The 288,358-nt window shown below is 40.9% G+C and overlaps 2 protein-coding genes and 1 non-coding gene across 9 annotated transcripts; 2 read left to right on the top strand and 1 right to left on the bottom strand.

The window, feature by feature from the left end:
• Positions 1 to 66,546: 66,546 nt before the first annotated feature.
• LOC114226120 (U6 spliceosomal RNA) lies at positions 66,547 to 66,658 on the top strand. Its single transcript, XR_003612682.1, has one exon. It is a non-coding gene; the product is annotated as a U6 spliceosomal RNA (small nuclear RNA).
• Positions 66,659 to 82,144: 15,486 nt separating this feature from the next.
• Positions 82,145 to 242,449, top strand: SPATS2L (spermatogenesis associated serine rich 2 like). Of its 5 annotated transcripts, none has more exons than XM_028124586.2 (13): positions 82,145 to 82,257; positions 103,853 to 103,902; positions 161,900 to 161,960; positions 184,622 to 184,730; positions 187,905 to 187,954; positions 190,455 to 190,704; positions 205,751 to 205,957; positions 207,292 to 207,427; positions 226,860 to 226,918; positions 233,075 to 233,184; positions 235,710 to 235,812; positions 238,615 to 238,835; positions 241,546 to 242,449. In XM_028124586.2, exons 3-13 carry the CDS (start codon positions 161,922 to 161,924, stop codon positions 241,939 to 241,941), a joined length of 1,680 nt encoding a protein of 559 aa, XP_027980387.1. In that variant the 5' UTR covers positions 82,145 to 82,257; positions 103,853 to 103,902; positions 161,900 to 161,921; the 3' UTR covers positions 241,942 to 242,449. The 5 variants fall into 5 exon arrangements, with proteins under 5 accessions (XP_027980387.1, XP_027980417.1, XP_027980426.1 ...); XM_028124616.2 differs by lacking the exon at positions 82,145 to 82,257 and adding an exon at positions 82,336 to 82,466; XM_028124625.2 differs by lacking the exon at positions 82,145 to 82,257 and adding an exon at positions 82,576 to 82,792.
• Positions 242,450 to 251,936: 9,487 nt separating this feature from the next.
• KCTD18 (potassium channel tetramerization domain containing 18) lies at positions 251,937 to 274,255 on the bottom strand. Of its 3 annotated transcripts, none has more exons than XM_028125180.2 (7): positions 272,760 to 273,889; positions 271,486 to 271,721; positions 269,865 to 270,076; positions 267,661 to 267,854; positions 266,502 to 266,596; positions 260,191 to 260,293; positions 251,941 to 254,013 (listed from the first exon to the last, which is right to left on the bottom strand). In XM_028125180.2, exons 2-7 carry the CDS (start codon positions 271,643 to 271,645, stop codon positions 253,524 to 253,526), a joined length of 1,254 nt encoding a protein of 417 aa, XP_027980981.1. In that variant the 5' UTR covers positions 271,646 to 271,721; positions 272,760 to 273,889; the 3' UTR covers positions 251,941 to 253,523. The 3 variants fall into 3 exon arrangements, with proteins under 3 accessions (XP_087877727.1, XP_027980981.1, XP_027980976.1); XM_028125175.2 differs by lacking the exon at positions 272,760 to 273,889 and adding an exon at positions 274,169 to 274,255 and having other exon boundaries at positions 251,942 to 254,013; XM_088021601.1 differs by lacking the exons at positions 271,486 to 271,721; positions 272,760 to 273,889 and adding an exon at positions 274,169 to 274,248 and having other exon boundaries at positions 251,937 to 254,013.
• Positions 274,256 to 288,358: the final 14,103 nt, after the last annotated feature.

Raw genomic sequence — 288,358 nt, 5'->3', positions numbered from 1 at the left:
TAAAGGGGCAAGGTGGCTTAGTGAGACCCAGTGGGCTATATAGAGAGGGCCTCCTGAGAGGACCTTAGATCTCCCATCACTTTTCAGGGACCTCACAGGGAGGGAACAGCCCAATAAGTACCTGCTTACCAAAGTCTCCTTCCTGTACTTCTTGTTGACCTAACCCAACTGGAGGCCAAAGGGCCAAGGAACCTGTTAACGTGTTTAGTACAGGTCAGACTCCGGAGGCACAGGGCAAGGCAGAAAGAGGTAGAGAGTGAGTCTGGAAGGGTAAACAGAAGACATCCAACATAGCACTAAGTCCCTGGTTCCCACATTTTATTTCTAGCTTCATGACATAATTAAGAAGTCTCTGAGCCCAGTTTTTCCCTCCCACAATTAGATTTCAAGGCATCTTTATTCTTCTGTCTGCTGACTATATGGCCTATTTTATTTTGATTTCGTAGACTTTGATTGCCTAATTTCCAAACTCCATGATTATTTCAAAAGTCACAAACCAAAGTGACCATTTAGAAAACCTGTCTGGTATTTAATATCAGACAGACAATGATGGGTATTCAAATACTCACTGGTAAGCATGTTAAATATCCAGGGTTTATTTCAACACACACACACACACACACATACACACACACACAGTTTTCCTGGAGCCTACACTAAGAGAGCAAAACCTAAAATCCCTCAGTCCGAAGCCAGAGTAAAATGCTGGTTCTTGTAAAGTTAACCACATAGTCATCTTTGTGCTAAAATTCATCCAGAGCAGCTGATATGGCTTATGCAAGAGGGGCTTGAATCTGGAATGATACATGGAATTCAAGCTTGGAAACCAGCAAGAACATTTTACCTACAAAGTTTTTACATTGGGCACTCTCTTCCCTGCTCCAACCCCATAGTATGGGCAGAGATTCTGTTCCCCTCCATCACATCCCACACTCACATGACCATAATAAAATTCCCCCTGGTTTGATTTCCTAGGAGAGCCATCATTTGATGATATCTAGCCAGAAAATCGTTTTGGTTTTAAACACAAAATTACTTCAAGTCATACATGGGTCGTTTTTCCAGCATGCATCAGTTTATATGAGTGGATTTTCAATCAAAACTCCATGTCCTTCAGGCTAGCTATTTTGGATACCATATTTTCCAAGTGGAAAAACAATCATGGTAGATCAAAGCATGTGGCCGGGCACACATCTCCAGCACCCCACCTCCGGAGCAACCACGACTGAAGGCAGATGCCAGCCAACGCCTCGAGACAAGCAAGCGTGACTACATGGAGACGCTTGAGCAGCAGACATTTGATATTATCTCTTAATTTGTCCCACCTCTCTATACGCAAACCAGAGTTTCTGGCAAGTAATTTAAGAACTACCTAGCCCACAATATTACCAGGAAAGAGGAGTCACTAGCTCTTGAATGCAGATATCTGTATCTGTATATCCATATCTACAAGTAAGGACTACCTACTGCAGGCTCCAGTTACATTGTAGTGCAAGTTAAAACTCCATGTTTGGTCAAGAATATCTTTATGGTCAGGATTCTAAATGTCTCTCATGATTATCCTTGGTTGGTGCTGAATTGTGTATGTTGTGTTGAATATCCATTGACATCTATTCTTGCTCTAGAAGTCATGCAGCAATTTTAGTCAAAAGCAATACAATTCTGACCTCCCAGTACACTGGATGGATTCTCAAGGCATTTTTTTCTTTGTCTATTTGCTTGATCCCTTTATTAGGTAATCAGATAATAAGCATTTTGAGGTCCTACTGTGTGCAGTATGATGTGATAAAAAGAAATACACCTTAGGGTGGGTGCCTGGCAGGAACCCGCTGGTCCAGAGAAGCAGTCAGCCTTGGAGACCCCCACATGGAAGGAGCTAGTGAAATAAATACCTGACCTCACTACCTTCCCTCTACTTGGCTTGAATCCCATTTTCTCTACTTATCAGTTATTGGTCTTAGACAAATGTATTAGCCTCCCTTAACCTTAAATTTTTTTTTTTTGCAAATTTGGGGTGGCGATAAAAACCTATTCCATTGGGTTGCTGTGAATGTTGCTGATTAAATGCAAATGTAAATCCCTTAGGATATCATCTATAATACCAATGAAATGAACAATAGCTTCATCCCTCTTCCCTCCCTTCCCCATTCCACTGGGCCAGGCAAAAGCAGCACTTGCAAACAAGCTAGGAATCACAGAATTGTATCCTTCCAAAAGGATCATAGTGATCATATCCTCTCCCTTCCATGTATCATTCCCATTCAAGCCCCTGTTGCATAAGCCGTGGGCTTTGGGCCTCATTCAGACACTAGAGAGCTTTGTGACTTTGAACAAAGAAATCAACTTCTCTAGACCTCAACAGCTCTAGGAAATGAAGACGTTACCATCTCCCCAGACTCCTTCGGGTGGAGAGGAGGGGGTGGCTTGTGGACACCACCTGACAGTTCTGTCAGGCTCCTCCTTGCTGGCCATGTTTCAACATTTCTCCACGTGACGGCACCCTCGTTTCTTTTAACAGTTTTTCATTTGAAAAATATAAAGGACAGGGAATATTTTATAATGGAAACTGGTGACGAAAAATGCCTAACAAAAAGTAACAGCGAGCAAGGGTCTTCCAGACAATAGGCAGCGAGAAAAAAGTTCTGACTTTGAGAATAAGCACTCAGGACAATGGGGAAATGGTCCCAATATTATTAAGGAAATAGCATGCCCTCCTGAGAGTGTGGCTGATTTGGGGAAGGATTTGGGATCCAGCTAAAAAGTTGAAATGAGATATAATAGAAAAGAGGGATTTCTGAAAGTTTTGAAGCCAGAGAAGGAACATCATAAAAGGAGGAGAACATCCTTAAAGGAGGAGAACCTGGCCCAAGATTGCAGGAAGGATGGGGAATATAAAAGCTTAGAGCTAGAGATGCCAAATGTATATGGGGCGGTAATGTGCACACGAGCTGATGGGAGCCTGCACCAGTGGGGTCGTCATGACATGAGTAGATAAATACACACACACGAGACAGTCTGAGGAAACATCTGATGGGCTGTGAGAACTTCCTAGATGGAGGAGAAAGCAAGAGGAGGTGAGAGTCAATTCTGAAATTTCACATCCACACACCCGGGAAAACGTGGGAACTTGGGCCAGAGGCAGAGAAGTGAGAGACGGATTTTTGTGGAGTCCAGAGCAGAGAAGCCAGTTTACAAGTCATGTGTGCGGTGGTAATAGACCCAGGGGAGGTAAAAGCATGGTGGTCCTCTGCAAGGGACCTCACACACGTGGGAGCAGATGGCCCAGTCTGGCTCCCATGCTGCACTGACTTGGTTTATTTGGGTTTATTTATCATCTTTGAGTGGCAATACTATTTCTGTATCTTCAGCATTTTACTCATACAGTTTATGAGTCCCTGTGTTATAGTTATTTATGTATATCTTGTCCTTAGCAGACTGTAAGCTCCCTGAGAGTAGGGATCCTGTCTAACTTTTCCTGATATCCTCCAGGATGTCTAGAAAAGTGTTTACACACACAGGTGCTAGTCAATATTTTGAATAGATGATGAGCCGGATTGGCTACCTGCGCAATGAGATCTTTTGCTAAAAATGCAAAGCAGGCAAGACAGCATTGTAAGTTTGATCTGAAACCTGCCACCTCTACTCCAGGCACAGAACAATGAGACATAACATATGAAAAGAATATTTAAAAGACAGCTCAAAACAGGAGCGCCTGGCTGGCTCTGTCTATGGATAGTGTGACCCCTGATCTCAGCATTGTGAATCTGAGACCTGCATTGGGTATAGAGAGATTACTTAAGAATGAAATCATAAAAAAAAAAAAAAACCCAGCTCAAAACCAAAAACAAAAGTTTTCTTAGAAAAGAGATGAAACGGTAAGGCAAAGCAGTACACCAGGAGGCAAGGTCTGGGTGCAGAAGCAGCCAAAGGCAGCCAGAGGTCAACCCCTGCCCTGAATGGAGCTAAAAGGGTTCCAGGCCAGGCTGAGATGACCCAGTGTTCCTTTGATATATTATAGCATAACAAGCCACCCCCAAACTCAGTGGTATGAAACAGCAACCATTTTATTTTATTTTATTTTATTTTATTTTATTTTATTTTATTTTATTTTATTTTATTTTATTTTATTTTAAGATTTTACTTATTTGTCAGAGAGAGAGAGAGAAGACAAGCAGGGAGAATGGCAGGCAGAGGGAGAAGCAGGAAACCCAATGCAGGGCTTGATCCCAGGACCCCGGGATCATGACCTGAGCCGAAGGCAGACGCTTAACCGACTGAGCCACCCAGGCGTCCCCACAACCATTTTATTACGCACATGTATTGTATGGGTCGGAAATTCAGAAAGGGCAAAGGAGAGAGCCTTCTCTGCTCCACAGTGTCTGAGGCTTCAGCTGGGACCGCTCACACGACAGGGAGTGATCTGAATGGCTGGTGGTGGGAACAGCTGGGGCTGGAGAACCCATTTTCAAGACGGCTTCTTGACTCTTGGGTCTGGACCCCAAGCTGGGCTGACTGAACAACAGACTCAGCTGGGACTGTAAACCTCACTAGAAAGTAAGGAAATGTGGGGAAAAATGAGAAAAGACAGACAAAATAACAAGTGTTAGCAAGAATGTAGGAAAATGAGATCTACGACTAGTGGAAGGAAAACTCATCAAATCCCGTGGAATTTAGAAATATCTAGTGCAAATAATTGAAAATTCATGTTCCCTGTAACCCAGCAGTTCCATTTCTAGGTAAAAATCTTAGAACTTTCCTTTCATTTACCAGGGTATCTGCCATATTAATTAGATGTTGTTGCACAACAAAGACCACAGCATCTCTATGGCATTCAAGAAGAAACACGTATTGCGCTCACACCTCTATAGGTCGGCTGGAGATCAGCTGAGGTAGGTGGCTTGGTGCCCGTCAGCTGGCGTGGTTCACACCCATGTGGGGGCAGCTGATCTAAGCAGGACTCAGCCGGGAGGCCTGCCTCTGACCCACTTGGATCATCCTTCTCCTAGGCCTAGAGAGTGGTCTTGGCGTGTTGTCATGGCAATGGCAGAGACTCAAGAGCGCTAAGCCGACCGCACAGGTTTTTTTCCAGGTGTTTGGTCACATTATGCCTACTAACATTCCACTGGACAAAGCAAGTCACGTGACCAAACAGAAAAATTAGTAGGAGTAACCGCAAAGCCACCTGGCAAAGGACATGGTTATAAGAACCGAGTCTGTGGATGCAATCTACCACATTCACCACAAAATTGTTTCTAATAGGGTGAAAAGAACCTAAATCGTCATCAGAAAAAGAAAATGGGTAAGTAGATTGTGGTGTTTTCGTCCATCTGAGCACTATAGAGCAACAAAAATAAACTAGGGCTACCTGTATCAACATGTATAAACATCACAAACAAAATGTTGATTGAAAAAAACAAGTTGTAGAATGAAATGTGGAGCCTAAAACCCTTTATGACAGGTTTTTAAAAGCTCCAGACTCGGGTACCTATTTCTTATGGATATATATAGATAGATATATAGATATATAGATATACATACACAGTAAAACTATAAAGCAGGGATAAGAAAGATTGACCTAAGCCTCATGATAGTGATTACCCCTGGAGAAAAACAGAGATAAATGGAATCCTGGAGAGAGACAAAGTGGGCTTCAGCCGTATCTGTGACATTGTATTTCCTAATATAAAAGACACGAAGCAAGTACAAGAAAATGTCAACATCGGCTAACTAAATCCGCATGCTGAATGACAGATGTTTCTTATCTGGTTTGGTGAGGAAAGGGTTACAAACAGCCAAACAAGTAGTGTTTTAGGCCCTGGCAGAGTCCTCTGCAAAACACCCTGAGATTCTGCCCACTCTTTCTGCTGCTTCCAAGCCCTGTCAACATTTTGAAACTGTTCCAGATAATGGATGCAAAGCAAATGAGGCCAAAAGAGATGACCAAGAATGAGCAAACTCCATTCATCTCATTCTGATCACTTGTGGGCTTTGGTTTTAAATCCCAGACTCACAGACTGCCTCTTGTTTTGTGACATTTGGCTGTCTCCTGAGTCAGCAAATCAAGTGACTAGGACACCAAGTCAAGGTGCCTTTGCAGAGGGGACTGAGCGTAGAGGGGGTTATTTCACTCTTTTTAAATTAATCGTTTCTCAGAACACCTCGGAGTCTCTTTCCATCCCTAGGGGAAAGAAAAGGACTATTATGGAAAGAAAATGACACCGAGATTTTGTTAGCAAATATTAGGAAAATTTTAAATCATGGCAAGGAGAAACTGCCAACTGGCCTGGAAGCATATAATAGTGTCGACGTGGGGGTTGGAACTTAAGATGACTGCAAAGCCCTTTGCTTTGAACGTACGACTAAAGCAAAAGTCAGAAAAAGAACATTGATTTTTAAGTAATATAAGGTTCAATACATTTTTTCCCCAGTAGAGTTAAATTTACTGCCATTTTCTTTTCACTGTGATATTTCACCCTGAAGATGGTGGTTTGGAATTGAAACGTACATGCATATGAAGAAGCACATAAAGATTGCACCAGTATAAGGCAGCCTTTCTAGATGGTCTCTGCTGTGGATCCGTGGATGGCTGTGTTAGTGCGTATTAATGGCAAACAGCTGACGTATCTTCGAAACAGGTGCTTAATTGAAGAAAATAGGATTGTTGGATGCAAGGCCATGAAGGTGCGAGCCTGCATATCTTCCAGAAGCACTCAGCCCAAAATGAATATCCTTGCCTGTTTGCAATGTGATATTCAACATTAATCGGAATGGTTTTTCAATGGAATAACTTTAGGGTTATTAGCTGTGATTTTTGAAGTGGCTTACGGTGGTTATTAATAAAGAGAAATCTCTCATCCCTCCCCTTACACCCCTCTAGAATTATTTCTTATATAGTTCTCCTTCCAAAGACCCGCTTGAATTTTTCCACTTCTCCCAACTCTCATCCGAGCCATCGTCCGCTCTCGCGTGACCTTCTGGTTTCCCTGTAGTCACTCTGGTCTCCTCTTCCTATCCATTCTCCATACAACAGCAAGAAGAAGCTTTCTAAAATATGAACCTCGTTGTGCAATTTGCCCTTTGAAAAAATCTTTCTGGCGCTTGCTTCCTATTGCCTTTAAAATTCCTAATACGGCCTGGAAGATCCCACCTCCCGCTTATGACTTCAGACTCCACTCATGCTGCTCCCTGCTTCCTCCGGAGACTCCTACCACTGGGTGGTTTTTATTTTCAATCCAAGTTATAGTACACTTACAGAAGAAAGTACAAACAATTCTGTGAAGTTCGTAATGCCCCCATCTGAAAAAATGTCACACCCCCTTCTCCCCACAGCTTCCATCTCCCCAAGGGCAACCACTTAAGACTATTTCAGCTGAGTCTTTGGAAATTTGTGCTCACATCTCTAAATACCATGGTTTTAAGGCTACTTTTATTTTTGTTTTTATTTATTTAGTTAGTTTTAGGAAACCTCAAAGCCCAACATGGGGCTTGAACTCACGACCCCAAGAGCCACATGCCCTGCTGACTGAGCCAGCCAGGCGCCCCTTTTTTGGTCTTTATTTTTTTCATCATTTATTTTTAATTTTTAAAAATAAATTTTTAAGTAATCTCTTCACCTGCCATGGGACTCAAACTCATGACCCTGAAATCAAGAGTTGCATGCTCCACTGACCAGGCCAGCCAGGCACACCCTATTTTTGTTTTAAGCCTACTCTATTGAGTTCTTACTGTGCAAGATAAGAACTCATTCTTTAATCCTGTTCTCCAGTTCTGCCCCCAACACCATCCTTCCCATTCCCAACATAGTTACCTGATATTATGGTTAGACAATACCCTGTATTTACATTATTTGGGCTATGTAAACATTTTTACAGCTGTGCCATGTGTGTCAAAGATTACTCTTCCTTTCCTGAATAACTTTTACTTTCCCCAGAGTTAACATTGTCATTTTTTTTTCCATTGGTTTTTCTTATCACTAAGTCAACCCTACACTCCCACTTAGGTGAGTAAACATTTTCTCCATACTCTCAGTTAAGTGCATGTCAGTGTTTATTAAGACATTTTCCTTGCTCAGACTTCTACATCTGATGAGCAACTGTCATCCTGGGGTTCTCCTTTTATTCTCATTTTAGTGTCATTTCAGGAAAAAGCAAAGTAATGTCATGTGTCCCACTTGTCACCTTGACCTACACTTCTGACTTTCTTTCAGATCCTTATTCAGAGGCCCCAGGGCCTCCGCACATGTTGTTCTCTCTTCCTCAAATCTCTTCCCTCTCTTTGCCTAATCTCTTCTCGTCCCTTCGATCTGAGCTTAAAAATCACTTCTTCAGCAGCATTCCCTGATTTCCCCCAGCCGGTCATCCTCATTATACTTTTCCTTAATATCTGTACTTCTCCTTCATAGCACTTATCATAAGTGTTAGTGCAGTGCAATAGTAACTTGAAATATTAATTTTTTTCCCTCCACAACTTATACATGACCTTTTCCCTAATCAGACACATCCATTTATTCAAGGAAAGTAGGATTTGTATAGAGGGAGTGACAAGGGCAGGAAGCGTTCCATGCTCAGTTTTTCCACTTCCAGCAGAAGCTTGTCAGACTTAAAAGGGCAAATCATGAGGATGCGGATGGAGAGCAGAGCTAATGCTGTAACCTGGAGCCCAGGTAAAGAGGAAGAGTGGCGTTGACATCAGGACACTGGCCAAGCATCCTCCTTGGCCGGCACCAGGGAGCCTTGGGAGGGAGCAGCAACATCCACTCAGGGGGGTACTTCAATTATTTGGCAATCTGATGCTAATATTCACTAGTATATAAACCAATATATAGGCCAAAAATTTAAAAGATTCCCTTTTATTGTCAAAATTATCTAGGGTATGAAACCGCTTGCAGTGAATAGAAATTATAGTACAAGTCAGTCACTAACTCATTCTACCAATTGCCAAAGCATTTGTTGGGTTGTGACAATTGGTGTGCTCGTGTGTTTGATGCAGCTGTCACTATCTGAGGAAGATTCCCTGGGCACCCCATGCCACCTCCCCTGGGCCTTCCTCTGATTTCAGTTGCAGCTGAGGTCGTTGGCTTCCATGCACACCACCAGCATCCCAACACAAGTGTCTGCTAATCTCTTTGCTTTTCTGCCTGGAAGTACCCAACAGCAAACGCCCCAGGGGCCAACCTCAGACAGCAGCAGCCAGACATCAATGGGAAACAGTTCTCCCAGACTCCCACCCTTTGAGAAGACAATTTTGAGGCACGTTCTACATGGTTTCTCGAAGGGTCCCTAGCAGGATCTGGCCCAAGTGTCCACAGTGAAAACCAGCACAGTAATATCTCAGCTGTTGACCTCCCTTCCTTCCCCATCTCATTCCCACTCCCATCTTCTTGCCTTCTGGGGTCGACTTCCAAATGTACTCCCTGTACCCAAGGTAGTATCCTTGTCTCAGGCTCTGTTTTGGAGAGAAACCCACGCTCTCATGCTCTCTGAGCATCTCTTATTTCCTGGAATGAGTCATGGTTTGATATTGGGTATTGCAGCAAACCTTTCAGTGATTTCGCTCTTGCAGTGATAATCATTAGGTGACTGGAGACCCTGTGAGGACCTGAGTGGTGGTTCATGCAGCGGCCCTCTCTCAGCTCCGCTGTGTAGTGCGACCCTCCCCAGGAAGACTTTAAAAACTGGAGCGATGGATGTGTTCCTAAACTGATGGGAGAAAGTCTTTCACAATGTATATGTACATGTTTATCAAATCGATGATGTACACTTCACATACCTTATCATTTTGTATGTTAATTATACCTCGATAAAGCTGAATTAAAAAAAAAAAACTTAAAAACTGGAGGCAACTTTCCAACACCTGAAATAAATAATCTAAAATCCAAAGCAAGTTCCAATAATCTGCACTCAAAGTGCCAAAGCCAGAAAAACAGCCTCAGCACTCCAGTGCATAGGGTTTCTGCGATAAACCTCATGTTCTGGGATGTATATTATTTATTCAATTTTACTGCATACTGTCATTACTCTTATATTATTTCCCAACTGGCATGAAAATATTTCCATATTTTAGTAGCCAGTGCAGTCATGCTAGTGGACCTGCAGACTTTTATCTCCATTCCAGGACAGGCCTGCACAGGCCTATGGAAAAACCAGCAGAAGCGAAATAAGTCAATCAGAGAAAGACAAGTATCATATGATTTCACTCATAGGTGGAATTTAAGAAACAAAACAGAGGATCATAGGGGAAGAGAAGAAAAAATGAAACAAGACGAAATCAGAGAGGGAGACAAACCATAAGAGACTCTTAATCTTAGGAAACAAACGGGGGCTTGCTGGAGGGGAGGGGTGTGAGGGGCTGGGGTAACTGGGTGATGGTCATTAAGGAGGGCATTTGATGTAATGAGCACTGGGTGTTGTATGCAAATGATGAATCACGAAACCCTACCTCTGAAACTAATAATACACTATAGGTTAATAATTGAATTTAATTAAAAAAAAAAAAAAGATAAACCAGAAGATCACCTCTCCATTCCTAAGATTGTTAAACCCCGTCCAAATATGGACATGTGGAATTCACCCACCCCACTCCTTTCAATGCCCCTTCAGAAATAGAAGTCCAGGTCTTGTGTCAGTTTTCTGCTGCTATGTAAAAAACATCCCCAAACCTATGACCTAAAACAAACATTTATTATGATCTCTAATGGTTCTGAGGATTGACTGGTCTCAGCTGGGTAGTCCTCAATTGTGATCCCTCATGGGGTTGCAGTAGAATGTCAGCTGGAGCTGGTCATCCAAAACCTTGACTGGGTGGGACATCCAAGATGGCTTCTTCACCACATGTCTATTCCCTAGCCTGGAATGCTTGGAAGAACTGGAGGTTGTCCGGGCATTTTTTCTTCCCACGTGGCCTCCCCACATACTAGCTCAAGCTTGCAGCATGGTGGACTCAGGTAAATGACTGGTTTGTCTTACAGTGAGCCTTCCATGAGACCAGGTGAAAGGCTTCTTCTGGCCTAGTCTAGAAGCCACACCCTGTAACTTCTGCCATATTCTCTTGCTCACTAGCAGGTTATATGTTGGCCAGATTTAAGGTGAGAGGATGACCAAAATAATCTGAATCCTGGGAAACCCAGTTCATTGGGGGCCACCTTTTAGAGACTTCCTACCACAGGTCTGGATATTAAAGGGGAGTGAGAAAGGTACTTGGGTAAGACCAGACAATAGTCAAACCCACCCCCTTTGCTTAAATATCTATTTATTTGTGTGATCATGTGTTTGATGAATTCTATCAAGACCAAGGGTTGGCAAACTTTTTCTGCAAAGGGCAATAGAGTAAATACATTAGGTTTTGGGAGCCATGCATCTCTGTCACACTTACTCAGCTCTGCCCTTCTGTGTGAAAGCAACCGGAAACAATAAATAAATGAGCGAGTGGGGCTATGCAAAATAAAACTTTATTTATGAACACTAAAATTTGAATTTCGTATCATTTTCATGTACTGTAAATTACTGCACTTCTTTTGATTATTGTTTTCAATTATTTACAAATGTAAAAACCATTCTTAGCTGGCAGGCAGAACAGAAACAGGCGGCGGGCCAGATTTGGCCCATGGGCTATAATTTGCCAACCTCTGGTCTAGACTGAGGCAGGGTCTGTGTCTGCCTTATCCACCCTTATAAGCCCTGTATTTAGTACATCATAGCAGCACTCAGTAAATATTTATTGAATGAATAGTTGATTTATACACAAATTATAAAACCCTGAAATAAGAATTTTGCTGAAAAGTCTTTAGTGTTCACCTCAACATCAATCTCCTCCACTTAAAACCTAGGTCAAAAATTACATTTGCAGCTTTATTGACATTTTCCTGGAAATATAGCAGTATCAGTACACCCAAGTCTCACTTACCCATGCTAAATGTGCCCAGAGTACCTTGAATAATCTGAGATTTCAATACTGAAGAGTGATGGAGGTTTATTGCCTTCTCAGCTTCTCAGAGAGATGCAAGCGCCAGCCGTGAATCAGTGGTCTCATAACTCCTGAGCCACACATCGCTATTTAAGTGCTAGCAATATGACACCGTAGCATCCTAGAATTGCCAAAAGTTGCCCTGGAGACTCTTGCTCACATCCCCTCATTTTCCAGCCATCCTGCTGGACATCCCAGCCATTGATGCCCTAACCACAGGACCTGCTGCCAAACCGATGGTCTTCCCTTTCTCCATTCCAACCTGCTCCTCCTCCCTCCGTGTCTCTGCCTGACTTCCTTGTTTCTATTAAGGGCACAATCAGTACCCCGTCCCTGAGGCTCAAAACTTGGGAATTTCCTTTTTCCTCTCCCTCTCCCCCATTATCCCATCTTCTCATAGCTACAGACCCAATTTAGATCCTATTAATTCTTGTCTAGACTCTAGACAAATATAATCTCTGAATCCCCCCTCCCCGCCCTCCCCACTCCCCTCACACACACCTTTTGCCTCTTCTCCTCCAATGCAATATATCGATGAAAAACTAGGAGTAACCCTCAAATGACACTTAATAGTTACTGCCTTACTTCTTAATCATTTGAGTAGCAATCTTCTTAAAGTATAAATCTGAGCATGTCACTTGTTTGCTCCAAAACCTTTAGTGGTTGTTCATTGCCAACCAAATTAAACAACCTCCCTGGCTTAACATTCAAGCACTTCTAACCAAACTTTCTAACCTCATCCATCATAGAGAGTCTACCTTTTTGGCAAAGTGAAGTGGAAGAGACTGCCTGTCTCCCAATAGTTATTCTTTCCTTTTTCCTTAGAAATAACACTCTTGGTTTTTATTCAGGCACAGAGCCACTGCATTTTCCAGCCTGCCTTGCAGTTAGACATGTCCATTAGACAAAGTTCTGTCAAACAAGATGTGAGCAGAAATGTCATGCGCATCTTGTGAGAAGTATCCTTAAATGGTAGAGGGTGTGCCCTTTTCCCGTTTCTTCCATCCAGTTAGGAAGAATGTGGGTGTGATGGCTGGACCTGGGCCGCCATCTTAGGCTGCAAGCTAGAAGCCACAGATGAAGGATGGCCACATAACATGATGGAAAGAGGCTGGGTCTTTCATGCTCGAGGTCATCCTACCAACCCTGAGCTCTCAACTCCTTTGTATGAAAGGAAAAAGAAGCTTCTAACTTGCTTAAGACATGGTTATTTTGTTGTCTGTTCTTTTGTTTTATCACTTGCAAGCAAACCAATCACAGGGATGTCAGGGGTTACTCGTCATTTTCTCAGAATTTGTTTTTCTTGCCTCCAGGACTCTCTGTTGTCAGTGTTCCCTCTGCCCATTGTACCCACCCCTTTTTATCCCCATTCCCTTCTGCTATGCATATTTCTACCTTTACAGTCAACCCATTGTCAAGGCCCACCTCCAGTGTCTTCTCCATGAGGCCTCTCTTAATTCTTCAGTCATTAGATTCTCCCACTCCTTAGATTCCTCCAGAACTTTTAACTCCCTTATGCAATGCTTTCCCTGATAGGGGTCATCTATAAACTAATCTTACCCCATGACCCTCCTTTTCGATGTGAGGGCAGATAGCCACCTATGATAAGTAGTATTTGTTGAGACACACTTTGGGAGTTGCTCCAGCTCACAGAGACTTTCCTTTCTTTGGGAACTGCCACTGCCCCACACCCACTCGCATGACCACCACCATCATGTTTTACTCTATGACTGCCCAGGGCCCTGGCTGACTGGACACGTGATGGACTGCTTTCTCTTAGCTGACCCAGTCAGAGTCTCTCTTCTGAGAAATGGAAGTAGAATTCTGGGCCAGCACATAAACTTGAGAGCTGTGGGCAGCCATGTTCTACCACAGGAGCTGGGGAAGTGGTAAATATCAGTCTGCAGTATGAGGAGAGGTGGACAAGAGATGGAGAAAGGTTCTGATGACTTTCCACCTTCTTGAAATTTTATTTAACTGAAATTGCTGGAGGGTCACAGATTATTTAGTGGCCAAGTAAGGGAGCCCTTCAGCTCTACCAATTTGGTGGAACAACCACATGGGTTGAGATTTTCACAAACTTTTTTTCTTTCTCCCTTGGCCCAAATTGTGCCCTTTTTGGCATTCTGTGACATTTGTTATCGGTGCCACTCGCATGGCATTTATCAATTATTTACTGCCTTATCTGGTTAGTCTCCATGTACAAATCTAGCTCATAAAGTACAGTGGGGCATGGCTCTCTTACTTAGCCCCCTGTTCCTAAAAGCTCAATGAATCCATTGGTGTGTTAGCTTTTCTCTATTTGCATTGGGAATAAACCCAACGATCACAGGCCAGTGTTTGTTATCCAAATTAGATTAATACGAAGATTGAATTTATTCGTAATTTAATTTGGTCCACAGATGGAAAGAAAGAGAGAAAACGCTTTATTTTCTGCACTACCTAAAAATCCTGACCCGAAAGAGAAGGAAAAACCAGAAGTGAGAAAGTTGAAGAAAAATAAGTTTCAGTAAGTGAATAACTTTAGACTCTAACGTGAAATTCACTCCCAAGCGTGCTGTGCAATGGAACACGTATTCTTCTGTTTTCTATGTTCAGCAGACAGCTGGAAACCCACACAGGATGCCAAAACTATGTGACCTACATTTGCAGCTAGACGGCATTTGTTAAAATGAAATCTAAGATTTAGAATCTTTTAGTTTAAATTTCCTTGGGAGTATTATGTGTACTGGATAATGGGGTAACAGATGCTTTACTCTGTTTTCTTCCAACTATTTAAAACCACGTTAATCTATCTCTCCACTCGTAAAAAACAAAAACAAAAACAAAAACAAAAACAAAACACCTCACTTTTTGAAGGGCTTTTGTCAGGTATGAAATATTAATCTATTGAAAGCTTAACCACATTTCTGCATCTTTGGAATGAAGGTAACATCTAAAATAAATGGAACTTCTTGCATTCTGGCTTACATTGGCTTTTTGTTAGCATGGGTGAAATAAATAAGGCTAAATAATTAACATTGCAGTCAGATTCATTTTCTCTCCAGGCAAATGGTCTGTGAGTACATTTTCAGAAGCCAAAAGCAAATGTTTTAAGGAGAACTCCACCTTTCCACAGGATTCCCTGAATAGGCTGACTCACATTTAGCAGCTAACTCCTTAAAGAGGGCACAGAGTTCGTTTTCATGATTGTGGTAACCATGGAGGTGGGCGGGAGAGTATCTTTTTCTGAGGCCTGGTCAGGGAGGGACTTCCCTTAAAAATCAAGATCTGTTCCGAACTGAAGTGCCCACACCCTCTGACTCTCAATCCCCAAACTGAGCAAAGGCAGCCTCAACCCGAAGTGACCACATATCCTCGAAGCCTGTAGAGCCAACTCACTGAGAGCCTTTTATTTTCCTGTATGTCCAGGAGAACTTAACAAGCTCTTCCCACATTTCCATGGCTTTCATTTCTGTCTGGAATGTTTTTCCTACTCCTCTTTATGATTTCTTCCCCACTCCCCCCATTTATCCAACTAATGTGCTGAGATCTGTCTCAAAGGTCATTTCTTCAGGAAGTCTTCACCAACCCACCAAAATGAATCATTTTCCTCAGTGCCACCCACAGTTCTGTTCCCATATCTACTGCTCTTACAAATCACCTTAGTAAATGCTCTGTCCCCTTTCCCAGGGGGCTGCCCCTCTCCACCCCTCCCCCAGTATAAGAAGTCCCTTTGTGATGTGGCCCTGTTTTATTCATGTTTGCATTTCAGCGCCCAAACTAGTCAGAGTTTAATAGAGTTGCAGAATAAAAGTTAGTTGCTTTAGTACAATCAATTATGCACTTTCCCTCCTATATCTTCCCTGGCTCTTTTTCCTATGCCTATAAATGTGCTCAAGTGGTTTTGGGTTTTTTTGTTTTGTTTTGTTTTTTGTTTTTGTTTTTTAAACTACTCATAGTAAGAGTGAGATCTTGTGATTTGCAACAACGTGAATGGACCTTGAGGGTATAACGCTAAGTGAAGTAAGTCAATCAGAGAAAGACAAATACCATATGATTTCACTCATACGTAATTTAAGAAACAACAACAACAAAGATGGATAAACAAAGAAAAAAGAGAGACAAAAAAAAAAAAAGAAAAGAAAAAATCCCAGACAAATAAATGCAAAGAACAAACGAGCAGTTGCCAGAGGGGAGGTGGATGGGGGGAGGAGTGAAATAGATAAAGCAGATTAAGAGTACACTCATCCTGATGAGCACTGAGTAATGTATACAAATGTTCACTTATTGTAATGTACACATGAAGCTAATATAATACTATATATTTATTGTACCTCAATTAAAAAAAAACTATCCATACTAAATGATTTTAACTCTTTGAATGAATAAGGATCCATGGGCCACAGTGACATGAATGAATCATTAAATGAGTGGAGAAGGGAAAGCTCTTCCTTATACTGTGAAGCCAATTAATAAATGTAGAAGGAATAATGAATTTAGAAAATTACCATTTGCAACCAATGTAATAATAATTGATTCAGCAAAATCATCAACAGATGCTATAGCCAGGGGTGAAAATTTGAAGAGAAATGGGCCATTTACATAGTCCCAAACTGTCTCCCATAAGATTCTTATTAATTATAAAGAGAAAAACAGAAAGTTTACAGTGAAGAAATCTAGCAAATATCATCACCTTGACCAAACAATTAAAGTGACCAGTATGGAACGAATTGGCACTATGTGCCTCTTGATATGATGCACTGAGAAAGACACAACATCACTTCCATAGTCTTCCTCCAACATCCTTCCATAGTCTTCCTCCAACATCCTTCCATAGTATACCATAATCTTCTTGCCTGCCATAAATGCATTAGCAGAATGTAATCAGGAGGAACATCAGACTAACCCAACTCAACAACATCCTACAAAATAACTGGTCTATTCTCTTCAAAAATGCTAGACCACTACAAAGTGTAAAGAATGACTGATGAACTATTCCAGGTTAAAAGAGACTAAGAGTGATGACAAATGAATGCAACATGTGATCTGGGATTTTCTTTTGCAATAGAGGACATTATTGAAACAATTGATGAAATCTAAATAAGATGTGTAAATTAAATAATGGTACTATAGCAACATTAATTTCCTGATGTTGATTATTAGGTTATTATTATGTTACAGAATATCCTTCTCTTTTAGGAAATACACTGAAATATGAAGTATAAAGCAGCATCATATCTGTGACTTATTCCCAACCAGTTCAAAAAAAAATATAATGAAGTGTGTGTTGAGGGCTGGAGTAGTGCCTGAAGAGAGAGAGAGAAATAAAGCAAATGAGGAAAATGTGATAAAATATTAGCATCTAGGAAACACGAGGGCTATATAGGAATTATTTGCACTATTGGAAATGATCTGAAGTCTAAAATTCTGTCAAAAAGAAAAAAAAAAGCACAAGTCAATCAAACTTCCTTTAATTCCTCATCCTCCAGTCAAGTTTCCAGAAGAAGATGTCTGGCAGTCTCTGCACTTCTCACTGACTCTCACCCACTGTAATCCACTATCCTTATCCATTACCCAACTGAAATGATCGTGATTTAATCTCCAATGATCTAAGTGCCGCCAAATCCAATAACATTTCTCTGTCCTCTTCTACGTTCCATCCCTGCAGCATCTGACACTCTCTCTACTTTATGCTTAGAAGTTCAGGTCCTTAAGTATAAACCAGCTTATGACTTTCTCCTCACCTACCTTTGTATCTTCCCTCCTGACCATTCCCTACAAGGATCCTTCTTTACCATTATCAGAAGTCTGGTACTATTTATGTATGGCTCTTCTCATGCATTTACTTTTCTTACACTGTTAGCAAAGCCAAACTCACCCACCAATTGTCAGCCCACATATCACCTCCATTGAGAAGTCTTCCCTGAATGACACATCAAATTTTGGTGGTCCTTGTACCCTGTGACTCCTCTCCCATAGCACTTAACGCCATATAATACAGTTGTGAGTTTACTTATCTATCTCCCCCCCCATAAAATCCAGAAGGACAGAGACCATAGCTTATTCGTCTTAAGATTTTCAACATCCAGAACAGTTAGTTCCTGGCCCCAATAGGGCACTCAGTGTGTCTTGGGTGAATAACTGATTGACAGAATTGCCATGTTGAATCAGAGAAAAGAATCTGGCTTCTAGACCTCAAAGAACAAAATTGTGTTCTCAAGTAGAATGTTGTGGTTGGGAGAAGGCATCCTTTTTTTTTAAGTAAGCATATTTCACAGTTATGGCTATTTAGTACACTAGAAATGTAATACCATTTGTGAAACTACCGTCTGGCTTCTTAATAGCAGACCAAAATGGGAGCGCAAAAACCTTCCATGTAGACTCTACTTGATTTGCAGGTCTTCTCAAGATTAATGCCAGTGATATTTCTCTTCAGACTCTAGTTTCCTAGTGTTTTCCATTTTATAGAGAAAATGAGGTCTGGCGTAGGACACAAAATGTGTTCATTAATCTTACAGCAGCTTCAAAGTGATGTTTAAATAATGGCTTTATTCTTCTGAAAAAATATTGGTCAAATTGTTGAAACAAAATGCAACCCTGGAAGAGTTTCACGAGAGAAACCCGTTATTTTTGTTCCCCATAAGGATTCTGCCAGAGACCAGCATTCGTAATATCTTCTCAACTAGAAATACACTGAACTATAGCTTGTGTTTCTAAAACCATGGCGATGTGGTAGAGATGACAAGTTAAGCCCTTGACAGAGTTTACATCTTATGGAATAACAAATTTGGTGTTGCTATTCTTTCTTAACAGTAACAAAAATCATTACTTTTTTTTTTTTTTTTTTTTTTGACGTCTATAAGGAAAGGCACATTCAGAGCTAAAATTGGCCTGGAGCCTTGTTTCATTGGCCTGAGGTTAGTAACCTTCTGTACTTGTGCTTCCTCTGTTATCTTAAGGAAAACATGGCCTCAGCTCGGTGTGGTTTTGTGGGGTTTGGGTTTGGATAGGCATTCTAGATGGACAATAAACTATTAAAGCACATAAAAGTCTCAGCAAACTGGGAGGGAGGAGAATTGCTCAGAATTCAAGGATTTTTCTCAAAGACTCCTTTTTCACACACGCAAAATGTAAATCCAAATGCCGCTCTTATGCAATGCTCTGCACACAGAAATTCAATATTTAGTGATGGTGATGATTTAGGATACACACAGTTTCTGAGATACAAAACTGGAAGTATAACACAGCAATCTTTCTTGTTCCACAAGAGTACACGAAGGAGAAAAGGTGACAACAAGATCAGTGAGGAAAATTAAGTATTTGAAAACTAATTTTCAAAGGAGAGTACAAAAAACATAGGAAAACATCTTTGTGCCTTGGAGTAGGCAACATTTCTTTAGCAAGACACAAAAGTAGTACTAAGCATAAAAGAAAGGTGGATAAATTAGACCATCTTAAAATACATAACTTCTGTTTATAAAGAGATACCATTAATGAAAAGAGAACATACACCTCCCAAAAAAGTGGGGAAAATATTATTAACATAAAGAATTTGATTTTAGGACATTTAAAAAGAAAAAAACTCCTGGGGCGCCTGGGTGGCTCAGTTGGTTAAGCAACTGCCTTCGGCTCAGGTCATGATCCTGGAGTCTCGGGATCGAGTCCCACATCGGGCTCCCTGCTTGGCGGGGAGTCTGCTTCTCCCTCTGACCCTCTTCCCTCTCGTGCTTTCTATCTCTCATTCTCTCTCTCTCTGAAATAAATAAACGAAATTAAAAAGAAAAAAGAAAAAAACTCCTATAAATCAGTAGGAAAGAAAACAGAAAACGCAGTAGAAAAAGTAGTTATTGATTTGACAGTACTTCATGAACAAAGATATCCAACTATTGGCCAATAAACGTATGAAACTGGCCAAGTCAACCTCGTTTGTTGTCAGGGAATTAAAATTATTAGTGTATCTTCAAAGATAAGTGACTGTTTCCATATTTGCTCATGTGTATAACCAAGTATTCAAAGATGTAGTAGGACATCTTTCTACTATTTCTGTTTACTTCATTCTGCATTGCCTAAAGAAAAATAAAATGGGTTCCAAGATGCTCTGGCTCTGTCCTGAGTAACAATAATTGAGTCTTGAGAAAGATCTCAGACAGTCATTAACAGACCTGGCTCCCGCTGAGGAAGTAGGCCTTCATGGCTAGCCTCTCTTTCACATGTATTAGTTTCAAAATGACCACGTCTCAATCACATCAAACACCTAGATGAACGTAATCATCTCAAACCACTCTCTTTAAAGTGAAAAGCAAGAAGGAAACAGATAAAATTAGCAAATCTTTAAAGTCTAAAATGGCAAATAATCTACCCAAATTCTAAAACAAACACGAAACTTTAGATTTTAATTATCCAGTAGTTATGTAGTCTTTGATCCTTCCTTCAAATAAACAGTCTTTTCTTAAGCATCTACTACCTGTCAGGCACTGTTCCAGAGTTCCAGGGATAAGAGATATACACACTTGTGGCAGGTGTGATATTTCAAGTCACTAACTCGGAAGAGCCTACATGCAATTTATTTTTTGCTAACTGGAATCAGCTTCTGTCTGTCTGTTGGCATAGCCCTTAATTTAGTCATTTCCAGATAAAACCAACTGTTTCAAGGTCTACTCTCAGATATTTTCCTTTCTCTCTTTGCCCTCTCCAGGTCATGGGATTCTGAGTTCCCATGGTCCAGCATAGCGGTAGTCGTGGGAAGAGGAGGAGGGATCTGATCGGCAGTCCTATGCTGGCAGGTGCCAAGGTGACTAATCAGTGCTTTGGGTTCTCAGGCATAACCACACCTCTATCTGGGCTTGGCAGGACAAGTCATATCTTCAGGCCACAGTTTCTGTGTCTTCCTCATCCAGGTATTACAAACCTACTGTCAACCATTTATATAACCCTCTTGGAGCAGAACTGTCAGACGCTCTCTTACGCTGTTGGGGGCAGTGTCAAGTGTCTCAGCGAGCACATACCATGATGAACATTTCTACTTTATTGATACTACACTGTGGAAGATGGGATTACTTTTCCCAGTTGCTCTTTACCACCTTTTGGGTGTGGTCAGCCCATGTTTGGTAGCTTAACTACAGGAGGATCCGAGTTCAAGAGAAGAAATTCAGTGGAGTCCAGGGTGGGGAGGAAACACTTTTATTAGTAAATCAAAATAATATCCCAGTGAGTGCTCTCAAAGAATTTACAGCCTCCTAGGGGAGATAGACCTTTCACCAGTAAATATGAAGAGAGCTTTCAGATCTGTGTTAGATACATGTATGTAAAGAATTTACTGGGAGTCCAAAGGAGAAGAATAGTAAGTTTTATCTGGAAAGAAGCATGAGTGAGAAGTTTCCTGGAGAAGATAATTCTAAAATAAAATTTAAAAGGTGAACACAATTCCCACTGATGACAAGTTAGGATAAAGCCATTTGGGGCAGATGAAGGAATATGAGCAAAGTCTGAAGGCTTTGTCCTAGATATATCCAAGTTTTTTAAATTTTATTTTATTATGATATAGATATATCCAATTTTGAAAGAGATGTATTGAAATCTCCTGTTACAATTTTTATTCAGTTCTCCTTGACTTCCCAATGGACTTTGCTTTATTTTCTAGGTTGTTTGGTACGTACAGATTTATAAGTGTTATGGCTTCTTCATAGATTATACATGTTACCATTGTATAATTTCCTTCACTGTCCTATTTAACACTTTTAAACTTAATTCCAGCATGTCCAATATTAATATTATTCTTCTGCTTTCTTACTTCCTTTTTATCTTTTCTGGTTTTCTTTTGTTTTGTTTTGGTATCTCTTCCCCTATTCCTTTATTTTTATCCTTCGTTTTAAATGATTCTCCTTTAATCAGTGTATCACTGAGTTTTGTTTTGATCCGAATTTAATAGTCTCTGTCTTTTGTGGGAGAACTGTATTTGTTCCCATGCACTACCATAGCTGAGGTAATTGATTTTATTCCATTAATTTCCTATTTATTTCATATTTTCATTTCTCCCTTTTTTCTCCTGTTTTTCCTGATTTGATCAAATTGCTCTTCATTCCTTTTCTCCCTTAGTGAATGCACAATATTTTTCTAATCCATTAAGTTGCAACCTCTTTTACCCTCTTCTCATCATTACTCATCAACTTCTCTTATATTATTTGAAAACAAAATAGTATTATATGTTAACTAACTCAAATTTAAATTTTTTAAAAAAGAAGAATACAAAATACCATTTTCACCAACATGATGCACTGTTTCCCCATTGATGGACTCTCCTTCCCTTCTGTTTCTCTCCTGCCACCGTAGGTGACATTTAGAATACTTTTACTTCCCTCTTATGCCTTCCCATCCCTAGTTTCTAGGTTTTGTCAGACAACTCAACACTTTAGACCTCAGACTCCTTTTGAATTTCACCTGAAGTACACCACTGAAGAGTTTTAAACATGGAATTGTAATGGTCAAATTTGTATTTTTAAGAGAACACTCTGCTTCAGTGGAGAAGCTTGGATAGGAGACAGATATACTTTATAGCTCACATTTTCAGATCATCCATATGCAGAGTAAACACTCAATAATAAATGACGCAAGCATGCATGAGTTATGTGCAAAAACATGTATATTGTTTCCAGTGGCAGACATGTTTTTATATTTTGTGCTTTACAAATATCGCCTCATAAACCTCATAAAGAAGTGGTATATAAGCTAGAGGCAACTGATAGAAATTCAGATGATGATGGGATCATGAACTGAGGAACTTCATTTTCTGATCACTACTTTAAGTCTAGAATGCCAGCAACTTAGCTTTATGGTAAAGAGAAATTAGAGTAGTTAGGGGGAAAAGCATTCACTTAGCGTTTGACTTAGAAGTCTAAGAATGCCAAAGAGACTGAAATGAAATGTCTAGTTCTACTTCTATTTCCTGTGGTTTTTGCTTTGTTTTAATGAGATAGATGCTGTCTAAACTCTTCTATATATATGTTTTTAAAATTTTATTTATTTATTTGAGAGTGAACACAAGTAGGGGGATGGGCAGAGGGGGAGAAAGAGAGAGAGAATCTCAAGCCGACTCCACGCTGAGGGCAGAGCCCGAGGAGGGGCTCAATTCCATGCCCCTGAGATCATGAGCTGAGCCTAAACCTAGAGTCAGGCGCTTAACCGACTAAGCCACCCAGGCGCCCCATCTTATTCTATATTTAAGGGAAACTTGGATATATTTTCTTCATCAAGGTGTGGCATTCCTTTAACATTGTGACTCCTTATAGTATAACTTTAACAATATAACTCCTAAGTCTGATGTCACAACATGTCAGGATAACTCTAATTATCTCAAAGCATAGCAGTAATAGCAATAATATCTAATGGGTATTGAGTGATTACCATGTGCCCAACGTTGTTCTAAGTGCTTTATACGGATGTTGAACAATTGTATCAGAATTCTCACAAAACGAGCATTTCAGTTTGAGCTAATTAAAAATACACCGTGCCTAATATTCTGTGTTAGAGTCAAGCCTAATGATTCAGAATATGGAAAATACCCTTTACATGATTATGAACATTGCTCAGAATAGGAAACAAGGGGGAAATAAGTAAAACAGGGCATATCCGCCTGCTGAAATATTAGTTATATATGTTAAATGATCATTCAGTGCATACTTTCTGCAATTATCTCTTTAATACGTAACTGCCCTTTGAGAACGCCGTCTATATTTGTTTTCTTCCCTACTATACTCTTGGCAGCTGCGTCGTGTGCCTGTAGTGGGGATTGTTAAATTATTGGATGAGCCACAGAGAAATAGGGGAAGTGCTCATAACCAAACAGCAGATCAAAAAAAAGAAAAAAGGTCATAATATATTGAATTTATAACTACATAAAATACGTCTACGGAAAAGGCCAGCATGGAACACTGAAGCCGATCGCTTCCCTGTAGGGGCGAGATTAAGGAATTTACTCTCTACTGTTTTCACAGGACCAAGATTGTAACAGGAGTCTAAAAGGGACTTTTCCAGTCTATGAATTGAGACAGAACAATACCTGTTAAGTGCTCACATATTCTTGTAACGTTGCCGAACCACGCATGCATGACTTCTAGGCTCTTCCGTTTTCAGTGTCTCTATATAAGAAAAGGTCAGCATGAGGAGAAGTTTAGCAGAGAAGTTATTTCAGGAAGAGGTTTGTTGGAGTGCTCTGCTTTCCTCAGCCACTTTCAAAGAAGGGGTGGCACAAGAACACCTCTCAGTGGGCTTGCTGTGGGCCCATGACGTTTGGAGGCCATAGACCTCTACCTGCCTCTCACTTCGAGAAGGCCAAAGTGAGGGCGGTGAGCAGAGAGGGTTCCAGTGGAGGTAGTCCACACTCCAGCATTTGTCAAGGCAAATATTCCTGGGGCTTCACATGGAAAAGTGGACATCCCAACAGGTAGCCAAATATGCTCTGTCCTGGGAAGACCTGACCCCAGATGCTGTGAGAAGGGTACTGCCAGAAGCAGTCGCTGCTAAACCCCGGCACTACACAACTCCGTGTAAGACGTGGTGGTGCTGAAAGGTAAGCCTTATGTCTCTAGAAAGGGTACAGAAAAGAATCTAAGAGAGGAAGGTCACCAGAGAACCCCCAAAAGTGCCCCATTAGAGACAAGCATTGCTTACACTTCTGCTACTCTGAGCCAAGTAGTGAGGAACAAGAAGAGAAAAGGGGGCCCCCTATCTCCTTTCCTCTCTGCAGGTGTTCAAGCACGGGTCAGGTGAAAGCATTGAGCAGAAGCAAAGCTTTAGATTGCATGAGAGATGGGAGATTACGGCCTAAATTAAGCCGGACATTTTAATAACCTGCGGCTAGCTTTGTTAGTATACAGAAGTGACTGGAAAAAATGATGGGACCGCCTTCGATATCTTTGAGTGATGGAGATAGGAGAGCAGATAGAGCCGTTTTGAAACACGGTGGTATGAGAAAATAAAGCTGCTTCACATTACCACTCCACAGACCCTGGCTCATTCATTAAACCGGTTCCACTGAGCAGAAGAGAAAGATCTGCTTTATGCTTTCTTAGTTGGGTGTGTATGTACCTATGCACATATACCCACTGTGAGGGATTGTGTTTCTTGCAGAAAAACACAGAAGTAAGTAATAGGCATCTTGATTATGAAAGAAGGAGGAAAGAAGGCAATGGTAAATCTTGGTATGAAAATGAAGAGAGTAAAGCCAAACATTCAGCCACCAAGGATCTTTATTTCCCTCTTGGTTTGCCTCTCCAGCTCTAATGTCTACCGTCTCTTTCCCGCTGACGTCCCCGGGCTGCTTCACCTAGCCCCTGGCCTCTGGTCGTGTGTAGAGGCATTACTAGCAGGTCAATGGGCTTTAGGGAGAGATCAATAGGCTGCAGTATTTATTTCCTGTCACCACCCCTCCCCACCCCGACCCTCCGCCAATCCTAGGGTTTGGGCAGTAGCTGCATTCCTTTGGATTCCTCTAGGCTTTTCTGTGTCCTCAACTTTTCTCAGAAGTTTCCTCTTTTAAGGACTCAGTTGTACCAGATTCCAGTACTGTCCCTCCCCTTCCTCCTCAGGCTTCAGGGTGGTCGTGGCCTCCTGCTGATTGCCGGGTGCCTCACCAGCCCCTGCTGGTTCTCCTTATCCTACCCACACCTCCGCAAAAAGAACGTTCTTAAATTCTATCCATGAAACCTCTTGATTGAACCATCTGATTCTTTCTGAGAGTCTAAATAAAACAGCACCTCTCCTCAATATCTCTTACTGTTACGCAAGGAGAAGAGACAGGATAACTCCCTTCAAAGAATTTACTTGCAGTCGATGATGAACAAGACTACCCATGCGCCTGGCGTGATGTTAGGCACTGTGGAGGGGCCAATGAGGGTGCAAGATCACTGTTAGTCGAACAGTGAGCTTGGAATCAGAAAAGCTGGGTCTGGCTCTCAGCTCCAATAATTTACACTTTCTTGTAATTACCAAGGAAGAATAACTCTTACCCGAATTGTTTCCCAGGATTGTTGTTGGAAAAGAAAAAAATGTTATACATGAGAGTGCTTTGCATGTCAGGCTTCCGCATGTTTTCAGAGCTTTACAAGGATATGGCCACAGGGCCTTGGCTTCTATGGTCCCTAGCAGAGAGGGACGGAGAGCATTCAGAAGAAGGGTGAAACCGTGGCCACAGGGAAATGCTCCATCATAAACTTCTGTTTGCAGAGGATCAAGAAGGGTCAAAAGGGCAGGGAGGAGAAATGTGACCTAGATCTGCTGAGGTTCCAGCCTTTCATCAGGCACCCTACAGCCTCACTCTGTGTGAATCGTGCCCCTCGTTTTTATTTTTTTTTAAAGATTTTATTTATTTATTAGAGAGAGAGAATGAGAGATAGAGAGCACAAGAGGGAAGAGGGTCAGAGGGAGAAGCAGACTCCCCGCCGAGCAGGGAGCCCGATGTGGGACTCAATCCCGGGACTCCAGGATCATGACCTGAGCCGAAGGCAGTCGCTTAACCAACTGAGCCACCCAGGCGCCCGTGCCCCTCGTTTTTAAAACCAACAAGACTACAATAGGTTCGCCTTTACCATCTTTCTTCTAGTCCAGCGATTTCTCACTTTTCCCGATTGCCCACTATTTCTAGACCTCAGAGAAGCCACATAATATAAAATTATCTGATGGAAACACCACACCTGTGTGCATTTTGTGCCTTGTGGGGAGCCACCTGGGCAGACTAGCGCAGAGAGAGGGCTTCACAAGGCCTGCTGCTTACAGACGCCGTGCTGTTGCCACTCAAATGTTCTACGCTGTTCTGAAGTTCCAAAGACATCATCACATCGCTTCCTTCAGCAATCAGGAATGGCAGAGACAAGATTAGGTGACAGTCTCTGAACATCTGTTTGCTGGCATTACATATTTACTAATGAGACTTTTGAAACACGTACAGACTTTTAAAACACTCAGAAAATTGTAAATACTTGTGCTTTAGGGACTAGTTGGGCATATTAATTTTCCATTGTGATAAACTCAACTGGTTCTATTATATACCTCAATATTTGTGGATCTTGAAGATCAACACATGCCAGCAAAGAGTTTGCTAACTTTTAATTTGCCCTTTAATTTTTAATCCGTGTGGTTCTTAAGAAAGAAATTTAATATATTGATTTGAAATTTTGTTCAGTGAAAAATTAGCTCTCTCTGGGCTGCAGCTTTAAACTAATCATCAGTGAATTTATTGAGTCACTCCCAAGGACCTAAATCTCTGTTACATGGGTGGTAACATGTCATTAAGTGGCCTCCTTCTGCAAAGTGGGAAAAAGATGCTCACGCATGGGGTATGAGTGAAATGCTTCTAGAATTGGAATGAACTTTGCTGAAGGTTTGCATTGAGTGCGCATACTTAAGTAATGAGGAAAATAAATAATAAGACTATTTTGAAGAAGAAGAATGACTTGGAGACAGACAGGTAAAACTGTTGGCCCTAACCTCATTACCCTTTTCTTTGTACTTGGTACTTCTTTCCCTTCTAAAATCTCTCCAAGATCCCCAATTGTTAAGCCATAAGCGAGAACCAATTAAACTTTAGTTTAATTGGTCATTGAGATAACTTGCCCAAATTATATGCCATGTCATTAAGAGCAATCCATTCATTTATTCAACAAACATGGATTTATCACCTTCAATGTAATATTCGATGAGGTAACCCATACAAAGCACACGTAGTAACTTAATTGCGCAATACCATCAGTTACACAATGCAGATAGTCATCATCATCATGATGATTTACCAAGCATTGTGCTAACTGCAAGACATAGTTTTGTGAACAAGAAAAATGTGGTCCCTGACCTTGAGTGCCTTCCTTTCTGGTTGGGCAAGGCAGAAAATACACAAAAATAAGCAAGATAGTAACAGTGTGATGAGTGCTTTTTAGGAAACAAATGGGCTGTTTTGATAGAAAAACTGGGAAAGTCATTTTTTATCATTTTTTATAGGATTGAGTCTTGTGTAAAGGGTTGAACCAATGGGTCTGGGGTCACTTCCCTTTGTTAAAATACCCTGCTTTGCAAGAAGTTATCATCTGAAACTAAATCTCTTAAGACATTTGTTTATAACTGTTAAGAATATCAGATAACATCCCTCTCTTCTTTCGCTTGGGCTGCAGAGGGTTGGATCCATGTTTACTAACTTTATTATCAGGAGCAGAATGTAATTTATAGAACTCTCTTCTGAGAGGGAGATACATGAAAGGAATCACCCTCCCACCATGAGGAAACAGATATCAGAAATAACCAATTCTAAATCAAATCTGTTGTTCCAGTTCCTGCCTAAAATTAGTCGTTGGATTCATTTTTTTCCCTTTTTTTCCTTGAGTGTAATCCAATTACTAAATGGTTTAGAAAAAATCCAAACGAAGCAAGAGTCCTGGTTAAAGGGGAAAGAAAATGAGACTTTGAAGTACAACCCCAAGGACTGACTTTTTCCCTCTGTTTCTCTGTGAGCATGATGCTTTCGTGTAATTTAATTGGCTCATTGCTCATTTTTTGTCATCTCTTTCTTGTTTCCTAGCCCAAGGGCAGACCGCTGTACTTTATACCATTGTTTTAACCTCTATCAAAGGCCTTATTATGCATACCCCATCATAAGTAATATCAAAATCTATAATCCTTACCTTCAACTGCGTTAAATATAATTGGACTTAAAACAACCAATTATGTCCTCAATTCAGCTGGTATATAAGGTGAAGAATGCAATTTCCCTGGAGGAAATGGGAACACCCCGATTCTATAAAATACTTCTAAAGGAATTTTGTAATTGGTCCTGTTCCCTGCCAGGTCTATCTCCCCTGGACCTCCTGGAGCACAGACTCCATTCAGGTATGTTACCTACCTTCTCCCCAAACACCCCACCTTCTTCCCAGCAGTGCTTTTGTTCTTTCTTCCTCGGTAGAGAAGGCCTTTCTCTCTTCGCTGCCATTCTCCAGCCAAAATCCTACTCATCCTTCCAAGCCCAGATCAACTCGGGTGTTACCTCCTTCTCAAACTTCCTTCATTCCCAGAATTACTATCCCCCACCCTTGTTTGCTCCTGTAACATCTCTTCTCACTTTATGCCCGATTTTATAGACATTTGTGGTCTTTTCTGTTTCCCTTTCTAATTTGTAAATATATTTTTTTAAAGATTTATTTATTTATTTATTTATTTGAGAGAGAGAGTGAGCTGCTGAGCAGGGAGCCCGATGTGGGGCTCGATCCCAGGACCCTGAGATCATGACCTGAGCCAAAACCAAGAGTCGTATGCTTAACCGACTGAGCCCCCCAAGCACCCCTCTAGTTTGTAAATCTTCAAGAGCAGGAATTTATAAATGTATGTTTGGATCCCTTTTTCCTCTTGCATATTGCCGTTGGCCTACAAGGCAGCCCATATTTGTGTTTAGTGAATGAATAATCAACCAGTCCACATACTAGTCGCATCATGGTTCTCTTATGTTCCAAATCCTTGTGGAGTAGAATATGTTTTTTCTCCCAAAAAAGAATTACATACTAATAAGCCTTTTTTTCCCCCCTGCTCATGTTTATAGGAAAATATAAAGCCTGGTACAGGGGAAAACGCTAATGTTGGCTTTTTTTTCCCCCCTGCTGCAATTGCATGTCTAGGAAACCATTTTTCTCTAATCATTGCAATGAACATGTAATGTACTCTGGTAAACACTGCTGTCTGATGTGAACCTTTCCTGATGTAGGCAGCTCCCCTGCCAGGGTTTTCATTAAACAGTGCACCACACTGGGAGCTGGGAGGCGTATTATGCATATACTATGACAAGACATCTGAATCTTTTATTGGCATGTATATAATGGTCTCAGAATAGTAGTATTTTCCACCTCCTAATTATTGAATGCAAAGGTAATTTACATACATTTATTGGATTGGTAATTTCTTTTAAAAATTCCAGATTTGAGAAGGAGTCTCCTAGAGGATGCCCAACCCACGTGGACCCAGAGGCTTCAAAACGGGAGTGGTTGGACATTCAAGTCATTAAAATCAAAGAATGCTCCTTTCCCTCCCTAATGTTTGGAAGGAACTTTTAGCACACATGTATGTCCACACACACACACACACACACACACACACACACACTAATTGTTTTTTAGAATACTTCATCAGTTTAACTAATCTAAAAACAGAGCAGAACATTCAGTTTTACACGTGTTGGGCTGATCACCAAACTTGATTACCTCTGCAACAAAAGGTTTTATGAATGAGTTGAAGAGAGATGTCCCAGTTATAAAAAACATTTGCACAAGGCTCCAGGCTTTCAGCCACCCATTTCAGACCCGTCGGACTTGCCTTGTGGCTGCGGACTGCATTACCTACAACTCTAGCAATTAAATTTTCAGACAAGCTCCAGACCGTGCTCTCAAGAATGGATACAGTGACTATTTTGGTTCATCCCCCACAAGATGTGCCTCCAGACGAAGCCAGGCTGTGCCGCCGGCACACTCCCCAAAAGACTGGCTCCTAGTCGGGCCATGCTTGCGCTGTGACACAGCAGAGCCCTGCAGACGTTCTCCTGCAAGCTTGAGACTTCACTGTGTCCAAAAATAACTAGACAGGCCACGTTTGGATCTAGGAAACTTTTGAGTTCATAGACATATTTAATAATGGAAACCCTGGTCCATAATTTCCTACGGAGACCTCTGCTTTGGAAATGATTTTATTTATACAAAGCTACAAAAATACCATTTCTGAAATAGTTATGTGGGGCCCAGTATTTAATCTTTTCGTGACTTCTGGAAAAGTTCTTTCGACTGGTAAAATCCAAAGCTCATCTGTTTTTCCTCAACAGCCACCTCTAGAAGGGTAACCAAAACTACAAAAAGCAAGTAAAACAGGGTCCATCCGCCTACTTATAATTTGACACTTCCTCGATAAGGACTTCCGTTTCCCAGAAAATCTAGGTGCATTTTGTTCTGTTTCATACTATCCTATATTTAAACTTGCAAAAATGGTGGTGGATATTTTTTATTTCATCGAATGCTTAACAATGCTATGCATATTATCATTATGCGGCTTAAAATAAATATTATAATTCCAAGGGAGTTTGAATTCCCTGGAAAACCTTGCAAAATGTTTAAATCTCATTAAGTCCAAAAAATCACCAGAGTATGTGAGTTTTGCTGGATATAAAAGAAAAGACATCTTCCTGCAGCAAAGACAACAGACCTTTACAATGCTCCGGGCTGGTGCTGGAAATATGGCAACAAACAAGACCCAGCCCTTTGTCATCTCAGAAAAGAAAAGGACTTGGGTTTTAAAGTTTTGGCATTGAAGTGCTGGCTTTGCTACTCCTGGTACAAACCTAACTTCATTTTACAAAGCCTTTATTTTCTCATCTGTAAAATGGGGCAATTCATTCCCACCAGGACTTTCGGCAGAATCCAGTGATGTATCTTATATGTGCAATACTTTGTGAGCATGAAGGGTCAGAGAAACACATGTATTACTTTAAAAAGAGAAAGAGAAATGAAATAAGTTACTTTAAAAGCTATGGCTTTCTTTAGATGATGGAATATGTTGTCTTTTACTTTTCTGATTGCTATTAAGAGGTTCTCACAGCAGAAGAGAGATTTTCTGTCTGTCCTCCAGCTTTTTGACAGATAGGCAGGGGAAACTGATCTGGGTCCAGAAAGTTTTGGTCAAAAGGGTTATCAAAAGGCAAAACTACCCAACACGAGTTCTATTCTTAGACATGCAGGATAAGCACACAGAAACTGAAACTGTAACAGCAACTCTTTACCTCCAGCTGCTGGATGTCTCTGGATTAGTGAGGTAACACCGACTCTCATGACAAACAGACCCTCAACATATTACAATGGCCCCAATACAGTAAAAGTTGATCCCTTGCTCAGATGAATACCAATGTAGATGTCCCTGAAAGGTAAGGACTGTTCTCCAAGCAGCATTTGAAGCACAGTTTCCTTGTATTATTTTGAATCATATATTTACCTCTAAATCTATATATATATTTTAAATTTGAAGATGACCACCTGTAGAAATATTGCTGTTAGTTTATAAATATTTAAGAATTTTGGGCACCTGGGTGGCTCAGTTGGTTAAGCGACTGCCTTCAGCTCAGGTCATGATCCCGGGGTCCTGGGATCAAGTTCCGCATCGGGCTCCCGGCTCAGCGGGAAGCCTGCTTCTCCCTCTGACCCTCTCCCCTCTCATGCTGTTTCTCTCTTGCTCGTTCTCAAATAAATAAATAAATAAATAAATAAATAAATAAATAAAATCAATAAATATTTAGGAATTTTGAATGTTGAGTACCTCAAAAAATAAGGATTCAAGGGGATGTCTGAGTGGCTCAGTCAGTTAAGCGTCTGCCTTCGGCTCAGGGTCCTGATCCCAGGGTCCTGGGATCGAGTCCCACATCGGGCTCCCTGCTCCGTGGGGAGTCTGCTTCTCACTCTGCCTGCCGCTCCCCCTGCTTGTGCTCTCTGACAAATAAATAAAAATAAAAATCTTTTTAAAAAATAAGGTTTTGATTTTGTTTTCCCTTTTATGCATCTGTCTTAAACCTGAGCTCAATTTTCTCTTAGAAAATATTTAAATTCTAAAAACATCTTGCCTCAGAAATGCTAAGTTTACTTTTAAATCTCCACTCTTAAAAAAATTTCTAAACACACAGGTATGCAAAACTCTAAAATGATATGTGTGCTTCTTTCTTTTCTCCCAATGTTATTTTCAAATTATAGAGTCTCTTAGTGAGTAGAACTAAAGAGTAACATTTGGAGGTGGAAGCGCACCATCCTGGTCAGAAACACTGCCATCTTGGTCTTGAAGGAAGAACAATCATTAAGAAGCAAAAAACATCTCTAAAGTGAATACACCCTCTTTAAATTCAGCTGCGTTTTTATTTTTCTTACATTCTGTGCAAGACTTATGATGTTCTTATGATCTCTTGCCAACTCTTTTGATTAACAAGATTGGGGAAAAAATACTTTTCTGAGCACACATCATACATTTTCCTAGAAGAATTGTACTGCACAGGGTAATTAATGTTATAAATAGTGAGTGTTTATTTGTGTGAGGAAGCTCCTAGGTGCAGGTTCCAGCTGGCTAGGTGAGTGTTTCCTCAACCGAGAAATACACATTGTAAGCACAATGGCATCATTACCCAATATGGGTGCGATGGGAGAGGAGCTTAGGGATACTATTCTAGGAGGAGAGATGCCCACATCTCCTCCATGTTAGCAGGAATTGGCTTCTGATCCTAGAACTGGACTTCATTTTTCTGGTTGCATCAGTATGAAGCTGAGAGCATGAGCTCTGGGATCAAACAGACCTGGGTCCAAGTTCTGACTCTTCTCCCTACTATCTGGGTGACTTGGGGCAATCTGCTTAACCTCTCCAAATCCTCAATGAATTCTGTTAAACAGGACTACCTCTGTTACAGGATTTTATGAGGATTGAGTGAGATAATGCATGTGAAGTACTTGGAAGACGTCTGGTATGTGGAAAACGCACAATATGTGCTGTTATTGAATTAAATTTTAGGACCCAAGAAGGAAGTTCACAAGTAACTATGAGGCTTAATTTTTTTTTTAATTAGTCATGAGCAGGTCCCTTTGAGTAAGAGAAGCATTATTATCATTCTAAAACTCCAAATTTATTTTTAAAGTCCTCTATGGACTGAATTAGGTCTTCTCTAAAATTTAATAAAAAGGCCCTTTACCGGCATCATGTGGCAAAATAACACGGCAGATTAATTTCTATTTAACAATAAAAGGATGTATCATCAGTCTGATGTGGTGAGATATCTATCACATTCCAGAATGTCATCCCCTGCTGTACTCCCCTGATCGTTTGCCTGCCCGGAATCCAGACGAGAAACGCTCTTCGGGGCTTTCCTGGATTTCAACACCACACCCCTCCACAGGTTCATAATCCTGGTTTGGTGATGTGATGAGGTAAAAGGCCAATCTCTTTACACTGCTCGAGAATCCAGAGAAATAAACAATACTAAATTATCATGTTATCTAGCATCTCACCCAGGTCATCTTTAAAGGTGGAGAACTGTGACAACTCTCTGGTTAATTGACAAGTCACACTCTGTCTCAGGGAACAAGTCGAGGTTTTTCCCAATGTGCTTTCCTTGTCGTTGTCTGGAGGATGAAATCCAGCTTCTTCTCCTGGCTCTTAAGCCATTTAAATCTTAAAGACTTAGGAATTTATGAACTTCAAAAATTATTTTCTATTTAAATGCATTACTTATTTTGAGAGAAGATTTCATCTATTATACACCAGTATTAAAGCATGATATTTTCTGCCTTTTGAGGAACTTTCTTTTTCACTCTAAGGACAGAATAATAGCAATTCTATATTTGTTGGTAACTTTCAATTTCTGCATCATCTCACATTAGATTGACCACATAAAATACTTGATTTCAAAGGCAATTTCACAGGAAATGCTAGCTTAACTCTTTGGCAATGACTACACTACACCTTGAACGGTCTTGCTCACTGCTGCATCCCAGCACCTAGACCTGTGCCTGGCACAGACTTGGCACACAGTAAATATTAACTAAATATGATGATAATCGATTAAATCCACCTTAGACATAAAATTATATTATAAGCCATAGTTTTAAAATAAAGATGCCTGCAAGATCACTATGGAATCAAAATAGAAATGATGATTATTACTCGTTAAAATGAGACTATTAAAATATCTTTATTATCACGCATTTTTCAAGAGTCAATAGTATGTAGCTGAACAGAATCATCGGCCATATTCCTTTACACAAATAAATCTTTGATTCTTAAAGTTCAAAGTCAAAACCATCAGGCACTATAAACTCTTTTGATCAACTGAAACTATTCCTTTGCTCCAGGAACTGCTCCAATGAACAGAATTTTCTTGTTTGCAATTTTCAGCTGGCAGATGAGAAACGCATGAAGCTTTATCCAAATGGAAAACTCAGTCATTCTCGGTAAAGTAGAAGGAAAAAAAACCCCGTCAGCTCTAAGAATTTGTCACTGGGAAGAATATTAAGGTGATGCACCTTATTTGTACCTTATTTGAACTGGAACAGGCAGAGACTGAAAACTCCTAATTTTCACATTTAACTGGACTCTCCTCACAATTATCTCTTCTCTTCATTCCCCAGTTCTCCTGCAACAGATAGCCACACACACACACACACACACACACACACAATACACACACACACACACTCACACTCACAAACACACTCACTCACATATGGGTGATTGGATGGTTTCTAGGAATTTCTTGGTGGGATTGGAAGGGTCACAGCAGGGAGAGATTCTCTCCCACCTACAGTTACTTTCAGTCCCACTCAGCCTAGGACTCACGCAGGGGAGGTGAGGCAAGGGTGGCTCTTGTGATACTCCTTCTGGGTCAACTCTCTCCCCTCATCCCTGCCTGCAAGTTGCATGGGAAAGTGCATATTGCTGATGACTGCAGAGGCCCTCTTGGGAGGAAAAGCAGTGTTTACACAATTATTACTGAGCTGGATTCCAGACTCTGTATTGTTTTAGCTGTCTGTTTTAAATCAGAGAGAATGGTTAGGAAGTATTTTGGAAACTGACCGAAAAAGAGAAGTGATGTGGACTAACGTAGGGGTTCCCAGACTTTTGGATTTCAAGCACCAGTAACATGTCAAATAAGTTTGAGAACCAAGACACAGTTGCTTCCTTTTAACTTACCAGGTAAGACATTAAACCAATATCAAGTCATATTATCCACACTCACCAGATCTTCGTAAAAACAGCAACACTCTAATACCAGAATAGCAGGAAGAACATAATCTCGGAATAAAGGACCATTCTTGCCAAGACAGGATGGTGGGTGACCTTAAACAGCGAGGGAGAGTGGGGGTGTGGGAGGTACTATTAGGGGATCCCATGGTCATCTTAGATCTCCTCAGATCCCCCTTACTGGTTCTTCGTGCCCACCCCCCAGCTTCTGTGCTGTGCTTCTGGTTGCTTCCACCAGCCACCTTCTTCAGAGGACTGCCCTCAGGCTTCTAGAGTTGCTTTGGGTTCATGTCCGGAAAACCAGAAGTGGCTGGATGTGCCTGAGTGTGAAAACCCAGCTCCTTTCCTTAGAGGTGGACCACCTCTGAGGGGGGATTTACTCACAATCAGGCTGAGATTGGGAGTGCCCTTGAAGTCATGCCCCTACTGGGCTTCCCTCCCAACCTGTCCCACTTCCCCACCCCTTTACTGCTTTCTCCTGGGAGGCTTAATATTTCCTCAATATTTCCCATGCACAGAAATCCTCATCTCTGGGTAGCTTCCGGGGAACCTGACTGAAGACACTTGGGTAAATGCTTCTTCCGGGATCGGTGTCTGTGTGTTTATGGCCTTTGAGGGAACCTGCAGGAGACTTGGATGAGAGGGTTGGGGTTCCAGTGCAAGCTTCACCATCAACCTGCTGTTTGCTCTTGGCCAAGTCCCCAACCTTTGGCTTTTCCTGTTTCACAGGGTGCGACATGGTGGCTATGGGGGAGATATGAGTGAGGGTGAAGTTGGGAGGCAATTCCACAAACACAGGTAAGGGGGAAATGTAGCTTCTCCACTGCCTAGAGCTGATCTCGTTTTGCTCATAAGCCTCTGCCCCGCTGTAGAAGGAGGACAACATGCCATTCCAACCTGATCGATGTCATTCATCCAACAATTTCAATAGACTCTTTATTAATCAGTCTTCATCGGCCAAATGCTGTTCTTTCAGATGTCCCGCTCCTCTCTGAGGTGGCATCCGGGAAAACAGAAGGAGGGTGTGTGGCCTCGGAATGGCGGGAGAAAGGGGAACCTCAGAGCTGTGGGTCGAGGACTCAGACCTAACTTCCTGCTGCCTGGTCTCTTTGGCCTTGTCCACCCAGCTCCCAGGCACCCTGTGGGTATTGGGTGCTGAAGCCAGGGCTGGCCAACAGGCAGCAGCTTCCGTGTCTCAATCAGAGCATACCCCACTCTCTGCGGTGTAGACCTCCCCAAGAATCCCCCTGACATGAGGAGCCCCTGAGGTCTGACTGTGACTTCCATTTGATGGCCACCTGGATAGCAATCTGCATGCCTTGTCACAGTTCACTCTGTCCCTGCTGTGCTGACCCCTCCGGCAGGTTCCCCAGCCACACTCTCAGTCCCCATATATGTCCCTACAGATCATGAAGGACATGCAGGTCTCTGCAATCTCACAGCAAAGCAGAGCGAGGCTAGCCCCCGCTTCCTCTCTGCCCGGTCACACTGAGTCATCCCTTTACAGTGAGTTCAGGGCCCGTGCTGCAAAGGCTAGAGCCTCAAACAGGAATAGGAGCAAATGTATTCTTCTTCGAGCTTTCCCCTGAACTTACCCAAACGCTTCCCACCCTCTGGGATTTCTCTCTGACAAAGAAAGATCGGGGCTCATAGTTGATCCTTCTCTTACCTCTGTCTTTCCCCTCCCCACAACGCACGGAGGCCCTGCAGGACGAGCTCTTTTTAGCCAGCTTCAACTCTATGATCCACCAGGGCCACCATGTATGCTGGGGCCGACTACCTGAGCAAGAATGCCCAAATGGGACAATGAGCAGGACTTGAAATCCCGCCTGCTCTCTGCTCAGCATGGCGCTTTGTCTCCTTAGAGCAAGAAGGTCCTTTCTCTAGTTGTCCTGAAAGTACTGTAAGGGCTGGCAACAGTGCTGGTCAGATCCAGTCTCTTCTGAGAGCATTACCCACCCCTTCCCTGGAGCGCCAGTGGCTGTCAGAGCACACAGTCTACAAGGGAGAAGAGTGACGTACACATGGCTTCATATTTTCTAAATGCAATCCACATTCCAGAGGCTGAAGGCCTTTGAGACCAGAGGGGTTTGGGTGGTCTGTCAATCAACAAGTAGCTGTTGTGGTTTTGCCATAAATCAGTGCTGTGCAAGGACTGGTGTTGGTGTGATGTGGGATGGGGCCGGGGGGGTGGTTACGACGTGACCCCTAAAGAAGCAAAACTGAAGTGAGCTTTGGGGAACAAAGCTAGAAACCGTGTAATCGGGCAGCAGCTGTGCAGCGTGGGCTTCCATCCCATGGAGCTTCAGGGAGGATGCGGGCCGGTGAGGTCAGGAGCATCCAGGGAAGGCTGATAGCCATGCCAGGAATACAGGTGGGGGTGGCCCTGCTGACCTCCCAAACATGGCACAATCTGACTTCTCTTTGCAGCAAGCTCTATCAGTTGGGGTTTTTTCTCTATTCTATCTATCTCTATTCAATCCCTTAAAAAACAAAAAAACAGAAGGCCAGCTAAGCTTTCGCCAGTGGCTTATGTTTGTACGTGTACCTAGAACAGGGAGGTTGCCGGACCACCCTCATGAGGAAAACAGACATTTCTCCCGATTTCAATTTGATTTGTTTCTCCGGGTCAGGAAAAAAACCCTGAAACATGATTATTAAAGTAAAACTTGAAGTGGATAAAACAACTTTGAGCAGCTGTGGATTCAATTCCACCTCCTCAGCATGACACACACCTGCCATGTATGTTGTGCCCCACCTCCATCTCCTCAGACATGGGCATGTCTGCCAAAACAGTATTTGGCCAGTGTTCACAACGTGACACGTGGACATCTGAGCTGTTGTGACCAGGTCTCTTTACTTCATATATATTCCTTAGGCTGTCAAGGGTCATGCATTTGAGTGCTTCCCTCATACACTTGTCTGTTGCCCAATGGTAATTTGTGTGGATCAGAGCAATCGGCTTACTGAGAGGTGATCAGCACAATGGTCCTCCTACACCTCGCAGACCAAGTAAGGGTCAGCATGTATCTGAAGAGGCTACAAATTTAGGAGATCCATAGAAATCAGAGAATGACTCACTTTTAGTGAACTAGGGTCTATATCTTCTTTATTTCTAGAAATAAATAGATTTATAAATCTATGTAATATCTATAAATATTACAGACTGTTTCTAAGGAACAGAGAGAGAAGGAAAAAGAGAGTAAGAGGAAGAAGAGAGAAGAGCGAGAATAAAGAATGCTTTGCTAATAAGGGTGATAAAAAGGTATATTTCTGGCCCTTCTCAGAAGATGTTTTCGGGTGCTTTTTCTTTTCTTATACTTATCAGAATAGAGGCACTATGGAAAAATAATGCACTACCTAAATTCTACTTATATTAGCATAAAAATGAAAAGTAATCACAGGAAATGATTACAGTATAACTATGCTTATAAATTCAATATTTTTCTTTGCAAAAGATGCAGTGCATGATTTTTAGTAGGGGAAAAAAACCATGTTTCACATCTAAAAATGGACTTTTTTTTAGTCTGAGGAAGGAAAAAATACCCAGGATGCTTTATGTGAGTTAATAGAATTCCAATCAGTCTGAACAACTCTTCCTACTGTCTGAAGCACTCACCAATATTTAACAGAAATGCCAAGTCTGATGGGCTATCGAATGAGAATAGGAATATTCATGGTTGTCCCTGCCCATCCCACAGGGTTGTTCTGGAAGATAAAATGAGCCAGTAGTATGTACAATAGAGGTCCAACCCTGCATCAGCATGGGGCTTTTCTCTCCATTCTGTCACAGCCCTCTGATTGTCCAGGTCCAACACCATCTGTATACAAGAAGCAGGGTACAAGTGTCTTGAGTCATTGAAAAGAATGGGCATAAACCTAAGGGAGTTTGGGTGGAGCTTAGCAAAGTCTCAGAGATGTGCCACTTTCTCCCAATGGGCAATCCAGGGCCACTGTGCAGGCGACTGTGGATGACAGAAACATGCAGCAACAGCAAACATGGCTCCTACCCCTAGCTGACATGCAGGGCTACCTCTAAGTATGACAATGAAAGAAAATAAAATAACAGCATTGTAAGATTTTATCTTGAAACAGACTTACATTTTTGTCCTCTCAACTTCCCTCTCTCCCCCACCTTAGAAATAGCCTTCTTTCTTTGCCAGCCCGGTTTCCGGGCAGAATCCGAGAAATGGACAGGAGAAAAACAGGACTCTGGTCTGAGCCTGGGGAAGACAGTTGGCCGGAAGGTAAGGGCTAAGCGTTACAAGACTGAGGAGCTTCTGTTCACGGGGTGTCTGAGAAAATGAAAGAGGAAAAGAAACCCCCAGAAAGGTTTCTAAAGATTGTGAAGTGGACCGTAAAGTAAAACCATATAATAACTGGAATATAAAAGTGAGTAAGGTTTGAACGGCTCCTTAATTACCTTTGGGTGCGAGGCTGTGTTTCTTTGGATGATATATCTAAGTAACACTGGGCTGCATGAAGCCCTGGTGTTTCTTTAGGCATTTATCCAGGCACCCTAGCCACAGTATCTTTTAATGGCATATATATTGTCTGAATGACAACATATCACTGACAAAGCTCAAATGATAAATCTAGTGAGATTTTAGTAATGAGAGCTATCTCATGTGCTTCAGAAATTCTTGAAACAACTAGACATTCTTTCAGATCTCCACAATGAGTGGAAAGCAAAAGATTCTGTTTTCCACATGAAAGTGAGTGTTTCTAAGGATGCAATATGCTCTAGTAGGAATTAATATGTAAGTCGTGAGTCTTACCATCTATTTCCAGTTACAACCACAGAATTTTTTTCACTTTGGCTAAGTCATCCTTTCTGACTCCTTACAACTCTCCCAAGGATGTAGTAAGAGAATAAATCAGATCATTTGTCTCTGTAACATTTCAACAAAACGAGCCATATTCGCACAACGCTGGTACATTAGTCAGCATTCTGGGCACCCTGTGGCCCAGTCAAGTTGACACGTAAAGTTAACCATGACAGCTGGGTTTATAAAATTATAAATAAAACTATACTTCCATTTGATAGAATGTTGTGTGCGATGTGTTTCTGCCTGTTCACCTCAGAACTAGCCAAGAATTCATCTTTTTGGGCAAGGGCATGCCGATGTTGGGGGATTCTGCTGATAGATGTTTTCCTACTAGGCATTGTTCCTGAAGAGCCTATGAGTTGAAGTAAAGGGAGGTCAAATGCAGGGTCAGCAGCTGACCGAGAGTAGGAAGGGCAAGGGGCTCGTGGGACGCCCAGAGGCTTAGAGCTGGATACCTCACTAGAACACATCTTTGGAATCTACTTCATCCCATATGAAACTTCCAAGACCTTGGGCCATACCAGTGACTTAGGAGCTGGACAACCTTTGAGAAATACAGCTAAGGGCAAGATGAAGTTGCTCAGAGAGGAACTTTTTTTATGTGAGTTAAACAAAGGAAGCTCTTGGCTAACTGCTGAGCTCACATGTCAGCCCCAGAGAGCCAATTTCTCTTCTTTGCTTTGTCTCTCAGAGTTCATTTTGTTTTGCAACCAGAAATAAATTTCATTTTAAAACTGTATCTAAGTCACACCCCCACTCTTCTATATTAGGGGGCACCAACTCTTCCCAAGGTGTGCCTTGCATCCAGATGAGAAATCCTTAGTGAATATCATTCTGGAGTAATAGCTTCTTTATAATAATGACTTACAAGTAACTCATTACCTTCTCACCAGCCAAAAATATGCACTTCTCCAGGGCATATCTACATGACAGTAAGTAAATATAGAAGGAAAGAATTAACTACTTTACATGGAAATATGCATTAATTTCTTTTCATGAAAATTGACTTGACAGACTGATAGTTCTGCCCCGATTCTTGAATAGGTAACTGTTCTTAGTCGAATAATTCCCATAATAAACAAGACTCCGGGATACTAACTTGTTGCCCAGTCCTCAGGTTAATCTCTCTCTGTCTCTCTCGCTCTCATTTATCTGTACATCTCATCTGGATTATCAGTCTTCTGGTATAATTATTTAGGTGTATCTCTTATCTTTCTGCTACATTGTAAGCTCCTTTACCTTTGTGTGAATCATCTTTACACCTTGCATAGCACTTAGCATAGTGCTTTGCTTTTAGTAAGTTCTCTATAAATATAAGCAACATAATGAGAATGTGTATTTGCCATGGAAAAACTAATTAACACTTACTGAACAGCCACTAAGTAACCAACACTGTGCTATCCCAATGGAAGGACATGATCTCCAACAAAGAGAGATTTAAAATCATGTTAGTGAAAGGAGAATTACTTACATACAAACAATCAGATATTTTGTACAGAGGCTATTAGTGAGATAGCTTTTGCTTCAGTTAGTATCTTCAGCTTAGTGTAAAGACAAATACAAGAGATTGTTCAAAATAAGTGATATCATATCATATAGTACCCCGTTTCTGTAAATATTACTGCAGTGTATTGAGAAATACCGACTTAGGTACAGGCAAGTAAGATAGTAAATATAACTTAACTAGCAAGATATTTCTGTCTCATGGTTGAGTAATATTCTATTGTATACACATACCACATCTTCTTTATCCATTCATCATAAAAAGATGAAATCTTGCCATTTACAATGACACAGATGGAGCTAGAAAGTGTTATGCTAAGTATTAAGTCAGTCAGAGGAAGACAAATACCATATGATTTCACTCATATGTGGAATTTAAGACACAAAACAAATGAAAAAGGGGAGGGGAAAGAGAGAGAGAGAGAGGCAAACCAAAAAACAGACTCTTAACCATAGGAACAAACTGATGGTTATCAGAAGGGAGGTGGGTGGGGGATGGGTTAAATAGGGGATGGGGATTAAGGATGCACTTGTGATGAGCAAGGGTGTTGTATGTAAGTGTTGAATCACTATAATTGTACACCTGAAACTAACATTACACTGTATGTTAACTAACTGGAGTTTAAATAAAAACTTTAAATTTTTAAAAATTGTTTAAAAAGAGAAAAAAAGAGATCTGTTTTAGTAAAAAGCATATATGTTAAAAATGAAGGTATCAAGTTAATTGTAAAGTTGGTTTGCAAGAAAAACAAGCCAGAATGGCAGAGAAAACCTTTTTTAAAAGTTTGTTTGTACAAAGAAACCCCACATACAACCAAGCAATAACAGCAGGGGAAAACCTTTAAAAAAAGATCAGTTGTAGGGAAGTATATTGAAATATATTATCAAGCCTCTATAACTAAAATTGTGTGGCATTGGCACATAAAGAGAGGGAAAGACCAATGGAAAGGAACAGAAAATGCAGAAATAGATTCAGCTGCACATGAGAATATAATGTCTGATGAATTTGAAAGCTCAGATCAGTGGAAGAAAAGCGTAAGTTTTACTAAATGGCAAATGATAATTGAAGAATTACAAGGAATAATATAAAGTTGTATCCATTCCTCACACCATACACCAGGATAAATTTCAAATGGATAGGAGACGTAAATGTAAAGAAGTAAAACTATATAATAACTAGAAGAAAATGACATGATTTTATAATCTGGGAATGGGAAAGACTTTCCTAACCAGAACTCAAATATCCAGAAGCAATACAGGGAAAGATGGATGGATTTAGCTATATATAATTTAAAAAAAAAACCTTTGAATGGTAAAAATATACTATAAGCAAATTATAAAGATAAATGACAATTTGGAAAAAATATTTGATAAAGGGTTAATGTCCCTAGTATATTTGATGATATAAAGGAATCATTGCCAACTTTTTTTAAATTTTATTTATTTATTTGAGAGAGAGAGAGTGAGAGCCAGAGAGATCACAGAGGAAGAGGGAGAGGGAGAAGCAGACTCCCCGCTGAGCAGAGAGCCCCATGCGGGATTCAATCCCAGGACCCCGAGATCATGACCTGAGCTGAAGGCAGCCGCTTAACCAACTGGGCTACCCAGGCACCCCCATTGCCAACTTCTTAGGTGTGATCCTGCTCTTGTGATTATGTTTTGGAAAAATAGTCTTTATTGTTTAGAGATGCTTATTCAAATACTTACGGATAAAATTACATGCCGTTTTGGACTTGCTTCAAAATAATCAAGGGGAGGGAGGAGAGGATGGATGAAATGAGAGTGGCCATGAATTGAAATTGTTGAAGTTGGGTGATCAGTACATAGAACTCATTCTACTATGCTCTCTCCTTTTGTGTATATTTAAAATTCTCTATACATAAAGATCAAGTCTTTTTGGGAAAAAATCTATATAAAGCACACAATTAGCTTCAAAAAACTGTCATTAGAGTTATGTTCAATACATATGTGTGGACACAAATGAAATGCAAATGGTCTCACACATTTGGCCTAATAAATCCTTTTCCATTGTATTTTTAAAATAAAGGTCACTGCCTTCATCATTATGGCCGACCAGATGCTCTGAGGGACTTTCCTTCTGCAAAACAATGAAATCCTATTGAAGACAAAATCTGAGACCTGACTGATTTCACATGAGATACGGGGTGCGTTCAGAAGTCCTCCCCTCCCATCCCCCCCAAAATCATTGGAGATCTGAAGTACCAGGACTTGGGGCAGCTGGAAGGGACAGGGTTACCAGAGGCCGGCTGGACAACGGTGGATTGGTTGGCCCACTGTGGCAAGAGTAAAAGGAACCTCAGACTCTCTGTGCTAGCTGAGACCCTCAGGGAGGGTGAGGTGATCCCAGATATAGAGCTCCCCGGCCACCGGCAGAAGCAAATCATTTCTGGGGGAAACACAGCCATGGTCATGTGTTTATGTATTGCCCATAGCTGCTTTTTGCTCCAGGAGCACAGTTGAATAGTTGCAACAGAGTCTGCAAAGCCCACAAAGCCTAAAAGATTTATCATCTGGACTTTTACAGATAAAGTTTGCCAACCCTATCCACTCTTTAAGGATGATGCCAATTCCACTGTCACCTCCCCACTCCAAAATGTATGCTGTTCTTGATTTACTATCTTGGCTGGGCGGAGGAAGAGTTTCAGCGGCCTCTATTTCACTACTCTCCTACCCTCACAGGTGAAAGATCCAATACGGGGATTATTTCAATTGCCACGCATAGAAATTCTAACTGTACCTTTATCAGTACCCTTACATCCCCAAGCTGGTTAATGCCATGACATAGCCCTATAGGCTGAGTGGTCCAGAGAAGGGTTAGGGGCAAATCATAAGGGGGCGCGTGTTGTCATGTGGGGGAGAAACTGCTCAATTGTCTCAAGGAAGGGGAATGTGCTAGTTCTTAAGAGGGATAGGTGGGCCACTTCTGAAGGCTTACAGGGTGCAGGAGTCCATGCACTCAAATTGTGAGGGGTGATTAACCCAGATGTCTGCAACCCAAAAGTGGGCCCCCCCCTTTTCCCCAAACTGGGCCTGACCTGGGCAGAGCAGACCCATCTTGGTCGGATCGTTATCCTTCTCTGGGGCTTGGTCATTTGATTAAGTCCTGGGCCTCAGCCTTATATTCAACTTTCTCTGCCTTCTGCTGCAAGAGATGAGAGCCCCTTTTGTAAGTTATCAGAGAAGTCCTCTGCTTTTCGTGCCTAGCTTTTCAATTGCTTGTTCAGCATTCACAGCTTTTCATCATCTGTTTCTAGGGCACCAATAGTGCTTAGCAATAGCCATCCAATCTCATTGCCTTTAGAGCTGCTATTCACATATATTTCTCAACTGTCTGATATGTCATACCAGCTAGTGTATTACACTCCAGTACACCATCCCAATTCATCTCTGGTGAGAGCATTAACCGGCGGATTGCTACCTTGGGTCAGGTGCTATAGTTACTCATCCTACCACGGTGACGGGGGCGCCATTGCCAATAGGGAGGTGTGTGGTCCAGCTCCAAAACCTTATCTTATCACCCAGTTTCCTGACTATTCCTAGTACCACAGCTGTCTCAGATTGGGTTACTTCTGCAGGAGAAATGGGGGCTATATAAGGGAGGAGCAAATAGATTTATGGAAATCATAGCTAATATTCCTGTTCTTGGGTTGAGAGGTTGAGATTAGCTGTTGTTTATTGTGTTATCTGGTAATTTACATATATTTACATATAATCTTTTGGGTATATCTAACAATATTTTTTAAAGATAAGTAGGCAAAAAATAAATTGCTTATTAATTGTTTATAGTGCATAGCATCTTATGCTACCATAATTAGAAAATTATTAAAAAGCATTACACAGTAAAAACATTCTCTTGTAGGCTCCTGGATACTTAAAACCAGTATATTTTTGTTGTAGTTGAAAGTATATATGGTCTGTTGGAATTAACCAAAAATAGTGGTAGTTCTTTGTCTTTGTCACTTTTTATTGTAATCTTGGTAATCGATTTTGAATAGAAAAATGGCTCAATTAATTTTTAATAATATAGTCTACTTTAGCTTTTTTGGCAGGGGGAGGGACAGAGGGAGAGGAAGAGAATCTTAAGCAGGCTCCATGCTCAGTGCAGAGCCCAATATGGGACTTGATCCCAGGACCCTGGGATCATGACCTGAGTCAAAGTTGAGAGTCAGATGATTAACCTACTGAACCACCTAGGCGCCCCAACTCTGCTTTAGCTTTTAACCAATTAATGTTTTAAGTCTCCATTTTGAGGTGCAGATATCTCTATAAGAAGTCATGATCTGAATGGGGCTCTGAGGTAGCATTCTCAATGTAATAAATGATAATTTCCTGGGTCAGGTTCTAATAAATCATTTGTGCTGATCTTGCTTCATTGAGTTTCATCTTTCCATAAACTTTGTTGCAACACTAATGTACTGATTCTCAGTTCTTTGCATGATGGAATCCTTAAATATTGGTAAGATTTTACATGGACCAAAGTCATCAACAAAAATCTTGGATGACTATTTTTAGTTTTTTAAGCAAGGGAGTAAATGATTATATCTATGTTTTGTAGAAACAAAACAAAACAAACACAAAAAAACACACAAAAAACAAACAAACAAAAAACCCAACATATATATCCTGCTGTTCTGTGGATAATGAACGGAAGAGAAGGAAGAGTGTAGGGAAGGAAGGAGAGAAGCCACTGAGGACTCTTACCAAAGTCCAAGCGAAAACCAGTGTCTGAATCAGATGGTGACAGTGATGATGGAGAGGAAGAACTGAACCAAGAGATCTTCTGGATATATCCTGGGGAAGAGCGTGGTGACGAATTCAATATAGAGATAAAGGGTAAGGACTACTCAAAAGTGACTCAAGTTTCTAGTCAGGTGGATTGGGTGGAAATTGTGTCATCTGCACAGCTGAGTAATCAACAACGAATCGATACGTTAAGCGAGGAAAAGTTTAACTCAAGTTTTAGCCATACTGATTGCGAGCACAGTGGTAGAGCCATCGGGGATTATCAAGCAAGAACATTTGCCAAAGAAATACTCTGTAAAATTTTTAAATTTTTAAAAAACTTCTTCTCTGCTATTACCTCAGTTATGCCTTTCCTATTTTTCGAGAGGAATCACAAAAGATCTCACAGCCCTGTGGGAAGACAAGATAACCATGAAGGCAGCCTAAACTGAGAACAGCCCTGGGCCAACTCTGGTACCATGTGCAGGCCCATGGAGGTCTAAATGGAACTAAATTTTTCTCCATATTATTTTCTATTTTATCCTTTTTAAAATTATAATACAAAATATTGTCCCAACTATGACAAGTTCAAGTCTTTTTAAGTTCGTAACATAGAGCTTATATAAAAGTGAATGGTCATACACCGACAACCACACAATCCATAATTCCCATTTGGGCCAACACAGAAATAATCAATACATAACAACAGGCCTACCAAATACCAATATACAGCAATAAGCCAACCAGTCCTTTTATAGATGGGATGTATAAAGCATTAGCAGCAGGTCCACTTTGGGCTTCTATTTTTAGTTGAGCTTAGCTGATCTTTAAATAGATTTACATTGGGAGAAATGTAAAACTTCCTCAAATATAGTACTACTTAATTCAACACAAGCCATGCGAGGGAAGGGGAATGTCTCTGGAGAGACTTTTTATATTCCAGTAACTATAAAAGAAAGGTTTAAGACTAAGGTATTGCCCTGAAATGTCCACATTCGAGTGAAGTTTATAAATGTGTCTTTGGGCTTAATAAAAATGCCATGGAATTGTGTGCCCCCTCAAAGCTGTTCTCACCTCTGGGATTAGTTTTTGGCATCTACTTTCAGGGTGATTATTTGATTTTGATAGCTGTCCCTGCAATTTTGTTATGATGCCACCAGATGGTGATAAAGAAAAAAAATACTACGATCAAACTGTAGAGGCTGCACTCCTGGGAGGCAACATGGGCAGGCAGTTAATTGATTAGGGGACACATATTTTCCACTAATGATTTTAGCTTGTGTAGTCACAACAGCACAAATACATTGTTGTGGGCAAGTCTTAAATAAATGAATTGTCTTCTGGGCCCTCAACTTTTCCATCTAATCCCTTATGACCGTCGGTACTTCTTCCTTTCTCTTGCCCACCCATCAGTCCCTGCCTCTGCTCCTTCAACAGCAAACACAATATCTGTCTGTTTATTTGGTGACAGTTTTCTCAAACATTGTTTCAGTTATTCCTCCAATCTATCTGTGAGATAGACGTTATTATCCTTTCACTGAGGATATTAATACCAGGGGAAGCTGAGAAGCCAAGAGATTAAATAATTTGCCCAAGTTAACCCAACTTATTGGGAATTTTATTAAACATTGGAGATTTTTTAATTGAGGTATATATGACATATAACATATTAGTTTCATGTGTACAAAGTAATGATTTGGTATTTGTCTATATTGCAAAATGATCACCACAATAAATCTAGTTAACATCCATCACTACGCAGTTACAAAAATTTTTTTCTTGTGATGAGACCTTTTTAAGATCGGCTCTCTTAGCAACTTTCAAATAGTAATAACAGTATTCTTAACTATAGTCACCAAACTGTACATTATATCTCCATGACTTATTTATTTTACAACTGGAAATTTGTACCTTTTGACCCCTTCACCCTTCTCTTCTGCCCCCACTCCCCGCCTCTGGCAACCATCAATCTGTTCTCTGTGAGCTTGGTTTTTTGTTGTCACCGTTGTTTTATTTTAGATTTTACATATAAGTGAGATCATACAGGATTTGTCTTTCTTTGTCTGACTTATTTCAGTTAGCATAATGCCCTCAGGGTCTATCCATTTTGTCATAAATGGCAAGATTTCATTCTTTTTTTTTTAAGATTTTATTTATTTATTTGACAGCGAGAGACACAGCGAGAGAGGGAACACAAGCAGGGGGAGTGGGAGAGGGAGAAGCAGGCTTCCGCGGAGCAAGGAGCCCGATGTGGGGCTCAATCCCAGGATCCCCGGGATCATGACCTGAACCGAAGGCAGACACTTAACGACTGAGCCACCCAGGCGCCCCAAGATTTCATTCTTTTTTATGGATGAATAATATCCTATTGTGTGTACATACACATTTTCATTATCTGTTCATTCATCAGTGGACATTTAGGTCATTTCCATGTCTTGGCTATTGTAAATAATCCTGCAGTGAACATGGAGGTGTGTATATCTTTTCAAATTATTTTTCATTTTTTCCAGATAAATACCCACAAGTGGAATTGCTGGATCATATGGTAGTTTTATTTTTAATTTTTTGAGGAACCCCCATGCTGTTTTCCAAAACATTGGACATTTTTAAACCAGGCCTAACTCTAAAACCTCATCCATCACACTATCCTGACCTCATATGCTGTCAACATAGGCTCTTCCAACATCTTTAACTAAAGAGAATCCTTTTGGGGAAAAGAAAAAATGGAATTTCCAGCATGACATAGTTGGGGGGGACTAGAAGCTCTCAGAGGGTATAGGTTCTTTAGCTTTGGACCTACTAAGCCCCAGATGACATGTTGGTTGGGCCCACTTGATTCAATTTAACAAACAATGATTTGAAGCTCCAGGTACTGAACACTGTGCTCAGTAGTATAGCAGAAATAGAGATAAATGAAACCAAGTTCTACATTGTAAGAAGCTCATATCTCTCACCATCTTTTTCTACCAAATATCACTGAATGGCATGCTTTCCTAATAGAAAAATTTGCCTTAAAGGCAGCAACAACCTAAGGTTTATTAAGTGTAGATTAGTACATGGTACAGGACTTACTTGGACCTATACCAAGTCCAAACATTTTGTACAGTATCGAGGACCACATGGAATGACAGAGGAAGAGCATGAGTGGAAAGGAGGAGCAGCTGGTAACCTTTATTTAGTTTTAAGACCGTCAGAGTTTTATGGACCACTCACACGTTGTAGTGGGCATTCTTTTTATTTATCATCAACCCATCCTTGGAGAATCTATTCCTTTCATTACATGATGAGATCCCAATGGAGCTGTTAATCACACAGCCCTGCCACATTGGACATTGGAGTGGGCTCGTGCCTCCTCAGATGATATAATTGTGTCCCTCAAAGCATGGTGATTGGTCCAGGGCTGTACATGTGCTCCAGAAAGAGCCAATCAGAATCCACTTTTGAAATTGATCAATGGACACCAGTAGAAGAAGCTATTTTTCCACTGTGATTTCTAACCATGTACTGTGTGAAATTCACCCACCACATGGAGTGTGCAGGTGGAATAAAGCCAACCAAAGGCAAAGCAGTGCCAAGACATGGAGTCACAGGACCCGAGGACATCATTTGGACTCTTGGGTATATTACTTAGACTTTTACTTATATGAAATAAACACACGCATGCACACACTCATAAGCAAAACATTTTGTATGCATCCATTTTTTTTTCAGAGTTTATTTGTTTGATCGACCCGAAGAAGCAGTATGAGAAGTTAGGTTGAAAGTAAGAGAAGTTAGATTGAGTATCTGTATCTTGCAACCAAGAGTCCTGATTTAACAAAGAAAAAAAAAATCTATGATATCTTAAACTTAGCAGTCAATGGAGCCACATCCTTGAATCTCCGAGGATAATGAGGCGCCAAGTAGAGGGCCTGGTACAGATGCCCCGTTCCTCATTTGCTGTGCCCATAGAAACAGCTGTCTTGGCTATGAGTTTATTGTGTTTCCAAGGTCTCTTCTGGAAGGATTTGGAGCAATTTCTGCTGCTCCCCGTCAGTATCAAGGATGTCGCTGAAAACAGCATCTTGGAATCCTAAGTATCCAAGCCAGCCTTCACTTCCCTATTAGCAATTTGAACAGTTTGCCATCAGGTATTGGGACTTGACCCTTTCTCTTTGTTCTGGCTCTCTGCAGATGCTGAACAATGAATTGAGATCACTGATCTAAGGTTTCTATCTCCACAAAGAGAAATATTTTAGCTCATTCCTCTTAGTCCTGAATAAATAGATTCCCAACCATGACCAATCTGAAAATAAGCATTGTGTGGGCCCTCACTGACCATTGTTAAATTGCTAGGTCATTAATCAATTGCAATTACCTGGCACGATGGGAGGGTGAGGTCTGGAAACTAACCCCACAGTGGAGAGGGGGGCTATGGTGCCCTGGTCTGGAATTCGGCTACTAAAAACATGCAAAAAGTCGCTGAGGTTTCAGCCTCACAAACTCTGATCATTTACCGCTAAAAATAAACATGTGCTCAAGAGACAACTACTAGGTAAACACTCTCAGAAAGATTTTTCAGCATCTGCATACAGAAACTGCCATCCAATGCCCAGGGAAGCTGAGGGCACAGCACACAAAGAATGCTTTATCTTTAGGGGAGCCAAAGATACAGCTGAGCATGAAGGAAAGGCAGGACAAAGTCGCTTCTCTTGTTCAGGCGGGGAAATGAAACGTGATTCATTGTTTGGTCTTAAGCAGTCACACATTTACTGTTCCATAATCATGCAAAATACTGGAGTTTGCCTTTCATTAGAATAAAACGCCTCTCCCTAGCATTGGTATTGGGCTACCAGATACTTCCTGGGAAGTAGAGACATCAAGGCACCTTGTTCTCACAGAGTCCTCTGTGCCACGTCCAGCGTGTTACCTGACACTGAGTGGGCACTTAATTGATTGTATTTCTTGCCCATCTCTCCATTAATACTGTCTACTGTAGGCAAATACAATTTGTAAAAAGCAAAACCATAAGGCAGCTAAATTAGGACACAAATATGCAAAATCGAAGGACTCTTTCCTTTGCCTCAGGTTAATTTTAAACTGAGAGTTTCCTCACTTGAGGTGCATTTAAAATGCACAGTTTATATACAACTCTTCAGCAACACTTTTAGTATGTAAGAAACAGGGCACACGTTTGTGCGTGCCGTTTTGCCTCCATCAGGATTTGCACAAGAAAGCTAGAGAGGAAGAATTGACCGAAAGAACAGCTGTTTCAAGAGGCAAGAGGTTGAAAACTTAAAAGCTTTTAACTTAAAACTAGGTTCGGAGATTATCTGAGGTCTTCAAATATTCATACAAATTATATTCTCCTTTATCATGGGTCAGAGGAGAGACGGTGCAATGCATGAGAATGTACTGTCCAGCATTGTGATGGAAAAACCTCCAGAATCATCAGTTCGTGGATTTATGGGTTTTGAATATGAATTTTTGCCATGGATCACACACTCATTGAGTTGCACTGGCTGAGCTGTGTGGGACCCAGATGCCCCTGCCAAGACGAGGAAGAGTGGGAAAGAACTGCATGCTACTTGATTTCCTGCTTTCTCGGCTGTTTTCGAAGTCTGAAAGCCTAAGTCTGCCCCTCAACAGGGATCAAAGTTCCCTGAATAGAATAGCCTCCCAGTGGAGCCTCGTTCCTCACCAGTCCAGCCTTGCCCTGTGCTGTGGTTACAATCACATCTGTCCGAGACAGTGTACTGAAATTCTCTGCCCCGATCTAAGCCTGAGCGTCCCTACAGGTGTCTTTCCAAATTTAGGCAGATGGTTTAGTTTCTTTTCTCTTATTTTGGGTTTGTTACACATAACATTTAGGAAGGATTGCGGTTCTTCCTAACTAGCTAGGGGTCTGATTCTCACTTTCAGCATTTACTTAGTAACTAACATTTCTGACCACCAGCTAGCTCCTTTCCATTCTTGCTCCCCACATCAGAATTTTTTGAAAAGCCATCATCTAATTCTAGTGTTCAGTACGTCTCTCATGAGGCCTAAATTATGTCAGAGACCAGAATTTTAGAAACAATCTTGTGACTAATTCCATAGGCTTGAGCAATTCCCAGACTTCGAGGCCCTTGTGATGGTTACTCTTATGTGTCAACTTGGCTGGGACACAATGCCAAGCTATGTGGTTCAGTGTTATTCTGGATGTTTCTGTGAGGGTGTTTTTGAATCACTGCACTTAGTATAAAGCAGATTGCCTCCATAGTGTAGGTGGGCCTCATCTAATCAGCTGAAGGCTAAAATAGAACAAAATTACTGAGCTCCTCTGAGCAAGAGGGAATTCTGGATCAGACAGCTGGCTTTCAGACTTGAACTGCAACATTGGCTCATCCTTGGATCTCCAGTCTGCTAGGATTTGCTAGTCTCCCAATCTCCCCAATTATGTGAGCCAATTCCTTAAAGTAAATCTCTCTGTCTCTGCCTCTGCACATGCATGTGTGGATGTGTATCTTATTTGTTCTGTTTTTCCTGGAGAACACTGACTAATGTAACACTTTTTCTTCCATTTTAAATTATGGAATAAACTGAATCCATTCTGCAGACATCATGACTGTCATGATGAGCTAAAGAAATAATATGTGCAAAAGAGATTTGAAATAAATAAAGAACTGAACAAATATAAGGATTTACTTCACTAAACCCTGAACTTAAGAATTATGGTGAAAATCAGCAATTTACTTAAAGATGAGCACCAGAAATTTCTTCTTCTGAAAAAGGCTCCTGCATGAATTTCTCTTCTTTGGTCAGGTTCCCAGCAGTGAGCTCAGACAAGTTAGACCTAAGTATGGCCCCGAGGGCCTCAGAAGAAGTGGCACTGTTTACACATGAAAATCAAGGTTGCTTTCCTTGTGTTGCTCACCCCGTTCTTGAGAAAATGGGTCCTAACTAGTCTCTAATAGGTACCCACTCTCTTCAACAGGGTACACAAGGGTTTTCTAGGTGACTCCTCATGTTCACATACTTTTTGTCCACCAAGACAAGATGGCTGACGCAGAGACCTCTTTGTTCATTCATGATTTGTTTTACCTATTCCTTCAACAAGTGTTTATACAAAAATCCACGGGTGTGCCACACCCAAGGTCCAACGATGATGAAGACACCATCCCTGTCTAGAAATATACACTAAAGATTCTTAAAATTTCCAAGGGAGATGACCTGAAACATTCCCAAATCCCTAAAATCGAGAATATGGAAATGGTTTCATAGCATCTTGGCTTTTCTCCTGAATCATATTTTTTGCCCGAGTCACATACAATTTATGAATATTTTCACATCACACATGAACCACCTTTTCAACTTTACTCAAGCTTAATCTCTTTACAAGGCAGTGATTTTTTCCTTATGCATAGAAAATTTTTTTGTTATGTGTTTGCTCCTGTTACCAGAAATAGAATCAGTGATGAGCAGAGGGTCAGTGGAATCGATGGGTCAGGAGGTTTATCTGTTTACCTGATAACCAGCCTTGGACCAGAGAACTACCTGTTTGGACCTGATATCCAATCTCATAATTCAAACAATTGAACTGATGTCCAAGTCTACTTATTGACATTTTTCTTTCCTGTAGTTGACAAGGTGCATGTTAAGTACTTAAATGCCAAGAGTAGACTGCAGAATACATCTTTGTTCTCATGCCTAACTTGGCTCTCTGGGTGCTGATGCTGTTCTGTCCTCTGGGACTTTACACCTTGCCTGGTCATTCTTTATGGTAATGTTTGCTCCCCACACACTGACCTCCATTCATAGGTCGCTCTTCCCACCCTACCTGCTCCCCAATTGAGAGGCTTTATCAGTTTGCCAGATTCTACCAACCTGTTGCACGTGGACTGCTCTAGTCCACACTGTTCCATTTCAGGCCAACCCCAGGCCCTGACAAGAGGCTAGGGCAATTGTTTCATTTTTATTATATTGGAAGTAATTATTTGACTTTCCATCAAATACTTTGATATTTTCTACTATATTAAACTCTTCAATATTATTTTTCTTTTGAGCTTGGCAAATAATCTTTTTGTTTGATCTTTTGATGTTAATATTACATAATACAGAAAAATGTACAATCATTAAGTGTATAGCTCAAGGAATTTTCAGAAAGGGAACATATCTGGTGTGTAAGCAGCACCCAGATTAAAAGATAGAACATTATCAGCACCCTAGACATTCTCCTTATATCCCTTTCCAGTTACTGCCACTATTTTGACTTGCTGTTGTTTAATTTTATGTAAATAGGAGCAAATAGTATTGTAGCAAACACGGGTGTGTGCCATTCAGATGTCCCTTTAGGAGAGAACTTGCAGTGAGGAGTCCAGTGAGCCAACAGCCTCTACTTATTGCACCATCACGATCCGTTGCAGAATTTACACCAAGACCTTGCTCTCTCTAGGCTGCGCCCAGCCAATGACTGAGCATAGTGGGGTACTAAAGCCAAGCTATTTCTGCTTAGTGCTACAGCCTCTAACAGGCAATCTTAGGTCTAGGGATCGTCATCAACCTGGCTGCCCTATAGTCTGGGAGTCTTCTTCCCCATCCCTTTCACAGGTATCAGAACTGCACTGTAGTATGACAGCTCTCCCTGCCTATTTCCACCTTCTCCCCTTTATTTTACATATTACATATCTTGGAACTTCAATTCCATTTGGCATCTGCTTCCTAGAGGACCTGAACTGACACACTTTCTTTGTGTCTGGCTTTTGCTTAACATTATATATGTGAGATTCATCCATGAGCAACCCTTTCATTAAAAGTCATTAAAAAGTCAAATTATGTACCAATAAGGCTATTTTAAAAAAATCTATGCATATATATGTTAAATTCTATAACTCACTGTAGTGTCTTTCTCATCTTTGTGATTGGATCTATTCTCCCAACTGCCAGCCTCCTTGAGCTTCAGATTCTCCCTGAAAGTCTGACACAGTTTGAAGTACATCTCTGATAAGAGATGATAAGAACATGTCTCAGAAATAACTCACAAACTTTCAACTGCTCATTCATTCATATAACAAATAGACATTAATACCTACACTGCCAGATGCCAGGAGGGGCACCCATTGGCAGGTGAAATCAATTCCAAATTCAGTATCCTAGCAGTTGAGAGCCCCACAATGTGGCTCCAGTCTGCTTTTTCAGATGCATCATCATGTACCCCCATATTTACCCTTGAAGATATATGTTCCTCCATTCCAAGGATTCCTTAGAACTTGTGATAGTCTGACCCTCAAGGCAGATCTGGGCAGGAACTGCAATCCCTCCCTATTTGCACCCCCCAAAGGCAGAACCAAGTTTTGACTTCAGTCCTCAGGCAGCGTCTGTGATGCTGGTAATAAGAAAGGTACGCCTTAGAAATAAGGGGGGAAGCACTGGGCTGAGAACTGAGAGAACAGAGTTCAAGACCCTGTTCTTCCACTTACAGCTTTTGTGATTTGACCTAGTCACTTAATCTTTCTGAGGCTCATTTGTTCAAAGAAAAGATCAAACTAGATTGATCTTAAGTCCCCTATGGCCCTATTGAAGACTCCAACCTAGATGATCAGAGAAGAGATAGTCCTGGTATATTTGGCTGCATAATGAGCCACAGCATGTACTAAATGGTTTGGTCACTTTCATTTTGTCATTTACTTGGATAGAATCTTCTGCACTGACTTGCCCAAACACTGGGTAACCCTCGTCTCCATCTGGTACCTATTCTATGGGCATTTCAGGGACTTTCATTTCCTGTATTCAAGTCTGGAATCTTTGAGAGCCCTAATTTCAATTTGGAAGGGGATAAAATTGGCCCTGCATGTCCAAACTTAGAAAAGCTCAACAGTCTATGATCCATCTGTGTCATAAACATGTTCACACACAAACACACCCCAAAATCCAATGTCTTTAATATGTAACAGCTGTTGTGCATATTAATAACTTTGACTTTTAACTTGATTTTATACAAGTGAATCTTTATTTCCTTTTGTATGGGTCTAGAAATTTTAATTGTAAGAAGCAAAGTGTTCATAATTCTAGGAATGCAAAATTCGTCATTTCAATAATATTCTTTCGGTTTAGAATTCCTGCCAATGATCTAAAAATAGTTAAAGAAGTTCTTTTGCTTTTATTTTAAATATGAATTCCTTTTGACTTGATCATCTGTCATATGAGGTTCCTAACTTCCCTCTGAATTGAATTCTATGTGTGAATTTGTAATGCCTGAAAATAGTTGTTAAAAATGTAAGCATCAACAACATACACATAACTACACTCAATTTAAAATGCTTACTATTAATGAGTATGATTATGTAATATTTTAAGCACTTATTAACACTTGAAAATCCTCATATAGCTCTAATTTTCCCAGTAGTTTTAATTCCATTTTCTAAGCATATTTACTTGCTGTTTTAAAAATGGCTAGAGAAAACCTAGATAAATATCTGACTGGAAATTTAGTATATCTCTTTACATTTATTATATGACAGGGAAAGAAAGGAAGCTAACATTGATTATGAGTATACGTGCTAACTCATATGCTAAGTACTTTCACATATATACTCTCATTTAATTATAGACAAAAAGCTTATAGTAAATCAAAAAAAAGGTATAAATGAACTTTAAGGATTTAGCAGATGTCTGATGACTTTACTGAATTTATGAAGATTTTTTCAATGCCTACTTTAAGTTCAAGTTGAAGAGTGAGTATTTATTTGAGCTCCCTAAAAACATCACCTTTGATGTATAATTAAAACAAAATCTTCCAGGATAACCTTGATAATTAAAAATAGGTTCAGCATTTTCACCCTTCTATTTCTCCTATTCTGTCATGTTCATGTAATATTAAAATTACATTTTATTTAGTACCCCTTTTTTCAGGTTATTTTCTAGGAAAACTCAGAACACATTTTCATTAGGTATGATATGTTCTTCATTGAGTGTTGCAAAAATGGGCTTCATTTGTATCTAATAGACTTCATTGACATAAAGTAAGACATTTTTAGGTTATTTTTAATTCAAATTTTGAATTGTTAATGAGTCTGCTGCAAAAAATAGCAATTAAAAAAATAATAGCACTTAAATAGACCCATTTGTACCTCTAAAGTATACTGAAATTGTCCAAGCATGTTATCATAAAATAGAAATTATTGGAGGGGTAAAATCTCTTTTATCCTGATTGGCAATGAATAGTCACCAATATAAAAGACTGCAAAAATTCCATCCTTGTAGAGAAAGAACAAAACAAAATCCTGCCCTTTCTAGGAGCAATTTGTAGAAAGTATAATATAAGAACACATTCTTTAATTGTGCATAAATAGAAAAACATGGATAAAAGACGAGTAAATATTTTCAAATATTAAGATCTACAAAAGCAATGGCAGTGGCAATTTTACTGATTGATAGAAAGTTAGCATTTGGGGGGAGTTGCCACATACTATTGTAGTTCCCTAAAGTGGAAATTTAATAAATAGGACTCAAGTGACTTAAAAGAGTCATGTTATTAGAAACAGTTACTGACATTTGGGAGCAAAGAACCATCACATTAGTTTCTGGTTTGGTTTGTACAAGAGCCCAGGAAGTTCTCCAACTTTATCACCATTCCCTCATTATAGGTGATAGCGATGTTAGAAACAGGCCAAGATAAGAATGGCCCCTAACTGATTTTGAACTCCCTGTTGGCCCCACTTTCCAAGAGGTTTAATTGGGGGCATCAGATGTACATAATTATTTACCTTTGTTCTCTCTCACCTATATCCAACTCCTGTTAGCCTAGCCAATCAAGAGATTGTGTAAATTATAGGTCAGTGCTTCTCAAACTTTAATCTGTATAAGAATTACCTAGAGAACTTGTGAAAACACAGAATCTCAGACCTAAACCCTAAAGATTCGGATTCAGTAGATCTGGGTGGGACCTGAGAATCTACCTTTTAACAAGTTCTCAGGTGATGCTCCCAATGTCAGTCCTATTGATTATGTTTCTCTGAAGGATCTTGACTAATACCAATATGCCATGGGAGCCCCACCCACACCATCTTGACATCTTGGCATTGCCTATTGCCATGCATGCCACTCAATGGCTTCCAACTGACACATTTGCAACTCAGTCTGATGGACTTCTCAGGCCAATAGAATCTACTTGACTGGTACACAGAGCAGCTGGAAGTGTCAGACAGATAGTGGATTCTGAGAGCACCCTCAACCAATGACCGAAAGGCGTTGTTTGCCCCTTGCCTCTCAGGAATAATCCAAGGCATGTTCTACACTATCTCTCAGAGTTCACTGTAGGATTACAGGACACTGCAGTTGTCCATGGTAGCAATATACTTGAAACTACACTCTTTATTAGGCTCTCTGCATTTCCCTGTTTCATTTCCCCATAGTCCTACTTGCACTTCTAAGGATTACCTCCCAAGTAAACTGTTTTATTCAAGTCCTTGATTCAGAGTCTACTCTGGGTGTGCCCAAGCTACAGTAATAGTACATACAGGGTGAAAGAATCAATAAATAACAGTCTGTAACAGTCCAAGCATATTATTTAGAAACACTGAGAACAATGCCAGAAGAAACACGTAAAATAGCTGAAAGTAATTGCCCTTGGGGAGGAGATCTGGCATAGACCTGGGAAACAGGTAGGCAAAGAACAGCCGGTGTTTGTTAAAACTTTGTGATATTATATGATTATTTGATATATGCACATGCATTTCTTTGTTAAAATAAAAGATAATGTTAAAATATGCTTTTGAGTTACTTATAGAATTAGGAGCAGCAGGGGAGAAGAAAAAAAATACTGGTTGATTAAGTTAGAAGAAGAGAGAGATTTTCTTGGAAGAAATGTGATCTTAGTAATCAGATCAGAAAGATATGAAGGGAAGAAATCTACACAGACTTAATCTATACAGTATAGAAAGGAAGATGTACCTGAGTCTAACCGCTTATAAATATGGGAGGATAAAACAAGGTGGTGTTTTAGTCATTGCTAAAGTGAATGGGCTCAAAAGAAATGGAAAAGAGAAAGACTCGAGATTTCAGGGAGCAAAGTGGAATGGTATCCCTCGAGAGGGAATTCAGATGCAAGAAGTATTGAATAGCATTCTCTTAAAGCCATAAATAGAATGTCCATAAAAATACAAACTGGGAAGTACCCCTTGGAGAATGAAATGTCTCCACTAAGTGATAACAGAAATCTTGAACAGCTTTTGAGAGAAAACAACTGAGAAGATCAAGATAGAATATGCAAAGCATTATTACAGAGGTGAATTTCATGGTGACCTAGTTATTGTAGCATGAATCCAGAAACTGCCAGTCCTATGAGAGAATTCACTCTAAACATTCATAGAATTAAGTGGTTCAGCTTCTAGAAATAGCTGAATAAACTCCTATTAGGCCAAGGATGATAACTACAAACTCCAGGAAAAATATAATAACAGAATAATCTGGAGTCTTAGAGAATGAAAACAAGAAGGCAGATTTTGGAAAGGAGTAGATATTTGGAAGAATGGGATGAATTAAGGTGAATTTCCCATTTTTGTGGCTTTTAGCTCAGAGCTAAGCTGCAGTTGGCACCATGCAGAGCATCTAGAATTCTGAAAGGAAACCGGTTATTCTGCTTTGAGGAACCATAAGACATAGTGTGAGGAAATACAGCTGCAAGAAACAGAGAATTATCCCAGAAAGTATTTAGATAGATGAAGCTCCAAATAGCTCTTACAAATCTCTGCTGGACCCCTCAAGTCTAGATAATGATAAAAGGACTGAACTGAGATTTGAACTCCCACCTAAGAAAGAGAGTTTGAAGTTTAGTCTAACCAAGTCAATTGCCTGATAAACCAAACCGAAATTAGATAAAACAAAAAAGTCAACACTCTTCAGAGGAATTTAATACAATCCAGTCTCCACATAATAATAACCACATTGTCTGGGATACAGCCCCAAATACCCAACAAATCAAAAAAGGAAATTGTGACCCAGACTCAAAAGAAACGACAATCAATGAAGACCAAACCCAAAATTATTCAGATATTAAAATTAGGAGGCAAGAGTATTAAAGCAGCTCTTAAACAACGGTCAGTGACGTAGAAGAAAATATGCTCAAAATGCATGCAAGATAGAAAATCTCAGCAGAAAAATAGAAACTATAAAAAAATCAAATGGAAATTCTAAAACTGCAAGTAGAATACTTGAAGTAAAGCATTTGTTGGATGGAGCAGAGTAGAGATAACAGAGGAAAGAGTCAGTGAACTTGAAGATAGATCAATAGAATTACTATAAAAAAAATAGGGGGGGCACCTGGGTGGCTCCATCGTTTGAGTGTCTGACTCTTGATTTTGGCTCAGGTCATGATCTCATGGGTCATGGGATTGAGCCCTGGGTCAGGCTCTGCGCTCAGCAGGGTGTCTGCTTGAGATTCTTTCCCTCTGCCCTCGCTCAGGCTCACTCTCTCTCTCAAATAAATAAATCTTTAAAAAAAATAGGAAAGAACAGGGAGAGAAAGAAGGAGGAAGGTAGAAAAGAAAAGGGAAAGGAAAATTAAAGGACAGAAATTCAGAGACATGAAAGACAGTATCAAAACATATCAAAACATCTAACAAATTTATAATTAAAGTCCCAGGAAAACAATGAAGAGAGAGAATGAAGCAGAAAAGAATATTTAAAGAGATCATGGTCAAAATTTTTCCAAATTTGGGGGTGCCTGGGTGGCTCAGTCGATTAAGCATCTGTCTTCGGCTCAGGTCATAATCCCAGGCCCTGGGATCAAGCCCCGCATTAGGCACCTTGCTTAGCGGGAGTCTGCTTCTCTCTCTCCCTCTGCCCCTCCCCCTTCTTGTGTTCTCTTTCTCTTTCTCAAACAAATAAATAAAATCTTAAAAAAAAAAAAAGGCGATGAGGGACTCCAACCCAGTACACTGGGATCATGACCTGAGCCAAAGGCAGATGTTTAACTGACTGAGCCACCCAGGCATCCCAAAAGTCACTGTTAAGGAAAAAGAATAGACAAGCCACAAACGAGGAGAAAACTGAGATTTACTTATAAGGGTACTATTTATAAGGATGTGATCAGATTATAGGAAAACCAAAAGAGATAGTGCCAGACCAGAGCTGGTAACAGCAGAGGGCAAGCAGAGGTTACTGGAACCCAGAAGGATAGAGTCATGTACAAAAAGTCACCTTTAGAGAAGCTGTGATCTCCAGAATGCAGATCAGTGATCTTTAGTCAAGGAACACAGCCAGCTTGGGGCAATCCCATAGGATAAGACCCAGGGGAATAAACAGCCTTACATTATTCTCCTCCCTCTCTCCCATCTTTCACTAGGGCTCCCTCTTGACTGAATCCAACCAGCAGCCAAGCGCAGGGAAGCTAGTTGATACAGTCGTAGGAGACATGATGGGGGCCCAACCCCATCACCTTGGCATTTATATTCCCGTATGATTTTTGTCAAAATCACATTTTAACATTTTTATTACATGATTACACGGGACTTGCCAACAGGACCATTCCAGACGTCCCCATAGACACATGGTCCGATCTCTGCCAACTCTCAGCTTCCCAGCTCCTTCAGCTCTCACACTCCCCATCATAAGTTTAGGGATCCCAGAAATCACAGTCTTGGACAGCACATTCATGGTGCCTGACAGACTCCTGTCTGAGAAAGCTCAGCAAAACTTTCATACCCATAGCCTACTGTGGAAGATTTCCTTACTATCATCACCATGGTTTTTAACTCTCCATCTTCTCTGCCAGGGTGGAGTGGACCAGCCGGATATGTGTACACTTGCCAGTGATATTGGACAGAGATTTTGAAATTGTAACTGACTGAACCAAAATTTGAATGTGAGATAAAGTAGAAGAGTCAGGTAACTGGTAGTGTTTGGAGCAGACGGCAGCTAAATCACCAGCATAATAGAGCACTAGAATAGGGTTAGATTCTAATTTATGGGGAGATTTAAAAAAAGTCAGATTTGCTAAATCTCAACTGTTTCTTGAACCAGTTTTCAATTTTTCAAGAGGCCTGCTAAGGCTTTGTGCTATATCCCAATAAACCCAAAGAAACCTTAACAGATCTCAGTTCCTTGCAAACTTAATATACCCAATTGTATCTTTCCTTCAGTTAAGTGACAGGTGTAAAAGAAAAAGGACACTTACTGCCTCACACAATTGAGCAGCCTTGAAGTATTCAAGTGAAGTTTGATCTAGCCACTCAATTATATTACCAAGGACTTTTCTCATTGTCTATTCCTTCTGCCATCTACAGTTTTGGCTTCAGTTCTAGGTTTCAGACAGAGCCTATTCTTTCATGGTGGCAGCAATTTCAGCCCTTACCATTTTATTATTGAGTGCTTGGAGGAGTAGGAAAGAAACTTCTGATAATTTCTGTACAAATCTTGAGATTCACTCTTATTGAATCAACCCATGTCACATTCCCATCCATGAACCAATCTCAAGGGCCAAGGGCATTATTAGAGCTAATATATCAATGTTCTACACCTGAAGTTAGAGGTAGGTTCAGCTTTTGTAAAAGTATCTGACCTCTGAAAGATATGGGGTTTATGAAGAATGGGATAGTGTAGAATGGATGCTTGGAAGCAACACATATGTCCACATCTGTCCACTACCTAGTCTAAATGGCTACCCAAAGATATACCTCTTCCACCGGTTTATTGAGCCCTGGCATTTGGCTTTAGGACTTCATAGACCATTCCAAATATTTCAGACATATTTTATTAAGCTCCGGTGGGCCACTCCAAAGGGAGAAGAAATCCCAGGACTTCTCTCTCCACTACATTGAAATAAGATCTGTAATCAGCCATCTTCTTCCTGCCTCCTACTAAAATACACAGACATACACATACTATTAAAGGTATTTCATTTTTGCATGGGTCAAAATCCACACAGAAAAGATGCTTCATGGGGCGCCACAGTGGTTCAGTCAGTTAAGTGTCCAACTCTTGATTTCAGCTCAGATCATGATCCGAGGGTCGTGAGATTGAGACCCATGTCAGGCTCCACGCTCAGCGGGAAGTCTGCTTGATATTCTCTCTTTCCCTATCCCTCTGCCCCTCCCTCTTCTCTCTCTCTCTCAAATACATAAATAAATCTTAAAAAAAAAAGGTGTTTCATGCAATAACCCTGGAGTTTCCCTAATACGGCAGATAAGGGTTTTGAGTATTTTAATGAGGTACCATTTAGATATATTCATCTCTATTTCATACCTACCTTCTTTCCCATTATTCCTCTCCCACCTTCAAGGCCCATGAGCTATGTAGAAAAAAAAACCTTACAGAACTCAAACTTGACAAGCTGATAAGCCAATGGAACATGGGATACAAACAATGTAGATTTATTCCTTTACTATACAAATAAAAAAGTTAATAAGACACCTTGAAAATAAAATAAAGAAAGAAAATGTTTTTAAAAATTAGGCAAGCAGCTGGTTTGGGCTGTTGGCATAGTATCCTTGATTACAGACTTTTAAACTAAAGGCTTCTACTGATTCACAAGAAAAGACTCTTATAATTTGTTTAAATTTATATGTGTTTCAACAAATTAAATATCCTTTTGCAAAACAATGAACTTCAACCCATACCTTCCACCATATATGAAAATTAACTCAAAATGGACCATAGACCTAAATGTAAAATCTAAAATTATAAAATTTTTAGAGGAAAACATGGGAGAGGGGCACTTGGGTAGCTCAGTCTCTTAAGCATCTGCCTTCAGCTCAGGTCATGATCCTGGGACCCTGGGGTCAAGCCTCAGGCATCCGGCATCCATCAGGCTCCCTGCTCAGCAGGGAGTCTGCTTCTCCTTTGGCCCTCCCCCCTCCCCACTCCTGTTCTCTCTCTCTCTTGCTCTCTCTCTCTCACTCAAATAAATAAAATCTTTCTTTTAAATATTTTATTTATTTATTTATTTGAGAGAGAGAGAGAATGAGAGATAGAGAGCACGAGAGGGAAGAGGGTCAGAGGGAGAAGCAGACTCCCTGCCGAGCAGGGAGCCCGATGCGGGGCTCGATCCCGGGACTCCAGGATCATGACCTGAGCCGAAGGCAGTCTCTTAACCAACTGAGCCACCCAGGGGCCCTCAAATAAATAAAATCTTAAAAAAAAAAAAAAGAAAACATGGGAGCTGGGAGAAAATATTTGTGACCTTTGGTTAGGCAAAGATTTTTTTGGATATGATATCAAAAGCACAATCCATAAAAGAATAAATTGAACTTCACCAAAATTAAAAACTTCTGCTCTTCAAAAGACAGTTAAAAGTGTAGAACAGACAAGCTACAGACTGGGAAAAAATACTTGCAAATCATATATATCTGGTAAAGAACTTGTATTCAGAATATACAATTGATCTTTGGACAACATGAGTTTGAATTGCTGCTGGTCCACTTTAGACATGGATTTTTTATTAAGATTTTATTTATTTATTTGACAGAGAGAGACACAGTGAGAGAGGGAACACAAGCAGGGGGAGTGGGAGAGGGAGAAGCAAGCTTCCCGCAGAACAGGGAGCCTGATGCGGGGTTCGATTCCAGGACCCTAGGATCGTGACCTGAGCCGAAGGCCGACACTTAACAACTGAGCCACCCAGGCGCCCCTAGACATGGATTTTTTTTTTTTATAAATACAGTATAGTACTACAGTGTATTTCTCTTCCTCAGGATTTACTTAGTAATATTTTCTTTTCTCTAGCTTATGTTAATGTAAGAATACGGTATATAATACTTACAGAAAATATGTGTTAAATCAACTGTTTATGTTATCAGTAAGGCTTCCAGTCAATAGTAGGCTATTATTTAAGTTTTGGGGGAGTCAAAAATTATATGTGGATTTTAGACTATGTGGGGGAGTCATTGCCCCTAACCTCCATGTTACTCAAGGGTCAACTGTACAAATAACTCTCAGAATAGCACAGTTTAAAAATGGGCAGAGAAAAGGAAGAGACACTTCACTAAAGAAGATATAGGATGGTAGTTAAGCACCTGAAAATATGCTCAACAGTATTAGTCAATAGGAAAATGCAAATTAAAACCACAGTGAGACACCACAGCCATTAGAATGGCTAAAATTAAAACTATTGACCACACCAAGTGTTGTTGAGGATGTGGAGGAATTAGAACAGACCCATGGTGGGAATGTAAAATAGTACAAAACTTTGGGGAAAGTTTGGCAGTTTCTTATAAAGTTAAATATATACCTACAGATAATCGAGTCATTCTGTTCGTATTTATTCAAGAGGAAGGAAAGCATACGTCCACAGAAAGACTTTTTCACAAATGTTCGTAGCAGCTTTATTTGTAATCACTAAAACTGGAAACAACACAAAGGTCCATTAATAGGTGAATGAATAAACAAATTGTGGTATACCAGTACAATAAAATACTATTCAGTGATAAAAACAAATGGACTATTGATACATGAAGCAATATGAGTAATTAAAATAATTATGATGAATAAAAGAAGCCAGGCCCCAAAAGAGAGTACATGATACTTTTCATTTATATAAAATTATAGAAAATGGGAACTAGTATTGCCTAGTTGGCTATACAATAATTGGATCAGTGGTTGACTGGCAGTGGGGGGTTGGAGGGTAGGGAGACACGAGGGATGAACCACAAAGGGGCACAAGAAGGAACTTTTGGGGATATGGCTATATTCCCCATCTTGACTGTAGTGAACATTCAATAGGTGAACACATGTCAAAACATCAACTTGTACAATTCTTATGTGTTTAATTCTTTGTATGTCAATTATATTTCAGTAAAATGCTAAATAAATAAATATTTAGCCCATACACTAAAATTGGAATGATACAGAGAAGACCAGCATGACCCCTGCACAATGATGACACACAAATTCATGAAGATTTCCATATTAATAAATACATACATAAGGGATATTTAAATGTGTTTGTTGAAAATATCCAGCCATGTTGTCATTTGACAATACTTGCTGAAAGCTTCCATGCACTCCATAAGGAAAAGTATGAGATGTAACCCCTATACTCCAAAGGCTTTCAAAGTTGTTGGCAAGTTCTCACTTTGACTTGTGGGGTCGGAGCTGTTTGTGGGAAATATGGTATAGATATAGGATCTAGAAATCTAGGGCCAAGGACAAGGTATGAACTGAAGGCATAGATACTGGAGTTGGGATACAAAGAGCAAATGAAATACCTTAGGTGGGAGAGGAGTCTAGAAATAGATTATAAATGGAGGAGTGTAAAGACTGAGGACAGAACACTGGGGGCACCAAACATCAGATGTGCCAGTGTGCGACGGAAAGGGGTGATGGAGCCGGGATGAGAACTCAGAGTGACGGCACAGAGGAGCTGAGCCTTCTCAAATGGAACGCGGGGTCCGAGGTCTCAAGGAGGCTGTGGATAATTCAGCATGTCAGCTGAATTTGGCAAGTAGGAGGTCTCTTGGTGACAACATTGTGGGTGTTATCATGGAGAGGAAGCCAGACACCAGTGCACTAATATTCTTGCATTGTGCATTGTAAAGGAGGCAGAAAAGAAGCAGTTTGGGACTTTGGGATCATCCTTTCTCAGAAAGGACACTTCCATACTCTAGAGCACTGAAAAGATGACATCTGAGTCTAGTTTTTACTGCTTTGCTCTTTCATTTCCCCTGGTAAACACAATCATATTCTCCTAATTTTGATCAGAATTCATGGCAGGCACTTCATTATTCTTTTTCTCCTTCACTCAAGCCCTTCATTCGAATGCCTTATTTCTTTCTAGTTCCATCTTTCTCTTTCAAGCTGCATCTCCACTCTCCCCTCTCCTCACCATCTTCAGGCATCTTGAAATCTGGTCCTGAGCTGCGAGTGGGTGGGGATTGTGGTGTCATATCAAATTGTAGTGTCAGATTGTAGCCTAGAGAGTTTCATCAGCCGACTGTGGGAAGCCAAATGTAGGTTGATCATCCAGATGAGAACTACAGTCTCATGAAATCTTCATAGGCCTTGAAATCTTCTGTCTCTGAAATCTTCACTACCAATGCAGTTCACTCATTAGAATAATGACCTACCTGGACCTCTACCCCAAGACGGCCCTGCTCTGTTCACAGCCACCAAGCTCTTGACTGCTATCTCTAGACCATCTGCTATCCTGCTTGTGGCTTATTGGCAAAAGGCAATGTTGGGTGGGAGACTTTAGAATTTGGATTGAAGTAGCTTTTTCAGAGAAGTAGGCTTTGAGTAGTGTTGCTACTTTGGCTCTTTTTAAATTATTATTATTAACATATAATGTATTATTTGTCTCAGGGGTACAGGTCTGTGGTTCATGAGTCTTACACAATTCACAGCGCTCACCATGGCACATCCCCTCCCCAGTGTCCATCACCTGCTACTTTGGCTCTTCTCTTATGTCCTAGTCCTAGTAACTATGCGTCTTCCTTCTTCTCCAGCTTGTACCAGAATTCTTAAAACAAAATCCCCAACTCTGCTTCCTTCCTATTCCTTAGCACTTTTCTTGTTGGCTGGCTGTATCAGACAAGAATTTCAGTTGGTACCAAACTAGTGAATAACAGTGGCTTAAACAAGATAAAAGTTTATTTTTCTCTCATGTAAAAAACATCCAGAGGTAGGCAGGCCAGGAATGCTATGATGGTTTTCAGTGGTCAGGAACCAAGATTCTGTCTTTCTTTCTAGAACAACATCCTTAGCACTGTTTCTATTTATAAGGTTTCCTTGGGGCCAAATTGTCTGTTGAAGTGCCAACCATCATCGTTGTCTTTCAGGGAAATAACAGGAGAAAGGGTTAAGCGCAGGGCGGGGGGGGGGGGATGGAAGGCACATAGCAGCTCTCTGTACAGAATTTTCCAGAAAGTTCTACCTAGCAACTGCTGCTTATATTTCATTGGCTAGACATTAGTTACACGGCTAAACCTTGCTATGCAAACCAAATAAAACAAATGTTCTAAGAGGGAAAGAATGGATTTTAGATACACAATCAGAAGTCTCTGACATAATTGCTCAGCTTAGGAACTTTTGCCATTCATATTATATCCCCCTCTTTCCCTGGTCCAGTGTCCTATCCTATCTCCCTGATCCTAATATCTGCTGATGGACTTCTATAAATCTGACTGCCTGATGATTACCCACCTGGGTCTCCAAATTTTGTCTGTTTCTAGCGTTTCTGTTGCTATATATATAATTGTTTAAATTACTTGATTAGTCTTATTTGGCCTTCCATGCTGTTGACACCAGGCTTGGACTTCTTGTCTATGAATTCCTGGCGAGCAGTATTTTCCAGTATTGCCAAGGATGCTTGAAGTTCCCTCAGGGAAAGGAAGATGAACATATTGCACAAGAGCAAATGTGGAAAGGGTTATGACAATCATCTTGTTGGACAGGAACACACATCTGGTCTGAGGCAAGCAGATCCTTACCCTCCGTGAACTACAGATCTCCCTCTTCTCCTCCTTGTCTAATCAGTCCTCATGTCTGGGATATGCCCTGCACCCAAGGCCTTCATTCTCAGTTTGGTAATTAGATTGCGATTTTCCAAAATTTCTCCTCATTGTGGCCTCCTTGACTCAGAATTATTTCTGGCTGTAATTTCTTCAGTCTTAGACTTCATCTTAGAAGTTACATTTTCTTGACTTTCCCCTTCACCTGAGCTGTCAGACACCCATTCTCCATAATAGCATCTCCAGGCCCTACCCTGAGAATGGTGATAAACAAATTTGTTGGAACAGGTTCATACTGGCTTGAGAGAGCCAATTGTTAAATTTGAAATATATTAAAAATAAAGTAAATATAAATATATGACACTGTTGAACTGTTGAGAGCTTGAAACTGGCTGTGGTAGGAGTATTTACAACATGGAAATTGGCAAAAGCTACCCGCTAGGGCCCTTCTCTTCCCTAAAACGTGATTTACTAGTGCTCGTTTCTCCCCATAATTGCCCCCTATGCATGAACACACACACACACACACACACACACACACACACACACACACACAGTGGACAGTTCTAACTCCACATCCTCATCTCTTCAGTCTACCTTAGCTTCCAGTGGCAGATAACTTTTTAATACATCCCTACATCCAGACATTCAACATTTTGACTCCTACCTTAAAACAAATACTTTTGACATTCAATAATCAAATATATATTTTGGACCCTAAATAGACTTATCCAAAACTCCCAACAACACTATTTGAGAACTGCTAATGTAGCACATCTATCTGCAGAACACATACAGCCATCTGCAGGAATCATTTGTGGGGGAAAACCTACACACTTAAGATGGCATTTCAGGACACTATATCTTACTTAAAGGGTCTATCCAACAAGAAGATCTAACAATTGTAAATATCTATGCCCCGAACATGGGAGCAGCCAATTATATAAGGCAATTAATAACAAAAGCGAAGAAACACATTGACAACAATACAATAATAGTGGGGGACTTTAACACCCCCCCGACTGAAATGGACAGATCATCTAAGCAAAAGATCAACAAGGAAATAAAGACTTTAAATGACACACTGGACCAAATGGACTTCACAGACATATTCAGAACATTCCATCCCAAAGCAACGGAATACACATTCTTCTCTAGTACCCATGGAACATTCTCCAGAATTGATCACATCCTAGGTCACAAATCAGGTCTCAACCAGTACCAAAAGATTGGGATTATTCCCTGCATATTTTCAGACCACAATGCTTTGAAACTAGAACTCAATCACAAGAGGAAAGTCAGAAAGAACTCAAATACATGGAGGCTAAAGAGCATCCTACTAAAGAATGAATGGGTCAACAAGGAAATTAAAGAAGAATTAAAAAAATTCATGGAAACCAATGAAAATGAAAACACAACTGTTAAAAATCTTTGGGATACAGCAAAGGCAGTCCTGAGAGGAAAGTATATAGCAATACAAGCCTTTCTCAAGAAATAAGAAAGGTCTCAAATACACAACCTAACCCTACACCTAAAGGAGCTGGAGAAAGAACAGCAAATAAAGCCTAAACCCAGCAGGAGAAGAGAAATAATAAAGATCAGAGCAGAAATCAATGAACTAGAAACCAAAAGAACAGTAGAACAGATCAACAAAACTAGGAGCTGGTTCTTTGCAAGAATTAACAAGATTGATAAACCCCTGGCCAGACTTATCAAAAAGAAAAGAGAAACGACCCAAATCAACAAAATCATGAATGAAAGAGGAGAGATCACAACCAACACCAAAGAAATACAAACAATTATAAGAACATATTATGAGCAACTCTATGCCAGCAAATTAGATAACCTGGAAGAAATGGGTGCATTCCTAGAGATATATCAACTATCAAAATTGAACCAGGAAGAAATAGAAAACCTGAACAGACCTATAGCCACTAAGGAAATTGAAGCAGTCATCAAAAATCTCCCAACAAACAAAAGCCCAGGGCCAGATGGCTTCCCAGGGGAATTCTACCACACATTTCAAGAAGAATTAATACCTATTCTCCTGAAACTGTTCCAAAAAATAGAAATGGAAGGAAAACTTCCAAACTCATTTTATGAGGCCAGCATTACCTTGATCCCAAAACCAGACAAAGACCCCATCAAAAAGGAGAATTACAGACCAATATCCTTGATGAACATGGATGCAAAAATTCTCACCAAAATACTAGCCAATAGGATCCAACAGTACATTAAAAGGATTATTCACCACGACCAAGTGGGATTTATCCCTGGGCTGCAAGGTTGGTTCAACATCCGCAAATCAATCAACGTGATACAATACATTAACAAAAGAAAGAACAAGAATCATATGATCCTCTCAATAGATGCAGAAAAAGCATTTGACAAAGTACAGCATCCTTTCTTGATCAAAACTCTTCAGAGTATAGGGATAGAGGGTACATACCTCAATATCATAAAAGCCATCTATGAAAAACCTACAGCGAATATCATTCTCAATGGGGAAAGGCTGAGAGCTTTTCCCCTAAGGTCAGGAACGCGGCAGGGATGTCCACTCTGACCACTGCTATTCAACATAGTATTAAAAGTCCTAGCCACAGCAATCAGACAACAAAAAGAAATCAAAGGCATCCAAATCGGCAAAGAGGAAGTCAAACTCTCACTCTTTGCAGATGATATGATACTGTATGTGGAAAACCCAAAAGACTCCACCCCAAAACTGCTAGAACTCATACAGGAATTCAGTAAAGTAGCAGGATATAAAATCAATGCACAGAAATCAGTGGCATTCCTATACACCAACAACAAGACAGAAGAGAGAGAAATTAAGGCGTCGATCCCATTTACAATTGCACCCAAAACCATAAGATACCGAGGAATAAATTTAACGAAAGAGGCAAAGGATCTGTACTCAGAAAACTATAAAATACTCATGAAAGAAATTGAAGAAGACACAAAGAAATGGAAAAACGTTCCATGCTCATGGATTAGAAGAACAAACATTGTGAAGATGTCAATGCTACCTAGAGCAATCTACACATTCAATGCAATCCCCATCAAAATACCATCCACTTTTTTCAAAGAAATGGAACAAATAATCCTAAAATTTGTATGGAACCAGAAGAGACCCCGAATAGCCAGAGGAATCTTGAAAAAGAAAAGCAAAGCTGGCGGCATCACAATTCCGGACTTCCAGCTCTGTTACAAAGCTGTCATCATCAAGACAGTATGGTACTGGCACAAAAACAGACACATAGATCAATGGAACAGAATCGAGATCCCAGAAATGGACCCTCAACTCTATGGTCAACTTATCTTTGACAAAGCAGGAAAGAATGTCCAATGGCAAAAAGACAGTCTCTTCAACAAATGGTGTTGGGCAAATTGGACAGCCCCATGCAGAAGAAAGAAACTGTACCATTTCCTTACACCACACACAAAAATAGACTCCAAATGGTTGAAAGACCTAAACGTGAGACAGGAGTCCATCAAAATCCTAAAGGAGAACACAGGCAGCAACCTCTTCGACCTCAGCCGCAGCAACTTCTTCCTAGAAACATCACCAAAGGCATGGGAAGCAAGGGCAAAAATGAACTCTTGGGATTTCATCAAGATAAAAGGCTTTTGCACAGCAAAAGAAACAGTCCACAAAACCAAAAGACAACCGACAGAATGGGAGAAAATATTTGCAAATGACATATCAGATAAAGGGCTAGTATCCAAAATCTATAAAGAACTTATCAAACTCAACACCCAAAGAACAAATAATCCCATCAAGAAATGGGCAGAAGACATGAACAGACATTTTTCCAAAGAAGACATCCAAATGGCCAACAGACACATGAAAAAGTGTTCAACATCACTCGGCATCAGGGAAATCCAAATCAAAACCTCAATGAGATACCACCTCACACCAGTCAGAATGGCTAAAATTAACAAGTCAGGAAATGACAGGTGTTGGCGGGGATGTGGAGAAAGGGGAACCCTCCTACGCTGTTGGTGGGAATGCAAGCTGGTGCAACCCCTCTGGAAAACAGTACGGAGGTTCCTCAAACAGTTGAAAATAGAGTTACCATACGATCCAGCAATTGCACTCCTGGGTATTTACCACAAAGATACAAATGTAGGGATCTGAAGGGGTACGTGCACCCCAATGTTTACAGCAGCAATGTCCACAATAGCCAAACTGTGGAAAGAGCCAAGATGTCCATCGACAGATGAATGGATAAAGAAGATGTGGTATATATACACAATGGAATATTATGCAGCCATCAAAAGGAATGAGATCTTGCCATTTGCAACGACATGGATGGAACTGGAGGGTGTTATGCTGAGTGAAATAAGTCAATCAGAGAAAGACATGTATTATATGACCTCACTGATATGAGGAATTCTTAATCTCAGGAAACAAACTGAGTGTTGCTGGAGTGGTGGGGGGTGGGAGGGATGGGGTGGCTTGGTGATAGACATTGGGGAGGGTATGTGCTATGGTGAGTGCTGTGAATTGTGCAAGACTGTTGAATCACAGATCTGTTCTTCTGAAACAAATAATGCAACATATGTTAAGAAAAAAGAAAAAGAAGAAGATAGCAGGAGGAGAAGAATGAAGGGGAGTAAGTTAGAGGGGGAGACGAACCATGAGAGACGATGGACTCTGAAAAACAAACTGAGGGTTCTAGAGGGGAGGAGGGTAGGGGGATGGGTTAGCCTGGTGATGGGTATTAAAGAGGGCACATTCTGCATGGAGCACTGGGTGTTATGCACAAACAATGAATCATGGAACACTACATCAAAAACTAATGATGTAATATATGGTGATGAACATAACAATAAAAAAGATGGCGTTTCAGTAGAGGGATTCGTGTATCAGCCTCAGAGATGTGTCACCACAGAATATTAACTTCTGTAAACTTAATATTTGGAGGAAGAGAGCCAATTAATTATTATAGGTATTTCAGAAAGCCTTGTACAAACTGTGCAATGAAAAAGCTTCATGAGCCAACCAAAATTATTGAGTTGCTTTGCCTTTGACAAGAATTCTATCAGTTCGGATAATGCTGTTACCTCATCATGATCAGGAACTCTGTGACATGTATCTTTGATTAATAACAATAAAAAATGAATTATTGCTTATCATTACAGTATTTTAGTAAATAAAACCATTTAAAACATGGAAGGAAAAATAATAGAAGGATGATGGAAGGTAGGGACCATTCGACTACGAATTTTTTTAAAGATTTTTATTTTTTTAAAGAATTTATTTATTTATTTGAGAGAGAGAGAATGAGAGATAGAGAACACGAGAGGGAAGAGGGTCAGAGGGAGAAGCAGACTCCCTGCTGAGCAGGGAGCCCGATGTGGGACTCGATCCCGGGACTCCAGGTTCATACCTGAGCCGAAGGCAGTCGCTTAACCAACTGAGCCACCCAGGCGCCCTCGACTATGAATTTTTTAAGAGTATGCCAATTTTTTACTTTAAAAGAGCTAATGTTTATAAACATGTAGAGGTTGCTAATGTGGTGCCTAGAAGCACAGGCTCTGGAGACAGACCGCCTGGGTTTGTGTTAGAGCTTTGTCACTTACTAGCTCTACGATTTGGGGCAAGTTTCTTAATCTCTCTGTGCCTCAGTTTTCTCATCTGTGAAACAGAAATAAAAGCACCTACCTTACATGATTACTGTAAAATCAAAATGAAATATCACATAAAGTGCTTAGAATGGTGTCTGAGGTGTAGCAAATAACTAATAAATATTTACTTTCATTTTTATTATTAATGCTATTTTTGGAGTGCTTATGATGTGTCAGGAACTATGCTACATGCTTTAGATTCAATCTTTTGTAACAGTATGAGGAAAAAATTAAACCCATTTTGTGAGTAAGGAAACAGACCTTCAGTGAAATGATGTAACTTTTCCAAGTTCTTCTGGCTAGTAAGTGAAAGGAGGTTGGCTGAATGTAGTTTTCGAGTTCCCATTTAAATGATAGAAAGGTGTAAAACCAATCCAAGCCGTCCTGATATTTAGTATTCTATTGGGAATTTCTTCCTTCATAGTCAGCCGAACCCTTGCATGCTGTAGCATAAACTCTCCTTGTTCTGTCTTCAGCAGAGACAGAAAAACTCATCAACATCCCTGTGTTTCCACTCAAAGGCATTAAACTTCCCTTCTGACTGATTTTCTCCACATTTTAAAAACCACAGCTTCCATAGGCCTTCTTTATGAACTCTATTTATTAACCATAGAATAATTTCCACAGAAGTATTTCTACTTTCTCTAACTGTAATTTTAAAATTAGACTTTAAATCTAAAGTTCATTATTAATATAAGTAGGGTGCAGTATCCTTTGGCTGAACTTGTTTTGTTTATGAAGCAGTTGGATATAAGGATCCTTTTCCCCTGTTTTAGACTTTTTTTATCCCACCTTCTTATCTAGTGGTTGCTGTCCACAAGGTGTCATGACATGCTTAATAAAAATTTACAAAATTTTCAAGTTTGCATGTCATTTTGTTTCATGGGGGTGAGTCTAGGTTCTTACATTTAGTTGTGCAATCAGGAAGTCAGGTTGTTGTTTTTCTTTTTGTGGGGGAGAGACATTTAAATAGCTGTGTGGACTGGTGTTCTTTAAGAGATGAATATTACGTCATTGTCAATCATTCATTCATTCTCCTTGTCTGGGTCAGGCACTGTGCTAGACACCAGGAACTAAATACATCAGTCCCTGCTCACAGGGAGTGTGTAAGTCTCCTCAGGGAGATAAATGTGCAATTACCTAATTACAACAATAGAGCAAAGCACAGAAATCAACAGGAACTTGGGGGAAAGGAGCAGGGAAGTCACCCTCAAATGTGGAGATAGTGGGGTCTGATAAAAATTGTGGGTGATCAAAGACCCAGGCTCTACACCCATGCTTACAATTTACTTCATTATTATGGCATCCATTATGGTTGAATTGTATCCCCTCCCATAAAAACATATGTTGGAGTTCTACCCTCACCCCCATACCTCAGGATGTGACCTTACTTGGAGATAAGGTCACTAAAGTGAGGTCGTTAGGGTGGACTCTAATCCAAAAGAGAGGAATTTGGATGCAAAGACAGACACACATGACAGGAAGACAATGTGAAGAGACATAGGAAGAAGTCAGCCATCTACAAGCCAAGGAACACATACTTCCCTCATGGCCCTCAGAAGTCATCAACTCTGCAGACACCCTGATCTTGGACTTCTTGCTTCCAGAACTGTGAGACAATAAATTCTGTTATCTAAGCCCCCCACCAGTCTGTGGTACTTGGTTTTGGCGGCCCCAGCAGAGTAAAGAGCGCTGTGCTGTCATGAGCATACCCCACATCTCAGGCTCCACTCTAGGCAAGGCACTAAGAACACAACCAACCAGAAAGTTGCCTCAGTCTGCCTTTGGCTTGTTTGTATGCTGTGACTCAGAGGAATCTTGAGTTTTCTTTAAATAGCAACTTTGAGCCTACAAGATTCCTTTATCCCTCTAGTGTGGATACCACCCATAGGCTTTTGTTTATAAGATAAGTAATATACAATAATATGGGGAATTTTAGAGTACAAGCAATACCCAATAGGTAAAACTTTCCAGTAAGTAACAGATTGATGTGGCACTACTTAAGATAAATGGTTAATAAACATACAAAAAGATGCGCTATCTCACATGTAATCAGATTTGTGACAAAAGTACTCTTGGTAAATGGAAAATGTTAATACACATTAGAGAACCAACAAATGCATGCATCCAGAGTGAATGACAGCCTATTCACCTGTAACACACACTGGTGCCATTTGTCTTCCTCTTGGCACAACTAAGGTCGAATGAACCCGGAATTATCTTCCTAGAATACACAGTGACGTGTAACCTTCAAAACAAAAAACCAAAATCCAAAAAACCCACCTTCCATTAGGTATATATTCATTTCAGGCAACAGCTTCTGAGGAGAGCTTTTTAACCTAAAAAAGTCTGAAGCAATGAAAAGGTAACCTAATATTTAGCTCCTGGATAGACTAAGCAAGTTCAGCCAAAGGACATTATTTGTTTGGGTTTTTTTGTTCTGTTTTGTTTCCAACATGTTTTGCCCTCAGGCCGGCAGGGTTACCCTTTCTTTTCTCACCCCAAGTTTTCCTTTTTCCCGGAAAATTTCCAAGCAGAACCCTGGTTCCAGGTCATAGCAGCTCCATCTGCTGCCACTGGAGCTCAGAGGGAGTGACTCATTCCTGTGCGTTTGCCTCAGCAAGCCTTCAGCAAGCTTTGTTTCCTCTGCCCATCCATCCCTCAACCCCTTGGCCTTGGCCCAGGTCCACAATGGGCTTTTCTTTCAGTCTTTCTTGGTGTCTGTCCTTTTACTTTAAAAAAATATATAATTATGAAAATGATATACATAGGGAAAAAAAGAAGTGTATAAAGTTAAAAATGGAAGCCCCTCATTCCAAGGGTTATCAGCGTCAACTGTGTGCATATCCTTCAAGATACATAGATTTCTGCCTCCTTCTCCCCTTTTTAGAGTGCATTCTGTATATATTGTTCTGACTTCCTCTTAGTGCTCAAAAATATGTCAGCAGATATATATCTTCCTCATTTTTAACAGTTATGATTCCTCAGTGTATATGTATTACATTTATTTAACCATTCCTCTACTCATGAATGTTGAAGTGTGGTCCAGTTTTTTTGGCTGTTACAAATGGTAGAATAATAGACATACAACATAAATGTATTTTTGCATGCTTGGTGTTTCTGTAGGACAAATTACTGGTAATGGAAATGCATGGTCAAAGTATATATGCATTTTTAATATTTATAAATGCTGCAAATTGCTTTCCAGAATTTTTATCAATTCATACTCGTCAGTTGAGTATGCAAGTTGTTACTTCTTACACATACTCATGAACACTTGATATTAAAACATTTTTTTGCCAAACTGATAAGTAGAAAATGCTATCTTGTTTTTATTTACACTCTGATTATTCGTGAGATTGAGTATGTTTTCATGTGCTTATTAGCACATATTCCTTCTGAGAATAACTTCTCCATATCCTGTGTCCATTTTCTTATTTTGCTTATTTTTCTTATTTTGCTGCTTCTTTTTCCTATTGATTTCGAGAAGCTATTTGTTGTTTTGCATATTAACCTCTTCCTGTTGTTTATTTATGTTGCATATATTTTCTCCCATTAGGTAACATTGTTTATGGTACCCTTCCACTGCACAGAAATGTTGTTTTTTTTGGTACTCAAATCTGTTTATCTTTTCTGTTAGTTTCTAGAGTTTTTATCATGATTTTTCTAATATTATAAAGATAACCGATATTGTGAGTCGGCTTATATCCTTTTAGTCATTTATATTTTTCTTTGTTTAGATTATTAATCCATCTGGAATTTTTTCTGGAATATGGAATAAGATAGTGTATTAGTCACACTTAGCTCAACAGGTCTTTTTACTCAGATAACAATTCCCTGTGGGTGGTCAGCAAGTAGCTACCTTAGAGCGACTCTGAGACTCCGGCTCCTTTCATCTGCACTCTCCTCTAGGTAAGTAGTCAGTAAATGACCACCCAGGGCACACCGACCCACTGCCTGTTTTTGTAAATAGAGTTTTATTAGAACACAACCATGTCCATTTGAATACACAGAGTCTGTGACGGCTTTCCTATAAATCAGCAGAGTTGAGTAGTTGGTGATAGAGACTTTATGGCCCACAAAGCCTAAAATGTTTACTATATGGCCCTTTATAGAAAATGTTTGCTGACTCCTGCTCTAGAGACCCAGACTCCTGAGTTTCCAGTTGGCAAATTAAAAAGAGAGCTCACGTAGTAGGTTTTCCTTGGGTGGGGCCGGGCAGTGGGGTATAAAACTTACCCTTACATTCCATCGGTCAGAATTCAGTCACGTGGCCTCACCTAACTACACAGAAGGCCGGGAAATGTGAATTCATTGTGCCCGCAGGATGAAAGAGAAACAGATTTGTGGAATTATTAGCCAGTCTCTGCCACAGTGTACCCTGCAATGATTTGTTTCTTTCTTCCTCTCTATTTTTAATCAGAATAGGCTAGTTTATACTGCGGAAACATTACAACTCCTAAATCTCAGTAGCTTAGAACAAGGTTGATTTTCTTGCTGGTACTACATATCTGGTGAGGATGAGCAGGGGTGGCATTGCTCATTGTTGTTGCACACTCCAATCCAATGGAGAAGCCACCACCAGGCACTTAGCTGGTTATAGTACCGTTGGGGAAAGAGAGTGTGGTAATGCATGAAGCTCTTAACTTCTGATACTGATACTCATCATTTCTGAGCAAGTTGCAAGGCTACACTGTACTTCAGCAGGGTAGAGAAGTGCAACCCTACCATGTCCTTCAAAAGAAGCAGGGCTAGAATATTTGTGGACAGTCCTAACACATGCCACACTCACACACAAAGAACACATTCATCTCCTCCCTGAGGGAAAATCACCCAGATTCTACCCAGTCACTCCCCTAGTCAAAGTCAAGGATCTCTAAATGATGACTCTCCGGCAGGTCTGAATACTAGTTTGGAGCCTAGTAGTCTAGTGGTCTTATATTAAAGCCTAGCAACTAAAATCATTCTCTGTCCCCACTACTTATTTGGATGCCAAAATTGTAATAGAGACAACAACTAATCATGGCTTCTAACAGCCTTCTGGGATCTGAGCCGCTTGCACGAGTGTGAACCCTGCTCTGAATGCCCAGAGAATCAGGAGCTCAGCACAATCTAGGGGGTAGAATATGGCATTTTGCTGAAATCAATACTGTAGGGAAAGAGTCAGCCTCATTGAAGAATAGGCAGTGTTGCCCCACACTTATAATTAAGTACATTGGATGAAGGGTTTGGGTGACAATATGGAGGAAAGTGTATTAAAAATACCTTTGTAGAAATATTAGAATATATAAACTAACATACTTTGTTCATTCCTCAAAGAACATTTATTCTTATGGTTCTTGGCTTGTTTTCTTAAGAAAAGACCTTCACTGTTCTAGAATCATTTTGAACCATAGCTTCATACCAGTATTAGAGAGATAACCTCCAGATCAAAATTTCAAATAATATAATTTTTCAAATAAAGTTTCAATATCTGGCGCAAACACTGATACGTATTTTTTCCATATTCTATTTCTTTCAACTTTTATATCTCCATGCAGTTATAGAAATGTAATTCAAGTGTTTTTAAAATCATTTATGCTTAACTCATCAAAATGAGTTATTTGATGCGCAAAAAGTTTTTACATACTTTTCAATAAGCATTTAAAACCTTCTCTCCCAGAAACAGAAGTTTTCATTTTTTCCAAAGTAAATAATTATTTTCTTTAGTGTCTTTATAATTGTCTTTCCATGGGCTAGGCCATTCCCAGGAGAAGATTAATTTTAGTCTAGTTTGTGGTACAGTGGCCACAACCTCACTCCTATTCTCCATTTGTTTTTTTCATCAATTCAATGCTTTAACAGTTTGCTCTCAATACACATGCCAGTTATTCTTATAGCTATTACCTACTTGCTGGGAAATCGCCCTAAAACGCAAAAGGCCATACATGGGCTTCTGAAAACTCTTCCCGCTGGTCATATTCAGTTCTTGAGAGCATTTTTCTTTCCAATGTTACTAAGCAAGTTAGATTTGGGAAAAGTATGAAGTGGTAGAGGAAAGGAATGAAGACTGAGTTCAATGTTATTTCCAAAGCCTTCCCAGGAAAACAGTAATTTATTATTCATTTTGGAATTGTAATTATGGAGATAACCCCCCAATTAAATGATTTATTTTGCCACAGAACCTAAAATGTACATCCATTTAAGCCTAATTGCTACAAGTTATCTTTTACACCTAAATTTAGTAAGCAATGGGATGTTTATTCTTCATATTTCTATGTAATATGGCTTCTAGAAGCAAGTTCTCCTATCTGCAGCATTGGTGGGGCCAGACTGTACAAGTCCAAATCCTCACTCTACCATTTGCCAGCTAAATAACTAAGGCAAGTTATTTAACTTCTCCGTGCCTCAGTTTCTTTATCTGCAAAAAAAAAAAAAAAAAGGAGAAAAGTAGTACCTACCTGATAGGATTGTTTGAAAAATGAGTTAACACTTATAAAGCACTTACAAATGTTTAAATTATGTGATCAATACATAAATCCAGTGTAACAAGAACGGCCACCACAAGTCACATGAGAAAATGAGTTCCTTTACTTTTAGCTCCTCTATTTATTATGGCTGTGCTTTGTCAACAGAGGCACGTAATGTTAGCAGATTTGAGATTTACCAGAAAGGTGTCGGATTTTATTTCGAAATTATGAATTCCTAAACATGGAATGATACACCATCCTGCTGTACACTCAGAGACCCCTTAGAGTTTGGAGCGTGAGAGACCCAACTAACCCTGGTCCTCTATTTGTAAGGGGCTTTGACATCCAAGGAGCCGCTGAGAAACAGTGACTAGTATTCAGAAAAAGGGAGGCTAAGAAGTCACCCTTTTCAAAAACTAAACTGAACTGGAGTGCTGCCTGCGTTTCGTTCTACTGCCTCTGGAAGAGGTGTGTTATCTAAAGTGCTTCCATCGTGAATAATGATTGAGAAACTGCCTTTACTCGCCGGACTACTGTACTCCCAGGTAGAAAGCCATGGGCTGATGCCCAGGTGTCTATGGAACTTGGTTCTTATACACGTTAGAGGAACCCATCCTCCAGGAGCCCATTGTGAACAGGCAGCGAAGGGAGGGGCGGGAACGCTCCGGGTGAGCCAGGTTTCTAAGCACAGATCAGAGCCCCAGTACTTTTCAAGCGCCTAGTTCTTCATGTCATTTCGAAATCGGCTATCTTTGTTTACATTTTCGAACCTGGCTCGGCACCAGAAAGCATTACTACCTTCTAAAAGGAGAAGTATCCTGCATTCGTAGACAGTGCTGGGGTGGGGGATGGGGGGAGGAGGGGCAAAGTTCATCCTCCCCCGTGTGGGAGGACGACTCTCCTGCCACACGTGCGGGTTGTGACAAAATCTTTGAATAGCAGGGGCAGTTTAAGTGAGGTGGTGGTTTGGGGAAAGGCGAGGAGGTAGGTGTGGGGCAACAAGCAAAGTGCGGAAGCCGTACGGGGATTCTTCTAGAAAGTGGGGTGGGAAAAGGAGCTAGGGAGGGCGTGTGGAGGGAAGGCATCCGTGTCAGAACGTGCGTGTGAGCGGATACAAAACCCGAGAGAGGCGTGAGCAGCTCTGTGTGTGCGAGCGGGAGCGACGGGCGCCGGCTCGGGGTGTGTGCGCCTGGGTGAGTGACACTGAGGGGCGGGCTGGCCGGCCGGCCGGCGGGCGGGGGCAGCTGCGAGGGGCGGGAGTGTCCCTGCGTGGAGCGGGCCGATCCGGAGTTGTGTCAGTGAAGGAATCCAGTCCGGGGGCCGAGGTGGCTGCGCCCTCCGCCGCGAGCGCCGGCAGCACGGGGCGAGCTCCGGACCGCGCGCGGCCCAGGCAGCGGCTCCCGCTCCGCCCGCCCTCCGCGCCGCAGGGGCCGCCACCGCCGCCGCGCCTCCCCCTTCGACCGCGCCCCCGGTCGCCGTACCCCGGCCCGGGACAGAGTGGCCGGCGCTCCGCACAGAGGTAAGCCCGGGACTCCCGGCCGCCGCCGTCCGGGACCCCCAGTCCTCCCTCCCTGCACGGCGGGCCGGGGCCGAGATGCGGGGCTCAGACGGACGCGGCGGGGCCTGGGCGGCCGGGACGGAGGCTCGGCCCGGGCCGCGCGTTCCGCAGCCTGGGCCGCCCAGCCCCCGCCGCCTCCCCGGGGCGCTGGGTGTGGCCCCCGCTCGGCGCCGACGCGGGCTGGCGGCGCGGACCGGACGCGGAGGTCATCGTCCTTCCTTTCTCAGGCCGGCGCGAGCGAAAGAGCGGGCGGGTGGGAGGAGGCGCCGAGTCGGGCGCACATTTGCGCGCCTGGGGCGAGCGTGTGGCCGCCGCGCTCAGACGTGGACCCGCCCGCCCCGGATCTGAATCCGCCGCGGTCCCTCGCGTGCCCTCCCCGGTGCGAGCGCCCCCTTCCACTCGCGGAACGGAGTGAGACCCACTGCCGCCCGCCTCCCTCGCTGGGAGCCGCGGAGCTGCCCGCCTCAGCCGGGACCAGCCCGCCCTCAACCGCGTCCCGGCGCCCGGCGGGAGCGGGATGCGGTGGCCCCCAGTAGCCGCGAAGTCGCCGCGATGGCAGGAGGGGTGATGCGGCTGGACGCCGGGCGACCGGACCGCGGGACGAAGCGGTCGCGCCGCCGCGTCTGGGCGGGTGGACCCGGAGTCCGCGGGAGGCGGCGGGGGCTCGAGACCAGGCGGCGGACTGCAGCCCAAGGCGGCGGTTGTTTCGGAGACGCGGAGAGCGTTCGCGCCCTCAGCACACTCGACTTTGCGTATCTCGGAAGATCGGCCCTGCTCGCTCGCACTCTGTTCGGTTGTTAATACTTACTGCAGACGTGGGAGGTGAAGGGCTGAGACTTCACCTGGACGGAGATGCGACCGAGGCTTCCCATCTTGGGGGGCTTGGGGGGGGTGTGTTGGTGAACTTCGTGAGCTTTCAGTTCCCAGCAGTCCTGGTTTTAGCGGATGTCAAGGTTTTGGAGACCTGATACTGTAAAGATTCTTTCTGTACAGCGTTTTCCTTTGAGTGTATTACAGAATCTGTAGCTCGAGAACTAGTGAAAAACCTTGAACTTCAAACACAGCCTCTCTCTTTACATAAAATGTTATGTGTAATATTTTTCACTTGCTTTTTAAACAAAATTTAAATGTTATGTTAAAAACTTTCGCCATTCCTGTCAAAAGTGAGAAAAAAAGGTCTCTGAAATTTTAGAAACTATGCAGAGGAAGAGGCTTATTCCAGTATTTGAAAGAGTATTGTCGTGTGACCTTTATGATACCGTTTTAGTTTAGAGGAACAATTCATTGCCATTCTGATTGATTTTTGTTTTCTAGAGGTTAGGCAGATGGGCAAGATGGCAGGGAAAAGAAGGGACAGGAAGTCAGAAATTGCTTCATTCTGAAAAAAACGAACAATATTCAAGTAACAAATCCAATTATTGTGAAAGATACTCTGAAAATAAAGACTAAGATGGCCTTCTGGATAAGTATTTCATTGCCTTTATAAAACTATCACTTAACTAGAGAGCAGTGTGCTGTGTGCATGGCGGCAGTTTTATCAAGTAACTGTACTGCTTAAAAATATCTGTATGATAATATTTATTGGCTCTTTGGGGAAAATCAACTTTAGGAATGAATTTCTATTTGAACAAGGCAAATATTGCTGCAGTCTCTAATTAGTGTTGTGGATTAAACTCAAGCTTTGTTAGAACCTATTTTATGGAGGAAGAGAAGGTAAAATATGTCAAATTCTGTATCTGTGAGGCTTTATTTTTTAAAAAGATTTTATTTGAGAGAGAGAGAGAGCATGAGCAGGGGGGATGGGCAGAGGGAGAGGCAGAAGCAGACTCCCCTCTGAGCAGGGAGGCCCTAAAGGCTGGATCTTAGGATCCTGGGATCATGACCTGAGCCTAAGGTAGATGCTTAACCTACTGAGCCACCCAGGCGCCCCTCTGTGTGGCTTTAAACACACACACACACTAGACTAGCCCCAAAGATAATTTGCATAAAATATAAATCACTTGAATGCAGGGACTATTTAAGAGGATGGTAAAAACTCAACATCTGGGAGAGGAGTATATTGCCAATTTTCTTTCTCTCTTTAATCCCTGCCTCTGAAAATACTAAATTATTTCCTAGGAATCAACTTAGTTTAACATACTAATTTAGGCAAGATGATAACCTTCTTTTGTATTCATGTTGTTTTAGGGAGCTCCCTAATGAAAGTCTTAAATTGATTGTTTCTGTGCTCCCACTGATTTTCAAGTGGCCATTGTGGGGATGGCTATCTATGGGCTCATGAAGCTGTTCTACCACTTCATAGTGATCAGGGAAAGAAAATGCTTAGACCACACCATTGCAGTCTTTGAAGTGCTGCCAGTCGGAAGCATCTCATAGATCAATTTTGCTGTGCAGATGGAAATACTTGCCATAAGAAGTTAAGCTTTAGAGATGTCTCATTTTTGGTTCTAACTTCTGTCAGTTTCTCAGTCTGTGACCGTAGAATTGTACTGCCATTAGCAATGACTATTCATTTATGGCTTATGTGTGAAAGGCATGTTGGTGGTCTTTCTTCTGTTATCTTTACACGGTTTTAATCAGCATCTCATGGTGTGAGCCAGGACAAGAACTTTTGGTTACAGTTTTGATGAAATGGAAGAAGTTGTTTGCTTATAGTAAGATCCAAGCTACTGCCACCTGTCTTGGCCATATGATGAAAGTGGAGTGGGTTTTGTATGCAATAGATAGATACTGCCTAGTCACTGCCCTATCATCTTCTGTAGACCCTTTCCTGACTCTGATAATGGAATCATATGGCTGTTACAATTTTTGTACACAGAATAGTTGCTTTTATCAGCATGGCACAGAACATGAGGGCAAATTTATAATATGGAAAGATTTAAACGATGGGGTCAGTTTATTGATTTCTGAATGATTGTGCATAATTCAACTAATCAATTCATTCCATCACTGTTCTGCCTTTGAGTGTAATCACACAATTAAAATGTGATTTTCATGATACAAACAGTTAAAAACCCAATACACATAATTATAGAAGAAAAACAAACCTTTCTTTTTTCTTTCCTTTTTTGAAGTAGTCTGTTATGAAGGTGTTATTTCCTTGACACATCAAAATGGCTAATTTGGAGTTGTGATGCTTTTTATGTAAATAGGCCATATGTTGAATTTCTACAGAAGTTTATTCGTTCAGTGTTGTGGTAATGGATAGGATCCCCTAAGTACTATAACTAAGAAACATAGTCTATGAAGATGTATTTCTCTCTACTATTTATATCATACTCATTATTTTTGTTTAATAGCTAGTATTTTTGTTTTCTAATAAAATACTCTTAAGTGTGATGGTTATCTGTTCTTACAGCATATACATTTTTATCTCTAGTACTAACACAAACTGTTCGCATTTATGCATCCGTTTAATAGACTTTTCATGGTGGATGTCCTGCTGTCAGACTAAACCCTGCATGCCTGATAACAAACTTCATATTCTCTGCTAATCCTGTTCCTTTCACAATGAAAAGACTTTCCCTTTTCTTGATATTCAGCATTCTCTTCATCACTCAGACTTGAGACCCAGGGACCATCCCTGACTCCTCTCTTTCATTCCTTCAGTAAAACTGTGCATCAAGGCCTGTTAACTTTTCGTTTGTAATAGTTTCTCTGAGCCTGTCCCCACATCTCTACATTCCTCATTCTGCCTGATAGCTCAGGTCCTTGGCCATCACTGTTCTAGTATGACTAGAGCCGGCTACATCTTGGTCTCTTGGTTAATGAGTTCTCCCCACTCTGCATGCTTCCAGCACATCAGCCTTCCTAAACTGTTCTCCTTAGAACTCCTGTCCAAGGACTATCTTGCAGGAAGGCTGTGTTGACCTCAGGTTTCTCTCATTCTAAAGCCAGCCCTCTTTCTACTAGTTCAGATTCTTTCCATGCCCCGCCCCACTTCAGTCCCACCTCTCAACCAGGTTGTAATATACTTCACAGTCTTGCCCAAATTTGACTTACTGACTTTATTTTCTACTTCTTTCCAACATGAACCTTCTCTTCCTGGTAATTGGATCTCACTGCCCTTCTAAGATGACTTTGTGCCCTTTTTTTCATGCTCTGCTTTTTAGAACGCCTTTTCCTTTTTCCTCTAACCATCTCCAAGTTAAAGTCAGCTTGATCACGTTACTCATTGGTTTCTTCTTCTGCCCTTATGTCCGCACCATCCCTTGAGACCATCAGATACTCTCCCATTCTATTGCGCGCTTCATTCTTGCTTTTCCAACTAGACTGCCAGTTCCTTGAGGGCACTAATGGAACTTGCATGCTGTCCTTGAACCATCTACAGGGCTTTGGCATAGCAAACTCTTGATAAGTATACAAGTAGAATCAATAAACTGTAAGGGTGAGTTTTTTTCTATATGACGGGCTTTGATATTGCCTGTGTCCTGCTCACCATTATGTCTCTAGAGCCTCGCTTGCAGCTTGACACCTCGTCATGACCTCAATAAATATTTGTTAACATAGAAATTAATGTTGACATTGGCTAAAAGGGACAGGCATTTGAAGGAGACATCTGTCAAGGAGTTTTTTCCCATTTTTCTTCCGTGGTTCTAATCAGCCTCTCCATTCATCAGCTGTGAGATTCTGAGGCCTCGGCATTTTCCAGAGTCGAGATAATGATGGAGGCTGGCAGTTGTGAGTTGGAATTAAGGAGGCTGTCGTTATTTTAAGGTGGAGTGATGGGTCCCAGGAGTGAGTAAAAATAAAAGCATTCAGGCTTTATGCCAGCATTTTATACCTAAAACAATTAGACTGGAGTCCTCAGTTAAATACAAGTTTAGCTAATCGGCCATAAAATCCCAGACTGTATTGCAGGGGCTGCCCAGCCTTTTCATTTTAAAACTTACTGGTAAATTAAAAAAAAAAATCATCTGGGGATCCCTCCAGGGATGAAAGGTGAGACAGGGGAGAGTTGCCACGCCCATCATATTGTATTCAGGACAAAATTCAGTTCTTTAAACTTTCAATTAGACTCACTTTATCCAAGACACTGTTTTTGCCAGGAGGGAGTTTATAGTCTTAACAGGAGAAATGACACGTGTATCCTGGAAATGAAGATCTAAAAGAGCTCAGAAGGGAAGATTTCCTTTTGCTGGGAGGTGGTGGGGAATCTTTCTAAAGTGGCGGTTGTCTGAGCTGTTTATCAAAAGATGTCAGCAGCTGTCATTGGGAATACAGGGCTGAGGGGATGGTGGCGAGGTGAGGGGTTAGTGCGGGGCAGGCATTCTTGAGTTGCGACTGAAACATCAGCACTCTGTGATGCTGCCCCTGCTGCTAAGCTGAAACCCCGCCAGAGCTCTTCTGGGCCTTGGTGGGCTACGGTGTTCAGTAATGAAACATAAAGGATATACAGATCCCTGCAATAATTACTTTTGGTGCCAAGTGCTGAACTGACCATGACAGAAAGCACAAAATAAATCTTGTAAGCAATATAACCAGTGCCTTCCTGGGTAGCATCCAACTTGCTCAGAATGCTCAAAAAGGTCTCCTGCATTATGGAAACATGGCTGAAGGTTGAAACTTTAATAGAAGTATACATAGGGAGAGGTCTAGCCCCAAGGACCCAGCCATCTGTGAGACACTGCCCAGTGCACCTAGGAGAGCTCAAATGAGCAAACATACTGTTCTCTAGAACCCTGGTTCTGATTCTGTAGAACTACCCCCATGAACTATAAAACAAGGTCAGATGGGTACAACTTTCAGGGAGACAGATTTGGGGTCAGTGTTAAGAAAGGTGGTCCTACTATGGATTGTGCTATTTCATGAGGTGACTAGGCCCCCCCATGACAAAATGTATTCAAGCACAGGCTGTACCAGGCAGTGTCTCATTTAAATACATGCCTTATCTCCTTTTTTCCCCAAAACAGTGCTCTGAAGTACATACTCTTATTACCCCCATTTTACGAAGAGCAATACCAATGCCTAGAAAGGTTGAGCAGCAGATTAGGCGTAGAGCAGATGTCAGGCATTTGAGGGCCGAGACTGAATATGTACTGTGATGAAGAAAGGACACACACATTGGATGGCCATTAGGATTTTTAATATATTTTTTAAAGATTTATTTATTTGAGAGAAAGAGTGAGCAAGTGAGAGTGAGTGGGGGGAAAGGTAGAGGAGGAGGAAGAGATTCCTCAAGCAGACTCTGAGTGTGGAGCCCAGTGGGGGGCTCGAGGAGGTGCTCGATCTCAGGACCCATACGAACACGACCTCAGCTGAAATCAAGAGTCCGCCGCTTAACCAGCTGAGCCACCCAGGCACCCCTGGCCGTTAGGATATTTAGGGCCCTTCCCATCACTAGGTTTGGTGGTTTAATTCTCCTTAGGGATCAAGATGCTGATTGTTGCAAAGCACAAATTCATCAGCAGGGGCACCCAATTCTAAAAATTCAGAACAAAGTGAATACAGTTATCACCATCGTAATAAGTATCACTTATTGATCATCTCATTTAAACCTCACAGTGATCTTGCAAGGTCAGGATTATGTATCCTTTTAAGAGAGCGACACGGAAGTCAGGGAAGTTACATAACTTGACTGAATCTGCAGAGCTGATAAGTGGCAGAGGAGTCTGTTTGGTGTCTGGTCCCCCCAAGCCCGGGCTTTTTTCTTACACCACTCTGCCAGATAATTCGTGGTGATACCGAAATATTTACCTATCAGTTCAGCACAGACACTGACCAACCAGAGAGGCCACAAGCTATAAAGACCCGCTGTGGCTCTCCTGAGTCACCAAGGCGATTTAGGTAAAGCCCAAAGGTAGGGGAAAGGCTTGGTAATATACCAAGACCACAGATCTGGGGCTCCAGGAAACGAGTGACTTCTGTGTTCGGCATTTATCTGATTTTATACATGATATGTAGTACTAGTTTAAAAAAACCTTCCTATATAATTATATTTCATTTCTATTTCTAAGTAAGGAGAAACTGTTTTGCAACGGTAATGTTATATCTCCCTTATAAATGGTAGGTTCTTCCTCCTCATGCCTTTTCTTCACTGTCTTTAGTCTGAGGCTAATCTTTCTAGACAGCATCCCCTCTTGCTTCCTCAGGGACCTTGCTCTATTATCTCTCTTTTCTTTAGGGTCTCAACCAACCTTTTCCTTTCACTGCATTAACGTGCGTAAGTCTCCTGGTGTTTTATAAAAAACCAAAATCTCCCTGGCCCCTTCCCTCTTGGTCCATCCCATTCCTGGCGTTAGAAGGATAGGTTCTTACTCAGCACCTGAACCTCCCCTTCTCCCCTTTCTCTGCAGCCCCCCACAGCCCCGTCCTCTCATGATGGCCTCCTCTGATCTTAAAAACCGGCAGGTCCATTGTCCAGGATTCTCTTCTAATTTTTGGCCTCTGTGCCTTAAGTGATCCCTCTCTGCTCCTTGAAACTTGGCCCACCTATTTTCTGAGTTATTCCTCTCTCCTGATTTCCCCTTATGGCATATTCCTAGTGTATATTCTCTCTCAATCAATGAAACCCACTTCACCAATTTTTAAATCTGGGAGTTGTTCTAGATTCCTCCCTCTTCCTCAACCCCTACATTTCATTGATCACCAAGCCCTGTAGAAACCATCTTTCTCAGACTCTTTGGAATCTGCTCTCACCTGTCTAGAACACTTACCACCATTATTGCTTTGGTTCAGGCCCTCATAACTTCTCTTGAGGATTACTTCAGTGGCCTCATAACTGGTCTCTCTCTGCCTTCAGCCTGGCCTGCCTCCAACCCATTCCCCACACTGCTGCCTTTTAAAAGGCAAATTTGATCACGACTCTCTGTGGCTTAAAATCCTTCAGCAGAATCACTGCTTCTCCAGGATAAAATCTAAGCTCCCTAGCATGGCACAAAAGCTCCTTTGTGATCTTGGCTCTCCCTTCGTGTGTGTATCAAAGTCTTCTCTAATGATCTTAGTCCCTGCCCCTGCCCCTAGCATCCCTACTAGAGGAAATGAGTTGTTATCAGGAAAGAAATGAGAAGAAGGATGGGAACAGAGAAGAGATTCTAGAACTGTCCTATCTAGTACGGCAGCCACGAGCCGCACGTGGCTATTGAGCCCTTGAAATGCAGCTGGTCCAAATTGAGATGTGATGTGAGAGTAAAATACATCACAGTTCAGAGACTCTACAGGATGAAAAGAATGTAGAATATTTCATTTAACAAATTAAAATATTGACTACATATTAAAACAATAATCTGGACATAGCAGTTTAAATAAAACATTCTTAAAATTAATTTCACATATTTATTTTTACCTGTTTTTTTACCATGGCTACTAGAAAAATTTAAATTGCCTTGTGGCTTGCATTATAGTTCTGTTGGACAGTATTGTTATAGGGTATCTCTTCGTTCCCAGGAGATGCATCCTGTATGAGCCAAGCCCATGAGCTTGTTGAATGATTAAGTCAGCCGTACAGGTATAAAGAAGCAGCAGTTGCTCCATTCTTAAATCTAGAGATACAAAGTGCTTTAGATAAGATTCAGAATCAAAGAGACAGATTGTGAAAGCTACAGCCAGGAGTCATACATACAATGTGCATGATGCTGAAATCATGATTAAAACACCTCTGTCTCCCTTGGCTGCCCAGTCCCGGTCCGGAGTGGGAAGCGGGGATACTTGTGTGCTAGAGGGAAGATTTGAGATAGACAGTAGGAGCAAGGGAACGGCAAGTGGAGTCACATTCCTGAGAAGCCGCCAACATGTGTGGCACCTAGAGCCTTGCCTAGGTCTCTGAGATGCCCCATCCTGCCATTGATCCTGCCTGGTGGTCTAAGGCCCAGCTCCCCCACTGTCTAGCTCTAGGATTCTGAACAAGCTAATGAACCAGTGGGTCTTGAGCCTTAACAATATGTATGGCACAGAGTCATTGTGCATCAAACAATTGCTAGTAGAGCACTTGAGATACCGAGGGCAGCAATCTGTGGATCAGTTGGCCCCAAAGGCTTGGAGGAAGGGCATATGGGCTGCCAGAAAGACCCAGAAGATATTATGTTTTGTCCTAGGAGATCTGCAGAGCTTTATGTTTTCACAGTGGAAAAGCCGACCAGAGGTAGGAAACCAGAGCTTATTGGGCTGGAGCAGGAGGGAGGAACCTGGAGATGCTAGCAAGAAATCATGACTATCGTGAGAAAAATTTAGCAGGATCAGATTCCAGCGAAGTCTGATATGATAGGCAGAGTGACTCAGCACCTTCTCTCCTGGTCATTTGCAGATTTTGTTCTGTCGAGCCCCCTTCGGTTCAGGGAAGAATCCCCCCGAGCAGTTGTTTTTACTTGTGTCTATATATTAGGCATGTATCTAAGATTCTCATAAGGAGAGAGTTTCATGTGCTAAAAATAAAAGTTTGAAAGTCATATATCTACAGAAAATGGCCTGAGAAAATGGCGACCAAGTCGGTATTGTTATTGTCCTCCCATCTGTAGCGTCTGGGACCAGTTTAGGCCCTTTGCAGGGTTCCAGCTCCCTTGCGTACGTTGCTTAGGGACTCTCCGTGGGATTGGGCCTGCAGTTTGCCTTGCCCAGGCAATTTACCTAGGAAGCCATAACTCTCTTCATTCTTGGGTAACCACATTTTTCACTTTGTGCCCTAGGTTTCACTTTGTCTCCCTCATTCCCAAGCCCCTGCTTTGTGTTTTTGTGTAGGAAAGCTAGATTGCCTTAGGTTAAGGGACCCATCATATATCTCCATGCCTTCTTAGGACAGTAGTCTTACTGCTGAGCTACAAGCCCTAGGGTAAGTCCCTGCTACTCCCTTCCAGGCTTCTTCAATACTGACACCTGCTAGGAGTGGGCAGGAAACTCAGTGAGTTTGACAGCTTGCCTGGATACTGGCTGTTACCTGGTTTTAGACCCCTGACACCAAACACTGCTTACTAATGAGCTTCCCCAGTGGTCTCTGGGTCCCATTTGTACCCTATGTGCAACTTGGGAAGAGACAGAAGGTAAAGTTAGGGCTGCTTTTCCTAAATTATGATACATCCACTTCTTTGTCTCCAGTGGGAAGGCTGGTCTCATGTGTAGATGAGAAAGGTGCAGCCTTCATGGTGTGATTTCAGAATCCGTATTACTCGAAAGGGCACCTCAAATATCAACAACTTCTGTTTCCTGCTCTCTAACACGTGAAAGCCTGCATTATACAAACTCCGTTCCCTTTCCTAAGGTCAGTAGGGTTTATCAGAAAAAAGAGGACAGGTTTGGTGCTTGAAAGACTTGGTTTTGATTTCTGTAATTGGCTTTCTATATTATTTAAATTATTTAATCTTCCTGAATCTCAGTTTTCTTATATGAAGTGAAATCAATGGTACCTATGTGTTTTGTTGTGACTAAATAAAATGAGATACCAAGTGCGTAGCTGTAGGGCCTAAAATGCAAAGGCTAGGGAACTGGTAACTTAAACATGCTGGACACATACTCCTTAGATTGAATACTTTGATGGACGCTTCCCTGAGACTAATAAGGAAGAAAATAAGCAATCTGGGGCAAGGGGCCAGATTTCACCCATCCAGGGGTGAAAAAGGACCATAAGGAAGTTGCCTTCACGTTTCGCTGAAGGCCAGTCCTACCTAATGGTTTGCATTTGTGCAAGTATTCATCTGGGATTATGAGTATGGCATGAAGGCCTGGAAAAAGGGCATGTGCACATCTTCTGCCAGGGTAATATAAGAATAAACAAAGCAAGTTTTTGGATCTCTGAATAGCTAGGTGTGCTGCCATCAAAATAAACTTTTATTTCTATTCTTTGTTGATAAAATACAAATAAAGAAAGTCACTAAAATACCCTGAAAAGGAAGATTTATAGACAAATTAGACATCAGGGACAGATCTCATACTTATTTTGTTGGAGCTGTTCTTTCCTTAACTGTGGGTGTTTGGGAAGTTCTTTTGTTGTAGTCTTTGTTGCTTACAAGAAGGGGGAAAAGCTTTAGTGTACTAAGGAAAGAATGGTTTTGATTGGAGGCAATATTCTTCTCAGTGTGAGCTGACTTTCATGTATTACAGCGATTGCTAATACATAACTGAGCAGCAGCGAGATAGTCTGATCTGACATAGCGCCACTTCTGATCGATGAGTGTTTATTATAGGAATGTGAGCAGTCTTACAATTTTTAGGGGAAAAGTGGAAGATGTTATGGTGGCTATTGTGGCTGCTAATGTCCTGATCTAGAAAGTCTTTGTCCTTTCCTTTTACTTCCCTTGTGAAGTCCGAACGGTGGACTGGATTCAGTGCATGCACAGGGCTCCCAGGGACTTCCTCAGCTCTTGATGCAATTGACCACCCCACTGTAATACCATAGCCTCACCATAGTGTCATGTGAAAATAGTGAACACTCAAGGAGAAAATGCAAATCAACTGCCTCAAAAATTAAAAATAAAAGCATTAAAAATATTATTGAGTGCTGGTTTGTGACATTGAATATATAAACCCATTTATTGTTTTGATAGTCCCAGAGCAAGAACTGTTTCAGCTGCAATGGATGATATCAACTAAGGTTGCCATGACAACATTAATTTATAATTTCCAAACTGTTAGAATTTCACCTTCTGGACTCTTCCAGATTGCGTTTAAATTTATAGTTATTTCTCATTTATCAAGGCAGGCATATTTAGATATTGCTTACATAAATGCCCTAGGACCGTCTTCATGAAAGTTACTAATGTGAATTTAGAAGCGTAGAATGTGTGTTGGAAAGGGATAGTGGGTGCTATGGTTTTTTCAGGTTTCCCCCAAATGCAGGATTCCGTGCATAGTATCCCAGTCAGCCAGCTGCCACCATGAAGCATAGGCAGACGTAACTGATGAAATCTGCCTCCGTTTATCCTTTGGGGTGCCCCAGAGTAGCACTTTCTTGTGGTAGCTCTTCAAATATTTGACCACAGCTATTAGACCTTCTCTTTTCAGGCAGACGTGGTCCCAGCTCTTTCAGCTGAGATCTTCCATCCTGTCAGCACTCCTCTAGTCACCCACTGCTCTGCTCATGCCATTTTAAAAGCAAGGATCTTGAACTCAACACCCTCCCCCTGAGTTCTCTAAGTGGTAGGAAACAAACTCCTTCAGGGCACCCTTCTTTTATTAATCTAGTCAAATATTCTGTCGGCCTCCATTTTAAATCTAGGGCAGCACATTGTTGGTTTACCTCCAAAGTCAAATAAAATTTCCAAGTCTTTTTTTAAACAACTACTACAAAGCCATGTCTCCCTTACTCTGTACTTGTGTGGTTAATTGTGTGACCCTGTGTAGATGATTTTACATTTATCCTTGTTACATATTGTCTCTTTTTGTCAAATCACTTTTCTTCTCTAACAAGACATTTTTGAATTCTATTTTTTTTCAGTTCAATTTACTCGTGGTACTTCTTTCACTTATTAATTACACATTTGAGAATTGTACTTTCTCCCTCATTGATCAAATGTCGACCAGGACAGCCCTGTGACTTTCTATAAGAGACTTGGCATCAATATGTGAATTTTGTTCGTTTTTTTTTCTTTTTCTTTTGACTAGTTTGATAATCTTTCACTTGTGTTTTCTTTCTTCACCCCAGGCTGTCTAAGAGGATAGAGTCAGGAGATATTTAGTCAAATGCCTCAGTAATGCTATCGTTGTTGATCCACTTATTGCCAATCATAGAACCTCTATTATGAAGCAAAACGATTAATTTGGAGTCACTTTTGAGATAGTATTAAGCAGTTTTTCTTTTGAAAAATTTACTAAAAGCATACCTAAATAATCTGATTTTTAGTTTAATTTAAAAATAACAATTTTGTAAAATAAATTCATTCCTCGTCTATAAGTTCAATTCATGTGAACTTGTTTGGTTCAAAGGAATTGCTTTTTTTTACATCATTCAGTTCTCTTTATAGAATCACTGCTCTGAAAATGAATTGGTGGTGTGACAGGAAATCACTTCTTAGGTGTCACTCCAACACATCATTATATTTACACCTTCTGGGATAGACAGTAATCAGGCTGAGGCATGTCCAAACAGTGTGCTGGTGTCTACGTAAATGGCTCCATGACAGTATCACTTAACATGACCATGACAGAGAATGCATTGATGGCATCATGTCACTAATGGATGTGTTTTCCCTTAGTGGAAAATTCTGTATTATTTGAAAAGATGTTTCCCCCCCCACACACACACAAGCTCTTTGAGTTTTTGTATTAATATCAAATGCCTGTCAAATATACATATGGTTCTTCCTGTACTATATTTGGTTGTACTCATATTCAAAATAGTTTTTTACATGCTTTTTACCTTGGACTCAGTGGCAAGAAAAAATAATTTAAAAGAGCAGTAGCACTGAGGAACTCAAATCTGTAAGTAAAGATACTACTATTTGTATAAAACTTTATATTCTGCAAAGTACTCTCATTTTCTTCTTTGAATTTTTTTTTCTGATTGTAAAAACAACGCATATTCATTGAATTTGGAAAAGATACTGAAATGGATAAAAAATAATTAAAAGTCAGCTAAAATTTCACCACTCAGAGAGTGTCATCGCTAGCATCACCACTCAGAGAGTGTCATCGCTAGCATAGCTAAAAGTCAGCTAAAATTTCACCACTCAGAGAGTGTCATCGCTAGCAACTTCCAGGTATGCATGTGTGTGTGGCTTTGAGTATGCATGTGTTGCATACATTTGTGTGTGTTTCTGTGTGTTTAAACTAGCCTCCTGGCAGATCTAGGAAGTTCGTATGGAAGAATCAGTGTGACATACTAGTTAAAAGGCCTTTGGGGGTGCCTGGGTGGCTCAGTCGGTTAAGCAGCCAACTCCTGATTTGGGCTCAAGTCATGATCTCAGGGTCCTGGGATCAAGCCCCCTGTCAGGCTCAGTGGGAAGTCTGCTTGAGGATTCTCTCCCTCTCCATCTGCCCCTCCCCCGACACCTGCTCTCACACACTCTCTTCCTCTCTCTCTCTCTCTCTCTCTCTCAAATAAATAAATAAATAAATAAATAAATAAATAAATCTTTTTTAAAAAGTAAATAAAAGGGCTTTGAAATCAGACAGTTCGAGATTCCAGTCCTGGCTATGCTTCTTATGTAGTGTCTGTAAATTGCCCAAACTATCAAAATTTCAGTTTCTCTTTCTATAAAATGGGGATAATAATAGTATGCATCTAATAGGTTTATTGTAAGAATTAATAAGATAATGCATGTAAAGCGCATAGCATGGTACATGGCTCATAGTGAATGCTCAGTAAGTGTGAGCTTATTATTATACAGGTTTTCTTGTCTGTTTTCCTCACTTAAATTCTAGGATAGCAATTTCCCTTGTCGTGAAATATTATTGGAAAAATATTTGGAATGACTGCATATATTTTAATATATGACTATACCTTAATGTAATCATTTCCCTATGCTTAGATCATTTCCCATTCTTTGCTATCATAAAGAACCCCAGTGTTAATATCCTTTACATTTTTTGTGCATAGACAACAGATTCAAAATGAATCATTAATGGCATTTTATAGGTGGAAAAAGAACAATTCCTTAGTGTATACTCATATACCAGGTTGTATGCTAGGTTTTTTACAGCAAAATTCTTGTTTACTTCTTCCACAGCCCATTTGAAGCAAATCCGTTACCCCCATTTTTCAGATGAAAAAGCTCTGAGGGGAGATAAGTAGTTTGCCCAAGGTCACAGAGATAGTGGTGGTAGAGATGGTATTTGAAGCCAGCTGTCTGATTTCAAAGCTTAAGCTTTTCCATTCTGGCATGCAGTTATTGCCTATCCTTTTAAGGCTGGCAGAATGAATAGTTACCATTGTGCTTTTTACAAAATGTCACTTGGTACCACATAAAAGATAGGACACTTGGCTGGAACTCTTGGCTTACTCAATGTAGTGCCTCTTGTGTGCATATGTTCTTATATGTTTTGCAATCAAACCTCATTAAAATAAGGTGTTAACTAAAGGAAATAAAACATCGATATGATTTGATGAAAGCAAACCTCAGGGAAGAAAACATTTATTTAGTCAATAATACAAAAGTTGTCTTTGTTTTAGTGGTATGGACTAGGCCAAGATTGCTTCTCTCCCTAGGAATCAGAATATTTTACATAAATCAGTATAGGATTAAGTGATAATAACAGCCAAAGTAAATTGATGGTGCCAAAAGAAATTGTAAGTTTCATTACTTTTATACTAGGGGTTGAAAGGAAAAATCTTTAGCTTTAGCTATAAATGATACATCAGGAAAGAGCTACAATATTTGCTGAAGCTATAGGTATAGGGGGAGACATAGAATATACTGGGATAAACCCCCAAAGAATTATTTGGTGAACTGACAAGTTGTCTTTAAAAAGTCAGCCATTCGGAACATTTATCTTGGCAGCTCTCAAATCTGACTTACAGCATGTAGTGTGGCAGTCAATTTTGTAGGAAAAATGCATAATTAATATGAAGATCAAGGTGTAGGTATTGCCAGTCAGTACCTAACACAGTTTCTTAGAACAAAGGAACAATTCAAGTTGTCTTTTAATAGGGTAATCCCGGTTTGTCATTTTGTAGGCTTCAGTTCTTAGTAAAAATGAACGAAAAAAATCCTAGTAGTAAAATTTCACATTGAAAAGGTACTTGTTGCAGACTTTATAACCAGCTATTGTCTAGTCAAGAAAGCTATCTTTGCTTTAAAAAAAAAAAAAAGAAGAAAGAAAGAAAGAAAGCTATCTTTGGTTTTGAGTTCTTGAATTTTTATAGCCTTTGAGCTTACACATTCTTGCCTTAAAATTGTTCCAGTTTTTCTTAAGCCATTTTAGTTCTAGCAAGGGATAAACAGTGTCGCCCACAGCCCAGTAACCAAAAAAGTTTGGCTCTTGACAGAACATGACTACCAACTTGACCTGTTGAGAGTATGTCCCCCATGGTGATGTCTTAGCTGGAAAGGGCCCAACAAGTTAAATTTGGGCTCTGTATACAACTGGTGAGTAGTTGTAACTGTGAACAGAGAATTAGATATGAATCTGCAGACTGGATTCAGGATGTGGGTTCCATCTTGAACGGAGCTGGTAGGTGTCTAACCCGGGGCCAAGTGCTTTACTGTCTCTGCCCCTCGGCTCCCTCAGCTCTCATACAAAGATAACGACTAGTGCACAAGCAAAGGGCATATGAAGGATTAAATTTATTGAGCAAACCATGTGGTTAACTCAAAAGTGCTTTTGTGATGAGTTTCCAAGTTATTAATTGATGGCCACAGGTCATCCCTCTTGAGGAGAAGCCAATTTACCATTTAAAATATTTTTAAATGGATAATGGGAATATTTGTAAAATATAGGCAAAACTACACCACTCCTGGGGCTAACCTCACCAGACCCTCCTAACTCTGCTCATGCTTTATCCAATAATAATGGGATAGGCCCGTTCTCTGCCCTGTAAAACCCTGGTGCCTTGCTTGGAGTCTCTCAAAGCTCATTCCCATGGTTTATTCCTCTGATGAGGGAAGGAAGCCCTTGGCATCAATAGGTGATTCCTTTGAACACAATCAAGACCTTTGTGAAAATAGGCATTTAGATCTATTATGTTGTTCCAAGATAGAAGCAAAATTTTTATATTTGATGCATTATTGTAGCTTTCAATAAAAAAAAGGCTCTAAGAAAAAAACCTACAAGATAGAAAAACATATTCCATCTAGACTGCTTCATAAAAAATTATAGGAAACTCTTGGATTATTAAAGTAATCATTGTTGCTGGAGGGGAAGAGAAAAGAGAACAAGAGGTTAAGAATTTTGACACTGGGCAATGTCCAGCAAGCTCTTCAGAAGTCTCTCTTGGTTTTTCCCGCAGCCCTGATTATGTCCTCGCTAAGGGCACAGAAACTACTTCTGAGTCTGACTGTAAGAAAGTAACTCCCAATCCTGGGGCTGCACTGACTCCCTTTCCCTGGGCTGCTGTGGGCCAACCTCTCTGCCTTTTATTGCCTCCAAGATGGTCATGGAGGTCCTTTCTCTCAGTCCTTTAGAAGGACAGAATTTGATCATTAGCTGCCCTAGGGCTGAAGGGGCTGTAGGACTCTTATGAAGGTGTTTCAGGCAATTAATGATTGAAGTGTCTCTGTGGTATTCCCCAGGGATGGGAGTGCGTAAGCTGGGTGCTGGACATTTTAGACAGGCCTCCATGACCGTTTAGCAGTAGGGAGCCACCTGAAGGCCTGCAGATCCCCGGATGACCTGAGCACGCTAGCTGGGAATGGCTAAACCTGCTTGCTATACTCATTTTGAATCAATTTCTAAAATTTATTTCTCTTACACAGGAAACTATTTTGAATTTCCCTCATTTGCTTTGGTACCACATTTTATTCAGCTCATTTCTTCATCAGCTATTTCTTGTCTACTCTGTACTAGGCACTGTGAGGAATAAGGAGTAATCAGACACTGAAAAGGAGAGAACATGACATATCTTTGGTAGAAAGCAAGATATGCCTCCAGAGTTGGGAAAAGGGAGAAGTTAAACACATAATGATTTTTTTTTTTTTGCTGTACTTTCTACGATAAATTGTACTACATAAAAATCTATACCAATATTCATTTATGTAGCAAATCCCATTATAATGAAAATTCATGTTATCTGTGACTGGGGCAAGCATTACTGGAACACAATTACAATACAGCAGAAGACTTTGGACAGTCCCCTTGGAGGGAGCTGAAATGGGACTTGACCTATATATCAAGCTTTTCATGGCTTTGATATTTTTCATTTCCATGTGTCAACAAATACCTGACTTGATATTAAAGCCAGTTAACTCAATATTTCTTCCTGTAGTCAAGGTACAGCAAAATATATCCAAGGGCAACATATCCCAACAGCCAGATTTTGTTGAGTACATATATTTTGTCATAAACCCAACTGATTGAACTACCTTCAGCTGAATAGGATGAAAACATCAACATAGCTAGCATTAAAAAAAAAAAAAGCCATAAAAAAAAATCTTGTTCCTCACCCCTCATTTAAGCAATCCCATAATTTATTTTGCTCACTTTAATCACAAGGAATGAGAAGATGGAAAAGATCTTGATTGTGGTAGCTGTGGTTTCCCTGTGCTCCAGTGGGTCTGCCTTAACCTTAACCTCAACCTCCCCCAGCTCCCATCCCAACCAGAGGCTTTCTGAACATGGCAGCATAGTAGTGGTGCAAGCGAACCCAAGAATTGTAGACTGTAGGGTCCTAATAATTGTGAGGGAAAGGAGAGTAGGGTATTAACTCATTCCTACTTCTTTTTCGGAACTTTTTAACTATTAGAAGATTTCTGAAAGTTACCTGTTAAAAACTCCTGGTGTTTCTATAAAAGGATGGCCTGAAGTCAGTTTATAAACACAAACAAATTTATTTACTCTTATCGGAGAGGCCTTCCTTCCTTGTGTACTGTGGAGAGAAGAGTGATTATCATTCACTGGGCTCCTGCTCTGGGCTCAGCACTTACAATATCTCACCTCTAGGAGACAAAATGGGGCTTCAAGGCATGTGTTATTATTTCTGTTTTTTGGGCAGCAGGGGCTGCTGAGTAGCTTATCTGGGGCACCAAACCAGAAAGGGCTTTGAACCCAAGTTTGTCTGATTCCAAAGCCTTTTCATTTTTTATATCAGGTGACTTTCCATAATATATCATGAGATTGAAAAAAACATTTTTTTTAAAAAGTGTTAAAGTAACACATGCTCATTATAGGAAGTTTGGAAAGCAGAGAAATTATAAAGAAAAAGGAAAAAAAAACCACTCGTAATTCTTCATCCAGTGGTAATCACTACGAAATTTTTAATTTTTTTTCTTTCCAAGCATAAGAAAGCTCTAATTTATATATTCAAGAGAGTATTGTTCCTCAGAGTTGTCCTCTTTGACATGTATGCCTCTACTCCAACAATGTTGCTTAAAACATTTTTGGACTCAGGGCCAATTTAGGAACCAAATTCTCTATAGACTTCCATGCACAGGGTACTTTACCTGAATACCTATCAAAATAATACATTTTTTGAATGTTCTCCCATTTTTTGCCTTCTAAAATTATATCCTGAAAATATTTAACCACCCTGCAAAGAATGCCATCATTGCTCTCTTTAAGAACCGTAAACATCTTGTGCTGACTTCTATTGTTGCAGGAGATAGACTTTGCCAAAATTCTACTTCCTCCCATATCAAAGATTGATGGACATTCTGGGGCATGTTTAAAAGTCTATATTAAAAATTTTATCTATAAATGTCTGATAGCTTATTTGACAACTCATGTTATTTATTACATTGTCTCCACAAGATTGTTTGCCTTTTTTAGTTCATAAAATCAAAAAATTGTTTTTGTCAGAAGTTTGAAAAGCATATTTTAAAATCAATTTATTTTTAATGGAAGTATTAGACTCATGGAATTATTCCCCTCCGAGGAGTTTCTGTGAAAGAAACATGTTTAAGGGTGATGAACTGATCTTTAAATAAAGTCAGTAGCATGTTGTGTCAAAGTAAATGTTTCTCAAAGAAGCAGTCACGTGTGCACTCACACGCACATACATAAAAGATTGCTACCAAAGTGGCCATTAGTGTACCTTAATAAAGTCAAGAAAGTCAAGTCAAGTGTCAAGTGAGTTCTCATCTCTTTGGTTTATTGCATACAACACTATTACTCTTAGAAAACAAACCTAACCCTCAGCCCAAGCATTTCACTGGTTGTCTAGTTTCTGCCTTGTTTTTCACAGACCTTGTTATCTGCCCCATCATTTTAGCATGGCACCCCCGCCCCCAGTGTGGGACTCCGGTTTTGGATTGGTGCAGAATTCACTGGGGCCACTCAGAGGGCAGAATGGGCGTGTGCAGCTGTCCTCGGGTCTGCAACTTCCTTGGTCTTCTGATTGCCAAGATTTCCTTGATAGGACTTGATCCTGCTCCCAGAGCTAATTACAGAGCGTAGGCCAAGTCTTGTGTTGATATCCTGAGCACTGTTCACAGTGCGTGGCATTGTGTTCGGTCAATGTGTGTTGGATGAATGAAGAATTATAATATATTCTCTCAAAAATGGATATTGAGAGAAAGTTAGTCAGATTGAAAGAGAATCAGAATAGATTGTAAATTAGGGTCTCAGGTCATTCTGCTCATTTAAAGATGAAACCCAGAGAGGTCAGCTGACTGGGAAAAGGCCAGCAAGAGAGCTGATGCCAGAGCCGGGCACAGTATCCAGTGTCCCGACATCCTCTCCTGCCCTTTCTATGCTTCCTCCTTGTTGTCATTCCCCATTTGCTTTATGGAGGTTGATCTGACTGCAGGATCAGTGACCAGAGCCCCTGCGGCCCCACATAGTGCGTAACAGAGCATCTCAGGGACACTTGAAGAGATTGTTGACTTAGTGAGTAACTTAGGACCCTGGCATCTATCTCTGTGCCTGAGTGGTGACTAGCTACATGGTGAGCTCCCTGGGGTTTTGGGAATATTCTAGAACTATTTCTTGGAGAGGAGACTATTAATAACAGCAATAATAACAGTAGCTAACATTTATTTGTAATAAATTAGGCAGGATATCACTGTGTAGCACCCCGCTTCGGAGGCCAGATGGTCCCACGTCCCCACTCCACCGCTTACCCGGTATACTTTTATGAGACATGATTTGACCTTCAGTGCCTCATTTTCTACAGCTGCAAAATGCCAATGGCAATAGTGCCTTCCTCAAGGTATTGAAGAGTTAGCCTATTTGAAGCCCTAGAGCAAAGCTAGGCACTTTCTAAGCAGTAAATGTTAGCTATTGTACTTAGTAAAACAGCACTATTGTTTTTTGAATTCATGGCACAAATTATATATTATCCAGTCTTCTCAACAGCTCTATGAGGAGAGTAATGTTATTATACCCCATCTCACAGTTGAGTAAACTGAGGCACAGAGAGGTTAATCTGCCTAATAGCTAGTAAGTCATAGTTAAGACCAATTCCATGTCTGCCTGACTCCAGATCCTGTGCTTGGGATGTGATGGAACAGGGTGGTGTGGCTGCTAAATGTGCGATCTGACCTCCCAAATTTACTTTTTTCCTAGAGCATACCGGAATCCAGGCTGCTTTCAGGAATATCTCTGTGGATTCTTGGGTAAGTAGAGATGTTCCTTCCCTTCTCCATGTTCTCTCCCATTGCCCATGGCCAGCTGTCCCTGCACTTGCAGCTGACTCCCAGAGGCCTCATCACAGCCTTTGTCAGCTTCTCAGGGTCTCAACCCCCATTCTTGTTTATAGGGGTATAGACTGAAGTCACTCGTGATGGGGTGCAGGGAAGAGGCTGCGGACCTGAGGCACTCCTGCCTCACCCGCATCCCCCTTCTCCACCTCCATCAGCATTTCTGTGCATTTGTTCAGAGTAGTTTCATGCATGCAAAATACTTCAATATACCAATAGGTATTTTATAGATGCCCTTGTGATGTAGAAAGGAATCATTCTTTCTACAGAAAAGAAGAATGATTTCTGGAGCCAGACTGCCTGGCTATCCCTCCTTCCAGTGATTCTATTTTTGCTGCTGTTGTTCTTGTTCAAGAACTCGCTCCAGTGACTCTAGAAGTCTGACTTGCAGTCTTTAGTGCTCACTCAGTGTTGAGTGCGAGTGGAAGAGCATAGGCTTTTGAGCCAGACAACCTGGCTTTCTTCCTACTTCATCTGCCTAGTAATTATGTGGTATTTGCATGTCACCTGCTTCTCTGAGCCTCAGTTTCCTCCTCTCTGAGATGGGGATAATTCTAACCATCTCTCAGAGTTGTTGGGATATGTCTAGCTCATGTATGCAATATGAACTGTACAAGATGGACATTCAATTAAATGGTAATTATTGTTATCAGTTATTAGTATTTGAATGGGTTCATCAAAAGTGTTTGCTGTACAGAAAGCATGTTGTTACTTTTGATTCATCATACTTTACCTGAAATATTTTTATTTTTTCCCCCAGTAGTCTTGCTTGTTTAAATTCATTTACTTAGCAAACCATATCTTCATTGTGAAAAGATCATCACTGGTCTGGACACTGTCAAATGATTGTAAATTCTAAGCTGAGGTAGTCCAAATGAATGAGGCCTCATTGCACCTGAATATTTCCATGAATGTTAAATCTCAACTTGATCTTTCTGTAACCCTGAAACTTTAGTAGTAAGTAACTGTAACTTTTTTGAAAAGAGCCATTAACATTGGTGGGAGTTGGTAGTTTTCCATGAGAGGAATAGAATGATTTTACTTCCTCATATCTGAAATCTGAATCACCATTGAAAACACTTTGTTTATAGCTGTTCAAAGAGAATTAGTATGGAAACTACTGGCTGGATTCCTTCTCTTTCTCTCTTTCTCTCTCTGTCACACACACACACACACACACACACACACACGTGCAATGGAAAGAACTGGCCGGATTCCTTCTCTTTCTTTCTCTCTGACACACACACACACACACACACACACACACACACACACACACGCAACGGAAAGTACTGGCCGGATTCCTTCTCTTTCTCTCTCTCTCTCTCTCTCTCTCTCTCACACACACACACACACACACACACACACACACACACACACACACACACGTGCCCACTGCTTAGTTTTTCTTTGGGTTAGGCAACCAAAGAGTTACTATGTAAATTCTGGCAGCCTCCTCTCCATCAGACAAGCAAGGGCACAATCAATTACTGTTTTCTTGGAACGTACCAAATCATCAGAAACTCTGATTATTCTGCTGGAAGGCAACAAACAGCTTGATGGAAAGATATACCAATTGAAAACAATTCTGATCATATTTTTTTCAGGAGAGTGAGATGCCTCCAGCTGTCTGTCACTAATCATATTAGAGGTGGGAAGCAGGAATGTTTTGGCCTGCAAAAGATTACTCTAATCGCATGTCCGAACACTACTTTTACTGGCTGCTTATCCCAGGACGGTGACATTGGACATCCATTCCGTAACTTGCCTTGCCAGTTGGTCATAGTCTCAAACATGTCACATGAGCACACTTAAGGAATTTTCTAATTACAGTTCAAAGGCTTTTCCTTTATCTTTTTATGCTCGCTCTGCACACATCACTGATTGAAATGATTTCTCCCTCAGCGTAATCCTATTGCCAGCAGTTACAAAAGAGTAGGGAGATGGCAAATGAAACCCACAATAACTGAATAGGTGTCCGAATTCAGTTAGGAAGAGGCCTCTCCCATGTGGACGCATAAGCCCTATAAATCCACTTTAATTGTGAGCTTGTGGTTCTTATCTGGTCATGTTTATTTTGGATGCAAGTGCCAAAGCTGGATACAGACCAGAACTCCAGATCTTTGAGCTCTGATGACTAATTTGGGTATGCATTGAATACCTTAATTCATTTCTTAATTAGTTCTCCCAGAGTTAGGGTTGCTTGGTTACAATCATTTTCACAAAATTTTCATAAATCAAAACAAATGTACATAGATTTTTTTTTTCCCTTCCTCTTGGTTCACACGTTTTGCTCTGGTTTTAAGGCACTGTTCTTGTTATCAGATGCCAACAGTGACAACAACAAAACCAATATGTTGCCAGGCAATGTGGTAGAGTAGGACTGAGACACCAGGAAGCTGGGGTTTGGTACCTAACTTGACTACTTACTGCCATGGACCTTGGTCAAGTTACTTTCCTCTCTGTACCTCAATTTCCTTTTGTAATTGGGAAGAATAATAGTACCTACCTTGAGGATTGTTTTGAGGATGCAAATAGCATTGCATATATGAACTAATATGCAGAAAGTACCCGGCACTACAATAAATGTTCGTTAACCATGTTCATTATCAGTAAGACAATGGGAGACTGATGAGCAGGCCAATTTTGCTGGTGCCACAATATTGTCATTTAAGTATATTCCATTTATTCAGTCCATTTGGAGATCATTCATGGTTGTTATGAAACATCAGAGACTCTAAAGTTGGAATTAATCTCTTATTTGTATTTGTATTCCTCAGTTTGGCTACAGAATTAACATTTTTGGCTTTTCATGCTTGATCAATATGAATATTAACTTGAACCCTTTTGGTGCAAAATTCCTTTAAAATTTGAATGAACATTTTGTAGATACAGTGTTGGCCCTCATTAAAAGGAAAATTGTGATTACAATATGTACAAAATATATATGTGGGGGGGGCTTGAGAGAATTGGCTTCAATAAATTCACTGGAAAATTTCAAACTATTTTTAACAGAGTTAAATGTATTTAGTATCATAGTTCAAATTTAATGAATGTGCAGGAGTGAAAATCCAGGGAAAGATATATCTAGTAATTTAATGAGCTTTCATCATGGATGCAGAAGAGCTAGTTAATATTAAAATTGATTGCCAAGAGATGCACCAGAATTACCTTCCCTTAGGTATATTTTGTTTTTTAGTTTTGTTTTTTTTTAAAGATTTTATTTATTTATTTGACAGAGAGAGACACAGCGAGAGAGGGAACACAAGCAGGGGGAGTAAGAGAGGGAGAAGCAGGCCTCCTGCCGAGCAGGGAGCCCGATGTGGGGCTCGATCCCAGGACCCTGGGACCATGACCTGAGCCGAAGGCAGACGCTTAACAACTGAGCCAAACAAGCGCCCCTGTTTTTTCGTTTTTGTTTGTAATCTGTAGTGATCTCTATTTTGTTTTCTTTTTAAAAAAAATATAAATTTCAAAAAAATAAAATAAATGTAAGTTTCAGGTGTACAGTTTTATAATTTGACATTTGTATGTACTACAGAGTGACCACTGCAAGTCTGGTTACCATCTATCATAATATAGTTGACCCCCACCATCCATTTCACCCCCCCAACCCTTTTCCCCTCTGGCAACTACTTGTCTGTTCTCTGTATCTGTGAGCTTGTTTTTGGTTTGTTTTGTTTATTCTTCTGTTTTGTTTTTTTAGATTCCACATAGGAGTGAAGTCATATGATATTCATCCTTCTCCATCTGACTCATTTTACTTAGCATAATACCCTCAGGGTCCATCCATGGTCTTGCACATGGCAAGATTTCATTCTTTTTGATGGCTGAGTAGCATTCCATTATGTAAACAGACCACTTCTTCTTTATCCAGTCATCTATTCATAGACACACAGTTGTTTCTGTATCTTGGTGATTGTAAATAACATTGCAGTGAACATAGGGAAAAACTTTTTTTGAGGAAAAAATTAAATAGAACTACCATACAACCCAGCTATTCCATTTCTGGGTATCCAAAGAATACAAAAATACTAATTTGAAAAGATAATATGCACCTTTATGTTCGCTGCAGTGTTCTTTGAGGAACCTCCATATTGTCTTCCATAGTGGCTGCAAATTTACATTCCCACCAGCAGTGCACAGGGTTTTCTTTTCTCTACGTCCTCTCCAATGCTTGTTATTTTTTGTCTTTTTGATAATCAGTATTCTAACAAGTGTTAGGTGATATCTTATTGTGGTTTTGAAATGCATTTACCTGATAATTAGTGATATTGAGCATCTTTTCATGCACTTGTTGGCTGTGTGTTATGTCTTTTTTGGAGAAATCTCTATTCAGATCCTGTGCCTATTTTTTTTTTTTTTTTTGGTTCAAAGAACTTTAATAAATACTGTTGATGTGCTTAGAACAAAACTCCATTAAGAACAGTCTTCTTGGTCATGTTCACTTCTATGCCCATTTTTTAATTGAGTTGTTTGGTTTTTTGTTGTTGAATTATATGAATCCTTTATGTATTTTGGCTATTAACCCCTTTGGGATATACAGTTTGTAAATATCTTCTCCCATTCGGTATGTTGCCTTTTCATTTTGACAATGGTCTCCTTTGTTGTGTAGAAGCTTTTTACTTTGATGTAGTCCCATTTATTTTTGTCTTTGTTTCCATTGCCTTTGGAGTCAAGTCTACAAAGATGTTGCTACTACCAATGTCAAGGAGCTTACCACCTATGTTTTCTTTTAGGAATTTTATGGTTTTAAGTATTACGTTCAAGTCTTTCATCCATTTTGAATTAACTTGTGTGTATGGTTTAAGATAGTCGTCTAGTTTCACTCTTTTGAATGTGGCTGTCCAGTTTTCCCAAAACCATTTATTGAAGAAACTGTCCTTTCTCCATTGTATGTTCTTGGTTCCTTTGTCATAAACGAATTGTCCATACATGTGTAGGTTTATTTCTGGGCTCTCAGTTTTGTCCCATTGATCTGTCTGTCTGTTTTTGTACCAACACTATACTGTTTTGATTACTGTAGCTTTGTGGCATAGTTTGAAATCAGGGGCCATGATTAGGTTTTTTCTTTTTTTTAAACTATGCTAGGACCCAGCAGTTCCACCTTGTGCACAGATGCACATGCGTGTGTGTATGTATTCTAGAGAAATGTATACCCATGTGCACCCAGGGACAGGTGTGACATGTTCTTAGTAGCAGTGTTTGTATTCATCTTAAATAAGAACCATCCAAGGGGCGCCTGGGTGTCTTCAGTCATTAAGTGTCTGCCTTCGGCTCAGGTCATGATCCCAGGGTCCTGGGATTAAGCCCCGCATTGGGCTCCCTCCTCACAGGGAAGCCCGCTTCGCCCTCTCCCACTCCCCCGCTTGTGTTCCCTTTCTCACTGTCTCTCTCTCTGTCAAAAAATAAAAAAAAAAAAAATAAGAACCATCCAAAATATCTATCAGTAGCAGAATGGCTGAATAAATTGTGATGTAATAGTAAGATGGAATACTACACATCAATGAAAAAGAATGAACTAGAGCTACACACAATAACACAGGTGTATCTTACAGACAGGATATTCAAAGGAAGACACAAAAGAATATATAACAATCTTATTCTATTTATGTGAAGTGTGAAAACAGAAAAAACCACACTCTGTTGCTTGGTGGGGGGCATACATAAGTGGCTCAAACTATAAAGAGAAACAAGGAATTTATTACTGAAAGAATTAGTTTAGTGGCTACCTCTTAGGAGAGGGTGTGCTGGGGAAGAGAAAGGACCTGGAGGGTTTGCAGGGGTGCTGGCACTGGTCCTGTTTTTTGTTTTTTTTTTTAAGATTTTTTATTTATTTATTTGAGAGAGAGAGAATGAGAGAGAGAGCACAAGAGGGGGGAGGGTCAGAGGGAGAAGCAAACTCCCTGCTAAACAGGGAGCCTGATGTGGGACTCGATCCTGGGACTCCAGGATCATGACCTGAGCCGAAGGCGGTTGCTTAACCAACTGAGCCACCCAGGCGCCCTGGTCCTGTTTTTTGACTGGTCGGGTAGTTACATGGACAATATGCAGCACATTGCATCAAACATTAATGTTTTATGTGCTTTTCTGGCTGAATTATAGTTCATAATTTTTAAAGCTTTTAAAATGCAAAATAACTTTCTTTGTGGCCTGGGTTGGTTTGTCCTTGTCCTCCATAGTTTTAGGCCTGGAGATTCCTGTAATTCTAAGATGCTCTGGAAGTAAACTGTCACCTTGTTGCATGGCAAAGTGGCCTCCAAAGTGGGATATGCACCCTGGGGAGCTCTTGAGGAAATTCATTTGGGTGGAAAAGAAATTGATTAGAACTTGCATTTACATTCATTTTATTTTCATAAAACATTGTGATAACTGCTGGTGATTATACTGGCACTGGCATAATCCCTGGGTCCACATGTCAGGGGGTCGTTTATCACCTGGAGAGAGGGAGGCGAGGCCAGGCCCTTCACAGTGGCTTCCCCACTACTTCCTCCACTTCGGTTGTTCCATGAAATATACTGTGCCGCATTAACTGGATTTACAAATTTTATATTTTAGTTTTAACAAACCGTCACAAACTAACAGAATCTTTAAAAGACTCTGTGAAGAATTTCCATAACTGGAAGAGAATTTTCATATTGCAAGCCACAAGAAAATGGCAGAGTTTAGCACAAACTCTTTGTCAGCCACATTATGAAGTAATGACCGTGACCGTCGAATCAGATCTTTCAAGAAGCTGACCATGAAAATTCTAAATTATCTGGGAGACCTATGGATTTATGTCCACTGTGGTTAATTAGTCCTTAACCTTGTCCTTTATGTATTTGCCTTGAGGTAGTCATGATTAGCAAAATCTGTCCTTCTTTTCTATTTTGTTCATGTTCTTTAAAGTATATAACATGTTAATATAATAATATATGTATATGAATTGTAAATAAACAACCGCACATGTTTGGGGGTACATGTTGAAAACATCTTGAACACCACTGCCATGTAGCTCAAAGGGTGCTACTCCTTGCTAATAGTTAAAATATGTAGAGGATGGTAAACTTGCTACCCATATCAAAAGGAGGCACCTCTCAGCCCTAATGTTTTTTTATTGGCAAATATCAACACTAAGGCAATAGCGTCTATATTTTACTTTATTAAAACTTTTCTCAAGCCTGTGTTGGAGTTGGAGTAGGAGCGATGAAAAGACACACACGCACACACACACTCAGAATAGTTCTGTTTTTCTATTTTGTTTGTATTCTCTGTACAAACATATCCTTTTAATTAAGGGTTTTGTGTGCTAAAAATAAAAGTTGAATACCATCAGGTCGGCTTTCTCAAAGCAAAAGTAATAGGAAGTACTAGATGGCACATGCATCATGGCTTGCAATGGGAAGGGCACTACCAGCAGTCAGAAGACTTGGGTCCTAAGCCTGGTTCTGCCATTTGCCATCAGCCAGGCTGCAACACACAGGTAATACCCTCTCTGAGCTGCATTGCCTTTTCGCCATTGTGAGGGTGATAAGAGCAACCCTTCTCCAACCCTTACAGGGATCACACATAAGAGCGTTGTAAAATGTAGAGTTTCCTACAAATGTGACGAATTACGATCATGTCCCTTATACTTCTCCTTTAACAAAATGTAACTTTTTATTAAAGTGCTGATGTCCTTAACCTACAAGGTTCTTTGAGTGGAAGCTGCAGAAACGGACTGACTAACTTAAACAAACAAACAAAAACCCAATTATTTTCATATTTTTTTATTGGATGTATCCTGGGCTGTCTCCCAGACTTGAAGGAAGGGTGGAACCATGAAACTACATGAATGGTTGTGAGCCTGGAAGCTCCAGTGATCACAGCATAGGTTCTGTGTTCCTCTTCTCCGAGATATTGCTGTTAATGTGACCAAGCACTGATGACTTTCAGCCTCTGTGTTTCATGCTTCCAAGTTTGAGGTTCCCGGAAGAGAGAATCTAATTCGTCCAACTTAGGTTGATTGACCGCTTTTTACCAGTCAGCCTTGGGTGAGGGGACAGGGTCACCTAGTATGGACAGCATTCCTGGGAGGTCTGGTACCGCATACCCTGGGCCATTCCAGAAAATCAGGGATCCCTGTGAGCTTCTACCTACAAACTGCTATCAGTGTTTCAATAATTGCTAATGACTCAACTTTCTTTAGGGAATTTATGTAAAAAGAATCAAGTATAAATATGGAATCAGAAGAGAGATTTCTTCAGTAAATGTCAACACATCTAACTGAGCCAGGGCGGCTTCTTGTGTTCTTCTTTAGGTGTCCACTGAACTTGAAATCACTTCCATTGATGTGGAAATTTCTGTGTCGGTGCCAAGGGGCATCCTCTTGCTTAGGCTGCTTCTCCAGGGTTCAGTTCTGGGTCCACGTTTAGCTACTGCTTGACCTCTTGTTAGAAAGAAGGTATTACATACATAGCATTCCTATTGCTGATATTCCCTTCACTGACAGCCCGACTTGCCCTAACATTTTATGCCAAAGCAGAAAGATGGGAAGAGAGGTGCACAGAGTCTGTGTACTACAGACAAGTCATCACACTATTAAAGGACCGTAACTTTTTTTCTCTTGGGAGCCTCTTAAAGCATATTTGAATATGTCACAGCCGTTCCTCACACCAACAGGTATTTGATAAGGAACATTTGTTCTACTGGGGCTTAGGCAATTATTTGTAATATTTCAAGAATGGAAATGATGAAAATATTTATATGCCTGAAAAAGTGATGACTATCTTCCTAAACCAGTTAAACATCACTTTCAAATTTAGGCCCTGACAGATCCTAAATAGAATATTGTCCCATTTGGATCCTTCGCCGTAAAGCTATAAAGGGTTCTGAAATTCTTTGTTTTTCAAGTGCATATACATTTGAAATCACCACGGTTTTTATTGTGAATACACAGGGACATATTCCTTCTACAAAGGAGTTGCTTTCTTAGAGAAAGCATGCCACTGAAGACGGAGAGAAAGTAATAGCAATCACCATATACTTAGCCTCCATCGTTTGAAGTGCTGAGTTACAGCATAATCTATAGTTCATTCTTTTTTTTTTACCAACTCCCAATACATTACCAACCAAGTGCCTCACACTGGTTACAAGGATGATTTATTATTCGTCATATTTTAAGTGCTGAGCCATGAAATGTGAAACTGGTATTGGCAGCTGTTGTCCAAAGGTTTGCAGGTGTCCTGTCTAATGCTTCGAAAGTCCAGCATTAGCAATAAATCACAGCATACATAATTTTTCAATAAAGTAATGGAAAGGCTTTTGCATTCTGGTTCCTCTAAGCTTTGGTATTTGGAAGTTACTTACGTGGGAAATTCAAGTCAAGGGGTAAAACATTCTCAGGCTTTAACCCTGGAACCGTGGGCCAGCCATAGTCAATAGCAAAAGCATCTTGGTAGCTTTGTTCTCCTAACCCTGAGATCTCTTGGCTCTGGGAACTGACAAAGTGCCAAATATAGGCCTAATTGCATTCCTTGTTACTGAGGGAAAAAAACTCAAAGGAATTTTCCTTTTCTTTTAAAGGGGTACCTTGAGCATTAACATTTTCTGGAATAGCAAAATTGTTCATAAGACTTTCGCAAAGCTTTCTGAAAAGAGAGCCTGAACAGGGCTCTGGCAGCCAATTAAGAGGACATGTGTTGCTTACCTAGAGCGACAAAGAGTTAGGGAGATTAAATCAAAGAAGTAGGAGAGATGCGGCTTTGTCCTCTGTGAGCTTGCGCTCTGATTAACGAGCTGATGTTCTCTTTTCGTCTTCTTTCTCTGTGATCTGCTCAAAGATTTAGCAAGACAGTACATGATATATTCAGCTAGCCCGATAATAGACTACTGACTGTCTGAATGTAAGTTCTCTTCACGAGTATTCCCAGGGCTTGTGCCCATTGCCTGGTACATAGGGATGTTCAGTTAGTATTTACCGAAAGGAATATATTCTAGCATTTGTTTCTGTGATTTATAGATTGATGAAGTATATATCGGGTCAGATATGCTCTGGGCCAGATAAATTCTGATCAAGGAATCACTACCCAACTTTAGTAGATTGGCATCTTCCAGTACATGGAGCTAATATTCTAGTAGAGGAGCCGGACGGTGAAGACACAAGTAACCACGTGAATAAACACAGCAAAAACAACTAGCAATGCAGGCTACAAAAGACCTCAACAGGGTGAGTGCTGTGATGGGGACTAAGGGATTAGAAAAACCAAAACATAGCATAATGTAAAAACTCAGTGGTATAGAAGCAATGGATACAACTTTCCAGAAGGCTTCATTTACTCCAGAAGTTAACATATCTAAAGAAAACGTTCAGCCAATCACAGCATTTCTTAATGTAAATAGGTTTGCGGAGTTCTCACCATACTGGCAGTATGAGTTTCTACTTTATAGAATTTTGCTTTAATACATCAGTTGATAAGCGCCTGGTGCCAAGGCCAAGGGTTAGCTCTCTGCTCCACTTCCCTTCTCCAAGCTGCAACTTCTCTCCCAGAGCCGGGCAGCTGTCTCCCAAATGTATGCTGTCAGTCACATAGGAAACCAGATGACCAAAAGAGGATAGATCAGCACAAATTTATCATCAAAGCTGAAAGAAAGGAAGAACCTCAGAGCAAATGCTATGCTGACTGTGGGTCAGCAGTGTTATCTTTGTATCTCAAGGACAAAACATTTAATAAAGATTTGGGTACAAAGTACACATCACCCTCCAGGCATGCTGAATTATGTCAACCGGAAAACTGTTCCTTAGGGTTTACAATTTCCCCCTTTTCCTAAATTAAAAAATGCTAATGTGAACTCTTGACTCTCAACAACACATGTTATTATTGTATATAGGGCAAAGAGTAAATAAGACACTTGCCTAATAACATAACAGTTCGTTTTAACTCAGCAAGCTGGAAGTAATTTTAGCTTGTTTTCTTTTTTCCATGCTTCTCTATGGAAATAGGCCACAATTATTTTTATTCCACCATCCTTCATAATCTTATAGCATGCTTCCTGTTTATGCTATTAAGAGCTGTTTTTAAAGACCCTTGAGGGATATCTTTTAATATATTCTTTTAAAAATAATTACTCATCTATAGTACCCCCTTAGAACGTCTAAGGGCTTGGAAATGTAGAAACTTCTTAATGAGATATGCTTAATGGTCTATGCAGAGTATTGCAATGTTTACACCTAGTTCAGTTAACGTAAATTATATTTAATTAGTCATTCTGGAAAAGTAGTAGATGTTTTAGAATAGGTTCAGTACCTAAAACCCACCATTTGGCTTTTATGTATGATATTTATAAATAAAACTCTATGAGTAGTATTTATAGATTTAAAAAAAATTTGCAGTAGCATAAAGTCAATTGTTAGGGACTCTTATAATAATGTGAAGAATGTGTCTTGTTGGAGCATGAAAAATACCCATGTGGGACAGAAGATCGCTTTTATTAAAATGCATTATAAACTTTAAACTACTATACAGATGTGATATGTTATTGTTCTTTTTACACTCGTGGCATGCAGAACTTCTGGGCTGAACAACAGTCCATAACTTTGTTTTAATGCTGAATATGTTTCTGTTTCGAGTGAGATTTCCTTTTTTCATATGTAACTCTTAGGTCAGAGACGCCCTGAGTTCCTTAACTGGGTTCCTTCATACTACACTTGACTTTGGAACCCTCCGGTGCACACTTGTGCCACTGGAGGCATGCTTCACATGATGCTATAGGAGGTGCAGTTTCTAGGAAGGAACCTCAGCCAACCTCACAGGTGCAGTCTATAGATGATGGCTCAGAACCCCCTGTGGCCATCTCCCAGTCCCTCACCTGCACTAGAAAAAGACTGAGCCATCACTTACTCACTCATTCCTGGTCTTCTGTGGCTTCTCTTGTGGCCCTCTGACATACCTACTCTTCCAGAACGTCTCTGCCATGACACTCTCTTTGCTCTTTTGCATGACACTTTCTTTGCTGCTTTGGGATGTCCTGAGGGCTGGTTCTTTCTTCATAGTTCTCCCAGATGCCTGTGGTTTGCATCTGACAGCCTCCAGGATTGGTTGTTCCCTCTGTTTTTTCCTACCCTCCCAATACCACATTTTCTGCACTTCAGCCTCTCCCCGCCACTCCATCCCCACCCCTCCCGCCACCCCACACCCACCCCCCTGCCACGGCCACTGGAAACTACAAATGAGAAAATGCATCCTGGTGATACTCCTCTGCTGATTTCCCACTGCCCTCTTCTATGGGGAAAATTGCTCTTTTCCACAGCACTCCAGAGTTGCCAGCTGCAGCTTTGTTCTCCTCCCTTCACAGAAAGCTCACGTGGAGGGGGTGCAGCAGGAGTGGGGAGGGCTGGGGGGGACTGGCACAGCCCTTTCTCCTTGCTGCTCACCCAGAGAAGTGCTTCATTGTCCACATCAAGGACCAGGCCATGGGAAACAGACTCCCCGACAGTCACCATGGGCTACACAAATATTACTTCCATTTAGCTTGACCTTTCATTGTGCTCGAAAATGACTGAAAATACTTAAATCGTGTACAGTATTTTTCTGGAAACAGAAATTAATGGGGTTCTTTCAAGAAACCACACTTGAACTTTTGCCCTTTTCTTCCCTTTTGACTCATTATATCCAATTCAGGGTTTCCTTTTAGCATGTGTTTTCCTTTTGTGAGAAATAGTTAATTTCTCTACTGATAAAATTATGAATCATAGAAGCAATGTAATTGTTAAAAATAAGGCCTTAAAACATTTAGCTCTGGGAACTGACTCTTCCGAACGGTTTTTAAGTGCTTACTGTATAAGCTGTACTGACTTTCTAATTCTGTAACCGCTCTAATGTATTAACTCGATTAGTTCTCAAAACAGTCCTGTGACAGGGTAGTGTTGTCATGTGTCGACGTTTTACGACATAGACACTGAGGCTTGGTGAAGGTAAGGTTGCTCAAGGTCTCCTAGTTAATGGGGGCGGGGCCTGGACCTGAACCGAAGTGGTCTTGCTTCCGTGTCCATGTTCTCAATCACTGAACAAACAGCCTGAGTGACTCGACTGTGTCACGTGATCTTTGGGAGCCTGACTTCCCCATCTCTGAAGTGGGAATAGTAACACCTACCTTACTAAACTGTGGGGAGGATCAAATAAAATAATTATTTGGAAGGGCTCCACACACTGTGAAGAGCCACGCCATGAGGCTTAAGTTTGGGCCAACTGTTGATATTTTCTGTTAGTCGGATGCTTTTGGCCCTTGCTCCTTGGATATACCGCTGGTTCCGATGAAAAACAACATGTTTCTCTTGAGGTTTGCTTGAAATCTCAGCAGACCTCAGGTTTCACGATGAAAATGATTTTTTTTCTTCCAAAATGGTGGCATGCAGATATATTTAGTGCCTCAGCAAACTCGGCATGACACTTTTAATATGCCAAGGAATTTCACTGACACGTTCCCTTCAACTCTCCCTCATTAATATAGCCCTTAACACCCCTTCCTTTCCTTTTTTTTTTCTTTTCTAAATCTTGCAAAATCAGTTATCTTTCAAGTCTCTGCTCACCACATACTGGTGACTTGTCATTAAGTGTCCTTCAATGTGTCATACAGGGTCTGGGACCTTGTCTCTTAACCGCTAGCATGGGGCTGTGAGACATAAGAGGATGCTGGGCAAGGTGTAGGCCAGTGGAAAAGAAGTGGAAATCACGTGTGAAGATGAGGATTTAGAAAGGCCATGGCACAAAAAAAAAAAAAAAAAAAAGGCTTCAAAATGTGGGACAGGAGAGCAGGGATAGACTCCAGGGAGAAATGATGGGTGGTGCTGGAAGAGGAGGACCAGGGAAGAGAAAGGAAGAAGAGACTGGGGAGGACAAGCTATACAGGCCATGGGGATTTCCTTGCCACTGGTCTAGAGAAGATGGTAGCACCCTCCTCCTTCTAACTCTGGGCTTGCTTTCCCGGCTGTCAGGCTCCTGCATTTCCAGGTCTCACAGTTCTCTCACAAATTAGAATGTTGGGGGATCTGAATTCTTATAGTCCCTTGAGGGGAATGAATAGCCTAAGGGCCTGACTTTTTTTGTGATTCTTTGAAGCTTGTACGCATCCTAGATACTGAGTTCTTCCTGTGTTTTTTAATGGGACTGGTATTGCATACCCAGAGTTATGCATGTTTCAGAGGGTCTTCCAGGCAGCATTCATGATCATAATGAGTTATTTTTTCCCCTTTTCTGGATGGGAACAATATCCTTGTCATTCAGTCTCCCAAATATAGCAAGCAGTTATGATAGAAGAATATCCTTATGTTGGGAAAGAAGTTGGCAGCCTCAATGATGTGAAAATGTCCAATTTAGAAAACATGTTTAAAAAGAAAAGCTGCTTGAAGTCCTTTTTGGAATCAGGTGGAATAAAAAGGAACAAATAAAAGATTTAAAAGAAAACGTGTGGTCTGACAACACATTCCACTTCCTCTCTTTAGTCTTCCAGGTACTTGTTGATTTTGCCTGAACTTCAGATGTCATTTCTGTCATTTCATTAAAATGTCAGACTGCAAACTGGTTCTGGCATCTAATTGGGAGCATAACTTGGATGATAAATTTTTTAGCTGATGCATGTAATCAGAGGACTGCAAGAATGTTGCCAGGGACTAACTGTCTAGAATCTCTTTAAGAACGGTGTGAAGTGTATAAAAAGAGTACTTAACACAGGGAAGGGGGAAAAGGCATCAAACCCCAAAGAAAGAGTCAAAATGAAATATGTAAGTTTATCATGGCTGGAAGTGTATAAATAGGGAGCTCCTAGTCTAAAATCATCTAATTGATTAAAGTGTCTATAGTTAACATTCAATCAGAATTATAGATAGAAGCACATCTATCGCATTTGACCAATCCAAGCATACCTATAGTATCTCTTCCTGAAGTGCTAAACTGACCAAAACACTTGATAAGCAAGTAACTCAAGTAAATCAAACCGTGTGAGTCCCTTTGTAGAGGGTAGTTTGGCAATATGTTTTTTTAATCCTATATTTTTTTAAAATTTTTTTAAATTTTAAGTAAACTCTGTGCCACACGTGGGGCTCAAACTCATGGCCCCAAGATCTAGTCACATGCTCTACAGACTGAGCCAGCCAGGCACCCCATTTAATCCTTTAAAATGTGTCCACTGTTTTGTCACAGAATTTTTATCTCTATGGAATTTATGCTGAGGAGATAACTAAGGATATATGCAAAGGTTTTAGCCACAAAGATGTTAATCACATCATTGTTTACAATAGGGTAAATAAAAAATTGCTTACATGTACAAAACAGATTAGTTACAAATAGTATGTTCTAGTCAAAGAGTGAAATACTATTCAGCTACTATAGATGATGTTGTAGCTAAATGTTGATAATGAGAAGACATCCATTCTATATTGTTGGGTGATGAAATCATGTTCTAAAAGAATAAGTATGCACAGTGTGGTCACATTTTTGTTAATGTATGGATGTATTCTTAGAAAATGGCCCGGAAATATATTTAAGGGTTTTTAAAGTGGTTCTCTCGGTGGTATGCTCATGGGCATTTAAAATGTTCTTTTTTGTTTATCTGGGTCTTTAATTTTCCTACTCTAAACATATACTGCTTTTACAACAAGAAGGAACCAACAAAGTTTATTTTTAATTGAAGAGAGGGAAGTATGTGAGCCAAACCTTATGAAAATGACTGATTCTGGGTAACTAGAGACCTCATGGGATGTGTTTCAGCTGAATATATTTGTAAACATATTTCAGCTGAGCATGTGTGCCATGATTTGAGAACAGTGATTGCTCTTTCATGCACCTGATTTAGCAGAGATTAGGAGCTTTTTCTCCTAATCTCTGCAAAATGAAGGAACTCAACCTGGTTGACCAACTCTGAGGTTTCTTCCTACTTCCAAACCCCAGGTCTACACTTTCTAGGTTGACACAGAGAAACTGCTGAATTGGGGACTTGCTGCATTTCTCATATTTACAAGCTGCCAAGTGATGAAAGCATATTAATAATAAGGATTCATCTTACTATTTGTAGTACACAAACTAACCCACTCTTCAAGTTTGTCCCTGGTGTCTATCTTCTGCTGTTTTGAAGAGAAACCTTCAAAAGATCTCATTTTTCCATCACTTATTGATTACCCAAGTTTTGAACTTTTGGGGAAAGCTTATGGTGAGGGTCACACACCCGAGAACTGCTAGGTGACCCAAGGGAAATTTGGCAATGGGTGAAGCAGACAGTGGCAAAGAACTCACTTGTGTTAGCAGATAAAATTCTCATCAGCCGTGAAACCCTGATGACCTCTTGGCCTCTTCCTTTGGTATCATGGAGACCTCCGCTATCCACACCTCCTGGGCCCACTTTAGTTCAGCGATGGGTGATATCATCTATTTTTTACTCATTAATCACTCTTGACAGATGTCATGGTATTACAATAATCTCCTCCTACCTTTAAAAGTGTAATTTCAGAACAAGTTCACAGTCATCATAGAGGTAGATTACAGTACACATCTTGCAGACGGGCTTCCTCATTCTGTATCTTCTGAAATGGAAGGTAGTGGAAAGAGCATTGTGCCACAGGTTAGGAAACCTGTGTTTTGACTCTGGCTCTGGCATGAACTTGGTCTGAAACATTGGAGACCTGACCCAGTCTTTTTAGGTCCAAGATTTTCTCTATACAGCGAGTGGTTTGAATTTGGGGGTTTTCAAGCTTCCCTTCAGCTCTGAGATTGTATGAAAATGATCTACAAAGGCCATGTATTGTTGCCTACATAAACTCAAGACTGAAGGCAGAGCTTCTGTTAACAATCCAGCCCTGTGACTCCCCTCCTTCTTATCTCTCCCGGTGCAAAAAACCATTGTTTTCTTGTTTATCTTCCTTTTCTCATGCCACACAACATAATTTCGGAGAGAATCTCATTCTGGCATTCTCTATGTCCTCTAATGTATGATATGTCTTTGTGACTAGTGAAAAAAATTCTTAAAAGCAGCTACTTCCATTATTCTCCAGTTTTAAAAGCTATCCCCTGAGAACTAAATGTCAAATCAAACATTCCTACATTTGGTATCATTTCTACCCTAACCTATAGAAGTCTAAGGCATAATTTGAAACAGAAGAATTCCTGCCTTGAGACAGTGGACTCATAAATATTTAGTATGATTTATCCGTTCGATTTAAGAAGAAATTAGGATATTTAACATTTTTAACATTTTTTTCAGTATCTACATTGAATATGAAAAATTCGGCTGCTGCACATGCTTGCCAATCCTGCATTTTTAATTGTAGATAGCATATTTTTAAATTGAGTAACAATTTCAAACGAATCTACTGTAAAAGAAAAATCAGGTTACTCTAATGAAAGATTTAAAAATCAAAGATTTTCCTTGTGTGTTTTAGCTTGATGTCTAATTTGTAGACTGAAATACGTGTATCTCCTTAGCCTATATAAGATACCTGTTTTCTGTAGTAAGCACAGAAAACCCAACCTAAACAGGCCACAGAAGAGACTGGGAACTGCCCATTCAATACCCATTCTTCCTTACTCCCTTAGTTACACACCCTGATTTTATTCAAGGGGCCAATGTACCTGGCCACAAGACTGCCTCTTGCAATTAGGGGTGGCCAACAGAGAAATCTTTAGACAGGATTTCCAGGAAACTTCTTCAGCAACAGTTGCCTGGGCTGTGCATTTCTTTCTTTCTTTCTTTCTTTCTTTCTTTCTTTCTTTCTTTCTTTCTTTCTTTCTTTCTTTCTTTCTTTCTTTCTTTCTTTCTTTCTTTCTTTCTTTCTTTCTAGAATTTTATTTATTTATTTGAGAGAGCGAGAGAGAGAGAGTGAGCACAAGCAGGCAGAGAGCAAAGGAAGAGGGAAAAACAGACTCACTGCTGAGCAGGGAGCCCCATGTGGAACTCAATCCCAGGACTCCGGGATCATGACCTGAGCCGAACGCAGACACTCAACCAACAGCCACCCAGGTGCCCCAGGCTGTGCATTTCTTGACTCTGCTTCTCCTACATTCCTCTACGTTGGCTCTTCTCTGGGCTCCACGTGTTCACAAGATGGCTAAGGCAGCTTTAGTCGCATCATCACCTTCATTCAAACCTAGCAAGAGAAAGCCTAATTTTCTAATAGCTCAAACAAAGCTCCAGATTTGCTTCTCCTTGGCCCGATTGCCCATTGAGGTTGCATTCAAAACCATGACTGAGACACTTAGAATGAGTTCATCCTCGGCCATATATCTCACCCCCAGATCCATTCTGGAGGTAGATTCACCGAATCCTCTAAAGCAAAATAGAGCTGCTGTGGGAGAGGATAGATACTGGATGATCAAAGCACAAATATCCACCCTACCAAGTTTGCCAGTTTCTTCAGTTCCATCATTGAGTTATTATGGTCTCTGGTAATGAGGTAAACTAATCATTTGGTTTGCAAAGTTACAGTACACAATGATTTGGTCTTTGGATTCATTTATGGCAAATGAAATTGAAGTCTCAAGGCCACACGATTAATCCAGATTAGATATCAAAATATCTGAATTTAATTTTCCAGATTACTGTCTTGTAGTAAGCCATATAACTTCGCTTTCTCATTAGCACCCTATATATGACCCTTTGAAAGGGTAGAATCAGAGTTCGCCAAAAAATGTTTTTCAACCCCAAACAACTGTATTTTCCAGTATAGCTTGTTGATGCAGCAGAGGACATTGTTTCTGAACATAAAGTGGTATAACAAGTTAGAGCTAAATGGAATTTAAAATGACTTGTGATAAACCCTGAAAAAGTGGTACTTTAAAAAAAGTAATGTCAGCAAGCTGCCTATTATGTAACCATAATACCAGTGCTCTGAGTTTAGATGGAGGAGCTACAGGGCAATGACAAAAAATATTGTGGGCTTCTGTTTTGTATGAGCGAACATGCAGAAATGATTTTCAAGTGATTTACTGCAGTTGCATGTTGGGACATGGTATGCAACAAGACAGATGATTATGGCCACAGTTCTGAAAATGTTCAGATGGCTTTCAATTAGCTTTGGGCAAGGCTGCTTCTTGCAGAAGCCAGTATTGATTTTTTAGAGCACCTCATAGCTTTTCAGCAGAAGGGCTGATCATGTCAATCCTTTGAAGCCACAGGAAATGTCACTGGAGAGTGGACTGCAGAAGGCTTGCTTGCCGTGGCGGGGGGACTGGCTATCTGAGTTGAAGACAGTAGCAACAAGAGTGTGGGTTTAGTTAGGGGGAGACCTAGGTCTGACCCTGCCCTCCCCCCAGCATGTACCAGTAGATCACTCAAGCTCGTGGAGCCTCCATTTCCTCATTTGTAAAATGGGGGTATATCAGAATCTAATGAGAAAAGGCAAGTAAAGCTTCTAGCCAGTGCGTCAGACCTATCTAAGTGTTTAGTGAATGTTAACTATTGTTCTGTTTTCAGAGTTGACCATTGAAAAGAGGGAGGGGTGTTGAGTTTTTCACTCTTTTCTCTTTTCTTGAGTTTCATTCAGAAAAAAAAAAAGGTATGAGAGTGAAGAAGTTGAGTTTAGGTTGGCTCCACCTGATGATGCTTTTACTTTGTCGTGTGGAAAAAGAGAGAGTTGATATCGGCATAGTGTAGGTACCCTGTCCTATACTTACTTAGGATGCAAGTTTGTTGAAAACAGCCTCTCTGGAAGGATGGTGTCATTGCATCACATCTAAGAATGGCAGCCATCTGCTGTGGGAGCAGCAAGGATTTCAAGAAGTCAGTGAGACCTCAGGCTGCAGATGGCATCATGCTAAAGACCCCTGACATTCTGTCTGTCTATTTGTCATCTAAGACCTCCTAGGAAGAGTGAGAATCTGAAAATAATAGGACCCAAGGACTGAAAACTGAAGCCTAGAAAGGAAAAGTGACTCAGAGGTTGCATGAAGAGTCGGTGACACAGGCAGGACCAAAAGCCAAGGTTCCTGATGCCCAGGTCAGGGGAAATAATGACTGTAGCCACCAGACTCTATTGGTTATCCTCCAAACCTCTCCTTCTGGTCTCCTGTTAATTGCCAATCTCATCCAGCCACTGAAAGACAAGAATTCATTCCCTTCTGCAAATTCAGTTTGTTAAAAGCCACCTACCCCCTCCCCAAATGTCAACATCTATAGGTCTTGCTATTATGGTCACTCTATTTCCCATGAATTAAATCCGCATCTCTTGCCTGGAGGTCTAAGAGTAACCACCCTCCTAAGCTGTTGAGTTGGAGAAGGGCTGGAGGTCTCACTGTGAGTGCCCCGACTTCCTCCTAAGCCCCCTGTTTCCAGCCTGGTACTGCAAACAGTCCTCCATCACACCTGAAGCCTCCAGCCTCTTGGGAGTACATTTTTCTGGAGAATGAACCCGTGTCTCAAGGGCTGGGGAGGATGGTTGCCTGGCTGCTCTGAGAGGGGTGGATCTATCGCCCTTCTGAACCTTCTTGGGGTTCTTTGGGAACCAACTGGCTGGCTTCTCCTTACATTCTTGTCTGTGGATCCTTAGGTGTCAGTCACCTCGGCAGAGTCCGTTCGGCTCCTCAGTAGGCCTTCCATCTTCCCAAACTGTTGTGTCACATCTCAGCCCCTTGTGTCTCCTCATCCATTTGTTGTCCTCCTGGGCTTTTGCCTTTTTTTATTTCTTTCTCACAATACTAGTAGGTTTTGGAAGGAAGCAGAGATCAGCAAATCTCTTAACCACGTCATCCCACCCCCATGGAATGTTAGTAGCCTCCCCTTTTCAGTATATTGTCCAAAATTTCATTTCTCTTAATACGAGATTCTAGGGCGCCTGGGTGGCTCAGATGGTTGGGCGTCTGCCTTCGGCTCGGGTCATGGCCCCAGGGTCCTGGGATCGAGTCCCGCATCGGGCTCCCTGCTCCTTGGGAGCCTGCTTCTCCCTCTGCCTCTCTCTCTCTCTCTCTCTGTCTTTCATGAATAAATAAATAAAATCTTAAAAAAAAAAAAAACGAGGTTCTAACATGGACGTAAAAAGCCCAGTGAATAGTGACTGACCAAGGATGACTGCAGTTAATTCTTTCTCTTTGAGAGTTGAGGATCTTGGCCTTCAGCTCCAGAGAAGGGGTTAAGGAAATCTCTCAATACTGATGTGTGAGGCGTTACCCCCAGCAACGCACACACCATATGTTCAGTCACTACCAAGGAACCTTCCAAATAACAAATCTCGGGTTTTGTGTTATCACCAAAAATTAACCTCACAGCGTGGTTCACAATCATGTTTATGAAAGTGTTTTGAAAATGAAATGTGCCACTATGAAATCAATGGATGGAAGTCAATGAGAACTCTGAGGGAGAGGCAGATTTGGATATTTCTTCTGTAGCTGAGCACTTGCTGGGAGGAAGTGCCAAACATCTCTCTCAGTGTTTGTGTTTTGAGATGCACTAACCAGCAATGGAAAGCTTCCCCACAAGTGTGCACATATCAGGGATGCAGGGCAACAAATGTGTGTTAAGTGAGTAAACTTAACGTATGGTAGTGGATTTGTGTGACTGCAGCAACATGTTTGCAGTAAAAATATTTTAATGCAAGACACTTTGCAAATTCCTGAGAAATTAATTTTATTTTCCCAAGGACTAAAATTTTCCATTAAAAAAATAAATATGTTAGCCTGTCAGTAACTTTTTTCCAACGCTTGATGTATTTTAGTTAATACTGCATTATTCCTGGTGTTCTGATATGCATAATTGTTAGCAAAGGGAGTCACTAATATTGGATTCAGAATTGACAACTGATTTACATACATTAAACTGAAAGGTGAGACATAAAAATTTTGGCATTTACCCCTCCCTCATTCCTCCAGTGAGAGATTATAAATTGAGTTTTTGCTTCAATACAACTACAGTTCAGCCCTGTAAAAACATAGCTAACGATAATGTAGACTTTTAGTGTGAGATAGCCCTATGGGCTTCATTCAGGAAATATTGGATTCTAGAAATACCTGAAGAGCTTGGTTATAAATCCCTGCCCCATGACATAGTTCTTTAAGAGGGTGGGTCCAGTTCAGTATTGTTTAATTAATTGTTGCTTTCTATTACCTTTCTTTTTTTTTTTTAAGATTTTATTTATTTATTTGACACAGAGAGAGACAGCTAGAGAGGGAGCACAAGCAGGGGGAGCGGCAGAGGGAGAAGCAGGCTCCCAGCTGAGCAGGGAGCCTGATGCGGGGCTTGATCCCAAGACCCTGGGATCATGACCTGAGCTGAAGGCAGATGCTTAACAACTGAGCCACCCAGGCATCCCTCTATTACCTTTCAGCGGATTCTGGGGATGTTGTTCTGTCTCTTCTCCCAGTCCACTTGGCTACCTTTCTGGTTTGGGTACATCTCAGTTTTATGTCAGTGTTACATCTCAAGTTTTATGTTTATGTGCTTGAAGAAAGAACCAGAGACTGATGTGTTTCTGTGTCCCACCTCTTGGGTTTTGTTAGTGCCTAGCGGATGAGACAATGCCTCATGGTTTATAACCAAAAGAGAAGCATGCTGCATTTGTATTCTGAGTTTGTGTTCTTGTGTGAGCAAAACTGGCGATTTAAGGATGATAGGAAAGGGCATACACCTAAAGACATAAAATGAGTTTTGCAAGCTGTCTATAAAATACAAAACATTTTGGTCTTGAAGCCACTATATCACCAGCAGAAGCTAAAAAATAAAGGCAAACAAGCAGTGTTTCTCTTAAACATCACCCGAAATAACTGGTTTAACTAGTTTTTTCCCCCACTCTATTGATCAGTTGCTCTGGCCTTGTGCAGACGCAGCTATGGAATGCTCTTGTGAACCTGCTGCCTTTTTTTTTTTTTTTTTTCTAAACCCTTGGCTTTAGAATAGCTGGATTTAATGGCAGGGGGCCTCAGCCTCTGTTCCTGGAGGCTCTTTTCCTCCCACTCCCTTGGAGGGGGAAGCATGATTAATTTCTCCCCTTCCTTTTGGATTATAGGAAAAACCGGGTACACCGTAACTCAGTGCCAGCACACCTGAATTCAGGGGGCAGCTCCCCAGACAATTGCTCTCTTGTTCCTTAGTCTAATGGGCCTGGGAAGCAGTGAGGGCGAAAGGGTAATGAATTCCTCTAGGTGGTGATAAGAGCTACATTCCGAGAGGATTAACAGCACAAAAACCAGCTTCTAGGAGGAAAAAAACTGGAAAAGCGGGGGAGGGGAACACCCACGTTGACACACAAACAGCCACACAGTGAGCTTTCCCGTGTGTGCTCAAAGCCACATTCCAGTTTTAGCTGTCAAAAAGCGAGCTACTTTGACAGGAACATCTGCATGTTGTACATGGCAGGGATGGTCTTTAGAAGACTTGGGAGCATTCTTGGTTTGCTGCAGGGGACTGCGGTCATATGCTCGGCTTTGCCATAAGACTTATATCTGGTGACTCTCAGGTACCTCCTTGATCAAGACGCAGAAACATTTTCAAAATACCTTGATTTCAGATTTTTCAACCTAGAGGAGCAGAGAAGAGGGGAAGAAAAAGTGCATGTAATTTGTTAACCACATCTGAGAATGCTCTGCAAATAGAAATTTGGCCCCATTTAAACTTTCCTCAAACAGCATGATCATGGTTTTGAAATTTGGGATCTTGCTTGTGCAACTCAAATGGAGGCCCCTTGTCTGTGTTTCAATGGATATATTTGGTGAAACGTAAAGGCAGTATCATTCCTGTGTGCTAATCAAGGGCCAGAACCAACCCACACACATCTGCCTAGCGATTCCTCACTGCTGTTATGAAAATAAACCTCTTATTTTCTTACAGAAAGTCACTACCCTCAAAGGGGAAAACAAGAGCACATGGATGTGGCCCTGATTTTCTCACTCACTTCTAACCCCTCACCACCCCCTTCCCCCAGTTGCTGCAATACCCCAAATGTTCAGATTTTAAATCTAAACACCCTTTGTCTTGCTATATCCCCTTTTGCACACGCGCGCGCGCACACACACACACATCTGATTTAGTTTAGTTTATCCCCCCAAAAATAATTCTGAGGTGTTTGCTACTCAGACACATTTCTTGAGAAATAAACACATCATCAATTCTTATTGAAGCAGTGACTTTTACAAGTCCTGGGCTGTAGTCTAAACCAGAAATACTTCAGACTATTGTAGGAAACTACAGCTTTTACATTTTCTTGTCTGAACTCTGCTCCTCTTTTTAGTCAGAAGAGAACATTCCATAAATATCCAAGCAGGCCTTCAGTAAAGATGCCTGATCCACATTTTGCATGGCCGAGTCCATTGGAAATCTACCCTCTTGATGTCAGTACAGGCTTAATGAAGTTAAACATTTGCCTAGTGAGTTTGTTTTTGAGAGGAGTCGCTTCAGGAAGGCATGTTGGAACAAATCTAAGCTTAGCTAACCATGAGTAATTCCTTGCCTGTGTCCATAACTTTAACAATGTGAATCATTAGCTCAGACCCTCTCTTTTATCCCAAAGAAGGTACTTTGGGCAAGACCACAGATTTTAGCGAAGACTCTTTGTGCTTAGTAGGAAAGAATGTTGATGTTCCTCACCTTTGTACAACGAGATAACTTTAGCTGTAGTCTCATGACCCTAGAAATGGAGCCTCAGGTCTTATACAGTGTCAGCAGTCCTAGTAAAGAGCCATGTTGGCCATTTCCATCTTGCTTCTCTGGTTCGGTCTCCTGCCTCTGGAGTCCTCACCAAAATGGGAGGCTAATTATTGCTAAGGATTTTTGTTAATGTCCTTTCTTCCCATGTTGAGGGGTAGTGTGTAGAAAATACAAGTAACTTTACCTGTCTGTAGATGTATTTTAAAGTGATTTCTGGGATACATGAGAAAATGCTTTCCAATTGAGTTTGTTATTTGCTGTGACGGAACAAACCAGATTTTAGCAACAAAGGCAGTACCTTTAACGTCTTGCCAGGGTTGTGTTTTGTAGCTAAACATGACATTTAGGAAATGTCAACTCTGAATGACTTTTTAAAAAATTGTAGTAAGTATGGTTGGATATACGTACAATCCCTGATTTACAATAACTTGACAAACAAGTTTCCAGTGGACATACAAGGCTGCCCTTCCTCCTTCCCTCCCCTTTCAGGATCACTTTCATTTCTCCTCTTTGCCCTTCAACCTGCCTCCCTCCCGTCCCCCTCAGTGCCAGGCCACTGGAGCACTGCTATGGAAACTGCCTGTGGGAAAACTTAGCTCTTCTGGAAAAAGTGTGGTTTCTATAGAAAAAAAGTGGAAGAAGAAGCTGTGCATAATAGGCAAAATTGGGCCTGGCCCCAGAGATAGCTCCTGGGGAGGACCAGGTAGACTCCCCAATATTTTCTTTAATGTGGCATGACTCCTTTTAATTTCATTTACTTTTATTCGTCTTGACTTACAGGTATCGTTTTTTTTTTTTTAAGATCTAGATGTCTTTGAGAGAGTCAAGGAAAACTGCCTTCGTTCAGTGAATTGGGTCAGGCTATAGTGACCACACATATAAACACACAACCCTTGTGTATGTTTAGTGCTTTTTGTCTCCCTGTTTACAAAAGGTTTCCACACACACATTTGTTCTTCAGCTGCTTTACAAATGGTGAGACAGACTCAGAAAACTTGAAATATTTGAGCTGCTAGAAGCAGAACTAAAAACTGCAAATTTAAATTCTGAATTTAGTTCTCCTTCCATTCCATATTCCATTGTGTGTGTCAGGATCTTTATGCATGTATGTTTTTGTATATTCACACATGTGCACACATCTCTGCCTTTTTAAATAGTGATGCAAACCTATTTGCAGATGATTAAGAAACAATACAATTCATAGAATCTGAAACCATCTCTCACCTCAATATTGTTTTATAACACCCTGATGCCTAGATGGTGAAAATTAGATAACTGGGCCTTATATCAAGAGCTTTAGAGATTGAGAGTATTGTGTGTGCCTATAAAAACATACGTAAAAACCTGAATGTTAAGATTTCACAACTTGACTAAGAAATAGCTATGTAACTATTAATTAAAAAATTAATAAACTTCATGAAATATATATTTTAAAAACAGGCCTAATCCCGACACTAATAGTATATTTACATCTGTGGTTTTGCATTCCTTGTATATAGTAAGTCAGTGCACTCTTGGCAAATGGGTGTTATTTGTATCTACAAAGTATATTTGAATTCCATACCAGAAAGCCAGGTTCATTAGATATTTTTATGTGTTAACCTTCTGATCAGGGCTTAAATAAAACAGTTCTGAAACTGAAAATGATGAAACATGCAGAAAAGCACATTTTACAGGTCTATTTATAGTAATAATAATGATAGTTCTAAACAGATTGTCTCACTGGCAATGAACATACAATGGGGACATCATAAGAGATGAACTGGTGCCATTTTCTGAGATAGAAAATTCTCACATTTTACATAAAGCCAGAAGTAAAAATGGTTCCAAGAAAAAACATGTGTTAAGAATTATAAGTGTTTAGCTTAGAAGGAGGGAAAAAAATTGGGTTATCACAAACATTGCTTTTTTTTTTCCTCCCAAAGTATAGAAACAGTTTCCATTCTCTGACTCCATGATGTCATACTCTGAATAAGAAATGGTAAAGGAAATGGAATTATGCAAATTAATGACAAACTTGTGATCATTTAGATTTAATAGGAAATGAAAATCTGAACAGTGTGGTAAATATCTAATAAAGCCTTAAGGATCATGGAATTATTATTTGTTAGATTCTTGTTTATGGTTAAAATTGTGTAAAGTTCTACCTGAATATTTTCTCAAACTGTAGCATCATCCTCCAGCATTCTTCACAGATGTTGAATTTTTGTTCCATTCATTTTTATTTAATGGCCAGGTTTTGGGGGACATACATTTACCTCTCTAATCTGCCTCACGAGGATAGGTTACTATTTACTATTCCTGATGGTCATTCCCATGGCAGTATCCATAGGATTCCGAACGCTTGGGCTCTGCTGCAGTCTTTAGAATTGTTGGCTAAGTGAGACCACTGAGAAATGCAAGCCAAACCCCCAATGTCATGGGAAGACTTCTCCCTATCTGAACCTGGCAGAAGTTCATAGGCTCTACGTCTCAGCTCACCCTCTCACTTTCTTTGGAGACTGGCAGTTACAGAGACCAGCAACTTCTGCCTTTTGAAAAACTTGGAAAGGGAGAAAAGCCACTGTGTAACTGATGTGATTTTTTTTTTAATTATTAAATACCTCTTTTCTTGGTTTAAATAGGACTTGAAAAGCCAACCCAGATCAAATTATTTTTTCCGTACTTTCATACATCTTGGCTAAAATTTTAAAGCACAGGTTGTATTTTATATAATGAGGATAGGGAAACTTTATTCCCATTTCACACGAAATGGCAAGTACACTGACTTGGTCTAGATCCATTTACATGCAAGTAGACCATCATACCGTTAACTGTGAACTTGGGTTTTAAAGTCTTGGTAGTTAACTTTGGAGCAGCCGCATATACGCGAGGGCAGTACCTGTCTCAAAGTGCACTGCAGACTTCCCGTTTGAGAGAGGACAAGGCTAATCTGACTCCATCGCTGAAGGCACCGAGCACGCAGAGCCTGGGAGAGACTTACTTAACCAGAGACAAGGAAACTGCCCTGATGTCAAGCAGCTAATGTCCTGTCACTTGCCAAACATTCCTGCCGTAGAGTCATGTTCTGAAATTTTCATGAACCAACTAGACGAACAAACTGTGTGGTCTGGATTAAATAATATCTGCTGAAAAAGAAAGGAGTGAAGTTAGCTGGAAGGCCAGATGGCAGCTGTATTTTCTGCAGAACTTTATTTGGAAAGTGAGCTTTATGTAATTTTTGGTCATTTCTTCCCATTTTAAGTCCATTTTCAGAATAAGTCACACAGGTTTCAAAAAATGAACTGCACAGACGTAAGCACATCATATAACCTGTCCACAGAATTACAGGTATTTGGCGAAAAGGCTTGGTTTCTTTTTCTTCCAGCACTGTTGTCTATTCTAGCCTCTATCCCTTTTTATTATCCAGCTGTCCAAATTACCCCAGAGCTAAACTCCATAGCTTACAATACTGTGGAGTTCACATACAGGAAAAATGTGGCTGAAAAGGTCATGAATTTATTACCAGTCTTTGTGGTTGACTAGATTGTTCACTTGCATGTAGGAAACCGGCAGTTGTCAACTGCACACACACAAACGTGATGTTTCCTTTTTCTTCAAGGCAGAGTGCCATTTCTTGATTGTATCTTCCAGCAAACTTAGTAAGTGGTACCCTGGACTCATGAAAACTTAGTCCATGTTTCATGTTTCAGAATTTTACTTTGAGTTTATAGGGTGAGCCTCAAGCATTTAAATAGGAACAAAGAAACATCAACTCACACTGGGATTACTTAACCATAGCAAATCAGGAGAGAGGAAGATTTCCAGAAATCAATTAAGGTTGTTTATTTTCCAGATGGTGGGATCATCTCTAGGCATATTTGGGGCCTCTCTTTCTTCCTTCATATCTTATTGGTTACCAAGGCTTGATCATATTCCTTCTAATTGACTATTTGTTTCATACTTTCTTCTCCATTATCTCCTTTATTGCTCCAGCCACACTCTCATCATCTCATTCTAGGCTCTTCAGCGCTGTTCTAACCAAATGCAAATATTAATGCATCTGATATGCATCCTAACTCCAGTCTGATCTTCATAAAACATAAAACACAAAGATGTTTACATCTTTAAAGTGTCTAGTGATCCCATATTTTGTTCTACAGGGAATCAAATGCAGATAGATATCTCTGCCTAGATTTCATGGCCCACCGTGACCTGCCACCTTCTCTCTTCTCTCTCTCCTCCAATAACCAGCTTCATTTCCTGCTGCTTCACATTATGTTGGTTCTGAAGTCAGTGTCTGATGAAAGCCAGCCTCTATCCCATTTCTGTGATGTCTGTTTTTGGAATAAAGTGTTCTAAGATAAGTCTCACTTGGAATTCCCTTCCCGCTCAATGAACACCCATTCATCCACTTTCTCCTTCCAATTCATTTCAACACATACTTTCTGAGCATGTGCCATTAAATAGAAAGCCGCCTTACAGTGCATGGGGAGGAGTGCAAGGCTGTGTGAAACAGGGTCCCTACTGGACTGCCTGAGTCTGTTTGGACTGCTCCAGACCACCAGATCCTTCTCTTCTCACCTTGACAGTACTTAAAGTATAGACCAGCAGGCTACAGAGTGGGGTGCTCAGAATAATCCACTGGGGTGCAGGAAGAATCTATTGGAACTTACATTTACATTTTTTCATGTCATTTGAAATTTCTATTTTAGAGTATTTTAATAAAGTATATAGTGTGTTAGTACAAAGGTACATGGTAACCATTTACAGATAAATAGTATACACATATTGGGCATCCATGTGCTAGCATTTTTACTAATGGAGTGAATGATCAAAAAATATAGAGAGCCTCATGGGGCGCCTCATGAGCCTCATGGTGGCTCAGTCAGTCAAGTATCCAGCTCTTGATTTTGGCTCAGGTCATGATGATCTCAGGGTCCTAGGATCGAGCACTGCACGGGGGCTCTGTGCTCAGTGGGGAGTCTGTTTGGGGTTTCTCTCTTTCCTTCTCCCTCGGCCCCCCACTCCCTCCCTCTCTCTCTCTCTCTAAAATAAATAAAATCTTTAAAAAAAAAATAGAGCCTCAAATTCAGAGCTTTCATTGGGACTTTTAGGTCAGCAAATTGGCCCACCAAGGTCCATTTATTTTCTCATTCAAAAATTATTTGCTAATCTACCCTCCAGTGTGCCAAGCAGTGTGGAGAGAGAGAGCAGTCAGGTAGGAGGAGATCAGAACGTCAGCTTTATTTCTGATGGATGCCTACTGGAAAATGTGGCTTTATATCAGGGCCAGGATGGTTTGCTAATACTTTACCCCTGCAGTACACAGACCCAGTCACAGGCAAAGTGGGAAATTATAGGACATTTTCTACTCAGCCAGGGCCTATGGGCCTGTGCCCAAAGCTTACTGCATGACCAAGAGCAGCTTGGTCAGAGTGTAAACAGAGTGACTTCTCTGTTTGCAGGCAGGCAGAAAGATCCTAACAGAGGGGAGAGAAGGGGGGATTGAGTGGGGCATGATCAGTTTATTTTAAACGCACCTATGAGATAAGCCATTTCTTCATGGGGGAGGGAAAATAGGTAGCAGGTGGAGAGAGGTCACAGTGTTTCTATAATATGCAGGTCCCTCCTGATAAATACACCACTTTTGTTTCAGCTTTTATCACCTCTTAATATGTAAGATTTTCTGTTGTTTCAAATGTATCTCCCTAAAAAAGAGCACTCTTTTCACCAAAAGTACAAGCAAAACACATAAAACTTGTTGACAGGATTTTGAATTGTGTGCTTGAAGGCCTAAGATGTATCTGGACTGAGTCCTGGAACCTGATGCCATTCTATGGCCCTTCCCCAGAATTCACTATCTGATTTCCCAACCCTGCATTAGAACAGAATGCATCTGTGTGTGTGTGTGTGTGTGTGTGTGTGTGTGTGTGTGTGTGTGTGTCTTTGAAAAGAATGGTGTGGCCATTAATCTCATCTTGATATATTGTAAAACTCCTTTCCTAGCTCTACCTCCCTAGTCCCCACCATGTACACGCGCGCGCACACACACACACGCACACACAGGGTTCCCTAATATTAAATTTTACAGTTTTTGGCACATCATGGAATGAAAGACATAGGTAAAGGCATGTGGTTCTGGAAAACAAAGAAGAAAAACAGAAGCTTGTTGCTTCTCATTGCTTATAAGCAGAAGGTAATTTAGTGTCACTCTAGAAAGAGAGAGGAAGGGAGAAAGAGAGAGGTTTTGCATTGGGAGCACCTCCGGTCCTGGAGTGAGGGACTTTGTTGAAGTTCATTCTCACTCCTCCTGCCTGACCTCATGGGGCAAAACTCTAACATGACATTCTGGAAGATTAAAATCTATCCAGTTTTTAAATATGTACAGAGAAGATTTCACAACCTCCCTCAATAACGAATTCAAATGATTAAACATAGGCTCAGAGAACACTTTTCTTCAAACTGTCAAGGCACTCTTGCTTCAATTTAAAATTGTTTCCTTTCTGGAGTGGAAGAGACAGTTTGTCACCATCCTTTGTGTGATATCACGATATTAAGTTGACCACTAGATTTCCAACCGAATAAGCCAATCCAGTGCCATCATATACCTATTTTTGTTTATTTTGAATCTTCTGTGTGGTGCCTCTCTGTATCTTCCTCAATTTTCCACACCCTGTTGTAGTTGTGGAAACTAAATAAAAGGATTATATGATGGTTTCTATGTGCTTCCATGTGTTTATCCAAACTAGTCAGCTTAAAAAAATACAATGCTAATTTAAAATCAGCTTTTTACCTGTCCATTTTGATTTCCTTGGGGTATTAGGACCTTTATTCATAGTTCTTTAGGATGCAGAAGTCTTCGTAATCCAAAAAATGTGAATACTGGAAATTTCAGGAAGGTCAATGAAGGAAATTTTTAAGCAAATATTAGTTAGGATGCCTATTTGGCTTCTGTAATAAAAGCAGAACAATGGTGGCTTCAAATGTAAAGGTCAGTTTCTCCCTGTGAAAGTGTACGCGAGCATGCAGGCTGATGTAGGGGCTCCGCAGTGAAGGGGACCGTCTTATCTTGTTGCTCTGCCATCCTGTCTTTATGGCTTCCATTTCAAGATATTGTCACCCTTCAGCCGACAAGAGAGGGCCAGAGGAAGCGGAGACCACACCCCTTGTTTTAAGGGGACAACCCAGAAGTTGTGCATATCCCTTCCATTCACATCCCTCTGGCCAGCATGTAGCCGCCTGAACAGACTGAGCTGCATGAGAGTCTGGATTGTGCTGGGCGGTCATGAGCCCAGGTAGGACTTCAGAGTTCTATTACTGACGAGCAGAGAAGATGGATGATGGGATACCAGCCCTGCCTCAGGCTCTGTAGAGCCAGCCTGAGAAGCATGTTTTGACCATGAGTTCAGCTAGGGGACTTTTAAGGAGTGTAGAAAATACCTAAGAATATGAAGGAGGAGAGAATCTTGCTGTGCAGTAGGAGCCCAGGCTACTGGAGAAGATTGGTGTTATAAGCTAGCAGATCTCAGTCCTGGCCTTCAATAATAAGGTACACCTCTCCTGCTGCTAGAAACGAAGTGGAAGCTTAATTAACTCCAAGAATATTCTTTGGCTACTATACCACCTAATTAAAATAGATTATCTAAGTGAAGCGTCCAAACCAAATAGGTTCAATATAAAACCAAGATCACAACTTGGCCCGGTTACTCTCTTTTTCAGGCCACAGAAGCTGCGCTACTCTTATCGCCTCTTGATCTAGATCATCCTATTAGTCTGAGGTATTTTGCTACACTTCCATGAAAGGGACAGAGCATATATTTGAGGTCTGTAATGAAAAAAAAAAAAAAAAAGACAACTTTTAAATGCTAGTAAATGAAAATTTTAAGTTTAAAAGAAATGGTACTACTGCTCCTACCCCCTTGTAGGATCTACATTACTTTAAGAATGTTCTAGGAAAATAACCATAAAAAGACATTTTGCTGATTACAATGCTATACATATTCCATCTGGGACTTGCAAGTCCTATTTGTTTACTCGATTAGCCAGGCGCTTTTTCCTGTTAGTGTCCACATTCATCTTTTTCAAATGTAACCCTGGTTTTCATCTTAGCCTGACAAGAGCAACCTGGATTTTGACAGTCACACTGATTTTTATCTATTTAAACTGCTAGAAGCAAAATCTGATTTTGTTCCTGGCTTTGTTATTGAGAAAAGTAATAAAAACCAAGGCAGAATTAGATCAGGGAACATCCATTATTTTAACCAGGAACAAAAAATAAATACACAGCTCTACCTAAGTATTGGATTAATTTAAATATATGGGGGATGTTAAAAATTGCATTTAAAATGTGTTTCTCAGCTGATCATTTGACATACAAATTTAACATTTCTATTGTCTGTTGTAGAAATAATAATATAATAATAATGAAAACTCTCATGTGTTGAGTTCTCAGTATGTACCTTCCCTGCACAAATTTTTCTGTGCTCAATGCTTAAGCCTCGAATGAGTTCCATCCACACTGCATAGCTGCTAACACAGCAGAGGATGGAAGGCCAAGGAGCTTTGGGTGGAAGATAAACAACAGGTTTTACCTCGGTATCAATATTCCCAATTGAGTAGATTGTGCATTCTCAGCAGGGGCTACATTTCCCCCAAGGGGGTGAAAATTCATTCTTGAAGAGTGAGAGTCAGATATTATGGCTGAAGTCAGAGTAGGGGCGAGGGGGGGATGTGACGGTGGAAGAATGATCAGAGAGAAGCCACAATGCTAGCTTTGAAGATGGAGGGGGGACAGGAGCTAAAACGTAGAGATGAACAACAGAATCTGGAAAAGGCCAGGAAACAGGTCCTCCTCTGGAACTTCCAGAGAGGAATGCCACCCTGGTGACACCTTGATTTTAACCCAGTGAGCTCCATGTTGGACTTCTGACCTACATAACTGTAAGATAATAAATTTGTGTTCCTTGAAACCACTAACTTTGTGCTAATTTGTTGCAGCCGCGATAGCAAACCAATACCCCAGTTTCCTCTCTGCTTATGAGAAGAATAGAATGATCTATGTCACAGGTTTCTGGCCAACATTAAATAAAATAATCCATGAGAAGTACTTAGCATAGGGCCCATAGTGACATCCTGGCCTTGCCAGTGTTCAGATGGGCAAGGTTTGCACTCTGAGGGCACTTTCTCATGTTTATGTTGCTGATAGACCTCTTTCTTTATATCAGTGACAAGAGTCAAGTTTTATACTGGCCCTGTCAGTTTAAAAGGATTTTGTAGATTTCTCCTTAGATTCATGATACATTGATTTTATATTTCAATTGTGGGAAATTCCTTTTACTGACTTCCATGGTAAGGACCAACTCTTAGGTCCTCCCCAAAGCTGTTCTCCTGTGTCTTCCCCCTCTTCTGCCCTGTCTGAAGAAATGCCTAAAACCTTGGTGGGGTCTGTGGAGAGGTGGGGGAGCAAATTCCCAGCAGTAGCGGAGAGGAGACCAAGGCCAGCTGCCAAGCACCCCAGTTAGGGAGGGGGAGCACTAGGTGGGGCTGCCATTTCAGAGAGAGGCATTCCAAGTGAGAGCCCGGCTGGGCTGGGAAGGATGTATTCGGGTGTATTGTTTTCTTTTTTTAACTTTAAGAAAGTGTGTGTGTTTTCATTCTTGCTTTTTTAACAACCAAGACAATCCCCACTGAAAATGAGAATCTCCACAGTGTAACATTCACTGACTTGCTTCATTAAGTCAGTTGGGTAGAGCCTACTGTAAATGAAGTGAAGTCCACAGGTTTTTCTCTATCTTTGTTGAGTCAATTATTTTCACAGAGAAGAGCTTTTGCATTATCACAGGAAAAGAAACTAACAGCATTGTATTCCTACTACCCAAGTGTTAAAACTATGTGTGTTTACATATGTTATCTTTTAACTCACAGCATTGCTGTGAAAGAGATAGTATTACTCTTCGTTTCCTGCTGAGGAAGAGGGAGTGTCCTCACAGTATCGTTATGAAGTAGATAAATAGATACTGTTACTCCAGTTTATAGCTAAGGACCCAGGGGCTCAGGGAGGGTGGTATCTGTACTGGTTTGGCTGGGACAGCAGTGTGACTGCTGTCTGGGGCTGTAGCTAGCTGGTTGCCCACGCAAGACCTTTTGGTTGAGGCCTGTTTCAAAGCCTGGTTTTTAGTCTTCAAAGTCCATGTATTGAACTTTGTGAGCTCAGAGATGCTCAGACTCTACAGTGATATACTCAGGCTAACCAAGTTTTAATAAGGATGATGGATCAACCTTTATCACTAGGGCATTTCTTTCTTTCCAAGGATCAGGACATCCCCGTTCCAGTGTCAAGGGCTCATAGACTTCTTTCGCTCACCAGTCTGATCCCTGCACTGCCCTAGCATTCTCTCTGAAATGTGCATCTGGCCACTTCCCTCCCTCTCTTGTGACCCTTCAGGGACAACTTGCTAACCTCAGGATAAAGTTGAGTCTCCATAACCTGATTCAGAGACTTCTTTCTCTCTAGATCCATCTTGTCATTTGGTTCTGGGGATACTGAACATCCTGTCAAGCCCGAATGCCTTTTGTGTCTGGGCTTTGGTGTATTCGAGTCCCTCTGCTGAGATTATGTTCTCCCCTCTCATTCCCTCTTCACTGCACCCCATTCATTTTTATAATCAGGCTCCAACTTAGATCTAACATCCATCTTGAAGCTTTCCTTGACCCTTCTAATCTTGCTAATTTGCCCCCTTCCCCCCCAAGTCAAAGTCCTCTAATAAAACTTGTACTTCCTCTATAATAATGTGTGTTGACTTGTGTCCTGTTTACCTGTTTGGTAACCCTCTCCAGAATCAAAGTTCTCTGAGGCCAGGGTTTATATTCCACTCACTTTTTCTAGTACTTGGCACAAGTCTATGTATATAGGAAGTTCTTGATAAAATGTTCATGAATGAATAAGGACTAGAAGACCTATATTCATGGCCTGGCCCTGCTGCTTTCCAGTTGTGTGACTTTTGACAAGTTCCTTATACACTTAGGATCTCAGTTTCCAAATTTATAAAAAGAGAAATTTCACTGAGATATTATGAAGTTCTTTTCAAACATGAACATACTGGGATTCTAATGCAACTCATGAGCCACCCAGAAACCTTAAATCAGCAATCATGTCTTGCAAATGATAAGTTGGACCCATTGCCATGGACTTAATTTCTTGAGCATGGATTGATTATTTCATTCCATCCACTTGTATACATTAATGGTCAACAGATTCATACCTGTTCTTATGTTGATATTTTTGTTCTTCACCCAGGGGTTTATTTTCTACAGGATACTCTCTTCATTTTATGCTGATTGGTACATCTGAAAAGAACCTCTTAAGCCTGAAAAATAATAAAGTCTGTTCATGTCTACTTTTTTGTTCTTATGTCCATCTGTTTTTACCTAGAGGGAGTTAATGAAACTTTTTGCTGTACTAAGAATTTCAAGTGAAGCTAATTTAAAAAACTATTAGATGAGAACTGTAGTCTCAAATAAGAAACAAAATCTTCCATTTTTGCTGATTATTCATGGACTTGGGTTGGTAATAGGTATAATACCATATATAACTGTGTGAAATATTTGATATGAAAAAAAAAGGAAAAAAAGAACCACTAACATGCCAACAGTAAAAGTGTTAATGTCAAATGTAAAATGTTGCAGTAACTCACACATGATGTCTGCTGGGTTAACTCCCTGGTCAAGGGATCCATGTCCAACTACGGGTTGTATTGTGCTTATACACTTTGGAGGTTGCTTCCTTCTATGTTCCTAGTGCTAATTATCACAGGGATCCGAGTATTAGTATATCTCAGATACTTCTTGCTAGTGAATTAAACATGTTTAGATATTTCATTCATATGTTCTATGTAATAATCTGAAGTAGTAATTTACTAAGAGTTTCTGTAGGTATAATTAATTTTTCCTAAAATTTGCTCTATATTTTCTGGTAATTGTGACTAATTCAAACTTGAAAATAGACTTGACATTCTTCAAAAGTTACTTCTTAACCTTATTGCAAAGTCTTGAACAGTATTATTAAAATGATACACCTAATGGGATAAAACATTAGGACTCTAAGTAAACTCACTACACATGATTTTTATTTTCTGCTTTTAATTGAAAGTTTTCTTGCCCAATGCAGAATTCCTTTTATCTTTGGACATAACTGTATGTGGCCTAGCTGATAAGTTAATTAGCATTGGGATCTTTTCCCCTCAATCTCCGTTATTTTTATGCATTGTTGCTTATTTAGCAGTCCATGGTGATCTCTGACCTCCTGACTCAGCAAAGCCCACTGCAGGTCAGGTGGCCATGACCTCGTGTAGACAGAGCAGTTTGTTAGCGGCACACCAGGAAAACACCAAAGACAAATGGATTTGTTGTTTCTTTACTGACAAGTTACTCTGAGCTCAAATCACCACCAATGAAAATGATTTGATGACTCAAATACTTGGTAGAGAAACTCATGAAAATCTATACTTTTCAAGAAAATAAGAATATATCTTTATATGGAAAATAAATTGTGGTGGTTTATTTGGGGGACAGTTTTTGCTTTTGATTACAGATTACTTAAATTACTTTTCAAAAATAGATCAAAGAAATTAAGAAAATAATGTTCATATTTACATGTCTGAGTGTTGAAAGTGAATTCCGGTTTTTATGCTGCATATGGGGTATATGTAAATGAACATATATGTTCACGTAACATGTAAATGAAAGTTCAAACCCTAAAAGTTACTGCTCATGTTGATGATCAACTAAATAATGCTATAAATTTGGCTACATCCTTTTAGCATGTTAATTACTTCCATCGTTAAGAACAGTGATTCTTTTTTTTTTAAGATATTATTTATTTATTTTGAGAGAGAGAGAAAGAGAGCACAAGGAGGGGGAGAGGCAGAGGGAGAGAGAGAATCCCAAGCAGACTCCCCACTGAGCACGGAGCCTCACGCTGGGCTCGATCTCATGATCGTGAGATGACAACTTGAGCCGAAGCCAGGAGTCAGACACCCAACCAAGTGAGCCACCCAGGAGCCCCAAGATCAATGATTCTTAATGGCAGGTGGTAAAGGATGCTGTTCATAAACAATGTAGTGCTTTGTCTCATAGCTCTGACTTTTAGAAATTACTTTTAGAGATTAGAAATTTAGAAATTACTTAATTTGATATTTCAGTAACATCACAGGAAAAGAAGAATGTTTTCCCTATCAAAAGATTGAGAAACCCTGCTTTAATTAATCTGCAGTTAAAAACAGGTTGGGAAATGGTAGAATTTTTGACAGAGAAGAAATAAGGAAAATGAGTTGTTCCTATGCAGCGGGATTCCAGATGTTCCAGGGTAGGCAGAAGAGTGGGTATCTATAAACCCAAAAAAGGACACACACTTGGCAAAGTTAAAAGGAGGAAGGAAAAAATACAGTGTCCAGAACAATTTCTTGCATGTAATAAGCACTCAGTAAATAGTTTTGCGTGAATAAATGAACTGAGACCATCCAGCCATATCAAGCATTGATATAATTTATTTCTGATATAGCATACAAAAGTGACACAAAAATAGTAAATGGAAATGATGAGAAACTTAAATTATTCAGGCATTTGCTAGAAGTCTTATTCATGTTTAAAGGAAGACAGGGTTTCAGCTACAAATTTACCTCATTTTCATTTCTAGGAAGGTGAAGGAAATGAAGGGAACTGCTGTTTTGGATCTAATTTTAACTAAGAAGAGATTGGTTGGTGAAATAGAAGTAGAAGGAAACTTTATTCATTTATTCAATAATATTTCTGTGTCTCCTATGTGCCAAACTCTTGAAAAATAGTGACCATGCCATTTTAGCTTTTGTGATAACCAAGGAGCAGGTGATGGGTATAGCCAGATATATATCACAGATATTAGGAGGGAAATTTCAAGTCTCAGAGAAGAAATAGATATGATTCTATTGTCTGAGACTCTAGACTAAAGAGATGAGAAACCCAACTCTTAAAACTGAGATTAGGGCTCTTTCTATGTGTTCTCAAAGCTTCTCAAACCTCCCTTCTCAAATTCAGTATCACACTGGATCATGATTACCTTCGCACTCACTTATCTAATTGTTGTGAAACTTTAAGCTTCAAGAGGGCAGCACTGTAGCTATCATGTTTATCTTTGTGTCCTAGTAGAGAGGACAGGACTTGGCACATAGCTGATACCCAATAAATCACACACACACACTCTTCATTGTATATATAATGAATTAAGCAAAAAGCCATAATGAAATTCTGATAATATAATCATGAATTTTTTTCCAAATTATCAAAGATAATGCACACACACACATATACACACACACATTTGTCAAGTCTAAGAGTCCACAATTTTTTTAACAATTAGAACTACAGGTTTGACAAGGCGCCTGGGTGGCTCAGTCGGTTAAGCGACTGCCTCCGGCTCAGGTCGTGATCCTGGAGTCCCGGGATCGAGTCCCGCATCGGGCTCCCTGCCTGGCGGGGAGTCTGCTTCTCCCTCTGACCCTCCCCCCCCTCATGCTCTCTCCCTCTGTCTTTCTCATTCTCTCTCTCTCAAAATTAAAAAAAAAAAGAACTAGAGGTTTTTGAAAGTTCTAAAACAGTGAGGAGAAGAGATGGCTATGGCTGCAAAGGGCATGCTCAGATTAACTCAAAATATAAAAGACCATTTGAAGAAGAATGGGAGGACAGGCAAATAACTAAGAACAAATACCAAAGAGAGAGATAATCCCACTAGAATGGTGTCGGGAAGCCTAGAGTCCAGAGTGAGCTTAAGTATGTAAAAAAAATTCTAAAAACAACAAAAGGGACTTAAAAAGCTGGCAAGGAACAATCCTACAGAAAATGAAGGTCACAGAATAAACCAGACATAGAAAATTGGAATGCTTATGATGTCAAGTGTGTTGTTCCCGTTTTTGATAATAACATAGTTAAATTTCTGTCAAGAGTGGAGTATTATTTTTAGTTGTACTTTTTACTGTAGAATTTTATTTTACTTTTGTAGAATAAAGAACAAGAAAAGGACAGGACCTCTGATGAGAAAAACAAAGGACTGTTCATCTCTTCTTACTCTTGGCTTTTAATCAAGGATCATGATTTCCCACCTGATAAGGGTAGAACAAAATGAGGATAAGAGGGAATTGAAGCCCATGGCAGCATAATACCAGATCCTTAGCCCTTCCTCGTGGATTGGGGTCTCCCGGCCCAGATTATATCCACAGGCCTGAGAACACTCACACCTGTGACTCTCCCACTCCAACCAGCCATCTTGAAGGAATGTCAGCAAGTGGATAAAACCCCAAGTGCCTGGGGATTGGCAAAAAGAGAAAACACAGAATCTCAGCAGAATTTTGAATTTATTCTGAAATTTTTGAGAACACTTAGAAATGAAAGTGATAATCATTAGGCACCAACAAAAAATCAAGGGGGACTGAGTGATATTCCTGTTCAATAGAGTAATTGGAATGCAAGATGAAGAAAATGTGGTAGTTACAGTGTATAGGAATATCATGCAGCCAGTTTACACAATATTTCAAGATTTCATTATAGATTTAATAGAGAAATATGAATGGAATAACAATAGTTAAGTGGATTCGCATAACTAAACCCAAAAAGTGCTAAAGAATAGGTCCATGTGATCATAGAAAGTGATCTACAGACATTTACTTCTGTTTTATTCTAGATTTTTCTTTAGCAATGACTTTAAAAATTATGAATTTGATAAAAATAATAGAAATAACAGATACATGTTGGATTCTTATGTGTCAAACACTGTTCTATTACTCTGCATATGTTAGTTTATTTAATCCTTACCACAGTCCTATGCAGTTGATACTTTATTTCCACTTTATAAAAGAGTAAGCTGCAGCACAGAGTTTAAGTAACTTCCTCAAGGTCACACATTTCTTAGGTGTCAGTGCTGAGATTCAAGACCAGATTGTTTTCTTAATGGCATAAATTACATAAATGATATCCTTCAAGCTTGTGAATGACCAAAGTGAAATGTAGAGCTGAAGTTACAGATTTGGTATCCAAAAGAATTCCAGTAGACTGGAAAAATTGGCCAAATTAACAAGACAAAATTAATTTGAAGTAAATGTATCCTCATGCACTTAAGTTCCCAAAAAAAACACAACTGTAAAAGTAAAGATTGGGGAAATGGGACTTAGTAATGGATTGAATGAGGAAGTCTTGGGGGTTTCACTAATATAAGCTCATTATGACCAATGTATAGTGTGGTTGATTGTCAATAAAATGCAATCTTAGGTTGCATTAAAAAAAGAATAAAACCCTAGAATGAATATATACACATATTTTTATATAATATCTTGGTACATAATATGATCTAACATAACATAATATATGGTATAGATATCATATATACCAGTGTGAGAATACGCAACACTATGTCACATGAGGAATGAATGCACTCTCAAAAATAAGGTTCTAAGGTTCTGACAATACAAAATGTTTTGTCTATAAAATAAGTTAGAGATTTGTGAAGTCCTTACCCAATCTAACATCCTGTGATTCTGTGAATGATTCTGTACTAGAATAGAGAAAGCATACATAGGACAAATGTGACACGTGGGGAAGAGTGGTCAGATTTATGGACTATCCGAAGGCATAGCTAGGAACATTGCGTGGGAAATTATAGGAAGGCGGTTGGTTCCATTTTACCTAAGAATTTACTCACAACTAGTCTCATGCAGAAGCGGCTATGTTAAGAGGTACAGAATCTCCATCATGGAATATGTTTGAACAGACACTGGGTGGCCACTTAATGAGGGTGTTGGAAGGGAGGCTCACATGCAGTCAGGAAGACAGAAGACCTCTGAGTCCCTTCTAACTACAGATTGATTCCAGACGAGTGGACAATTACTAGACCTCTGTGAAACAAGTATTGAGGGATGGATGTTGAGTGTTGAAGCTGTTCCAGCTTGCAGGACTGTGGGTAAGTTGAGACCTGAAGATGCGTTCCACGGGAGCCAGATTGAGTTATGAACCAAATCAAACAAAAAATCTAAGTTACACAGAAGGTATTCATTCCTTTCTGGTGAGTTTTCTTTCGGTTCTGCCTCAATGGTAAGTCACAAATTATTTTCCAACAAAGCCATATATTTGGAAGCATTTCCTGTCTTGCCTACAAGCAAGCTCTTTCCATGACCATCTCAGACTCCCGGGCACAAGAAGCCCAGAGGAAATATTTCACTTTTGGGAGTATGCCTAGCAAGTATCAGCTAGACCTAACTTGATTTCAGGGTTCATTTCAAGCTTTTAGACAATACATGACAAAGGCAGAATGAAACACTTCATGGGAAACTTAGAGGAAAGACTGAGGAGAGATTACAATACTACCTTGTCTCCCCTTTTGGAATCCTGGAGTTTCAAGGGACTCAGAGGTCCCCCATTTTCCTGAATTATAAGTGATCCCCTCTCCAGCATCCGACGAAGTGGTCATCCAGCCTATGCTTGAACAGATCCTGTGCCAGGAGACACACTACTCTCAAGACAGCATCTTCCACTTAAAGAACCAGATGTTAATATTCCATGTCAACTCTACTTCAACTGGAATTTTAAAAAATTTTTTAAATAATGATAAAGACATAAGAGGTAATAGGAAGAAGGGGACAGGAACACAAAGAGATAGCAAGTAAAGGAAAGGGTGAGCAGGAAGGTGAAAAATGGTTCGGCAAAATGTATCCCACCATGATTTGTCCTCACTGGGAAGTGGAGAACAAAATTTAAAACACTGAGAAAACATTGTTCTTCCCATTGATAATTTTTCTATTCCATTTGGCTTTTCTGCCAAGCCAGCTTTACATTTCTGATTCTAATTATTGTGAATAGTAAGATTTCCCAACTGGAGTGACCCCATTAAATAGTTTTTAAACAGTTTCCTTTATGTGCATTGAACCAAAACAATGGGGGCCATCTGGGGAAATAAGCACATGCTTGGGAATTAGTTTCAGAGATTTGAGTCCCTGCCTTGCTATTGACTGGCTCTGGGACCTTGGCCTGAACTCCTCTAAGCCTAGTTCTCTTATCTATGAAATGAAGATAATGACACTTACCTTGCAGGAGCATTGTGAGGACTTGGTGAAATAGGCATAAAGGGATAAAACCCAACGATGTGCTTGAGGAGTTTTTGTTTTGTTGGCTGTTGTCTTCCCCAGTACCTAGGACAGTGCCTGGCAAAAGGAGGTGCTCTCCAGGTGTTTGTTAAATGAATGAATGAATGGATGGATGAATGAATGAGCTCAGCATATGATAGCTCTTGCTAAAGGCATGGCAGCAGCATCAGATATGAGAAGTCTTTGTAAAGCAAGAGGCTGATGGATTATTCAGAGGTTTGAAGGAGAATGTTTTGTCACAGATCAATTGCTTTTTTCCCATCATACAGCATAGCTTCAGGATTTTTTTAAAAAATTAAACTGAAACCGTGAGCATTATGTAGTCTTTCCTCAGTCCTTCCCCTATGTTTTCCAAGAGGTTATCTAGAGTGGTCTCATTCTGTCTATTCCTATATTGTTAGAAAGCTTGAAATGAAAAATGAAACCCAACTGAAGTCTGGCTGGCAGCCATTCAGAAATAGATTTTTTTAAGTAGATTAATTTTCAAAGACATTTTCCCTCTTTAATACTTACTCATATTTTTAAAAACAACTACTTAGTAAAACAAACAAGAGTGTCTTTTCAGTGTCTGGTTATCTCCTTTTCAAGACAGAGTTTGGTAAGTTACATAATATTAACTTTTGGGTATTCCCAGCATACAAAACCAGGTAAAAATAGAACCAAATGAAATCTTTAATGTAATTTATGAGTTGCTTTCCCAGAATGAAATGAAACTCAGCTGCATAGCTTTTATTTGTTTTGGAGCATATATTTAATAGTAGTCAGATTAAAGTGTATGTTTTTGCAAAACTAAAAGGACAAAGAATCAAGTTGCATCAAGTTGAAAAGGTTTTAAAAAAAAGGTCAAGTTTTCAATTCAGCATATCAAAAATAATAGGAAAATTGGGTTTAGTTTCAGAACCCAGAACCAAAAATGACAGGGGAGTGGGTCAGAGAATTGGGGTGAGGTAGGGATGAGAAAGAACTCTCCCATTTGCTATAAGGAAAGCAAAACAAGGACATTATCTCTTTGCTGCATTATGAACAGGGCGAGTGTATAATTGAAACGTCACCATATAACACCTTTCACGAACTGCTTTCTGATGTCATCTAATTGCTTACTGCCTGCTAATGTTATCTCTGTTCAGAGCCAATCTTAAAATTATACTGCATTACAATAAGCTGAACACTTTACATCTACCCAAGATACATAGCGGACCCCCAGTAAATATTTATCACTTGACTTCTGTGCAGTCTGGAGGCAGGCTTTATTTCCGGCCTCATGTGTGACTTACTTGTTTCTGCCAGAGAAGTTTCAGTTTTGCTTTTCCTCCTAACCTGAAATGCCATTCCCGTCATTACCAGCACTTCCTTAAAGTAGCGTAAAAGAGCCCCTCCCCTCAGAAGCCCTGTCTGATAAACCCACCTAAACTAAAGTCTTCTTGCCCCTCTAAGAAGCCCCTTTTATAAACATGATTGTAGACATTTCAGAATGATTTAAGATTCCATTACTAGCATTCTTATTTCTCTTGGTTCTGACACACCCCCAACCAATGCCCCACAATATCCATCCCTCGAGAAGAGGTATTGAGTATCATTTCCCACAGGGACATACATGTGCAGATGACCCTCTACATGCAGTGTCCAGCCTACAGGGAGCACCCTCAAAGGGCATGTTCTTTGGCTGGATAATGACATTTTTAGCATTAGTAAAAAAAATCAGACCACCCTGATTGCTTGTCTCTATCAGTCTGCCAAGAATGGGTATAAGTGGAATCGAGGCTGTGAGAGATGGATCTTTTTCATCAAACAAGTGATCAAAACCTAATACATTTACACCTGAAAATTGCTTTAAGGTAGATTGGATGACTAACAGAAAGTCTTCCAAAGGGAAATAATATATGGTATTATATTTATTTGAGAGGCCTGTACAATATTTGAACTACTGTACCAAAACCAGTTTTGATTCAATCTTTAGAAAAATGATTTGGAAGAGATTAAACTACATATTGCTGAGGCCTATAGACCATCGTAAGCATTCAGTGCTTTCTGAACTTCCCCCAGTGTGAGTTGAGCCACAGGGCAGGCTGGAGCTCAACGCAGAGGAGAGAGGGTGAGGTGTGTGCTCTCAGGCCTCTCACGCTGCAGACTAAAGGAGTAAGCAGGCAGGCCATGAAAGGTTTACAAAGAACCCACAGCATACATATGGGTGAATGCAGCAATAGAAATCCATATCTGTGGGTAGAGTTAATAGGGGTATATAAATGGTAGGGTTAGTGGTTAAATGTGTTTAGCATTGGGTTGTGAAAACCAATTAATTTTTGTTTTCTCATATTCCATAGAAAGTGTACAGTTTCAGCCCTTGTCTTTTGGGCTGAGTATAGGTTTTGATGGAGAGGAACGAACTAGAGGGTTAGTCTAGTGACCTGGTTACCCCGAACACAAGACTTTGCGTGAGGAAGAAATAAAATAAGTAGAAGACATTGAAGAAGTTACCTGGTTAAAGAGATGGGACACCTGGGGTTCGATATAGAAAGATATGGAGGGCTTTAGTGCTCATGATTAGACCTTGACCCTGAAAATGACCAAAATATTGCAGGGTTAGAGATACCGGGGGAGGAGAATAGGGAGTGGATTGGAGGGTGTGTAAAGTGACGTGGTTAGAACAGCCCTTGCCAATGCTGGTTTTAATGGTGGCATTTAAAGTGATAACCCAGTCCTAGATGTTGAACACCGGGGAATGAATTATTAAAGGCTCATTGCAACCAATGAAGGAAAAATAAAATGAGAAGACATTTATTCCTCTTTTTCCACATCTTTACTGAACATTTAATTGTCTGAGGCACTCTGATAGGTACTTTGGAAAAGAGAAAGGAGAAGTGGAATTTATCAGAGACAGGCCTTTGAAAGGGAAGGAATTCTTTTTGTAATTCATTAAATCTATTAATATCTTGTATATTTGAAGTGCTTTAAAAGTCCTTATTAATTTTCCCATCATAGCATATTTCAGGTGACAAATTTCTATTTTTTATTACAATTAGAAATTGAAAGAAAACTTACTAAGATAATAAATATGACCTGTAGAATTTTTAGCATATCATAAGATAGTCAAAATGAGTTTTTATTATCTGTGATTACATTAGAATAAATTCAAGGGCATTAAAATCATATTCATTCTCTCTTATCCATCTTAATACAGTTACCTGAAATCAGAATGTATGAAAGGAGATTTAGTAATTTTTAAGTTGTTCTCTAATTAGCCCTAGGACTTCATTTGAACTTTGCTCTCTCTGTATTGTAACTGCTTATTGTCCTCTGAAGACGAGTACCTTAGCTATGAATTTGGTCACTGGAGCTCTGATCACATCTGGTTAGCCACACGGCAGGAAACTGTGACCTGGCCTGGGTTTCCAAGCCGTTCTGCAGGGAAGAGGTCTTCGTGAAAAAGAACATGAAAAACAAATTACCCTGTGGGCATAGTCAGAGCCCTACGAGTTTATATCCCTCTTGGCAACGCTGCATCCGGGCCTTCGGCCTACCACCCATGCCTCCCTGGAGTTGCCCTTGTCCTCCCATAAGGTGTCAGTGTCCAGGGGAGGGGAGGGTGTAGCCCTGTAAGGACAGTTTGTGGTCAGAAGGTTGCATTTCGAGGACCAGCCCAATCACTGGCTACCTGCGTGACCAGCTAGATGCTAGTCTTAGTTTCTCACCTGTAAAATGAGGATTATGGAAAAGCAACCACACAGGCTATGGAGGAATCTAGTGAGATGATTTCTCTATATTTATTTTATAACTCCTACTGTGTGCCAAGCACTGTTTTAATCACTTTTACGAACAGGAACTCATGTCATCCTCATTACCACCCAGTGAAGTCCTTATTATTATCATCCTTATTATACTGATGAGGAAACAGAGCCATAGAGAGGTGGGGTAGTCTGCCCAAATCCCAAAACTAGTAAGAGGAAGAATTGGGATTCCAATGTGGTAAATGTTAATTATTTATTTTCTGTCATAAGAAGATAAGGAAGAATCTGAATAGCAGAAAATAGGCAGTTTCCTCTCTGCAATCATTTAGGGGCCCAAGATGCTGTGGATGTTGACAGAAGCACCTTAATTCATGCCCACGCCTCTACCACTCTACCACAGGGCCGGCTGTGCTGGGGGGGGGTGTCCTTGGATGACTTTGCCTGTGGGTGGTGACTGACATGGGCTCTGATGCTGGGGACCAGGACAGGCCTGACCCTAAGGAGAAATAACACCTTTCTGAAAACATGTCGAATTCACATACTAGGTTTTTTAAAAATCAAACCAACAAACAGAGGTAACATATCCAGGACTAACTTGCCTCCAGGTAGAACAGGCCTGACACGTAAGAAAGCCTCCATTCTGCCTGCCACTCCCCCCCGCCGCCCCCCGCCGTTGGTGGCTATCCCCACCCCCACACACCTCACATTAGCTTTTCACTGGTAAAGACTGAACCTTCACCATGAGAATTTCATTCCTCTGGATGAGAGCATGACCCCTCGTAAAATGTATATACCCATGGACATGGTAGTACATGATTCATTTAGTGCAGAATTAGCCAGCAGATGCTTCCAGTTAGGTCTAGAACCAGGAACAGGTTTTAGAAGGGGGAGGGGAGAGAGCAAGCCTCAGGGTGCAGTGCCAGGAATGTTTGCTAATTGATTGATATGCCTGCAGTAGTGTCACAGGAAGATTAGAAGCCTTTAGCAGATGACCATACCCAGAAACTGACCTTTGGAATGATGACTAGAGTCCCAGCCTGTACTGTCCCTCAGCCTCGGAGGCAGTCAGTGTAAAGGTTGCAAGTTTGGTCTTAGAGCTGGGCCTTCCCTAAGATAAGAAGAATGAAGAACTGGCTATTCACTAATAGAGGCCTGAAGGCAAAAGCACTGGCCAGTTAACAAGCCATTTCTCAGGAGGTGAGTCCCTCTGTGCCTCAGGTGGCGGAGGCCACCAGCCTACTGCCGGTTACTCGGCCACACCCAGGATCCTGCTACCTACGGGTTTCTGATTCCACCTGCGTCACTATCAAGATGACTTACTGGTCATGATACAGGCATGTTGATAAAGGGAGCCGGTTGGAGAACAGGGCTTATCTGCCTGTTGAGAACGCCAGAAGCTCGGGCCTTGCACTGGGCACCTTGATTTGGAGCACACCAGGAAGCCTTAAAAAGTGAGTTGGAGTTGATTTTGTCAGAGCCTTAGGAGGAACAATAATTGTGCCAGGGGGTGGGGGGGTGTCAACGCATTAGAGGGGCTGGCTGCTGGTGGGCTCTCTCCTGTATATCAAGGTGCTGCCTCAGTTTCCTGGTACTCCTCCCGCCACCCAAGGCCAGGGCATATGAGGCGGTCATCTTAATATTGTCTTTACTCGGCCAGTGGCATTTCAAGGAAGTAGGAAAAACCCTTCTCTGCTACTTTGAGAAAATCATTAAATGTTTACTAAAAGAGCTCTGACTTCATGAATTAGGAATATTGTGAGCTTCTTGGAACAGAGATTTTTGAAACCAGACTCGGCTCCGAAAAGAGGATGGTTCCTTTACCAGGTGGTTTATTCCACGACAAATGAGCCAGCTTCCCGAGAGCTGGCTTCAAACGTGTAGCTTTTCTTTGCCAAGTTCAGTTAGGATTTCTCTTTGCCAGTCCAGAGTTATGTTGCAGAACCACAATGCATGTTTTCTCTGGAGATGAGTATCAACGTTTTCTTTATAAAGCTGCTATAAAAAGTTTTAAAAAGCATACAGCCCGCACTGATGGCAAGCCTGCCTCGAGCCCTCTGCCATGCCTGGTGTCCGCGACGGGACTCGCAGGCAGCCCAAGGGCTGCTCCGCCAGGTCCCTGAGCCAGCTCCATGCCAACTCTGATTTCCTTCTCCACCTCCTCATCTGGCCTTCGTCTGTGTTTTTGTGTACATGTCTGTCTCCATCCGGCAATCGGATTCAGGAGGTCCCAGTTGAGAGCTCAGCTCAGGCACTTACTAGCAGTGTGACTGGAGTAAGTAGCTTACTCTCTGTGCTTCCATTTCTTTTCTATAAAACGAGGCGAGCTTACTCCATAGAACTATTATGAGGATTAAATGAGTTGCTACATGAAAAGTGCGTAAGCGTTATTCTGTAACCACTGCTGGCATTCCCCTTGGAGCCTGGCACATGATAGGGGTCTAGTAAATGTCTGTCACTTAATAAGAACAAGGATTGCCCTCTGTAGGAATTGCCCATCGCTAGTCGAAGAACTGTGGGCTAGGAAAGAGAGGGTAAGCGTGTTCTTTTTCAGCATTTTGGGGAGTCTGTGTAAGGCACCTGGTGCTCAGGTGTGTGAAGACGAACTGTGCTTGGTTTTTTTGTCCACACCCCTCCGGGATCAGAGATTTGCTCAAGGGGCAGTAGGGGGGTGGGGGGCGAGCAGGTGTAATCTGCGGGAAGAGAGCCTATTTACAGCGTGCTTGGAGAGGGCAGAATTTCTTCTTCTGAATCTCATAATGCCAGTCACCTCACCTTTCCCAAGGCGTCTCTGAGGATGGGCATGTTTTAAAGACTTGAGCTGACATCACTGCATCTTGAAACATAATTGAATGGCTGGTACAAGTGGGTACTTGCACCGGGCCCAGGTCACCCACATCTCTATGGAAACGCATGCTTGCTTTCAGAAGTAGAGCCTTCCAGGAGCCAGCATCGGGTCACTTTTAGAAAAAGGCATTTATTTATATTCTCAAGCCGTCAGAGCCCTATGAAATGAAATAATTTCACATTAAATAGAAAAATCATGCCACAGCTGAATGCTAATAAAGCCTGCCACACGCCCACCCCATGTGCTTGCAGAGCCTGGGATCTGCTGCATTGATTTTAGTTGCCCTCTGCTCTTTTGCTTCCATTTGCATTCTGCTGCCTCGGGGAGGTGGTTTGACACTCTATGCAAAAATGGTTAATCTTCATTCATACGCATTTGCCAGTACTAAAATGGAAAATTCAAAGCTGGGCCTGCCATAGAGCGTGCTTTGTGCTCTCTGCTGTCTATGCGTGCAGCATATACAAGGGTGGACAATTCGGAGGACTCTGCCTCTACTCCAGTGCTGCGCTGTTGAGTGAAGACGTTTGCCCGGAGAGGTCTGAAACTTGCATCAGCACATCTTGCGCTAGATGCGCTCAAGTGATGTTCTAAGTGATTGGAAGCTTTTATCTGCCTCTGGAAGCAGGCCTTTTCAAATAAGTATTGACTGCTAATGACCTGTTTAAATAAAACATTCAATTTTCTTTCTTCTCCCCACAAAGAACTTCGTAGGCAGCGACATTTCTAAACCAAAGGCTAACCCTGCCTTTCAAAAGAGGCAGAGCCTGGGCTTTTAAATGTGAAATTTTTTCTGACATTTGCCCTTAAAATGCTTTTCAGCCAAGTTGTTCTAACAGTGAGTTTAGTACATTGAAGTGTCTTTGAATAAAAATGCAACCTTGAGGTGTTTTTTTCCCCTCCAAATTAAACAAAAAAATCTAGGTAAGTATCTTTATATGAAATTCATATTTCAGTCACCATTCTCTGTTTCATTGTTTATATGTCCTCATTCCTAATAATTAAAGCAGCTTTCCTCTGAGGAACAAGGCACTGCACAAGAATTTTTATTAAACTGTGGGAACTAAACCACGGAAGAAAGAGCTAAAGCACTTGGAATAGAAGAGAGCTCAGTAATCACAACACCAGATAAGGAACAGCGAAGGACTGAGGGAAAGGGAAGGGGGCACAAAACAGAAGGGAAGGGTTAGGCAATGGGAGAGTCAAGCCACAGAAATCCTACGTCATGTTCCATTTAGACAAAGTCCCGGTTTTGTTGAAGGAACACTGTTTCCCTCCTCAGCAGACATGCAGGTACCCCCGGTTGTGCTTGGGGGACTGGACAGTTAGTCCCTGACCAGTTTAAAGGTGATCTTTTCAGGGAAATAGCCTAGTACATTGCAGACAGCACCCACGCCTTTTATTTTTTTAAGGTGTATTTTCAACTTTCTGCCGCCTTACTTGTTGAATGTTCCCATCACTCCCAGGGCCCTTCCACGCGTGTAGTCCTGAGAGCTGAAGAGGACCACAGAGGTCATACTCTGAAGGGTAGAGTCTATGCTGCCCCAAAATGTGACTGTAGGAGTGCAGGACTTGCTGCCAAACTATGCCCCTTTGACCTATTGATTTTTGTGAGCTATAGGCACTTGAAAAACAGCAAATGCAGGCAGAGGCAGTATCTGAACTCCTCTTGGTCAGTTTTGTCAACCAGGTAAGACTGTTGACTCCCGTCCTAGGAGAGGAGCCTAGAAGTTGACACCACACTCAGACACACTTTGTCTTGAACTATTGTACCTCTCATCTCTCCTAAAAATCTTTTGCTCTCCCCTGAGAGGCCTACACCCCTCCTCCCCTTTCCCTGTTAAGATGGTATTTAATTCTGAATTCTAAGCCACGTTGGAAGCTTCCTCACTTTTCCCTCGGTATCTCCTGTGTATACATGAGGTACACACGTTAATAAACTTCTGTTCATTTTTCTCTTGTTAATCTGTCTTTTATTACAAAGGGGTGTCAGGTAAGAACTCAGAAGGGTATAGGTAAAATTATTTTTCCTCCCCTGCAACTCCAGAATCTTGTTCTGTAGCAGGAGACCTGAGGCCCTCATGCTATACGGTGACACTCTAGAACTTTCTTCAGATGTCCATCAAGATGTGGTACCCCACATAGTCAAAACTTACCTGCCCTGTTTCTCATTCTCTCAGAGCACTGCTCTCTGCTAAGGACCCATTGATGGCAGTAGAGAAGGAAATAAATTAATCTGTTGTATTCCACCTTCTTCCAGAGGTAAACCAAGTAAAAATGCAGATGTCTCTTCAGTTTATGCAGGTTAGGAGCTGGCACTCTGGGAGACTGGTGGACACTCTGTTTTGACTGAGTCTTTTTGCTGCTCCCACCAATCACATTTTCTAATTGACTACCTACCCACAAGATCAGTCTTGATTCTTCCTCTCTGAGACAGCCATGAGAAGAAGTCTCAGGAGTACCTACGTGATCACAGCACTGTGTGAGCCGTACTAGAGTCAGACACCTGGACACTTTAATTGTTTTAATTTAGAAAGAAAAAGCAGTTAAACCTCAGGCCCTGGAATGTCATGGAGCCCCTGGGCAGCATCGAAGAGCCTAGGAAGCACTTCGTTGGCTCAGGGCCAGCTAAATGCAGCTTTCTACACTCTCATCTGAGGTAGGAAGCTGCAGGAAAACAGCCATCTCTTTATAACAAGTATATTCCTGTCCGTTCCTGTGTGAGTTTAGTGGTTTTGCTCTGCAGTGTGTATGCCCTGCATAGGTACTAGGCCTACATCACCTGCCTGTCCCTCTTGAGAAGGCAATGCCTGGGATGGGTTCCGTTCTCCTTGAAGAATTCTTATTGCAGTTCATATACAGTGAGCCCCATGACTTGTTTACGATGGTTTTGAGGTGCAGTAAGCACAATGGCTGTGGGCTCCAGAGTCAGACTGCCCCAGGGCCTGCTATTTACTGTGCAACCCTCGCTTAATTACTGAATTTCTGTGCCTCAGCGTTCACATGGATAAATGGGGGATAATCATAATTTCTATTTTATAGGGGGAGGGTTAGCTGAAAAAAATGTTGAGCATTTAACAGAGTGCCTGGCATTATAAATGCTCTGTAAGCATGTTAATTATTATTAATAATATGTTGGTGGAAAGATCATTCTTTAATGTAATCTGTGGGAAACTGGCCCCCCATTTATCTATCTAGGCTTTTATAAGAATCTATGTGTTGTGTATAGTGGTTGAGATCCAGGAAGAGGCCCTTTCTTAATATTCCCAGGATGGAGACTTGAGAGTAGTTGTTCTCAAAGCTTAGAGACCCACTCAGCTGTGTGCATCAGAATACCCTGGGGGCTGGCAAAATGCTCACTGCTGAGCTGCCCCCACTACGCCAGAGCTTAGGCTTCAGTCTGTCTAGCGAGGGGCAGAAAATTGGCATTTCTAACAAGTTCCTAGGTGATGCTGATACTACCCTTCTGGGAATCAAACTAAAAGCAGCTACTCCAGGACAGGACTTGCCAATAGAAACACAGTGTAAGCCACACAGGCCATTTAAAATTTTCTAGTAGTCACCTTTAAAAAAGTAAAGAGAAATGGGCGAAATTAATTTTAATGTTGTATTTTATGTAACCCAATATGTCAAATATTATCATCTCAACACATAAATGGATCTGAAAAATATTGAGACAGTTTACATTCCTTTTTTGTTGTAAGTTTCTGAAATCAAGGATATATTTTACAGTCCCAGCACATTCCAGTTCAGCCCAGCCACATTCAGATCTGGCTTTGCATGAAAATGACCTGGGGAATTGCTTTTCTCAGGCCTCAACCCCCTCAGACCAATTGGCACTGGGTCCCAGAACTCCCTATTTCTGAAAGCTCCTCAGTTGATTCTGATGATCAGCCAGAAAGTCAAGTTGATCGCCATCCTCTTCCAACTTGCTCATTTTCCCTCTCTGTACCTTATTGTCGGGATGTCTGCCACTTACTTGTCTCCTTCAGCTACATTATGATAATTTATGAAATACTCTATTAATAACTCCAATTATGCATTATGATCTTTATGCTTTTATAAATCATGAAAGAATTTTGCGTAAATGGCCTTGAAAAAAATTGCTAAAATCATTATTTTAAAATTTTTCTTATATATTACCTCTGGTTCCCTGAATCCATGTCAAGAAAAGTGATGTAGTACCTGAGAACAAGAAAGTGAATCTAAAAGCAGTAATAGGTTTCAGAGAAACAAAAGTGAAACTTCATTCCTGTCTACACAGTAACACACGAGGGAAACAGAGTCAGAAAGCAATTTGTCATTTCAGTACCTTGTTTTCACTTTTTATGTTGTATATGATTGCGTGAGAATTAGAAATACATATATTTTTTACACTCAGAGTTTGGTAACTGATTGACATATATATTGAATTTCACTGATTTGTATTAATTAGAAATGCTGAAACATATTTGCCAGAATTTGTGCTATTCAGATTTATTTTTCATAAAGAATATTTATCTTTGTTATAAACCAATAGATTTTCTGACTGGCGTTAATGTATATTAAGTAAGATCTTTGCATAATGAGTAGTTCAGTTTGATACAACTTTGTACATGAAGTGACTAGTGGTAGCCATATTTACAGATTATTAATTTTGCACTGGAGAAGTATATAGATGATATATGAGTGATAAATTGTGAAATTCTTTTCTTTGGGATTGATATCTTTTCCTAGTAAATTTTTGACTATGGAATACACACACACACACACACACACACATCTAGAACGAAGTAAGAGATTAATCTGTTATTTCATAAATAAAGTTTCAGTCAACAGTTTTCTTGATCTTTATTTTTCTCTAGGATATATATAAAACTTAGATGATATCTGTGTATGTTTGTAATGTTATTACTGAAAGCTAAAGTACAACTTTAAGGAAAGAAATTTCAAGCAATACCTAAGCTATTGAAATGTTACATCGATATCAGAATTTCTGGTTATTTTAATTTTATATTGATTGATTGATAAGCACAGAACACGTATTTATGGATTTGAATAATTGGGCTTCAGTAACTGGTCAGTTCTGAGAACACTCTTAAGTGATAGTAGGAATTAGAAACGGGATGCTTTGCCAAGAAGTCTCAGAGATCCCTGTACTTTTCTTCTGGATTTAAAGCTCTTTTGATCAAGGTATGTTAGGATATGGGCATCAGTCCTGTCCGATAGTGATAAACTACCATGTGTGGTGACCAAGTGTGATGCAAGGGAAATAAGGAGGTCTGTTTGTCCCAAACACCTGTCACTCACAGCATTAGAGGCCTCTCAGATTAGCTAAGGGGTCTGCAACTCTTAAGTTGCCAAACTCTAGGCTTATTATTTTGGAGGAGGTGACCATATGTGTCCTAGAGGAAAAGTTCTTTAACTATCTAAGTTAAACAATTGAGGGATGCCTGGGTGGCTCAGTCATTAAGCGTCTGCCTTTGACTCAGGTTATGATTCCAGGGTCCTGGGATCGAGTCCTGCATTGGGTTCCTTGCTTAGCGGGGAGCCTGCTCCTCCTCCTGCTTGTGTTTGCTCTCTCTCTGACAAATAAATAAAATTTAAAAATAAGTTAAACAATTAAGATTCAGATCAAATTGATCAGACTGTCCAGATGGAGTTCATGGCAGAAAACAGAATCCCAAAAGAATAGAGGCACAGCACAGTTTCATTTTCATAGGGGAGAGAAAGCTCAGGAAAGGTAAGGAGCATAGGATGGCATGCCACTGTGAGGTGTGCTTCGGAATAATCCAGAAGGACTGGTGTCAAACTGAGGGTGTGGACATTTAACAAGGACCTTCAGCACACTGATGATCAACCTTGCCCTAACGTTTGTCCTTAGCGATAGAACTCAGTTTGACTGTCTAGCCATTTAAACTCTTAATTCTTTAAGGCAAACCAAATTTCTATTCAGACTAATATCCTTCATCTAGTTTCCATAACTGGAACTATAGCTGATTCCCCCATCTCTCTGTTATACGCCAGCCAGCAGAAAGCCTTGCTGTGGAGAGGGCATTGGAATCCACCTGGAACGTAGAGCCTGTAGACGCAGTGCTCCACACAGGCAAGAAGGATTAAGAAAATAAGACAGGCAAAGAACAGCCCCTACCAATATCTTTATCTTATCTTTCCATCTGAGAAACCTATAATAACCCCTTTCCATCCTCACAGCCAGCTTTTCCTTACACACACACACACATACACATACACACACACACACACACACACAAACACACACAAAATGTAATTAATCCACTGGCACCACTACCAAAGAAGAGTCTTCTTGAGTTAGACTTTGAGGTCAAAGAGAAAGGGAATTGCCAAGGAAATATATATAAGTATATATATTAAGTAAAAGAAAGGTACATATATATGTGTATGTTTTTCGTCTACAAATATAGCACACCATTCAGTGCTGCAGCCTTCTCAGATCTCAGAAATTTTCTGTCCTCAATGGAATTCTTCCCTGATTCCTCTGTGGATTATAACACTCCAGCCTTAGAAAATGCTTCACACCCAAATCCTAGACATCAAAGCAAAACAAAAACAAAATGCTTTTTCTATCAGATTTCACACATCTATAATGGCAAGATTAGATGTGTCCAGAAGATTTAGCTAATCTAGTCTAATGAAAGGAGTTGTGGCTCACAGATCTATCCTAACAAATAACACTAAATCCAGCTGTCACCCTTGATCCTTCATAGTTCCATAGGTATAACCCATATCCGCCCCTCCCCCATCCTTGTTTCCTCTCTCTCTCTCTCACACACACACTGTCATGTGCAGAAAAATCCATGGGTGTACACAGTGTGTGTTTACATGCCAAAACTTACATTTGAATAAGAAAATCAACCATCAGAAAATAATCCCATTCTCTGTTACCAGTAACTCTCAGGAGGAGCAATAAATGAGAGTAAAATTCAGGTATTATTTGCCAGCTAGTATTTTTTTTTAAAGATTTATTTATTTATTTGAGAGAGAGAGCGACAATGCAGTGCAGGGGGAGGGGCAGAGAATCTCAGGAAGACTCCCTGCTGAGCTTGGAGCCAGACTCAGGACTCAATCTCATGCCCCTGAGATCACGACCTAAGCCAAAACCCAAAAGTGGGTCACCTAACTGCCTGTGCCACCCAGGCTGCCCCCCTCCCCAGCTAGTATTATTTGCTTTCTCCCATATGCCAAGTCAGAGCATGTTGAATTTGCCATTTGGGACAGTTATTTAAATGGGAGCTGTATTCAATGGCACGGACACTCTGCAGAGCATATGGAAACGAGCTGTCTTACTGGGGATCGAGTTCTCCGAGTCTCTCCTGCTAGTGTGCCCAAATGCATGTGTGAGTGGCATTATCATTTGGAAACTTATGAAAATGAAATCTTACTGTTTATATATCTGATAATATATAATAATATATCTGTGTGGATTTCCTATTTGAGTGGTAGTAGGGTTAAGATTACATATCGCCAGGCTTTCATCCTAAATCAACAAAAGATAATGGATCTGAATGTATGTTTTATTTAAGACCTAAGTTTAAAAGAAAATGGTGTGGAGAAATCAGAGTGTTATTGCAAGTTATCCCGGAAATGTATCAACTCTAGATACTCTCATTGTAGCATGAGTCAGAAAGAATATAAGATAGAGTTTCAGTGGTTCTTGCTTGACAAAAAGCGTTAAACATGCAAATAGGGAGTATATCGATATCTTGGCCTATCCTGCTGCTAATTTCTGAACCAATCTGTTTGCCCATTTAAGTCATTTATGCTCTATTCCAAAAAAGAGATTGAAACTATTAAAGACTTAAGTTCTGTCTTCCATAATAGTGGTGAAAGATTTAGACCAGATGAGAAGAAAGAAAACACCACCACTTCTTATTAAGAATAGAGATCTTCCCTGAGTGGGTCACTTCACAAAGAAGATTGGACACCAGAGGTAGAAAACCTAAAGAGTTTAGGGAGACAGAAAGATTATAGGCAATTTTAACCCTCCATTTGATAGAGGTCATGAATTGATGGTCATTAAAGTTATGGTGAGGGAATATATAGATACGCCTTTGTCTGGAGGGATGGTCGTATGTTGATAGGTGAAAAAGCCAGTTTAAAAACAGTTATGGACAGTGTTTCTTATGTTTGAATCTGGAATCATTTATTCTGTTTTTTCCTTGAGAGCTTTGGTATAGTTACGTATATGCAGGAAAGACTCGTTAAATGTTGGTTATTTTAACTAGAGGCAAATAAGGGTTTGGGGCAGCAAAGATTGGGATGACAATGCTCAGTTAAAACAGGCACGCTTTTCCTCCTCCCCCTGTTTTTGACCACCTTTCTTTTACTCAGTAAGAAACACAGTTTGGGTGCACACCCATCTGTCTTTGTCCTTTTTCATGTCCATACAGTATGAATAAAAGACTTTACATTGTCTTCTAGAGTTACCGTGACATGCTTTTTGAACATACCTAAAACAAAGGCTTAGCTTGAACGGATTTTTACATTCTAAAATGGTATTTATGATTATGGCTGAACGGAATTGTTTACTACGTTGGGAGAAAGCATGAAAGTAACACATTGAAAAGTTCAATTTTAAAAAACTTTAACCTTTTTTCCCTTCTTTATAGGGCTCATTCCACTAGAAGCAAGATGGCTGAACTCAATACGCATGTGAATGTCAAGGAAAAGGTATGATATACTTATACATTGGCTGTAGAAACTCCAAACTGGATAGTCTCTAGCTAGTAAAAATTCAGTTACAATGGAAGAAGGGAAAAACGGTTTTGGGGGATACATAGTAAGTTTGACGCACTAGAAAACCACTCAACAGAGAGAATCCTAATGAGCATTTGCCGAATGTATGTTAAGCATATTATATTCATATTCTCACTTAATCTTGACCATAACCCCACGAAGTTAATAGTATTGTTATTCTCATTTTACAGGGGGGAGAACTGAGACACCGGAAAGTTAAGTAATTAGTCTAAGTCCATATAGCTAGTGAGCTCCAGAGCTGGGATTTGAACCCAGGCAGTGCCCTTGTACAGCTCATACTGGGTTACATCTGAGGGCTGGGGTATTATGTTACATCCCCAGAAATGGCCTCATAGAGAGATGGCCACAGCATTACCTAGTGGTTGTGCTGGATAACCTGTAACGTTTCTTTCAACACGGACAGTTCGTTACTCTGAAAATCCCCCCTTCTCATTATTTGTTGGGGGCTGATTACACTTGAAAGCCCTTCCGAGTCTTGTCCTCCTCTGTGGAGTTTCCTCCCCCTGGGGTTTCAAAACCCCTCACTTCCTATGTATACTACCTTACTCTGTTAGCTCCTCATGATCATAAAGCATAGACCATATGAGACCATGGAGATAAATTTGTCCAAGCCATTCATCTGGCACTGTGGAGACTGAGGCCCTACGAGAGATTTGTCCATAGTTGTACAGCAGAGTAGGAAGGCCTCTCCACCTTCCACAGGGCCACCTCCCACCTCCACTAGATTGTAAACTACTTGAGGGCAGGAGTTTGTCTTTCACGTCTTTGTTTCCTCACAGTACCTAAAACACAGAGTGAAGGATGGGAGCGGTAACATTTGTGGAGTCCCCAGTTTTTTTCTTTCATTTGGCAAAGATGTATTGGACTCCTCCTTTGTGCCAAACACTGTCCTAGATGCTGGGATTATGGCGCTGAACATGTAGATGAGGTTCCTGCTCCCATGTTGCTTGCTTTTTAGGACAGGGAAACGGAGAGTCCATTTTGAGACCATATAAATCCACACAATCATTTCAGATAGTGGTACAATAAGGATGGCTGGGGGAGGGGTACCTTAGGTGGGGTTGGTCAGGGCAGCCCTCTCAGAGGAGATGACACTTGAGCTGAGATGAAGACAACAGGAAAGAAACACCATGCAAAGAGCCAAGGGCAGAGCATTCCAGATAGAAAAGCAAAAGCTCTGAGGCGGGGCAATTTAATGTGTTTGGAGATCGAGTGGTCAGTGTTGCCAGAGTGTGGTGGGCAGAGGGATGGTAAGGGGAGATGAGATCAGTGAGCACGGCGGGAGCCAGTGTTGGTAGAATATTGGCTCTTTGCCTGTGTTCCTGGACCTCCACAGGATCCGTGGGTGGAATCCAGGGTTCCACAAACTGGCATGAAAAAAAATACATTTTCATCTTCCCTCGCATCTAGATGAAATTTAGCATCTCCTTCAATCATGAATGCAGGTGGAGGAAAAAAATCCACATTTGCAGCAGGAGTATCTGTGACTTTCACAACTAGAAGTCACAGATACTTTCAAATCAAATTACATTTGTTACAGATCTCCTGAAAAATGTTGTTTGTTCATCACTACTTCAGAATTACTATAGTTACTGAAACTGCTGCTACATCACGTTATTCGATGTTAATAAAGGAGCACAGTTATTACTGTGGCATAGTTTTTTATTTCAATATGAATGGTGGTTGCCTTTATAATCATATGTATTTTATTTAAAACATTCTAAGAAAGACCTCGTAGGCTTCACCAGACTGCCAAAGAGGGTCTGTGCCCCAAAAGATTTAGAATCTGAGATGGAGCCATGTAGCGCTTACTCAAAGGACAAAAGTCACTGCTGAAAGGTTTTAAGCAGGAGCATGACTTGTGTGATATATTTTTTTTTAATTTTTTTTCTAAAGATTTTATTTATTTATTATTTGACACAGAGAGACACAGCGAGAGAGGGAACACAAGCAGGGGGAGTGGGAGAGGGAGGAGCAGGCTTCCCGCGGAGCAGGGAGCCCGATGTGGGACTCGATCCCAGGACCCCGGGATCATGACCTGAGCCAAAGGCAGACGCTTAACCGACTGAGCCACCCAGGTACCCCTGTGTGATATTTTTTTTAGAGCTCACCCTGGCTCCGTCAACTACTTGCTACCTATTTTATAGATCTTCATATTAAATAACATTCTGAGGACATGGAGGCTTAAGGTGCAGTGACTTGGTCAAAGTCAGACTTTCAGGAAACGTGGAGGAGTAGGGATTCACACTCAGCTGTGTCTGGTTCTAAAGCCTGGCCTCTTTGCACTGCACTTCTACATCCCAGAGTTTTCCACCAAAGTACCCCCAGGGCACAGAAGAACAAACCTGTGACCCCAGGTCTCTGAAAACATGGCCAAAAACTTTTTCCACAACATACAGTTTATTTGGAGTCTTATGTGATTATCATAGAAATTGATGCAAATTTTTTAGTCATTGTATTCTGTAATATATTCCATATATCATTTTAGTACAAAGTTGTTTTTACTTATTGAGAATTGAGCAAAGAAGAGCAGAAAGATGTGCCCCTTTTACATCAGGGCTTCACATTCTTTCTGACTCCTAGTCACATTCTTAGGTGAGACTGTTTTCCGGTTTGAGAAGTTGGGTCCAGCACCACAGTGCTGACCAAGGATTGGCCCCTTTCCAAGTGTCTGTTGATGGATGGATTGGACAGCTCCTAAAGTTGGGTTATGGGAAGGAAAAGCTCTTTAAAGAATCCGAGTCATAGTAATTGATTCTTTGCCAAGCATGGCTAGTTGGACAGACCAATATAGTAGGCTCAGCAGTAAGAGTGTCTTATTCAAAACAGAGGTGGCGCGGCGCCTGGGTGGCTCAGTCATTAAGCGTCTGCCTTCGGCTCAGGTCATGATCCCGGGGTCCTGGGATCGAGCCCCACATCGGGCTCCCTGCTCGGCAGGAAGCCTGCTTCTCCCTCTTCCACTCCCTCTGCTTGTGTTCCCTCTCTTGCTGTGTCTCTCTCTCAAATAACTAAATAAAATCTTAAAAAAAAATAAAATAAAACCTTTAAAAACAAACAAACAAACAAACAAAAAACAAAACAAAACAGAGGTGGCATCCAGCCAGTAAAGGGTAGGAGGCTGATCCGTCAGCTCCCAGACCACAGAGGTTCAGTGTGAATGCTCCATGCATTGGCTTAGGCGCCACATCCATCCACTTGTCGTGATCACTGTCATATATGCACAGGAAGATTAACAGTAGTTGGTGTTTTTGCCATTGCACTTCAGTGACTTATCAAAGCGCGGGCATTATTTTGAAAGAGGGTGATGTTTAAGTTGTAAATATTATCAATCTGCATGACAATGAAAGTAGAACTCCTCTAACTCGGTTAGTAAATTCCATCTTCCTATATCAAAAGGTTAATAGATTTCTCAACTCAATAAAATAAATCATAATAAGCAACTGAAAATTCTGATCATTTATAATTTTACATTGATTTGTTTTAGTACATTTATTTCCTTTAGTTATTAGCTTTTATGGCCTTTGTATGATTAGTTTGTTTCTCTGTCACATGAGCAATGACATTTTAGTTCTGGAAATTAAGAATAATCACAACTGTTATGTCTTAAATTATCAATTACAAGCTTTTAGAGACCTGAGAACAGATCTGTGCAGTATTCTTGTAAATACCTAGCCGAGGACTGTGGGAAATTAATACTTAACAAAAGCCTTGTGCTGAAATGAGCTCATCAGTTACCTAGAGTGGATCCACTGTTGGATGAATTGAAAAGGAGTAGGTACTTTGGTGAGGAAATCATTTCTGTCCTCGGGCAGCTTTTAGTCCAAAGGAGAAACTAAGAACTTAAGGTTTAATATCCAAGACAACAGAAATTCACAATTGACACTCTCTGTGGCTGTTTCATTTTAAAATATCTTTATATTAGTGGATTATAACTGTAAGGATTTAAATTGGAAGTATCTTGGACTCCAAATTCAGTCTCAGTACGTCCTCTGAGATCTGACCCTGTCTTCCTTTACATCTTGTTTATTGCTGCTTTCCCGCACGCCCCCTTCCGTGCCACCATCCTGACGTTGAATGTTCTGCCTGTGGGCCTTTGCAAAGGCAGTTTACTCTATATGGGGAGTGTCCTCCTCAGGAACCTGGCCCTCATTCACTTCCCTTTCAGGAGCTCTTTCAGAGGAATATCTCCCTTGTCTTTCTTCCTGCCTCACCTGAATTCTCGTGCCCTCCTGTTCTCCTTTGAGCATCTGCTTTCTGTACCAAAACCATTATTCAGATTGTGATTGTTAGTTGTCGTCTGCCCATGCAAGACTGTGTGCTCCTTGGGGGCAGGGATTGGGCCTCTCTTATCTTCATATTCTTGGTTTTGACACATAGTTGACCCCCAAATACAATTGGATAAATGAATGGATAATGAATGAATGAACATGCCTACTTGAATAGATAAGCTCTTTAGAGACTACATTTCCCATTCACAACATTTTGCAAAATCTCGAGCCTTCTGGAAAACTGAAATATAGGTTAATGGAATTGTCATCTTATTTTGATACTCTTTGCTATTAAATAAAGCAAGTTTTAAATTGCTTCTTAAAACAGAAAGTAGGGTTACATAGGTTGACTACTTTGTAGTTCTGCAAAAAAGCAACATCTTTATAAGATGGTTATCAAATACAGGTGGCCTTAGGAAGGTTTCACCATAACAACTGAGGTCCTTTGGTGAGTAAAACTAGTCATATCCTGATGTACCAAAAAAAAAAAAGGAAGAAAAAACATCTCCACATCTCACTTTGTTAAGGAAAGATACCAGAACAAAATCTTTACACTAATCAGGGACCTTATATTTTGGACATACTCACTTTTTACAACTCTTTTCTAAATGACATATTTTTTTAAGAATTTCAATACTAGAAGGGCACCTGGCTGGCTCAGTCGGTTAAGCATCTGCCTTTGGCTCAGGTCATGATCTCAGGGTCCTGGGATCAAGCCCCACATCGTGCTTGCTGCTCAGTGGGGAATCTGCTTCTTCATCTCCCTCTGCCCCTCCCCCTGCTTGTATGATCTCTTTTTCTCTCTCAAATAAATAAATAAAATCTTTTAAAAATAATGATAAAAAAAGAAGTTCAGTACTAGAAACTCATAGATGAATTAAGGATAGGGTCTCAGTAGTGACTATTATATTATTTCTCACGTAAAACACTAGATTGTCAAGCTAATTTATGAAATTTTATATGTAATTCTGAACTAAAAAATTATTAGAACAGGCATAGGCAAAATAAAATTTTTAGTCAGATATTTTCATGCATTATTATAAATCAGTTTAAATAGAATGCAATTCTGTTATCGAAAGCAGAGAGGATACTTGCTTATAAAATGGGGTTACAAAATAATATTCGCTGACTGTCCAGGTATGGACTGATAACTAATTCTAACAAAGAGTGATCCCTAAGCAACCTGAGGAACGTTGTATGCTGAGGAAGTGATCTCCAGTGACGTAAGGTCATGGAGTTCAGAGACAGAGGCAGAGATTATCAGCCCCCCAGTTACTAACAGTCTGGAACAAGTCACCTAACTTTTCTGGGCCTCAGTTTCCTAATCTGTAGACCGGCCATGGTAATAATACCACCTAACAGAGTCAGCAGATACAATAATAAATTGAGCTTTATGAACTCTTAATTATGTAAACTCTAAAAGATCTGAGGGGAGCTCATCTATTTAGTTTACAACTTAAAAAATGGAAGAGGAGCTATTTAACATTTTTGTTTGGAACTCAAAATACAAATTTACATAGAACCGAGATTAGAAAAAAATAAAATAAATAAAAAGCCCAAATGAGAAAAAGAACATAAAACTGGACTTGACTTTTTCAAACAAAAATTTCATAGCTATTGCTGAGCCTCACAAAAAATCAGTGAGGCCTGGAAAACAGAATGATATGGAAACGGGGACTAGCTTAGCCTAGAATATCCTTGCTGACCTGTACCACTTCTTGTGAATAGCTCTTAGAGCTGTTAACGTTATGGAGGTAAATTGGGTGTAAACAATAATCATAGTCATTAAAATGAAGAAGGAAGAATAGAAAAGGCGAGAAGAGCCTCTAGTCCACCGTGAGGACAGAGAGGGCTCATTTCTGCAGATGACTGAGACAAACTGTGTGTCCTAGAGTCTGTCCTCAACAGGTGGGCAGATGTCCCATTTTATTATTTTTTTTCCTGTCACTATCTTGATCTGTGTTTTACAGTGTACTGAAATATAGTTCAAGTCTTTATGTGAGGTGGGGTATGGTCGGAAAAATCCAAGCATCTGATTAAAGAAATTTTAGCAGGATCAGAGCACCTGTAAGATACTAACTTCATTTAACAGCGGACTTATTTCATAGGATGTGGGACAGTTTTAATGATATGCTGTTGTGTTTGTTTGTTTAATTCCAGTATAGTTAACATACAGTGTTATATTAGTTTCAGGTGTATGATACGTAGTTGTTTTTAAAGACCAAATCATGCAAGCTTTGGGGCAAATCTTAATTTCATAATTTTGTAAGGATGTGCAAATCAACTGAGCCCAGTCCTTGGATTCAAACAGCAAAAACACAAACCACACAAACGGCTTTCAGCTTTCACCATGGACAGGTTCTTGTCATTATTTTCTCATAGGAAGGGGTCATTAAATTTCCCTTTCAAAGAAAGGAGAAACATTGACAACAGTTATTGCCTAATGCTTATGTACAGAACTGCTGTTATTGTTGCTTGGCAACCAGAAGAGATTTGACAGGGAGTCTAAAGGAACTGAATGAATAAATGGGAATGTCAGCATCAGTTTCAGGGGATAAAAAGAAATTTACTATTGCAGGATTAGCATCACATTGCTTCCTCTGAGCTACATGATTGGAATTCACAGTGTTTCTGCCCTGCTTCTCTTGTCCTCCTCCTTCTAGCCTTTTGCTGGAAAAGGAGCCCCTCTTGCACCATGGCTGAGAGGTGTATGTAACATAGATGGTTAATGCTAAAGTGCACAGGAGCACGCCAAAAATGAAAACCCTTTGGCAGCAGGGGAAAAGTTACCTCTCTTGGCGATCCCTTGGAATTTATGGGCACTTCACCAATATTCTAGCTATTTCTCACAATGATCCTTCGTATTAAATTATCCAGTTGATACAGATTTTTAAAAATGACAAGGCTACAGTGGTTTCTTTTCTTCTGAACTTGAGCACTAAAAATCTGTCCAGATATGTTAGATTAGATTAGATTAGATAGATTCAGCACTTAAAAGTGTGCTGCTTATGTTATTATTGAAGCCACTCTTTCTCTATAAGTCCTTCCTCTACAACTTGATTACTTGTTCCTTATAAACACAAATGGACTTTTTAAATTAGTTGTGTATTTAAGGGCTCCTGTAATAGTAATATCATAAAGTTTATGTCCCTAAAATATTTGTTAATCAATATTTAGCTAGATAACTGAGCCAAGATTCTGTAATGGTGGTTCTCAGCTATTAGGAAGAAGGGAGGAGGGAGTGGACCATGCCACCCTGGTTTGGGGCAAGCATTGGAAAGTCAGTAGGGAAAGAGAGGAGTAATTAGAAAAAGCTCATTTGTGTTCATTTGAGTCCTCCAAGAAGCAGATGCCAGTATGGGATTAGATGAGCAAGAGATTTCTTGGGGCTCGGGGCAGTGAGGGAGTGCTTATAAAAGAGAAGGGAGAGGAAGCCTGAGCAAGCAGGGAGAGTCTACACACTTCCATGCAGGTCTGGCGTCTTTGAAAGAGAGGGAGAAGAAAGGAAAGGAAAAGCCTGGTAGGAAGAGTCTGAGCTTGGAGTGCAGTTTTAAGGACGTTTCCGATGATGGGGAGTCCTGGGGCCGAACCTGCCCACTGGGTAAGCCCTGCATCCCTTAGAAATGAACTTCCACTACTGCCTGCCACCACAGTCACTGGCTGGGAGCATCCTGTGGGGACTGTGGCTTGGGTTCTGTTCGCCTTCCCGCAGCAAGAAATTTCCATAGCATCACGATATTCTAGAGTATAACAACATTTTATAATAAAAAAGAAAACTGAAATATATATTTTGAAATTCACTCACTTAAGAGAAAAGCATGAGATTTATATATTCATTGAAGAGAATTAATAAAATGTTTGAGAACTACTGTTAATTAGTAAATTAACATGCAAACTCCAGGATTTCCCCTCCCTTAGCCAGCTGAGCCATACTGCCACTAGTATAGGGAGTATTAACTTCTCCAGCAAATAATAATTTGGGGGTCCTATTTTCTATTAAAAATATACTCTATTTCTAATCACATGTCAGGAAACAAAACATGTTAATTCTGCTGAAAAACCATGTATCCTTTGGTAGATACCTCTCTGGACTTCAGTTTCTTTATCTGCCAAATGAGGGAATTCATGCAGAGGATTTCCAAATCCTTTCCAACTCTAATGTTGGATAAATTCATGGTCTTTCCCACCTTAGAGGTGTCTTACAAGACCGACAAGATGGACTGCGTCACGGGTCGGAGAGCCTGGAGGCAGTCTTAGCTCTGATACAAATGAGCTGCCTCAGTTCAAGTGTAGGACATAACCTCTCTGTACTCAGTTTCTTGTAACATCAAGAAATTTGATTAAACCAGCTCTAAAGTCCATTTATGGTTCACTGGTAGGGCATTTCTGATGTTACCCTGTGTGCAGACCCTTCAGAGCTCTGCTCCTCAATCCTTGAAGATAACTATCGTAAAAAAAGGATTGAAATGATGATGGGGATCAATTGCATAACCTAAAGCTAACATCTTTTTCTCTTATTGTGGTAAGGACATTTGGCATGAGATCTACCCTCTTTAAGTGTACAATGCTTTATTAACCATAGGCACAGTGTCGCACAGCACATCCCTAGAAATTAATCATCTTGCAAAACCGAAACCTTCTACCCATTGAAAAGCAACTTCCCACTCTCTTTTCCCCCAGACTCTGGCAAGCCCTGTTCTTACTCTCTGCTTCTGTATGAGCTTGACTGTTTGTTTAGAGACCTCATATGAGTGGACTCATGCCGCATTCTTCCTGTGTCTGGCTTATTTCACTTAGCAGAATGTCCTCAAGAGTTCATCAGTGTGGTCCACATAAGACAGGATTTCCTTCTCTTTTTTTTTTTAGGGCCGAAGAGTATTCCATCGTATGTACATACTGCCTTTCTTTATCCACTTACCCATCAATGGGCATTTGTTAATGTTTGGCTTTTTTATTGGCTGAAATTGTAATTTTAGCTATTCAACTAAGACTGAATGTGCAAAAGAGTTTTAACTCCCTTTTGCTGCCTTTAGAGGAAAAGCAAACAAACTAACAAACTCATAAAATCATCAGGAAAACAAGTCACAATCAGTGACTTTTTACTGATGTTTAAACCAGCACGCCTCTTTTGAATTGGTCAAGCCTGTTAGAATTAAAGCATAGTGTGTAGGTGAAAACAAATACACTTCCCCCAAAGTGAGTGTTCCTGGTTTCCATGGCGTTTAGACAGTCTCCTTACTTCACACCACAGTGAAAAAATAGCCACAGTTGATATAATTTAGAGATTAACTTAACTCCTTTATTCTGGTATTGATTAACAGGTAATTAACTCCTTTATTCTGGTATTGATTAAATGGTAATCGTGACTTATATCTTCCTGGTACTCTTTATCTGAAAAGTTCTGTGAATGAGCAGGGGAAAAAAAATCCCGAGAGTGAGAGTGGATGTCAGTAATTATCTTTTCCCTCCAAAGTGGAGACCTTAAATTCCAAAGAAAAGGAGAAAAGATTTTTACTGAATATTCTAAGTTAGAAGCAGAAGATCAATTAAAAGCATCTTACTTTTCTATTCTGATTAAAATCTCAAAAACAAAATCCCTTGTAAAAATAACATCGCCTCTTTTTCTGTGCTCACTAATAAGTCCAAATGTGGAATGCATCAAGGAAAGTAGCTAGACAGAATATTTACCTAAGTCCTAATACTGTGTGGGTGTAACAGGCTGGCTGAAAACACTTCCGGTGGACTCAGGGGCTCACCCTGCTCTAAATTCTGTGCAAATCTAACTGTAGTTCTGAGAAAATATGAGGAATCAAGCACAGTTATAGTAAACTTGCAGGTATATGCTGAATCCATGCTAGCTAAATGGGTGAAATGAAATGTGTATAAAGCTCATTGCTTATCTCAATATGGATTAGAGGGCCACTGCTGCTAATAGCAGCCATGTGATTTTTTTTAAACCTCCAAGTATCAGATTAAAGGTCAGAATTCTAGTACGAAAATTGTATCATGGACTAAAATTAAAAGATTTAAGACACTTTGGTTATCTTTTTTTACTATCTGATTTTACTATTAATTTTACTATTTCTTTAGATAGGAGAAAATCCATTTGAGTATCTCTTGCTCTACAAGTCATCAGGTTATTTCTAGGAATTAAAGAAGTTATATAACTTTAAGCTATCAATTTTCATTTAGTATTACAACAACCATTCAATTAATTTTCTTTTTTTCCCCTCAAATGTTCAGCGACTTGACAAAGTGTAGACCTATAGAATTGATGGAAAGAAATCTGGGTGGTGGTGGTTGTTTGTAGGTCGTATTCTCCAATGGCTTTAACAACATTTCTTCCTTTGAGAGGTGGGGTCTGTGCCCCTCCCCTTAAAATTAGGTAGGTTTTTGGAACTGGTTGACCAGGGCAGTAAAAAGGAGGTAACACTATGTGACTTCTAAAGCTAGGTGATTCAGCCTCTTTCTTACTAGTTGGGACACTCATGCTGGTCCTCTGGGCTGCTATATAAACAATCTAACTGTTCTAAGCCCACCAAGGTGTGAGGAAGCCCAGACTAGCCGATAAGGAGAGGCCACATGGAGAACGCCTGAGTCTACATAAGGAGAGAGAGAGAGAGAGAGATGCCCGGCCAGACCCCACCCGCCCCTGCATCCATCTGCTTGGCTTTACCACCTCCTCCATCTGTCTGCACCAGAGACCCCAAGCCAGACCTACACAGCTGAACTCCCAAATTCCTGACCCACAGAAATGTTGAAAAATTACAGGTTGATTGTTGTTTTAAACCACAAAGTTCTGGGGTGACTTTCTATGAAGCAGTAGATATCTGGAATACCCTCTCTAAAGTTAGCAAAAAGTGTCCTAAACTAGAACTGATACTTTTGAAGTTATGATGTTGCATAAATAATAGAGAGGTGTGGATGGCTAGATAGTGCACTCAAGTAAATTCGTTGGTAGGTGAGCAGTCATACCTAAAAAGAGGTCTGTCCTATGCCACTCTCTTTTTCTTACACACTGTCCCTTACCTATCTAGGACTTCCCTTCTGTTTCTCATCCATGGTTCTCAGTTTCTGGATGGACATTAGAATCACTAAGAAAACAAAAAGTAATCAACGACCAGGCCCATATTGAATTGTTGAGGATGGGACCTATGTGTAGGAATATGTTTAAAATTCATCAGATGATTCCACTTTGCAGCCAGGGCTGAGAACCGCTATTTGATGCCGACAGTGACCAAATCTGTTTTCCTGGCTCGGGTCCTCCTTGGAGCAGCGGTTTTAGAGACTGAGCTGCTTTCAGGTATCTGGATATGTGGAGACCTCACAAACCCCTCAGGTAGAGTGCTGCCCCTCTACCAGGGCTCTTTGTCTCTCAAATGACACCATATCACATAAATGGTCAAGCCAGAAACCTGGCTCATCCATAGTTTTTCGCCTTCCTCATTCCTTGCATCTAGTTAAACACCAATCAGTCACTTCTCCCAACTGATTTGTGAGTCAGCCTCTAAACTGCCCCATCTTAGTCTATTTTCTGTCCCCTGGACACTGCATTAGAATCCTGCCATCCACTTGACCTCCTGCTGCTCATCTATATAGAAACAACGGTGACCTTCTTAAATATGCAACTGTCACTCTCCTCTTCTGAGTAAAACCATTCAATGGCTTGCCCTTAGAATAAGGCTCAAAATGAAAGGATGGCTTGCAGAGCCCTGCACAACTTTGCCCCATGCCTTTTCGATCCAGCTTCATCTGAAATCTCCTTCCTTTTAACATTTAATCCTCCCACAGTCCTGGAGCATCCTGGCTTTGAACGTGCTTCTAGTCACTCTGTCCTGTCCATTACTAGATGCTGTGTGCTCTTCTTGGAACACTCCATTTCTTCCCCCATGCCCTCTCCTGGCCTTAATCACCCTTCATCCTCACTTCTCGGATGGGGCTTCCCTGATTCTAGATTAGAATAGGTTCCCTTGTTACTGGTACCCAAAGCGTCTTTATTTTCCCTTCTGTAACATTCATCGAACATCTGCCTTCCTACGCTATAAACTCCAAAGCCGGTCAGGGGTGTGCCTGCCACCGCGTGCAGTCCAGCTTTCAGCATAGTCTGTACATGGTGACTGACTGAATGAATAAACAAATGAACATGGGTTAAGAGGTAAACATCAGCTCTGAAGGAAGTTCTCTTAGTAATTCTCTGGTCTCTGTACTTAGCTCTGGCCCATCCAAACTTCAAATCAATTTGGATAAGATATAGAAGATATCAACTAATTTTCAAAATGATACAAAGTTAGACGGGATGGCTAATGCATTCCCTGTTTTGGGGGGGGTGGGCAAAAGCAAGGTTCCAGGGGATAACAGCCGGCTTGAGGGATGGGTCAGAATTTACGGATTGAAATTTAACAAAGACGAATGCAAAATCCTACCCTTGCACTCTAGTTGCTGCACAAGTATAGGACAGGGGACGCTTGTTGCTGAAACGATCCAGGGTGTGTTAGTAGCAAAGTAAGCTCCGCTCCCATTTCAGCCGGTAGTTGATGTGACTCCTAAAAGTGCTAATGCCATCTTAGATTCCTTTAATGGATAAATGGAGCCCAACGAGGACAGGTGCAGGTCCTACAGTCCTCTGTCCTGATCCAGCCACTCCTGGTACAGTGTGCTTCTTTTAGAACCACATTTCAGATACACTTAGAGGAGCTTGACCAGGGGCATAAAAGCTTGGGAAGCACCGCTGATTAAAAAAAAAAAAAAAAAAAAGCTGAAGAGCATACATTTACTCCATAAAAGATGGCATTCTGGGGAACACTTTGGTTCCTCGAGAAAAGTGAAGGGCTGGTCTTGAGGAAAATGATTATATTTACACTTTAAAAGACGAGGACCAAGGACTGGCAGTATCTAACATCCCTTCTCTGGCCACATCCTTCTTATCATTGGCCTCTCTCAGCCTCTCCCTCTCTTGGACATCTGCTCTGTGTTCTTGACAGGATCCCTCAGCCCTCAGCCTCTCCCTACCCTCAGTCCATCATCCCCCTTCTTAGACCACAGATGCCTCAATCAGCTACATTTATGATTCTCAGTCCCCATCTCCTGAGCCCTAAGATGTACCACTGTGTTCCTTAGAGTTTGTAACTTGAATCGTTCCTTTTCTCTGCTCCTGGCTTCCTGAGAAGTGCTAGGGAAAATCATGACAAATCTGTGCTGTCCAGTGTTCATGGACCCTCACTCCTGCTCTTCATTCTTCCATTTATAAAGGCCACTTCTCTCACCTCCCTATAAGGCAGCTCTAAACCTGTTCCCACTTTTTAAGGTCCGAAGCAAGCACTAAAACTCTCACTCAGGAAATAGTTTCCTTACATTTTTCTCTTCACAATCTCAAATTTGCATTATGTCTTCCTTTCTCAGAATTCCAAGAATGAGAGAGAAGAAACTCCACTCCTTTCCAAAGCTTGCTTTTCCACATGGGTTTTGATACCATTTGTTTTCATTTCCTCTGGGACTTTGTTTCATAATTCATCTCCTGTCTTTCCTCTGCTCAAATTCTTTCTCATTGCTGGCTCCTGCCCTCAGTCAGATAAACGTGCTCAACCATTTTGGGGAGATTAATTGTGCAGTGATTGTTTTAAGATGGTTTGGAGAGAGGTAACCGAGCCAGAAAATTCAATCAGAAGGCTTTTTCCAGAGTCCAGGTGAAAAGTAAAGGGAACCTGAGAGGGGTAGTGAAAGGAAGCATAGAGAACATGTGAATCAGAGAGGATTTTGTTGTCAGAATGACTCTTGTTTAGTTGTTATTTGTGACTTTGCCTTATTTTCCCTCTGTTTTGCCAGTTCCTGGAGCAAAGATTGTGTCAGATTCACGTCACTTTACCTCACAAAATCTGGCTTGAATGAATAGTTAGAATTCCCTCAAAATATGTGTGTATGGTGAGGAGTGCTGCTCTTTGGAATTTGTATTTTTTTTTTAAGATTTGATCTATTTATTTGAGCGAGTGAGAGAGAGAGCATATGGGGTGGGAGGTGGGGGAGGAGGGAGGAGAAGCAGACTCTCCCCGCTGAGCAGGGAGCCCAACACGGGGCTGGGGTTCGATCTCAGGTCCTGAGATCATGACCTGAGCAGACGCTTAATCGACTGAGCCACCCAGATGCCCCTGGAAGGTGCATTATTTTTTTTTAAAGACATTAGTTGGCAAGCAAGGGAAAGATATCCCCATATTAGGAAGAAGAAAGGGGTAGACCTTTGCTCCTCAGATTGTGCTCCATTGTATTAGTTTCCCTTTGCTGTAGCAAATCACCACAAATTTAGTAGCTTTAAATAACACAAATTGATTATCTTACATTTCTGGAAATCAGAAGTCCAAATGGTTATCATTGGGCTAAAATCAAGATGTCAGCAAGGCCTGTGTTCCTCTTTAGAGGCTCTAGGTGCAAAATTTGTTCTCTTGCTTTTTCCAGCTTCTAGAAGCTGCCTGCACTCTTTGGTCATGGCCCCTTTCATCTTCAGACTTAGCAATGGCCTGTCAGGTCTTTTTCACATTGCATCACTCTGACATTGACTCTCTTCCTCCTCCTTCCACTTACAAGGACCCTGTGACTGTATTGGGACCACTGAGATAATCCAGGATAATTTCCCCATTTCAAAGTCATCTGACTAACAACCTTAATTCTGTGCAACCTTAATTTGTCATGTAACCTAACATATTCACAGATTCCAGGGGACTGAGACATGTATGTCTTGGGGGGCCATTATTATGCCTACCACATCCTTGGATAAGCAGCATCTACATCACCCGGGAGCTTATTAAGAAATGCAGAATTTTGCGCTCTGCCCCAAGCATCTGAATCAGATTCTGCATTCTGATCAGATTCCTAGGTGCTTTGTACTTTAAAGTTTGAGAAGCCACAACTAGCCTATCTCTAAGATCTTCTCTACTTTAAACGTCTCATGATTCTATGAAAATTGCATTTTTTTCCACTTTCAAATCTTCATTATTCCTTCTAATCCTGGTTTCCTGCCAAAAAAAAAAAGTTAATTTTGATTTGTACCCCTGGTGTTAATTCCCAAAAAGTCAGCCAAGTAGAACATGACAACACCTCATGCATATTTTTTTGCTGGCAGAAAGTAGATGTTAGAAAAGGCAATTAAATTATAGAATTATCCGTGATGCAGAGGTACTGGTCTACAAAGAGTATTTTCTTCCTCAAGAAGATTCATAAGAGAAGTGCCTTCATTAGTGTGTAGATAGTATTAGTGGTCCAGCAAGTGAAGCAAAACGTACACCGATGAGCTGTTTTTAAGGTATCTCTGAACGGCTCAGCATTTGAGAAATGTGACCAAAGCTGATTATAAAATTCCTTTCAAAGTTGCAGGAATGGCGAGCCCATAAATAACTCTGGTTCCCGCTGATGTGAAAAGGAGGTTGCTGGCTGTTTGATTGCTGTCCTTATTGTAGGGGATAAGATTAAGCTGCAAGAGTGCAAGCTCCTCAAGGCTAGGACCAGCCATATACAGTGCCTGGTACCTAGGAGGTACTCCACCCATTTTGGGCTTGAATACTTTTTAATACTGCAGTACTTTACGCTGAATTTCAGAAATGCACTGGGGAAAAAAACGGATAAATAAAACTGGAATTTTTCAGTGGCCATCTCACTAGACTCCCTACTTCCTTCAGTTCATTCAGTTGTTCATTCGCCAATTCAACAAACATTTGTGAATCATCTACTGAATGCCACCCATTGTTCTAGTCCCCCATAAATACAAAACTATGGTCTCTTTCACTCAGGAGCTCATATTCCAATGGGACAAATAGTCATATGAGTAATTATGCCAACTTGAGTGCAGGAAGAGGTATGTGAACAAGGCTCATGGGCCTTCTCCACTCTGTCCTTCACATTCTAACTGGATTTATCTGCAAAATCGTCCATTTCTCCCCTTTGCCAATTGAATCAGTTATTTGGCTTTATTATTTTTATTTTCAGCCCTAGCTGCTAGTGTAGCATCTAAGCACTTGCTCCTTATTATAGAAAGTGAAGCCCTCTCAAACTAGTGTAAATACAAGAGAGGTTATTAGAAAGGTCTGGTAGGGTCTCATGAGGCTTCAAGAAACGTTAAAGAAGCAGGGAAGTCAGGAAGTGAGGCAGCTCCAGAACAGCCCCTCTTCATCTCCACTCTGTTCTCTCCCAGTGTGTCAAATAGTCCAGACTCCCCAGGCTGACAATCTGATTAGCCCACTTTGTCTTTTCTGCCAGGCCACTTCCCGACCCCTGTGATCATTGTCACTACATCCTGATTGCTTCCTTCATATCACTCACTTAGCATGAGTTGCAATTATATACATTTTAAATTTACACATTCACATGTCTTTTCCTCTATAGGTTTGTTGTGACCATATCTGTTTTGTTGCTACTGTAACCAGCCACTAGTACAGTGCCTGATCATAGGAGGCATTTAGTGAATAAATAATGAAAGAAGGAGCAGGGTCTGCGGGTGGAGAAAGCACATGTTGTTAGTTACCATAGAGATGGGCTTCCTTATTGTATATCAGCTTGCGAGAGAGGGACAAATTGAGAAGAGCCCTGGGTCCCCTGACTGTTCAGTGAGGCTGTGCAGGAAGTTTCTTAAGAAGAGAGGTATCCAAGTAAGTTTTGGCCATCACCCTAGCCACTTCAAAGACATGCCAGAGGGACCCTTCTTCTTCGTGGCCCAATGTAAATGCGCCAACACTTTTTAAAATTTATTGAGCTGCTAATATATGCCAAATTCTATATCAAACACTTGACACGCATCATCTCTTTTCACTTTTACTGAGACTCTAGCAGGTAATATCCTCATTTTACACCTACAAAACCAAGTTTTAACAATTTAAGCAGTTCCTCCTAGGTCCCAGAGCAAGCATGGAGCAGGATCAAGATTAGACCCAGGTCTATTTAATTCCAAAGCTCTTTCTGAGACATTTGGCTGTCCCCTCTGTAAAGTATTCTCCCCTCCTCGGGCAAACGTCACTGCTTCTTCCTCTGTAGTACCAAGCACCTTATTCATAAAGACAGCACAGGCTCGCTGGACACTTTCAGGTACAACGGTTCTGGCCCCACTGCTACACTGTCCCTCTGAGGGCAGGAACTGTATCCGGTTCCCTTCTGTGTCCTCAGGGCCAGAGGACACAGAAAGTAAAACTACCAAGTCTCCTAAATCTCCTTCCCATCTCTGTTACTGAAATTTAGAGGACAGATGCATATTCTCCCTACCCATATAATGTTGAGGTCATACCACAGTCAGCTGACCCACCCCCCCACCCCCCCACCCCCGGCCCCTGTTATTGTGGACAGTAAATGCAGAGTGATGGGAGGGCCCAAACCTGCTGGCAGGATCTTCCTTCAACTCAAAACAGCAGCTGCATATAGCTACATGTTGGCATTCTCTCACTCAACAAATAGTTAAGTATCTACTACGTACACATTATTAGTCAGGGGGGGGTGGGCATGCTGATTATGCAGAAAGGTCTGAGGGGAGAACTCTTGCTTTCATGTCACTTACCATCTAGTAACCACAGCACCTACACAGGATAGAGTAGAAGGTGCCAAGTGGAAAGAGACACCTACTGATAAAGGCTGTGGCAATTGAAAGGAGGCGGCATGACTTCTGGCAGGGGTAGTAGAGAAGGACTTCAGGGAACCCGTGTAATTTCAGCTGGACTCTAGGATTTGGACAAGCAGACACCTCCCATGTCAAGGGCAAAGCTCACAGAGGCGGGGGTGGGGAGCTAATACTGGGCGGGGTGGGGGGGGATCGTTTGGAAGGGCCGGTTGAATGCTAGGTTGTAGAGCTGTAGCTTTCTTCTTAAGAAAGGGAGTGAAATGGCCGTGATTATACTTCAGAAGTTCAGTCTGGCAGTAGCCTAGCAATGAATTTGCAGGGGAGACACTGGAAGCCCAGGGAGCAGTTATTTTATGTTTATTGGAGAATACTGGGTCTTTACTGATCACACAGCTGTGTAGGTGGATTGGAAACCTTGGTCAGAGCACCATTTTTGAAACTCAGACATAGTCTAAGTGACTCATCAGCCAAGAAGAATTTGTAAGGAGTCATCACAGACAGGCTCACAAAATGCACACTGTGAACGAGGAAATCCGCTAACAGCTCTTAAACCAGACAACTCAAGTCTCGGGGAGGCAGGTTAATGTGGGAAACTGAAACCAAACAGCGTCTGTGAAAGCCACCCGGCCCCGCCGCCTGGAGCCGGCGGACCGCCAGCAGGGCGGGCTTGAGGCAGAACGGGGCCGAGCCTGCCCAGCCAGATAGAAAGCCCCAGAGAGCGGAAGGCACGAGAGATTAAAACGCTGAAGGTGAAATCAAAACAATTTCTCAGGGGCAAAAGGCAGATTTCTCAATTGCAAATTGAATTTGCCAAAGCAGATTTAAATTAGTAGAAGCACAACAAGGGAACAGTGATTCGAGAAAGGTAAAGAAGTTGCTTAAAGGAACCGCGGCCGAGCTCGGGCTCCCGCTTGTCACCGGACAGCCTGCGCCGCCGCCTGGCCCGCCCCTCCCGGACCGCGCTGCCGGCGGCGGCAGAGCCCCGGGGGAACGCAGTCGGTGCGACTTCCAACAGGGGGCTTCGGGGGGCGGGGTGGCGGGGGGGAAGCTGCAGCCGCAGGCTCACCAGCTTGGGCTGTGGCGGTGAAGCAGGGGCTGCGTGTCTGCGGCCGCGCCAGAAAGTCTCCGCAAAACACTCACTGCGGGCGTGAATTTTATGAGATCCCGGTATGCAAACCACCATTAGTCACGCATTGATTGATCCGCGCCTCCAGGAGCTTCAGTTCCAAAGGCAGACGAGGCGGCCTTTCAGGACAACCTCGCTATCACCCCGCCTGTGTCATCCACTCCTTATTTTTAAAGCTACTTCATAAATGAGGTGTTTTTTAGATTTAAACGCGTGGACCCCTTCTAACTCTCCTGCATCGCGAAGATTGACACCCTGAGTTTCCTGTATTTTTATGGGCACACACGGGCACACCGGATTTCTCCATCTTTCTCAAAGACGTTTTCATTGGAAAACAGATGTAGTGAATTTATAAATAGGAAGATGGGAAAACAATACTCCTCTCTTCACATTAGCCAAGCCCTGCGATTAAAGCAAACACAGAGCTTGGCCCAGAAAGTCACTAGAATTCAGCATCACTATGGAATATCTAAGGGTAGGCAGAAGTTCTTTTTTCTTTTCTTTTTTCTCATTTCTTTAAAACGGGACGTTCCTGTCTTAAGTATCTTCCTCTGAGAATTGTATGCAATATTCATAGTTAGATTTGATATCAGAACTCAGTTATTGGCAATTTTCTTAGGATATGTTTAGAGCTAGGATATCTAAAATGACAAGGATAGATGTTTTCTATATCTGACCGTGATTGTATTTTTTTTTTCCTTTTAAAGAGGAATAGGCAAGAGTTGTATAAATGTCTACAAAGGCAGTGTCCCCATAAGCTGTGGTTTGTGTATTATATTTTACCTTAACATAATAAAATATGTTTTGCAGAGGAGAGACTGGAGGCAGGGACAACAGCTATTTTATGTTTATTCCATAATTCTGGCTCTTTACTGATCACACAATTGTGCAGGTAGATTGAAAACTTTGGTCTAATGTAATTATAATGCAGTTAATGTAATTAATAACTAATCATTGCATTATATAGAAGGGTATGGCTGATATAGTAATAATAATGATAATTATTAAGAAATTTTATATAATACTAACCAACCTTGAAATGCTTGAAATGCTAGAATTTTATTTAAAAGAACTACAGGGATGTCTGGGTGGCTCAGTCGGTTAAGCGTCAGACTCTTGGCTTCAGCTCAGGTCATGATCTCAGGGTCCTGAGACAGCCCCCACCCATGCCAGGCCCCGCACTCAGTACAGAGTCTGCTTAAGACTCTCTGTCCCTCTGCCAAATAAATAAGTCTTTTTAAAAAGTAAAAAATAAATAAAAAGAACTACATTAGAAGGGTAACATGTAATGTTTATGCATAACTCCAGTGGACTAGTAACTACTTGGCCAATTGTATCTGTTGTTGGACACACACTGGTAATGACTTTCCTGGGCTGGATGAAGGTGTTTTTGTTCTTGTTTTTCTCTCGGCTTCTCTTTAAAAGAGACAGAGAGAAATGGGGAGATATTGGTTAAAGAGTACAAACTTCCAGTTATAAGAATGACAAGTTGTGTGGATCTAATGTACAACATGGTGATTATAGCTAATAATGCTGTATAACATGCTTGAAAGTTGTTGAGAGTAGATCTTAAATGACCTCACCACAAAAAAGAAATGGTAAATATGTGATGGAATAGCGGTATTAGCTAATGCTGTAGTGCTAATCATTTCTCAGTCTATAAATTATCAACACACTGTATACCTTAACTTACACAATAATAGAGATAGAGTGAGAAAGCTATTTTTCTAACCCTATGAATGAGTAAGAAAGGACAACTTCACAAAAGAAAGGATGGTCAAGGGATGCCCACAAGACCTAAATCCTTTGCATGGCCTTGTAGGACCTGCATAATGTAGGCCCTGCCCATGACTGGCCTCATCTTGTATTATAAAAGTCTCAGCCGCTGCCTCCCTCCATCCTCCCCTCCAGCTACTCCTTCCTCATCTGGGCCTCACTCCTCAGTCATGCTGTTCCCTCTACCTAAAATGCTTTTCCCCTTACCTCCTACCCATCCCTTCTCACTTGTCTTTCAGATGTTAGCATATGGATGTAATGTCAAGTCTCCCTGTTATATGATTGTATGGCATTAATCACAATGTATAAGTATGTATTTATTTGTGTGATCATTTGATCAATGTGTACATCCCTCTTTAGTCTATAAGTTCCAGGAAGTTTGGTGCCTTGTCACACAGTAGGCATACAAAAAAATTTTCACTGATTGGATTTTTAAAGAGGGAAAGGAGAAAAAGTAGAAAAGAACTTGTATCTGAAGAAAATTTTTTTAATGTGTAAGCTAAAAAGCTAAGAACCGTAAAAGGTGAGAATAGAAAAAAAATTAAAGGGATCTTGAGTCACATACATACAAATACATATAGTATATTAGAGTCCTTGGTAAAACCCACATGTTTAGCATTTATGAATGTCAAATTTCAAAACCAGCTTTCTGATCAATAATGTCAAACCTCTATAACTGAGGTACTCATAGCCTGTGCTATTTGCTCATGATTATCTAAATAGATCTTGTATACAGATCTATTATGAAATAGGCTGCCTATTTTCTGACATAATTGGAAAACAGGCTATACTGCTTAACTAAATGTTCTGGTAAATAGAGTCACGTTACACATATCATACGCATATAATCCATAGTCCATGAATTTGATTACAGTAAACTGTATGTAACTCTAAAACTCAATTAGCCATAATTGAACCATTGATGAAAACATGTAAAGATTGTGCAGCACTTTTGTGATCATCATTATGGATACCACTTACCATTGCACCATGCAGACTCTAGAATCTATCAGTAGCAACTACAGGAATCCTCACAATAGAAAGCTGGGTGAGCTGAGTTTTGCTCAAATAAGTAGAGCATCCTGTAGTAATTCCAAGTTCTGTGGGATAGAGGTCAACTAATTCTATTAGTAAAGTCTATGTGCTAAATTTGTTTAAGAAATACATATAGGTCATTAAAATTTTATTATCACCTTAACCTTTTGAAATCCTTAGCCCTCATATATGTATTTACTTTTACACTGTTTTAAATGTTTGGTTTTCAGAAATGTGCTAAGATTGCCATTTCAAAAGTACAATGCCCCACATTTTTACTTCTCTGTAAACATTACTGGAGTTTTACAACACACTTGTGTGAGCCTTGATGACTGCTTCCACTGTGCAGATGAGAGAGGCTGAGGCATTAGGCTGTTTCTGTAAGTTTTGCGCAGACAGCCCCTGAGCCGGTGGACAGGAGAGCCTGAGACAGAAGGCGATCTGTGTCTTCACTGCAAACACATCTTGTCTGCATCTGTAGTCTGGGGGGGTGGGCCGGGGTGGGGGGCAGATCGCGAGACCAGAGTTGGCTTTTCACACTCACTACTACACTCCCCACGAGGAGCTCTTTGTGAAATGTGCACATAAATAAAAAGGGTATCGAGGTGATTACTAGGATGAATTTTTACTGCTCTGAAATGCCTGAGTCTGCTTAAGGGCAAGAAGAGAGATTAGTTGGCTTTTCGAGGTCTTTCTAAGAGTTATAGTTCTATCCAGTGAGAGATTCACGGATGAACAATAGTTAAAGTGTTTACCTTTCTTTTTCTTTTCTTTTTCTTCATAGATCTATGCAGTTCGATCAGTTGTTCCCAACAGAAGCAATAATGAAATCGTCCTGGTGCTACAACAGTTTGATTTTAATGTCGATAAGGCAGTGCAAGCCTTCGTGGATGGTAAGTCTACAGGACCCCCAAACCTGTTAGAACTAATGATTCTATATCTTCTGTATTTTTTTCCTCAAATGCATTGAATATCAATTAGTTCCTAATAATTTAATTCTCATAAAAATATGCTACACTTTAAAAACACATCTATGTACTCCATAAGCGCAGAATTTGGGATTTCTTTTTCCCTCATTAAAAAAAAAAAAAAAAAAAAGATTGTAGCTAGTTTCCAAAAGATACCTGTTATAATGATACTAATTCCATTGTCCACCCCTTTACTTGATGGTGTCCTTATTCATGGAGGGTAATGTGCTTCCTGATTTGGAAGGCCTCCTCAACTCTTCAGCCCGCATAGTTCTAAGTGGCCTCATTGACTGCCATCCTTGAACTCAGTGCTTACACAGTCTGAGAGGACTGGTTTATTCTTTAATATCCTTAGTTTTTTATTTTGAGATTGCCTAATTAATCAGAATATCAGTTCATCTTATCTACCTCTAGAACCTTTTTGCTGTCTAAAAGAAGAATTGTCTTCAGACAACCCATTGCCAGTGATGTTATAGAATCTAAAGTCTCAAGAATATGTTTATCTTATAACCTACTCCCATATATTTTCTGTAAATTATGGGGAAGTTCTCCTCTCCTCTCCTATTTGAACAAGTTCCATTTATGAACAAAGATCTCATACTTGTCTTTAGTTACCATATGTCTTCCTCCCTGGTATTAGTTTCTCTGTCATAAATACAGACCAGCTAAACATAATCTGATAAATAGGGTCAGGGAAGACCTGTCAGCCCATTTCTCAGTTATAGCCTGTTCATACTTCATTTGCTAAGGATGGTTTGATTTACTTATTTTCCTAGGAATAGAATAATTTCCCCAAGGTTCTGCAAGTATAATTGCATTTCAGGCAAGGTTCTAAAACCAGGCAATACTCTCACATTCTGATATCTACAATCAAGGTTTAGGGTTCTAATTGAATTTAAAAATGATTGCCGTTCAAAATAGACCTGCAGGCAGACCCATAGTGAGTAATTTTCCTGTTTTTTTTTCTGCCTCATGTACTAGCAGATACAAAATTTTGAGTCGTAAGAAACAAATAGTAGAGAATCTGATATTAATCTGATTTGCAGCAAGCATTTGGTGCAATTTGTCTCAAGAAAAAAATTTTTGGAAATCTGCACATCCTGGCTCAGATAAACTCTCAAGATTCACTTGCCAACATCACTTGCATGGAAAAAAGCTTTAGGAAAGGAAAAAGGTTATTATCCCCATTCCTCCCCACCCTCACTTGGATTGAAGCCCCCACATTCCCCATCATGAAAGTTTTTATTACAAAGTGACCCTGATGAAATGCACAGATGCCCAGGAACTGAAAGACTGTCATCAAATCCATCTGTATTTAAGTAACGTACCTTGCTTGTCCTTGAAATTGTCACCTTGTCAGTGTTGAGATCTCGTTAGAATAACTCACTGATTGCTGAGAAACGTTGGTTGGGGACCAATTGGAAAACTTGTTTAAAAACCACTGAGATTCAAAAATATTTGTTAGGATCACTTATGAGGCATATTAAAAGCACTATCTCCGAGTGGCTTCAAAAGCTCTGAGCAGTTTCAGTATAATTAAAATTTAGTAATAACAGTTTCAAAATTTGCTGTGAACATGAATATTTCTCCTTCAGAATTACTCTCTAAAAGCTCATTGTCCAAATTGCAAACAGAATTTATGTCAAAATATGAAAATTAGAGGAATAATTGAATATCGCACTTAAAGCAGTAAGCAACTCACCTCCTTTCTCTGATTAAAAAGAACAGTACTTGACAGTTTCTTAAAATTTAATTTTATTTGGAAAACTGAAGTTTGGCTGTAAGTAAGAACTACCCTAATGATTATTAGCCTGGATTGACTAACCAAGGAGCCTAATAAAAGTGACTTCTTAAAGTTCTTCAAAAGGAAAATACGGTGAAACATTAATTCTCTGGGCAAATGAGAGAGAGACCAGCTCAGTTAATAAAAAGTCTAAATTATAACTTACTTTTAAGTGCAGTCTTATTATTTCAAGTACATGTAACTCAGAAAGCCTAAGAGGGGCACTGAATTGGAAACTTTGAATAGATAGGAATAATTAGCCTGTCTAAACATTAGTCAAAGCAATATGGCCTTCTCCTTATCTAACAGTGACAGTGGACTCAATAATTGGGACCCTACTAATTTGAAATTTGTTATAAAGACCAGCCTGAAGTTTATCTTCGTTTAGCCAACACACTCATTGTAGAGAACTATTAGTATAATGAGATTGTATGAGAAGGCTTAAAATTGTTAAAAGAATAAGAGCTACTCTTTTAGAAGTACTTATTTGTATGAAAACAACCCATGTACTCATTACCAATAACTTACTGTTGAAATGATGCCCTGCCCAGTTGGAATGAACGGAGAACTTTGTTAGACCACGTGGAGACAGTTACCGTAGCTGATCAGCGGTAAACATGTCTTTTAAAATACTTTACAGCTTAATCAGTTAGGCTTTCCCTCTCTGAGCCTGTGCATGGCCACATACGTATGTGAACAGCATTGAGAAAACCTGGGATCGACTTGTCATTCGGCAAACTTTTTTTTGTTTCCTAGCAGAAGCCTTCCTTTTCCAAAGAGCCCATCCCATCCCTTTGCGAGGTGACAGCAAAACCAACATCAGATAATCTGTCCTCCTTATCACGTTGCAAGCTGTGAATATAGTGAGTGGAAGGCAGGGAAAGAGCAGGAATGGCCACACAAAAAGCTTTGATTCACTTGGTTAATAATATTCAAAATCCCATGTTTGGTCTGGAAGATTACAGGTATTTTGATTCATATATCAAACAGAACAATTTTAATTCCACCTATGGCAACGCAGCTAACAGAACATTCTCAAGATATATTTCATTTTCTGTAAGACAACATAATGATAAAAAGGTAAGCTTCATGTAGTGGGGCTTTAATACTTTGATAAAACCAAGATCATGCAGTGAATTAAATGAAAATCTGGAAATAAAAAATGAAACTGGCATTTTTATTAAGGTAGGATGTATCAAAACAAATGAAAAAGCCAAAAAAAAAAAAAATCGCTGCCAGGATGGAAAGACAGCAATGAATTCTGTGTGGTGTTTTATTACATGAATATGTGTTGAAGATTCTTTGTCTTTGTCTAGGCAGTGCAGTCCAAGTCCTAAAAGAATGGAATATGACGGGGAAAAAGAAGGTAAGATGAATTTCGGTTGTAAATTAATAACGTCTCCAATCAAAACCTTCAGGATTGTTACCATTTAAACAAGGTTACCAATTTTATGCCTCTTCCATATATGTTGATATGTATACACAGAGGGCTTCCAAATTCAAGGCTCTCTTCAATTACCAGCCAGCCTTACTACTAATGCCCTTGTTTTCTGTTTGAGTGTTTTGAACCACCAGGTGTGCCTTAGAAGTCCCCGAGTTTTTCTTTTTTCAAGTCTTAAGGGGAGCCCAGCCAGGGAATTCAAAGGATTCAAGACGTTAACTTGCCTGAACATATTCCATAGCACAAAGGAAAAAATTAGGGAGTGTTTTAGAGAGACTTGAAAAGCTCTAAATATATTTTTGCATGTTCTTCCAACTGAAAGAATCTGTCCAAGGCTGCCCTGAGATACTTTTTTTTTTTTTTTTTTTTTTTTGCTGAGTTCTACATTCGATCTTTAACAAAGGAAGAAGAAAAGAAAATACCTTAAAGTCATAGTAAGTCAGGGACCTGTTTTTCCTTCTTGACAATCCTGGCAAACCGCTCTTTGAGAACAGAGAGAAGGAGATTTTACTCTGCTCAATTCAAATCATTTTGCTTTCTTGGCAAGTCACAAGGAGTTGGGCTTCTGGGCGCACATGAGGTGTGCCTGTGAACCCTGTGGCCCTCTGTGTCCAGCATGTGCCTGCCTGATCTTGTGAGCATCTGTAGAGCGCACTAGCTCCAACAAGGGGCACCACCTTTGTTCGCCGCCTGCGACCTGTTTGATGACTGTCGCAAAAAGTCTAATTCTCCTTTCAAAGTAACTGCTTCACCCATCCCCATTATTTCCCAGCCGGTTCTTGTGTTCTGGGCATCCCACAGTATGATAGGCCAGTCCCCCCTTCCCACCAAAGGAAGATCACAGGCCTGCCAAACAGGTTTTAAGCAAACAGAAATCAGCATCACTTTCATAAAATCCTGAGATGACTGAAATTACCCTTCCTCTTTCTTTCGCACCCGAATTTCATGGGAATAGGAAGAATTACCAGATTTTTTCTTTTCTTTTTTTTTTTTTTTACCATTGTGAGTCACCCTCTTTGACAGTCTCTGCTTAGCTCAACTCGTGGCTTCCCTGACGTCTGTGCCAGATGAAGATGATTCGCAAGTGATGGAAAGGCAATATTTACACGTCCATGGAAAAATTTCAGATGTGTGGTTTGGTTATCAAGTTTCTCTGATGTGAATAAAGAAGCAGACAGCAGCTGCGGACCCAACTCACTACTGAGTCCCCATCTTAGAGGTTCATTGAGAAAATGGTCTCCCCAGCCCAGCAGACACAGAGCCTGTGTGGGAATCTGGGCCATTAGCCCTTCCCTTCGCCCTGTGAATGGCTTCTCTCAGCTCGAGAAGCACTCCTCTGGGGAGTGATTGTGGTTTCAAAGGGGAAGAAAGGGAGTGGGGAGGAGAATTAAGAGAAAACAGTTTCAAACCTTATTGTTTTTTTCTTTTCAAACGTTTTGGAGAATAAAGCCAGGCTGATGTTCAGTGGGAACTCCCTGCTGCAGGGGCAGGACAGGGTCTGGGCTGGTGGGTCAGGCCTGCACCGTCCTGAATGTTAACTACACGGAGCACCCTGTGGGTACAGACCCAAAGTCAAGGAAAGCATACAACATAATTGGGAACATCTTCTTAATTTCCTATATATTATTATGTATTGACCATTAGGGCACTGTAGGAGAGGTACAGTAAAACCCTGGCCATATTGTGATCATCGGGGTCCAAAAAAATTTTAATGGTTTAAAATGCAGGGTTGTGCTACTTCCAAGTAAATAAAGTGAAGCCTGGTAATGCTGTTTGACCAGCAGCTGAGAGATCCAGGATTTCAGCTGCACAGTCCAAATCCAGGGGCTCCCAGATCAGTTTGGCATGACTTTATAGCAGTTGTGTCCTCCAGCTGACATATTCCCGGGGATGATGATGTGTCCTGTGGCCGCCTTGCGCTCCGTGCGCAGAGGCAGCAATCCCAGGAATCTCCTGGTGGATCGGTGCCTGTCTCAGAGACCCATCCTCGACTTTGGGACCTGCCTTCTATTTCCTCATTTTGTAAGGCCTTGTGGCCTTTTTTGTACTGATTCTCCTACTCAAGCTCCTGTCCTCCTTCAAAGCAGTTCTCGCAAGACTGTATATTACCCTTCATAATCACAAGGCTTCAATTTGCTTAAATAATATTTCAGCTTTTAAGCCATTCCCTGCTGTTTTTCCCTTTTAAGGGAACTTCTTTTGTATACTGTGTTCATGAGGTAAAAGTTTACACAACTTACTGTGAGAAAAAAGATACTTACATCCATGTGGGTGGTCAATAAAGATGTAGATGTTTTCCCCCATTCAATTAGAAGGGCCAGAAAACAAATAAGATAACACACTTTATTTTGATCTCTCAGGTTCACCTTCTATCTCAAGGGCCTGAGCTGAATAATGTTAACTTCTCATTTGTTTCTCATTCTAGAACAACAAAAGAAAAAGAAGCAAGTCCAAGCAGCATCAAGGCAACAAAGATGCTAAGGACAAGGCAGAGAGGCCCGAAGCAGGATCCTTGCAGCCACCGCTGCCGCCCCAGATAGAAAACGGCCATGTGAACGGCTGTGAGAAAGACAACTCGTCCACAGATTCTGCCAGCGAAAAGCCGGTCCTTATCCCTCGTGAGAAAAAGATCTCGATACTCGAGGAACCTGCGAAGGCACTCCGTGGGGTCACAGGTCAGTAATTCTTACATAAAGTTGCTTAGGAAGACATGGAAGAGAAGGAGGCAGAAGGGAACCCACGGAGGCAGTGGCGGCCGCTACTGATACTGTTGGAAGAGAAAGGTCTTCCTTCCAACAAGGACTCAAACATCTTCCCACAGGAATGGGGCCAGGGGAATGTTACGGGGCAGAAGGAGAAAGCTCAGCATAGCCCTGCACTAAGAGGATAATCTTGTCCAAAGAACGTAGTTCTAGTCTGTATTAGGATCATCAGGGAAACAGAAATCCCAGTTAAAAGAAATTTTCTTGCAAGACACCTTTGCTGGGATAAGGGAGGAATAATTAGTGATAACAGCAAATGTTATTAAAGGGTAGATCAGATGATTTAAACTCCTGGTATTTTGTATTGTGTGACAGAACATAATCTTCCAGGGTGTTAGCATCTGGAAGGTTAATTATTTGTACTATAGCTATATCTTAATCTACAAAAGGCTACTTTTTAATCAAATTGTATGACCTTAGGTACATCATTTCATCTCTAGTGTCCCATTTCCTTTCTGTAAAATAAGGAAACTGTACCAGAATGTACTAGACAGTGGTCTCAACACTATAACTGAATGCTCCACTTTTATAACAAATCCTAAAATAAAAATCAGAGAAAATATAGTCTATCTAGAAACAGAATTTCAGTAAAGCAAAAAATATAAGAAATCTGGAACAACTAAACTAGAAAACCTTATAAAATGGTCAGATATTCACACCCACTTATAATGAAACACTTTGCACTTAAAAGAAAACAATGGTCAACAGGACATTGTGGACACTGTCTTTTTGTTTTTTTGTTTTTTTTGACGCGTGAAGCAAGAAAGAAATAAGCCTGTTTGTATATAGACCTAGAATCACTCTGAAAGCAGCTACTACAAATGCAGGCTGATGCAGGGACGCTGGTTGCAAGTCAGATATCATGACCGCATGTGTCATTGGCTGTGCAATTTTCCAAATGCTGCAAAGCTTTTGGTCAGTTCTGAACACCATAAAGTACAGTCTTTTCTTAATTCACCCCGTATTAAATCCTGGAAATCCATAGGAGAATTGTACAAAAAATACTTTGTGTTTATATGTAAAGCATCCAAGAGGACCTGAGAAAGTTCAGGACACAGGGCGATTCTTTGTTGCGCAGGATTCCTGTGATTGTAAGTCACCTAACTATGGGTGTAGGCCCCTCCACCCCACACACAAATTTTTAAAAAATGCCTCCTAATTCAGAATGCCTGGCAGATCCCCTAGCGAGGACCACACCACCCAGTAATTCCTGCAGTCCTTCTTTTAGTTATAAAATCCTGCACTGATCTACTCAGTGACTCTCTAAACTCCTCTTACATGCTAAGCACTGTGCTGTTAAGCCACAGTAAATTCATAGAAGGATATGGTATGGTTGAGGCCCTGCAGGAATCGCTTTCTGTTATTCTCGAAGAGAAGGCTGAATTTAGAGTTTGGGGAAGAGAGGTGCTACATCCATGAGTGATCCAGGGAGGGCTCATGGGAGTCACGGTAATTGAAGGACCCATAACCTTGAAGCGGTAGAAGGTATTTGGAGGGTTAAAAAGAAGTAGAAAGGACCGAACTCCACACCCTCGTGTACTGCAAGTCTGCAGCCTGTGAGGCAGCGCTATCCTCTGATCAGCCAAAAATGAGCAAGAGGGGCCCTGCCTAGGAAGAATTCAGCCCGGCAGAAGAGACAAATGCAAACAGACCATCTCATGGTGACGTGGTGACGTGTACCAAACCAGGGCTCCAGTGGGGAAGCATTAAATAACTCACATGCTGTACAACATGCTAGTAAGGTTTTAGCTTGCTCACCAAGCACTGATTTTCTTCCACAAACACATTACCTACCAACTCGATTTATGTAGTGAGCATGGTAATTCAGATGACCCTTAGTGCACAGTGCTTCCTCAAAATCAAACAAACAACAAAAACAGCTTATTTCCGTTTAGAATCTAAATTTTCCAGGATTTTTTAAATTCAATTCTTACCATGCCTACAATTTTGAGAATATTTTGATTTATAGTAAGGGCAGGAGAAAGAAATTAATTGAGTGGCAGATTCCCAACCTTGCTTGTTATTGCATTCACATGAATTACTTTCAAAATCTAATTACTCAAGTTGCCGTTTTGATATCAATCATAGACTAAAAGCCTAGCACGTATATTCGTTCATTTACTTATAATTTATACTTTCTTTCTAAAACAATTTCAGTAACTCTATCAAGTATATGACATTAGAACAAATTCAATATTGAAGCGCTTCACTTCACAGTGGCTAGCTGCCTTGAAAGTTAAGTACCCACTAGAGGAGTTCTCTGTACAAGGAGGCTTTTGTCAGTTCTACCATGAAACTTTCTGTGAAGCCTCCTTTATTGCACAAAGAGCCATCCCAGGATCCTTTTGGTTTTCTTATGTTCAGCACGAAGGCATTGAAGTACGTCAGTATTATTTGTGAATGTTGCTGGTTCGGTACAAATCCATGCCTCACGTCAATTTTCCTGTTAAAGAATAAATGATGATATGGAAAGACATTAGATATTTTTGCAAAAGGAAGGGAATCCTCCTTGTTGACCGTTAACTTCATCAGCGGCTCACGTGTTATGATCATACATTTAAAAATGAGTTTGTAACTAGTTAGGTTTTCCTTCCCAAAGATAGTGAAAATTTACCAGGAAGGTGGTGCCCAAACTGGGAAACGGCTTTGAAATGCCCGTCCGATCCATCGGCAGTCCCGAGGCCTCTAACAGGTATTTCACAGATGAGTGTTAGGTCTTGGACATCCTGCACCCCATTTTGAGCAGAGCCGTGGAACTGGAAAGCATGGCATTGATCCTTTAACCCCATCCCCTCGCTGAATTGCTGAGGAAGCCAAAGCATGCCCCCACTCCGGGTTGAGAGGACAAGAAGAGAACCCACACCCCTGGGGTAACTCTTACCACTTTGCCAAAGCCTGACTCAGATCTGTGCAATTTAATGCATGCATTGGAGAGTTGCTGCTGAAACCATGGGCTCCCTGACTCCTAAAAGATGTATAATTGAAAAATTAGGAAAAAGGAATCATAACAAAGCCATATAATGATATTCTGTACTTGACTGGGTTCCAAGTATGAGTGTAAAAGAAATCTCCAGTCTGCTTGCAGTGGAGCATTTATCAATCTTTCCAATAATTAAACTGGCTTAAGGAAGCTTGCCCCGAATGCCCAGCTGGGCAGCAGGCTGTGAACATGTGCAACGTGTGTTTTATCTTTTTATAACACCTTGACATTCAAGATCTCTCTTTTTAAAAAATTTTAAGCAGAATCGTTTTCTGGTAGGGGAGAAGTTAGCTTTAAGATATGTGCAGGTGGTTCAGGGGTGTTAGTGTGACTTCCTACATGAAAAATCACCACCAAAAGCATCATCGTTTCAGGCTGTAAATATAGCACTGTCGAGTGGGACAATGCTGCCTGTCAGCCCATAGCTTAGAAGTTTGGGAGTTTGATTTAAACTTAGTACAAAATTACTCCTTTAAGCCATGGAGTAGTTTTTTCTGTATTTCAGAATTTTTAATAACAGCTCAAATTAGATCTTTTACATAATCCAATCAAGATCATTCTGCGTCCAAGTACAAAGTCAGACGAGTAGATTAAGATTTATTTTTACCCAAAGTAATGCCAAGGATCATGCTTAATCCTGAGGCCCATCTAAATGTCTAAAGCACATTATGACTTTAGGGTTCAACTTTCCTAAGTATTCTTCCTGCTCTACTTTTCCTAAAGCTCTGATTTCTGAAATATTTAGGTGCTTATCACTCTGTAGGCCCGAATAGGAATTCAGATTTCTGTGTTGTCTTCCTCCCACTGGACACAATTCCCATTGAATAGGAAAGGAGCAGGATTATGGGCCACCAACTGGCTCCATTGAGATAAACCTTGGGGCGGGGCTTTTGTCCGCTACAGCTCCTCTTGCAAGCCAGCAGGCTTCCTTTATGTCCCCTCATCTGTTGAAGCATCCTGGGAAGCCAGCTCTTCTGTTACTTGTTACCTGTCTAAACAGAAGGCTCCATGCTGTGTTCACTGACCTCCACAAACCGGACTTCACAATCTGCTCTGTATCACGGAACAGGAACAGCCCCGTCATTTTGCCTTGACAATACGGATTCTCTGTTTTGGCATGGGTCTGGCACAGAGCTGCTTCTCATTCTGCTTCTCATTCTCAGAGTGAACTGAACCAAATGTGACAGAAAGGGTCCTGTTATTTTAGAATGTTGGCTGCTTGTCTCTCATTTGTGCTGATTGTTAAACACACACACACACACACCCCCCCTCACCAGACTATGTCACAGTATTTTTATGGTGTGAGGTTCCCTATAGGATTTCCAAACAGATTTTTTTTATGCTGCTGTTGGTCCTAGCCTCAAGATTATCTCTGCTGCTTCTCTAAGCCCTATATTGGACCAGAGGATTAGAAAAGATCAACAAGATGAAAGCCGCTTGCCTAGAACTTTAATAGTAAAGCCAAATGTGTATATTCTGGGATTTCAGCAGCGCCAGCTCTCAAATGGAAGCAATGTAATATTGTAGAGAAGAACCAGGCTTTAGCATTAGGAATGTTTGGATTCAAGTCTTGGCCTTGTCACTTACTAGGTGTGTGACCCTGGACAAGTTAACCACTCTGCGTCTCAGTGTCCTCACCTGCAAAATAGAAAATATAACTCCACTTTACAAGACTGTGGTAAGCAGTAAGTGATTAGCACAGCATCTGGCGTGGAGTAAACCCTCAAATCATTTATCTACTTAGTGAACATTTTTAAGCATCCTGACACATGCCAGGAATTCTTCTAGAGGAGGTAAACAAGGCAACACAGTCTCTGCCCTCATGGAGTTTGTGTACGTTTTTGAAGGTGAGAGGAGATACAGAATCAACCAGAACAAAACCAAGTTACCAAGAGAATTCTGGATTATAATAAATGTTGTGAAGACAGTGAGTAGGAGAGAGACCAGGGCAGGGGTGGAGGGTGTGCGCAGCAGCAAGAGATACGGGCTGTAGTGTCAGGTGAGTGATTGAAGAGGAGACGCTGGGGCTGAGGCCCAGATGCCCCGAAGCAGGGTCTCACACGCCAGCTTGCAGTGGCCTGAGCAGCCCATGTTTTATTTAAACCTTAATTAAGGACTTGAGCTGAAACCCTTGCAGAGTTGTAACCATAGGTTTTTACTATTTTTTTAAATTAAAGATACCACACTTTTTACAGCTGATCTTATTTTGTACTGTTATAAGAACATGCATTTTGGAAGTTTACATTTTAAAGCACGTTTATCATGATTATCACTCCTCCTTAATTATCATTTTAGCATCTGAATACTTAGTGTTAGCTCCTGTGTCTAGTTGTGTGTTGTTCAGTCTCCCCCTCAGCTCCCAGTGCCTGAACTGCTCAGGTAGCTAGGGGAGGTCTGCGAGTGCAGCTTGCATGACTGGGGACTCTGCTTCCTTTCTCTGGGTGATGATAAAGCAGAAAGAGACAGAGACACACACAGGATGTAGTGACACCGGGGCACAGGAAATGCAGAACCCCTGGGGTATTTTTCTTTCACCTGGGTAGAGTGAAATCCAGAGCTGTCTGCATTCTTCTCATTTGAAAGTGACTTTTGCGGCAAGCCTGCAGCAGAAACACAAAACTACTCATCTCTGAAGAGCTGATGCCTTCGTAACTTCCCACCCGTACCTTGTTACGTGATTTCCGTTACAGACAGACTTAATTAAATGGAATGCACTCCTTGCAAAGAACAAAAGGCCTTCCAAAAATTATATTTTTTACATTTTTGAACAAAGATTTAAACAGCTCTATCAAAATGCAATGAGAATTGAGACTGTTTTGCAGTGAAATAAGTCAGTGAAACAAATGAAGGGAACCTGCCCACCTGTGTCACTGACAGCTTAACTCATTGACTTTATTATCTATTCTCTTTTTTTTTTAAAGATTTTATTTATCTGAGAGAGAGAGACAGAGAGAGCATGACAGGAGGGAGGGACAGAGGGAGAGGGAGAAGCAGGCTCCCCGCCGAGCAGGGAGCCGGATGCGGGACTCGATCCCAGGACCCTGAGATCATGACCTGAGCCAAAGGCAGACGCTTAACCGACTGAGCTACCCAGGTGCCCCTATTATCTATTACCTTTTAATATAAAAAAACCTGTAAAGGTATTAATGACATATGAGACCTTGAAAAGTCGTGTAAATAAAACTAAAAGGTTTCTTTCTAATCTGAAAGTTACCAGCCTTATGCCCACTGAACTGATCAAGTTCCATAGGACTTGAAATAATAAAGTCAATCTGCCTTTGATAAAGAAGTTATGAAAAGGCAGAACTGATTGATACTATGTCTTTGAAATAAACCTGTCTGTTTGTGTCTCTGTTTCAAAGTTACGGGTTCCTCCGACTTTCTGTTCATTCCCCTGTTGAGCAGCGACAGAAGAATGATGGAACGTGCAAATCCAGGGGCACCATCACTGTAATGTGGAGAATTTTCGTGGGGCTTCATCACTAGACCATTATTCTGTAACATCTGAAAGAATTATCTTTACTCACTGTCTCCATTTCTTCACCTCTGTCTCTTGCTTATCAACCTATTCATTATGGCTTACAGCCCCATCACTCCAAAGACGTTGCTCCCACTAAATTAATCAGTGGCCTCCATGTATTGAATCTAGCAGGCACTTTGCAATCCTTTGTCTTTTTTTCTTTCTGCAACATTCAGTGCTGTTGATCACTCTATCCTTAATTACTCTGTCTCTTCTTTTGGTGCCTATGACATGACACTCTCCTGATTTTCCCTCCATCTTCATTGTTCCTCTGTTTCCTTTGAGGGTCACTCTTCTCTACTTGGCTGTTAACGGAGAAGTTCATCAAGGCTTGGTTGGTTCCAAGTCCTTTCTCATATAAAACCATACCATCTTCTTAAATCATTTCAACCATGCCCGAGTTTTAGTTATGTAAGCTGGCTCACAAATTCATCTTCCCAGTCCAGGCAACTCTGTTTTCCAGGCTCTTACTTGACATTTTCACTTTAACAGTTCAAAGCACTTCAACGACATGCTTAAAGTAAACTCATGATCTCCCTCCCAGTCTCAGTGTTCCTGATCCTAGTGTACTATCTATTTTATGTGCAAGCCAGAAATCTAGGCATCAGTCCTGACATCTTCCCCTCTCTCACCTCCCACATCCAGTCCATCAACAAGTCCCGTCGATTTTCTTTTCCAAATATTCCTAGAATCCATCCAGTTCTCACTGTGTCTCTGCCTGTGCCTTCCCACCAAAGCCATCATCCTCTCTTGCTTGTGTTGCTAGAGGGGTTCACTGATTAATCTCCTAGTATTTTCATTGTTCCCCTCTAAGTCATTCTGTATCCTGAAATCTTTTCAAAACCGCAACTCTGAACTCTTAAGATAAAAACCAAAAGTCTCACCATGGCCTGCAGGCTCAGCATGGTCTGGCCCCTGTGTGTAGCTCCAGCCTCACTGTATGGCCTCCTCTTCCTTACTGTCTCTACTCCAGCCATTCTGGTCCCCTCTCAGTCCCTCATGCTGGCTGCGTGTATCAGTCAGGTTCAAGTCTGGAGACAGAACCCACATGGTTTATTTGAATGGGAGGAAGGTAATACAGAGAATTACTAAAACACTAGAAACACCAGGAGGAGGTTAATTACTAAAAGGGATCTAGACACGCAAGAGAGTAGTTACTATCTCTAGGAAGGTTGGACAATAAAGAGAGCCCTCCAATCCAAGACTGAGATTCTGCTCCCATCAAAGGTACGTGGCCATCAGAGGAACATGCAGCCTTATGGTGGCAAAACAACAACAAAAACTTGCAGAGCCTGGATCGGGCTGTTCTGTAGAATGTTACCACTGCCAGAGGGTGTAGGGAGACTGGCCCTGCTCAGAGCCACAGGGACTCGGAGAACGCAGCAGGGGTGCAGCCCAGAGCTCCTGTGACAAATAAGCATAATAAAGAACCAGACCTGGAAGAGAAGAGTATGCCTGCTCTCTTAGCATGCATGGTCACGTTATCGCCCTCCCCTGATAAAGCTAACATCCCGCTAGCCAGCAAAAGAGAATCGTTTGCAGGGGCCAGCTCCAGCACCACAAAGTGAGGCAAAGAAGGGGAGATTTGAGCTAAGAGACGGTAACTTGATAACTGGCACACAGTGCCCCCTCCTGCCTCCAAAGCCATCTCTGCCTGGACTGCACTTTGCTGCCTCCTTAACCTGGTTAGTTCACAGGCTTTTGGGTGAGCAGAGGTGATGCCTGGGGAATTACTAGCACAAAGTCAGCTACGCCAATGACAGACTTCAGAACACTGTGCACTTTTCTTTCATAACACTTATCACAGCTGTAATTCTACATTTGTTTGTGTGGCAGTTTGATTTATGTGTCTTTCTAATACCCAGCAAGTTCTGGAAAGACTGAGAGCACATCTGTCTTTAATCACCCTTGTAGTTCTGGCGCCTAAAACAGTTAACTGGACACGAGAGGCATTCGGACGAACAAGCCTTTCTCCATGGAAATATTAGTGATAGAATATGTAAAGAAGTGTAGGTTGAATTTTGTGAAGTCACTATGCTACTTTTTAAAGACAATTATGAATTTTGTATTTCTGGTTTTAGAAGAAAATACTGATGAAGAAATTTGAGGGGCACCTGGGTGGCTCAGTCGTTAAGCGTCTGCCTTCGGCTCAGGTCATGATCCCAGGACTCTGGGATCGAGCCCCGCATCGGGCTCCCTGCTCTCCTGGGAGCCTGCTTCTCCCTCTCCCGCTCCCCCTGCTTATGTTCCCTCTCTCGCTGTGTGTCTCTCTCCATCAAACAAATAAATAAAATCTTTAAAAAAAATGTTTTTTTGAAAAATGAAGTAAGGTTTAAGGGGAAAAAAAATCCTACCTCCCTGAAACAACCACTGTTAAATTTCATTTCAGAATTTCTTAACTGCACAGATATATAGGATTTTTAAAAACAAATATTATTTAGTATGTGAACTTTTGTGTTCTTGTTACTTAACATGACATGATAAACATTACCTCATTTCTTTAAAACATGATTTTAATGGCCACACTGTGTTCTTATGAATTTGACATATTCCTTTTTATTCCCAAACTATTGTCCATGTGGATTGTTTCCATTTGTTTGCTATTGTAAATAATGCTGTAGTGAACATTTCTTATATATAAATCTTTATAAACAACTATAATGATTTCCTTGGCATATTTTCTTAGAAATGGAATTTTGGGGTTCAAAGAATATGATTATTTTTGAAATTCTTAATATACTGCAGTCCAGAAAGATTGTACTAATCTCATGGTTTTTATTTGTAAAACTGATTAGTAGGGTGATGGAACACTTTAAGATGTTTCACTTCCATTTGCATTTCTCTTTTTGTGAATATTTAAGAACACTAAGATTATGATCAAAGAACTATTATTATTATTATCAGTTATCATAAAACACTAACATATTGACTTAATTACTTTTAGGTGAATGTAACATACTTTCAGGAACAGACATTAGCAATTTTAGGCATAATTTTATAACAACAAAATTATACTTTGTTTCTTTTTCAGTTTTTTTCTGAGTAGAACTGCTTTATAATACTGTGTTAATCATCATCAGACAACTGCTTTACTGTGTACAAGAGACTGTGCTTTACTGTGTATAGTAGGATCTTAACTCAGTGAGTTAAAATAATTTTTTTAGACCTACTCTTATATATAACACATTTCTTAAACTTGGATTTGAATTCTGGGTATACTTCTTTCAGTCTGCTTATAAATACATAAAGCTTTCCCTGAAAAGTAAAATCTAAAAAGAAAAAAGTGTTTTCAGAAACTTTCGAGTCTGAACACATACATGACTGTACATATATTATGAAAATCTTTGAAACCTAGTCCTATATTTCTCCCAAGAGGAAGATTTGTTTTCTTTGGTAATGTTAACAAAAAACAACCACCACAGTTTATGTTTTGCTCTGTAAAATAAATCCACACAAGAAGCAATCAAATGTGACCTATAATGAAGAGAAAGATGAGTCATTAGAAGCAGAACAATATTGCTCATGAATGAAGAAGCAAAATCTTCAACAAAATATTAGCAAGTTGAAGTAAGCAATATATAAAAAAGATAATGCATTATGATCAAGTGTGCTTTTTCCCAAGAATGCAACATTGGCTTAACATGTAAAAACCAATTAATGTAATTTGCTATATTAATAAAATAAAAGGGAAAAACAATATGATCATCTCAATAAGTGAGACAAAATAAAATCACTTGGCAAAATAATAACTCCCAGAAAACTAGGAATATAAGAGAATTTCCTAATAAACATATGAAAAATCTGCTCTACAGTTAAGATCGTATTTAATAATAAATATTGGATACAGTTTCCCTAAGATCAAGAACAAGGCAGGGACACCTATTCTGCATTGTACTAGGGTTCCTAACCAGTTTAATAAGGCAAGGAAAGACTGGAAAGACAGACACTAAATTGCATTTACAGATGTCATTATTACCTATATAGAAAATTTTAAGAAACCTATAAAGACAAAAAAAAAACTAATAAGGAAATTAGCAAGGTAAGTAAGTATACAGTTCAATATATAAAAAATCAGTTGTATTTTTGTAGCCAACAATTGGGAAATGAAGTTTTTAAAAATATTATATACAGTAGCCTAAGACATCTCAAATACCCGGGAATAAATTTAACTAAAGATGCACAAGACACTAAGAACTATAAAACAATGCTGAGACCAATTAAAGAAAAGCTAAATAAATGGCATGATGTATCATGTTCAAAGATCAAAAGATGCAATATTGTTAAGATACTAATATCTCCAGATTGACTTATAGATTCAACTCAAGCCCAATCAAACTCCCATCAGATTTTTTGTAGAAATACACTGATTGCTTTTGTAGAAATAAGCTGATTCTTAAATTTACATCGAAATGCAAAGGACCTAAGTTAGCCCAAACAATCTTGACAAAGAAGAGCAAAGTTGGAGGACATATATTACCTGATATTAAGACTCATTAAATAGTTACAGTAAAAAAGACAGTGTGGTGTTAGGGGTGAGGATAGACAACTGCATGAGTGGAATAGAATGTAGTCCAAAAATAGAACACACATATATAGTCAATTGATTTTCAACAGAGGTGCCAACATAATTCGGTGGGGAAAGGTGAACTCAGATTGACTGCTGTGGTCTTATGTTACTTTTTCACATTTTACATACTAGTTGTTAAGGGCAGGGTGACTATGTCCCATTTATCTCCTATGAATAAGCCAGGGCTTGCACATACCAGGTACTCCATATGTATCTGTTGAGTTAGATTGAATCAGAAATCAGAATGATACTCAGGAAGATGTATACCATATATGTTGGGATTTGATAAGTATTTTTAATAAAGGGAAGGCTCAGGTAATAGTTAAATTCAAAAACATATAAACTAGGAGCCATTTTTAGGATTAAATTAAAATGTATATAGTATTTATTGAGATCTGGGCAGATTGGGTGTTTCCAGAGATAACTTTTCTTTCCAAAATGTAACTACTTTGATTCGAGTATTTGATGAATATGGATAAAGACACAGCCAGAGATTCATATCAAACTAGGCTCCCTGTAACTAGAAGGGCCCCAGGCATGGAAAGTACCAGAATAATGCTCATTCATTCATTCATTCATTCATTCAGTGTTCATCATGTACTTACTAGGCACCAAGCATATAGTGATGAACAAGACATACATCACTCTGTCACCACTTTTCTCATGTAGAAATTGCAGAGGATATTTTAAGGTTTCACTAAAATCAGAACTCTCTTAGTCTAGAATATAAATTAGTAGGGATGGCAGATTTTAGATCAATAATCTCATGCTCTTTCTGATTTATATTAGTGTTACCCAATAGAAATATAATGTGAGCTACATATGTAATTTTAAAATTTCTATTAGCAAAATAAATAAATAAAATAAAATTTCTAGTAGCCACATTAAAAAAGTAAAAAGAAACAGGTAAATTTAGATTGGATAATATATTTTATCTAACTTAATACATACAAAATATCATTTTGACATATGATCAATATTTTTTAAATTGTCAAATTAATATTTTTAATTCTTTTTTTTTGTACTAAGGCTTCAAATCTCAGTGTGAATTTTACCCTTACAGCACATTTCAATTTAGTCAAGCCACATTTCAAATGTTGAATAACCACTTAGAGCTAGTGGCTACCTTATTGAACAGAGATTGGAATAAACTCTGAGTAAGCTACAGTCTGTTGAAGTTTATAAGTAGATTTCAGAAAGAGAACTGATGGTATTTCTGGCCATAATGTTAGAGGGAAATCACGGTATCCAGGAAAGGACCCCCATTATTCTGTTGCTAGAAATATCAGGATTTGTGGTTAAGATGAACCTAATTCTGTTATAGCTGAATAACTTACCACCAGCTTTCATCTGAAAGAGCCCCAGAGTTTTACTATATTTGGAGACAGATCTGTACAGCCAATGTGCAAATATATCCAAACCATCTTTGAGAGTTTCAGATCTTTCCAGTGTTCAGTGATTTCTACCAATAAGACAGCTTTTCAGGCCCCTAAAAAAAAAACCTGCTATTCATATTTCTCAATGAATTTTTGTTGGATGAATGATGAAATGAACCAGTAACCCACATACCAGTTCTCTGAGACACAAACAAAATATTTTCAGCTGTAGGTTAATGAACCCATGCTCATTTGCATGCTTGCCTTCCATTTAAAATTCTTATGCATCCAACAGAATAATGCTTTCCCTTCATTCTAAGATCGTTATTTCCATTAGGCTATAATATAAATCCCCGTATTTTCAAGAATAAGACTAATTTACTACACTGTGCACAATGCGCTATATTTTAGATTCTCAATTTATAACATTTCATCAAGGCTGAATCTTCACTAAGATTTAGAGAGGGAGTGAGTTGGAGCCTGCACTTAATCACTATTTTAACAAAACATTTACAGACTCATCAAAAAATTAGTTTTTCCTCTTATGCAGTAGAGTTTCTTTAGGTGGATGGTGCCATCCATCTTCACCTCAACAGAATCACCTGGCAAGTAGAATCCTGGACCCACTGCTGGATCAAAATCCCTGGAGGTGTTTTCTGGAAATTTGCATTTGTAACAAGTACTAAGGGAGAACTCAAGCACAATAAACCTTGATAACCACTGCCCTACACTGAAATTCTACTTTAGTATACTTAAAGATAAAATTGCATACTACCATTTAAATCTGTTTCACCACTGGAGGAAATGCTGTTTTCAGTACTTAATTTGTTCACTACCTTTGTTGAACATTTCATTGTGTATTGTAATTTCCCTTTAGAGAGTACTCATCATTAAGCCCATAAGATGTATGCTGTGCTTTTTTTTTTTTTAAGACCTATTTATTTATCTTAGAGAGTGAGACCACGGCAGGGAGGGGCAGAGGGAGAGGGAGAGAGAGAGAATTCGAGCAGACTCCCCGCTGAGCATGGAGCCTGATGCAGGGCTCAATCTCATGACCCTGAGATTATGACCTGAGCCGAAATCAAGAGTCAGACGCTCAACCAACAGCCACCCAGGCACCCCTGTGCTTTCTTGATATATGTTATGAATGATGGATTCAACCAAAGTAAAATTTACACCTCTCTTACATGTCTAAAATCAAATTGACTAGGACCCAGATGATAGTCTTTTGCACCCTCCCAGTATAGTCTCCAATTGTTTGTGGCAAGTATTAGGAAAGGTTCTTTGTTTTGTCGTGTCTTTTTCCTATGAAATCATTTTAAGGGTACTTTAATTCAGTCACAATTTTACAGATAGCTATTGAGCCAGACCCAAGTACTAGGGCCTCAAAAATGAATCAGATTTCAGTATTTGACTTCAAGGGAGTCCTAGCCTCCTCAAGGCAGGGATGAGGGGCAGACACATAAGCCCTGTGTTAAAATATAATGCAGTAAGTTTTTATGAGGTGCCACTGGAGTAGAGAGAAGTGAGGCAGGACGCAAAGGGACCGGGATTCATAGAGGTGGTGCTGTGCTCTGTTTGAGTGTGAGCTACAGTCAACCAAAAAGTGGAGTCATTCCTACAGGTGCATCCAGGACACAGGGAAGCTCAGAACATGGGTCTCCTGGATCCATACCTGCACTCTCTCTACTACACTCAGCTTTCTCCAAGAACCTGGCTTTCAAGAGCACTCTGGCTTCCCTTTTTTAACACCCAAAGCTCTCTCTGGTTGTAAGATGTTAAGGGTGATACATTTCCTTTTCCGGCCACTAAGATGCCATTTAATTCACTCCAGCAATAACTAAATAGAAACCTACCTTTAAAAGATGCTGAGAGCAATGTGCTGCTAATTTATTGCCACATCTATTAAAGCTCTAGAGACAATCTGACTCCCTAGATTTTAAATATAGTAGAGATATTATGTTTCCTGATTTAATCCCTCCATAGATTAAGTGAAATGATTATAGTACCTGTTGTCACTTCATTCTTGCCCTATCTGCAATCACTCTTCTGCCTTCATTAATTCAGAATAAAATACCACAAGACATTAATGTAGCACTTGGAGATAGGAAGGCTGCATTTTTATAGCCTCAATATGAAATCCTACTTAAAGATGCTTACACCTTTACTAAATGAGGAAAAAAAAATCCAAAAATCTCTTCATCTCCTAATAACCTTCATTACGAGTGAGGAAACCAAGGCTCCAAGATGTTAAGTGGCTTGCCCAGGGCCACCGTATGAGTAATTACCAGAGCCAAAATGCCCACCCAGGTCTTCCAACTCCCAGCGCAAGGCTGTATTTCTAGGATATCCTCAAATCTTCTGGAGATTCTATTAAAGCAGTCTCTTCACTGTTTGCAACAGGGCATTATTGCCAACATGTAAACAAAAACAAAAATCTTGGCATTCCCCCATCACTTTCTCATCAGTGTTTTTAGTTTATCACTTCACAGTCATTATTTGGTGTTTTCTTACAGAAGGCAACAGACCACTGCAACAGAAACTATCCTTAGATGGGAACCCCAAACCTATACATGGAACACCAGAGAGGTCAGATGGCCTACAGTGGTCAGCTGAGCAGCCTTGTAACCCAAGCAAGCCTAAGGCAAAAACATCTCCTGTTAAGTCCAATACCCCTGCAGCTCATCTTGAAATAAAGCCAGATGAGTTGGCAAAGAAAAGAGGTAAAGTGATTTCTTTTGCACAAATGATTCAACACATTTTGCACACTCAGAGAAGTGCCAGAATGAAAGAATTTTCCAAAGGATGCTGCTTAGTGAAGAGAGATGCACATGCAATTGCATTTCTTTCTGTGACCCACATAGTTTAAAAAGTAGATGTGATTCCTCCCATGTTCGTCAAAGGTCTCAAATGTTTAAGAGGAATTACATCCCTTTCTCTGCCCCTCTGTGGTCATTCTTCTCTTCGTAGGCATGGATAAATTTGCACCACGAATCCTTTGTACCCTCATATTTTATGAAGCAAACGTTAATGTGGGAGCCCTTTTAGTAATGTGACTGCCGAATGTTTCCCTGGCACACATGTTCTTAACTTGCACTGAATGAAGATGAATCTAGAGGCTGATATGACCTTCCTCATGTAAATTCAGTTCTGCGTTAACCTTGCAGACAGTGTAACCCCGAAAGAGGATTTTATAATTGACACACTATGTTTTTATTATATTTTGAACTTAGTTATACTTTACACATAACTGGTATTAAACACGAAAGGGGCTAAATCACATCCTCTCTGATTCCCAGAGGATGAAATGATATTCTTCTCATTCAGCCTCAGTTGTATCTGATTTCCTTGGCTTTGGTTTGATAGACTTTCTTACTTCTCTTGAGGGAGAGTTCTTTCTTCTAAGAAACGTGGCCTTGTTGGGATCCGTACAATTTGCCCATTTGCTCTGCCCTATCTGTGTACCTTGGTGATGGTTTCAGGAGATCAGGCGAGATTGGCAGCCATTGAGCAGCTCTGAGTGCTGCTGCTCTAATTACAGGCCTGGCTCAGGACTGATGGGGCCAGAGCCAGCGTACCTGGCACCAGTGCTCCCTCCCCTCCTGAGCTCATTTGTACCTCTCCCAATCTCCATCTCCTTTTCCTCATCCAAAAGCCCTGCTGGCTTTTAACCACACAGAGTGGTGAGAGCCAGCGGCACGAATGGTCTTCAGACATAATCAGATTCTAAGAAACTGTCGTCTATAATAGAACATAATGATCAGAGCTTCTTTCCAAAGCACAAGGGAGGCACGTGTGCCCAAAATGGCCCGCCCGCAGCACCCACTAGTCAAACCACAGCACCAGTTACCCGCTGTGGATTTTTAAAAGTCTGGGTTATAAACACAGAAACATCTTCTTGACAGAACTTTTTTCTTTTTTCATTGAAAAACAAAAGATAAATCTCTCTCTTTTTATTAGGGGTAGGGGAGTTAGCTGCTTTTGTTGTTGTTGTTTAGCTCAGATAGAAAAAGATAAAGTGTTCAATTTAACATTTTTTTCATGACATTACTTTTAGGCCCAAACATTGAGAAATCGGTGAAGGATTTGCAACGCTGCACTGTGTCTCTAACGAGATACCGTGTCATGATCAAGGAAGAAGTGGATAGTTCAGTGAAGAAGATCAAAGCTGCCTTTGCTGAATTACACAACTGGTGAGTAATTCGACTTAGAAACTATAAACTTACGGCACTTGAGCTGTTCCTACAGGTAAAAGCATCTGATGGGAAATGTTGTTTATTTAATACGTAAACATCACAGAACAACTCAGCAAATTTTTTTAAGTCCTGCAGGCAGAGGCCTATATCTTGGGAATAAAAAAGAAGGGAAAATGTTTGAATAAGAAGAAACCCGATACACATAATTCACTGGAGTTTGAAGTTGCCCCAAAGTATATGAATGATGTAGAACACAACCTCAACAAATGATATTTTTGACAAATCCCTGGAAGGTTAATATCATGAATGCCACTGAGAAAAAAATATTTTCCAGCCTTATCATTATAAAATAAGAAAGACTCCCTTAACAAAACTCAGAAACATCTTAAGCAAGCTTAGTGATAGAATCCCATTCTTGGGTATCTTGAGACTGGAATTAAGAAATGATACACTGGTGTGGTTTTGGTCCTGCCCTGCCCCGCTCTGCAACTGATGTTGATGGGAGACATTTCTTTGAGCTCTGTATATTTGCTCACGTGCACGACTGAAATGAAGTATCTACTGGTAAAGGTTAAGTTACTGTCAGTAGAAAAAGTTCTCAGTGTATCAGTCAAGACTCTTCCAGTTTCATGTGACAGAAACCCAAGTCACACTAGTTCACAACAAAGGATAATTTATTGGCTGATGTACATGAAAAATCCAGAAGATTCCTTTAGGCAAATTTGGTTCTAAGCCCAAATTATGTTCTGAGAATTCAGTTTCTCTCTCACTCCCTCCCTTTCTCCTTTTCTCCTTCTCTCCTTCCTTTCCTCTCTCAGCATCTCCTACAATCTCCTGGCTCTGCTTATTCTTGGCTTGATTCTTAGGTATGATCTCTCCATGTGGTAGCAAAGATGACCCCCTAGCAGCTCCCAGCTTACGTAATCCTTAGTCCCTGTGATCTGAGAGAGAGCTTTGTCTCCACCAGTTCCAGCAAAAGTCCAAGGGTTCATTCACATTGGCTGGGCTGGGTCATGTATCTGTCCCTAAACCAGTCGCTGTGGCAAGAGGGACAGTCTCCCCACTAGCCAGGCCAGGGCCATGTGCCCACCACAGAGTTAGTGGTCGGGTGAGCCCCACCTGAATCTCATGGACTGAGAGTTGAAGAGCTGTGGTTTCCTGAAGGAAAATCAGGGTGCTAAAGAGAAAACATATAAAGACAAGAAAAACATATCCACAGTACCCAGGCTCACATGTGTTCTCTGTACCTCATTGGCTCTCCATGATTCTAGAATTTGATCCCATGTTCTACATAGCTGTCCTTTTCAAGTCCTTTCTTTGACACAGATGCGCTTCTTAGCAGATTATAGAGTTGTATAAAACCAAGGATTACGCTTAACATAATCTAGAAGTCTTGGATTTTAAACCGTCTGCTACATATAATATAAGATCCCAGTGTGCATAATGTATCAGAGACTTGAAAAAAAAAATCAGAGACTGAATGATCCCTCATTCAGTGAGGGATCATTTCCCCTCTACCCAGTCATGTCATCTCCACCTTAGTGGAACTCTTCTCTGTCTGATCAGATGATAAACTAATTGTTCAAAGCAAACTGCAGGAATATGTTTGAAAGTCCTTAGAGAAGATAAAGGTGCTATACAAACAAAAGGTGTTATTAGTATTACTGATTTTTAAATTTTCTAGTTCTGTGATTTTTTAAATCTATCCTTAAGTTACCCTAATATATATATATATAAGCACACTCAACTTCCAGGCCTGTTCTCCAGAGCCAGAGTCAGCAAACTTTATCTATAAAGCGCCAGCTTGTAAATATTTTGAGCTTTACAGCCGGCCGTGTCTCTGTGCAACTACTCAGTTCTACTGTTGTGGCACGAAATGCAGAGAGGCGGTGGGCCAGATTCGGCTCGCGGGGGTCGTAGTTTCCTAGTCTCTGGAGGCATTAGTAAACTGCTCAGGGAAGACCACTCTGTCTTACTCTTTTGTGTGGCATTTTAGAGTAAACTCTTCCTCTGGGGCCTCTGTATGATACCTTCCCTCTGAGTGACTCACACACTAATTGACAAAATGTAGCACTGACCTCAAGTTACCTCTCTCCTCCAGCTGCTTGGAGTACTTTTTTTTTTTTTTATTTCCTTAGTAAAACGAGCACCACATGGGTCACGAGACATCTTGAGATTTATAACTGATTCTCTGTGTTTCACTCAAGACCTAGAAGTGTGGTGCCAGGGCAGGCAGCACCCAGGGAAGTTGTGTATCTTTTCTCAGCTTGTGGGTCACATTTTGTTTTAAACTGCTGGGTAGGATCGCTTCTGAATGAACTCTGCCAGGCAGCACTGCTGTTTAAAAGTCACCTCCTAACAAATGGCACTTTTCCTCCAAACGGAAGAAGAAGAAATAGAGATGAACCATTTTCTATGTGCTGTTACTACAAAAATGCGTAAACACCAGTGCTTGCTTTCCGATCTAACCTTTAATAAAAATGATGCCAAAATAAGTACATACATGTTAGCTTAAACATAAAACAAAAGGAATTCTTTCTCATCGACCATCAGCAGGCATTTCTGCCAAACGGAAAAACGTTACCTCTCTCTTCCAAACAAGCCTGCAGCCTAGCCTAAGCGACGTGATTGATGTACTTGGATAAAGTCCTCCTCTCATTTTCTGAGGGGGAGAAATGGATGAATTTCAGGGATTGGGCTGCTCTTAAAAAATAACAGGTCACAGAATTGAAGAAGGCAGCTTGCATGTTTTCAAAAATGAAGTTTTCCTCTTGGGGGTGTAATCTTGGACTCCAGGCATTAGAGAAAATTTTGAATGCAGCGTCATTCATTTAATAGAGTCAGACCCTCAGGATTACCTTGTAAGGCGTATCCAGATGCGGAAGATGTGGGACAAGGCCTCTGGAGATTTCCCAAACGAGTGATGGTTCGGAGAGAGACTTGAACCCACCCTGGGCACAAGCTACATTGCACTTCTAGCTTCCTCTCTCCTTGCTTCGGGCCATCCGGCGCCCTCACCAGAGCCTTCAACGGGCACTGCATGGAGCTTAGAAATAAACAGACACTCTCAGGTAAGACATTCTAAACATTCACTTTGCCGGGCTTCAGGAGGTGAATCCTTCCTGATCAAGTTCTCCAAAAGCCTGCTGGGATTCACGGGCACGATGATTTGGGGAGACTGGGAGAAAGCACTTGCTTGCACATGCCCAGTCCCCGGTGAGCACACATCTGAATAAAATGAACCCAGTGCTTTTTGGACCCAGCCTGGCCATGAAGAACGCTTTATTCAGTACAGTTACTGAAGAAAACCATGAAGTAGCTCAAAGTTGGCCTGCGACCAGGACACAGTTACATAAGGCTGAATGATCATTACATGGATCATTCTCATTTTCCCATAAAGAATTGGGGATCCGAGAGGGCACCAAAGATGACATGATGCTCTCACGCAGTCTTAACGGAAAATAAATTTTGAAACATGAGTGTCTGTGTGAAAAGTCACATCAGGAAGTAACATGAAACAGCTGGTTTCCTTTCTATATGATTGGCCCCCTACCACAACTGGAAAATATTCATCCTTTGGAATCCTAGCTGCCAGATATAATTGCTTTGTGTGCAGACTAGTCTAGCTTCTCATCACAAATGTGTGTGTGTGCGTGTCCAAGTTGATGGTGCAGGCTTAAAATGAACAATAAACATTAAATTCAAAAAACATCAAGGAAGGAGAATAATCCTCGATAGCTGTGCCATATGCTGGGGGAGGAAGTATTCCAAAACAGGGCTGTAAAAATTGCTAGGTGCTATTGTCAATTTAACATCTAATTAAAAGCACTCCTAAAGGAAATGGAAGATGGTAATGAGCCAGAGGGTAGAGCTTGTGCTGGGGATGGGGTAACAGTGTCATAGAGAATGGAGGCTGGGAGGAACAATATTTTTAGGCTGCTTTGCTTTCAGGTAGGAAAGGGAAATCAGTCCAAGCATGCGTCCTTATACCTCATGTTTAATTTTTCCTGAAGCAACGCCAGGTCTTACTTCAGCAGAATTTGGAGTAGGTCAGGAGTTCCAGGCCCTGCTCGCCCCCACACCCCCAGCCCTTGCTTTCCTCTTTCTCTCCACCTTGGGGTGTCCTCCCCCACAGCAAAGACAGGTGCTCCCTGCGGGCCAGGGGCTCCTCCCCACGACACCACTCACTACAAGATAAACTTGTACCCGGGCCCCATATCACTTTCCTTTTTTTCTTAGTAACGATTGACACTAACCCTAACCTCATCCTTCTGATGACCGTGGGTCCTCCTTCCCAAAGTGATATATTTAATTCTTATGTTAACAGAGCGTTGAGACCCTCTCCATCAGCCAAAGGAATAAGCCTACAAGTGAGAATTTCAGGCTGCAAAAAAAGCTATTCCGAAATGAAGTCTATCTTCCAGCATCCCTCAAATCTCACTCCGAAGTGGGCCTCTTGTCTGCCGTGGAAGCTTCGTGGTAGCCAAGCAAAACCACACACAGACCACCAGGGTAGTCAGCAGGGTGACCCCACACACCGACCAGATAAGCATCCCTGTGACATTTTAAACATTGTGTCCTTTTTCTGAGAAGGCCTCCCGAAGGGGAAATTGCCAGTGGGGCCTTCCAGAACAAGCGAGGCAGCCCTGTGTCCCACATTCCCAGTCTGCTGCTCCTTGGGCGCCCAAATCATGTACAAATCATGGAACATACAGCCTTGGAATGACTTCAATTCGAGTCCAAATGAGACAATTTTTCTTTCCTTGCAGGTTTATCACATAGCAGGATTCTTTCCTCCTGGGTTGGTTCTCCCCAGCCCACCCCTTACATTCCCCAAACTTTTAGCTGATTTTTTGTTAATACGTGGCTTTCCATTTGATGCTAAAAGCCTGGTTTTCCTGTGCTCTTGGAGTTTTTTATTTGTTCTCTTAGTGAATAACCTAACATTGACTGAAAGATGGTGCTTTCTTATCAGTGCCGCAGGAAATTTTAAACGTAAACTTTCTAGCTACATTACATTACACTTTTGTCTCCTCAAGACCAGAAAACCGGTTATATTGAAGTGTAGCAAATTGAGGGCTTGGCGTTTTTGTCTATTTGCATTATAGAATTCAACTCAGTCCTGAGGAGAAAATGGAAAAATGAAGAACCAGAAGTTGTTGCTAATAGCAGGCAGGCACTCTCATTAGCCATTATGTCTCTCCCTGAGTCTTTTTCTCATTTTGTCATAAAACCGAATTTCACAGTGGGGACTAGAATTAGGATGAAGTATGTAAAGATACAGTAGGGAGCTGTTTCATTAAGGGTCTGTTTAGAGGATTATTATTTCTCTTTGGCTTCGGCCAGGTGGCAATATTCCTGGGTGCTCCTGGGCTCACATGGCCTGTGTCCAGCCACTGTCACGCTGGTGACATCTGCAGCCATGCTGGCCCTTGAGCTACTTAAGCTGAAGGAAAACTGGTCTCTCTGCCCCTTAGGGTGCAGTCATGGTGGAGCAAATATTTGGTGACCATCTAATTAGCTGAATCATGGAAACTGTGGCGCTGTGTATACCTTGATGGGTGAGTACAGGAAAAATACGTCTTAGTTGAAGCGGTTTCTAGAATCAGAGTAGATGCCGTGACAACAAGCAAACTTGGTTTTTGAGTTCGGTCACATGGAAGACATTGACATAAGCCCAGATAATGAGCAGAGACTCCATTTGAAAACTGTGGCTGAAATGGTACTCATTCCTCGTGCACCCGCGAACGTCAGAAGTTCTGGAAGAGTGTGTTGTCCATTCACAGAATGATGCTTTTCTCTAGGCCATTTGACAGGGGAAGCTCGTAATGGGATTGCCTGTGGGAGAGCTGATGTGGGGAACTTTTGCAGCCACTTGGCATTGCTACACAATGCCGTGCAGACTCTGGTTCCCTGTTAAATAGCAGCAGCGTGTTCAATGGTTGCTAGATTTTGCCAGCTCCTTAGATTAAGCGTGTAATGAAGACAAAATCAGAAGCTTGCATTGTCCTTTTCTACGGTTTTTAAACAAAATTTAATAAAAGGTCTCCATGTCCTTCTGCTTTGGAAATAAATGTAATCTTCCCATTGATCAAAACCTGCACCAGCGAAGACTTTCTGACTGATCTCTTTCCTTCTCATCAGATAGTTTTTCTAAGTGCCCACCTGCTTGTGACTTGTACAAAGAACTATATGACAGAAATTAAACAAACCTGTACCTTCTCCCCACACCCAACATTCGAGATTATGCCAGCATATTAAAAGAACTCACAGTATGGAGATGAACATACACCTGCAAAGGACATCAAGAGGCAATGATAGAAGAGGCTAATAAATATATTTATGCCTCAGGAGAGCCCTATGTATGGTTTCTGTCACTATCCTCGCTGACAAATTGAGCAAAATGACTCCTTTTCCCTACTCTGCACCAGTCCAATAAATAGAAATAAGCTCCGGATCCATTCTGAATTGTGAAAAGGGTAAATACCATAAACCACAGAGAAACTCAAGGTTCCTGTGACTTTGTGACTAAGGCGAGTCCCTGTGGTACACTGTATTTCAAATCTTGCCTCGTTTGTGAATATGTGTCATTCTAAATAGGTGTAGCTCACTCTTTGGAGGTGAAAGCTTCTCTTTTCCTATTTTCTCTCCTCCCCGAGGTTTTTCTGTGCATTAGATGTTTCCCCAGGGCTGCTGCAAGGGCTGAGTGAATCACTCGACATGAAGGAAGAGCGGGTTGATAAATACAAAAAGTACAGAACTGGCCTTTTCAGTTGGGTATAGTCCCCAGGAAACCAGCATAAATAGTACCTTGTATTAATAGCCTTTCTGAGCTCTGTGTGTGATTACCTCCATATGTTATGTCCGCCACACACTTGGCACTGGAGGTCAGCTTTCCTTTTACTGCAGCCTTCTTTGTGGAATCATAGACCCACAATAAGAGCTGGAGGACAAGAAGTTGATTGTGATTTCAGCTTGAAATCTGAAAAGATCTCTGAATCTTTTCAGCAAAGGAACGCTACCAATCCCATTAGCTTGGAAACATGCTCCTGAATAGGGTTAGTTTTCATGATAGAGTAGAGATATAAAAAAGAATGAAGCAAATTGTTCTTATCTGTACAATCCCAGATGAAGAGTGTGTGTTTTGTGTGTGTTTTAATTTATAGTATAATCCATTTTCAACAAATTTGTTCCTGGATATTAGTGTAAATACAAAATACGTTCTAGTTTCCAAACTGGGATATCCTAGATCACAACTCTAGAATGGATCTTAGGACTTATCCTAGATCACAACTCTAGAATGGATCTTAGGACTTATCCTAGATCACAACTCTAGAATGGATCTTAGGACTTATCCTAGATCACAACTCTAGAATGGATCTTAGGACTTATTTCTGTTTATGACACTGCTACAGAGGGAGACTCTGTAGTCTCTCAGGGGGAGACTAAGGAGTCATTTGGGGCAATTTGTCAGCTAGGACAGCAAGAAACCATACAACAGGCTGTGCCTGAAGTCAGTATAACAGAATTCCCTATTATGTCAGTTACACTGTTCTTCCAGTGACTGTAAGCCATATTCTAACAAAAGTCACATCTTCCAAGGTTTATTAACCACTTAATTAGGAGGCATGCTGTGTAGAGTTAGAATAGGATTTAAATTTCAACTCCACATATTCTAGCTCTGAAGATGGTTGAGTTTCTTAACCTCTACTCAGCTACAAAACGGGGTACTACCGTCAAGGGGTTTTATGAAGAGTTTAGGTACAAGATATGCATTTCTCAGATTATTCTAGAGAATCTCTAGCCTGGCCCATCTAGGTTGGTTCTCTTTCCTTCCAGATAAGTATTTAGTCAATTTTGTTCTCTCTGTACCAAGACAATGGGAAGAAGGTCTCTTTTTTCCACCTTTCTGTTTAGCATGCAGTGGATCCCAGCTATGCGATAAGGAGGGTTTTACTGTTCATTGCTTGATGGAAGGAGAAGTAAGGCAAAAGGACCCTGATTCTGAATGGCCACCGTGGCCACCAGATCAACCCCCCTTCCCCTCTCACATCTTTCCATGCCCTCTCTCTGCCTTCTCTTCCCTGTTCTTCATTCACCCCTCCAGTAGAGAGACACACGTGTCATGAGCCAGTGCTTCTCAGACTTTGGAATGCACAGGGAGCACCTGGACACCATTCGCAGAGGCTCTGATTCTGTGAGTGAGGGGGGAGCCCAGGAACCTGCGTGTCATGAGTACAGAGGGTGCCAACGTACATGGTCTAAGGGCCACGCTTGAAGAGACACTGCTAGAAATACTGAGGGATAAAAGTGGTGCCCTTCCAAACAAAGTGCAGGGTCTAGTGGGAGTAGACAGAAACAAGCTGTGTGGTGCAGTATGGCGAAAACTGGGAAAGGGAACGCGCGTCGGGGAGGGTTGATGGCTGGCTGGAAAAGGGTCCATCGCAGAGGTGACATTGGACTGGCACTAGAAGTAAGGCTAGGAATTGCCAGACCGAGAAGAGAGAGAGGGTTCCCTGCAGAAGGAACAACACGAGGAACCCGAAGCAAAAAGACAGTGTGCTCTGGGAGGAGTACACTCCCTGGGTCTCATGCCATGAATAAATCGATTGTGAACAAACACATCCCTCTCAAACCAAAAAATTTATGTATAAGTCATATATGTATACCACTATTAATCTGTATCCCAGAAATTAGGAAAGTCTGCTTTCTAAAGTAAAGAGTAAGTACATAAAGTTTAAAATTTCATTTGCTCCCCCCCACTTGGGAAGCAGGTGGTTGTAAAATTGAATGGAAAAAGGTACAGGCGGACTAGGGCAGGTGCTGAGGAGGAGTGGTGGTAGCGAGCCTGGAGATGCTGGGTGGTGAAGAGCCTCAGTGCCCAAACCAGGAAACTCAGGTGCCCACCCACCCCTTCTCACACAAGAGCCCATCAGGAGGCCAGGAGCAGCCTCCCCGAGGCCAGGACCTAAGCTAGACGTGGGCCAGCATTGCTGGGACTCTTTGTGCCACATCAGTCTCTTCCAGCTTCTGTTGCTCTTCCTTGTGTTCAACAACCGTGATGGCTTCTGCATGGACGCCTCCCCTCCCCGCTCAAATTAGAGAGAAATGCCACAGTGTTCTGAGTGCTTGACTCTATTTGGAGTCTGAAACAAAGAGATACTTTGCCTTGTTTTATTTTGAAATTAGTTTTATTTTATACTGCTTTCTATATTTTCCAGCTTTTTTAGTGAGCATGTAAAATGAAATAAAAATGTGAGGAATGTTAACTCAGTGCCTTAAATGGCCCCCTTGTGCTGTAAGACAGTTAAACATCCACAGATACAAGTCTGCCTTCTTTTCCATAGTGGTAGTCTTAGTTTGGTTTTTTTTTAAGGGGGTGGGAGTAAATGATATAATGTTTAAGCTATAGAAACTGAAATACAGGTAAGTTACTTTCTCTGAATAGTGATCTCTGGAAAGAAACAAAACTAAGAAGTAATTAGTAAAGACAAGAAGTTACATTACTAAGTGAAATCCTATGTAAAATTCTAAATGGAGGTATACAAGGAGGATAGATTTTTCAGCTGAGCTTGTGGTATTGTGGGATTGGTAGAATTTACAGGATTTTGCAACTCTGATACCATTTTTAAGACTCCCAAGAAGAGAAAGAATCTTTGTGTTGCTTTTTTTTTCAATTAACTATTTGCTTTTTGAGGAACTCCTGGATTTTATAAGTATTGGGAATCAGTCTTTATACTAAATCTGCACATGTCTCATTCCAGAAGTGCACCTCAGACAGTGTGATGAAATATTCATTGACCGTGACTTAAATTATTGTAGGATTCCAATATAAAATATGCAACTAAGAGATATTAACATTAACAGATAATATTACCTCGGATTAAAAAAAGAGAAATAAAATGGGCTCAGCCTGATTGGCAAATTGAGTGCACTTATTGCATTCATTGACAGCCAGAGGGATTTTAATTGCTTTATATTTTAAGTGTGATTCATGCTTAGAGGCACCGCTGCTTCCTTTCCCCGATAGTCCCGATTACTAGGCACCACTTCAAAGGGCTGTGTCCCAACCCCAGTCTACGTGCCGTAGACATGTATGTTGGGTTTTGCTGTGCTTACCAAATAACAGTATGGAATTCAGGAGATGTTTAGAAAGATCAGTTTGTCACCACTGCTGCGTTTGGAAAAGAAGAGTTCCAATTATAAAAAAGAAGGCAGGTGGTTGTAAAATCAAATGGAAAAAGGTACAGAGTAGAAGGTGACAGACCCAGGAATCCCAACAAAACTAAAGAATGAAACATAGCCAACTACTTAATAATGAGCATGGAGTGAGACCAGCCACAGGGGGCGTAGAGAAGGGCAGGAGAGACCTGGCTGGGGTAGGCGTTAGAGGACGTGATCACATGGCAAGTGAAGGAAGAGGAGTCACACAAATCACATGATACCAGTGACGAGCATACAGGGTACAGGAGAGGGACAAGATGGGGATGGAGGGGAAAAGAACTTTCCCTCTACCCTCCGGGGTTTTGGCTGAGACCCCCGTAATGGGACAGATTAATAAGAAAAACGAACAGAAGTTTATTAACATGTGTACCTCATGTATACATGGGCGATACCCAGGGAAAAGTGAGGAAGCTCCCGTGGTGGCTCAGAATTCAGAATTAAATACCATTTTGACAGGGGCAGGGGTGGGGGGATATAGGCCTCTCAGGGGAGAGTAAATGATTCTAGGAAATACAAGAGGCCCTTAGAAGAACAGACGGGAGGTATGATCATTTGTGACAAAGTACGTCTGGGTGTGGGGTCACCTTCTAGGCTCTTGTCGTACCTGGTTGGCAAAACTCGCCAGGAGGGGATTTATGACAATTGAGTTCCTTGGAGGCTCTGTCTTTAGTCAGATGAGGGAAGTTTAGATACCATCTCTCCCTGCATTGGCAGTTTTTCAAGTGCCTGGAGCTCACAATAGTCAATACACCAAATTGCTGTATTTGGGGGTAGGGGGCGTATTCTGCAACCCTTCAAGAAGCAGAACAGAGAAAGGAGGAATGGGGACTTGGCAGCATGCGAGATCACGGGTGCCATTTGCAGGCACCTGTTGTAAGTGGTAGAGCTGCCAATCCTCCGGACCCTAGGAATAGAAGACCACACGCGGCCTCACTGCCTCCGTTCCTGTCAGGCCCAGGACAGAAGCTCTGTTGACAAACAGCAATAGTTGAGAAATGGGTTTTACCCTGGGCCCAGGAATTCCTGGTAACACTCAGGGAGCTGGACTGGAAATGGCACCCGTGGTAACAGTATAGTACCCCTTAAATGTTTAATAAGGGGAGTTTTCCTGCCAGCCACCTGGTGGGCAGTACACGCTGCCTCTCCCGTCAGCCCTGGCTCCTCACCTCGGCCCACATGGTGGCCACTGGACATTGACGCTGGTACGCCTCTGGGCATTCACCGTCCTTCCCCCTGATGCCATAGGCAGGAGCGCAGCTCACAGCGGGGGCAATGTTTTTACATTAGTCTTTATGCTATTTGGTACAGGCCAGAAAGACTGAAACATCACCCTTGAGGTCGTTGGCATCCTTTCTCCCCAGCCATTCCCACGCTCTCTGTCTGCTGGGCTGGGGCTGGGGGACAGAGCATGCTCGGCCGCCCATCCCGCTCCGGCCTCGGCCACTCCGCTCCACCTGCTTTGTTCTGCTTGGCAGCTGAGGAGTTAAGGAGGCTCTGAACTGAAGCACTTCATCCACAAGAGGGTCCTGAAGCCAAACTGTCTGGGATCAGATGGTCCCGGGCAATTTCTCTCACTGCAGCCTCCCTGAGGCAAACTCACCAAGATGAAATGTGGTCTAGTGTTAACTCTTTAACATCAAATCCAGCTGCCCCGGCAGTTTGATTTCTTGAAATTCCCTTTGAAATTCTGCTTTCATTCCTCAGTACCCACCAGCAGGTTCTGCTCGCCAGCTTATCAACCACTAACAGTCCCATGGCTGCCCCCTATCCCAGCATCTTTATTTATGAAGGACACCGGACTCGACATGGCTTGCCCCAGCTTCAAAAGAAAGAGGTTTTGTCACTCAGTATCTTAGTCTCCGGGTTTAAAGAAGAATCTTTCACAGAGCAGAAAATGATAAATCTCTTCTTGCTAAAGTGCCTTTCTGATTCTTTTTATTATTGTTATTATAAGTCCTCTGTAGAAAAGAATCAAGGCAGTGGCAACATTTTTATAAAATGACACTTTATCTCTGTGATTAACTATATAATAAACCGTAAAGACTTTGCCATGGTAATCTCCTCCTTACACCTTATTGCTTTAATAATAAAAGCTTTTTTATGGCAACAGAATAAAATTTTACTATCCAGACAGTTTAGATAAAATGAGAAGATGTGTTTTTGGAAGGATAGAGGGCATATCTGAAACATGTGAGGTCGGCATAGGTTTTATGTGAGCTCGGTTTATGTAGAACATGTTCGATGTGTCTTAAGTCTGGTGCCCTCTGGAGGACTTTATCCAACTATTTAAAGAATGTCTAGTGGGGGTCACCTGGGTGGCTCAGTTGGTTGAGCCTCAGACTCTTGATTTTGGCTCAGGTCTGGATCTCGGGGTCCTGAGATAGAGACCCACATGTTCAGCAGGAAGTTAGCTTGTCCCTCTCCCTCCCCCCTCCCCCCCCTGCTCCTGCGCATTCTCTCTCTCTCTCTCTCAAATAAGTAAATAAATAACCTTAAATTTTAAAAAAGAACTTATAGGGGTCAGTGAAAGACTAGTTAAAGAGTTCTGTATTTCTGTCAAGTACAGAGGATTACTGTTTCAAAGCAAAAATGTTCAAAACCAAGAATTGCAGATGATCAGTGGGGGAAAACACAAATTTCAATAATTTATTGCCACCCTAATTTGCATACAGAACCATCAACTACCTGTTTTGATTCTGAGCCAAACCCTGTGTGGTTTGGTGATTATCATTGCACTTTTATTCATAAGCTTATGTCTCAAATGATTAGATTCCATCAGTGGCAGAAATTATATAAATTTTTGCTTAAACATAATTTATATGCAAACACTACAGTATACCAAGAAGTTTCATTATTGTTATCCCACAGAAAAATGAATACGTTGTCTCCCCTGCTCGTCACTATTGAGCAGTTTCTTTTTCTTTTTTTTATGTTTCAAGTTTTTATTTAAATTCTAGTTAGTTGACATATAGTGTAATATTGGTTTCAGGAGTAGAATTTAGTGATTCATCACTTACATATAACACCCAGTGCTCATCACAAGTGCCCATCACCCATTTAGCCCATCCCCCCATCCACCTCCCCTCCAGCAACCCTCAGTTTGTTCTCTATAGTTAAGAGTATCTTATGGTTTGTTTCCCCTTCTCTTTTTTTTTTCCTCTTCCTCTATGGTAATCTGTTTTGTTTCTTAAATTCCACATATCAGTGAAATCATATGGTACTTGTCTTTCTCTGTCTGATTTATTTCACTTAGCATTATACTCTCTAGTTCCATCCATGTTGTTGCAAATGGTAAGATTTCATTCTTTTTGATGGCTGAATAATATTTCATTTATATATATATACATATATATGGAATACATATACACACACACACCATATCTTCTTTATCCATTCATCACTCAATGGACATTTGGGCTCTTTCCATAATTTGGCTATTGTTACTATTGAGCAGTTTCTTGTCAAGCAACCCACAATAGTCTCAGACCATAAAGTTGAACAGAAGTTTTTTAAAACTCAGGGTTTCCCTGAAAAAGTGATGATTTAGTGGAGGCCTGAAGGAAGACTCACGGTTAATGAAATGAAGAAAGGCTGGGTTGGGGAGGAGGGTTGTCTTCCAGCAGAGAGAGGGGCATGTGCTAAGGCCCTGTGGTGAAGAGAGAGTAGAGCTCATACCTTCTGGAGTTTCATGAAGCTTAAACAAGGTCATTCCAATAAGGTGCTGGTGGTCTACCTAATGTGCCTAGCACACAGTAAGCACTCAGGATGTGTTAGTTATGATCAGCTCTCTTTTTGAAGCAACTCAGGGCTGACGTCTGTCTGCACAGGTGTACCTAAAAAGCAAACACATGACCTTTAAGCTCCTCAGTAGGAATGTGGTCTGTGACACTGCCTGTGATTTCTCCTCGCCTTTTCAATTCTCTGATGTCATTCCTCTTAAGAACTCCCGCCCTCCTTATCTGCTAACTCCTACATCCCAGGGTTTTGCCCTGCACCTTCTGTCCTTGGCAGCCTGCAGAGTTTTTCATGAGGTGCACTCAGTGTAAGTATCTGCCCCAGGACCTCTAAGAAGACCCAGTAGGACTTACGCATGGCGCTGATGAATGTGCTCATGGAGCTGGATATGAGACCGGGCCTTGGAAGGTTTTGGATGCAGTGTCTCCTCTTTGACCCCTCTGGTCCGGCTCCTCGGTGTCTGACCTTTACTACTACCCCCTCTCCATCCTCTGTACCCACTTCCCACAGTATTCTGCCCTTCCACAGTCCTGCCGCTTTGAAAGTGAAGCCCAAAGAAACCCTCAGGTGTACCTTATTGAGATTCTGGAGGAAGGCTCAGAGGGAGCTGCTTCACGCCCGCACCAAACCCTGGTTTGCATTCAGTTCATCGGTTCTGCGCAGGGTCCAGGCTCAGCAGAGATCCCTGGCTTGCCTTTATGCACTCAAGTTTTGAAAGTAGTCGTACATAGCCGTGCTTGCATTACTAAGACTCTTGAGTACAGTCTTTGCTTGAAATACCCAGAAGAATGGAAGCATGGTTTGATGCCAACTTCACAGGCTCCTTCACATCCTCAAGTGGGCAGATTAACAATTTATTGTGAAAACCTTCATCCCTCCTGTTGCTCGCCTGGAAGGCCCAAAAGTAACCACTGTATGAATATCCAGCTTTGTCGAGGATGTGTTGAACCTGGGGATATGTATTATACTCCAGATGTCTATCTTGTAAACTCTCTGGGCACATAATTATGTGAACAAATTTAATCACAAGAATTTATCCCGATCTTGGAGCTGGTAAATAAATCAGCAAAGGCCCCTTCCTCCACCATTCTCCCATCCCAACACGCACACAGGGTGCAGGGCTCCCAGCCTCCAGGCTCTGGGCCTTGTTTGGGAACTGGGTGTGTGGGAGGACGATGGGAGGCTGCCCCTCGGGAAGGCTTACCACACCCACTCTTGATCCCGTGCATGAATTTCCTTTAGCTACATACCTTACATGCTTTCAGATCCCAGAGACTCTAATCAGAAGCCTACCGGTTGTTTGGGGAGGAGGGAGTTTCTTCTTTCCATCATCATTTTCTCCCCTGTCTGGTTTTTTGCTTTTTCCCCAGTAAGTTCAGCAGGTCCTCTCACCTTTGTCTCCGCTTTCGCTTTCCCAAAAAGACCGTAGGCTCCACCGGGATGGCAGGGGGCCTTCATTCCCAACTGCCTGCCCTGCCCCAACAGCCTTGCTGGCACAGGGCCGGCACTCAGCAAATGCTTGTGCAATGGCTGAATATTCATACGTGCCTGCATTTCCAGTGCTCTCTGGGGTATAAACCTGTGCCCCCTGCTGCACTCCGCCGGGGAAGAGAACAGAGCACGCGTCAGCTGCCAGGCTCACATGACATGTAGCCCGTGATTCAGCTGGACTGTCCCCGCCCCCAAGTTCTTTGAACTCCTGCTGGTGTCCAGTGGAAGCCGAAAGCCCTCCCTAAGATTTGTGCCAGTTCCAGGGGTGAGGGTGGGTTTAATATTCTCACGCTCAGTCTGCCTTTCCATCTGCTTAGCCTCATATTGACCTAAACATGGAACCCAGCCCCCCACCTCGGTGTCTTGTGTGTGCGCACCTGTGCACGTTCAGACCATTCGCTCCAAGCACAGTGAAGACCCAGACGTCCCGAGAAAGGCTCACATCACCTTCTGGCCCACGGAAGTTCTTTCGCCCACCCCAGCACTGGTGATTTCTCCTAGGCTCTTCACCCTGCACAGTTCCCAGCCTTCATGCTGACTCCTCCCTCTCTCTTCTGCCTCTCTTTCTATAGGGGATAAAAATTCAAAACATGTCCTCACGCAGAGTAGCTGAATCGTATTGTTGTAATTGGGGCTTCTCACTCCAGATTTCTAGGTTCTCACCTTATCTCTCTAACAGCTCATCAATTAGCCTCATTTTCCTAAACTAACATAGAACTGCCCTCTCTGGGAGGGCTGTTAAACACAAAAACAAAAAATTGTTTGGCCCCTATTGGCTACGTGTGTGAACTTGACAGAGAAGGTAAATATACCTCATAATCACAGAGGCACAAGCCTCTTGTGATTTAACTCAGCATTTCACATGATTAAGAAACATATGCTGGTTTATGAATAGATGGTCTCTGGAAAGAAATGCAAGAAGCTGGTGATGGTGGACACCTCCAGGGAAGGGAGCCAAATACACTGTGACAGAGATGGGATGAAGACTTCCTTCTTTTGTATTTCCTATATTTAAAACACATTGACATTATACCTATTTAATGTCAATAAAGAAGGTACAGGTCTCCTTATGTGCTCTCTCACCAAAGTGATCATATCCAGTGACCTTGAGCCATATGCGTCATGGGGACAGTTGATATCTACACTTGATGGTTTAGGCTTAGTGCCCAGTTCTGGAGACGTCACTTCTTTCCATTAGGATTTCCTGGTTGGAATGAGCTGAGTGTCTCAGTGCACAGTCCTGACTCTCCCAAGTGTTCAGGTCCCATCATCTGGATGGTCCCATCATCTGGATGCTCCCATAGACACAGCCCAAAGATACTTCTTACCCTGATGAATGTTACAAAATATTCCCCTAAAGAGGAAAGAAATTTTCAATACACTTTAAGTTTTTAAAAGTACACCTGACGGGGTGCCTGGGTGGCTCAGTTGGTTAAGTGACTGCCTTCAGCTCAGGTCATGATCCCAGGGTCCTGGGATCGAGTCCCACATCAGGCTCCCAGCTCAGCGGGGAGCCTGCTTCTCCCTCTGACCCTCTCCCCTCTCATGCTGTTTCTCTCTCTCTCTCTCTCTCAAATAAATAAATAAAATCTTAAAAAAAAAAGTACACCTGACGGAGGGGAAAATGTACATCCGTTGGAACAGAGAGGTAGTAAGTATGGATGCTTGCTGTATGGAAGCACATTAATTATGAGTGTATGGAAGCACATTAATTATGAGTTCATAAACTATACAAACAAGCAAAAAAATCTCATTGGTTACTTTGGAGGGATGCTAGGGAACCAACTATCGTTTTGAAAACGGATCTACCAGCATTTATCCTGCTTACCTAGGTAAATTATACTACATATTAACCCAAATAGTTGATAAGGGTAAGTTTCTCTTTGTGGAAGACTTCAAAGTAAATAAATGAAGAAGGAGTGATAGAATTTGAATATCCCCATTCTTCTTAAAACCCTATTTAACTAGGCAACCATCATCAATGACTGCTAATAATCATAAAAAATAGAGGTGTCTTTTGTATTTCCTATAAATTTGTTATGAGATGTAGGAATTTGAATACATTCAGGTTTGACTTTTTTTCTAAGAGGAATATTTATAACTGTGTTGTGTCATTATAGGTCTGCTGATGGAAGTAGATGACATAAGGTATCCTTCCTAAAATAAAAACAAATCTGAATCTAATCAGATTTCTATATCTCATAACAAATTCATAGGAAAATTAAAAAAATGAGTTAAGTAATACCATGAAGATGCAGTCAGCAAAACTCAGACCTTGGACAACTTAATAGGACAAAAACCTGGTTTCTTCAGTAAATGAGTTGCAAACGGGGGTAAAAGACGAAAACAGATTTCATAGACAATCAGCCAATTACAGCGGATGGTACTTATTTAGATCCTGGTTCAAACTAACTGTTAAAAAATATGTATGGGAAACAAGACAGAGGATCATAGGGGAAGGGAGGGGAAAAAATGAAACAAGACGAAACCGGAGGGGGAGACAAACCAGAAGAGACTCTTTATCTCAGGAAACAAACTGAGGGTTGCTGGAGTGGTGGGGGGTGGGAGGGATGGGGTGGCTGGGTGATGGACATTGGGGAGGGTATGTGCCATGGTGAGTGCTGTGAATTGTGTAAGACTGATGAATCACAGACCTGTACCTCTGAAACAAATAATACATTATATGTTAATAAAAAATAAAAAAAATATGTATGGGACAATTAGGGAAATTTGAACACTGAGTAGATACCAGATAACATTAAATTATTGTTAATGTTTTTAGATATTCTAGTAATACTGTGGTTATAGTCCCAAAAGTCCTTATCTTTTTGAGATATATATTGAAATATATTGAGTTATGGTTGAAATAAAAATGTAAAAACACCTCACATCTATGCTTATATATACCTAAAAATCTGTTCAAGGATATACAGGTGACCCTTGAGCAGTGGAGGGGAGGGGAGGGGATTGGGGTGCCCACCCCCCGCTCAGCCTAAAGTCTGCATATAACTTTTGACTCCCCCAAAACTTAACTTATAGCCTCCTACTGACCAGAAGCCTTACTGATACCATAAACGGTCGATTAACACATGTATTGTTTGTTATATGTATTATATAGTGTGTTCTTACAATAAAGGAAGCTAGAGAAGCAAAAATGTTAAGAAAATCATAAAAACAATATATTTATGGTACTGTGTTGTTTACCCAAAAAAATGCTTGTAAGAGGACGTGCACAGTTCAAGGTATTGTTCGAGAGTCACCTGGATAAGGGAATTCTGATGCTGTGTTCATTGTGAGGGGAACTAGGAGTCAGGATGGGAGAGAAGTGAACTTTTGGGCAGATCATTATTTACTTTATGAAGGTTACACTTTTTCAAAGAACTAACCAAAAAAGTAATATATGGGGGGGGGGGGAGTTAATTTGAAGTTGGTATGCTGCTTTGGGGGAATGAGAAGTCATAGACTCATATTACAGAACACATAGATGGATTGACCCAGGCCCTATTTCCCAAAGTAGGTCCCCGGGCCATCTGCACCAGAGATGGCCCCACCTCCCTGCCCCCCAGCCAGTATCTGGGGGAGCAAGGCACAGAGACGTTTGTGACCCACAGCCCTTGATCACCTGAGTGCCAGCTTTTCAAATACTCTTCATATAGTGGTGGAACTTTGGAATCCACGGGGCAAAAATACTCCCAAACTTAAATTCAAAGCAGCACAATTCTGAAAGGCTTTTTTTTTTTAGATTTGCTGACAGTGATTTAATCAGCAGATGTCACTGTGAAATACTTGGGAGCATCCCTTCCGTGTAGCCTCATTTTTGGAAAGGCACAGGGTGCTGCTGGCATTGTAACATAGAAATATTTATGGTAATTTTGTATTTTGTTTAATGACAATAATTTTTCTTTTGCTTCCAGTGCTTATTAAAAGTTTCTCTTTGATTAAGCATTCTTTGCTTTTGTTTTTGTTTTTCCCTTCCCAGCATCATTGACAAAGAAGTTTCATTAATGGCAGAAATGGATAAAGTTAAAGAAGAAGCCAGTAAGTAGACACATGGTTGTTTGGTTAGTAGCCTCCTGGTCAGAAGCAATCCATAGGTCGACTGGCAGTAATATGGATTCTGAGCAAGGTCCTAAAATTAGGACCGAAATCCTGGCTCATGTGACCTCAGGCAAGTCACTTAACCCTTGGAAACCTTGGGAGCCTCACGTGGCCCGAGGATAGAAGTAGCAGGCCCCACTGAGCGCACAGCAGAGCAGGTACTCAGCAAAGAATAGGTGTCAGCTGAGTTATTTAAAATTGGGGGCATATAAAGGGTTACTTATAGTTAACCAGGTTTAAAATGACATTGAGTTTAGAATTAAATTTTAAAACATCAGTTGTATGCTTTCACAACTTACGTATCTTGCTGTGTTATTTATAGGATCCTTTTCACTTGTTCTTTCTTAGGTTCAACTAACTCAAGTTTAACAAATTACATTCCCCTAAAAAAAAAAACAACAGTCCATTTGAAACTTTACTTAAAATCTCTTTAACATTTTGAATTACATCTATAAATTTAACGTGTCTGATTTTTTTTTTCGAGCACTTCAGATGCCTGACAAGGCAAACTCACCAGCCTAAGAGCAACATGTTCCAAGCTTTTAAGCAGCTCTTATAAGATTAATAATTCAAACTTAGAGATGTACTAAGTGAAGTTTTCTTAAAACACTCCCAATTCTGTTTACAAACTCAGTCAAATCTGCTGACAGCTGCCAACTTAACACCTCAAAAGAAAATCAATTACATGTTTTAAGTTGAAATCACAAATGAGACTGTTTAATGTCCCAAATACCCTGTTTAAATAATAAACACCCTCAGACAATCTTAAAATACTAGTATACCCTGGGTTAGATTTATTGTATTATCTTTATACTTACTTCTAGTTCTAAATTTGTCCAACGGTCGTAAAGCTATTGAACAGATACTAGGACGAATTTAAACTCTCTGGAACAGGCTGGGGTTCATGGGTGGGACATTGTACGTGAAACCAGATTGCTCCGTCAGCTGCAACACCAAGCCACAGCGGAGCTGCTGAGCCCTCTCTTAGGATCAAATGCAGTCTGCTGTCGCCGTCGTTGATGGGAACCTTCCCTAAGACCATCTTTTTCAGCTGGGATCTAGTCTTACAATTCTTATCTCCTGCACATTTTAAATTCTTCATCCTCACCCAGATTTTATCTCGTTAATTGGATGAATGGCAGTCTGCACCCCAACCAGCTAATTCCTTACCCTTTGACCACAGTGCCTTTCTTTTTACCAGAACAAAGGATCCGACCAGATTCTTCATTCTTTTTCTATTTTTCTTGCCTGGCCCTTGGCCGTAATTCAGTAGTCACTTTATGAAAAACAGCGATCGGTATTTTTGTTACACAAATTTTTTAAATGATTTTAAGCAATGTGTGAGAATCTCAAATACAGCAAGTTTTATTAAATAAAACGAAATGTGATTCAGGGTTCGGCTGTGGAATATTTAGGTAGTTACACAATCCCTTTGTGAAATTATTTTATTCTTACGAAGTTTGTTGATTCCTTCAGAAAAGTTGCTTGCCACATGATCTGGGATTTTCCCTGTTTCTCAGGTATAGCTTATTCTTTCTTTTCAGTTTCATGTCCTATTGATAAAAATGTTAACAGCCAACACAGACACAAAAGTGTCTCTAGTACCAAAATACAAAGTTACCAGCACATCACTTCCTAAAAGATTATCAATAGACCTCAGATTTCACATGCTCATTCTATCTTCTTGAGACAATAATATTAGGTGCCAAGACCTGTGGGATTTGGAGTATCCCTGGAGAGCATCCCCATTTTTAAAATCCACTCAATCAATAAACATGTACTGTGTGCTTGCTTATATGTTACCAACTGTCACAAACTGGGTTAAACAGCGAACAGCACACTTTGGGACCTGCACACAGGGAGCTTTAGCCTAGCTGAAAGGGCGAGATTGGTTGGTAGGGTTTGCCTAACTTCAGTCATTGGTGCCACTGCTCCTGGTTTTTGAACTGCCCAGAGCCCCAGGGAAGCTGTTTTGCATGCATTGGGGGCAAGCAGGACTGAATTCAAATCCAAGTTCCACCCATTTACTAGCTTTGTGACCTTGAACCATTTTGTTAAACTTCTCAAAGTCCAAGGTTACTTATCAGAAGAGGGGGAGTAAGAATAGTATCTATCTCAAATGGTTATTGTAAAGATAAAAGGAGAAAATATATGCCAGGCTCTTAGCTCAGAAAATATATGCCAGGCTCTTTGACACAGTAGGTGTACAAAAAGGGAAAAGCACTCACTAGTGAAGGGGTCAGTCCAGCCTCCTCTGTCAGAGGACTGCCAGAAAATGGAGGCCAAAGGGGCTATGCAGCATCTCCAGCTGACACAGGCGTGCGTCTCCACAGGTAGAAGGAGCCATTGAATTTCCCTCCACTAAGAATTTCCAGCCACCATCTTGAGCGTGCTCATCTATGATCTCCAGAGTACTTTCCACATTTTCTCTTTGCTGTACATGTTACAAACCTATTTCCTCAATTATAACATAATCCCCTCTGTCACGGCACCTAACATAGGTACCGAGAAGACTGTAGGTACTTCATAATATTTGTTAAATGAATTATTGTAATTAACTCAGTGTCTGTAGGCTGTGGGATCCAGTATTAGTAATTGCAAAAAAAAAAAGTATATTCTAGATGAACATATCTCACTTTATTAATATGTGAGGTTAGCATTTTTTAGTATATGATACTAAACACGTCACGTAGGTTATTTCATTTAGTTCCACAATAACCCTACAAGGTAATATGATTATTACGTTGACAGATGAAGAAACAAAGCATGTTGTGGTGCTATGGTCTCAGACTCTGTTTGAGGGAACTGAAGGCCAAAATAGGTGTGTTCTTGGAGTATCAAATTTATTGAAGATATGGGAAGAAAACATATTAACAGAAACGCAGGTATGTTGTGAGGTAAAATGCAGAGCTCACAAGAATAAAAAGGATTTCAAAGAATCTTTGTGCTTGAAACAAGCTTTGTGTCCCAGCTCCTCCCCCGAGGATTTCAAGTCCACCCTCTGCTAAGGAGTATTATTTGAGAAGCCCTAAAATTTTCCATGGTTCTTGCAACAAGAGCAAGCTTCCCATGTGTTCCAAAAACTTGAAGGAATTTTAAAAATCCTATTGAGAAAATGGATTTCAGCATACCAGATACTGTTTCTAAAAGTACCTCAATAATATTAATGAAGTCCTGAATGCAGTGAAAATGAAAGCTGTATGAAACTGTCTCCCTCTACAGATTTCCAAAAGGATGGTGCTTTCAAAACATAACTTATTATTCTGTTTTAAATTTTAGGATCAGTGAATCTTAGGATCTGATCTGGTTTTGGTTTTGCTTTTTGTTTCTGTGATTGATGTTTTTGAGGTGAAAATGTTAGTGTCCCCACAGAGTATTGGCTTTAGATCTCCAGTTTTAAGGCTTTTTCATAATGAAAGGCTTTGAAATGTTAATGTGACTATATGTAAAACTCATCCCAGCGCTTGCTGATGCAAAAGTATTCATTTTCATGCACATTTCCATGAGGGTAAACTCAGAATTTATTGGTGATCTTGCACCTGCATTCCTATTTTAGGGCCCATTTATATCTATTTCTATAAAATCTTTTGTGTGAATGCCCAAGTTCTTCTCAAAAAGTACAATTATCCCTAATTGTTAACCAGTCCCACAAATGATCATTAAGAAAAGTCAGATCTATTTAACTGAGTAGTCATTCAGGGTCTGCTGACCACTTTACTATCTGCTCACCAAGTCTAGGTCTTCGGAATTTCTTTTTTATGTTTGCAAGAGCAAAGTACTTTGTTTCAGCTTCCTGCTCAGGAATCGTTTTTTCATCCTGCAGACTTTAGTCCCGTTCCTATGTTGAATTATAATGGCAAACATATAAATAATCAAAGGTGTAAGTGCTAAATATGCTTCAGTGGTCCTTCTAGAAAAGGAACTTCTGTCCTTTGTGTATTCCTTTTTTAAAAAAAGATTTATTGATTTGAGAGAGAGAGAGAGCATGGAGAGGAAGGGCAGAGGGAGAAGGGAGAGTCTTAAGCAGACCCTGTGCCAAGCGCAGAGCCCGACACGGGACTCCATCTCACGACCCTGAGAGGATGAGCCAAAACCAAGAGTCAGACACTCAACCGACTGCACCACCTAGGCGTGCCTCGATTATTTGATTCAGTCCTTCATTCAGCAAACGTACATATTGGGCACCCACTTTGTACCAAGCCATAGGCACTGTGGACACAAAAAACTGTAACACAAAGAACTCTGCCATGATTGGAGATGCCTACAGGGGCCAGGCTGGAAACATTAATGAGCCGAGCAGGGCAGGGAGTGACCATGGCACACTGGGCGCCATGCTCCATCCATAAAGAGCAACAACTCAGGGGTAGCCAGTTGTTGCCACATGGGAATGTTGGCCAACTGTGGCCAGAAATTCCAGTATTTTAAGAAAAGCCAGAAATCCAGCTTCCAAGTAGAATCTCCTAATTTTCAAATGTGGACAATTAATTTGTAAAAGTAATATGTGGACCAAACAAAACATATGTACTCTACGGCCACACATGATAATAGGCCACCTTTTTGTGACCTCTTATCTGGCTGGGTAGCTGGGACATCATTGAGTAATATAGTGTCTGTGTTCAGATGGAAATTCTTTTCACAACCGTCATGGGGACACATTTTCCACTAGCCCCTCTGTCTTCTGAAAGACTACAGGCAGAAAGCAGCCTCTGCTCAGCTACAAAGAATTTTAAGTGGGAGGCAAGGGGAGTCCTGGTAAATAATCAAAGCATGATTAGAGTAGTTTAGCAAACAATTAGGCTTTATGAGTTATAGATTACTTATTCTATTGACATCTCAACATTGGTATCAGGATAGAAAGATAATGTTTCTCAGTCTGTCTGCAGAATGGTTTATAGTGTTCAGGAAATCTTAACTCTTAATTGCTTTTGAACTTTTTTTTGGGGGGGGAGGTTTGAAGTGACTGTTTTTGACATTTATAAACTAAGAACCCTTACAGTCAGAAATCATTGTTTAGCTCTGCATGTGTGCTGTGAATCTGGTCTAATAAAGCAGTTGACCTTTGTTCAGCCAAGAAAGGAATGTGAATCCAACATGCATAGCATCTTCGTTGGATGTACTGGCTTTTTCTCATAACTCAAAATGCTGTCCAAAAGAAATGAAGGCAGTTCATATGTGACTTAAAATTAGAGAACAAAAAGCTATCTTTTGGAAGATGAAATTTCATATTTAAATCTCACCATATGTGTTAGTATTGCTTTTGAGCTTTATGATCTTTTGGGAAACAAACACACAAGCACACAAATTCACCTGTGGACTACTACATTTGCTTGAACCTTTAGGTCATCAGACAGACGTGTGAAGTGTGGCACCAGAAAACTCCCTGGTGTCTTCTCTGCATGTGCAGATGCTAAAGAGTATACACAAATCCAGTCCAAGCGGGCTTTGACTCACCCTTGAAATTTTTCCATGGGGGACACTTAAAACAAAGACAAGGCACTCTGGTCTGGAACTTCTCTTTGGTTGCAAAAAATGGAAACAGATCTGCAGAGTATCAAAAGCAGAGGCATTTTTTAGCCCACAAAAAGCTAATAAAGTAAAACTTTAATGTCATATTCCAGTAACACAGCTAGTTCCTCTAAATGAGTAAGTGTTGAAGTTCAGAAGGTCTGATGCTGTTAGAACTTACGAGTACAGCACATTCAGAAGAATGGTCTTTGCTTGGCGGACTCCCTATCTTTGTGATATCATTCAGACAGGATTTTACCAAGCGTCTTTTTTTGGTGATACTTGTTCGAAGTAATGCACAAGTTGAAAAGTCCAAATTAAGGAAGTGAGATCAGACGCCAGTGAGGAAAACAAAGAAGACTGGGTGTACAGTGAATCCGAAGAGACCGTGTTTGATTTGGAGATTGGTGGATAAGAACATACAGAAATGAGTGCACCAAGGGCGAACCCACCTCCGTAACCAACTTGGAAAACATAGTCATGGTCCAACAGAGCGATCAGTGTGTGGAGGGAGAACCGATTCCAAGAAATTAGGTCATTTAATATGTTTGGACCTCTGGCCCTAACGTATTATTCTTTCTTATTTGGCAGTGGAGATCCTGACTGCTCGTCAGAAGAAAGCAGAAGAACTAAAGAGACTGACTGATCTGGCCAGTCAGATGGCAGAGATGCAGCTGGCTGAACTCAGGGCAGAAATTAAGGTCAGTTCTAAAATATCACAGCCTGAACCCTGAGCCAGAGATCTGAGCCCCATTATGTTTGTTTTGCCTCCATAGAGTGCTGCTCCCTGAGGATCTAACATCATGCACCCAGCTCTCTCTTTCACAGTGTTGAACTAGAGAATACAGAAGGGCGAAGAACCAACTAATCACTGTATTTAAGGATACTGTGGTTTGAAGGGATCTATTATTACAGAGGAGAAGAATGAGCTATTTTCTTAGTGGAGACTGACCCAAATAAAATGTATTCAACCATGAATTATAGCTGGAATGGGGGATATTATTTTCACCATATGTAATTTAGGTGTATGTATATAAACACTCATACATGTGAACACACAGTGAGTATGAACCTAGTAGAACAGTGAGGATTCTAAAGCTTACACAATATATAGCGACTTCTTTCTAGTATCCTTTTCTAGCTGACTTGCTCTTTTATCAAGAATACCACCCACAGATATGTATTTATTGGATCTCCACAGTTGCAAGCAATAGAAGCTGACCCTGGCTAACCGCAAGAACAAGTGGAATTTGAACGAATATGAGTGTAGCTCACCAAAGTGTGATCTGAAGACTCTAGGCCACACTTAGGCAGAAACCCAGGTAGCCACCTGGGGAACATAGACAGATGTAATTACCAGACTCTCTTCAGGGCACCATTAGGATGGGGGACCTTCAGATGTCATCTCCCTTTGTGTCTCCCCACCCGAGTCACATCCCAAAGAAGGAGATTCTGATTGGCCTTCACTTGGATCATAGACACCATTGGGCCAAGGGAGGCCTCGACTGACAGACCCACCAACACTGGATCTTTGAAACTGCATTGGGATACAGTTATTAGAAAAAGAAATGGTTACCAGAAGGGCAAAAACAAGTATCTACAACAAAACAGGAAGTCACAGTTTATACATTTTTCCCTTATCCTCTTTCCCCAGTACACTAAACATGCACACACACACACACACACACACACACACACACACACACGCTCAGCGTCTGCCCAGCTTCTAGGGTCTAGAGCGCTTTCAGGACACAGTAGCTACTCGCTTTCTAAGTAGGACTGTCTGCTCATCCAGGCATAAAAGTGGTTGGGTGTGGTAGAAAGTGGCAAGTAACTTCAGTCCCTTCTGCCCTGGTTAGGCATGAAAGGGAGCCCCTTGGGATCAAGGACCTCCTCTGAGGGTCCTGAGAAGTCCTAATGGTCTTTGTTGCTGCCAACCAGTCACTTGCAGTGTCCTCCTGCCTGGTCTTTCTGCGTCCACTGTCTCCCTCCAGCCTGGTCATCCACCCTAAGGCCAGAGTCATAGCCCAGAGCAGATCTGATCTCCCCCAGTATGGCCTACCCTTCCCCTCAGAATAAAATCCACGACTGGACTCCATTATATATGTTCCAACCTCCAAGCCCGGTCTGGTTAGGACATCAAGTGTGGAATTCGAAGTCGCCCACTTCCAGGTCTGTTGACATCTGCTTATTTTCCAAGTTTCCTTTCTGCCTATCCAGATCCCACTCATCATAAAATGGTTAATGGCACAGGCTTTGGAGTAAAACAGTCCAGCTCCTTGGGGAAATTACTTTCCAATCAGTTTCCTAGAACCTCAGTTCCCCCTCTATGAAATAGAGATAATGACAGTACTGACTTCATAATACTGTGATCAGATGAAAATGAGGTTATCTGTTAAGAATTTGGTCCACGTCTGGTAAGTGATCAATATATATATATTTCTTAATGTTCCAGCACAAATGCTCCTTCTCACATAACACTTTCTCTGTTCCCCTTAGTAGGAAATAATTCTTCCCCTTTTATACTCCTCAAGCACGTACCACATTCTACCTTATATTGTGTTTAGTGGTATCTGTTTCCCCTGCCGTGTGGCAAACTCCCTGGCAGACTCAGGAGGGACGGAGTCATAGTTATTTCTGTATTTCTCACTCTGTCATCTACACACAGATCTTAATTTTCAATGAAAAATAATCTCTGTCCCACTTCCTTTAACAGCACTTGAAATTCCTCCATTCAAGATCATGTTTTCTAGTTACTAAAGGCTTTTTGGGTGTTCTGCTTCCCTATTAGGATCGAGAAGGATAACACGCCTTCTTTTGAGGGGGTAATACCTTAGCAAGCCATTGCCATTGGCCAAATTAGGAAGACTGCCAGAATGCAACCCCAAAATCTGTAACAGGACAGAACACGCTAGAAGGAGGGCAAGGGGTGCCAAAGGTTAAGCAAGTGAGTCCAGACACCCGTTTTGCCCGATCACAGTTTTCTCCAGGTCTTGGGCAGGGGAAAGGCAAGCCCCTTACATATTCCCAGAAGGAGAAGGTGATCGTGCTCCAGGCAGATCAAACCGGGCTGGATTTAACAGAGCCACACAGGGGACAGAGCGGGCATGACTGGCCTCCTGCTTAGCAGGGTCAGTGGCACCGAAGAGCAGAGTGAATGGATCTGCTGTGTGTCTCAGTCACTCCCGTAACCGTGGGGCTTCTGTTTCACTTCTCTTTCCTGCAGCACTTTGTCAGCGAGCGTAAATATGATGAAGAGCTCGGGAAAGCTGCCCGGTTCTCCTGTGACATTGAACAGCTAAAGGCCCAAATCATGCTCTGCGGAGAAAGTGAGTTTTGCATACTTGCTAAATAATTCTGTGTGAGTAAGCTCGGTGCTATTTGGAGTTGACATGGGAAATGTCAGGTGTGCGGTCCCCCAGCAGGGCTAAAGCAAGGTCTGAAGAGATTTAATGATCTGAGGTCACGACACAAGTCACTAGAAATGTCAAGATTTGAACTTAGAGTCTTCAAATGCCACTGCCCATCAGTAAATCCCCAGGATTTATGAAGCAGAACAGAACAGGTCAACTAGTCTGTATCTTCGGCAAACTTTTCTTAAGCACTGCCAGATAAACTGCCTCTCTGATTTCCAATAGCCTGGTTCCACAGAGACCGGTTACACTGAGAGCCAGTCTCCCTCCTGTCGTAAAGGGCCAGCTGTTGTACGCGTGCTGCCCAGCGGGGCCCTGAGCCTCTCCCCTGGGCGGGTCTCTGTGCTTGCCGAGGGAAGTCTGCAGATAATGAAAGACTTCACTTCAACCATTAGCTTCAGTCTTGTTCGCTATTAAGCCTTATTTAGAGCAGTTAATGTGCAACAAAACTGGCTGATCTTTTTTTCTCCTGCTCCAGCCCACCCATCAGGGGAGGGGGGAATGAACAGTGAAATGGCTTTAAGGACGGGCCCAAGGAGGAAAAGGAGGACTGGTGAGGGACGTGGATTACCCACAGCCTCAGAGTCAGCTGAAAATTTGAGATTTGGCTGCACTTTTTTTTTTCCAAAGTCGGAAGTGCTTTTTTTTTTTTCTGAGTATAAAAAAAGAGAAGCTTGATCTAAAAATTAGAGAACTGTATTAAATAGAACATGACATTACTTTTATGTATCCCTCGCACTTTTTATGCACGTTTCATTTGTGTAAGTTATTACATCTATCATGATACTACATGTTACAATTTATTATACTATACTACATAATACATAGTAATATGATTCGCTTTTATCATTTCACAGCATACGGTTGAGATTTTTCCATGTCAACGTATTTAACTCATAATTTATATAAATATAACTGACATAACCAGTCGCCTGATTGTGGACATTTAGGTTGCTCCCAACTTTTTCACCATTAAAATAACACCGCTGTAAGCATCCTTGTTCACGTATCTTTGGCAGTTACCTGATTTTCTGACTGCGTTTCTTTTTTTTTAAGATCTTATTTTTCAGTAATCTTTACATATAACATGGGTCTTGAACTCACAACCCCGAGATCAAGAGTCACATGCTCTACCAACTGAGCCAGCCGGGCGCCCCCTGATGGCATTTTTTTTCAATTATTTTCCTTTTTTTTTCCTATGTGTTCCCTCCCTTATGTCATAATCTACCCGTTTATCATTCTCTAACCCCAGCGTTTGCCCCATTTCTAAAAAAGCACAGTCCGGTTCACAGTTGGACATTTAACTGTCCGTGCAAGTTTCCACTTCAGCCTGGTGATGAATGAGACCCTGATGCCAAGTGACTGTCACTGGCTGAGGAGGTGTGATGGGTGCGGCTTCACCCGCTTTCCTCTAGAGAGCACTCCCAGTGCCATCTAGTGAGACGAACAATCCCGTACCAAACACCAAGGGTCCACCTGGGAGACAACCTCCCCTGTTGGAGAGAGTCGTCCTACCGGCTCAGCTTTGTTGAGAGCACACTGAAAACCCACAGCTAATGAACAGAAAAGAGTCATCTCTGAGATGTGGGAAATAATGACCGTCCCCCCCCCCCCATGAAACTGAATCTAGTGAGCACTAGAGTCATTGAAATCCCCCCTGGTCATGTTTGGACAGTCCCCAGTGGGCTGTCACATCTTACCTATAAATGAGGGAACTAGAGATGCATCCATGTCCTTTCCATTTCTAATGTTCTATGATCCTTACTGGTCACTGCTAATCCTCTGGAAGAACCTTAGGATGAAGTCTGATCCAACACAGGTAGCAGAGAAAATTGCTCTTAAAAATTGGTGACAATTTTAAGATTCAAAGGTCTGACTGTCGAGCATGGCAGTCAAATTCCGGTGAACGGTGAGAGGGAGGTCATAACTTCATCCTTGAGTGGTTCCCTCCGGCCCTGATTCGGCATCATCACACAGAAATCATCCCATCCCAAACCACCTCTTTCAAAACCAGCGGGGATGGGGATCATCAACACTGAACAGACCAGCCCGCTGGGATCTGTGTGGTTAGTCGCATTGACTTTGGCATTGGGATCGGTGCCCATCTGCAGCGGAGCTGTAGAAAATGGCGTCGAGAAAAAGCGGATAATGTGGCTCTGGTGGAATCTGAACAGTGCTTTAGGGCATGTTTGGGGCCAGCAGGCCTGGCTCCTTCGTTGTACAATATGCATGACCCAGGGTGACAAAATGCCTGACACCCAGCAGAACACGCACATACCCTCGTGCGTCCCGGTCCTCCTGCGTCTCCGCAGCACCCACTCGTCTAGCGAGCTGACGGCAGGCCCGGGCTTGGGAACGGGAACCCGAGAGGCAGAATACACTTGTGCACGGGCAGGAGAGGGTACGTCAAGATTTCATTGTCTCTCTTCTTTCTGTGGTTCCTCACCTAAGGAATAATATTACAGTCGCTCAGATATGTCTTCTTATTTCCCAGCTTGGATGATTATGCTGTAATCACAGTCCAGTGACTCTCACGGAATTTTGCTGGTCTCCCAAACACGGAAGTGCCCTTTCAAATGACATCTATAACAAACAAACAAACAAACAAACAAAACAGTGTTTTTTGAAGCTCCTGCCAGTCTCCCCATCTGCTAAGGGGTTACTGAGGCAGGAGGGTTCATGGCACGGCCCATAACGCCACGCGCTTTCTTGTTGCAGTTACACACCCAAAGAACAACTATTCCTCAAGAACTCCCTGCAGCTCCCTGCTGCCCCTGCTGAACGCCCACGCAGCAACCTCTGGAAAACAGAGTCACTTTACCCGAAAATCGTCCAATCACAACAAGCCCTCGGAGGGTAAAGCTGCAAACACAAAAATGGCGAGCAACCTTCCCAGTGCTGCCGACAGCTCTCACCAGGCCGTGCCAGCTAATAAGCAGGTGAGCCCGTGTGGGGAGGCCAGCGTGCGCTGCCTCCGGGGGTCCTGCAGACCCCGGTGCTGGGAGGAAACTACCTGCCTGACTTCGGAGGCCTCTGTCTGCCAGCCGGCCTCACAGAAGCCCCCTGGTCCATCCATCCCCGTTTCACAGGCCCTTTCCCAGGTGGACGAGGTAGCCCTCATACACATTGGCATTAGCAGCGTCTGTCTGAAGGAGCCAGCTTTTCTTGTGCCTTTGAGGCCACCCCCCCGCCCCCAAGCCCCAGTACCTGGCCCGTGTGCAGAAGGGACTCACACGGATGTGGGAACAAGATTCCGTACCTGGCCACTGGCTTTGTTGGTGAAAGGAAATCTGGCATCTGTTGGATCCTTGAATTCCCATTTATGTGTAGTTTGTCAGTAAGAGGCCAAAGTTAGTTCAAACTTCCCTCTCTTCTTTTGGGCTTTTGGTAAAGAGAATATATTTCAAAATGACATTATTAATTCCTCTCTGCCGTAGCACCTAAAAATACGTGTCCAAAGGTCAGTCTTCCTTCTTTCCTTCTGTTCCTCTACTATATGCCTGAGAAGTGATTTCCCCCGTATCATTAGAGGACGAACAAGACATGGGACTTGATAATACAGACGTTGGGCACGCTATAAAGACACCTTTAATGATCTCTAAGAAAGAGAGCTCAAATAAAGAGACGTTTTTAAAGCATTCCAAAATCCTCGTTTTCTAGCAAGTGCCCTGGTGGATTCTGTGGTCTAGGGTTATGAATGACACTGACAGGCATTTCTCTGGGCCCAGATGTCTTTCCCAACATTAAAACAGCACTTTGACAAGGAGCATTTCATATATTCATGGGCTAAAGATCATAATCGGATCTGTTTTACTTGTCATCTAAACACATCTTCACAGCTTTTGTTCTTTGGTCATTATTAAACCCCATACGAAAAGTAAGTCTAAAATTTAGACCGGGTTTCCCTTTCACTTCTCTAAAAACAAAAGAAGCCAAATTAAATGCGATCTACATAGATACTTTTTCAGCTCACGGTTACCATTTCCAATAAAGCATTTCAGGCAATGACTCATTGAAATGGAAATATACTTCCATATGGAAGCCAGAGTGCTGCAGACCCAGACAAGAAGGGTCCTTGGGGCAGGCCCTTCGATTTGGAGTAACCCCTTCTGGTCCTCTCCCAGCCACAGCCCTCCTGTTGGAGCAAGACTGAGGAGATGTCATTATTCAGAATCTGTACTCTCCCTTCTGGAAAGTGCTCCAAATTCTCCAGATCCTGGAATTCTAGTCCCAGATGGCCCAAAGCCTACTCTCAGGGTCTGTTTGGACCATTTCCCTGGATATTGCACCCTGAGAGCCAACCATACTACCAGTGTGCACACCCTTAGGTCCAGAGGGAGGATTATTTGTGGGGGGTGAGGATGAAGCTTAAGTGTGCAGGCTAGAGGGTCCATATTCATGTGTGCAAGGCCCACTCACAATGTGGGAAGGAGTCAGAGCAGGGAAGAGATAGTATTCACTCATGCGGTATATGGGCCTGCCTTTGTACTCTTGCCCTGGGTCCTGAATGATTAGGGGTGGGTCTGCCCAAAACCTATGCTATCCAGTCACAAAGCACAAATTGAGAACTTTATATGTTTATAAGTCATAAAATCACACATTTTAATAATAGAAATTTGATTTTCAATAAAGGTCTCTGTTCATGGAACAACCTGTTTATGAATCTTGTCAGGAGACCATGTGCGAAATGAGAATGGCTCTGTCATTTCCTAACTGTAGACCTTGGGCAAGTCCCTTAAATTCATTATCCTCATCTATAAAATGAAGCAAATAATAGCAACTATCTTAAAGGGTGAGTGTGATGATACACAAGATGGTGCCTTGCGGGAGGCCTGGTACACTGCAAGCACTCTGTGAATGTTGACTGTTGTTGACCTCAAGGAGTTCAGATATCCTTCCCTTGTACAGGGACAGACATGCGGACCATTGTTTCCTCTCTACTCTTCCATTTATGTTCTTGGCGGCTGATTTGTTGAAGGTTGCCAGTTTTCCAGTATGACGCTTCAGAACTCATGTTGGCTGAGAACTACAAAAAGTTTAGAAGAAGAACTAATCACCTGTAGGAAAATACACATCACCTCTAAGTCCTGCCTGGATCTACCAGAGAGACCCCATCCTTGTATTTACCAAGATAATATTTCTAAGCTATGGTATTTGTTTTGAGATAAAAGTAGAAAAACTGCTTTAGAGGAGAAAACTTACAAGCTAAATTTTAAGCAGAATTTTACATTTTTCTTATATATATAATGAGAAATCATATACATAATCTATTTAGAAGGTCCAAGAAATTTTCATGGTAGACAATCATCATTGCCCTGCCTCTGTGTTAACATTTCACTCCATTATATTTTAGGCGTACTTTATGGGGTTTATTTGGTTCTGGAATTGTCTCTCTTAGACTTCTGAAACCTCTCTTCGAACCTCGATTTCCAAACCTCTCTTCCTGTCAGTAATTTCCTTGGAGTTCCACTTACAGGACAGTCCACTCTTCTTTTAAGCTTGAGGACTGTATCAGCTCGACCCCATTTGCATGTGGACGTACCCCTCTAGGGTACGCAGAAGCTCACCTGTGGCCTAGGGGTTTGGTTTCCCGGCTGTCCCCTGGGGATTGTTGGCATCTAATACCTGTCTCTTTTCCTTTTTTGGCAGAATGGGTCTTCTAGCCAGAGACGAAGATTTAACCCCCAGTACCATAACAACAGGCTAAATGGGTCGGCCAAGCCGCAGGGCGGCGGCAGTGAAGCCGAGCTGATGACAAAGGGCAGCAGCCGCCACGAGCACAGGAGACAGCCACACAACGGCTACCGTCCCAAAAACAAAGGCGGCGCCAAAAGCCAAGAAGCCCCCTTGGGGACAAAGACCCCCGAGGCCCCAGCCCATCCGGAGAAGCCCCGTCGAAGGCAGCACACTGGAGACAACTCGGAGGCCAGGCCTTTCCGGGGTAACGTCGCTAGGGTTTCACAGTGCAATCTCTGCCCCACGAGAATAGAAGTTTCCACAGATGCTGCGGTCCTCTCGGTCCCGGCCGTGACGTTGGTGGCCTGAGCTAGGAGGGAAGAAAAAAAAAGCAGTTTTCACTCAGTTTTGGTTCCCTGCCCGAGGTGCTGACCCAATTCGCTGCCAAAAGAGAGTCAATCAGAATATACAGACCCTATATGGTTGTGTCATCCTCTCTTAATCGTTTTTACTAATTCTAATAATCAGCTCTAGCTTGCTTTCATAACTTTCATGGCTTTGCTTGATCTGTTGACGCTTTTTCTCATCAAGACATTGCAGCATTTTAGCCAGGCGGTATTTACTCATTTGTGGGGAAAATCAAGATGTGGCGACAGATCAGAGGTTCAGTAGCAACCTGTGTTGTAGCAGTGATGTCAGTCCATCGATTGTCTTTAGAGAGTTAATGTTGGAAAAAAAAAAATTCTTACCGATCAGACAAACATGATCTGCTGAAGACACATGCGCTTTTGTAGAATTTAACATCTGGTGTTTTTCTGAAAAAATATATATACATATATTGCTTTATTTGAAACAAATTAAAATATGCTGCATTTGACACCTGGCTTGCTTTTCTTATTAATGCCCACTTTATTATCCAATGTAGGACTTCCACGGAAACTTGAGGGATTGTGGGACAGAGCTCTCCACCATACTCTTGCTCTTAGGACAAGTACTTTTTCAGAAAAAAACAATGCCTCACAATGGCCCTGGCCAGTACGTTGCCCACATATAGGTGGGTATGCACCCCAGTCATCCTAGACACCATGTGGTAGTTTGGAAACCTTGGTTGCAAGAACCATAAAGCTCAGCCCAGCCTCGTTTAAACAATAAAGACAATTTATTGGTTCAGTGACTGAAAAGTCCAGCAACAAAGTATGCCTTGGGTCCAATTTGGTCAGGACTCCAGCTCATTTCTCTTGATTAGCTCAGCTCTCCTTCCTCCTTAGGCTGACATTGTGTTCAGAGTGATGGCAAATAGCTACCTTACTTCTAGTATTCAAGTCCATCCCCTGCACTGTCCAGAAAAAAAGAGAGGCTCTCCAGGTAGCATCCCCGTGGAGCAAGTGTCCTTGTCAGAAGTCCCTGCAAAAACATTCTCTGCGAGGCTCTTGGAAATCACTGGCCCAGATTGCTTGTAGGCTTGTCACTAAACCAACCACCAAAATGGGGGAGGGAGTGGCAAATAAGATGTACTAATTAGTATAGACTGATTGGATCCCAGCCCTAGAGCTGGGGTGTGGCCAGCTCCCCAGAAGCACAGGGGCCCTGTGGGAAGGGCTATGGTTTCCTCAGGAAGGGAGAATGGATGCTGGGGAGCCCAAGTCCCAAAGAACCCCAAATCCCCTATCTTTGGCTGCAGGGCAGCTCAGTGTGGGCCCTGCCTCCATCAACTTCCCCGTGTCCTACAGATTGGTTGGCCTCTTTCAAGCGCACATGCTGATTTTCAGCTCAACATTAACATTTTTTCCGGCAACCCAGCTTCAGTGGTTCTCTTGCACACAGCGGCCCGGAGCAGCTGAGCCTACACGCCACGCAAGCATCCGTTTCTTTTGCCAAGTGCAGGAGGATGTTTGCTTTCTCCGTAGAGAGCTTTCTGAGGTCTCTGGGTGTACCCAGAGATTTAATAGGAATTTTAAATGTTAAGTCACATTCCAGGAAGGAAGGAAGAGTTGTTCATTCAAATAAGAAAGATAAATGTTCAGGACTGCAATCCCTGTTTACTCCATCTGAGGCCCTGAATTTATATTTTACAAGACAGAAGGACTTTGCCCAAATTTTGTGTAGCAAGATTTGGCCTGCCACTGAAAAATGTCAGTGTATATGTGACAGCTTTAAAGATGAGTCAAATAATTCTTGCAACAAAAAAACACCAGGTTTTCCAACTCAGGGGTGTACCTTCCTTCGTTGGCGTCGGCCCCAACCACTCTCAGCCTGGACTGCCTCACTGGCAAAAACACATTTCCAAGCACATTGCAAATGCACCCAGGTCATAGAAAAGAAACCAAAAAGAGTACTAAAAAGTGTTCAGACCTAATTTTGGTTTTTCCTAGATTTTGCCTTTCTTATGAGACCTCAGGCATGTGAGCCTTTACTAATTTGCATGTTTGAAAGGGTAATTTCAATATTATAGTGCCACTGTCAGGCCATTTAAATACTATATTACATCTCTTCACGTGGAACCATTGTGATCTTAGCTGGGTAGTAGGCTGCCATTCCTTGAAAATGTTTCAAATTCCTCTAAAAAACCCACAGGCACGAGCACTCTCCTGTCTCTACTTAGTGCACAAGAGCTGGAAAAATAGATTGCTCACTCTTAGACATTTCTCTAGTAGAGGTTAAAACATTTTAATACCCATGAAGATGGAATAACTTCAAAACTCACCTACATTGTCCCAGGACTCCATCTGTGAAATTCAAACCTCCCTGTTGGGTTCCCATTACTTTGCGAATTTACATTCCCTTTGAGAATCTCTGCCTACTTCAGCTCTGTCCCCTTGAGCCTCTCCGAGGGGTGCTGAATACAGCACGGCTTAGAGAGTTAAACACAAGTCATGCAAAATTCACCCTCAATAAAAGATGTACAGAAGTCCGAGGGAAGAAACTAGAAACATAACATATCCACTTTAAAGCTCAGCGCACAAGTAGTTCAATTCTGCTGGCATCAGAAAAAGATTCTAATTAAATATTCCTAGGGAAGCGACACCAAATGAGGTTAATGGGAAAAGTTACCAGACCAAAAGCGACCTGCAGATTTTTGCCAAAGTCAGAGATTTGGGAATCGTGACTCTGAAAGCCTAGATCTGAGCCTCGATTTCAACGTAATCATGAGGTGAGGGAATCTAGGACCTGGTCAGTTCTTTTCCCTGGGGCAACTGGGATGCGGGAGGGGGCCGTGGAGAAGGGGGAACTGAGAGAGTGGCCAGACAGGCAGATGCCTAAATTCAACACCACTTTGGACTGAGAGCTTCACCCTCCGTCTTTCCCTTCCTCCCTCCCTTTTTGCACTGTCCCCCTGCCCTGTCTGTTTAGAGTGCCCTCTTGTGTCTAGAGATGGTAAGATCTTCACTTCTCTAGGACATGCTAATGAGAGCATCAGGAACTATGTATGTAATGGCACATTTGTTACACTGGCTTCAGAGGCCATACCTAAAATTCTGGCACAGTTGGGTTAGGACTCCAGATTTCCCCCGGCACCAAAAAATGACGCCAAAGAGAAAGAACCAGTTACCTGCTCCCACATTTCCTAAGCAAACTCCTCACCACCATCCAAATCATTCAACTGGCTAATAACACTGCTCCAGCCTTTTCCTGAAAGTACTGAGCCATCGTAACTGCTCGAATTTGGTGAGAAAAAAAAATATGAAGTGTTGCTAAGTCCCAGGGATTCTCTTCTCACCTCAGAATTTGAAGCACAATTTTAATACTCTTCATTGCAAGCTATTACAAGGAATTTTCTTTTTTTTTTAATCCTTTTGCTTTTTCTAACAAGGCTTTATAAACCCTAAGGCAGTTCTCTATTAGTTTCCAAGAACCAGGTCCCAAGTCCTTGGCTGTAGATCAGCCCAAACTAGTGCTTAATCCCATTACAGTGGCCCCTTAGGCAAAGGCACTCTGGTCTGGATCTTGTCTTGCTATCTGAGACGCGCACAATGTTGCTCTCATCACGCAGGTTCTTGTAAATTTTTGGGGGGGATTGCTTTTCAGAAGCCCCCTTGTTTGTGAACTCTGCCTCTTCTCACAGCTCACAAGAACTTTTGGTGCCACCACTAAGTTCAAATCTCACAGGTGACATTGCCACACGCAGTTTTGAGGGAATGAATAAATTCTAAGCAAATTTGTTTCTCTGCTTGAGAAAATATGTAGATTTCTCAACACACTAGGAAAGAGTGGTCAACTCCAATACCCTTAGAAAATTCTGGAATCTAAATGGCTTTATGCAAAATAATCCAGGAAGCCAATTCTAGAGAAGATGGGAAGAGAACAGAGCAAATAAAGTTCTGCCCTTGGTGGCAGACCGCCTGGATTCACATCTAAGCCCCACCACTTCCCGGCTTTATAAACTTGGGTGTGTTTCCAAACATCTCCTTACATCAATTTCTCCGTGGCCTGATAACCACACCTACCTTGAAGGTTTGTTATAAGGATTGAATAAGTTCATCTTTGCAAATGACTTGGAATAATTCCTGGCACTTTGTATGGGTCAGGTTCCAATCAGGAGACAGTAACCACAAAGTAATTTAAATGGGGAAGCTTTATAAATGTATATGGGGAAACTTCATATATATGTTCTTTTCTATGTGTTTGTATGTGTTTATGAATGAGAGAAGAAATAACTAATAACTAGTAACAAGGGATTACCTACTAAAGAATACAAGAACAGCAGATACAGGGACAGTTACCACTGGAGTAGAGGCAGAGTGTCCAAGGAAAAAACAAGTTTGGGCAAGCCTCCCACCCCTACTCACCCTACCCCCCAAGGCTGAGATTCTGATCTCCTGGAGTAGGGTGGATCTGTAGCCCATTAAAGGTCAAGAAGCTCATGGAGGTGCTGGCCAGCAAGAAGCCACATGGGGTACTGGAGAGCCAAAGAGTTTCCCCCAGAGAGGGTGCTGGCCAACCTGCCAGGGGTCTACCAGCTGAGGTGCCACTGAACTCTGAGAATCTGGCTGGGGTACTAGCAAAACCTGCCAGGAAGCCACCTGCAGGAGTACTGCTGAATTATCTGGGGAGCCAGCAGGGGTACCCACAGGACTGGAAGCTGCCACCAAAACTTACTGGGGGCAAGGGCCTCTGGGGTTCCCACACCCCAACAAAGCACCGCAGGAGCAAGAACACAGGGATGCACACTGTGCATCAGCAAAAAGCCCCTTCCCCCTGCCGGGTCCCCCAGGGACGAAGCAAGGGAGCTAAAGAGAAGTGCTTACAGAGCTCCTGAATCACAAGCAGGGCAATAAGGATGGATTTGGAACTGTAGGGGCCAAGGACAGGCCACCCCAACAGAACCAAGAGGCAAAGAGTTGATAATTGGCATACTCCTAGACAGCACTATCAGAGAATTTGATAAATAAATAATAGCTAGGCAGCAATACAGATGACAATGCAGAATACAGAAAACTAAGGAGCATGCACAAGTCCTGTCCAGCTCATCTTTGGAAATGGAGTCGCAAGGTCCCCTAGGAGGAGGCCTACCATAGTGTGTAAGGGCCTGTGCTCCAGGAAGATGACAGGCATGTGAATCCTGTCTTTCCTCCTACTAGCTGCTAGGCAGCTTACCAAAACCCTCTGTGCCTCAGTTTCCCCAGCTGTAAAATGGGGATAATAATAATATACCTACATCATCGGGTGGGTGTACTAAATAAGTCAATATATGAAGAGCCTAGGGGAGTACATCTTCATTTTTCTCAGGTAGTTGCTTGGTCAGAACAGCAAACAAAAATGTTTCTAATATTATACTGTCAGGGAGAAAGAATTTCCTCTGCCTTTCAAAGTCCTTCTAGCTGGACTAAGAATCAAACTGACATGAGGCAGGCTAACAGGAGAAAATAAATCTCAACTTCATCCATATGGGGAATCCACACAGACATGAAATCCCCCAGACAGTCAGGCAAAATGAGGCATGTATGTCATCCTGAACTAAGGGGCCCGGGACTTCAAAGGGAAAGAATACAATTCACAGAAAGATGAAGAAAAGTAAATGTTTGGTAAACAAATGTTTGCTGAGCCATTCAGGAACAATGGGACAGAGAGTACTTTGATCAGAGACCTTGCTAGGTTCCTCCCTGTCTAGGGTATCTGGTTCCTATTATTAGAGTTATCTGTGGTGATTGCTCTCTTTTTGGAGCAGGTCCTCTATCTACATTCTGTTTAGGCCATTGAGGGGAAAGAAAAGAGCTTTTCCTGACTCTGCTGGGTTTTGATTACTTTCAACTCAAAATAATCTTCATGCCCAAGTAGCCCATCCTGGGGCAGCTTGCCCTTGGCTGCTACAATGCCAAAACCAAAAATGTAAGTGGGGGCTACCAGGATATATTTTTTAATTGGCAGGCCTGGGACACCCTTTCTTTGGTATCATCTCCTCCCTGAATCCCCGAGGCTCCATCCTGCCTGTGATTGACCCCAGGGATACTTTCTCACATACCCATGGCCCCCAGTTAGGAGAAGAATTATTTTGCTCAGGTTAAGTCACCCAACTAAAGCAATGGTTCTCAACTGGGGATAAGCAACTGTGTGCCCGCCCCCCCACCCATAGGAGACACTTGGAAAAGTCTGGAGACATTTTGATTATAACAACTAGGGCAGGGGTCACTGGCCAGGGATGTTGCTCAACATCCCACGGTGCACAGCACAGTTTACCCACCATAAGGAATTATCCAAAATGTCAATACTGTCAATGTTGAAAAAATCCTCATCTGGAGGGCACAAGGGATTTGGAGAAAGGGAACAGAGACAGAGCTGTTGAGAAGGCACATGTTGTCTTGCTTCCCCAGCGACGCTGGGTTCTTGATTGGTTCAGCCTAGCTTACCAGTAAAATCCAGACTGTCTGACCCACAGCTGAAGTCTAGATGCACCACTCCTGAGGTCCTTGGGCTGTTCCTGTCATCTACATAAAAGTTAAGTTCCCACATCTTCCAAACCAAGAAGTCAGGGGATGAGTTCTTGAAAGAGCTGCTACTGAAGCAGAATGTCCAAAGGTTGAAGAGATCTTGGCAGACAGAAGCGGTATTTGCCTTTTTCCGACTTCAGCAAATACACTACCTTTTTCTTTCAGTAACGTGCTCTCGGTTTAAAACAAGTTTCTCTTCTAAGCTCCAGGCCCCCAGTTCATCCCTGTAGCTGGGCAAGATTTTACTAAGGTAATGAGGGCTTTAGGGTAAAGGAAGGAAATGAAAAGCCTGAGAAGCCACAGTATAGAATGAGAAGTTGTTAAATAAACAAGTCGGGCTGAATACTGACTGCCAGTTACTATAAAACCCGATTTCCCTTAGCTACAGCTTACCTCAGGAACCGCCTAGCCAGCAAATATGAACTGTCTATGGGCTGTCTGAGGCAACACTTGTGAACAAAGAAAAATTAGCTTTTCTGTAACAATGCGTAACGATGTGTATCTCATGAGGCTGACAGGACGGTAAGTGAAAATGGCCCTTTTGAGGCTGCACCACCAACCAAATTCCATGAACAGGAAATTCTGAAAATAGCTTGAAACCAATTCTTTCTTTCCTGTTGGCTATTCATGTTTCTTTTTGTGGCTGTACTACATGATTGAAATCCTGCGTCCTAACTGCGGCCCTCAACAATGAATCTTCAGGGAGCAACCAGCACCTTGCTGACAGTTTTCAAGGGAGTTTCCACATATGGGAAAATGACAGTAGAAAATTCCTAGTTAAATGAAAGCGGGGGGGGGGGGAATCGGTGGGGGAGACGAACCATGAGAGACTATGGACTCTGAGAAACAAACTGAGGGTTCTAGAGGGGAGGGGGGTGGGGGGGTTAGCCCGGTGATGGGTACTAAAGAGGGCACGTTCTGCAGGGAGCATTGGGTGTTATACGCAAACAATGAATCATGGATCACCACATCAAAAACTAATGAAGTACTGTATGGTGACTAACATAATAAAATAAAATTAAAAAATAAATAAAATTTAAGCTTTTGGGGAAAAAAAGAAAGTTCCTAGTTAATTTAGGAATACACACGTAAATAATTTGAAAATACTTCCCATTTGCTAGAGTAGAAGTTCTTTCCCTTCATTTTATCAAATTCATACTTTCCACTATAGTATCTAACCTACATCCTACCTGATATAGATTAAAGCCATCCAAAGGAATTGCAGGTAGAAGGCAATCCTTTTTTTTTATTTTTTAAAGATTTTTATTTATTTATTTATTTGAGACAGAGAGAATGAGAGAGAGAGAGAGAGAGCGCACATGAGAGGGGGGAGGGTCAGAGGGAGAAGCAGACTCTCTGCCGAGCAGGGAGCCCGATGCTGGACTCGATCCAGGGACTCCTGGATCATGACCTGAGCCGAAGGCAGTCGCTTAACCAACTGAGCCACCCAGGCGCCCAGAAGGCAATCCTTTTTAAGGTAACCTCATATTCATACAAATGTTAGCATCCTTCCCTTTACAGAACAATTTACCACCACAAGTCTTTGTGCACATTCAAAATGCTATTTAAATCAAAAGTGTTCTATGAACAATTCCTCAGGTAAAGTCAAATATGCTTGTATGTTAATTCCTTCTTTAAAAATCAAGGAATAGCTGGATAATTATACTATATTTAACCACAGACTGGGAAGTGAGTCAACAGTGTTTTCACTGTTAGCACTTGAATAGGATTAAGTCTGTGAATGAAAAAGAAATTGCATCAGCAATTCTAGCTGAAGCAGTACGGCAGGAGGAGAGAGGCCAGACTGCTTGTTTCCTTTCTCAGAAGTCTGGCAGTACTGGCATCGACCTCCCTGAGATCTCCTGATCCGTGGCTCTGGATTACTTTAAACAACTTGACAAGTCCTGTAACTGGTCTGGCCATTACTGATGGTAATTTTGGCTATTAGCAATAATCACCCTACTAAAAAACTTCTACTACCACCTCTTTTGTTCTGACAGGGTATACTCTGCAAGGTCAGAAATCAGTTTCCACAGCTCCTGAAGATTGCTACCAGACACGCTTTTAAAAATAATTGTTGGGGGGGGGGGGAAGGGGAGCAGGGATTGCCTTAACTGTTCAAAAATTTACTGAAGGACTACCATGTACCACGCATTGCACATAGAGACACAACAGAGTCCCCTCTCGAGTAGGAAAAACATGTAATCCAATACTTTAATACTTTCCTGTTCAAAAACTTTAAATATTAAACAAATTCACATTTTTAGTCTACTTCCTCCATCTACCGTTTCCTTTGGTCATTCTGTGGATATCAGATTATGGGCCAAAGCATGGGGTTGAGATGGGGGGGTGCCACTATTGCACAGCCTTTATTTTGTTCAACCTCATTTTTTTTCTTGATGTTGAAAGAACTGGGAAAGACGACCTTTATTATGTTGTTGTTCTGAAACTAAGAAGCAAAATGAACACAATAAAATAGAATATATGAACATACTTTATAAAACTGTAGTGTAAGGCAATATTGAACCGAAAACTTACTATTTACAAATATGAAATATAAACTGTCAGCCTTAGGCTCTCCATGATATAACTAACCAGCTTTAATCAGGGCAAACCAGTTTTCTTTTTTTTTTTTTTAAGATTTTATTTATTTATTCATGAGAGACAGAGAGAGAGAGAGAGAGAGAGAGAGAGAGGGAGAGGGAGAAGCAGGCTCCCAAGGAGCAGGGAGCCTGATGTGGGACTCGATCCTAAGACCCTGGGATCATGACCTGAGCTGAAGGCAGACGCTTAACCATCTGAGCCACTCAGGCGCCCAGGGCAAACCAGTTTTCAACAAAGATTACCTGTAAGGGCATCATAGTCAAATATCTTTTTTTGATATGAGCAGTAACTAAATATCCTACAGTCACCACTAAAAATTTCTATTGTGTCCTCTGACCCAACAACTGCACAAACCTACATTCCCAAAGTAAGGACACTGAACCGTTATTTATAAAGCACACTTTCCCATTTCTTATTTTTCATTTTCCAGGAAGAACAGTGGGTTATGATGAGTTATACCTTTGTGTCTGCAGAGTCTTGAGAAATGTGTTTTCATGCAAAAGTACCTAATCCCCAAGGAACCACTCCAACTAAAGTAATGTTCAAGTTACTTGAGCATTCTGAATTCGACTTTGACTCCTGATCCCCAAAAGGGGCCACTTGTTCCTTTCCACCTCAGCTGCACCACAGCCTGGTAGCTATTCCCAAAACTCTCTGCTTATTAAGACTAGATGTGCTAAATAGACTTCCTTTAAGCTGTTAGTGGCAAAGAAGAGCAGGCTGTTCACAGAATCACCCATGAGCACAGGCACAGCTCGTTTAATTGCACTTTGCTTTATTGTGTGCTTCATAGATACTGCATTTCTTACAGATTGAAGGTTTCGTGGCAACTTTGCATCAAGCAAGTCTATTGGTATCACTGGTATAAAATAATATTCTTATACGAATCAGCAATTCAAAATGCCCTAGATCAAGCAATACTAGTATGTCGGAAATGGCAGTTCTCAAAATTCACTGTGATCTTTGATTTTCAGAATGCTTGGATTCTTTATAATAGTATTTTTCAAGGTGACTAAATATTTTTTCTGTTCTACAGGGAAATGTCATTCATGAACCATCAGCTGAACATTCACTTTTTTCTAGTCAAATAAAACACCTATTTTAAAAGGCTGCTGGTATCTGGATAGCTATCTGAAATTGGTTTAATTATTTCATACATTACCTAGACAAGAAAGCAATTTTGTAACCAGAAATAGATAAACTACATAAACAAACAACCTCTCAGACTCACAAAGGGCTGTAAGGCTTAAAAATAACCACAGTCATGGAAAATATTACTTTGTATGGAAAAATTTTACTTTATTTTGTAAAAAGTAATGTTTTGAGTATATTTACTCTACTCTTTCAAAGTAATGCAAGTACAATGATAAGCACTGAATAAAAAGTACCCTGCTTTATGAACTTATTTTTAATACACTGAAGGCATACTGCTTACTGAAGGTAGAAATATGGGATCCAATTATAAAACTCAACACATAAGAGTAAACACATACAACTGAATAGCTGTGAAAAAATAGAGGATTAATCAAAATATTCTGTTTAAAAATATTAAGTTCAAGTTAAGTGGGAATTTTATGCATAAAAATCATACTGTATAGTCAGAATGACTCCTCAATGGTCATTCCTGAGAAACAAGTAGTAACTTCAGTTAAAAGTTAACGCTTAACTTGTTTTCCAAAGTACTTTCAGAACTTCGCTATTCAAATTAAAATATTTTAACAATTCATTCCGAAGACGTTATTTAGTTCTCATCCCAAGACATCTTCTTGTGATGTATAAATAAATCTGCTAGCAAAAAAGAGTAAGAAAAAAACAATCTAGGAAAAGAAAATAGTTCAATTGAGTCAAAGAAAATGTGATCTTAGATTACTTTTTCTTTTCCTCATTTCTTTTCACGAAGGCTTCTGAGACTGAAACAAACCTGCAGGGAGTTCACCTGGGTCTGCATTTTCTCTCAAATCTCTTGGCTGTGACACAGCACAGGGAAACACGAATGTCACCCTATCTCACCAGACGGGAATATCTAACCTCATTCGGCCCTGGGCAGCAATGAGTAACATTACAAAAGTGCCTAAAGTCTATAATTACTCAAGAACAAAGTGGACTCCTCTAGCGATGATTTTACTGTACTGTTTTGTTGCCTTAATACCAATGAATCATCAAAAAAAAAAAAAGAATTAAAAACCTGAAATTCAAACTATCAGTAGACAACAGTTTCAAAGTTGGGAGAAGTAAAGATAGGCCCAACCACGTAAAGTCTCCCTCTTCCATTCCTACTTGACATAATTCATTTTTCCCGTAACGATCCTAAAGAGAAACCCGTTTCCACCCCTACTGCACCAAGAAACAGCGCCACCTATTTGCAGCGCACGGCTCGGGCGCTCCGGGAGGCGAGCGGGAGGTCCGGAGCCCACGCTTCCGTCAATCAGCCTGGCCCCGCCCGTTTTCAGTCCGCGCGTGCGCCTGGGGGGCTTCCGGGGCCGACACTGGGGGCCTCGCGGGCCTGGCTGCGGCTGCGGCTGCGGCTGCGACAGGTGGGGACGGCCCGGCGGCGCACAGTGGAGTCCGCTTCAGTTTTATCACTCGGGGCGGGGTGGTCTTCTTGTCGGAGAGCAGGACCTTGGCGGGGGGTGGGTGCGCGGCTCCGTTTTCAGCGCTCCCGGCCCCACGAGGAGCCTGGGGCTGCCCCGGCTGCGCAGTGCCCGCGGGGGACGGAGCCTTCGGCGGCGCCGAGCGCGGCGCCGCCTTTCCGCCCGCAGAATGGAGGGCGCTGGCCGAGGACACCCTGACCGACGCCGAGTTCTTGACTTTAATTTGGGTGCTGGTGGAAGGGCCCAGGAATCTGACTGGCTTGGGACCAGTCTTACAGTTCACACCTTCGTCTTCCTCTTCATTGAAAGCCATCAGTCGCCTGTGAATACAGAAGCATGTCATGGTCAGCGTTTACAGGTTGGGTGACCCATGGAAACCTCTCCACAAAGTTTTATCTTCAGGGGCAAAATCGTTTTCATCAAGAATTTGAGTCAAGAGATTCAGAGGGATCAGACTACCTCATCTCTCCCACCAAGGTCAATAAGTAAATCACCAAGTTTACGCAAGATTTTTTCTGCTTGAATACAAACTCTTAAAATCACCATGTTAATATGAACGACGAATTAAAATTTAGTATGTTACACCGGAATTATACACTACATCACTTGGTTCCTAAGAATCCTCACGTGATCCACAGGATAACCAGGATGATGATCCCAAGTTGTTGTTTTGTTTTTTTAAGAGATCTACTGAGGAAGTTTACTGAGTGTTTCACAGTCCAGTAAACTCTTTGCTATTGCATATTTTACTCTTCTCTTGAAACTTTACACTCTATATTAACAAAGGTTCTGGGGTCTCAAGTAAAGACACTTGTTTAACTTTGTTGGATCCGTATTTCCCAGTAATTCTGTAATGCAACATTTGGCACCCAGTAAAATTAGCATTCTGCAGAAGTTATTTTGGGAGTTGCTAGAATGGTCAAACCCATTTGAATTTTTGAATTTGAGATGTACTGGACAAACCTTCAAAGATTCCTGAATTGAGTTTGCCATTCATTATAAAAAGTCTAAAGGCGGAGCAGTGTTTCTTTTTTTAATTTAAAAAAAATTCGATTTATTTAAACAAAAAAACCCACCCTAGTTTACCCATTTCTTCCTTCCCCCACCCCTTGCCTCTGACAACCACCAATCAGTTCTTTGTATCTATCAGATTGGAATTTTTTTTTTTTGCTCCACATATTAGATCACATGGTATTTGTCTTTGACTTACTTCACTTAATGCCCTCAAGGTCCATCCATGTTGTCACAAATGGCAAGATTTCATTCTTTTTTTATGGCTGAATAATATTCCACTGTGTGTGTGTGCATGTGTGTGTGTGCGTGTGTGTGTATCACCTCTTCTTTATCCATTCATCCATCAATTGACACTTGAATTTTTCCATATTGTAAACAATATTGCAATGAACATGGGGGTGCATATATCTTTTCAAATTACTCTGCATTTTTTGGTGATACCAGAAGTGAAATTGCTGGATCATATGGTAGTTCTACCTTTAATTTTTTGAAGAACCTCTCTACTATTTTCCACAGTGGCCGCACCAGTTTACATTCCCACCATAACTGCACAAGGGTTCCCTTTTCTCCACATCCTTGCCAACATTTGTTATCTCCTGTCTTTTTGGTAATAGCCGTCCTAACAGCTTTGAGGTGATATCATTGTGGTTTTGATTTGCATTTCCCTGATTATTGATGTTGAGCATCTTTTCTTGTACCTGTCAGCCATCTGTATGTCTTCTTCAGAAAAATGTCTATTCAGATTTTCTGCTCATTTTTAATCACTTTTTTTTGCTACTGAGTTGTATGAGTTCCTTATATATTTTAGATATTAGCTCCTTATCAGATATATGATTTGCAAATATTTTCTCCCATTCAGCAGAAAGTCTTTTGATTTTGATGGTTTCCTTTGCCATGCAGAAGTTTTTTAGTTTGGTACAGTCCCACTTGTTTATTTTTGCCTTTGTTGCTTTTGCTTTTGGTATCAGATACAAAAAAAATCATTGCCAAGGCCTATGTTAAGGAACTTATTACTCTGTTTTCTTCCAGGAGTTTAGGACTTCGGATCTTATCTTCAAGTCTTTAATCTACTTTAACTTTTGTGTATCGTGCAAGATAGGGATCCAGTTTCACTCTTTTGCATGTGGATATCCAATTTTCCCAACACCATGTATTAAAGAGACTGTCCTTTCCCCATTGTGTATTCTTGGCTCTTTTTGTTGTAAACTAGACGACCATATATGTGTGGCTTTATTTCTGGGCTTTCTATTCTGTTCTTCTATGTGTCTGGTTTTATGCCAATACCATACTGTTTTAATTATTATAGTTTTGTAATATATAGTAGTCTGCCCTTTCTGCAGTTTCTGCAGTTTCAATCACCCATAGTCAACCATGGTCTGGAAGTAGATGATCCTCCTTCTGACTATCATCAGAATGTCAGTAGTAGCCTAACGCTATGTCACAATGTCATTCATACTATGACTACTAGCCTAATGCTATGTCTATGTTATTCACTTCACTTCATCTCATCATATAGGCATTTTATCATCTTACATCATCATAAGGATGATGTACAATATCTTAAGAGACCACATTCAGATAACATTTATTACAGTATATTGTTACAACTGTTCTATTTTATTAGTTATTGCTATTAATCTCTTACTGTGCCTGCTTTATAAACTAAACTTGATCACAGGTATGTATGTATAGGAAAACACATAGTACATATACAGTTCAGCACTGTTGTGGTTTCAGGCATCCACTGGGGGTCTTGGAACATATCCTCTGTGGATAAGGGGGGACTATGCTAATTGGAAATCAGGGACCATGAGGTTTCCAACTTTGTCAAATCTTCTTTCTCAGGATTGCTTTGGCTCTTCACGATCTTCTGTGGTTCCATACAAATTTGAGGGTTGTTTGTTCTATTTCCATAAAAAAATGCCATTGGAATTTTGATAGGGAATGCACTGAATCTGTAGATTGCTTTGGATAGTATGGACATTTTTTCAATATTCTTCCAATCCATGAGGACAGAATATCTTCCCATTTATTTATGTTTTCTTCAATTTCTTTCACGTCTTATTCAAAAACAGGGCTTTTACCTCCTTGGCTAAATTTATTCCTAGATGTTTTATTCTTTTTGGTGCAATTGCAAATGGGATTGTTTTCTTATCTTTCTGATAATTCATCATTAGTGTATAGAAACAAGATTTTGATGTGTTAATTTTGTATCCTGCAAATTTACTGGATTTGTTTGTTTCTAACAGTATTGATGGAGTTTTAAGGTTTTCTATGTATAATATCATGCCAACTGTAAATAGTGCCAGTTTTACTTCTTCTTTTCTAATCTGGATGCCCTTTATTTCTTTTTCTTGCCTAAATGCTCTGGCTAGGACTTCCAGTACTATGTTGAATAAAAGTGGCGAGAGTGGGTATACTTGTCTTGTTCCTAACCTTAGAAGAAAAGCTATCAGCTTTTCACCACTGAGTATGTTGCTAGCTGTGGGCTGTTCATATATGGCTTTATTATGTTGAAATGTAGTCCCTCTATTCCCACTTTGTTGAGAGTTTTTATCATAAATTGTTGAATTTTGTCAAATGCTTTTTCTGTATCTATTGAGATGATCATATGATTTTTGATGTGGTATCAAAACCATATCATAGATTTGTTTCAGTTCATGATGGTGATGTAGGAAAATCTTGAACTTACCTCCTCCCACAGATATACTGAGTCTAAATCTATATATGGTACAATTTCCTCTTAAAAAATAAAATCCTAAAGAATAGCTGAGTGACAACTACACATCATTAGTAGAAGGAAGGAAATAAAAATTCGAGCAGAAGTAAATGAAATAGAGACTATAAAGCAATAGAAAAGATCAATGAAACTAAAAGCTGGTTCTTTAAAAAGATAAAATTGACCAGCCAAGAAAAAAGAGAGAGGACACAAATAAGTAAAATCAGAAATGAAGAGGAGAGGTTACAACTGATACCACGGAGATACAAAGGGTCAAAAGAGCTTACTACGAATAATTACACACCAACAAATTGGACAGCTTAAAAGAGATGGATGAATTCCTAAGGGATTAAGAGGTACAAACTTCTAGTTATAAAATAAATAAGTCATGGGGATGAAAAGTACAGCATAGGGAATACAGTCAATAATATTATATAATATTGTATGGTGACAGATGGTAACGACACTTTGCATGGTGAGCAATGCATAATGTATAGAATTGTTGATTCACTATGTTGTACACCTGACTAATAGAACATTGTATGTCAACTATACTTCAGCGTTTTTTTAAAAAAGGAAATAAATGAATGAATGAATGAATGTTTAAAAGTTCCTAGAAACATACAACCTACCAAGACTGACTCATGATGGAATTCACAATCTGAACAGACGGATTACTAAGGAGATTGAATCGGTAATCAAAAAGCAACCAGGGCACCTGGCTGGCTCAGTCAGTGGAGCCTGTGACTCCTGATCTTGGAGTCATGAGTTCAAGGCCCACATAGGGCCTAGAGCTTATTTTAAAAACAAAAACAAAATAAAAACTCCCAACAAACAAAAGTCCAGGTAAATTCTACCAAACATTTGAAGGAGATTTAATACCAATCCTTCTCAAACTTTTCCAAATAACAGAAGATGAGGGAACTCTTCCTAATTCTTTTTACAAGGCCAGGAGAACCCTGATACCAAAACCAGACAAGAACACCACAAGAAAAGAAAATATCCCTGGTGAACATAAATGCAATAATATTCAACAAAATACTAGCAAACCATATTCAACAGTACATTAAAAGGATTATACACCATGATCAAGTAGGATTTATTCCAGGGATGCAAGGATGGTTCAACATCTATAAGCCAGTCAATGTGATATATCACATTAACAAAATGAAGGAAAAATCACAGGGAATATTGTTTGAAATGACCTTAAAACTGTCAACTAACCACTGTTGAAACCCTGCCTGCTCCTTCTACTGCTTGCATCAGTTTCACTTCACGAAGATCATCTCCTGAACAGAAAGTTCCCCCAAGTCTTCTCCCTCTCCTCAATATGGCATGGTGATCTGAACACCAACATGTAGTAGAGAATACAAATATAATATATTCAACCCTAAAACTACTGAACATAACTAAATTTTCTCAAGTGAATGAAATGATTCTTTGGGACCTTGCAGTTGCTTCTAAGTCATCATTATCATTATCTCATCCATGAATCAAAAAGAATGCTTAATAAACCAAAGAAAAGACAACACAGAGGAGAATCTCCATAAAACCAATCCTGCTTGTTTTTTCAGTCCACATCTTCCACTAGACTCTTGACCAAGGTTTCCCAACCTTAACATTATTGCCATTTATGGCTGGATAAATCTCTGTTGTGGGTGCTGCCCAGTGCATTCTACGACATTTAGCAGTGTCCCTGGCCTCTACTTACTAGGTGCCAGTAGCATCTCCCACCCCACAGTGTCTCTAAACATTGCCAAATATGTCCTGTGGGACAAAACTGCCCCCATTTGAGAACCCCTGCTCTAGACCCAAACAATATTTGCTAACTGTAAGCTCAAAAAGCAAAATAATGATAACAAATTGAGGGCCTTTAAGAAAAAAGATCTGTTTTAACAAGAGATAATGAACCACTAAAAACTGAATAAAATTCTCCGCATTTCTGTGAAAGAGCCAAAGGGCAAAAAAAAAGAAAGCAATCAGATTCCATAGGAGCAGTGAATCAAATTCTAGGACAAATGATGAAGAAATCAGAACATCTGAAAAGCATGAATAATACCCAATGAAAAATAAATATGATTTTAAATGTATTTAAATGTATTTAAAGTGAAAAGCACAGATGTAGAGTGAATTTGATGCTAATTTCATAAAATATAAGAAATATTAAATAAAAATGCTATTTGTGGGCACCTGGGTGGCTCAGATGGTTAAGCGTCTGCCTTTCGCTCAGGTCATGATCCCAGGGTCCTGGGATCAAGACCCGCATCGGGCTCCCTGCTCCTTGGGAACCTGCTTCTCCCTCTGCTTCTCTCTCTCTCTGTCTCTCATGAATAAATAAATAAAATCTTTAAAAAAAATGCTATTTGTGGTAATAGGAAGGTGAAAGGAATTCAAAATAAGTCACAGGAGATTTCAAATATTAAGTCTAATAAATAAGTTTTTGACTACTGCCAATAAAGCCTAGGATTTCACTTTTATAGGGAAAAATACCATAGCATTCTCACTGTATCCACTAGTATTCTTAAAAACACACTCTCCCAAAAAGAACATACTATAACTCAGTTTTAGAGAATTATTTTCAGTTTTTACATTGTTTTGGTAACTTTGAATTTATCACAATTTAATTTTGATGGTAAGGCAGAATACTTACCTTGGTGATTAATAAATTTAGTAAGGTCAACATTATTCATTTCCCCAATAAAGGCAGGAAAACTACAGGTCATATTAAAAAAACAAAAAACACTATCAACAGAGCACAGATAACCTCTTTCGAACTGGGGCCATGTGACGGAGGCTTCCAAGTAAGGGCCGCTCTTCCAGGGTCCAACATTCTATCAGCTCATGAGGCACCCGCCAGTAGCTAACACCTGGAAGATAAAAAGGCATAATTAAGAGAGCCACTGTCCACGGCAAAAGGTTCGGCAGCACTGTTTTGTGGAAGACTAGGCAGAAAGAGTTTGAAATTCGTGGCTCCCATCTGAAGAAGGTAGGTGTACACAGCAAGTGTGCCCGAGAAGAGCCAAGGTAATAGCGGCCCAGCTCATAAGCCAGGTCTAGGAATTGTAACTACCAGCCCCAGCTCCACCACTGATCATCAGTAGGTCGTCACATGGGTCCTGGGCAGAAGAGTGTGTGCTGTTAAAAGGCATGGGCTCTGGAGCCAAGACTGCCTGGGTCTGAATGCCACGTCTATCACTCACTGATCATGCGACCTTGGGAAAGTTACTTAACTTTTCTGTGCCTAAATTTTCTCATCTATGAAATGACAATAATGGTACGTACTACATAGGTTGGCTGTAATGATTAAATGAGTAAATAAACGCAAAATGCTTAGTATACTTCCTGGCACTTGAACACTTAAGAGACGTTAGGTGCCTTTATTTTATAAATCATAGTGTTGACAGTTGTGTAAGGGTTGGACAGTGAGGGTTCTAACTCCCACCCTATCCACCTCATTGGGCTGCAGTAATCATCAAGTCAGGTATATTTTGTGAACCACTCTGTAAAAGGCAACCACTATATAAATATGAGCAATCACTACCCTATAAGCACCTTTTCAAACAAGAATAATCTGAGTTAATGTGTTAGGCCAAGATTGTGGTCAAACTCATTTTAATTTTTAAATCAGGTAAGCTTCTGAATGAAAGTTGGAAATGTATTTTTATGAACCTCAAAAACATTATGCTGAGTGAAAAAAGCCAAACACAAAAGGTCATTATATTGTATGATTTCAATTACAGGAAATATCCAGAATAGGCAAATGCGTTGAGACAGAAAACAGATTGGTGGTTGCCGGAGGCTGAAGACAGAAGAGAATGGGGAGTAACTGCTTACAGGTACTGGCTTTCCTTGTGGGGTGATGAAAATGTTTTGCAACTAGATAGAGATGGTGGTTATACAACATTGTTAACATAGTAAATGCCACTGAAGTGTATACTTTGATTTTATGTTATGTGAATTTCACCTCAATTTAAAAGAAATCACAAAAGTATAAAGATGCATTTTGCATTTTAAAAGGCTTAAAAAATAACGTTGAATAAAAAATTGGCATTTTTTAAAAAAGTAACTTTGAAGTCCCAGGAATGGATATGGTATCTTGTTTTTTTTGTTTGTTTGTTTTTTAAAGATTTATTTACGAGAGAGAGAGGGAGAGAGAGCATAAGCAGGAGGGGCAGAAGGAGAGGGCAGAAAGAGAATCTCAAGCGGACTTCACGCCAAGTGCGGAGCCCAATGCGGGGCTCAATCCCACGACCCCAACCTGAGCCAAAACCAAGAGTCGGATGCTCAACTGACTGTGCCACCCGGGCACCCGTGGTGTCTTGTTGTTTAATCATTAAAGATTTAGTGATAAATATTAACCAACTTAGCAAGCTGGGCATATAAATTATAATAGACATATCCAATACTCACAGAAGCCTATGTACCTCATTTTAAGACAGTAATTTTTTGGAACTGCTTGATCTCAAACCTACTTAAGCTATAAAAACATTCCCAAATCTCATCCATTAAGACTTTTTTAAAGTCAGGTTTATTGAGATATAATTTACATAAAATAAAATTCTCCCTTTTAAAGTATTCGGTTCGATGAGTTTTGACAAATATATACAAGTCATGTAATCACAGCCACAGTCAAGACATAGAACATTTCTGTCACCCCAGAAGTTCCCTTGTACCCCTTTGCAATCAATGCCCTCCCCTCCATTCCCTAGTTTTGCCTTTTCAGGGGTGGCATATAAACGGAATCACACAGTATAGAGCCTTTTGTGTCTGGCTTCTTTAGCATGATGCTTTGAAGATTCATCCATGTTGATATACACATTAATGATCATTTTTTTTTTATTGCTGAGTAGTATTCCATTATATGGATACACCATAATTTATTTTAAAAACTTTTATTTTTTTCCTGCCTATAAAGTAATTCAGTTTCATTGTACAAAATTTGGATAATAAAGAAAAGTACATATAAAAAAAAAATCAAGATCGGGCGCCTGGGTGGCTCAGTTGGTTAAGTGTCTGCCTTCAGCTCAGGTCATGATCCCAGGGTCCTGGGATCAAGTCCCATGTCGGGCTCCTTGCTCTGCAAGGAGTCTGGTTCTCCCTCTGCCGCTCCACCCCCCCTCATTCTCTCAATCTCTCTCTCTCTCTCAGATAAATAAATAAAATCCTAAAAAAAAATCAAGATCAATTCTAATCCTAAAACTAGGAATCATGGTTCATGACACTTTGATGAATCTGTTTCTAGTCTTTTTCTTATTCATATGATAGGCACCTAATTGAAAACACTTTATATTTAATTTTGTTTCCTGCTTTTGATCATTCCATGACAAGCTTATTTTATCATGGGCATTCATCTCTGTAAAAAATTATTCAAAATAATTTTAATAGCTATGCTCAACTATTTCCCATAGATGTACCAGTATGTATTTCTCTATTATAGACATTTATATTGCTTTTATTTTTTTCTCTATTATGAATAATGCTTAATTGAACAATCTGTTCATAAACCTTTGTCTGCATTTGATTATGACCTTAGGGTAGATACCCAGAAGTAGAGTTATCGGGTCAAAGAAAATGAACAATTTTGATGTTATGGATATGTAATGATAAATTATTTCCCATTAAAGTAATATTAACTTTTACTCCTGCCAAGAATTCATGAGAGATCTTTACTAATCTGGTATGAAAAAATAATCCTCATTTAATATGTATTTCATTGATAAATAATGAGTTTGAACCTCTTGCCACATGTTTATCTATCTGGAAATTCTGTGGTCATGAACCTTGCACATTTATTTACAATAGGGGTTGAATTGATTTGCTAATCAACTTAAATAAATCTCTATTTTAGGGATAGTCTTATCTCTAAATATAATATTTTTATCTAAGTTTTTATTAGCCTTTTATTTATGCATTTTTGTTTTAAAGTTAATATATTAAATATGATATAATCAAATTTATTCATCTTTGTCTTTATGATTTATTTTCCTATTAAGAAATCAGTTATTTGCTTAAGTTTCATTGTAGTTTATTATAGCTTCATTTTTCATCCATAAATTCACCTGGGATTATTTTGATAAATGACATGAGGCTAAAGTTGTTTTCTCCCAAGTATATTTCTCATTTATTAAATTATCTATCTTTTTACACTGATATTTAATACTCCTTATCACATGGTATTTTTATTCTTGTAAGTTCACTGGGGTTTACTTCTGATCTCTGCATCTATTCTTGTACCAGAAACATATGGTTCTTCTTATTACAACTCTCTCTACAGTATTTTTACTATCACACAGTTATAGACTCATTCCTCTAATGACTTCTACTTCCCAAAATGTTCCTATTTCACTGGCTTATTCTTTCAACGGAATTTTGGAATCATTTCCTCAAGATTCGCAAAGAGTTCCACTTATATTTTGGTAGGAATTGCATTAAACCTGTAACTTAATCTTAGAGGAACTGACGTCTTTATAATGAATATTATAAAATCTGTCTCAATAGCTTTCCCATTCGGGAGCATGGTATGTCTCACCATAATCTTTGTCTTCTTTTTTTATAGATGGATGGATGAATTGATGGATGAATATATTTTAGCAGTCTTCACAAAAGACTCCACAAAAGCATTTCTTGATAGCTCAGTCCTAGTGATTCTGTCATTTATTGCTATTGTGAATGGGATTTTCTCCTGTAAGTTCTTTTTTTTTTTTAAGATTTTATTTTTTTTATTTGAGAGAGAGAGAATGAGAGATAGAGAGCACGAGAGGTAAGAGGGTCAGAGGGAGAAGCAGACTCCCCGCCGAGCAGGGAGCCCGATGTGGGACTCGATCCCGGGACTCCAGGATCATGACCTGAGCCGAAGGCAGTCGCTTAACCAACTGAGCCACCCAGGCGCCCTCTCCTGTAAGTTCTAACTAATCTATCATAAGTAAGCTAGTTTTTGTTTACTTATATTGTATCCAGCTAGTCTGTTCTACTCAACTCATCATTTAAAATACCTTTAGTTGATTCCTTTGGGTTTTCTAAAAAGACATACTGTCCCCAAATAATAACTGTCTTCTTCCTTCTAATAATTCTTTCTCTTTCTGTTTCCTGTCTGATGGCTTTGCACAGGCCTTCCAGAACGGTGATAAATACCAATGATACTTCATTACATGCTCCCAAAAAGTCAAAATCAGTCTTCCACTCTGTGAGCCAGTAATAGCAGCTCTTCCCTTCAGCTTCCTGGGTCAGTGGAGAAAGAAGCCCAGCCAGGGCCCCCCCACAAAACCTCCGGGGCTGTCTGCCAGTCCAGAGCCACAGAGAACACCGAGGGGTTTGTTCCTGAAGCCTAAGGGTCTTAAAGTCACTTAAATCTAAAATGAAAAACTTAAAGAGAATAGCACTTGTTTTCTATCAAGAAGCCCAGCCAGGGCCCCCCCACAAAACCTCCGGGGCTGTCTGCCAGTCCAGAGCCACAGAGAACACCGAGGGGTTTGTTCCTGAAGCCTAAGGGTCTTAAAGTCACTTAAATCTAAAATGAAAAACTTAAAGAGAATAGCACTTGTTTTCTATCTGTTTGAGGGGTCTGATTTAGAAAAAAAAAATAAAGGAGGAAAAGTGAGGGGGACAAAGTCCAGGAAAGGAAGAGGGTTGGTACGAGCACCTCGTTGGAAAGAGAAACAGGTGACCGCGGAGTTCTGAAAAGCCCCCCCCTTTTATTCAACCTCACGTGACTTGCAATGTCGGTCTCTACCAGCTTTTAAGATCATTTGAGGACCAAGATGTGTCCTATTTATCTGTGGACCCAACTTTAGGACTTCTTATAGGGTTTGCACCTAAGAGACACTCAATACATACTTGTTAATTAAGAGAAAAAAAACAAACTTAGGCATAGAACAGTTAACCTTCTGTGATCCTTACAAGTGGCATGGCCTCTCTGAGACTCAGTTTTCTCATCAGTAAAGTGATAAACAGCATCCAGAATTGTTTTAAGACTAAGAGGTACTGAATGTAAACCACTTATCACACTGGATCCTAAACAGCATTATTATTATCAAATGATATGAGCAGTTGGGAAAAATGGTCAAATTTCAAAGTGTGCATTTAAAGATGAGTGTTTCCTAAGCGTTCTTCAGACATCTTCTGTGGCATTATTTTCATTTTCTCTGTTTTAAATTTTTCCTTTTTTTTTTTCTTTTAAGATTTTACTTTTAAGTAATCTCTATACCTCACATGGGGCTCGACCCTGAGATCAGGAGTTGCATACTCTGCCAACTGAGCCAGCCAGGTGCCCCTCCTTTTTTCTTTTGATTGTACATTGTATGCTTACATTAAAGGTATACTTCCTAGGAACAATGCTCGGTACACAGTAGGTGCTAAATAAACTGTTGTTTAATTGAACTAAATAAACATAACTAACAGATGCTGAAATTATAAACTATTTTTTAGGTTACTGGATTATAAACTATTAGTAATAGCTAGCAACTCGGGGATCTAAAGTTTTTTTTTAAGATTTATTTATTTATTTTAGAGAGAGAGAGAGAGAGAGCAGGGGGAAGGGGCAGAGGGAAAGGGAGAGAGTGTCGCAAGCAGACTCTGTGCTAAGCATGGAGCCTGATGAGGGGCTCGATCTCATGACCGAGACCAGGACCGAGCTGAAACCAAGAGTCAGACGCTTAACTGACTGAGGCACCCAGGCGCCCCAAGAGGTCTAAAGATTTTTTTTTTTAAGATTTTATTTATTTATTTGATAGAGAGACATAGCGAGAGAGGGAACACAAGCAGGGGGAGTGGGAGAGGGAGAAGCAGGCCTCCCACGGAGCAGGAAGCCTGATGCGGGGCTCGGTCCCGGGACCCTGGGATCATGACCTGAGCCAAAGGCAGACACTTAACGACTGAGCCACCCAGGCGCCCCAGGTCTAAAGATTTTTAAGTAATCTGCCTCAATCAATGATATTATGAGGTGGCAAATACACAAAGAAATACTTAACCTATACAAAGAAATACTTTCTAAAAAAGAGAAATGCAGCATTTGTGCTTACTTTGTTTTATTAAGGAAAAGTCTACCTTCTGCCATGAAATAAAAGAATTGTACTATACCTTTTCCTTCCCAGGCATCAAAGGCATCCATCATTTTCTTCAGTTCAGCTACTGAATAATAGCTCCAAATGTACTGAACATTATTTCCCGCCTCTCTAGAAATATTGCAAAAGGTGATGAAAACATACTACCTAAGTATGAATGTGTACATACACACACACACATGTATAACTAATAGATACTCACCAAGTGCTTGTTAATTAAGGGGAAAAATATATTGGTATTGAATAGTTGTTCTTCTGTGACCCTTCCTTAAGCATACAGATAATATACTATGTATCATATACTGTGAGTATAATATACTATACTCATGCTAACCTACATCTGATCTCTTTTTACTGTGGTAAAGTACTTGTTAATTCCACAATATAGACTGTGCAGACAAATCAACAAATTTTTAAAAATAAGTTTTTTAAAAAAATTACCTAACCCCAGGAAAATTTTAAAAGATCCACCTTTGACTAAAACTTTCATAGCATTATGCCAGGCACTCATATATCTTATATAAACATCCTGTAAAGAATTCAGAAAACAATGACATATTTAATCACCTAATAACCAAGTTCATGTGGTCATTCATTGGTCACTAATATGTGACCCAATCCAACCATCCAGAGAATTAAAAAAAAAAAAAAGGACTGCTAAGTGAATTGACCAATGTTAAGTAAATTTACAGAAAAAGTATTAAGAGAATAACCCTTAAGAATTTGACATGTTCAAGTCATAGAATTTTAAGGCTGGGAGGGACCAGGGAAGTCCTTCATCATTTCTCAGAACAGGACACCAAGGCACAGGCCAGTTCTGGGTCACTTGGCAGGCCTGCTGACTTCTGAGCAGTGCTTCTGCTCCTGGACGATGGGCCAGCAGAAACAGCCAGGCAGGTAGCTTTGCTTTTCTTTCTCTTCTTTTTTTCTAAAGTCTCTCAGGGGCTTCTGATGCCCACTCCCAGTTGAGAGGCAATATACTAGACCACCGTGGATGTCCTATAGCTTACATATACGTCATGAAGTGGGCCGGTTTCGCCAGCCATGAGGGCTCATGCTGTGTGTTGCCCCGCGTTGATATCTTCTCTAGTCAACCACATACTCCATTCAGTAACTCCTCTTACAAGACACTAAGACTTTATTTTGTTCCTTTTCATATGTAAATATGGACATACCTTTTAAAAATGCTTTTACTGTGAATTCTTCCTCCCAGCTGCTTATCAATAGCATCTGTTCCATCAGTTTTTGTGGAATATACACCAATAATTCTACTCTCACAGCTTGCACCAGATGTGTTAAGATAGTGAAGAACCCAAACTGTTGGCTTATTGCAAACTAAACCATATGAATCACAGAAGTCTGTTAGAGCCTGGAGCAAAAAAATATACAAAATTTGAATTTAATTCTGGAGTAAAGTAAAAATTAATTTGCTCTATTACCAGTTGGTCATAAGGGAAATAAAAGATTATGAATTTCGGCCTAGTCTTTATGCCTTGAAAAACCAAACATGCTTTTGTTGAATTTGGGGTGGGGGTGGGGCAAATCACAAAAGGCATCACCCAAAAACCCAACACCTTTTCCTCTACAGAATTCTTTTCCACACAGAAATTGTATTTTTCCTTCCTCCTCCTTTAGCCTCACTACCAATATTATTTTTAATTTTAAAATCTTCGTATGACTAAAAGACCTTTCTCTTTTCCCTTTATTTTCCCCCAATTTCCCATTTGACTCAATCTTCTTTTCACCTTCTACTGACTAAGCCTCATGGTTGATGCTTATTTTTAACTCCACGTCCAATCATAAATTAACCAGATTAACTTGTTCTTTTCCACTGAAAGATATGAATATACAAACTCAATGCAAACTATAAGAACTCCTTTGGCATTTATCTACCTATTCATTCATTCACTTGAATATTAAGAAGGTACTAATGTGGTGAGTGGTGTCTAAGGTCCTGGATACAGCGTCCCAGCCCTCCTTGAGTTTATAGCTAAGGTAAAAGACAGACAGTTGACAAGCCGTCAGGACACAGTGTAAGTGCTACCAGGTGAGCCGATGAAGTGCTAAGGGACACAGAGCAGTAGGACTTCACCCAGGGGAGTGGCAAGGGCCTCCCCTGGGAGAAACAGCATTATTCCTGTGAGCGCCCTGAGGACCGGCACTTTTGTCTGCTTTGTCTAGTATCCCAAGGGCGTGGAATAGTGCCTGACACAAAGGAGATGCTTAATATTTACTGACTCAAGTGAATGAAAATAGGACACTAACATGTCTTACATTTTCATTTAATATTGCTATCTAACTGTATGTTGTATTTCTTTGTGTCCCACACAGTCCCTAGAGCGGTGCTCTATACACCTAAGACATTTGAGATAAATATGTGTTGGCTGACATAGTGAATGTGCACATGCTGTGTCCTCTTTGCATATAAAACAGAAATAAAAGACTAGAGTTGAGACCTCAGAAGATGAATGTTAACCCACCCCAACTTTCCAGTCAGGTGTTTTAGCCCCAATCTGCAGATGTGGCAAACAGCACCAAATAACTGTTAGACGACTCAATTTCTAAATAACTTCAGTAGCAGAACCCATACAACTGTGCAAATCCTGAAGGTGATCTGGAACCAAATCAAATTTCTCTTCATGCTACACTCCTAATAACCATACTGTCGGCTTGCTCTCCTAAGCCAAGGTCCAAATCAAATCAATTCATATCAGTTTTCACTATTATTAATTATCTAGGAAAAATATTTTCCTTTTAGATCCCTAAAGGTGCTAAAAGCAAATATAATACTTATCGATAAGACAAAAACAGGTAATGAAGCTTTTTAAGTTATGTTAAGATTTTTAAAATGTGATTTAAAGGAGAGGCATCTTTAAAAAAAAGATTTATTGATCTCAAAGTGAATTAATCAAACTGATGTTTTAACTTAGTAACAAACTGCTACACTCACTAAATCAGGTTGGAGATTTTATACAATCATTTCTTTATCATGACCATTCTTTTAAAAAGTCATTTCAGTAAATAAAACCCTATACCCTTATATACTACAGTATTGCTGTTAATTTACAAAGAACCTAAAGAGCAGAATATTTCTATCTAAAAAGCCATCAAAAGACATTAAATCTTCAATGAGAGATAAACACTCCATAAACCTCTGAGTGGCAATGTAATACACTTCCCTAGAACATAGGATTTCGGCCTTAAAAAAATTAGTAGTAATTAAGCAAAGTGTCTTCAAAAGTTAGAAAAAGTAAAACTTTCCCATGTTTGGCTTATGTGGCAACACAGGCTATGCAAAATAACACACATTGCTTTGTGTATTAAAATGTATATATATGTATACATATATATTTTTTAAAACTTAAGAAAATGCCAAGACCTTTTTAAGTTCTATATTTGACCTTAAAGAATATGTCTCCATTTCATTGGCCAAGTGGTCAGACAGGCTGTATGGATAAGGGATGCCAAAGTAATCAGCCTCTTCCTGCAGAGCACCACGGGTTTGCTCATCTGTGGGAATGTGAACTTCTCCGTGAAGATAATCCAAAAGGTATTTAAATAGATGTCCATCACGGTCAATAACACAAGCCCCTAGAAAACATTCAGTTCAAAAATCATTGCATAGATACATATGACCATAAATAAAATTTCAACATGTCAAACTAAAATCAGACCTCTACAACTAGAAACGTTTCTCTCTCACAAGAAAGTTGATAGCTACTGTTCAAATGGGTTTAGTCAAATTTGGTGATCCTCTGTTTTCTCACCTACCATACAGGAAAATGTATTCCGAGGTCCATTTGGGATTTTGGATGCAATGACCATATTCCCACTGTGGCCCTTCAAAAGCCACGGAGACCCCAGACTGCTCCTGAAATGTAAGCTTACCCCTAACCTCATCCCTGCCCAGCCAGGAAAGACGTATGGAGCACTACCCTAATGAGGGCATGCCCATTAATATGTCATGTTTGGCTGGAAGTCGACTGGTAGTGTCACTGACATATAAACCCAGAGCTCCTAATGCTATGCTGGTACTACTTTATGACAATTTAGCCAAGTTGGTGTGAGGTTACTCAATAATTCCTTTTCTCCCTTGATTAACTTAGAAGCGATGAAGAAACTAAAACTTGGGGACAGAGAAAAAACACAGTCCCTGCTTACCATCTTTCCACCAACAAACTTCCTGCCCACGGGGCCATCAAGCCCTGGGCACCAGCCATTGGTGTTTCCCATTCATTCAACTGCCCTTCCGCTGGCAAAGCACTCTCTCAAGACCCAGGGTTACTAACAGCCCCTCATGCTCAAGACTCCGCACTCCCTCTCTTCTGACACAGAAGCCAGAGTGGGTTCTCTGGGCCCCAGAACACCGAAGAGGTGCAAAATGCCTTACTGGCCTTGCTGAGGTTTCTCTACAACCAGTAGTAGGTTCAGTCAACACTGGAGCACTCCAAGCAGGGACAGCAGCACAGATCCCTACCCCGCTTCTTCTGGAACACCAGTGTTTAGTCCTCTGCCACTAGGTGACTGACATTTTCTCGTGTGCACGTCAGCCCACACAAGGCTACGCAGCTAGATGAGGTGGCAGGTTTCACGCTAAAGCTCACTGCCGCCAACTGCCCTGGGAGCGGGAGGGTGGCTGCTTTCTCCAGAGAAATCAGTGTGTTCACCTGACGAACACAGACAGAAGCCTCCATGCCTTTACCCATGGAGTTGCATGGATGGAACAACTTTCCAAATATAATCAGTCACCATACTGAGGTCATGGTAGGCCTTTACACGCGTTCATTGTCTTGTCAACTTGTAGTGACAGCATCACAGATTCTGGAAACTGGTATTTCATTTCTCCATGTATTTAATAAATCTCCATTCAGCCCTAATGGTCTCAATAATTAGTATACTGGTCGAATACATTCTATTGCAATTATGAAAACCAAAGGGAATTTAAACTAGACTATTGTAATGAATATTTATGATCATGCTTACGGACTTTAGATATTTACCCGATTCATCTGTTTTTAGAGGAAAACGACCACTGAACATGGATGCCAGCATTGAGTCTTTAAAGCGGCACAAGGACTCACGTCTGGCTGTGTAAATACAGCCGCCCACATTCAGTCGAAGAATATCTAACACCTTTTCTTCTGCCTTGTGACCTTCCATTGTTCCCAGCAACACCTGAATTTTTGCCTTCAAATGCTTTCAGAAAGTGCAAAACAAGGGTGGTCCTGGTCCACCTCTGTGAAAACAAAGAACAGTCACTGCTGACATTTCCAACAGTACACTAAGTAGATAATAAATACGTTTTAATGTGAATTAAAATAAATCCCTCAGCACTGACAATATTGAAGGACTTTGTATAATATGAAAGAAGTTTGAGATACATTGGGAAGCTGGAAAACTTTGGCTCAGAGTATTTGTAAATGATAAACTATCACCAACCAAATCATAGCTATTGAAATGATTGTTTAAGGAATTAAACAAAATAGTGCATTGTCTGTCACATATAAAGCAAAGGTGAAGTTTGCTTATGTTCTTTGATATTCACATATCTTTTAAAACTACAGTAAGTCTGAGGGAGCTGTCTAGACTTGCAGAGGGGGGCAGCACGTAGCATGGGATTAGGCTACGAGGCTCTACCACTTACTGGGGGCGGAGGGCAAATACTTATCTTCCTCTGCCGGTTTCCTCATCTATAAAATGGAGCCAGGGATGGTGCCTACCTCAAAGGACTATCAGAGGAATAACTGACGGAACATATAAAAAGCTAAGATAAGCTGACAGAACATATAGAACAGTCTCTGGCTCAGAGTAAGTACTTGCTAAATGATAAATGTTATCTATAATGATATAAATTTTACCATAAAGTGTATACAGAGGGATTGATATTGGCTCTGGAGATTTAAGGAGACATAACAGCAGAAATTATTAACAATGGTAACTGTAGTTCCTAGGTTAGGTAACTAAGGAATACATAATTTATCAACTGAAATCAGAATTTTATGTATACCAGTAGCCAGACTGGTCCAGAAGAGCAACAAATAACACCTCTAAATCATCTGGCTTCTCCAGTCAAAAATGCCTGAAGCTTTAGGGAAGTTTTAAGGATTTGACTTCTTAATCCTCTCTGGAGATGGATGAACCACAGGTGACTGTGGTGTTTCTATGGAACCTAAAACAATACTGTGATGAAAAAGGTACTCCTGATGTAACTGCACATTTCACAGCAAATGTAAAATGGCTGTCAAGAGGCTCAACTATATTCATGGCAACTCACTTTTACTATGCGATCAACGAGCAACATTTTGTAGATGCTCCAATTTAGCCAATCTCCAGTGATTTGGGAAAAGGAGACCACTGGTGTCTGACGAAAACAATGTGTGTCAAACATGGTCAGCTGGCGGAAACTCTTATGGACCAATGGTCCGGCTTTCAAAAACCACCTATCAATGTGACTTCTTTGGCTGCCTTGAAGTCCTAGGAGCAACCGGGCAAGGATTCATGTGAGAGAACCACCTCTGAAGCATGGGATGGAACGGGCTCATGCTGCCCCAGTTACCAGCTCCCTGGAATCCGTCTCTTCTTCAAAGCCACAGGCAAATCTCACTACTTGCATGACCTTCCCAAGCACCCCCCAGTTAGAATCTGTGCACAGTCCACCAAATATACTTTGTACCTCTCTCCACATTTTATCTCACTTATTTAATCCCTGACCAAAAGCCCTAGGAAGGCAGAATCTACATCACTCTTAATAACTCCCATTTACTCAATGCTTATTAGGTGCCAGTTACTGCAGGGGACACTTGGCAGACATTACCTAATTCACACAAAAGCCCTACTGGATAGGAATTACTGTCCCTATTGATAGATGATGACACTGGAGAAAGAAATCGAGTGATGTGAGCAGCGTCCACGCTAGGGCTGCCTTGTTGGTAAGTGGTGGAGTCGGCCCCAATCCAGGTCAGCAGGACCAGCTCCAAATTTTCTGCTGCACCCCACACTGCCTACTTCAGCACTGTTTCATCCCTAAGGCCCCTGCCACGGGCACTTAATTCACTAAGCATCTGTCCATCTGAAGACTGCTGTTGTGACAAGAGGAACACAGCAGCACCCTGAGCGCAAGGATTTTAAGAGATACTCCTGCCTCAGTCAGTTTCTCCTATGGCAGAGAACTATCCATCACCATTTCAAGGCCAGTCTCGAGGCCCCATCCTCAAATGCACCCACTTAGACTCCCTGCCGTGTCAGAAATGCCCTGCTCTCTGGGGAAGGGCCCCCAAAGTGCGGTTCGGTGACCCGCGGCATCAAAACCATCAGAGTCGCTTGCTGTAAATTCAGATTCCCGGGCCACAGCACAGAGTCCGGTTCAGAAAGTCTGAGATAAGAGTCGGGAGTCCGCACGCGGACCCCACTTTGAGAAACGCTGTTCAGGGCACTAGCACTCCTCCCACGATGCGGGACCAAAGAGGGAGGGGCTGGGACACCTCAAAGCCCCGCCAGGGTCTCCCCGGTGCCCGGGGGCCCCCGAATCGGCCCGAAGCCCGAGCCTGCAGCCCGGGGCACCCGTGATATCGGCGTGATCCGGGCCCTTCCTCGGGGCGCCCCGCCGCCTCCCGGGCCCGCGGCCCACCCGGCGCCCGGGTCTTCTGCACGGGCGGGGCCGGGTAGGCGGCCTCCCCGACTGACCTGCGGCCCGCCCGGCCCTCCGCGCGGCCGCCGGACGCCGCGGGGCCCGACGCGGAAGTGAGGGCCTCCTCGGCGGCTCGGCAACTCGTGGAGCAGCGCTGCCCCAGCGGCGCCCCCGTGCGGCCCGGCCCCGCAGCGACTGCAGCCGGAAAGAGGGAGGCCCCGCCCCCGACGCGCCCCGCCCCGCCCCGCCCCCGGGCTGGTCCCGCCCCTCAGGCCGCCTCAGCCGGCGAGCTCCGGTAGGGCGAGAGTGGGAGGGCTCCGTACCTGCAGAAAAGGCAACAACTGGCCGAGAGACGCCGGCTCGACCCCAGAGGAATGTCGTGTCCGTGCAGAGGCTGCTTTCACCCGTGAGGAAAAGAAACAACACCGAAGTTGCGATTGTTCGGGGTCAGTTAAGTGGTACGAGTTAGGAAGAGTTATGTCTTCTCACTGCCAGGTGAGGGCCGTTCGCTCCAAACCGAGCTGCTCAATGCCAAGATTTGGTAATACCCCGCATGCACTTGGGTAAGTCCATGAGCTGTGGACCAGGCACTCGGAGTGAAGGACTGAACAGGACCATCAGTGCCCCTGACCCATGGCACTCCCAGTCTAGTGCAGTGGTCTGAAACCCTTTCCTGGGTGTGCCTGGCGGGCTCCGTCGTTAGAGCATGTGATTCTTCGTCTCGGCGTTGTGAGTTTGAGCCCCGTGTTGGGGGTAGAGATTACTTAATAAATAAAAGTTTAGAAAAGAAAACTTCTTCTGTCAATGTCCTAGGCTTTGTGGGCCATATGCAGCTACTCAGCTTCGCTGTTGTGGTGTTAAAACAGCCATAGATAATGCCTAAATGAAAGTGACTGTGTTCCAACTCTATTTATGGACACTGGAATTTGAATTTAACATAATTTTCATGTGTTGTGAAATATTCTTAAAAATTTTTTTTCAAACACTTAAATACATAAAAACCATTCTTAGATCCTGGGCCCTACGAAAACAATTGGCTGCCTATGGGTCATAATTTGCCTACTCCTGTTCAAGTGGGAGAAACACTCTAAGCGAAATGGTTACAGATAGTGGTAACTACTTCAGAGGGAATAGGATAATGTTGGGTGGAGAAGACCCTGCTGATGAGGGGACATTTAAGTTGAGCACTTAGGATGAAAATGAGCCCACCCTCTGAAGAGATGGAGGAAGAGTAATTTATGAAGAAGAGAGAGCAAGCGGAAAGGCCCCATGGCAAGAAAGGATTTGACAATTTGTAGGAAGAGAAGGGACACTAGTGTGGCTGGAGCTTGGTGATGAGCATCGGGGCTAAAGGAGGAAGGTGATATGAGACGGAGCTAAAAAGACAGGCAGGACCCAGGTTTTAAAGTATCTTATGGCGGTCGTGGGAGTTTAAATTTTACCCTAGGCATTGTAATGGAAAGCCATCGAAAGGTTTTAAGCAGGGAAGTGGCATGATTTACTATAAAAATAAAAAATCACTCTGGCTACTGTGTTGAGACTGGATTGGAGAGTAGGCAGCTGTTGCAATAATCCAGGGGAGAAATGGCATAGCTTCTACTCAGTGATGGTGGTAATAGAGAGGAGCGGATGGCTGCAAGAGGTATATTTAGGAAACAGAAATAACATAAAATTGCTGACAGTTCAGCTGTGGTGTGTTAGTCCAGGTTCTTTGAGAAACAGACCATAAGGTTAGATTAAATGTGCAAAAGACTTATTGGGGAAGACACCTGCGAAGGAAAAACAGGGAGGGCTCTGAAGGGGACTGGGAAAACCTTTAGACTGGATGCTGATTCAACTTTCATGGAGGACAGGAGAAAAATGGGTAGGAAAAGTTGTATATGTAGTTGTATATGTAGATATGATGCAATTCTAAGAATCTTTCAAGAAAGTCAATGGGGAGTCCTCAAGCCAATGTCCCGCATCAGAGGAGTCCTATGTCTTCCAGGAATGGGCCTCCTTTACTGACCCTGCCTCACTCAGTCACTGGCTGGGAGCAATCCATGGGAAACGCAGCGTGGATCATGGTGATAGATTTCAGAGCACAGCAACTGGGGCCATCAACCAGTAATGCTCCCTGTGATCAGAGATCTGAGCAGTGTGTTTTCATGGCTGCCACATATGGGAAATAAGGGAAAGGGAAATTGCAGGATCACTTCTTTTTTTTTTTTTAAAGATTTTATTTTTATTTATTCGAGAGAGAGAGAGAATGAAAGATAGAGAGCACGAGAGGGAAGAGGGTCAGAGGGAGAAGCAGACACCCTGCTGAGCAGGGAGCCCGATGTGGGACTCGATCCCGGGACTCCAGGATCATGACCTGAGCCAAAGGCAGTCGCCTAACCAACTGAGCCACCCAGGCGCCCTGCAGGATCACTTCTAATTGTTGGCTTGAACAACTGGATGATGGTGCCATTTACTGAAATGGTGACTTATGAGAGAGATTAGAAGCTGTATTTAGGACTATAATGATTGAGATGTTAAATGACGTCCAAGTAGAGATTGAATAGCAATTGAATAAATCTGGAATCCGGGAGTGAAGTTCTATGCTAAAGGTGTGAGTTTAGAAGGCGTCAGCATTTAAAGCCTTGGGACTGGATAAAATCACCTGTGCAAAGAACAGGCAAATAAGAAGTAGCATGGAGCACTGTCTCCAATATTTAGAGTTCAGGCTTAAAAGGAAAAGCCAGAGGGGAGGAGAGTATGGAGCTACAGAGAGGAAAATGTCATTTCTGTCAAACACTGCTCAGAGATCAAGAGTCCATTAGATTGGATAATATGGGCATTCTTGGTACCCTTAACAAAAGCAGTTTCAGTGCTATGATGAAGATGCAAGCCCAGATAAAACTGGGCTGATGAATGAATGTGTGATGGGAAACTGGTTATAAAGCTATAGAGAAGACCTATAGTAAGGAGAACGAGAGAGAAGTGGGGCTGTAGTTAAGGTGGGATACGGGATTAGAGAAAGAAGCTCTAGGATGAAACTTACTAGAGCAGATTATGCTGATGGGAATGATTCAGTGGAAAGGTAGAGATTGGTGATGCAGGAGAGAGAGTGGGGACCACTGAAGGAATAAGATACTTGAGAAGGCAAAAGGGTACTGGAGCCAGAGCACAAGTGGAGGAATTTCCTTTCTTTTTTTTTAAGTTTTATTTTAATTCCAGTTAGTTAACATACAGTGTTATATTAGTTTCAGGGGTATAACATAGTGATTCAACAATTCCATACAACACCCGGTGCTCATCACAGCAAGTGCCCTCCTTCATCCCCATTACATATTTCACCCATCCCCCACCCACCTCCCCTCTGGTGACCATCAGTTTGTTCTCTGTAGTTAGGAGTTTGTTTATTGGTTTCTCTCTCTCTCTCTCTCTCTCTCTCTCTCTCTCTCTTTCTTTTTCCCTTTGCTCACTTGTTTTGTTTCTTAAATTCTACACATGAGTGAAATCATATGGTATTTATCTTTCTCTGACTTCTTTCCCTTAACATAATACTCTCTAGTTCCATCCATGTCATTGCAAATGGTAAGACTTTTTTTTTCCATTTTATTTATTTATTTATTTATTTGACACACACAAAGAGAGAGGGAGAGAGGGAGAGAGGGAGAGAGCAAGCACAAGCAGAGGGAGTGGCAGGTAGGGGAGGAGCAGGCTCCCCACTGAGCAAGGAGCCTGATGTGAGACTCGATCCCAGGACCCTGGAATCATGACCCAAAGCTGAAGGCAGATAACTGCCTGAGCCACCCAGGCGCCCCCAAATGGTAAGATTTCACTCTTTTACTGACTAAGTAATATTCTACAAGGGGAGGAATTTCTGTTAGACAAGAGCAGAGATAGGAGATAAAACAGAGAAGATAAAGTTCTGTTAACTAGGTAAATTTCACAGTAGTGAGGGTATTCTGATAAATGAGGAAAATGAGGTAATTCTGATTGAAAGACTTCTACTTTTTCTGTTAAATCTAAAGCAAGGTCAGAGGCTGAGAGTAAAGAAGATGAGGTGTGAACAAGGTTTGAAGAAAGAGGATAAAATACAAACTATTTATCTTGAGAAATTGAAAAATCAAACTTGCTATAGAAACGTTCTAGGATTGCCCAGAAGGAATGAGAGCCTATTTGAGATTATGATCATTATAACATGGATGACAAGTCAGTCATCCCAGTTATGTGACTTTTATCCAGGAATATTCAACAGCTTCATTGTAGGAGCTGACAATGGGACTCAGCTAGGGTTGAAATATAATACAAGGAGAGAGGGGCAAGAGAGTTGAGGATGTTTGTAAGTGATTGATTCCCCTGATGGACCAGGGACTCTAAGCTGGGAAGGAGAGAAGTAACTATATAGAGGTGGTGATGGATAGTGAAAAAAGTAGTGAGGTTAATGGATTGGAGATCTTAGTGAAGTTGAGAAATTATTTAAATAGGAGTATTAGAGTTAAGTGAGCTGGAAGGATTGGAGGCAGTGATTAGAGAATATCATACTTGTGTGTGTGTGTGTGTGTGTGTGAATGAGTGTGTGAGAGAGAGAGAGAGAGCGAGAGAGAGAGGAAGGAGGGACAAAGGGAGAAAGGGAATCTCAAGCAGGCTCCACACCTAGTGCTGAGCCTGACACAGGGATCGATCTCATGACCCTGAGGTTATGACCTGAGCTGAAATTAAGAGTAGAACGCTTAATTGACTGAGCCACCCAGGTGCCCCAAGAATATCATACTTTTTAAACTTTATTTTATTTAAGTATAGTTGATGTACAGTGTTACATTTCAGGTGTACAACATACTGATTAGACAATTCTATACATTACTCAGTGCTCACCAAGATAAGTACAGTCACCATCTGTCACCATACAATGTTATTACAATATTATTGACCGTATTCCCTATGCTATACTTTTCATCTCTTCAACTTATTTATTTTATACTGTAAGTTTGTACTTCTTAATCCCCTTCCTCTATTTTGCCCATCCCTCCAACCCACTTTCCCTCTGGCAACCACGAGTTCTCTGTATTTAAGAGTCTGTTTGTTTGTTCATTTGTTTTTGTTTATTTTTTAGATTCCACATGTAAGTGAAATCGGATGGTATTTTTCTTTCTCTGTCTGACTTATTTCATCTAGCATAGTAACCTCTAGATCCATCCATGTTGTCACAACTGGCAAGATTTCATTCATTTTTATGGCTGAGTAATGTTCCATTGTGTGCATATGTGGGGGTGTGTGTGTGTATATGTATGTGAATTTATATATACATACACACACATATACATACAGAGATGTTGAGCATCTTTTCATGTATCTGTTGGCCATCTGTAGGTTTTCTTTGGAAAAATGTCTATTTTTCCTTTGCCCATTTTTAAAAAATGGTAAAAAGTTCTTTTGCTGTTTTGTTGTTTTGGGGTTGTTTTTTTTAATGTTCCTATATTGGAAATCTCATTCTTTTGATTGTTTTATTTATTTTTTTAATGTATAAGTTCTTTATATATTTTGGATATCAACCCCTTATCAGATACCTCATTTGCAAATATCTTCTCCCATTCACTAGGTTGCCGTTTTGTTTTGTTAATCGTTCCCTTTGCTGCACAAAAGCTTTTGATTTTGGTACAGTCCCAGTAGTTTATTTTTACCTTTTTTTCCCTTGCCTGAGGAGACATATCCATAAAAATATTTTTAAGGCAGATGTCCAAGAGATTACTGCCTATGTTTTCTTTTAGGAGTTTTATGGTTTCAGGTCTCACATTTAGGTTTTAATCCATTTTGAGTTTATTTTTGTGTTCAGTGTAAAAAAGTGGTTCAGTTTCATTCTTTTGCATGTTGCTGTCCAGTTTTCCCAACACCATTTGTTGAAGAGGCTGTCTTTTCCCCATTGTATATTCTTGTCTCCTTTGTCATAGATTAATTGACCATATAGACATGGGTTTATTTTTAGGCTCTCTATTCTTCCTGTTGATCTATATGTCTGTTTTTGTGCCAGTGCCATGCTGTTTTGATTACTACAGCTTTGTAGTATATCTTGAAATCTGGGACTGTGATACCTCCAGTTTTGTTCTTCTTTCTCAAGAAGCTTGAGAAACAGCTTTGGCTATTCAAGGCCCTTTGTGGTTCCATACAAATTTTAAGATTATTTGTTCTAGTTCTGTGAAGATTGCTATTGGTATTCTGATAGGGATTGCTTTGGGTAGTATGGACACGCTCACAATTTTACTTCTTCGAATCCGTGAACATGGCATATCTTTCCATTTATTTGTGTCGTCTGTAATTTCTTTCTTCAGTGTCTTATAGTTTTCAGAGTATAGGTCTTTCACCTCCTTGGTTAATATTTTTAGGTATTTTGTTTTTGTTGATGCAATTATAAATGGTAGTGTTTTCTTAATTTCCCTTTCTGCTACTTCATTATTAGTGTAGAGAAGCACAACAGATTTCTGTATATTAATTTTGTATCCTGCAACTTTACTGACCTCATTTATCAGTTCTAATAATTCTTTAGTGAAGTCTTTAGGGTTTTCTCTATATATGGTATCATGTCATCTGTGAATAGTGATGGTTTTACTTCTTCCTCACCAATTTGGATGTCTGATTGCTGCAGCTAGGACTTCCCATACTGTGTTGAATGAAAGTGGTGAGAGTGGACACCCTGGTCTTGTCAGAAAGTATTATACTCGATTTCAAGATTCCAGAGGTATTATCATTACAATGACTATAATGCCACGGTTCCAGGCCGAGAAGGGGTGGAAGAAAAGCTAATGGCGGTAAGGAGTTTAAGGAATGATTATTTTTAGATGAGTTATCCCCATATGCAGTAAAGTCAACAAGAGTGGAAGGAAAGAAAGAAGATGAAACAGAAGCTAATGTCATCAACAATGGATGATTAGAAGAACCTTAGAACCGTAAATTGAGGAGACAAGGAGAGATACTATATCCAGATGGCACACAGTTCAGATTAGCTAGGACTTAGAGAAAGGAAGGAGGAAAAAATATTTGTTAACAGTAATGGGAGAAAAGAAGACAGCAACCCCACCTCCTGACCCTGATGTATGCAGAGAGTGGAAGGAAAAGCAGTCACTACTTGAAGGGCTCTAGAGGAGGCAGGCCCTCTAGGAACAGACAAGTTCCAATTTAAAAAAAGCAAAAAAGGGGTGCCTGGGTGGCTCAGTTGGTTAAGTGTCTGCCTTCAGCTCAGGTCGTAATCCCAGGGTCCTGGCTGTAAGCCCCATGTCAGGCTCCCTGCTCAGTGGGGAGTCTGCTTCTCCCTCTTCCGCTCTCCCACCACTTGTGCTCTCTCTTGCGTGCGTACTCTTTCTCAGATAAATGGATAAAATCTTAAAAAAAAAAAGAAAAAAAGATGAGAGAAATGATGGGAACATTTAAGAAGGAAATTCTAAGAGGCTCAATGGAAATGTTTAAGAGGAATGAGAAGGGTCAGGGATGGGTTCAGACTAGTGGACATAGTAGCAATCTGGGAATGGGATCCCATTTGGCAGTGGACAGCTTGAGGAGTTGAGACTGCAAGGGTGATTAAGGTAAACAGGGATCTGGGCCAGGATGAGAACAAGTGCAAGGTTCAAGCCAAAGCCCAGATATTTAGCTCAGCAGATAACCAAGATAATGAAAATGAGATACAAAATTAGAAGTACTTAGGGTCAGAGAGAAATGAAAAATGAAGCTACATACAAATAATGGTATTCCCTTAAGAAGACAAACAAAATGACACTGGAACAGAACTATAAAATAAGATAGAAATCTATATACAAAAGGACCCATCATTTACATGGGAAAATTAAACCAGAATTATCAATTTCAAGACATAGATGAATAAAATTATTGGGCTTCAAAGATAAAAATTCCCAAGCTTTCAAGCAAAAAAGATCAAGAAATTACAAGAATGAAAGAATTAAACTGGCACCAGACAGCTCAAAAACGACACCCATGAAAGGCAACAACAGAATAGCACTTTTTAAAACCTCAAGGAAAAAAAGTGTGAGTCAAGAATATTCAGTCAACTTGTTTTTCAAGTATTAAAACAAGAGGAAATGAACTTTAAACAGGAAAAATTCAGGGAATTTTGTATACATGAGCCCTCCTTGAAGAATCTGTGAAAAGATGTTTTCCATTCAACCAAGTGGCAAAACTTCATTAAAAGACTGATGGTCAACAGATGAATGGATAAAGAAGATGTGGTGTATATGGTGTATAAGTATGGTGTATATGTATGTACACACACACACACACACACACACACACACACACACTAGAATATTACTCAGCCATCAAAAAGAATGAAATCTTGCCATTTGTCATGACATGGGTAGAACTAGAGGGTATTATGCTAGTGACTGAAATAAGTCAGTCAGAGAAAGGCAAAGACCATATGGTTTCACTCGTGTGGAATTTAAGAAACAAAACAGATGAACATAGGGGAAAGGAAGAAAGAATAAAATAAGATGAAAATTGAGAGGGAGGCAAACCATAAGAGACGCTGAACTCTAGGAAACAAACTGAGGGTTGCTAGAAGGGAGATGGGGTTACTGGGTGATAGGCGTTAAGGAGGCCACTTGATGTAATCAGCACTGGGTGTTATATGCAACTAACAAATCACTAAATTCTATCTCTGAAACAAACAAACAAAAAGACTGATGGTGCTCATTTACTATAGTTATAGATCTAAAATTACACAAAGGTGAGAACAAAACTCAAAGAATAATCTGTTATAGGTTCAAACAAAGTAGAAATAATGTAAGTAAAATGGGAGATACCAGAGAGAAAAAAGAAAGAGTAAGTTCATTGATTGGTTCATTGATTGTGATATAGGCAATAAATGGGGGTTAAAGGATAATATTAAAATTGGCAAATCAGGTAAGAAGAGGTTAAACAAGAACGAACTGAAAGAACTAAGGGCTTTATAAAAGGTATAAATAAAAAAAGAGTCACGAGAATAACACTACAAACTTTTCTAAATACAAAAGGAAATTTTAAAAATTAAAAGAGAAAAGAAAATGCATGATATACAGAAAGAAACCCAACAATTATACCAATGTTAATATCATATGAAATAATTTTAACATAAAATGACAGTAGGACAAAGCATATGTCAGATCAATCAATATGAATAGGTTTAATTTATTAAATGAAAAATATTTTTCAATTTGGTTCACAAAGAAAGCAGCTGAAAATAAGAAACCTGTCTAAATCAAAATGATTCAGAAAGTCTAAAACTGAAGGAATGGGCAAAAGTTTACTAGGTGAGTGGAAACAAGAAAGCAGACACTGTGATCCTGATATCAAAGTAGAATTTTAAGTCGAAATGCATTAGATGAGACAAAGAAGGACACGTTTTAATGTCACAATTCACAATGAATATATAACAGTTATAAATTCTATTCACCAAACAACTCAGCAACACATGTATAAAGCAAAAATCTCAGGGCATGCAAAGAAACATTGTAGAAATACACTAATAGTAGGAAACTTAAATACACGACTTTCAATACAGATGAAGTAAATAAAAAATAAGAAAGGAAAATAAATAGATATATAAAAAGCATAATCAATAAGGTAGATCTTAGGGATATATTTACTATACACCCTGAAAATAGAGAATACAGTAGTAACAAAGAAGATAAAATATTTCAGAATAAAGTTATCAAGAAATGTGCAAACCTTATACAAGAAAAATTTTAAGGCACCCCTGAAAGATATAAAAATGGACTTGAATGAATGGAAAGACATTCCATAATGTCATAAAGATACCAGTTTTCTCTAAGTTAATTTATAAATTTAACAAGTACCAACAAAAATACAAGATTTTTATGGAGCTGGAAAAGTTGATATTAAAATTCACTTGGAAAAATAAACATGCAAAAATAGCCAGAAAAATACTGAAAATAAAAGTTTATGAGAGGAGACTGGCCCTACTACTCATTAAAATATACTATAAGTCTGGTTTTTCATCTACTCATGGTACTGGTGCATAAACTGACAAATAGATGAATGGAATAAAATAGAAATAGATCCAAATACATTTGGCAATTTAGTGATAACCATGATATCTCAAATTACTTGGGAAATGTGGACATTTTAACATATATTTTGACAAATATAAAAGGTGGACATTTTAACCAGTGGGACAACTGGTTTGCTATTTGGAGAAAGATAAAATTAAAACCAAGTGTCACACTATAATCAAGAATAAACTCCAACAGGACCAGGGATATAAATGTCAAAGATGAAATCATGTAAGTACTAGAAGAAACCATGTATGATTTTCTCTATAACCTGGATGTAGGAAAAGACTTTCTAACTATGACTAAAAATTCAGACACAACAAAAAATAAAATTGATAAATTTGACTGTGTTTAAGCATTTTTTGACCAAAAAAACAAATTCCTAGCTGTGAGACATTTACACACCTTTTTCACATATTTCTCACAAATATGGAAATATATTCAAACTCACTCATACACAAAATGCATATTAGATCTACCCTAATGATGTACCTCCAAAGGTATGAATGTTCTGTGCACAAAGTGATTGTAGTATTGTAATTGCAAAATATCAGGAAAAAAAAACAAATTCCTGTACACAGGAGAGTGTGTGGATAAACTATGGTACATCCATATAATGGAGTAGTATGAAGTTATGGAAAAGAATGAGGTCATTTTCTATTAACTAATATAGTGATTTCCAGGATATTTTGTTAAGTGAAAAAGACAAATATACAAGAATTTTTACAGTATGTCATTTTTTGTATAAGAAAGAATGGGGAATGAGAAAACCTACATATATCTAATCAATTGTACAAATAGAAGCATTGGAATCATAAACAAAAAACTATTAAGATTAGTTACCTACAGTTGGCTTAATAATAGCCACCCAGAGTATCCAGGTGCTAATCCCTGGAACCTGTGCGTGTTATTTCATATGGAAAAACTCTTTGTAGATGTCATTAAATTAAATATCTTGGGGCACCTGGGTGGCTCAGGTCATGATCCCAGGGTCCAGGGATCGAGCCCCATATTGGCCTCTCTGCTCCACGGGAAGCCTGCTTCTCCCTCTCCCACTCCCCTTGCTTGTGTTCCCTCTCTCTCTCTCTCTCTCTCTCTCTCTCTCTCTCTCGCTGTCTCTCTCTCTGACAAATAAATAAATAAGTTCTTTAAAAAAATAAATATCTTGAGATGGAGAGATTATCCGGGATTTTCAGGGTGGATCCTAAAACGTAATCACAAGTATCCTGATAAGAGGCAGGCAGAGGGAGATTTGACTACAAGCTGAAGAGAAGGCTGCGTGATGGAAACAGGGAAAGCAGAATCACAAGATGTGATGCTACTGATTTTGAAAAGGGAGGGTACCCTGTGCCGAAGAACATAAGGAATGCAGCTCTGGACGCTGGAAAAGGCAAGGGAACAGATTTTTTCCCCATGAGCTTCCAGAAGGAGCACGCCTTCGCTGACATACTCATTTTAGCTCCATAAGACTTGTCTCAGACTTCCGACCTCCAGAACCATCAGAACACAACTTTCTGTTGTTTTAAACTAGTAAATTTGTGGTGATTTGCTACAGCAACCATAGTAAACTGAGCAGGCAGTACGGAAGTAGGAGTGAGAAAGGGCTAGAAGAAAGGAAGAGCGATACTTTTGAATGCATGAATTCATGAAGTTCTGACTTTGAAACTAGTTAATGTTTCACATACTAAAATGCATCTGTGAGTATAAACATACATGCATATAAAGATAGGGAAAAAACTAAAGCTATATACAAATAGATATAAGCAAACCTAAGCATAATTCAAATGAATCATGTAGTCAGTCACCCTGAATAGAGAGGAGAAAATTAATGAATTCAAGCAACTTTAGATCACAGTATTTGACCACATCGCCTTAAGCAAAAGGTTAAAACAAGAACAGTAAACAGGAGCACCTGGGTGGCTCAGTTGGTTAAGCAACTGCCTTCAGCTCAGGTCATGATCCTGGAGTCCCGGGATCAAGTCCCACATCGGGCTCCCTGCTCGGCGAGGGGCCTGCTTCTCCCTCTAACCCTCCCCGCTCTCATGTACTCTCTCTCTCTCTCTCTCTCATTCTCACTCTCTCAAAATAAATAAATCTTTAAAAAAAAATAACAAAAACAGTAAACAAATATTCAACTCTAGCTAGTCAAGTTTTCAGAGTTATGGGTTAGCAATTCTGAAGTTACTCCCTCCTTTTCTACCCAGCCCTTAATATTTACATTATATCTGAACTGAACTATTCATTAGAAACTTTACTCATTTTTTGACATTTTATTGCCTTTGTTCTGCCTTTCTCTCAATATAAAATGCCCCTTTCCACACAATGCAGCTCTCACCTGGCGAAACCCTACATGTCCTTTACAACTGCTGTACTAGTTTCCTGAGGCTACTGCAACGGATTCCCACAAACTGGGTGGCTTAGAACGACAGAAATGTATTCTCTGAAGATTCTGGTGGCGGGAAACCTGCAATCGAGGTAACGGCATGGCTGCACCCCCTCTGAAGGCTCCAGGGGAACTTGATCCTTGCCTCTTCCAGCTTCTGGTGACTGTTGACGTTTCGGAAGTGTGTGACTGCATCTCTCTCTGCTCCATCCTTCTCTTGTGAGTCTGTGCATCAAATTTCTCTCGCCTCTCTCTTAAGAATGTTTGTGATGACATTTAGAGCCCACCTGGATAATCGAGGATAATTTCTTCATCTCAAAATCCTTAGCATAATTAAATCTTCAAAGATTCTTTTTCAAAATAAGGTAATATCCATGGTTTTGCCCTATAAAATAATTTTCACAAGTTCCAGGGATTAGGAACTTTTCAGCCTACCACAACCCCCTAGGTCACGTGAACTGTCCTGTGTTGGCCTGGATCTACAACCAAACGGGAATCACTCTCTCCTCTGCTACTGTTGTGGCAATGAACGTGGACCACCTTGTATTGCTACAGTGATGTGTCAGATGTACTGGTGTCTAAAATTCTTTGACAGCACCAACTTTCCATCAGTGTAACCTCATAGTTCCTATTAGTTGTTTATCTTTTTTTCTAAATAATTTCTGTCACTCCCTATATGGTTCATTACTTACAAAAACTGGCAAATACGATCTTAAGAAAACCATCTGTCATCTAAATAAAATTAAGATGATGGAGAAGATACATGATATTTTGTGAGTTTAAAAAATTACTAGTTATCCTCTTACTGAGAAAAGTATTTCATATTTGCTTTAAGGGTGAACATCGCAATGTTGTCTACAACCAACTGTTAAGATAAAGATTTTGCTACTTACTGGTACTGCCTTGGCCGAATAAAATTTGATTTGGTGAGCATATCCTTTGGGCTTATTTATATTCATTATCAAAAATTTTTTTTAAAGATTTTATTTATTTATTTGAGAGAGAGAGAATGAGAGATAGAAAGCACGAGAGGGAAGAGGGTCAGAGGGAGAAGCAGACTCCCTGCTGAGCAGGAAGCCCGATGCGGGACTCGATCCCGGGACTCCAGGATCATGACCTGAGCCGAAGGCAGTCGCTTAACCAACTGAGCCACCCAGGCACCCTCATTATCAAAATTTTTACATTGGGAGTAATCTGCAATTGTATTTATCTTTTCCCTTTTAAATTCTGTGGTGCTTTAGTCAGTTTGAAACCCGTGCTTTTTCTTTCTGTTACTAACTTTATCCTAAGAGGCCCTTCCTTTGTGTAGTGGTTGATATAACAGCTGAGAGTCTCAGGCACAAACTAATGATTTCCTTTCATTCTGTTAGAGAGACTACTTATAGGAGAAGTACCAAAATGTTTTAAATGTAGGGATAGCTTTTTCAAAAGGAAGCAAATGTTTTAAATAAAATGATAGTTCATAGTCCTACACTGGTACGAATTTCAAAGTTTACAGAACACTTCTGTTTGCAAACTCATCTGTGTCTACAACATCTGATATTTCACCTCTTCTTTTTTTTTCAATTTAATTTTATTTTATTATGTTAGTCACCATACAGTACATCATTAGTTTTTGATGTAGTGATCCATGATTCATTGTTTGCATATAACACCCAGTGCTCATTGCAACACATGCCCTCCTTAATACCCATCACCAGGCTAACCCATCCCCCCATCTCCATCCCCTCTAGAACCCTCAGTTTGTTTCTCAGAGTCCATAGTCTCTCATGGTTCGTCTCCCCCTCCATTTTTCCCTTCCTTCTAATGTCCTCCATGCTCTTCCTTATGTTCCACAA

Source organism: Eumetopias jubatus, unplaced genomic scaffold (assembly GCF_037043125.1).
Source record: "Eumetopias jubatus isolate StellerSeaLion01/CBP00866 unplaced genomic scaffold, mEumJub1_p1.0 scaffold_3, whole genome shotgun sequence".
Taxonomy (NCBI): Eukaryota; Metazoa; Chordata; class Mammalia; order Carnivora; family Otariidae; genus Eumetopias; species Eumetopias jubatus.
The sequence above is the reverse complement of the archived record's forward strand: the minus strand, read 5'-3'. Positions and strand labels throughout refer to the sequence as shown.

Excerpts from the sequence above, each read along its gene's own strand:
- SPATS2L (XM_028124586.2), top strand. The coding sequence starts at position 161,922 with ATGGCTGAACTCAATACGCATGTGAATGTCAAGGAAAAG. Across the intron at positions 207,428-226,859 it reads TTTGCTGAATTACACAACTG|CATCATTGACAAAGAAGTTT; the intron begins GTGAGTAATTCG and ends TTCCCTTCCCAG. Across the intron at positions 238,836-241,545 it reads CCGTGCCAGCTAATAAGCAG|AATGGGTCTTCTAGCCAGAG; the intron begins GTGAGCCCGTGT and ends CTTTTTTGGCAG.
- KCTD18 (XM_028125175.2), bottom strand. The coding sequence starts at position 271,645 with ATGGAAGGTCACAAGGCAGAAGAAAAGGTGTTAGATATTCTTCGACTG. Across the intron at positions 270,077-271,485 it reads TCTAAAAACAGATGAATCGG|GGGCTTGTGTTATTGACCGT; the intron begins GTAAATATCTAA and ends AATGTTTTCTAG. Across the intron at positions 260,294-266,501 it reads TGATGCCTGGGAAGGAAAAG|GTGTTAGCTACTGGCGGGTG; the intron begins GTATAGTACAAT and ends TTTATCTTCCAG.